This window comes from Puma concolor, chromosome D3, assembly GCF_028749965.1.
Source record: "Puma concolor isolate L17-30 chromosome D3, mPumCon1.1.hap2, whole genome shotgun sequence".
In the NCBI taxonomy this organism is placed as follows: domain Eukaryota; kingdom Metazoa; phylum Chordata; class Mammalia; order Carnivora; family Felidae; genus Puma; species Puma concolor.
In genome coordinates, this window is record NC_141678.1 from 67,448,487 (window position 1) to 67,736,844 (window position 288,358).

Below are 288,358 nucleotides of genomic sequence, written 5' to 3' on the forward strand. Positions count from 1 at the left end.
GCATGTGACAACTAATCACTGGAAATGTGGCTAGTGTGACTGAGGGATTGAATTGATAACCTTATTTAATTTTAATTAAAATTTAAATGTCAATGGCCAAAACTAGAGGAATGTATCTGTGTCTCTTAGAAAAAATTCCAAAGGCTGTGGTTCTATTGCCCTGTAGAACATTAACCAGTTTTGTATCTCACCTAGCAATCTTATGCTAACTTTGTTTTCTTTAAGTGACTGCAAATACCTGGTACCTCAAAATGCTCTTTAAACCGCCTTTACCATTTAACTGGCTCCCTCAAGGACTTAAGGGGAATCTTTGACATGTGTCCATTCATATTAAAGAGTTACGTTTTTAATTTTATGAAAATCACATCAACACAATGTAATAAGAGCAGCATGAAAGGTATGTAAAGAAATCAGGAACAATTTTCTCTCTGCCTAAACTCTGCTTGGGGTAACTGTAGTGATAGAAAAAGCTCCACTGAATTGTCCTAGAAGGTGACTTCTGAGCTGAGTCTTAGGAGGCAATATAGGGTTTTATTGGGCAAATGAGGTGGGAGTGATCCTCCAAGTAAAAGAAACCGTTCAGTACTTTATAAATCATGTATGCTGGACGGTGGGGTGGGGTATGCCTGGGTTGGGTTGGGAATGACAATTGAGCCTGGACAGGGAGGGTAGAAGTGGTGTAGTGGAAAGGCACAGTGCTTTAGTTAGGAGACCTAGTTTTGCATCCTAACGTTATCTTGTTGGATAACTTAGAATTGGCTAATTTGGCTCTTTGAGCCCATTTCCACAACTGTAAATTGGGATTAGTAATAACTTCTCCATGGGGTGTTAGGATTAAATTAGATAGCCACGTAAATCACATAGTGCATTGTCTGGTACTACAGATGTTTAGTAAATTATAGCTAGTGTTTCTAAGGAGAGTGGTCAACAGTTTCAAATGGTGCTAAATTTAAATAAGATAGAGTGTAAAATAATCTATAATTGGCTTTCCTAATTAGGAGGTTATTGAAGACTCTAGTAAGGACAACTTCAAAGAGGTAGAGGCAGAATGCGTTGAGAAATGAATGGGAGGTAACAAAGTGAAGAGGGTAGCCAGTCCTTTCAAAAACCTTGAAGTGGGGGCGCCTGGGTGGCTCAGTCGGTTGAGCAACCGACTTGGGTTTAGGTCATGACGTCCCAGCTCATGAGTTTGAGCCCCACGTCAGCTCAGAGCCTGGAGCCTGCTTTGGATACTGTGTCTCCCTCTCTCTCTCCCCCTCCTCAGCTCATTCTCTGTCTCTCTCTGTCTCAAAAATAAATAAACATTAAAAAAGCATGGAGTAGATGGGAGAGAGGTGATTCAATTCAACAATCATAAGATTAGAAGGTGTGTGTGTGTGTGTGTGTGTGTGTGTGTGTGTGTGTGTGTGTGTGTTTTAGATTGAGGAAATCTGAATATTTTTGTATCCTCTGGGCAGAGGATGGAAGAAGAAACCCGAAGATAATGAAGGAGGGATGGTTTAGAATAGGATTAACAGGAAGGGAGACAGAAGGGAAAGATTTCGAAGACACAAAGTAGCTAACACAAAGAAGAAAATGAAGCAGAGGAAAATGTCAAGTCCATGTTTGTCCACTTCGAGTGAGCTTAGGTCTGGTGTGGAGGGAGTTGGGGGAGGAGGGAAAGGTTGATGCACACTCTGCATCCCAGAAAGCCTCTGACAGCCAAAGTCCACAGCAGATTCTTCCAGTCTAAAAGGACCACTTGGAGGCATCTCAAAGTAAAGCAGGAAGCTCCTTCCAAACCTTTACCTTAAAAGGGAGGGAGAAGGAGGCCTGGAAAAGATGGATGTTAAAGTGTAGTCTTGGGAACGCAAACATTGGGTCACAAAGAACTCAACAATTGCCGAAATCAAGGACAAGTACTCTGGTACACAAACCTGGTAACTTGCATTTTAGAGACAGAATTAAGCCAGCTGAAACAATTTCAAGCCCCGCCCAAGTCCTGTCAATCATCCCCTCTCCATTTCTTGATTGGTCAGTGCAGTGCAAACGCTCTGGCTTAAACGGGCTTAGTTTAGCATTGATTGGCATGAGAAAGAATCCAATGGTGCCCAGTGATTGGCTGACCTGTCTAGGCCCCGGCCAATCCTGAAAGGGGCGGGCTGGTTAAGCGTCAGGTTCCCCCAAGCAGCTTTCCTTGGAAGTACTGGTCAGCCCAGTGACTGGCCCTTTTCTCCTTTCCGGCCCTAATACAGTAGCCGATGGAGCTTTCTTACCAGACCCTCAAATTCACGCACCAGGCACGGGAAGCGGTAAGGAAAGCATATACAAAAAAGAAAAAAAAGGAACCGTACCAGGAACTCCTCTCCCCTGTTGCTTCAGGCCGATTCGCGTGTCTCTGGTTGCTATGGCGACAGAGTACCCAGCCGCGTGGCGCAAGCGCAGTGAGGGACGGTAGGCCCCACTGGTCAACTCCCGGGGCTGGGCTTCAGGTGGTGATGGGGATAGGATGGATCCGGGACAGGGGCGGGTTTGGGAGTGACTACGGGTTTGATGAAAGGAGCTGCAGTTTGTGATTGAGGAAACGGTTTGGTATTTATTAAACAGGCTGCCTTGATGGGTGAGCGGGTTTGGGGGAGTGGTCAAAATGAAGAGTGTTGAAAAGCAGGACAGCTCTGACCTGCGAGCTGGGACACTGGGTTCTGGTCCTGATTGGCCACTTACCGAGGCCGAGGGATCTTAGGTATTTAGTTCCCCCCTCGCGCTTGAGTTACCTTATTTGAAAGTAAAGTAAATGGACTATAATCCTTTTCACACGAAGATTACATGAACTTTACAATACGTACGTGGTTTCTGTTGTATCATCTGCTAAAAGGCCAGCAGTACTTTCCACAACAACGCACATGAATTGAGGACATAATGCCAGGCACTGGGGAGAAAACAATGCTTTGGTGGGGAGAGAGGATAAATAAAATTAAGTTAAAAAAAATACTGATGGGGGTGCCTGCGTGGCTCAGTGGGTTAAGCGTGGGACTCTTGATCTCAGCTCACGTCATGATCTCACTGTTGGTGAGATCTAGCCCTGCTTAAGGCTCTGCACTCTTAGCTCCTGGGATTCTCTCTCTCTTCCTCTCTCTCTGCTCCCCCCGCTCCCCACGGCTAGCTCTCTCTCAAAATAAATAAACTTAAAAAAAAAACAACAACAAAACTTATACCTGGGCCCCACCTCTAGAGATTCTGATTTACTGATGTGGGATGGATTCTGTGCATCGACATTTTTTTTTTTAAGCCCAACAGGTGATTACAGTGTGTAGCCAAGGTTATGAATCTCTGCCCTAGTGTGTCCCACTTTTTAAAAATACTAACAATACAAAAGATGATGTAATCTTCTGTTTGGCCTCACATTCGCCTCTACCTACCAACCTCCATTCCATTCCAGCTTCTGGAAAAGATTGGTGACGCTTGGTGTTGCTACTGCCTCATGTCTGGATTGTGCTCAAGCCCATTTCAATCCAGCCCAAACTACCCACATCAGAGCCTTTTGTGTTGTCTTTTAATAAAGCGGATTCCTGGATCTCACCAAGATTTACTGAATCAGAAATAGTTTGGGATAGGGTCTTGAAAAGTGCCTTATAAACACACACCCAGGTTTAAAAACCACTGCCCTCCGATTAAGCTTCCCACTTCTGCTCAGGTCCCAGCCTCGCACAGGGCTCTGTGGTGACAGCTCGGAGATTTGGAGCCTGCCTGGGATTCTGTGTCTCTCTCTCTGCCCCTCCCCTGCTTGTGCTCTGTCTCTCGGTCTCTCAAAAATAAATAACCATTAAAAATAAATAAAACCCATTGCCCTAAATAGTCTCATACATTTTCATGATTTCCAATGCCATCTATATGCCCACAACCCCCTACTACCCAAACTGACTCTAGACTGGATTACTTTGCTGGGCCCCAAGCCCACATAGTGTCCTAGAAGATGGAAATACAGAGAGGACAATGAATCAACAGATTACTTGACAAATCTTGTGTCATGTGTCTGCATCTTAATTTGTTCAATATCTGACTTTTTGCCTTCTCTTCTAAAACCTGTACCTTCGTCTACTTGGGAATGTGAAACCAACATCCACCCAATTGCTCAAATCAGAATTCTCAGAGTATCCTTAGCTCCTTCCTCCTAGTCCCTCCCTTCTGTCCTCTACATAAGGAAGACAGCAGCAAACCTTTTGTTCCACTTCTACAATAGGTCTTTAATCATCCCTCTCTCCACAGCTGAGAGCCTGACCCAACCACCATGATTTTTTACCTGAACCACCGCAACAACCTCCTAACTATTCTTCCCATTGGTTTTTGCCTCCCTCTAGTCCATTCTTCATCCAGTGATCTTCCTAAAATCGTGTCACTCCCTGGCTGGGGTCCTTTTATTGGCTTTTCATTACCCTTGGGATAAAACCCCCGAACTTTGACATAACCTACGGAGTACTGCAATGATGTGGCCCAACTTCCACATCCGGCCTCTTCCTCACCACTTTCCACTTTGCCTCCCACAGCTCCTTTGATCTGTGGCACGTTCTCTTTGATCTGACATGTCTCTGAACTCCATATACTCTGTACCATACAAGTTAGTATTTAATTGTGATTAATTTGTTCCTACCTGTTTCCTGCATGTAACGAGGCCTCTCCAACAGAATTCATGTAACCTGAAGGCACACCCAGTTTTATTTTTTCGTTTTATTCCCTAGGTGGTGCTGAGAGACATATTTAGGTATGCCCATTGGTGTCTCGATTTTGCAGGGGGTGCAAGTGCAAGGAGTTGTGATTAGTTGTGTCTGCAGAAGGAATAAGGTGGAAGTGGGTGCAGCGATCTGGTGAACTGGATATAAAAAGGACTGTGTGGGGGCGCCTGGGTGGCGCAGTCGGTTAAGCGTCCGACTTCAGCCAGGTCACGATCTCGCGGTCCGTGAGTTCGAGCCCCGCGTCAGGCTCTGGGCTGATGGCTCGGAGCCTGGAGCCTGTTTCCGATTCTGTGTCTCCCTCTCTCGCTGCCCCTCCCCCGTTCATGCTCTGTCTCTCTCTGTCCCAAAAATAAATAAACGTTGAAAAAAAAAAAATTTAAAAAGGACTGTGTGTCCACAAGGAATTTTGATCATCTACATCATCTACTATATTAGGACTTCCAGAATACATGCTTTTTATTTGGCTGATTTTTATTGTTGTTTCAAATATATATATGTATGTATACATATGTATATACATACATACATATATATATATATATACATACATACATATATATATATATATATATTTATACGTATATATGTTGCTCTGAGGTCTTCGATTTCTCCAAGAAGAAATCCTCTACACTTTCCTACAGGAATGAGGGCAAAATAAGCATGATTGCCATTGTTGTAGGAGTTAAGCAGGGAAAGGCAGCTATGTGGAAGGTGGGGGTTTCTCCTCACTTAATTACTTATTACTTATACTTAATTACTCCTTCCTTAATTACATAATTGGGTACTGGAGCACCTGGGTGGCTCAGTCAACTAAGTGTCCAACTCTTCTTGATCTGGGCTCAGGCCTTGATCTCAGGGTTGTGAGTTCAAGCCCTGCTTTGGGCTCTGCGCTGGGCATGAAGCCTACTTTTAAAAAATATATGTAATTGAATACTTAATTACTCTTTCCTTCCCAAAGTTTATCCGGCTGTGTTTCTCCTCAGGGTAAATGTCCAATCTTTAGCCAGGGGAGGGGAGGGATTGTCACCTGACTGGGGTGAGGGAGGGAATCTCTTATACTGTGTTCAGCCTGCTCCTCATTACTTCTGTCCTTAGAGGTGCCTGGTGACTCCAGAAGTAGCCAGTGCCGTGAGTTCCTGTAATTGTCTAGGGCTCTGTCATACTTAATGTGCTTCTTGTTCACTACTTTACCTACAGGTGTTGGTTTTCTTTGATTTTGGTTGTCTTTGCTGTTGTCTTTTTTTGCTCTTTTTAAAAAATGTTTATTTGTTTATTTGATGGCGGGGGAGGGCAGAGAGAGAGAGAGAGAGGAGAGGGAGAATCCCAATCAGGCTCCATGCTGTCAGCACAGAGCCCAACATGGGGCTTGATCTCATGAACCGTGAGATCATGGTCTGAGGAAAATCTAGTCGGATGCTCAACCGACTGAGTCACCGAGGTGCCCCTCTTTGCTCTCTTAAGTCAGCAGGCATTTATCTATTTGCTTTCCATATTTCAAATTTTTTTATTTTTTATTTTTTAAATAAATTTATTGTCAAATTGGCTTCCATACAACACCCAGTGCTCATCCCAACAAGTGCCCTCCTCAATGCCCATCACCCACTTTCCCTCTCCCCCACCCCTATCAACCCTCAGTTTGTTCTCTGTATTTAAGAGTCTCTTATGGTTTGCCTCCCTCCTCTCTGTTTGTAACTTTTTTTTCCCCTTCCCTTCCCCCATGGTCTTCTGTTAAGTTTCTCAAGACCCACCAATGAGTGAAAACATATGGCATCTGTCTTTCTCTGACTTATTTCATTTAGCATAATACCCTCCTGTTCCATCCACGTTGCTGCAAATGGCAGGATTTCATTCTTTCTCATTGCCAAGTAGTATTCCATTGTATATATAAAACACATCTTCTTTATCCATTCATCCATTGATGGACATTTAGGCTCTTTCCATAATTTGGCTATTGTTGAAAGCGCTGCTATAAACATTGGGGTACATGTGCCCCTATGCATCAGCACTCCTGTATCCATATGTCAATTTTGTGGTCATAACTGCTTGTTGTCACTCTTCTAGGGTCTTTGTCCTTTTCTTTTTCACTTATTTCTGCTCTAATCTTTATTATTTCCCTCCTTCTACTGGCTTTTTGGACTTTGTTCTTCCAGATCCTTTAGATGTAAGGTTAGGTTGTTTATTTGAGATTGCGAGATTTTTCTTGCTTTTGAGGTAGGCCTGTATTGTTATAAACTTCACTCTTAGGACAGCTTTTGCTGCATCTCGCAGATTTTGGACCATTGTGTTTTCATTTTCATTTGTCCCCATGTCTTTTTTTGATTTCTTCTTTGGTTTCTTGGTTGACCCATTCATTGTTTAGTAGCATGTTATTTAGCCTCTGTGTATTTGTATTCTTTGCAGATTTTTTCTTGTGATTGATATCTAGTTCCATAGTGTTGTAGCTGGAAAAGATGCATGATGTGATTTCAATGTTTTTTAATTTACTGAGATTTGTGGCCTACCATGTGATCTATCCTGGAGAATGTTCCATGTGCACTTGAAAAGAATGTGTATTCCGCTGTTTTGGGATGGAATGTTCTGTATTTATCAGGTCTACCTGGTCTAATGTGTGGTTCAGAGCCACTGTTTTCTTGTTCATTTTCTCTCTGGATGATCAATCCATTGATTTAAGTGGGGTGTTAAAGTCCTCTATTATTACTGTATTACTGTCAATTTCTTCCTTTATGTCTGTTAATAGTTGCTTTATGTATCTGGGTGCTCCCATGGTGGGTGGAGTCTTTGTTCTTGACGGATCATTGTGTTTTTATTCCTTTATCATAGTTTTAATGTGGTTTTGGGAGGAATAAAAGATAAATGGTCTCTACAGCATTTTTTATTTTACAGATATTTATTGAATACCTACTGAGTACAATGAATCACAGTAGTTGCTTTTGCAGGGGTTCAGAGGAGTGAATATATAAAATCAACTAATGTATGATTCATATCTAAAAGATAACTTAGGGGTGTCTGGGTGGCACAGTTGGTTAAACGTTGGACTCTTGATCTCAGCTTAAGTCATGATCTCACAGTTTGTGAGTCTGAGCCCCACATCAGGCTCTGCACTGATGGTAGAGCTTGCTTGGGATTCTGTCTCTCCTTCTCTCTGCCCCTCCCCTACTCATGCATGCTCTCTCTCTCTCTCTCTCTCTCTCTCAAAATAAATAATAAAAATAAACTTTAAAAATTTTTAAAAAGAAAGAAAAGATAACTTAATTTTTTTGTTGGTTTCAAGTTAGGTGTTTGTCATACATATACTTATGTATTCAAATTTGGTTTTAAATATGGTTATTTCTTTGGAAATGATAGGAGCTGATGGCTGAGCATAAGAGAGTTAGACATTTTTGAATTCATATCCTGGTTTTTACTTAACACTGAGGTAAATACTTAGTAAACACTTAGCGCCCAACATGTATCAAACATGGTACTGAGATATCCATAAATGGGAGTATTGACTGTTGATTACCCTTAGAACATGACTCTTCTCTTGGTTTTCATGATACTACTACTTGGTTTTCAGTCTCCTAGTGTTCTACTTTCCTTCTTGGCTTCCTCGATGAGCTTCCCTTTCTCTGCCCCTTAAAGTCTTGTGCTTTAGGATCTGAACTTGCCTTTCTTGGTCAGCCTGCTTCTCAGACTTGATGCCTCCTTGATGCAGTAAGCAGACATCACCACACCTCCTTTTTCCCTGGAAATCATAATTGAATTCTTCCTTGTTGACCCCTTTCTCCCACCCCAGGAGACAATAAACTCCTTAAGGGCAAGGACTCTGGCAAGTTTCTTTCCTGACAAGCACACTGGTCATGCTTTTTCAGCGCTTCTCAGTCCTTAACATGCACACTAAACACTGAGATGTTTTGAAAATGCTGCTTCGATCCGGTAGTTCTGGGGTGGGGTGTATGTCGTGAGCTCTTGTGTAATACTCTTACTGCTGGTGATCTTTGGGTAGCAAAGATCTGGGAATGGAGAATTTGCTCCGATTCCATTTTAAACATAGTGTTTAATTTAAACATAGTGTTTAAACATAATTTCCAATCTGTATGCCCCTGCCACTTTCTTCTTTCCAACTTGAATTTAAAATCCTCTAAAATGTGCTAAGGGCAAGGCACCTCCAAGGAGCAGTTGCTTCAGTGTTTTTAATTTGACCACACGTTCAAAACAAATAAACAGTAATTGGTATCAGTGTACAAGAATGCTTTTGGAAAGCCATAATTGATCCACACATTCATGTGTGACACAAAATAATCCTGAAGCAAAGTTAATTTTATTCATTCTCATGTGTCATCATATGTACTTTTCAAAAGTTGTGACTTTGCGTCTGTGAGCCTTTGTATTAAAAATATCTACTCTAAGTGTTAGCTAATTAATGAGGTGGTTGACTAGGTTTGCAAATGAGTGTTGTTAAATGCCTTAGCTTTTATTAATTGCATGGGCCCCTAAAAAAAAAGAAGAGTAATTGAAAATTTAATTACATCAATGTTTTTCTTCAAAGAACTGAGGCGTATTAAACTTTAAATGTTTAAGCATTTAAGCATCTATTGAAATACCAATAGCTATAAACAATGTGCAGTTCTAAATACTAATTAAACAAACTCTAAATCACCATAAAGCAAAGCTGAATTTTAAGTAACTTTTATGTTTTAAGTGCTCTTCTCTGCTCTTACATAAGGAAGATTAACCACTTCACTGCTGACCACTGCTGCAGCCTTGTGGGTATCCTGTAAAATGTGGTGGCTGCCGTGGGACCACATTCTTTCTGAACTTGGACCAAGAAAGGGAGACTAATCAGACAACCTGGAACACTTTGCTGATGTCAGATGGCTACTCTTGGACACTTGTTTTTGTGTTTTATTTCTTTTTTTAACCACTAAAAGAGAATATGAGAGTATACAGATACGAATTTGTATATTTGATGTCTTGGGTTAAAAACACCCTTTCCTTTGGAAAAAATAACATTTATCAGGTTTTATTTTTAAATGTAAAAAGTATATATCTCACCACCCAGATAAAGCTTGTAGGCATTAAAACAATTGATATAGCCTTCTGCTTTCCACTGTGATAGCCTTCCTGCTGTACAAAGCTAGAAAACTGGCCTGCAGTTTATTTGTATTATAGATGAATAATCTGTTTTCAGACAGTGAACAATGTGCTCATGAGTAAAGGCCTTCCGCTTGAAAGAAGTAACTGGGTTCTGGCCCACACGGGAGTATCTACGCAGAGCACAGATGAGACAGAAAGGAGTTTGGGGAGAAAGGGGACCAGAGAGGAGGGTCTATGCAAACAAATTGCTCCATATTTCTGAGTTTGGGGCTGAATACTAAGCTGTGCATCCATCGAGTAAAAATGTACAAAGCTGGGGGGGGAAACCAATTACCAGGGAACAGTAAACTGAACACCTACCTACTGGTGCTCATAGAACCTCCTTATAGCATTGAAAGTCATCTTAATGTCAACCAGCCTGAGTGGAGAAATGTTGTGGACCAGCAGAGCACTTAGCTGAGATTCCGGGATTCTGTGCTAAACCAGCCCTAGAGCAAGGCTACTTTAGATATATCTTTCCTAACAAAGCTTAAGTACAAGACATGATAAGATCAGACTTACCTGTAAGTAACTGAACTATCTGCCAAAGTAAAACTCAACACACTTAAAAGAAGACAATAAAATCCAGATATTCGCAAAGACTGACATCCAATAAAAAACTACTAGCAGTCATAAGAAACAGAAAAATATAATAAAACCAGGACAAGCATCAGTTAACAGAAATGGGTTTAGAAATAGTAGAGAAGACAGCATTAGCAGACAAGGACTTTGGGGACCTCAGGAAAACATAAAGAGGAAAAAACCAGAAGATACAAAAAGAATAAAACACAACTTACAGAGTTGAAAAAGACGGTAATTTTAATCTAAAAGACTCACTGGAAACTATCTAAACCACAGCACATAGAAAAAGTCTGAAGAAAAAAATGGACAAAGCCTCAGTGACCTGAAGGACAATGTCAAGTAGTCTAACGTATGTGCAGTTCATAGCCCAGATTGGAGATGAAGACGAGGAAAAAATATGAAGAAACCATGGCCAAAATTTCCCCACAAACCCAAGAAACTCAAAAACTTGCAGGCAGGATACACATTTGTTGACTGTGACAACGCCATCTGCTACATCATAAGCTGCCCTCGGAGACACCCATGTGGCAAGGAACTGAAGGAAGCTTCCAGCCACTAGCCGACAAGAAACTGAAGCTCAGAGTCCTACAACTCATAAGGGACTGAATTCTGCCAATAGCCATAGGGGCAGAAGGAACACATTTGGGTGACAGAAATGTTCTAAGTCTGGGTTGGAGTTTTGATTACAGATGTGCACACATTCATGGGACTGGACACTTGAGATGGATGCATTGAACTATATTTAAAGGATACCTTAATAAAGCTGCTTTCAAAAATGGTATAAAAACGCAGGGGTGCCCAGTGGCTCAGTTAGTTGAGCATCTGACTCTTGACTTCAGCTTAGGTCATGATTCCAGAGTCGTGGGATCAAGCCCCACGTCAGGCTCTGCACTGAGTATGGATCCTGTTAAAGATTATCTCTCTCTCTCTCTCTCTCTCTCTCTCTCCCTTTACTCCCTCCCCGACTCGCACTCTCTCTGTCTGTCTGTCTCTCTTTCTCTCTCTCAAAAAAATACATAAATAAAGGGGTGCCTGGTTAGTTAAGTGGCCAACTTTGGGTCAGGTCATGATCTCACAGTTTGTGAGTTTGAGCCCCACGTCAGGCTCTGTGCTGGGAGCCTGGAGCCTGCTTCAGATTCTGTGTCTCCCTGTCTCTCTGCTCCTCCCCTGCTTTCGCTCTGTCTCTGTCTCTGTCTCTCAAAACTGAATAAACGTTACAAAATTTTTTTAAAAATTAAAAATGGTATAAAAATTCAAACAGTATTTAACCGAAAGGTATATAATGAAAAGTAAATGCCTTCTTCCCTACTCTCTGCCCCCCTGCCCACTTCTGGTTTCTCACCCTGTAAGAAACTATCATCTATAGTTTCTTATATATCTATTTAGAAATATATTTACATGTCATACTGCATATATATTTATATCTTTTTCTTTTCACAGAAGAGATTATTTTCTTCATTCTGTATTTCCCCCTTACTTTATTACATATCTTGGAAGTCTTTCCACAAATATTTATGGAGAACCTGAATGAGATACGTTAAGTTCTGGGGATATAGTGGTGAAAAAAAGATACTTCCTCTACCTTCATGGTGATTATATTTTAGTAGGAAAGGCAGCTAACAGGTAAACATAGGACCCCCAGGAAAGGAATTGCTGAAACATAGACTAGCCATACGTCCAACTTCCGTAGGTAATGCCAGACAACTTCCCACAGTGGTTATATCAGTTTATATTGCCCTTGCAGTGCATGAGAATTCCCATTGGTCCACACCGTTATCAATATGTGGTATTACCAATTATTTTTCCTTTATTTTATGTTTCCTTGATTACAAATGAGGTCAAGTACCTTTTGTTTATTAGCTATTTGGAGATGTCATTTTGCAAGGCACCTATTTTTCTTGTCCATTTTTCTATTGGGTTACTTTGTCTTTTTAATTGATTCTTTTGGGGAATGCATTATGGATTTGTATATTAATTCTTTCAAATGTTGATATTTTCAACATACCAAAATGTTCTCTTTTATGAACACAAATTCATATTTTAATTTTTTTTTTCAACGTTTATTTATTTTTGGGACAGAGAGAGACAGAGCATGAACGGGGGAGGGGCAGAGAGAGAGGGAGACACAGAATCTGAAACAGGCTCCAGGCTCTGAGCCATCAGCCCAGAGCCCGACGCGGGGCTCGAACTCACGGAGTGCGAGATCGTGACCTGGCTGAAGTCGGACGCTTAACCGACTGCGCCACCCAGGCGCCCCACAAATTCATATTTTAATAAAAGTCACTTTATTTATTTATTAAGTTTACTTATTTCTTTTGAGAAAGAGAGAGAGAGAGTGCTAGCAGGTTAGAGGCAGAGAGAAAAGGAGAGAGAGAGAATTCCAAGCAGGCTCCGCACTGTCAGGGTAGAGCCCAATACGGGGCTGGAAGTCACGAACCGCGAGATCATGGCTTGAGCCGAAACCAAGAGCCGGTAGCTTAACCGACTGAGCTACCCAGGTGCCCCGTAAAAATCACTTTATCAATCTTTTCTTCTACAGTTAATGTGGTTTTTTTTGTACCCTTAGAAAATCTTCTCCCTATTCCAAAATCATGAAAATATTCTTTTATATTATCTTCTAAAAATCATATTGTGCTCACATTTAGATCTGTAATCCATGTGAAACTGATTTGTGCACACACACACACACACACACACACACACACACACGTCTGTGTGTAAGGAAGGAGGTAGGACATACAATTTTTCCAAAAGCATTTACTGAAAAGATGTCCTTTCCAACACTGTTCTTCATCCATGTATATGCAGAATTGTTTCTGGGCCCTCAAGTCTGTTCCACTGGTCTAGTTGTCTATTTCCTGTGCTAATACCACACTGTCTTAATACCTATAGTTGCATAATCTCCATACCTATTAAATCAAATACTTCTACTGTTTTTTTTTAAATTAAATGGTTACTATTATTGACAAGACATATTTATATATTTCAGAATCAACTGTCAAACTCCACAAAGATTGGTGGACTTTGATTGGGATGGAATTGAATCTGAAGATAAACATGAGGAGAATTGACAATTTAAAACTAATGAGTCTTCTGGTCAATGCCTATCTTTTTTCTGACAACGTTCGTAATTTTTTGTCAGGAGCAATATAGGGTTTTCCGCATATTTGGTCCATCTTTTGTTAGATACGCTTTTAGTTTCTTGATACTATTGTAAGTGGTCACTGCAAATGGTTTCTTGTTTTTTTAAACTTCATTTTATGTTTATTATTGGTATGTAGAAACGTCATTGATTTTTGTATGTTGATTTTATTTGAGCAGCATCGCTAAATTCATTCATTCATTCTAAGAATTGTTTGTGGATTCTTTTGACTTCTTTTTCTACACAATCATATTATCCATGAATAAAGACAGAATTAATTCTTTTCAAATTCTTATGCCATTTGGTTTTCTTGCCTAAACTTCCTGATTTAGACCTCTATTATAATGTTGACTAGAAGTGGGGATAGGAGGCATTATTGTACCTGAGGGGGGAGACACTAGCAATCCAGGAACATCTTAATCCAATTTCGGGGACTGAGATTTTTCTGAGCCACACAGACAATGGGAAACTGAGCTTGGGCAGCTTAACTTCTCCTTTGTCCTTAGCCCTGAGTCCTAGGACTGAGCCCTCCTTCATATTTTTTACCAGCATCCCCTATTATGCTGTGTCCTAGATTCTAACTTTTGCACCTATAGCACCTTGAGGTTGTCAAACATACTACTTGGCATCTTAGTATCTTAGAGGCAGGCAAATATACTTGGGAAAAAGTGGCTTAAATGTCTTGGTTATGTCTGTGGATTAATGAATACATGTACATACGCAGGTAGATCTATAGGGCAATAAAATCCTATAAGTGAAGTTGTTATGTCCAAGATTTTTTATATGTGTATATTTGGCATAGGTGCATCTGTAGACTAAAGTTCTTGTGGAACTCAATGAAAACCATCCAAATGAGAGCATTTTTTAACCATCCCCATTGAGCTTGCTGTAGCAAAGGAGTCGGGTACCGTCACTTGCATGTATCTGGCAGAGAATCAAAGGCAGGCAAGGGAGTGGGAAAGCTTTGCAGTGAAAAAAAGGAAGGCTTCAGGTATTTTCTGATTGGAGGTTGTTGACTTGGGGAAAGCTGGAGGCAGGCTACCCAGAAGCAGGGTACCTTATGTACCTGATTTGGACAGCATATTTGGCTTTCTCTGCTCTGTCCTGATTTGGAAGCTGGGGGCAAAAATTGTGAGGCTGTCAGTTGTTGACCGAATCCTAACCGTTCTGGGCCAATTGCTACAAGAGGCTGTGATTTAGTTGTCTGGACTGCTTGCCGTGGAGGCTGTGGTTCGGTGTTCTGGGTTGGTTGCTGCAGAGGTTGTGGTTTGGCTTCCTGAGCTTATGTGGGTCTGACCATTACCCATTTATATATTCAGTCTCTCATTCGTAAAGTGATGTTGCTGTACCAAAGAATGTATGCTTTCAGCATTTTGCCTATTAACTCCAATAAACGTTGTATCAATTTACACGTCTACTAGTAATGCATGATAATTTGTTCTAACACAGCAGGCTGTTCTTTTGAACTTGACTCATCTAATAGGTAAAATTTTGTATCACATTATGTTTTTCATTTGCATTTTTGTAAGATTGAGCATCTTTTCATACAATTAAGAGTCATTTGTGTTTCCTTTCCAGTGAACCATCTTTTCCTATGTTTTGCTCATTTTTATAGCAAATTGTGGTCTTTTTTTCCCGCTGATTTGTGAGAGCTTATTATATATAAAGGAGGTTGGCCTTTGAATGTTTAAAAAAAAAATGTAAATCTTTCCCAGATTGCTGTCTTTTGACCTTGTTTTTGATTTCTAAAATTTTTATGTAGTTAAATTTATCAGTCTTTTTAATTAATGGTTTCTGGGTTTGTGTCCAAGAAAGCCTTATTTACTCTGAGATTAAAAAAAATAATCCCATGCCAAGTAGTTTTATGTATGTATGTATGAACAATCTGAGAATACTACTTATTAATTAAAACAATGTCTTATTGTTCACAGAGGGGCTACTTGACAAAACTCTAATTGATCTTAAAATCCTCAGTAAAGGGGCGCCTGGGTGGCTCAGTCGGTTGAGCGTCTGGCTTCGGCTCAAGTCATGATGTCACAGTTTGTGGGTTCGAGCCCCGCCCCGCATCAGGCTCTGTGCTGACAGCTCAGAGCCTGGAGCCAGCTTCGAATTCTGTGTCTCCCTCTCTCTCTGCTCCTCCCCCGTTCATGCTCTCTCTCCGTCAAAAATAAATAAAAACATTAAAATTTTTTTTTTTTTTTTTAAATCCTCAGTAAACCTGAGGCTTCACGTCTTGGGAATTCTGGCGTATTCTCCAAGCGGGGAGGCAGTGGCTGTGGCACATAGATTCTCACGTGCAACATTTGCAAACTACAGGAGGGAGCCTCCCGAAGTTTCCACAAAGCAAGAGCCTCTGGTCTCCTGGGGAAGTGCCATCTCGGAACCCCCGCCGCCCTTGTCTCCCCCACCCCAAATTCCGTGTCCAAGGCAAGTCTCAGCTTATGTGGGGAAAATGTGTTCTTGAAGTCTAACACTGGCTTCGCTGTCACCTGGGCACTTTTCCTGGCGGGTTTCCACGGCCCAGTGGGCACTGCGGGAGCTCGGGCAGTCGCAGGCCAGCTTCTCTGAGAATAGGTTAAAGCTGTCCCTCCGTCACCGCCGCTGAGGGCATGGTGTGGTGCTAGCTTGATCAGCGGCTCCTCCGTGCAAACGTCTCCCCGCTCCTTAGAACATCAGTAGGGCGCTGGGCCACCGACTTGAAAAGGACCAGCTTTGCTGGTCAGCCCTAGGGCTTATTGGCCCGTGCAGACCCCACGTTCATTGTCAGCCCTCACAGCCGCCGCCCTCGGGCTTCCCGAAGCTGCACGAACATCGCCCACCACGCCTCACGCTCTTCTGGATCTTCTCATTGGTGTCAATGAGTTTTCCATAATTTATCGATTTCTTCAACTAGCACACGACTGTATTTCTGTATGCGATATAGCTGATCGGCATAAAATCTCCAAAATGGGTTCAGGAACGGAATGCGTGGCTCCTCCCACTTCAAAGATCGATGTTGTTTTTAAGTATCCGGATGCACTGGTTGCACCAGGTCATCATTTTGTGGAGCTGGGCACACTTGGGACCACAAAACACCTGCATCTTTGAATTCATTCTGCGTCCGGTAAATCCAGCTTCTTCCTCTTCCTGGGATGAAGACAGCGATTCTTGCTTTGGTAGGAAGGAGCACAGCAATGCAAAGACAGGAGAGGCCGTAAGGGGCCTGTGCCCTGGGTAATGGGAGGTCTGTCAACACTGGTAGTGAGTCAGCGGGGACCTCTTTCCGCCTGGCCCGATGGGCTCCAGACGGTTGTGCCTTCCCTGACTTGCTTTTTTGTTCACCTGAGGTCATTTCTGAACCGAGTCCAAGTTTTCACTAGTGCTTTTAGAGTCATTCTGAATTCCTTTTTCTCAGAATGCAGTAGCTGAAGTTTTCAGTCTTCCCACCCCCTGCCCCGGGGGGGCGGTCATAGTTGAAGCAGGACTCAAAAGACACAGTGGGTGGCTGCAATTCATCATCCAGATCTGCCTCCTCAACTTCAGGGAGGGAGCCCATTGGCTTTCTATCCAAATTAAAAGTTTTTATTTTCCCTTCCTGAATCTTTGGGTTGTTAGAACCTTCTCTTTTGCCTTGGGCAACAGGCCTCCTGCCCACTTTCCAAGTCTAAGCTGTCTAGACTTTGCTTGTTTTTGTCTGATTTGGTTTTCTCTGAGCCTTGCGCTCTTGCATTTTAAGGCGGTGCAGTCTGAAGCAACCGCGACAGAGTGAACACTTGTGAAGGCAGTGGCCCTCTTTCCTTCTTTCTGGACAGCCCTACAGAGGGCGTTTCTTCCTTGTGTTGTCTTGGGAGAGAGGCCTTGGGCTTTCCTCCCTGGAGAAGGCCTGGCGTGATTTCTGGCCGAGCAAAGCAGAGGACTTCTCATGTCCTTTGGCACCCACCAGGACTTTGTCCCTTTGGGAAGACTGGTGCCCCTTGCTTTGACTCACAGCCCCTTTCCTTTGGGGCCACCCAGGTGGCATTCTTGGCTGTGTCCCCGTCTGTCCTGAGAGGCACCAGAGTGGCCTGGAGAAGGCCACTGCAGCGTGGGCCTCCGACAGGGATCTGTGCTGGTTCCGGGCAACTGCTGAGGACCCGCAGACAGTGGACGGGACAGCGTGTAACCAGAAGATTCCTGTTCTCAGGGCTAAATTGGAGCAACGCTGTGGCTCTTCCCGTCTCCTCTCACGACTGTGGGACACCGGGTGAGGCCTCTTGAGCTCGGAGGCTTTTCTGTGGTTTTTCTGTCTGTGCTCAGGGCCGTCTGATCGGCCGCTGGAGGCTTTTGCAGGGTTGTGGCTGGTCTCCCTCGGTTCTGGCCTCCTAAGGAGCAGTTCCAGGATGCTTTGGGGAATCCTCTTCTCCAAAGCAGGCTCAGTGTTTGATCCATGGGAGCCAGCCTCTGCCCCTGGGCCACGTCCCTGGCCAGGTCACCAGATTGCTGGTATTTGTGCAGGTGACTGACTGTCCCGTCACCCTGGTCTCGGGGAGCACAGCTACTGAGTGGAGCCAGGCAGAGAGTCCCTTCAAATCTTGTTGCAGCTTCTTCAGGTCAGGGCCTGTGGCTGGCTCGCCTGCAGCTCCTGCACCACGGGGTGCCCCGACCTCTCTGCCCTTGCTCGGGCGGGGCTCATGTGCCACCTCTGGCCCCATGTGGACCTGGCCCGGACCAGCGTGCCCTGGAGAGCTGGGCCTGCAGCCTGGGCGTGCCCGGCAGCCCGGCTTCTGGTCCTCGGCGTGCGGAGCCAGCGCAGTGGCCAGCCCAGCCCCGGACCCTGACCCTGGCCCTAGAAAGACCCACCCACGCTGTCTGTGTGGGCTGTGGACCTTTACCCCAGGAAATTGACTCCTGTAGGGGGTCCCTGGGCCCCCTGCCCAGCTCTGGTCTGGTCCCTAGTGCCCTGCGCCTGCTGTTGACGACCTTTTCTAACCTCAGCTTAACCCAACAAAACGGGTAATACTGCCCCCATTTTATGAATGAGAGTACTGAGGTTTAGACAGATCAAATTAACTTGCATGTGGTCACATAACGGAAAGAGGTGAAGCTGGAACCTGAATCAAAGTAGTTTAGGTCCTGGGTGAACACACACCTCTGAGTAGGTGGAGGAATTGAGGCCTAGAGAGAGAAAGGGAATAGTTCAAAGTCACACAGTTTAGCCCCGTGAGGGCGGTAATAGTTCCTACATCTGGCTTGTCCCCAAAGTGGTGTAGGACACAGGCATCGAATACATTCTTGAATGAATGAATGAATGAATAGCCATTTGCTCTGACCACCTGAACATTGGCAGTAAAGCCTGAGTCAGATGAGCCTAAGCCCAACTCCCCCCAATTATCCTTGAGGGCACTTACCCTTATCTTAGAAGGACTACATTTTATTTAGTATTTATTTATTTATTTGAGAGAGAGAGTGCAGGGGACAGGGGCAAAAGGAGAGAGAGAGAGAGAGAGAGAATGTAAGCAGGCTCCATGCTTAGTGCCAAAGCCTGATGTGAGTCTCCATCCCATAACCCTGGGCTCATGACCTGAGCTGATATCAAGAGTCCAACACTTAAGAAACTGAGCCATTGAGGTGCTCCTGCACTTTATTATTACTACTATTACAACTAAAACTAATCACTTAATAGTCTTAACTTAAAATGGCAGCATTGATTATAGCTCCTTTGATTGGATTGGATCCAATTAGATCCTAGTCAGATCTCCAGGAATTCACCTGGCCAGACCCCTTGCCCAAATCAGGAAAGCTCGCTGGTTGCACTTCCTTTATCTTTTTATATTTAAAGTTTTTAATCTCTTGAACAATGCTATGGGTATATGTTTTAAGTATTATTCAACTTTTCCTTCACTTTCCAGTTGTCTTAACATTATAAATAGTAGTTTACTTAGTCTAGATTTTCCCCATCATTTTAGGTTTAAAGATACCCCAAGTCTTAGAATTTATTAGATTTAAGAATTCCTGACAGTTTTTATATTTTCAATATTCTCAGGAGTATCAATTGGCAGTTCTAATGTTGCATGATTACTTCCATAATCATAAATCAAGTGTAAAGAAACGATAGGTAATGAAGAGAATAAATAAAATAAAAACACCACATTCCCACAACCCAGAGACACTATGGCGTTAACCAAAGGTGAACCTTAGTGTATATCCATACACCCCCCCAGATCCTTTTCTATGTGTATACAGTTACATACACACACACACGTTTTATCAAAATGAAATCATATAGTAAGTACTGTTCTTTAACCAACTAGTTCTCTAACCAGAGAACTTAGACAGTTCTCTAACTAGTCATGCATTGTATCTGGTTGTCATAGCCCTGAAGTCTCTTTGCATTGCCACAGCCCCCACCTGTACTTTCTCTATTGTTCTCTTCTTTTCTTTTTTATTTTCAACGGCACTGACTTGTTCCAGAAACCATGAGAACCGTTCTGCAGAACATCTCCCCTCCTAGATTTGTCTGATTGCTTCCTTGAGATCTCTATCTCTGAGGCTCGATCCCTGGAGAAAGAAAAGTTGGTTCTAAAGGCTTGATGGATTTATATCAAATCCTTTCATTTACCTCATAGGTGATACTGAGAACTTCACATCGCACATGTCAGGGGACTGATATCGCCTTTCTGTGCCCGGCAGTCTGATCTCCCCATCGTGCAGCTCTGTTGCAAGCAGAAAGTACCCTGTGTGAGCATGGGCTTTTGAAAAGAACACAAATATCATAATTCCGCAATCTGGTTCAGTGTTGAATAACAATGGCACCGTGTGGCATGGAAAGTCTTCTGTGTTTCAGTAGACTTTATACTTCTCTGAAATCCCAAATTCCATCACCAGTTCATACTCAGGATTAACAAGTGTCTCTTCTCATGGAACACACTGTTCCTGAGCATAGCTGACCAGTTCTGACTTTGTATTAAATACAATAAATGCCTTCCCTGGATCCGTAGACACTCTTTTGGTAGTTCTAGTGCTTTGTCAAGTTGTACAGTGTTTGAAACTTCGCAAGTTTCCTGGTACAAACAGGAGGTAATCAGGAAACAAACAAAAAACAAATTAGAACCTATGGGTATATATTCAAGCTTTTAAGTGAATATCAGATGCAGGGACTGTAAAATAGAACTATAATAAAAACATTTGAAAGAAGAAATGTGTCCTTTTTAACTGTTTGTTTTTGAGATGGAAAGCTTAATGCAAAATTTGGATCTTATTACAGAAATTGAAACGAGCCCATGCAAATTAATCTCCATTGCACCCGTAAAAAAGAAATTAAAAGCACTAATGTTGCATGTGGTGTATATACAGTAACATTTCCTAAATATCTTCTGGGTCTAAAACTAGGAATGATATTCAATGCTTCCTTTTCCTCAGGCTACAGTATCATAGGATTCAATTTTGAAACTGATAATGGAGGCATTTTTGTTGCACAATTGCCCACAAAGGAAATGAAGGAAGAAGAAAACAGCCAGATCATTGAAGCAGAGACAAATGAGATACCTCCCGTTCTATGTTCACTTCTGGTCCTCCTTTCTTTGGTAGACAGAAATTAATTGAGCATCTAATTGTGTCCATTGCAGGGGCACACCATCTTTTACAGTTTAAATTGGCCATTTGTTGATGGTCCATTCTTAGTTTTTTCATTCAGAAGACAACTTTCCATGCTAATTTGAATGGCCGGAGTATAAAGATGTTACAGATCTGGTAAACTTTACACTTTTAATCAATAACTTTATAAGACCACATTCTGTGTTTCAAGTGATAGCACATCTTAAATATTTCGCATTAGGTATTTAAACAGTATTTTCTTATACCTTTTTTCTGTTCTTACTAAATTCTGAACTACCACCAAACTTGTTTCAAAGAAAAAGTTGAAGTATTATTTCGAGGCCTGGAGCCCCCAAGTACAAGCCGTTTCACAATCTGCATAGTAGGAAAGCTCTCTTTGAAGCAGCTTCGTTACCAAACAGAATTCTGAATCACTGAACCAAAGGATGCCCCTGAATCCCCATCATCTGCCGTAGACATCAGGACTATTTGCCAAACATTGTGATTCTGGCCAAAACCCCCCGGAAATACTCTCAACTAGTGCTGGGATGGCTACCATTTTCCAGGAATGAAATCAAACCCCTGAACAAGCCTCTCTGATAGGTTATTTATATTCTTTGAAGAATATGGCCAACATTGCCCAGATCAGCCTAGGGTCCAGAAGTGCCTCCCTCTCAAGCATTAGACTTTTGTCCTCCAGTTCAGCCTGATCTCCCAAGAGTTCACAGGTCAGAGGGTCCACTGTGTAAACAACACTCCAGGGAATCCAAGGGAGATAATTCTGACAAATCCTCCAGTTCAAGTTGTGTCGAGGTGGCTGTGAAACCAAAGGCCCTACTTATGGATGGTGGACGATACGATTCCTAGGTTTTCCAGCCTCTGTGTATGTGAGGTGAAGTGGAGCAGGTGGGGTCTGGAGTCACGGGGGTGGGCAGCGTGGTGTGGAGGAGGAGGTGCCTCTGGGTGACTTTGTATGGATCTTCCCCTCCCTGTGAATGAAAACATAGCCCTGCACCCCATACCTACCAAGCCTGGGCAGGGAACCCGGATGTCAGAGTGGCTCTCTGCCAAGGTGGTGGATGTAATTCCTTGGCCTAGAAATTTTCTAATCTGTGAACAGTCCAACCCAAGTTGACGTTGTGTTTGCTTTTTACTTGCCAACGTATTAAATTTAAACAATTCATATGGATTGGCACTTAAGTTGCCATGTCCCCATCCCATTCCTGTGCCCAGAGGTAATTACATATCTGGGTTTTATTCCTTACTTCTTCTATGAGTGAAGGATTGTAGGTGTGTATGTGATTTTTCACTTTACAGTATGTCTTAGAATGATAGATCTACATATGCTGGAATTGGAAGATTCACAAGATACATTATTAAGTGGTGGGAAAAGGCAGGATGCCCAACAGTGTAAACAAAACTATCCTGTTTTCATAAACTTTAAAAAAGTTGCACATAGCTATGTTGATAGGTATGATATAATATTCTGAACGATTACACAAGAAATTAAAATAGTGGATAGAAGGAAGAGAGAATCTTTTATTTTTATTTTTTATTTTATTAAAAAAAATTTTTTTTAAGTTTATTCATTTTGAGAGAGAGCGACACACAGCGAGCAGGAGAGGGGCAGAGAGGGAGAGAGAGAATCCCAAGCAGGCTCTGCGCTGTCAGCGAGGAGCCCAATGTGGGGCTCCAACTCACAAACACAGGGATCATGACCCGAGAGGAAACCCGGAGTCAGATGCTTAACCGACTGAGCCACCCAAGGTCCCCAAGAATCTTTTCTTTTTAAACTGTACTGTTTGAAGTTTTTTTGTTTATCAAATTTAATTCAGGCTTGTGTTTCAAGCTTTCTTGCCCCAAGTAACACAATATTTGGGGGCGGCGGGGGGGGGGGGGGGGGGGCAGTGAGTGGGTGGAGCGAAAACACGATGTGCTCAGAATCTTTCCTCAGCGGTGTGAATAGATCCGGCTCATTCTTCTCACCGGTGCCTTGCTTTCCACGGTGAGCTTGCGCCGTGACTTATTTAACCACTGATGGATGTCTATAGCCTATTGCTATTTTTTTGCGAACGCGAATAATGTTGTATTAAACATCCTTGAACATTAATCACTGTGCATACATGGACTATTTCTACGATATAATATAATTGATCTTCTACAATGGAAATTGCTAGGAGTGGAATTGCTGGGTCAAGGAGTCTGTGCGTTTTTCATTTTGATAGATTTTGCCAATTTGCTCTATAAAAGGTTTGCACTAGTTTACATTTCCACCAGTCATATGTGAGAGCATATTCTTTCAGACCTTGCCAGATCTTTAAAAGATCTTTCTTTTAAAGAAATATGAGGGGCGCCTGGGTGGCTCAGTCGGGTGAGCGTTGGACTCTTGATTTCCACCCAGGTCATGACCCCAGGGTCATGGGATTGAGCCCCACGTTTGGGCTTGGGGCTGGGCATGGAGCCTGCTTAAGATTCTCTCTCTCTCTCTCTCTCTCTCTCTCTCCCCCTGTCCCTCTCCCTGTCCCCCACTCACGCACATGCACACACATTCTCTCTGTAAAAAAAAAAAAAAGGAATTTTTGTTTTACTGAAAGAGTCTTATTTTTGTCCAATGAACTGAAGAAATATTAACAATATTTAAGGTGATTTCTTCAACTTTTTTTTTTTCAACGTTTTTTATTTATTTTTGGGACAGAGAGAGACAGAGCATGAACGGGGGAGGGTCAGAGAGAGAGGGAGACACAGAATCGGAAACAGGCTCCAGGCTCTGAGCCATCAGCCCAGAGCCTGACGCGGGGCTCGAACTCACGGACCGCGAGATCGTGACCTGGCTGAAGTCGGACGCTTAACCGACTGCGCCACCCAGGCGCCCCTTCAACTTTTTTTTAAATACTTAAAAAATTTTTTTTAATCTTCATTTATTTTTGAGAGACAGAGAGACAGAGACAGAGCATGAGCGGGCGTTTTTTTAAATACTTAAAAAAAATTTTTTTTAATCTTCATTTATTTTTGAGAGACAGACAGAGACAGAGCATGAGCGGGCTTTGGGGCAGAGAGAAAGGGAGACACAGAATCCAAAGCAGGCTCCAGGCTCTGAGCTGTCAGCCCGGATCCTGGCACGGGGCTCAAACTCACAAACCATGAGATCATGACCCGAGCTGAAGCCAGAGGCTTAACCAACCGAGCCACCCAGGTGCCCCTAAGGTGGTTTCTTCAACTTTTATGTGCGTGGCCCATGATGACAAAACCAAAAAGTATACAGTAAAGGGAAATGTCTGCCCAGAGGGTTTCGTGTTTTCTTTTCTGTCCAGCACACCTACCCAGTGCTCACTCTGGGCTCGCTGGCTGGACATAGCTGATTGATCAGAGCACATAAAGGAGCGCCAGTGGTCGCCGCATCCCACGACGGGACCCGGGACCAGGACCGGCCCGGGCCCTGCCGCCAGGGTGGGGAGCAGGCTCTCACAGCGATGTGGGTGATCAGCAGCTCTTTCTCCCCACCATTTCCATTTTGAATCACTTCAAAATGTTGCACAAAAGGATTTCTATTTTCAGTCAGACCATTTGTTTTGTGAATCAGGGTAAAAAAGTTACTCAAATTATTTACATTCATTTTAGTCTTTTTTTTCTCTACCTCTCTCCATTTTTTTTTTTGAATTTTAAAACAGTCTTATTTGAGATATAATTCACATATCAGACAACTCACCCGAGGTATATTTACAGAGGTACACATACAACCATCACCACGGTAATTTCAGAACATCTTCACTATCCCAAAAAGAAACTGTACATCCCTTAACTGTTACCCACCCCATTCTTCCATCCTCCCCAGCCCTCCCATCCCCCACTTTTTTTTCTTTCTTCCCTTCTTTCTTTCTTTCTTTCTTTCTTTCTTTGTGAGCTCTATGCCCAGTGTGGGGCTTGAACTCACCACCCTAAGATCAAGAGTCGCATGCTCAGATCAACTGAGCCAGCCAGGCGCTCCCTCCCATCCCCCCCCCTTTTTTTTTAATTTTTTTTTTAACATTTATTTATTTTTGAGACAGAGAGAGACAGAGAATGAACAGGGGAGGGGCAGAGAGAGAGGGAGACAGAATCTGAAACAGGCTCCAGGCTCTAAACTGTCAGCACAGAGCCCGACGCTGGGCTCGAACTCACGGACCATGAGATCATGACCTGAGCTGAAGTCGGACGCTTAACCAACCAAGCCACCCAGGCGCCCCTCCCATCCCCTTTTAAAAACATCCCTCTCAAGATCTTTTCTGTTCACATAATAAGTTTTCTGGCTCTACCCAGACCTTCCTCTTTAGGAAATCTAGAGCTATCATCCAAACACAGTGCGGTGTGTGCAGTACTGAGGAACAAAAGCAAAACGCTCCTTAGCTAATTTTTCTCAGCATCCTACTCATAAGAGAACATGTGCACCTGAGCACGTTTAGATTAAGAAGTGCATGCTTCCAGAGTGAAGGATGGAGAGACTCTGAATTATACGAACAAGCAACTAACAGCTGTTGAGCACCCACCAATCACTGACCCTGATACGGGCACAGCACCCCACAGTCTGCAAAAACACTGCCCAGTTGGAAAGGGCACTAGCCAGTGTCCACTGAAGCGCCTCTGAGAACGTGCATGGCTTTCATGGCTCTTTAGCTCCAATCCTTTTGTTCTCAAAGACCTTTACATACATGTGAAATGGATTAGCTTCATTTACAGCAGGAATCTGACTATTCGGAAATTAAAAAGCATGATCATCCTACGAGACACAACACTCCTGGTGCACCAGGGAGACTGACTTTTTGAAGGAGGTCTAGCCAGTAATTGCTTCGAAATGGTCACTAAAATTGTGGGATTTTAGGTTTGAGGAATTGTAAGAGCCACCACTTGTGTGTTACTATGTGAGGTCAGCTAAGAAAGACTATTTGGTAACCACAGTTGTTTGATTTTAGCAAATTTGGCAGTTTTTGGCAAATTAAAATAGCAGTTTCTCTTTAGTCTGTAGTCAAGGTGTAGGGGTGGGAGCAGAGATTGAAGAGAAGGGGGTTAAACCGGGAGGAACTGATGGAAGAGCACTGGGTTCTGAGCTCAAGTCTGCAGGCTTTAAGCAAATCCCTTAATTTATCTGGATCTTAGGTTCTTGAGACTCAATGCTCTCCCAGTACCTTCTAGACTTCTAAAATTCTGTATCAAAACCCCAAGCCTGAACTTGAGAATTTTTCTACTTAGAAACATATCCTATCAATCTTATTACTGCTTCTCTAACATGTGGTTATATCTTTATTTGCAAACCTGATTTGGACTGAATTTTGCGATGATTGTCATTTTTTATGCGAATAATAATTTGGAACTAACATAAATTTCATGAAGTGTTCCCCTCCTAATACACTAGATGGCACTACAAGCAAGTCAAATCAAATTACAAAAAAACAAAACACAAAACAAACAAACAAACAAACAAAAACGGAGTGGGGGAGGGGAGTAGATTTTGACTATCAGAGTCAAAGTTACTAAATATGGTAAATTAGAAAAGCTTCAGTCTTTATCAAGAGTGTTATGTCAACATCTTCAGAAAAATGAGCAAAAATGGCCAGTGTTGAATATCTTAAGATCAGGAAAATGTCATTTTGTGTAGTGACTTTCAATCTGTTACTGTGACCCAACCGTAAGACATTTTAGGTTGGGTCCCAACCCATATACACACACGCTAAAGCAACAGAAGCTCCATAGGGCAATCCTAAGCCTTCTTCCCTGTCGTGCATTCTGAGACTATTTCTTTTGCACTGAAGGAAAATGCATTCCTTGGAAGAATGGGGAAAGTGTATGTGACACATTATCTGATGTATTTGATGGTGAACAAAGTGATAGGAGGGGACTTTAGAGGTGTGTTGCTGTTTGAAAATTAGTAATATGTATACAGCCAAGCTACAAAAAAAATGGGGCAATTATTCATTCTAAGAAAAAATAATGTACAGAAATGGGTAAGTGCTTTCTGACTCAGCAGTGAACATTATTCACATGCTCATAATAATGTAAGCACTGAATATTGATATAAGTGTAGCGGGGAGGGGAGGGTGAGAAGTTGGATAGCAACGTAGTTCTCATCTACTTAACAGGATGTGAACAGTTAATGCCTAGTGTTCACGTATCGCAAAACAGTGATGTATTTAGAAACATGGAGGTGAGTGTCAGAAGAAACGGCTAAGCTATTTAAGGTTGTTGCCTCTAGGGGAGAAGTGGGGAGTGAGGTAGTGGAGTGGGGGCACAGTCTATTGTTTTTTGTTAAAAATTTATCGGGGTGCCTGGCTGGCTCAGTCAGTGGAGCATGAGACTCTTGGTCTCGGGGTTACGAGGTTGGGCCCCACGTTGGAGGTAGAGATTACTTAAGAAAATACAATCCTAAGAAAATTATAAAAATAAAAATTTATAGTACTATATTATTCAGCCTTAAAAAGGAAGAAAATTTGGACACATATTACAACATGGATGAACCCTGACAACATTATGCTAAATGAAATAAGCCAGACACGAAAGGACAAATACTGTTGAAGTGAGTCCACTTACGTGAGGTACGTAGTAAAGGCAAATTCATAGAGACAGAAAGTAGACTGGTAGAATGGTGGGCGCCAGGGCTTAGGGGGAAGAGGTTAGGGCATTATTGTTTAATGAATACAGAGTTTCAGTTGGGAGAGAGAAGAAAGTTCTAGAGATGGATGGCAGCGATGGCTTAACAACAATATGAATGTACTCAATGCCACTAAACTGTACTTATAAATGGCTTAAATGGTAAATTTTACGTTATGTATATTTCATCATAAAAAAGCGATGTAAGAAAAAAATAATTTATAATACTGTTTGATTCTTTTTTTAATGTTTATTTATTTTTGAGAGAGAGACAGAGACAGAGTGTGAGCAGGGGAGGGGCACAGAGAGACGGAGACACAGAATCCAAGCAGGCTCCAGGCTCTGAGCTGTCAGCACAGAGCCCGATGCGGGGCTCGAACTCACAGACCGCAAGATCATGACCTGAGCCGAAGTTGGATGCTCAGCCAACCAAGCCACCCAGGCGCCCCAATACTGTTTGATTGAAATAACTGCACACATGTTTTCATTGTATTACATTAATTTTTAGAAAGCTTCGGATGAATGTCTGAAAGTCTTTATACATGTCATGAGCATGTTTATTTGGGCCACCGAGGGGCCTTTTTTGCTTTTATCCAGTTCTTACCTGTATGCTCCTTAGAAAAAGATGTCAGGTAAGTTATTCACAAATAAGGGAGGTATTACTGAAAGTAGGTGTCTTATGAATACATTTCAGGGGAATTTGAGATACCTGATACCTAAACACAGCACACGAATGCTGAATAAACGTACACATGCATCGAGTTTGAATAAGGACATTATTACGCAGGAATTTCCGTCTTTTGGCCTCTGCTGCTCTCAGTGGGTATGCTAAATGTTTGGCTGTGTAGTCACCCGCTGAGTGGCTTGTTGGAACTCAAGGCCACTTTGTGCTGGGACTGGGTGCGACTCCGGGTGAACCAAAGATGCTGTGCTGTCAGAGCTGATTTCTAGCTCACAAGTTTCTCTTTACCATCACTTTCCTTAACCTGGCCCAAACAGGAGCGTGTATACTCATTTCTTTGCACTTATAAGCAATAAAATGCCAATTAGCTTGGCAGGAAGAAGTTGACTAGTAAAGTGCAATTCTAATTTAAATCATTGTACCTTCAGTGTACAATTGAGAAGGCAGCTCTAAGAAGAAAACGACAATGGAAAATAACTTTACATATCCTTAGAGACGTTGAACTGCCTTCCAGCCTTTAAGTCATGCTTCTTGGTTTTGACAGGTTACATTTACCTTCGAGGGTTTATTGCTATAAAAAGAGTGTTAGATCTCATTGTTGTCCCATCTAAATTCTCCTGTTTGTTCACAGTGTGAGAGGAGAACAGAAGCACGACGAAAAAATCTTCTTATTTTGATTCTGCATTATTTAACACAAGAAGGGTATGTTCTGTTTCAAAGATTTACAGACGTGATTCCTCTCTTTGTCTGACCTCCACTTTTCTAGATATACACTTATAAAAATAGCTAATAGAATTTATTTTTTATAGCAGTTTTATATTTATAGAAAAACTGAGCTGAAAGTATTCAGAGTTCCCATATATTGGGAATCCCCCTACCCTAGCCAGTCTACCCTGTTACTAACATCTTACACTGGTGTGCTACGTGTGTTATAATTGGTGAACTAATCTTTATATATAAATATCTGTGTGTGTGTGCATGTGTGTATGTAGATGTACCTATATGTATATGTGTGTATATATACATATTATTTTAGAGACAGAGTGTGAGCAAGGGAGAGGAGCAGAGACAGAGAGAGACAGAGAGACAGAGAGAGAGAGACAGAGAGAGAGAATCTTAAGCAGGCTCCACACTCATTGTGGAGCCCAACACGGGGCTTGACCCTATGACCCTGGGATTATAACCTGAGTTGAAATCAAGAGTCTCATGCTCAACGGACTGAGCAGCCCAGGTGCCCCCAATCTTGATATATTATTGTTAGCTAATGTCCATAGTTTACATCAGGGTTTACTCTTGTGTTGAATGGTTCCATGAGTTTTGACAAATTCATAATGTCATGCATCCAGCATTGTAGTATTACATTGAATAGCTTCACCCTTAAATATCCCCTGTGCTCTGCCTGTCCCTGTCCCCACCATCAGCAACCCAGATTCATAATTTTATGGCCTCATTGACACATATAGTTCCATTACGCATTTTGAAAACTCTAACAAAGCTACCCAGTCATGAGATACGTTCCCTTTCCCATTCAGGTTTCAGGCCTATCAAATCAGATTCCCAGGGCCCTACAGCAGGCTACGTACACAGAGATCACACTCTTATTCCTCAATTCTCCTTCCCTCAAAATAAAGGTATCGGATTTACTGGATGACCTATGTCCCCCTTTCTTTTCCGGACAATGCCATTCAATAACTGGCAGGGGAGGAAATTTGGAAGCATCTGAGTTTGGCCACCTACCTGATCTGGAAACGTGCAAGCCTTTACAATGAAGGCTGCAGATGTGCTGGGTTTTATGAGGAAGAGAGCTCATCCACTATTTACTTTCCAGTTTCCTTTCTTTCCAGGTTTCATCTAGGAAGAAAATATTCAGGTTTCAGGCTTAGGGCTTGAACTTGCAAGTTAGAGCAGCAGTTCTCAACTGGGGTGATTTTGCCTCGTGGGGAGCATTTGGCAATGTCTGGGATGCTGCTAAACATCCTTCAATGCACAGGACAGCATCCCACAACAGAATTATCCAGCCCTAAGTGGTAACTGTGCCAAGAAACTATCTCAGAAAGGAGAACCACGAAAACAAAAGACAAAGAAAAGTCAGCATAGTTTATCCCTTCAACTGTGTATTTACAAAGCATGCATTTCCCCTTTCTGCCACGAGATGGCCCCTTGCATCTCAAATCAATGAAAATTCTAGTAGAATTGACCATTTTCCTGAGACCTGCTGGTAAAGGCACTTAGGAGTGTATGTCAAGATGAAAAGTAAACTGTAGGTATTTTTAAAAGACATATCAATGTTGGAAAAGCAGACCTGTCTTTAACAAAAGACCAAGGATTTATCCTCATCAAGAGGCTAGGTTACAGTGGATTGGAATAAACAACCAGAGAAAAGCTTTGTAGAGACGGCAAGGTGAGCTGGTCTAGAAAGATGTGGAGAAGATGGATAGACATGATGCACAAGGACATCGCAGGCAGGCTCACAGAGAAAGAAGAGCCATAAGTGGAGACAGACCAGAGTTGGGCTGTGTGTGGGAGGACAGGTGAGGTCCGACAGTGGAGGATCACAGCTGCTGGTTCGAGGACTACACATGCTGCTCTCTGGGTCTGAGCACCTGTTAACAGCCTCCCCATCTCTCCCACTATGTCATGCTCATTACTGCTCACTCCTCTTCCTGACGTCCCATCCTGTCACTCCGTTGGTTGAGAACCTCTAGTGGCTCCTCCAGCCAACCTCATTAAATTCAGATTTCATTCAAGCTCAAACAATGTAGTAGCAACACGCAGAAGCAGTTTTGTTCCCCGATTAATTAGTTTGGGATCTATGAAGCCTACTATCATCTATTCTTATAATTTTTGTGTAAGTCAAAAGCCCATGATCCTGGAAAGAGTTCAATATAATGTGATGTGAGTAAAGACTACAAGCAATCTGTAGTGTATGTTCTCACACACACACACACAAATAATATATATAACATATATATATATGCATATATATATATGTGTGTGTGTATATACATATATAGAGCTTTACAAGTGTATATATGTAAGTATATATGCATTTAGTCATTAAAAATGTTTGGAAAGACAGGCAAAGGTAGTGGAATTTTCTTTTGACTTACCTATATTTTCTAGTTTTTTCTCAAATGAGCATGTATTACTTAATACTAAACAAAAATTATTCCTAGGACAGAGTTAGTTTTTCTCTCTGTAAAATGGGGATTAAGACACAGTATAGAAGCCTGGTGAGCCATCAATGTGTCTAGAGGCTGACTGACTACAGCCAATTGATGTTTTGCAGTTTCTTTAAAGTTTAGCAAGGTCACTGGAAATAATCATGGCAACCTTGTTTAAGAAAGTTCAGTGTTCCAACTGACCTGAATCTGGTGAAGGGAAGAAAGCATAATATAAAAGAAAGTTTTCTCCTACCTTCCCAGATTTGAATCAAACAGAAAGAAGTCTATCCTGAGGCAAAAATTCTTAATCCAATGTCCTTGGATGAAATTGTATGCTGATTTGGGCGTATTTGCCCATCTTTCAGGAGAGTCTTTGGTTTCATAAGAAGTTGAGAACTAAGATTAAAATGTGGAAAGTCTTTCCACTTTCAGAGGATTGGGAGACAGAGCATTGCTGAGACAACAACAGGTTCAAAGTGACAGTGAAGAACCCCGGTGAAGATCATGCTTCTACCCACAGTCACCGGGTAGTGTAGATGTGTGACTGAAGAAAAATGACCAGAAATAACATGGCCCAGCAGATGACTTCTTCTTATACTCAATCTCCTTGATGATATTGATCAACATATTTCTGGAATTTCCTTTAGAACTCATGACCTGTGCTTTTCAGTTGCCACAATCATGGCACATCTTGCCTCTTGGGCTTAAATTTGGGTTTAACAATTGCCAGATGTTATCTAAAATTAATGCTGGTGAATAAAGAGGTAATCAAGTTGGGCAAATACTCAATTTTGGCTAGAAATGAGAAAACACAGGACATTTTCTTAGTCGATTTACTTATTTGACTTCTAAGCACTTCCAAAAATGTTTTGAACAATGATGACATCATTAGAATAAGTATGTAGCTTCCAGAGGCAACTGGTTTGAAAAACAGTACTTGGATATACTTAACATATGTGGGCTCCTTCTATAGGCAAACCTCATATATTGTAATTTTCATCGAATGTACTGCTTAATATAAGCTAATATTTGTATTGAGTCTCTGTGGACTTGTAATGCCTGTTTGCCTTTATTCTTTTTACCCAGAGTTAATTTTTGTTCTTGTTTTTTCTTCTGTGAAATGGCCAGATATATCGATGCAGCCAATGCTTTGGAGCAAGAAACTAAACTGGGGTTACAACGCTTTGAAGTCTGTGACAACATCGACCTTGAAACTATTTTGATGGAATATGAGAGCTATTATTTTGTAAAATTTCAGAAATACCCCAAAATTGTCAAAAAGGCATCAGACACAGGTACATGGCTATTTTCTAGAAATAAGGTTTTTTCTCATCTTTAAGATTAGTGTTTCTTCCTCATTTTATTCTCAGATAGATGCTACTCTCCCCCTCCCCACACTGAAAGAATAGACCAGAAAGATTGTATAGCCTGTATCAGATCCTGTACAGAAATAGAAACATGATCGGCCAGGCAGTGATGTCCCTTTAGTCACGGTGGCATTTGTTTGAGGTATGTGTGTTTTAGGACAATGAACGCAAAACCCCAGTGCATCACAGGTGCTTTTTAGAAGACCAATGTTACTTTCATTTCTTTAAAAATGGAAAGAGCTGTTGGAAGAGGATAAAAGACAGAAGACTTTTTGTTGTTGTTGTTAGGAAGACCTATTATCTATCTTGAAAATAACATGAAAATGAGTATTGGTGAAGCTAATAGCTCATGTATAGATAATGAAATGCTTTTGAAAGCCATCAATCCAGATAATGATCAATATAATGCAAAGACCCAGTATAGGTTAGCAGTCAAGGAGGCTGGCTGGAGGAAAGATCTAAAGCGAGGGCCCTATGTTTTGTAGTAACATTGACTTGGAAGTCTGTAAGTGGGGGAAGTAATTATAAACCAAGGGAGATCATTGTCCTGTTTACAAGGCACTTGTTAAGCCACAGACTTTAACATTTCATGTGGGGACCAGGAAACCAAGAGGAATGTCAATTAAAAATAGCCGGGGGCGCATCTCTGAGCTGGAAGGGATATTTATCTGAGCTCCTTTCCAGGGCAGAGTTCAGAGCTCCCTGTCCTTGGCTGGTTGCTGGGTCTGGGTTTGGGCAGAGAAGCACTGACTCCTGGGCCACCAGGACTATTACTGACATGATCTAATTTCTAGATTGCTGGTTCTGATTTAGCCTGGAACCATATTCTCCTGGGATATTAGACACAATGTCTTTATTTTAAGGTAAACTGGCAGAGTACGACTGGTAAGTGTTCATGCAATCATCCTGGTGTCCCACGGACCACAGCAAAATGGTGTCAAGTTCATGAAAACTTAATGTAATGGTAACCGTAAAGTTGGCCCACACTGAAGTTGCCACCAGGTTCATGGTCTCCAACTCAATTAATATCTAAGGGCTTTGGGGTCTTTCTCCATGCAGAAATGCTTGGGAAACATGGGTTTCTTTCCTTCTGCTGGTAGTTTCACTTCTTTCTATATGAGAATAGCTTAGAGCTCCTGGACCCCACAAGGCTATAGCACAAATTTTGAGAACAATGTAAAAGGGCAAACATATCTGAAAAATCACTTTCTCTTAAAAATTAAATTCTTTCCTTTTCCTCCAATATTTGTTTTGCTACAGCGGAAAATAATTTACCACAAAGAAGTGGAGGGAAGACCAGAAGGTAAAGTGAATGGTAATTCCTCTCGACCAACCCAACTCTAAGAGTTTGTGGGATCCCTTTCCAGAAGATTCTCCAGCTCAGTTCCCTATCTGTCTACCAGCAATTGCAGACTGTGATCATGTGACCTTAGTGGGCCCAGCAATGGGTTCCCCACACGTTACAGACGTCCAAGACATGAGCCAACATCTATGGGTTCTCCTGGTTTTACCACAGATAACTGCATTCACTAGTGCTCTTTCAAGGCTATGTGCTATGAAGAGTACGGACCTCAGAGATTGCAAGACCCAGGTTCAATTCCTGGCTCTGCTCCTCACAAGCTTGGAGCAAGTTTCTGACACACAGTGAGGTCCCCACACGTAGCAAGCACCCATGCATGCCTCATGATAATACTCTCAATAATGCTCTGCCTGAGGCTAACTTTGTTTTGTACTATTCTTTAGGAACAATTTTATCGTTTTGACCAAAGCATTATCCATTTATTTACAGTTTCCATAAAGCTAGTCAAACTCTGACAACAAACGATAACTACTTTTGAACCAAAAAAGCGAGGAGCATTTAAAGAAGCCAGCTTTGGCATGCATTTGGGTTCTGATTATGTTTCAGCCACATATTCATGCCTGGAACTTCCCCAGCATTCCTTACCTAGGAGAACATTCCAGAAGTGAATGTCTTTCGAGCACTTTGCTTCTCTTCAGGGAGGCAGCTTGACAGCTTGGGTGTCCTCAGCTCGTCTCTGAGTAAACGTTTGTACGTGGCAGGCGTAAAGGTCAGACAGCAAATGGCTGGAGTCGGGAAGGATAATTAGGAAAGTAATGAATGCTGTTTGTTTACAATTTTGTAATTGAAGATAGCTATTGAAATGAAAGGTTGTGTCATGAGACTGGCTATTAACAAATGAAAGTGCCTTTTCCTAATGCTTGCATTTCACACCAGAGAGCAAGCTCCCAGTTTACAGATTTGCAGATAACTCAGTGGAGGAAAGTTTATTTAATGTGATGGATAACAGAATTAGGATGCTAAAAAATCTGGACAATTTGGAAGATGGGCCCAAAATAACACGATGAAATTTAATGAAATAAGGTGTAAGCTCCAACCAAAGACTAATGACAAATAGCTCCCTCATTACAAAATCAGGGACCTAGAAATCTGAGTTCACAACAGATAAGGTGTGAGGGTGATCACAACAGTGTGATGTGACTGCTAATGTGGTCTTGGGCCTCACTGATAGAAATACAGTGTCCCCAAAATAGGAGGTGACTCTGTTGTGGTCAGAAGACTGTGGACAAAGGAAAGGTGATCAGGATGAGGATGAATCTGGGAGCCAGGTAACCTTAGGAATGATTGGGGCAACTGGAGAGGGTTAGCTTGAAGACTGGAACCCATGGGGAGGCGGTGCCCCTAGAACAACACGGCACCAGTCTTCACCCTCTAAAGAGGGACTGAGCCTTCTTTGTAGAATTCCACAGGGCATACTCAGGAGGGGCACCTAAAATTATAACGGGGTGGATTTGGTCCCATATTAGGATGAATTTTACAATCATTAGAGCTGACTGGGAATGAATCACATTGCTTTGCACATTAGGAACTTGTCTCTGATCGTGTTAAAGCAGATCTGTGAACCACTTGCCTCCAAAGGGAAATCAAAGCAGGAAAACAGACTCCCTGTTCCCTGTCTGCCCTGCAATGACGTTAGGCAAGCTTCACTACATATGTGTATATATATGACCTCATTGCATTTAAATCAGTGCTATTCATAAGGGTTTGCACTTGTAACATGTTTGGTATTCATTTCATAGACACTTCATTTTTGTGCCAGCCAAAGGCCTGAGGGACAGACGTTTGTGTTCCTAGTTTACAGATGAAAAACAATGTTCCGAGAAACTGTCAGCTGTCCACCTCTTATGATACCCACCCCAGTGGGCCAACACCGGGGTCATGGTGTGTGGACGCTGGCGTTATTATTGGCATGGGTGGTCTTTTGCTGGCTAGGTGTTTATATTAAATACAACTCCTCCTTTCCCAAAAAGAAATGGAGAAATAGATGCTCCCTGAGACCCCTTAGGACAGGGGAGAAATACTTCCAGCAAAACTCCTGCAAACACATCTTACACGTAAGGACAAAGGAATGGAGAAAACCCAAACAAGTTCAGATGTGGGACTTCACGGTCGGCCCCCCGAGCAGTCCTGCCTTTCTCTGATGTCATCTCCTATCTGCTAATTTTCCAAAACTGAATTTCTCGTTCCAAGGACCTAGCGAACAACTTTATTTTACCTTTATATTGATGCATATAACACATATGCAGTCAAATGTCCATAGACTCTCGTACGCGCCACCACCCCAGCCCCCCAGCAGGCTCTCTTCCCGATCAATGCATCCCATCTCCAAGAGAGGTAGCCACTGTCTGGCGTCCAGACCCATCAATATGTTTTGCCTTAAGTGAACAATATTTGGTGAAAATCTGTTTGGCAAATATGAAGATCTGTGACAACAGAGATGAGGTAAGGGTTGCTTCCCTTGCACTAGCCCCTTCGATGTTTTAGTATACGGGCTGCTGAAGTGAGCACCTTTCCATGTTGGCTGTACGCAGCCTGATGAGAACTATTTTAAGTACATCCAGCACACTGGATCAAAACTACAGGCAAATCCCTAGGCTTCCTCCTTCCTCCCCACAACGTGACCCCTGGGCTGCATACTGTTCTTTAAGGAAGGTGGAAGAAACGTTGGAAAATGCTTGCAAAAGTCATGTGTTCTTAGGAATACAGAGCTACCGGCAGAAGAGCTGGAGCCAGGTGGCTTGAAGGGAAAATGAAGAGGAGGTTGGGGGCCTCCAGAAGGAGGTGGACCCTCTAGCTTGCTCTTGGAGGAACCCAAGGGGTAGAGTGGAGCAAGTCAGAGCCAGGCAGCCAGGGTGTCAGGACAGTGCAAATGGAAGGGCCCAATGGTGCCACATCTGCACATCTTTCTAGAACTCTTTTTAAGTTGGCTACACAGGTTGTTTAGTTACCTCAAATTAAATGGTTTGAATAATTTCCTCCAGGGTCTTTGTTCCCTCCCCTAGGGTGATGAGCGACAGTTGTCAAAATCTTCCCAAGATCAGTCAGCAGAGGCCACGGTCCAGAACCACGGTGGGGAAGCCAGGGGATGCCAAATCCGTCCATAAGGAGCATCCTAAACAGGTCTGGATGGCTTTGCTGGTATTGGTAAAACTGCAGATGGCTGAGAAATAGCCCTGAGAAAAGAGTCACATTTATTCATTTTTGTGTGATTTTGTTACATTGTAGATTTTCTTCCAGTATACTGAATTAAAACCACAGGCAAATCTCTAGCCTTCCTAATGTTTCTTAATTCGAGTGGAAAGTCTCCTTCCTTCCGCCAGCCTTCCCCCTGGTTGGAGTACTGGGAAACAGTCCTCGAGGGGTAAGCCCTGGGTCCAGTCAGAGCAGGGGGCTGGTTGCTACAGAGCTCAATCATCCCATTTGAGGTAACTATAGGTGGCACATCTTTCCTGTCCCAAAGCACATTCCTGGACTCTTAAGACTAAGTCAAGGACGGCCTCAGGAATGGCTGGGTTTCTCCAAAACACAAATGGTTGGTCTTCACTCCAGACCTCCCCGCAAAACAATCTTGGGGACAGGGTGGTCAGCAAGAGGACAGAGCCCAGCAGGCGGGGGAAATCAATGGCTTCTAACTCAGGGGATTCATACCTCCAACCTCCTGGGTCAGAACAAACACACCAGGTTTCAGAGGAAAGAGAACTAATGGAAATAGTGAAAAAGAATGGGAAGAAAGAGTGTCAGAGATCCCTGGCGGGGGAGAAAGGAGTCCTCGTGAAACTCAATTGTCAGAAGGAACCTCTCACTCTCGAGGAGGTTGTACACTTCTGGCCATTGCAGTCTGGCTCAGGTGGAAGGGAGCCGAAGGTGGTGCAGGGGAATCCGCAGGAAGCAGTTGACTGTTGACTCAGCTCCACCTCCAAACTCAGCCACCCCTGGCCTCAGATACCTCGTTATAGGAGAACAGGCAAGCCAGTGTGAACGGGGATGGGTTGAGGCACAACGGTTTCCTCCACCGGAAAAGCTGCTCAAAGCCTGTAGCTTCTGGTGACAGCTCTTCCCGTATGGCACAGGCAGACAGTGAATTCATCTTGTTGGGTCTGCACAGAAGTGGCCGAATGACACATGAGGTTCCCGTTTACTGAACTGATACCCAGTGTGTGATTCTGGATGCCGGAATAGGCATTTTCCACCAGCATGTGGAACTTGCTTCCCCAGCTGGCTTCTTGCTGTCTTCCTCTTTCCCCAGGAGCCTATCAATAATACTCCCATGGAGGGCGCTGACTTTGGCTTGAGTATATCAGGAATCCCCAAAGGCAGCGGAGAAGAAAACGTCCGCCCACAAAAAGTAAGTGGCACTCGTGAACCTAGAACCAAAGGGGGGCATCCCTTTTCTTTGTAAAAATGAAAGTAAAAAAGGCTGTTTTTGTCAAAGAGGAAAGCTAATAGGTGACGGTCAAAGGCTGGCTGTGCAGTGAACTAAGAGGAGCACTGGATGAGGATTACAGCCCTGGTGTTCTGGTCTGGTCTTGAAGGATGTGCCCCACCTCGAAGAAGCTCAGTTTCCCTATTTGTAAACTCAGGAGTTTGGAAGAGATGGCTTCCAACGTCACTTTCAGCTTGAAAATCCCACGACTGAAATGATCAGCATGGGTGTTCTGTATTATTGAAGGAGTTATGATGGCCTGCCCATTCTTTCTTCCCCCATTGGTGGTAACTGATGAGCGATGGCACTTTTTCTCCATGGAGATGTGGCTCTAGGCTTACATGTCATTCCATGTGAACCATGAAACCTCAGTTGAAATAGGGTGGGTCTTATCCATACTAAACATTTCTACCTTTTTCATAATGAACCTCATTTCTTGATTCAGAAATAACCGTTTCTCAAACAGAGAAGACCCAGATTGGGTGGCTGTAGGCAGAAGGTAGGTTAAAACCTGTCCTTTGGAAAGGTGAAGCAGTATCAACACCCAGCAGGTTTCTCTTGATTGTAACTTCTGGGGTTGGGTGTCTTTTTAAGAGTCATCTTTCTTCAAGCAAGTTCTCAAACTACAGGACTTCAGACTTACCCCTGGCTGGCTCTTCTGGGGCGAACTAAACTCTGACTGTGTGTGTGTTTGGAGGGGAGGCTGGGAGCATCTCCCTGGAAATTAAGGGAGCTCTCATTGGCTTGAACTGGCTCCTTTTAAGGTCCTCAAGTATATGGGTTCTTTCTCTCTCTCTCTCTCTCTCTCTCTCTCTCTCAAAAATAAATAAACATTAAAAAAATTTTAAAAAGGGGTGCCTGGGTGGCTCAGTAGGTTAAGTGCCAACTTCAGCTGAGGTCATGATCTTGCGGCTTATGAGTTCCAGCCCCACATCAGGGTCTGTGCTGACAGCTTGGAGCCTGGAGCCTGAAGCCTGATTCGGATTCTGTGTCTCCCTCTTTCTCTGCCCCTCCCCTGCTCACACTCTGTCTCTGTCTCTCTCAAAAATGAATAAACATTTAAAAAAATGTTTTTAATTAGAAAGATATCATAACGAGTGGAGAATGTTAGCATAGTGTCCAGCATATAATATACACTCGGTAAGTGCTGGCTACTGCTAATTACTTTTTTCTTGCATGCATCCTTTCTTTCTCCTTCTGCCTGCGGGGGAGATGAGGTGGCATTGGGAGGAGTACGGGAGGCAGATATCTGGGTTTAAACCTGGCCTTAAGTCACTTGTTAGCTGGGACTCTACTGAGTGGAGAATGTACATGGTGGTTAATGGGAACTATCATCACTCTCCTGATGATGAGTTCTTCCTGTGTGTGAAACGTCTCAAAGGATGAGACAATATAGGGGAGCCAGACCTGTAAGGAAGCATATGGCATGGCGTCAGGAACTGAAAAATGCTTGTGAATTTTTATTCAAACCAACTTCATTCTAAGGAATTTATTTCAACTTATTTTTTCTTCTAGAGTGCCCAACTTGAGGAAATCATCTTGTTCATTATTAGTGCGGGTTCTTTTTATTTTATTAAAAAATATTTTTTTTATTTTAGAGAGAGAGTGAGCACATGTGAGCGGGGAGGGGGCGGAAGCAGAGAGAGAGAGGGGCAGAGAGAGAGAAAGAGAGAGAATCTTAAGCAGGTTCCATGGTTAGTGCAGAGCCCGACATAGGGCTCAGTCCCACGACCCCAGGGTCATGACCTGAGCAGGACTCAAGTGACTGAGCCACCCAGGAGGCCCAGTGCAGGTTCTTTTCAAAGCTTCATTTTGTGTGTCCTACATACCAAAGTACATACATGTGTCTTGATTTACAGAAGCTGAGCTACTGAGGATTGTCTTCTCTTATGTTTTAATGGTGTAAATAACCATTACTCCCTTTCAGGGCCAAATCATTGACTTCCGAGGGCTGCTCACAGATGCCATCAAAGGAGCAACCAGCGAAGTTGGCTTGAACAGCCTTGACTGTAACCCAGACCCCTCAGTAAGTGGCTAAGACGTGACATTCGTCTTGCAAACTACCAACATCAGGACGAACTTTAGAAGTATAATTTTGAGTCCAGAGAAATTTTGAGATCAACTCAAAGGTCACAGCTATCTGCCACCATTTATGTCACTGAGATCCGCATCCTGTTTTGCTTTCTAAGTTATGAACAATATTGTAACGTAAAACTTTCTGTTCTCATCATCAGGAACGATTGTTGAAACCTCTGAGTGCATTTATTGGCATGAATAGTGAGATGCGAGAATTGGCAGCCGTGGTGAGCCGGGTAAGATCTGATATTCAATTCACAAATTTACGGAGGCGGATCGGGGCTCCTGGAGCATTGTGGGCTGCTTCTTTTATTAATAACAATAAATATGATCATTTATTTATAAAGTGCCCCCACTTGCAAAGGCACTCATATTGTTTAGAGGCACAATAATGCATGATAAATAAATTATAGAATCATAAAATTACAATACAAAGAGCCCACCATCTCACTACAGAGGCCAAGAAAACCAAAAGGGAAACAGACTTGAAAGGCAAGGGACAGGTGAAAGGTTTTAGAGCAGAGCCAACAGTTAAGGAGAGAAAGTCTCTTAGAGAAGGAAAGAGCATGTCTGTGTCTTGTTTAAACAAAGTCTAGAAACAGAGATATTGGGAGTCTGATGATTTCATAATTGGAAATTTCCATGAAAAACAAGATTAGCAGGAAAGAGCTTATCATCCAGACTACTGAATTTCAAGCTTACCCTTCAGAATTTAAAGGCAGTGGAGTCTCATGGTTAACGATACCGGCTCTGGAATCAGTTGACCTGGATTTGATTTCTACATCCTTCTTTTTCTAGCTGTGTGACTTTGGGCAAGTTCCTTGGGAACAGAATAGATTCCTGAGTTATAGGCTATTTATCTGATATCCAGCGATCTCATATTTAATGAAAGACTGCAACCTAGGCAGACTCGGAGAGATGTTTAATATGTTCCAAAAAATGCACAGCTATTCTGCAGTAATTAAGGGTTCCCCAGCTCTGGCTGTTCAGTTCCGCAGCTGTTACCGCACCTATTAGGTGTCAAGCACGCGGTGGGGGCTGGAAACACAAAGATGAACAAATCAGACACAGTCCTTGCCTGAAAGAGTCTCTCATCCCATGGGTAAGGTGCACTTGGAGAACCCAAAGGAGGGGTGTTTTGTGCCAAAGGGTGGGGAAAGTACTAGGGAAGAAGACACGTAAGAAATAGGCACGTGAAAAAGTAGAAGAGGGAGGGTGGAGGGTTCTGGGCCAAACACACTGTGAAATCGTACTGCTTTGAGCTGAATGAGCCCCAAGGAGTGGTGGGGAACGGGGTTGCAGAGAGAGGCCAGAGTTCCTGAGCTAGGGGCATAGTGAGCACTAGCCCAGCATTGGAAGTTGTCTGGAGGACATGCGGAATCTTTGAAAGGTGTCCATCGGGAGAATGGGCTACTCAGATGTCCTGATGACAGTGTGGTGGATGGAGATCAAAGAAATAGAGATAAGGAGAGCAGCTCTCAAGTTATTACCAGTGAGAGAGGATGAGGATTGAGCCAGGCTGTGGTAATTCGGATGCACCAGAGAGCAGAGAAAAATATCCTTTTTGTTACTGTTTCTGCAATAGGATACCATAACTAATGATAACAGAAGTGTAGAGAAGTGGCCTGAAATGATTCCACCTGGCATCTTTCCTACAGTGCCACAGGAAGTAGTCGTTCAGTCCCTGCTTGAATGCTTACAGTGTTGGGGAGCTCACCACCTCACGAGGCAGTCCTGTTGAGTTCTGACTGATAAGTTTTGCGGCTATGAGGAGGAACTTCCCATTGGGAAATTAAGTACTGCTATGTGGAACTCAATGTCAGCTCTAGAAGAGGGCAAGGAATACTGCTTTTATCTATGGCTGCTTTGAGTTCCAGGGTAGATCAATCCCCACTGTGTGCCAAGCTTCTTCTAAGAAAGTGTGGTAGTAAGAATGTGAGTGGCTGGTGGGCTAGCAGGCAGATACACTGTCTAAAGACAGGGAGGGTTCTCCCAAGATTTTGGAAGATAGATGTGCTTTCGCTGCCATCCCGTCCAGGAATGGATCATGCCTAAAATCACTTGAATGAATAGTTTCTCTAATAAAAGTTGTCACCCGTGGCAGAGGGATACAGAGAGACAGGCAACAGGGGTGGGGGCATTGAAAACGTGTGTTTTTGAACCATGTGCGTGTATTGTTTATTTAAAAATTAAATACACATAAAACTAGTTCCCAGATTGTTCTGTGGTCACTCAGAATGACTTGAAAGAGGGAGCTTTTTCTTTTTTTTGATGTAACACACTAGTTACTCAGTTTGCCTGAAAGAGCTCCTACTGAGAAAGGCCCTGAGTGACTGTTCCGAGGTGGCTTGTGAAATTGACGTTTGGAAACTTTAAATGAATTATCAGTAAAACCGGCCTTAATTGATTGCCCCAGATGGTTGCTACAGGGCTCCACAAGGAGAGGGCAGACCGCACTTTTGCCCGGTTGTTGGCTTCCTTGAATTTTGTAGGAGCAATTGCTCCTGATGGAAAGTAGGGGTGATCACTAGGGAAAAAGAGAAATTGGTTTCAGAGGAGCGTGATCTCTCTTAGGCCACAAATTAAGAAAGCGTTTGAGAGAGCAAGGAGCAAGGGGAGCCAGGCACTGGCTAGGAACTATGTTTTGCAGTCAAAGCCAATGTAATTTGAAGGCATATTCTGTAGCCTCTTTGATTACAGCCGTAAATCAGCACGGTTTGCTATTAACTGAAGACAGGTATAGTCCATCGTTAGGAGATTTTTTTTTCCCCTCTTAAAAGTACCATATTGTATCACCAATATCTTCTTCAGGGAAAAATCACTGAATATGTTCATGGCATCCATTTAGTGAGCTAGCCCATGATTACAATATGCATATATACGTATATCTAACATGAAAAGTTTTTATCACCTTTCCATCCTATTGTAAGTCAACTATTCTGCTGCTCCTGTGTTTATTACAGCTGTGGAGGAAAACACTAGTTTTAATAAAATGATCAAATGTGCATTGCAGGACATTTATCTCCATAGTCCAAACATAAAGTGGAATGACATTATTGGACTCGATGCAGCCAAGCAGTTAGTCAAAGAAGCTGTCGTGTACCCTATAAGGGTAAGGATGGGAAGCCTCGTGGGGGTATTTCTGTTCATTATCCATTGGACAAACTGTATGTCATGCACCCATCAGGAAGAGGACAGGATGTTTTTCTGCCATCAAGTTAACTTTTTGCCTGTGTCACAGTATTTGGTTAAACGTTGGAGTACCAAGGCCCAGTCCGTTGTAGGCAATTTGGAATCATGTTACATATTGGTTCAAGGCAGGTGTCTGTTCAAGTGATCATTTAAGATCTAAGACTCTAATATATATGATTTGCCAGTTGCTATAGATAGGTTCAAATTAGCCTGCCTCCCTAAAAATATACGTATTATAGCAGAAATACCTCCTGTAGGAGAGGGCCTCTCACTTTGCTTCTATACATCTTACTGCCTACCCTCCCCAATACCCACATCACCTGGGGTTTTGCTTTGACTGGTTGTAAGGACTAGACAGCCCCTTCCAGGGCACCAGCAGGAAAGCCACCGTGTTGTGCTCATTGCTTATTCCTGACAAGTCTTTGTGCAGAGTGGTTCACTAAACAGGAAAGAAAATAGAAAAACGGGACTTTCCATGGTGGGTTTACAACTGTGGTACTGAGAAGGTCAGTGTACCACATAGCTGTGGCTGTAAAACAGACCACCCCAAAACTTCGCACCTTAGAAAAACAACCATCACTTACTTATGTGCGCCTGTGGGGGTACGCCGTTTGGGCTGGGCCCAGCAGGGCCAGCTCATCTCTTTGCCACATGATACTGGCTGGACTCACTCCCACATCCGGGGCATCAGCCAGGGTGGCTGGGAAAGCTGGAATAAACGGAACGACTGAGACTTCTCCACGTGCCTCTCATCCTCCGGCAGGCAGACCGAGTCTTGTTCCCATGGTGACAGAGGGTTCCCAGACAGAAGCAAGAAAGGGCAGGTCCCAATCCAACAGCATCTCCCACGTCTCTTCTTCTACTTGCTGATGTCTCATTGGCCAAAGTCACAAGGCCAAGTCCAGATTCATGTGGTGGGAGGAGCTGCAGATAATTTGCGGCCATTTTCTGTGATCTTCCCCAGTGAAGATAACAAATTTATTGTATTGAATAACCTACTTATTATTACCACTGAGCCCATGCAGCCCCTGATTTTTGGCTGCTTCTATTCTAATGAGACAAAAATCAATGAATTTGGAATGTCTTTCCCCTCTCTTTCTTTCTGTGTTCTGACATGGGAGTAAAAAATATGCTGGTATTCAGAACTAGTGGGAATTTATTCACCCTTTCCTCTGAATGGCTCTACAATACAAGTCTTCTGGAAAGGATAGGACATCTCATTGAAACTCTGGATGTGTTATCTCCATAGTGTCATAAGCTCTGTATGTGATGACATCGAGATTTTGACATTAGCATCAGCAAGAAACTAATAGCTAGTTATAATCATACTATTGTTTTTCCTTCTTCCTTGTTCTCTGTCAACTCTACCTATGCTCCAGATTGTCTGAATTTGAACTAACGGGAGAGAATCACTAAAGTTCATGTATGTCCTGTTTGGAGTCAGTGTCTCCTAATGCATTCAGCACCAAGGTTCCCAGCTTCTAAATCAGGCTTCACCATAGCTTCATGCCTAATTCGCACACACCTTTGTCGGTTCTGGTGTTTATCTTAAAGGGCACTCCCTGTTCACAACATTCAAAAGATTGCCAAATACCCTGTATATAGACCCCTGGGGGAAATGATGTTATGTATGTAGGCAATAACTACTGTAATGGAGAAGAAAAGTACCCACGTATGCCTTTCTTTTCCTTAAAACAAAACAAAACAAAACTGCTCTTGTAAAAAGCCACAAATATTAAGCCACGCATTTCTATCAAGTGTGAAAGTCAACCTGGGATAAATATGATGTAAATAGAAGCAGCCAGCCTTAAAAAAAGGCTGACTGTCTGAATTGTGCTGTGTTTCACTCTGGCTTCGTTTGATTGTGCTGAGGGTGTGTAGGCTGACATACGGATACCAAACCTCTTCTTTGTTCCTTGTTTCCATAGTACCCACAGCTGTTTACAGGAATTCTCTCCCCCTGGAAAGGACTGCTGCTCTATGGCCCTCCAGGTAAAGGAATCGTTCTGTTTGGGTCTTGATATTAAGTGTGTGTGTGGATGACGACTTGTCCTGTCCTCATTCAGCACTGGGGCTAATGACCGCTAGGTAACCATCTCCTTTTTCACCGACTTCTTGTGACACTGACTTCTATCTGTTAGCAGAGGAATGGAGTTCAAGTGTTGCTCACAATTCATCCCCATGTGTCTCTAGGTACAGGGAAGACTTTACTGGCCAAAGCTGTGGCCACGGAGTGCAAAACAACCTTCTTTAACATTTCTGCGTCTACCATTGTCAGCAAATGGAGAGGGGATTCAGAAAAACTTGTTCGGGTAGGAATTCCTGATTTTGTTTTTTCAGAATAAGTGCCAACGAATACAGTGGTACAAAATGATGTTAGAGCTTATTTGTTTTTAAGCGATTTATATGTTAGAATTTATCCCGGATCTTGATTACTAAAAACCCAAAAGATGGATTGATTGACTATTATAGGTGGATATTAATCCTGTCCCCATCAGCAAAACATGATGTCCTTTCCTTTGGGAATTTGACCAATGGTCCTTTTGTGATTCATGTAACTTAGGAATGGAATCTGGGGAAAAGGTTGTTTATGAAGTGGAATATTTTTTTCTTCATTCAAGAAGCATTTATTATTAAGCATGTGCAGTATATTCAGTTAACATTTGAGAGGCTGCTACTGTCTGCAAGTCCCTACACTACATACTCAAAGAATCAAGAAATTTAAGACAATTATTCTTTCAGATGGTCTGAGCAACTTTCCTCCACAGTGCCCCATAGCCTTAGAGTTTTTTCTCTCCTTAGGAGAGAAATAGAAAGTATATTTTATATAAAATATAATGTAACATTTTTTACTATACTTCCCAGTTATCTTATGAGAACACCTGTTTATGATTTACTCCTCAATGTAAAGTGGGTCCTTCTCAGAAATCCTGTTAAACTATTGAATTCTGTAGAATGACTGGCAAGTAATCAATACTAAGTAAATGTAAATACTATAAATTTTCTGAAAAGAAATTTACTCTAAAATATTTTGCTTAGGTTACATTCCCTTAGATGACTTATTTTCAAAATATTATGGCTTACTTGGAAGTCATAATAGAATATTTTTATAGGATTGATTTACCTAAAATGACCTATTATTTATTACTTTGATACTTTTCTCAAGTTACTTCAAATGTGTAAGTTTTTATAAATTCTTCCTTTGAATGTTTATTTATTTATTTTGTGAGCAAGAAAGCATGAGCAGGGGAGGGGGCAGAGAGAGAGAGGGAGAGAAAGAATCCCAAGCAGGCTCCATTCGGTAAGCACAGGGCCCGATGCAGCTTTGACCTCATAAACCGTGAGATCATGACCTGAGCCAAAATCCAGAGTCAGAGGCTCAACCGACTGAGGGTCCCAGGGGCCCCTACGAATTCTTATCACCCCATCGAGATTGTAATTTGTAGAAATCCATGTTGACATCTGTTTCTTTGTTCTTTGAGTCTAACTTAGTGCCAGGTCCAAAGATAGGGTTTGAACTCACCTGTTCCTCAATTTTGGGGTTCCATGTGATTCTAGTTAGCTTGATTTCAATGAGCTGAAATCCAACTAACTATAAAATCATCAGCCTGAAGATTTTTTTTTTTTTTTTTTTTTGGTCAGCTTATTTTGCCATCTCTGTTATTTCTAGACCTCTTTCTCTGGTCTGAATTTTCTCCTAAATAGTATTCTCATATATAATAGTTATTTTTTTTTCAATGTTTATTTATTTTTGAGAGACAGAGAGAGACAGAGCTTGAGCAGGAGACAGAGAGGGAGACACAGAATCCAAAGCAGCCTCCGGCTCTGAGCTGTCAGCACAGAGCAGGACGTGGGACTCGAACTCATGAACCATGAGATCATGAACTGAGCCGAAGTCAGATGCTAACCCAGGCGCCCCCGAAGATTTTTTTTTTAACATTCCATTTCTATTTGCTGCGGAACACTAAAACCCTTAGGAGATGCCCCCAGACTCAGTTTAGATTCATCTCCTGTCATGAAAAAGTGGTGTTTACAACTATGCGCTCAAAACACTGCAAGATGCTCAAAGAAAGATTACATTATATTCTCTGGACAGGACTTCCTTAGACAGAAGAACGAATTCAAATATTTTATGAATATCCTTAACAAAGATTGAAACTACTAAAAGAATTGTCTTGTTTAATGTGGGATAGCCAGAAAAGTCACTTAACAAGAACTCTCTATTCTGTGTGAGCATTTTATTTAACTAAAGTTTTCTTCTGCTTCAGAATTATTTTGTTAAAATTCTAGGGGTGAGGAAATGATTCCTTCCTCAATTTCTCCCCCTCCTTTCCCATATATTTTAAAAATAATTCGTAATTTTGAAAAAAAAAAGATACAAAAGGGCATATAGACCCCTGAACCTTCTCCCCAGGGGCAACTGCTACAGTTGCTAGTGCAGCCTTCCAGAACATTTATCATATTTATATAAATACCAACAACTGCATCTATATCTTCCTTCTTTACTAAATGTCAGTAGGAACATACTACACATATCCTTCTATAACTTTTGTTTTTGTTCACACTTACCAATATAACTTGAATATTGTTCCACACTATTGTAGACAGAACATGTTCTTTTATGAGTCTGTATCAGATTTCATTGCATGGAATGTTCATTGCAAAATGTATTTAACCAGTCTCTTCTTAATGGCTATCTCTAATGTAAACAACAGGTTGTTTCTAGCCTCCTGCTATCATGAACAAAGCTACAGCAGACAATCTTACCATATCCATGTCCTTGCGTATATAGTAGTGTAAGATGATTTCTCTTAAGTAGAATTGCTAGGTCAGAGAGAATGAAAGATCACTGATTGCCAAATTGCCTGACAACAGGGTTGCACCAGCTTCTACACCCATAAATGGTGTGCGTGTTTGCTTCCCCCACCCTGGCCAACACTGTGTACCACCCAAATTTAGAAATCTTTGGGACACCTGGGCGGCCCAGTCAGTTAAGCATCCGACTTTGGCTCGGGTCACCATCTCGTGTTTCGTGAGCTTGAGCCCCGAGTCGGACTCTGTGCTGACAGCAAGGAGCCTACTTTGGACCCTCTGTTCCCCTCTCTCTCTGCCCCTCCCCTGCTTGTGCTCTCTCTCAAAAATAAATCAGCATTTAAAAAATCTTTAAAAATAATAAAAAAATCTTTGCCAATCTGATAGTGAAATTAATATTTCAGTGCTCAAATATGCATTTAACTCTGAATGAACTTGAGCATCTTTTTATAGGTTTAGAAGATATTTGTATTTCCTTTTTTTTTTTGTGAAATGCACTTTTGGTTTTGGATATTTAAAAAAAGTAATTCAGGGGCGCCTGGGTGGCGCAGTTGGTTAAGCGGCCGACTTCAGCCAGGTCACGATCTCGCGGTCCGTGAGTTCGAGCCCCGCGTCAGGCTCTGGGCTGATGGCTCAGAGCCTGGAGCCTGTTTCCGATTCTGTGTCTCCCTCTCTCTCTGCCCCTCCCCCGTTCAAGCTCTGTCTCTCTGTCCCCCCAAAAAAATAAATAAACGTTAAAAAAAAAAATTAAAAAGTAATTCAAAGGGAAAACAGATAACCTCTCCTAACCTTGAGGGATCTCATCCTCTATCGTCTCAGAAATTCTTTTCTGAGCTCTTGGAAGGATCCTCAGGAAAATCTTGGTCATGCTGTCAAAATCTTTACTATGAAGCTTTCAGATAAAGAGAACCCTTCAGGACCTTCCTCTACATCAGAGAAGCTTTCCTACCATTTGTTTCTCTTCCTATTCCAATCAAAGAGTTATTTATAGGGAACCCTTGGGTTATGTTCCTCCCTCCCCTCCTAATGTTCATGCCTCCTAGGAATTGATGCTATTGAATAGTTGAGTGGTCTCTTTAGCAAATGCACACACCTGTTGGTGCTTACATCTTTCAACACCCTCCCCCACCCCCACCCCTAGTTGTAGGATTTAACTTCCTCCAAGTACTTTTGAAAATTTTGGACTAACGCTTCCAGCGCACTTACCTGGAGTTCTATGTATTCTTTGGCAGTGGGAACAGCAGTGGTATGGTCAATATGGAGACACAGGGTCCGGATGCGGTTCTCCTTCCAACTGGGCGTTTGGTCTCATAGGGCCCCTTGGTCTCTCTGCACCTTGGGGAGCACCTTAAAAACATGTATGGTTCTATGAAAGAGTTCTGATATTCCACTTTTCATTGGGTAGATTGCTGCTATTGTAATCACCCTTAATATCAGCTGTATTGGGGCTTTTCTTTTTGTGACAAGGAAAACAAGTTGCTTGCTTCTAATGAGCGCGTCACTATCGTGTCTAAAAGGCATTCGTGATGGGTGTCCGGGCGTTGACACTGTTCTCTCAGTTCATTAGGCTGAGCCAACTGTCTTGGCTGAATGAAACAGGATTCTGTGAAAGGAAAATACTTGCTCATGAGCATGGGTGCACCACACGTACAAGCAGTGGTGAAGGTGAGGGACTTCCCACTCAGTGACGGGGAGACTGGCAAGGGGTAACCTGCCACTATCCAGGAAAACACAATCTGGCCTTTTCTGGGCTCTTCTCCTCTGATTTGTTCTGTGATACTTTGCTAGCGCTAAGTGACATGGAGAATAAATCCCCTTTGCCTATTAAAGAACCTCTATTCTTTTCTAAGTCTCTACTGCTTTCTCCGATCAACCAGTGAAGAATTGTATATGATGCTCAAGAGATCAGTTTCAAGGTTAAAAAAAAAAGCTTTAGTTTTTTATACTCTTTTCATCACTACCACATCTCCCTTTAGAGCTCTTTATTTTGTTTTTATATGTCTGTTCTTTTGCTGGCTGTTTTCCTGTTCTTGTTCAGTCTATAATATTTTATTCTGGAATGGAACATTTTATTCAATTGGGAATTGCCTTAAATTCCTTCAAAGTACCTGAACCTACCAAACAACAGTGTTTGGAGTGGCATAAGGACCCCGTGGAGTAATTTGGGGAGCAGAAAGGGGCAAAATTCTTCTTGTTACCCATAACTGGAACTGTATCCTTCCCCTACAATTCTTCCTTCTGAGAATGACCCTCTCTCATTGTCCTGAAAGGTTGAGGGAAAACCATTAAATGACTTTACATATCCCAAGGCTTTTTTGTCCATACGGAACATGTTATTGGCAGGGAGTCTCGGGGGCTAACTAACCAACTAGAGCTCAGGTATTGAGTTTTAGCTTAAGCTCTCCCACTTATGATTAGTAACCTTGAACTAACCACTAACTCTCTCTGGCTCTAATTTTGTCAAGTGATAAATGGAAATAATTGGACCGTCCAACCCCATGGGGTTGTGCTAAGGAGTAATGATTATAAAGTTATTATGAAAGAACGGAGTGCAGCATAAATACTTAACATTACAGCCATTCTAAGCTCTTAATCTCTGGGAGCATCTGAGAACTTTAACTTAACTATATGAATTTGAACATGTGGTTGCTTCTCTCCCACCCAGGTGTTATTTGAACTCGCCCGCTATCACGCCCCCTCCACCATCTTCCTGGACGAGTTGGAGTCAGTGATGAGTCAGAGAGGCACGGCTCCTGGGTAACAGACAGGGTTTTTTTTTTTTCGGTCATCACTTCTCCCCTCTTGTAAGTGTGTTTGATGGTCGGAAGCCCATCGACATTTACCAGCAGAATGAGCCTATTAATAAGCCCACAAATTTTCTGCAGACACATGGAAAGGTCTTTAAATTAGATCCTGTTAACTGAATAGCTGATTTAAGTAGTTTTTATAACCGGAGGAAATGTCATCCTCCCTTCCCCCTTTCCCCACAGAGTGGTTTTCAGGCCTGAAGATCACCCAGCCCCACGATCCCAGGCTGCCATAACGGTCTCGCTGGCTCAAAATAGCTGCTCGTGACCACCTCCTCTGGAGCCAGAGGGGCTGCCTGTGGGGAATGGGGCTGCAAAGGCCAAGTCCCAAGAGGTAGCTCTCGACAAAGTGTGTGAGGCCAGGGAAGCCACCACTTTTCTGTGACATCAGGTGGTGGGTCAGCCTGTCTGATTTTAAATATGTCACATATGTTACCTCTAAAGATTAAGTGTCCACTAACATCCCCAGCAGGAAAGAACACATCTCAGGCTACAGTGAGCCTTGTGTGTGTGTGTGTGTGTGTGTGTGTGTGTGTGTTTTAAGAAACTCTTTCTGTCTTCATCAGAAGTATTCTTCTTTGAAACTTCTTACTAAACCTGGCTTGGAAAAACAGGTCTCTGGGAAATCTCAACACAGCGGCATTTATTAATGGCCTCTCATGGACGGACCATCATCAAGGCAGAACTAATAGTGATAAAAGGCAAATACTCAACTTCTTGGAAGTACAACTATAATTTATGAAATTTTACTTATTGGAAATCATTTTCCTAACAGGGAAAAGCAACCATTAGGATGCACCCAGGATGCATGGGATTGATGGCATTGAGGTCAATGGGACAATTTCCATGGCTTCATGGGTGCTTGTCAGCCTCAGGCTAGATGCTCTGCCTCTCTATACAGGACCTGACAGAGGCAGACATGCACAGGCACCTGGATAGGCACCCACCAGACCACCTTAGTGGTCATTCTGTCTGCAAAGACCCAGCCCACCTGGCCTGCCCTACCAGAGTGAACTGTGCACTCATTCTTACATTCACTTTGTCAATCTCCATTCCTGGGGTTTCCCACAGCTTTGAATGGCTAATTTGGAAGCTTTATCTCCTGCCTTTGACTGTACTCCGAGTTTTACACTGAATGGCAGCTTCCTTGCCTGGAACTTGACCCCTAAAACTAGAGTCAGGGAATAAAGGCAGGTGCTCTGAGAACTTCCTGGGTCATATGAAAAGAATAAGTATCGGTAAATCCTAAATAAATACATAACTATACTGTGAGACTATCCTTTCTCTTGGGAAAAGGTAGTTTGACAGTGAGTGGTACAGTTCTTAACAAAAACACATACCTAACTGATGCTGCCACTACACATGCCCAGAGAGGAGAAGTTGAATGTCGTGTTGTCCAAGAAAGGCATTTTTTGTCCTTTTAACTCAGTCTATACAAGTGAAGAGGAAGGAGAGCCTGCTGAATATAGTCCGGATTCAGAGCCAGTTTAGATTGTTAGGTCCTGGAGTGAGCTCCTTCATGGCGGGATGGTCTTTGGCTGCGGTGGAGGTGGGGCTTGGAGGGTGAATCTGCACAGCAGACAGCCCCAGCAGGCTGTGCAAGGAAAACATACTCTCCATGTCGTTATCGTGCCTTTTATTAGAAGAGAATGAAATAGATTCAATGCAGTAGCTTATCTCTCTTCTTCAATAGAGTATATCCATAAATTATATGAAAAGAACTATGGTGTATAAAAGCACTTTCATGCCTGCTGTATAAATGAAAGGATTATTCTCAATTATCCGTTTTTACAAAGGGCAAATAATACTACTACAGAGAGACCCAGCCTGGCTGTGTTCAATCGATTCGTAGTACTGTCTGCCCTTTAGTTATTTTCTAGTTCACTGCCAATTTTTGGTTTTCTTCTCAGTGTCGTCATTATATTCATTTACTTCCTTTCTCTCACTCTCTATGTGAAAATAATACCAAACTACTCGTTTCCTTCAACTCTCCTACGAGTGGCTCCCGGGAATGAGGCAAGGAACCTGTCCTACAGGCACTGAATCAATGTTGTGAGTGCCACTCTTGTCCTGGAAGCAAAGACTCTGTCCTGGGAGAACCTCACCTCTGTGTCTCTCTGTAGGGGAGAACATGAAGGAAGCCTCCGGATGAAGACAGAGTTACTGGTGCAGATGGACGGGCTGGCTCGCTCAGAAGATCTTGTGTTTGTCTTAGCAGCTTCTAACCTGCCATGGTAAGAGATCTTAGTACATTTTAAATGCATTTCCATGAGACACTGAGTACAGATGAAGACGTTATATTGCCCAGTTTGGGCAAAGTCTCAATGTTTGGTTCCAGCCCTGGAAGATTAATCTGAAGTCTTTCTTGGTCAAGGCCTAAGTCCTTGCTATCTGTACCATGAAAGAATCTGCCTTAAAAGAAGGAACATAAGCCAGGCCTACCACTAGCAATACTTAAAATGGACATTTTGAAGGGTACCCGGGTGGCTCAGTTGGTTAAGTGTCCAACTTCAGCTCAGGTCATGATCTCATGGTTCGTGGGTTCATGACCCATGTCAGGCTCTGTGCTGACAGCTCAGAGCCTGGAGCCTGCTTCAGATTCTGTGTCTCCTTCTCTCTCTGCCCCTCCCCCACTCATGCTCTGTCTCTTTCTGTCCCTGTCTCAAAAAGAAATAAACATAAAAAAATTTTTCAATGGACATTTTGAGTTTAAAGCCAAATTATTTACTGTATTTATGCAGGGCTTTGGCAGAGAACTAATACAATGCTAAAATCTTTAGGACTCAGGAATATTCCAGAAATAATATGTTTATTCTTTAACAGTATTAAAATCAAACTTTTTTTAAATTAGGAGGAAAACCTTTAATGTTACATAGTAAATAGGAAGCTAAATAATCTCTAATTGAAAATATAATCTACTCTCTGAGTGTTTTATTCAAGCTGTATCCCAGAGTGGTTAAAGAACAATTCTAGAAGTAGAATTGGGAAATAAGAGATGTTGACTAGGGAAAACTATCTACTTGGAGAGTATATTTAAAAAATAACTCTAATTCCTTTATAGTCCCAAGAATATAATTTTCACACACATTATCTCTTTTGAGGCAGGTAAAACAGGAGACAGATAAGGAAATGTTGTTCTTCCCATTTGCAGGTAGGGTCCAAGGTCAAGGAAGGTCAATCCACCCAAAGTCAACAGCAAATCTGCAACAGAGCTGGGACTTGTGACACTGTTCCCCCACCCCCACCCCATCCATTTGTGTTTCTACATTCAAAGATGAATGTTGTGCGTGCTGTTGTGCATGCTGGTCATCTAGGCTCCCAAAGAAGTCACTGCAAAGAGATGATGACATTCATGTGGAATCTGTTATTTTAAATATATTCCTAATTTCAGCCTGGCTCCACCTCCCCTCAAATTTATAAGACTGCACTAATGTGTAAGGTGATCAGCATCTTATGTTTTCATGGTAGAGGCATTTATATACAAATATTACAGTGGAGTCCAAACAGAGAACTATCATTCAAATAAACGATTGCGAAATGCCTCCGAGAAAGGACCTCTGTTGCTTCAGCTGTTTGCAGTGGGGTTGGTCATAACCACATTCCTCTTGTCCCGGGGTGACTGTGGGAGTCAGCTGGGGAGGGTGCGTGGAAACTGAAGCTTCGTGCATGACTCCTGGACCGTCTGTGCCCCCCGGGGAGACCTACACATTTTCTAGAAGGATAGAGAAACTTCTACTGCCAGTGAACACCTAGGGTTTTGTTGAGGAAGTTTCTGTGCTGCCACAAGTCCCCTGAGGTGATCATTTTCGGTAAACCCCACATAAAATGGTCTGAGAAGAAAAAAAAAAAAAAGACAATAAAAAATTAAAGAAGCTTAGAAGGGCTTTTCCAAAAGAATTGCCCCTCATTATGGCAAATGGCAAATACACACATGCTTTTGGGCTTTGCTTGCATCATTACAACGTACCTTCGGATCCAGGGGTGCCTGGTGGGCTCCATCAGTTAAGGGTCACACTTCGGCTCAGGTCATGATCTCGCCCTTCCCAAGTTCCAGTGCCGCATTGGGCTGTGCTGACAGCTTGGAGCCTAGAGACCGCTTCACATTCTGTGTCTCCCTCTGTCTCTCTACCTCTCTCCTGCTCACTCTGTCTCTCTCAAAAATAAATAAACATTAAAAATTTTTTTAATTAAAAAAGATACGTTCTTTTGGATCTGTCCTTGAGCAATGCTGGGCTCTAAAAAACTTTTTAGTATGAAAAACTCCAAACAGACACTAAAGAAGAGGAAAAAGCACCATTTCCCAGTTTCAGTAACTAACATCTTGCCTGATTGATATAATCTATTCTTGCCCCCTCCCTCGTTTTGCTGCAATGTTTTAAAGTATATTCCAGATTGTCATGTTACTTCTCACAAATATATTTTACTATACATCTTTTTGAAAAGGACATTTTCGGCACGTCTGAGTGGCTCAGTCAGTTAAGTATCTGACTCTTGATTATCGGCTCAGGTTGTGATCTCACGGTTTGTGAGTTCAAGCCCCACATCAGGCTCTGCATTGACAGTGCAGAGCCTGCTTGGGATTCTCCCTCTCTGTCTCTGTCCCTCCCCTATTCATGTGCTCTCTCTCTCTCTCTCTCTCTCCCCCCCCTCTCAAAATAAACATTGAAAGAGTAAAAATAAAAAAGGACATTTTCTTATATTACTGTACAATGCCATTATCATACCCAACAAAATTAACAGTGATTCTTTCATATCATCAAATACCCAGTTTATATTCAGATTTCCCATATTGTTCCAAAATGTCTTTTTAGAATTGATTTGCTGAACTGGTATCCAAACAAGCTTTGCATTTTGTAATTGGTTGTTCTCATAAGTCTCCTTTAATCTAGAACAGACTCCCCCTCCCCCCCCCCCCGCCTTTTTCCCCTTAGTTACCACTGCCTTGATTGCTGCCAGGGAGACTGTCCTGTAATATGTCTAAATTTTCTGAATTGTGCTCATCATATCCTTTAATGGGAAAAATAATATTTAGAGACTGAAACTTCACAATTAGGGGTGCTCCTTGCTAACTGGGTTATCATTGCTTCTTAGCCTTTTGACTGGACAGAACTAGGGAAATACACAGGTTTAAAAAGGGGCAAATAATGAATCCATACCAGTATCGCTCATTCAAATGTGAGATTACAAGAGTTTTAGTGAAATTATTTGATTTTATAGCCATAGCTTTTCTCTAATTGGGAAAATCACAGTTCTTAACATTAATACAATTAATATTCACCTAATCCTAATGTGTAGATAGATCTATTTTGTATTTGTGTGTGTAACAGAGTTTCTCTGTAATAATACCAATACTCTCAGGACAGCAACATTTTGATGAGGAAAATGGTACACACGTGGCCCAGGATGGAAGTGCTAATTTGGGATGTCTCAATGTCAGCGCTATTGACATTTTGGGCCAGTTACTGACATAACTGTTGGCTGAGGGCGCCGCCCTGTGCATTGTATGAGGCCCCCAGCACCCCTGGGGTTTCCTCACTAGATGCCGGTAGCATGACTCCCCATTGTAACAGCCCAAATTTGTCTTCAGACATTGCCAAATGTTCCCTGGGGGGCAAAACTATCCCCGGTTGAGACTCACTCAACAGAAGTAAGTGACAGGCATTATATAGAGACCAACTGTCACATGCCCCACAGGTGAACTCATAAGGTTTTTTGTTTGTTCTTTCTAACACCATAAAATAAGTGAATTTGGTTTACACACACAAAAGGTGGCATATCGTATAAATTGGTCTGTATCTTGATTTTTTTTTTCTTAACCAAATATTCTGAACATAAAGTTCTTCCTTATTCCCTTTATAGCTGTGTATGTTCCATTTTGTACCTCTGATAATCTACCCCAATCACCTGACGATGGGCATTCGGGTTATTCCTATTCTTGCTATTATGAATAATGTTACAGTGAGTAATGGTGCACATATACCACTTTGTGTATTTGCCAGTATATCTTTGGGATAGGTTCCTGGAAATAGAATTGCTGGGTCAAAGGGTTAATGTGCATGAAATTATAGTAGAGATTGCCAAATTTCCCTCCATAGAGGTTGTACATTTTGTATTCCCACTAGTGTCCTGCTTTCATTACTTAACATTAGAGTGAGAACATTTCCAAAGTCATTAAATAATTCTTGAAAATTGGATTTTGTAATGGCTGTCCAAAATTCCCACATGTGAATATACCACAATTTAGTTAATCATTCCTTTCCTATTGAACATATATGATGCTCCCAACTTTTTCTCTATTATAAATAACACTGAAATGAACTTCCTTGAATCAAAATCTTTGACCAAAATTTGGTTATTTCCTTAGGGCAGATTTCTGGAATTAGGATTACTGTGTAAAAGGATAAGGATGATTTTTAAGTCCCTTGCTACATATTGCCCAGGTCCGTTTATGAGGAAATACTGCATTTTTATCAAGGCTTTGGGACAGACCTTTATCTTGGCTTTAGGGTCTTCCATGAGGGAATAAAATTGTCTGATTAAAGCACACTGTCCTTCTGGGGGAAATAACTAAATCATACCAAACTATATAAAAACCCAATCTTAAAATCCCAGAAGAAATTCTTTATGGTTGGTTGGTTAGTGGTAATGCTCATCTGTAGCATCTTTCAGGGAACGAGGCTACTGTTTACTACTCGCTAACTTATCATTTTCCCTAGAGGAGTACATTCTGTCCCAAAGGGTTCGTCATTTTCTCCCTTCTCCGCAGTGAGATGGCGTGCCCCATCTTTTATTCAGTGCTTCTTCTCCGAGGAGCACCTTCGCTCATCTACACTCTCATAGGACAAGAAGGAAGCAAGAAATAATAGTACATCTGTGTCACTAAGCCAATGAGTGAATAAGCAACGTGAATAAGCATTGAGAAGAATAACAAATGTTGCATTTGTAATATTATCATTAAAATAACAGCCACGTAAGAAATATTTAGTGAGCACAATTGGGGCTAATTTGACCCGCCTCAGTTGTTAGGTATTCACAAACTCAGACCGAAGAGTCCAGAGGGAAACAAAATACCGAACAGGGCCATTAAGGCAAATGCTATCTTTAGATGTCTAGTTAACTTGATGATAGTTTGTACAACTAAGGTGTGAAAATTTTATGTGTGAGGTATGATGAAACTCATCTCTTCTTTACCATTGCAGAAGGGCTAGAAAATTCATTATCCCTTAAAAAATCAAACACTGGGTATGACCAAATTTTGGATTAAAAACAAACAAACCCAAATCCTAATATTCAGAGGAAAGCATAAGATCCAAGAGATTATTGCACTGGGGATGTGCAAGAACTTACCTATGTAAACTGATTTCTTCCTGTATGAACTGCCTCCTCTCTGGCATGATATTTCTTTAAAGTGTGTGCATGTGATTGAAGAGCTCAGCATACAGAACCTCAGTTCCTTCCACAGTATCTTCACGCATTTCATAGGCTCCAGGGGAAAGTCTCATGCCTTCACCATCATTACCCTCTGGATCAACATTTCTCTGAGACTGGTCTGCCACAGGTCAGCATTATCCCCCCACCCCCCCCCCAAAAAAAATAGAATCTAGTGATCTAATAATTTCAAGAGATACTGAATTACAGACCGTTCAACTGGTTTCCCCCACGACAGGACTACTCAGTGTCTTTAAGATGTCATTGGGTGTTGTGACTCTCCAAAAGTAGCTATGAGAAAGCAGGACTTTCCACACGTATATGATCCAAGAGTCCTTTCCTCAAGGAGCATCTTACAAGGCCAGTGTTCCATTCGAGAATGCTCTGGGAAACAGTGGTTTGCCTGAACTCACTCTGATCTGATGATTGCATCCTTCGTTGTAACTGCATTCAGTCACGCTTGCAGGCTTTTCATCTTTCGTTGTATTTTTGTGTCTACCAGTGGTCAAATTGTTTTGCTTGACGTTGCTTCTGTCCATACATAATATCACTATCCCCTGCAATAATAGTAAGTCCATGATCCTCCACATGAGGTTGATGAGTGATTCCAACACAAGCAGGAAAGAAGTGTGTGGTGCAGGATTTGGTAGGTGCAATGGGGAAGGCATGGGACTGACTGAGCAGGAGATTGCTAGCAGTAACCTTGCCCTTGTCCCATTCACACCTTCCTTAGTTTGCTTGGTTCCATCAGACACAAATCTTTTTCAACCTGGCCTATTGGGCATTACTTTTTCTTCTTAATGGCACAGGCTGACACATGAACTATATATATTTTTGAGTTTATTTTGAGAGCGAGTACGCACATGTGAGCCGGGGAGGAGCAGAGAGAGAAGGACAGAGAGAATCACAAGCAGGCTCCACGCTGTCAGTGCAGAGCCTGACGCGGGGCTCAATCCCATGAACTGTGAGATCATGACCTGAGCCAAAACCAAGAGTTGGGCGTTTAACTGACTGAGTCACCCAGGCGCACCTGAAATATAGGTTTTAAAACCAAATGTTATAAATTACTCAGTTGGTTAAGCCTCCGACTTCAGCTCAGGTCATGATCTCACGGCTCGTGAGTTTGAGCCCTGCATCGGGCTCTGTGCTGACAGCTCAGAGCCTGGAGCCTGCTTCGGATTCTGTGTCTCCCTCTCTCTGTCCCTCCCCTGCTTGCACTCCGTCTCTGTCTCTTTTGCACTCTGTCTCTCCAAAATGAATGAACATTAAAAAAATTTTTTTAAACCAAATTTTACAAATTATAAAATACAACTGTTTTATAGGAAATGTAAGTGCTAGGGAAAAAGTACTCATAATTTTACCACTGTGACACAAGTATTATCATCTTTGTATATACCCATCTGGTGAAAATGGTTTGGTTATTTGTTATCATTTATTGCCTGTGTAGCTTTCTGTGGGAATTTTTTTTTCCCAAAGGAGGAAATAGTTTTACTGTTTTGGGCTATGCAGAAAAGTAATACAAATTCATAAAATATTGTATATGCCTCAGTATTGCTTGAGTGAATAGTCCCCTGTAACTGTACCTTGGAAAGATATCTTTCCAGAGTCTTCTGTGTGTACAGGATATACGCACATACACAAAATTAAAAATGTGATCATCCTATGGATGCATATTATTTTGTTAGATGGCCTGTGTTTCTTTTTTCTTTCACGTCATAGATTGTGGACCACTTTGAAAATCTACCCAATCCCATACAGAATTCCACTGTATGGGTGGGCCATGATTTACTTGATTTTTCTTTTCTCTTGAGGGTTTTAATATGGCATCAGCCTGTTGAGCCATGCTCTTCCCACCATGACTCAGCTCCCAGATCAGCCCCACAGACACACTTAGGTGGGGGAGCAGTTTTTTCTTTGGTGTTTGGCTGGAGTAGGGCAGGTATTATCAAAAAGATTTTCTGCCCTGACAGACCTCCTATTCACGGTCCCTTGGAAAAAGAAAATGGCCTTTTGTCTGTGCATGTTAGCAGTGTTGGGGCCCAGGCTTCTCCAGTACCCCATCGGGGATATACGAGAAGCAAAAAGAAAACCCAGAGAAGCCACTGCCACGTGATCCCTCAAGTCCTGAAGTGCCTAGCCTGTCCTCCCTCTTTCCACCTTTCAGTGTTTCCCAGTGTTTGTCTGCTGTATCATATCCAGAGATTTTTGGTTGTACGAGGATGGGCTATTCCATCTTGGCCAGAAGTGAAAGTCTCTTCTCGTTGATTCCCTTTTATCTTTTCATACATCTCAAACACATCTATTTTATGCTCCAGATCAGTGGGGTCTAATTCTATTGGATGGTGACCTTACATTGAACGAAGCAGACTCAATCTGTGGGTCTTCCATGTGCCCTTCCAGAGAAAATTTGTATTTGACTGTGTCAAGCTTTCGACCACTTGAAGCTAATTCCTCAGCTTTGGGTTTCTTTGATCACGCCAGCGAGGGTAGGTCTGTAGTTCTGAATTATGAAGGCAGACTTCTTCCTACCCTCATGTGCAGATTTCCTGTTCCTTCCTTAGTAGTGGGCATGTTTTTCTAACCCACCCTTTCATAGAGGATGTGCCCTCGTTGTTTTATGTGATGGGCCTTGATTCCACCTCCCATCTTGAATGGGACCAAGGCCTTCTGTGTTATCCCACATGTAAACTTTCAAATCTAAACCTTTTTGTAACTAAGAGGCAAATACCTCAAGTAAGCCACAGCTTCAACTTCAACTGCTCAGTGTTGATTTTCAGCTTCCTCTTCATTTTTGGTCCTCAAGAATTTGGCCTTGCTTCCTTATGGGCTCATTTATTGTGTATTCAGAAGGTGTTTCCTATAATTCATCATGTAAAAAAAATTTTTTTTAATGTTTATTTATTTTTGACAGAGAGAGAGAGAGAGAGAGAGAGAGAGAGAGAGAAAGACAGGGTACAAGCAGGGGAGGAACAGAGAGAGAGAGGAAGACACAGAATCCGAAGCAGGCTCCAGGCTCTGAGCTTTCAGCACGGAGCCCGATGTGGGGCTTGAACTCAGGAACCATGAGATCATGACCTGAGCTGAAGTCAGACGCCCAACTGACTGAGCCACCCATGCGCCTCTAACTCATCATTTTTAATGGGGCTTTATAACAAGAGATTTCTGGATATCTAGAGTTTTTCATTTTGTTGGAAACAGAATCTTCCCATTCCCCCCCCTCAATTATTGATAATATATTTGTTGGCAAGAGTAATGGGAATATATCTTCTTCATTGGTATTGTGGTAATTAGGAATACTTTTCATTCTTTATTATAAAGAAATGATGCTCTTAACCCAAATGTCAGTAGCGCATAAACTGAAACAATTGCTCTAGACTCTACCGCTGGATCCTCTTGTGTCAGGCTTGTGAGCTCAGTCCTGAGAATGAGCAGCGGAGTCTCTGGAGATAAGAGGCCCCACATGGAGACTACATCTTTCAGTTCATCTTCAAAAGCATTGCCCAGCCAAGTGAGTTGGATGAATCATCCCCCAAAATCATTGTTTCCCTTATTTTCACCAGAGATGAAAATAGAAAATTTTATTCCCATTGCTCCAGTTGATGTTGATTTTCTCTATTAATTAGAACAAATGACTATGCAATGCTAATTTTCAACAAAGCATATAGACCTTCATGAATAAATGCTGGGCTTTAAGGAAGCAGATCATTTTACATGAAGCCGGTAGCCCTGCACCAAGAGTTCATGCATTCATCCAAATAGTATTTATTGAGCATGTAGTTTGTGTATTCGGCATGATGGATGGATGGGGAATTCAAGAAATACGGTCCATGATCATTGGCCTCTGGAAGTTGGCTAATGGGACAATGAATGAGATATAAACACAAATAATGAGACGGGGATATAGCAGTACTATGTGAATGGTACAAACAATAAGTAAAATAGAATTGTATAGGGAAGAGGCAATTTCTGATAACAGAAAATTAACATTTATTCATTTTTGAGAGAGAGAGACAGAGTGTGAGTGGGGGAGGGGCAGAGAGAGAGGGAGACACAGAATCCGAAGCAGGCTCCAGGCTCTGAGCTGTCAGCACAGACACCATTGTGGGACTCCCAACTCACTGACTGCGAGATCATGACCTGAGCTGAAGTCAGACGCTTAACCAACTGAGCCACCCAGGCACCCCTGATAACAGAAATTTAAAAGAAAAGCAAAAGCCTTTATGGAATGGAGCACACTTGAACTGGGCTTGTAAAAATGACTTGGCTCTTGGTAGGCAAAGTGGAAGAAAATAGCTTGAGCAGCAGCTCAGGTAGGATGGCAAAAGGTGGATTCAGACAACAGCAAACAGCCCAGTTTGGCCCAAGTGGGAAATGTAGATACAAGTCAGCTTATGTGGGGTTCTGGGAGGGAGGCAAAGTAACTTTTAGTGCTTTATGCACTGGCTCCCCATTCTCCACTACAGAATACTGCATCCTTACCCTGCCCTTCGGGCCGCCATGATCACTCCATGTCGGTCATGGACGTTCTGCAAAGACTGCTTACAGAACTGAAGGTTCCTTTCCTCCTACCATGCTGAGATAGTTTGAACTTCGTATGTTTTAACTATTGAACGAGCGAAAAAGAACTAGGCTGTTTCCAAATTCTGTAAAATTTGGAATTATCTCTGTCCCAGGAACCACACGGTTTAACAGGGGAGAAAAAAAGCAAAGAGCCGGGGAAAGGCCCTGAAGGTTTGGCACAGAAGCTGGGGTGCTCAGGTGCAAGGCCTTGGAGCCCAGGTAACTGCCTAGGAGGCCGGTGAGCAGAAGTCCAGCAGCCAGGGTCTGAGGCCTGTGAGGCTTTGCTGTGTCTCGCGTCACTCTCGCAGTTTGCTTTGGCCTTCCGAGGTGATGAAAATACCAGATAATCCAAGTAAAGGAGGCATGAGAACAGAATAACTAGTCAAAAATCAAAATGTAAGAGCTGAAGGGAGTGTTTTCTGCTTGCCACACGTTAAATTTCTTCATATAAATATATTGGCAGAAAGAATAATTCCTGGGTACATTCCATTTGTCCTTTGTTTCCTCCCTTGTATGATTATATTATTATTGATGTCATTAAAAGTGCATTCATCAGACCTGGCTGTCAGAGAGTTGCACTTATTTTGTGCCCACAAGTAGTTTTGAGGTAAATCTCTTGCTTTAGGGCATTAGCTGATCAATACAGACATCTATCGTGAGGTATTGTTTTCCCGCCTCCTGCGTGACTCCATTTTCCTAAGGCATTCTGGGGCTCTGGTCTTCCTTTCAATCAGAAGTCACTCAGGATGGGATGGGGAGACCCAGGAGAAGGTACCCCTACAAAAGAACCTTCCTTCTGCAGTCCCTGCCTTTGCAGAAGGGGCAGCTGGTCCAAGTAAAGGCCTTGAGAGAAATATGGCAACTGCTTATCACCCCCAGCCCTGTAATTTCCTTCAGTGTAGTCTCTGTTCCTTGTTGGGTTTCAGTCTGATCTCAAGTCCCAGGTTTATCTTTGAAGTTTACAGGACCAACATCCCTGAAGTCCACGGCCAGAACCTCCCTTGTATTGCCTTTAGTTACTTATAAGTAGGGAGTCTGTCTTACTAATTTCTGTGTATCGGAGACATAGCAGCGACAATACACTTACTTGTCAAATGGTCAGTGTTGCTGAACTGAATTCCTAAAATGTGAATTTCGTGGTTTCACCCCTATTAAATTATCCCTCCCTCCCCTCCTTTCCTTTCCTTTCCAACGCACTTCACCTGCTCCTCCGATTCAGCCACCACACTCTGCTGTCTGAATCCACTGTGGATTCATTCAAACATGCCAGCTCTCCTATCAATTTCATCTTCTTGGAGACATGTCTACCAGAACCTTCTTGCCAACACCACACTGCCCTGATGATCCTCTGTACCCAGTAGATCAGGAGACCCTGGGACCTCACCTCATCATCCTGGAGACTTCCTTCTGTTTCTTGAATCCCACGTAGCCCTTTGGTTTGGTTCACCCTCTCCCTTTGGTCTTCCAGCACTTTCCTGATAAAGGGTGCAATGGAAGGTAAATAGGCTTTTAAACACTTTTAGTGTTGAAAACATCTTTATTCTATCCTCTAACTTAATTGTTTGATTAATATATATACTACATTGGAAAGTATTTTTCCTCAGAAGTTTGAAGGCATTGCTCTATTTTTTTTAGAAACACTTTTTAATTTTTTTCCAAATTTTTATTGAAATTCTAGTTAGTTACTCTATTTTCCTTTAGTGTCTCACATTGCTGATGAGAAGTCTTATTACTGATCCTGTATATGGAACCTGTTTTTTTCTCCCTGGAAACTTTTATACTCCTCTCTCTGTTCCCAAGGTTCTGAAATCTCACCGTGACATGAGCTGGCAGTCGACTTGCTGTTACTATACTGCCATCAGACAAGTCCCTTAGGTACAGGCTCTGAAGTCTCACTTCAGGGTCCAAATCCACTGCTACCATTCACTAGCTTTCTGACCTCAAGCAAGCTACTCAATCTCTGTGCCTCAGTCTTCTCATCTTAAAACGGATATAAAAATAGTACCTACCGGGCGCCTGGGTGGCTCAGTCGGTTAAGTGTCTGATTTCAGCTCAAGGTCATGATCTTGCGGTTTGTGGGTTGGAGCCCCGAGTCAGAGCCCTCTGACGGCTCAGAGCCTGGAGCCTGCTTTGCATTCTGTGTCTTCTCCTCTCTCTGCCCCTCCCCTGCTCACACTTTGTCTCTTCGTCTCTCTCTCTCAAAAATAAATAAACGTTAAAAAATTTTAAAAAAAATAGTACCTACCTCATAGGGTTGTGTGAGAGTCTAAAGAGTTAGTATCTGTACAATGCTGAACCCAGTGCACACCACTTAGTAAGTACGACTGAAGCAACAGCCTATATTAATATCTCAAATGCAAAAAAACAATTTCCTAGAGTTTTCAAAGTTTCCTTGACCCTGTGCCTTAAACAGAAATGTTGGCCTTGAGAGGGGGAATGGCTGGGGGGTGGGGGGGGGGAGGGGCTAAGTTTCTGATGTAAAATGAATTTCAACAGAGTGAGGCTGATAAAGAACAAAGCAAATACAAAAAAGAAATAGGTAATTGTTACTGCTGGTAAAGCACTCCCGGACTATAGATTCTCAGCTCAGGACTGGAGGAATAACAGGTAGAGGCAAGACAGAATCTTTAAAGAAATCTGGTCACCCCCCAAGTTAGGATTCACATATGCTCCCTGAAAGGGTATTTTCATTTTTCAATTTAAAAGGGCAGAGATTCACGATGAAGGTAAGAAGAACACGAAGATGCACTGGAAATTCTGTGTTTTTATGAATGAGAAATATCTGGTGATGATGCTTTCACTGTTACTCTCTATTAATGGATAAACCAGACCAACGTGCAGGCATTTCCTAATTTTTATACCTAGGAAATCAAATAGATGTTTCCCTCAATTCTAGGAACCTGAAATGTTAACATATAAAGAGTTCACAAATTCACACTCAAAATGATGTGTTAATAGGAATGGTAATTCAAGGTAACCAAAGAGCCCCAATTAATGAGGGAAAGCTCAATTTTACATAATAGTGCCAAATAATACATTTGGAATGAAAAAAATTTTTAATCACTGTTTTGCACCACTCTCGTGAAATAACCAATTCAAAGATCATTAGCAGATGCTAAGGCCACTAGTTGAAAGGGGATAGGGAAAATGGTATTCACCTGGTGCCAAAGTATTGTACGTAGAATTCTTACTACTTGTGAAGAGATGTTTACAATGGAGCTGTCTATGGTCACGAGGTGATCCCAGTAATTAAACACCACACCACGACAAACATGTGGATCCCAATGTAATGAATATGAACACATAACAACTGTGAAATACACTAGCCCAAAATCATTACCCTGATTCTAATTAAGCTTTTAGACCTAAATTCCATCTTAGAAGACAAGGAACAGACAACCAGTTACACTCTATGATGAGGAAAATATCAGCAGAGTCCAGAATGTGGGATATTCTACAACTAGCCTCACCGTGGTCAAGGCAAGGTCCAAAGCACGGGCAAGAAGACTGGATTAGATTAGAGGAGATTTAAGGGAGATAACCAAATGTAATGCATAATTCTTGACTGGATTTTGGTTGGAAAAGCTCTAGAAGATATTTTGGGGATCACTGGAGAGATCTGAATATGGAATGAGCACTAGACATATTATGTAATGTGTTAATTCTGTTGGGTGTCATAATGATATAACTATGTAAAAAAAAAAAAAATGTCCTTATTGGGGAAAATGCATGGTAAAGCATTTAGGGATGGGGATCATGATGTAATCTACTTTGAAATAACTTGGCTGGATAGATATGAAGCAGATATGGCAAAATGTTAAATGTTGAATCAAGATGGAAGGTATATGGATACCCATTGTTTTATTCCACTTTTCTATTTGTTTGGAAATTTTATATTAAGAAGTTTAGGGTGGGGCACCTGCGTGACTGTTGGTTGGGCATCTGACTTTTGATTTTGGCTCAGGCCGTGATCTCATGGTTCATGAGATCAAGCCCCACGTTGGGCCCTGTGCTAATAGTGCAGAGACTGCTTGGGATTCTCTCTTTCTCCAAATAAATAAATAAACTTAAAAAAAAAATCAAAACAAAAATAAATTTAGGGAAATGGCCTGCAGATACAAAATCACATAAACCTGGCCTGACAGTGTTTTGGGAGGAGCAGGCGTGAAGGACTCAAAGGGCCACATTTGCGTTGAGCATCCTGGAAGGACGCTCTTTGAGTTCAGTGGAGCAATGAAGTGAGACAGTCATTCGCTCCAGAATGTAGGAGAGTTTGGGAAGAATTAATGTACTTCCCAGAGTGCCCAAGTTATTGTCAGGAATAATAACTCACTGGCAGGGTCAGACTGAATAATTCATGGTACAACTACAATGGGAATATTCAAGTTCAGTTGTTAGCTGGATTTTTTCCCCCACCTAAAATTATCTCCTTTACATGAGGTATTTCAGGGTTGTATTTTCTTTTTTTTTTTTAACCAATTCTTTAGCCCAAACGACATGAATAATTGTCCGATCCATTCAGGTATAGATGTAGAGTAACAGTTAAAATGCGGAATTGCTTCCTACAATGCTACATTGTTCTCACAATATAGTTGTCACTTAAGAAGTGAGTTGAGGGGCGCCTGGGTGGCTCAGTCGGTTACGCGTCCAAGTCTTGATTTCAGCTCAGGTCATGATCCCAGAGTCAATGGGACTGAGCCCCTCGTAGGGTTTCATGCTGAGTGTGGGGCCTGTTTGGGATTCTCTCTCTCTCTCTCTCTCTCTCTCTCTCTCCCTCTGCCCCTCTCCCCTAGTCACGTGCACTCTCTCTCTAAAATATAAATAAATAAATAAATAAATAAATAAATAAATAAATAAATAAAGTGAGTTGACTGCTCCAACTGGTCCCTCTGTTTCCCACGTGATCTCAGGGAGCTGGACTGTGCCATGTTACGCCGCCTGGAGAAGAGAATTCTGGTTGATCTCCCCAGCCGGGAGGCCAGGCAGGCCATGATCCACCACTGGCTGCCCCCTGTGAGCAGGAGCAGAGCCCTGGAGCTGCGCACAGAGCTGGAGTACGGCGTGCTGAGCCAGGTAAGCTGCCCTGGAGGGAGCATCTGCAGGCCAAGCAGCCGCCACACGAATCTTCTGGGCAGGGTCTTCTCGTGAGCTGTTTGGGGCATATTCCTTGAGTCACTTAGAAAAGACCCACGCTGCCCCAGAAATGCAATGGACCTCTTGTTCATGAGAGTAAGCTCTCTGTCCCTTGGAAACATTCAAGCAAAGAGAAACAGTGTGATGTCGTGGGAACAGCATAGGGTTTCAACTCCAAGAATCAATGGTCAACTCCTGATCCTGCCCCTTATTAGCTATGTGGCCTCAGGGAAACCACTTACTCTCTAAGCCGGTTTCTTCTTCTGAAAAATGGGTAACCGATATGCCGCAAAGGATTACTGTGCTGATGAAACAGAAAACTTTTACAAATGGAAATGGGGGTACATGTCTGCTACCCCCACTGTCACTGGTATCACTGCCTCCTGAGTGGACACTTGAACATGATGTTCTCAGATTCCTCAAAGGCAGGTATGATCTTATTTACCAGAACAAAAGCATCTACCAAGTTTGATCATGCTTGGATTTGAGCACAAGGGCCCATGAGGTTATCATGGGCAGGGTAGTCCGGCATCTTCGAGCACGCAGTGGATGGTGTTAGGAAGTTGTTAACTGCCCCGTTTCCCAGGTTACCCAGACATATAAGCAGCTTCTCTCCCTCCAGGCTTTATAGATCTGGGCATCTCTGTGTATGTTCATGGGGGACAGAAAACAGATTCCAAACAGGGGCTCCGATACCGGGTCTTGCCTATTGAATGTAATCGCCACTAGTGTTCTGCCTGCTGACCCATGGCTGGTTTGCGGCTATTTCAGGAGACTGAGGGCTACTCGGGCTCAGACATTAAGCTTGTCTGCAGAGAAGCAGCCATGCGGCCTGTGAGGAAGATCTTCAGTGCCCTTGAAAATCACCAGTCAGGTACGATTGGGATCACAGCAAAGGTGATCTGGGAGAAGAAATTGTTTTAAAAAATCCAGCTTTCACCAGCAGATGGAGCCTTGCTCCTGTTCTCGGTGGTTCTTGGCACCTGCAAACATTCTTTGGTCAAATTGCCCTCCATGTACTCAACTCGTTTCTCCTCTGGTGTTCTTTTGGATCAACTTTGCCCCAGATAATAAACTCCTTAGGGCTGGGGCTTTTATTTCTCTGGCAAACTATGATGCTGGGCTGGATCCATCTGCAGCACTATATAACTATTAAACACTACTTTGATAGTGATACATTTAAGTCATATTTTTTCTCTGGGCTGCAGGAGCCGAGTCGCACATTAAAGAATTTCTTCCCCAGCTCTCTTTAGGTTTGCCTTTTGCTGCAGTAACCATTAGGCGTGCTGCATTATGCATTGTCTTGAAAAAAGGTCTATTAGCATCTCAAGAGCACTGATCAACTTAAGGTCATACGCTGTACTGTTACTGCTGTGTCTTTATCTAGAGAGCAGCAATTTACCTGGAATCCAGCTGGATACAGTGACCACTGCCGACTTCTTAGATGTGCTAGCTCACACCAAGCCTTCAGCAAAGAATCTGACTCAGAGATACTCAGCCTGGCAAAGTGAGTTCGAGTCCGTATGAAATCACATTTATCCCGACCCGGCCACAAAGACAACCAAAGAGGCTTCCTGATTTATTAGTGTAAGCGGGAGAAGAACATAATGATTGGAATAGAAAAAGTTATCCTTGAAGACCAAATTAGTTTGAACAACTGTACTGTTTTGGAACTAGGATATAGTTTTGTCAATTTTTCATGACTGATGCCAGCAGTATGTTGGAGATTTCAATTACAGGTCTATTTGCTTTTAGTCACACAGTGGAGACTTTTCTCACAAATGGACTCTGTACAATTTCTTAGTGTTCCTTGTTTGCGAATTGGTATTTTCATTTTGAAGACAAAGATGCAGCTTGGGAAGTTGTGTTGGAACGTACAGAGCGGCTCTGAGCTGCGGAGCCAATTAGAAGCTAAGCTTGACGGACCATCTGACCAGCAGATGGGCTCAAGGGTGGTTAAGAATGGGTGCAGGAAAGGAAATGTCCAGTCTGTTTCCTCTGACAACATCCTGAATCTCCTCTGTTCTTCCTAACTCTGACCCCAACGAGTATTTTTTTTTAATGCTTATTTATTTTGAGAGAGACAGAGAGAGAGAGAGAGAGAGAATGTGCACACAAACACGGTGTGTAGGGGAGGTGCAAAGAGGGAGAGAGAGAACAAGAGAGGGAAAGAGAGAGAGAGAGAGAGAGAGAGAGAGAGGGAGAGAGAGAATCCCAAGCAGGCTCTGCGCTCAGGCCCGAGCCCAACATGGGGCTCGAGCTCACGAACCATGAGATCACGTCCCGAGCAGAAATCAAGAGTCGGACACTCAGCCGACTGAACCATCCAGATGCCCCAACCCCAACCGGTTTTTTCCGCAGCAAACCCCCTACCAGATGAGTTCCCACCCAGAGAAGCTGCTGATCCACTTCAGGATGGGAGCCTAAGGCTAATAGCAGGGGTGACTGCACACCGACACCACCAGCTACCCAGTCTGAGTGTTCTGAGTTCTGGTGCCTGATAACTAACATCTTTGGACTCATCACATTTCACGTCCCACGTACTCTGCCCTTCTCTTTCCATTGCCACAGATCCTCAGTGGACCCAAAGCTTAGGATGGGGAACCCAAGATTCTAGAGGAGTCGTCCTGAGTCTCCCCTGCTCTTGGACTTCTCCACATCTCCTTACGGGGTTGTAAACGGTTGGAAGCATCTCCCTCAGAATCTCACGGTCTGAGGCATCTACTTCCAACTCGTGATGGCTGCCACTGACATGGCGCCACCCCTCTTGCCAACCAGAACTTACCTATGGTAGTCACCTTCCTCCGTTTCCCCTCCTTGCCTCATTTTCTTCATCCCTGCAAGGCAGACTCCTCCTTTGAAGAAAAACTTCCAGGAAAAGGGACATTCGGATAGCTAAATATTCCAAAGGACTTTACCCTAATTTGAAACAAACATCAAGCATTTTGGGGGGGGGGGTACTGATTATTTTGGGCAGAATATTCTCAAATGCCTTTTACAATGTCATTTCATGGAAAATATAGTCAAACTGAAAACATACCATATATAACAAATCAAAAATAAGCAACAAGATCTATCTTAGTATATGTGAAACTTAAACTTCTTAATGATCGTGAAGGTCTTACACGATGCAACACTAGTGATACCCCAGATGTAGAAGTCTTTCAGCTAAATGGCCTCAGACTGCTGTACTGCTGAATTTCCAGCATCTGCTTTCCACGCGTCGGGTTGTCTTCCTTGTCGGGCTGTCAGCTGACATTTCTTACGGCTGTTAGTCCATTCGCTTGTGGCCACTGCCATCCTTTCTGATCTCCTAAAATCTCAACTGGTTGGGACCTCAAGTGTTGTTGCTGATTTGTCATGGTTGGGAAGTAGATAGGTTTGGGTGTGTGGACTTAAGAGTGAACAGGTAAAGGGGGCAGAGGAGACGCCCCTGTGGACAGCATGCTTTGTGACAATGTTTGGCCCCTTTTAGCTCCCTGCTCTTCCCTTACTCCATTCAGGGGAAGTGTGATTTTGCCATCCGTCGCAGGAAATACACACAACCGCCCCCCACAACAGCGGACCATGTACTTGACACACCTCTACATCCTTCCTCCGTCTCCAAGTTCATGCTTATTAATACCTCCATCGTATTCAATCCTCCTCTCCTCTTTTCCTTGGAAAGTTGGTCTGTAAATAATCATGCATGTGTGTTTTCAGGTCACGCTTTTATTTCAGTGGCTTTATCAGTTTCATATGCTATCTAACGGCTTCTTGCTTTGGAGGAAGTGAAAGGTAGCTCTTTCATCACCCCGCTCTGTCCCTACCAATACATGTCTTTCCCTACCATCACCAAATAGTAATAATTTTAGGTTAACTCAGTGATCAGTACTCCTAGGAGAACTGTATACTGTTCATGCAGGCCCAACTAGTGAATCAAAATTACATTTCCTTTTTTGTGGAGTTTTGTCTTTTGGGAATTAGTAACTGCCTTGTTTTATCGTTTGCCTCATTTTTGAAGTACTTATTTTGATTTTTTGCAACACATGCTCCTATCTGTCTGATCTTGTCAGATACCTATCAGTATTTGTTTCCAAATGGCCACATAGCAGATCAACTTTTGATTCCATCCACATATGCTCTGGTCCTAGAGTTGTACGGGGAAAAGAACCAGGGAACCATTATAGAATAAGCAGAGATGTACCTGGTCCCCTGTGGCTCACCCTGGCTCACCCTCACGCCCAGCCCACTATCCTTAAGGCCTTAACTTTCCTGGGTCCACCCTTCCAGAGATCAACTTCCATTCTTCTGGCGTGGCTGGGGTGCTCATCTGGATGCTCAGAGTGGGGAGGCTTTCCTGGGGCTCCAATCACTTTACCAGTTTCAAACTAATTCCTTGCTTCTCAACACCTCACACCTCATCTCCTCTCTACCTAGTGTCTCCAAGCCTTGGATCTTTGAGGTTCTACAGGATGACTTTTGATTGTCTTTCTTTGCACTGATTTTAGTTATCAGCAGCCCATCTATTTTCCATCCTTCAAATTACTATACCCTCTCATCCACTGGTATCTCTTCTTGTGGGCTGTCCTTGTGAGTTTATACCTTCCTTATCCCTTAACTTTCATTTTTAGTGGGGCTCTGAGATACAGAGACCGACTAAGACATACAACTAATTTATGTTTAGAGTCTCTTATTATTTAAAAAGTAGATTAGAAGTGTATCCAAGTTTATAAGGATATAGGAGCCTGGCCTGGGAGGAAAATTTAACTTAATCTGACATGTGGTATTTTCTCCCAACGCAGAAGTCACAATGCCTATAGGAACTCAGAACACAGTAACATATGGGTAAAGTAAGCTTGGTGGAAGATAACCCAACATTGCCACATCTTCCAATCTTCCTAGGAAAACCAGTGGTCATCGATCTGCATTTGAGATCCCCTGATCTTCAGATGTCAGCAACTAAGGTTAACCATCTACCTTTAGAATTCACGGCTTGTCTCCACATTTCATTCGGGTCACCATCAGAAGCCTTCCCAGATGGGCTCTACTTATCTAAAATTACTCCCTCCCTCTTCTTCATCACTTAGCCATAGATCTATTGTATTAAGTAGGTGTGTAGGTTTTATTGTGTTAGCCCCATGGTTGTGGTACTTTTTTCACTGTTACTGAATGAACAAAATGTTCTTTAAAATGAGCACTGTATCTGCTTTACAGGCTAGAAGCTGTGATTACTGTCCCAAGGCACTCAGCTCACTGCACATGACCTCTTCTACGAGAGGACTTCTACAAAATATCTTGAACTTGTCACAGCCCTTGGGACAGTTCAATATATTTTTATATGCTTCCGTTCCCCAACTAGAAGACATGCATCTTAGGAATTGGGAGCTACATTCTACTCTGTCTTCCTTTGTACTTTATCCACAGTTGGCATTTAATAATTTGGTTTCCTCAGGCACATTAACCAAAGAGAAGTTGAGATGTGTAGGACATGAAGGTAAGCACTGACAAAAGGTATTTAAAATTGTTTGATTTTAACACATAATGTAAACGATAAATGATTTCTGGTGCTCTCGTGCTTGCTCTGGTTGTCCCTTAAAGAGAGCATGCTTTGGGGTACTAGGCCTTGATGGCTGACATAACAGAAGGTCAGCAAAGGTCCTATGTGTTTATGCTTAAGAAGAGTTTTTATGACAAGTCAAAGGAAACTGATAATGCAAACATGGGTTTATGCAAGCAACTGCCAATATGAAAAAGGGATTCTGCTGTTTAAGGCAGGGTATTTCAGTGAAACAGATGAGTGCAGTTTTAAAAATTCTTTACTGTAAGTGCCCAAGGATTTCAGTTCCATGCTATGCGAACAACCACTGAGTGCAAACTAAATGAACACAACCCGTGTAAGGTGTGGTGACTTTCGGGTCTAACGCGGTACAACAATTTTTGAATGTGGGGTTAAGGGTGAGGTGATGGCACTATCCTTCCAAGGGCGTTCCTGACATCCAGGGCTACAGGTGTTTGGTGGCTCGGACAGATGTACAATGGTGGGCAGGAAGAGCTACAGTGAGACCAGCTGATTCTGGAGGCACGGAGAGAGGTAGTGGGGCAGCTGTCCGTGTCCACCACCAGACTGCTCTGCCCTCTTCCACACCCGGCATGCACCTGGCTGACAGCAGAAGCTCAGTACTCCTCCCCTGACAGTGGGTGTTCTCTACTACCCTTTCCAGTCCCCAAATGGGCCTAGAAGAGGATTATAGTAAAGCTGATGCAAACACTGTCTCTGAGGTCATATACCATGGGGTAGCTCTTTAAATGGGACAGCTGGAAAAAGAGGTCTTTTAGATACTTCAGTTATTACATCTCCTCCAAGGCAGACCACCCAGCTATGCTGGGAATGTTTACAGTAACCCAGGTCTAAAATAAGATTTTTATTTATCCTCACGAACCTCCTTATGGACAGGTCAGCCAACAAACCCTATATAATGTTTGTTAAATAAATAAAACATCAAACAAAGATTTTAATGGCCTATAGGGCCAAACTAGAATGGAAGAAGGAAGCCATTTCTCTTGGCTGGGGGCCTTATGCTCACATGGTCTTATCCATTCCTGTCATTCTGTTTGATCCCTGACCCATCAGTGATGTCTACTTCTTTGCTTTAGCTCTAGTCTGTCTCCAGAGCATCAGATCCACTATTTCCAAGTGTCTGATGGGACCTCCCCTATAGGCAATGAGTCTAAGATGAGACTTATTTTCTCCTCTCTACTCATAGCTATATGTTCCAACATTAAATTCCTATAATATTTACAGCTGGTTTGTACTGGTTCCATAACCATCTGAGTGCCTGTGTTGCAGGAGATACAATAAAGAAAGAGACCCAGTCCTGTCTGGTGGGCAGAAGGGACATGTGAGGACCAACATATAATCTAACAAGTGGTATGAGGGCAAGGAGGAGGGAATGCCTCATTCCACCTGCAGTCAGGCGGACATCAGAGAGGAGGGCCACTGGAGTCCGAACAAGGTCTTGTATGTTCTCCCTAGCTCCTCCACGAGGAAGTTGCCTCAGGGCAAAATCCTTGTCTTATACACGTGATTATTTCCTAGCACGGCACTTAGCACGTAGCAACCAGCAAACACTCGATGGTGCCTGGGTCAACGAATCACTCACCCAGGGACCCAGGTAACAGGCCGAGGTTGAATACAGCACATCCCCCAGGTACCGGGCAGCACACTCTACCTGCTGCTGAGCGGCTCTCTCTGTGCCTCTGCACGTGTGGTTTAGACGGAATAGAATGTCTCGCTCTTTTTGAATCCTCAGGAAGACTTTCCCCATTGAACCAACTGTAGAGGTGAATTCTATCAACCCTTACCAGATTACCCGGTGTGGACAGTCCTGCTACACCTGCGTCATCGTCAGCGCCGAAACCACACAGCACTCAGCATCTGTCCGATTCTACTTGATACACCGGTCAGGCATTTCACCCCCACAACAAGCCTAAGTGGTGGGTGCTGGCACTGTCTCCACTTCACAGACAAGTCTAGGTGACTTGCCCACGGACCCAGCTCGTTAACTGCTGGCTAGGCCCCCGAACCTCTGCTCCTGGCCATTCCACTCACGCCTCCGATCTGGGGCGGCAGGCCCAGCACACGTGCTTTGCACTCTAGGACGTTTAAGTACTAGGTCGGGGCATCTGCAGAAACAAGAACAGAGTGATCGCCAAACCACCGAAAGGAGAGGGAGCTGCCATTTATTTAGCTTTGCTCCCTCCCATCCAAGACCAAGCTGATTTCTAAACAAGCATCAAAGCCCGAAACTCATTAACATCAGTGTGTGCTTCAATAAGGTGAACACCACAATGATGTACAATTACATGCTAATAATTCAATGCCCAAGAGCCCTGTAAAACAATTGCAAAGGCCCAGGATTATCACAGTATGCAAATGCACTAGGAAAATCATTACCTACTTAGTCCCCTTCATTTTGGTGGGCTTAACATGAAAAGAATAATCCATGCTACAAGACGAGATTTCATTTTACAGCTGTAGTAACCAAGTACATAAAAGCTTGAATCTGTCCCAATAGCTTCTAAAAGATTTTTCCCATAGTGTCAGAGGCAAAAATAATGAAATCTTGCAAATGTACAGTTAATAGGACCCTGGTGGACACTAACTTCAAAAATGCATGGTCTATAAGACATTAAAGGCTTGATTTTAGTTTCTGCACTGTTCCTGTTAATAACAATGTCTAATTAAAACATCTGTAAAATACTGATAGTTTTAATTTTACATAAAATTTCCAAAACAACTGTTACACAGTATAATAGGTATCTGCAATGAATAGGTTATTAATGGAAATATTATTTTAAATTAAAATCAGGTTCTAAATTTAAATTAGTCATCTCTGGCTAATGAAGAGAAAAAGAAGTCACCCGTGCTGGGAATAATACAGGAGATAATCTAGTTTTCAACATCCGTTAAAGCAAATTCACTTGATCACTTGGGCTAAAGGACAATTTATTTTGCTTCTTCTGACTTGTACTCCACTTGGCACTTCTGATGAATTTCGCAGCTACGCTCAATGTTAAAACTATAGCCCGACACACTTTTTGACACATTATTTTATAATTTAAAAAATGCCATTCACTTTTATTCACAATCTGAACACTCCCCCCTCCCAATGTGCCAGTGAGGAGACAGCAGAGAACACGACTCCCTGCAGGAGAGTCCCCCTCCCAGCCCTGCCTAGCCTGATGAATATTTTAAAAGGAATGACATAAAATCTCAGCTTTCCCTTTCTCTGGGTCTCATCTTCTTTTACAAAATAAAACAAAAGGGATAAGCAAGGCTCAGTGGCTGGCTGCAATTCAATACCTTTCTTTCTAATTAATGCACAATAGAGGAGGGTTGGTCCATGTCTATCTATGCGGGCGTGGAGTTGGGGAGGGATTCATTCCAGAGTTGCTTCTGATTCACATAAAGGATCACAGTAGATGCTGCAGGATGTGGTCCACAGCATGAGGGAAGCTCTCACAAGTTAAGTAAGGAGGTGGATTAATTTTTTCTTCATCTGCTGCTCGATATTTCCCTGAAATGAAAGTAAAGCCAGTGAGCAAAGGCTACTGTTAGGAGGCCATGTTAATCACATCCCATGAGCATCTGGGCGGCCACGGACCACGCTGGCAAGTGCTAGAGAATCGGGCTCCACGTCTCCCAAAGCATCTCCTACTGAAACGTCAGACGCAATGAGGCGATTCAAAGAAATATCACATCCAACATTTTCCCAGGACTCTGGTCTTTTACAATGGACACTCAAAGGGCCTGGGTCACCTGGCGGCTAAGGTTTCCTTCAGATCTCCACAGCTGGTAAAATCATTTTCTTCCCCACTAGCTCTAAAGAAAGGAATGATGGTGGAATCAATGCTTTTCACTGGAAGCCAGGACACCACAGAGCAGAGGCCCTGTCAGCTCCTGAGGATAACTGGAAATGGCCTGTGCTCCTGCCACACAGGGACCCTGTGAGCCTGACAAATGAATGCCCAGGGGTGGGGATGGAAAGTGACAGATATGCACAGGCCTGGGCCAGGCCGGATGGTCTGCCCAGCAGGGCACCGCGGGGCAGGTACACTGCCTGTGTCTCCCCGTCCCTCCGGCTCTGGAATGCAGGACACACAACTGAACAGCCTTACATGGAGAGGAACCTTCCACACAGTGGTCACAGAGCTTTTACAAATGTCAACCAGATGATGCACGGTCCCTCTTTAAACACCCTTAATGGGTCCCAAATGCCCTTCAGGAAGAACCCAAATCCCTACTGATGCCCACCAGGCCCTTTGTCATACGGCCCCGGCATCCCTCTGACCTTAGCATGTGCTGCTTTCACAAGACTGCAGTCCTACACTGGACCTGGCTCTCTGAGGACCTTCACAGCTGCCATCCCCTCTGCTTGGAGCACTCTTCTCACCTGGCTGTCTCCCTGATGCTTCAGGTCAAACTCCATATTCCCATCCCAGTTAGACCTCCTCCTTGTTGTTCTCTCTCCGCACCCTGTTCCTTGCCTCCACAATATTTACAAGTTGAATTATACATTTATCTGTTTAATGTCTGTATCACTCCTAAGACAGAGTTCTCTGACAGCAGGGGCCATGTGTGTTACATTCCCCAGTGAGTTCATTCCCAGCACTGAGCACAGCAACCAGCACATGGTGAGCATGCCACATTTTTTTTTTTTCCTTAAAAATGAGAAGGAAGGAAGGAAGGAAATGCAGAACACTGCTTCAGCTGAGGCCCTGGAGACAAGGCCAAGTGTCCTGTAGCCACACAGGCTGCCTTGTTGCCTCCACACGTCCCCCTTCTCTTTGTTCTCTCATCCCGTTTTCTGTGATCTCTGCCAATCATCCTTCGGCACCTTCTGGGCAATTTTCCATAAATCCAGCTCCCCTAACAACAGACCCACCATTTTCTACAATTCCTGCCATTTTCTACGACTACCTCTTCAAGAGGCTTTGCCCAGCAAACACAAAGCCGAAAGATCCCTTGTTCTGCACCTCTGCACGGTGAAGACGCTTCCTGCCTTGTCTTACTGTGAATTCTTACAGAACAGAGCCAGCATCAAATGTACAGAGGTAATGAAGATCTCCCTCACTCACCTTAGTGTCCTCAAGGCACCTGTTCACAGCATGGGCCACACAGAAAATTCTGCTGCTAGTTTTTTCTCAAGCTTAAGTTCCATGAAGTATAAACTCTTGCCATGTTTCTACTTGGTCTCATCCATGAGTCAATGACCGACTACTGCTCATACCACCTACTTCCTGGATCCAGAGGCTAAGGGCAAATATGTGAAAGTCAAGTCTCTCAACCATGGAGATAAGGGCTCGCAGAATGCTTCTGCAGTCTGGCCCTGCAAGTGGGGTGTCTACAAAGTACAAATGGACACAGTGGCTTACACAGGTGTGAGAGTTCCAGCACCTCAAGTTGTGTCTGGCATACAACACGTGCTCAATAATGTGGGCCGAGGGCGTGAAGCTGGCCATGTCACTCAAGACTGCCGCATTCACTGTGGCACTCGGTGCTCTCCTGGGTGGATAAATGATGAATGGAGGGAGAATACAGGAAGCCGTTTTGATGATATTAGATAAAGACTGGCCCTGTCCTTTCTAGGTGATTGTTTTACATGCTAAACAAATCAATTTTGTGCAGGACCAGCCACAGACCTTTACTAACAAACCGCTGGGCAAACGTATCCTGAGCGTCTACCGTGTGCTACTCACTGAGAAACAAAACTGCTCAAGACTATCCACAAGAAGCCCTTCTAATCGAAGAGGTTAAAATCTTTAGGATAATTTTCAACACCGGGAGGCCTACTGGTTGTTCACATGCATGGATTTCAAGTTTATCAAGGGAGCCAGCTGTTTTGTCTGCTTTTACAACAGTGGGCTCACCTGGGATTTTTTCTGGCCAGAGATGAACAGCGCAGACAGGCCCGTTTCCCTGCACTGGACATAGCTGCTTTACTGGTTATACATTTTCAATCTGATTATGTTACGCTGCTGGCTTCTCTAAGACTAACTGGGTGCCTCTGTGATAGGCTGATCACAACCAACTGGCAGTCAGAAAAGAAGGGACAAGCTGCAGAGGCCAGCCAGGGGAAGGGGGAGCAGGGCCTATGAGACACTGGTGTGGGACGGTTTTGACACTTCGTGTAAATCCTTAATTACGTGACCTAAAGAAAGAAAATGTTCACGGGACTAATACACAAGAGCAAAAATAGTTACCTGAAGATTTCCTCAGTGACCAGAAAATAAAACAGCGAATGGCAGGAATTTGGAAATTAAGATGTAGGGAGGGATCACGAGAGTGAGGACTCTTCTGGACTTGACCTTGATACCTCCTCTGTTCTGCTTACATCAAAGGGCAGTAATGTTCCCGGGACGGTGCTGATCATTTTGACTGAGAGATGTGAATTCTGGAGTGACCGGTGTCACCCTCTGCCAGGCTCCAATGCCTCCCTCCGGAGCCCTGGCACAGCCTGTGCTCTTTGTTCACGCGGGGCCCTGCCAAATGCTTCTTGTTCCTTGGGTGCTGCAGCTAGGTTTTCTTGCTTCTATTTTTAAATTTAAAATAGCTTTTCTGTAGCCACATTTCCTTGAATAAATGTCAGTCAGGAGGAAATGTACTTTTTCTAAAAAATTTCTGAGTTGCAGCTCTTTTGTTAAATATGACACCCGGCAGATGCACCTGCATGGCTCGTCAGGGCAGGCTGAGGCCAGGACCCAGGACACTGAGCGGGACCACTGTAGTCATAATGCTGTGTCAGCCGAGTCCTCCCCGTTAAGGTCTGCTTTTCCTTAAATTTACTTTGAGGGACCACAAACAGTATTTCTAATTTTGGTACAGGAAAAATAGTTCCTAAGACGGTAAGTGAAAGATAAAAACTTTTTGTGTAATTTTTTTAAAATGCAAACATTAACACAAAGTATCAGATCCCTCGGCTCACCTGTTCCTCAGGAAACCAACTTTATCATCTTCTAGCTGACACCGATAAAAAAAAAAATTAAAAAAAGATACTTTCATAGAGCATCACCATCAGTGGTCTCTGGTCCGTTCCAATGTGGTGATTTGTATATCCAGAAAATCATATAAATGCTAACTGTCAACCAGCACGATAGTTACCTCTGGGTAAGTTGCAAAATGACCTCTCAACTCTCTCTGATCTTCTTAATTTTGTGCAGCATGGGCCCTCCCACACTGTCTTTTTCCCCTGAGACCCAGAGTCTATTTTATTTTTGCTTTGTGACAGAAAGACAATTACAGTGCCCTGTGGGCTTTCTCATTTCTGCAAAGACTGTTCTTTAAGCAAGTGTATTTTACCATCTGTTTTAGAGAAGGCTTATGTAGAGGATACATACCAGTTTTTACTAAGATACCCAGCATGCCGACATTCTGAGCCCCACCAACGTCATCCCTGCAATCCTAGAAAAGCATAAAGAAAGCATTTAGTTCACTGTCTTCAGTGAGCTCGACAACAAAACCCTACCAATTGGCTGATGGATTAGGCTGGGATGGCCAACCGTGAGCATTTTTTTCCTTAAAATACAAGAGAGGAAAAGGGGGCAATCCACATGGAACCAAGGGAAGTGTTACAGAGGTGGAAAATGTACAACAGAATACAGCAGTAATTCTAGTGACCAAACACAAACAGCACATCTATAGTTCATATTTTCTTTTCTTTTTTAAGTTTATCTTTTTTGAGAGTGAGCAAGCATGAGCGGGAAAGGGGGAGAGAGAGAGGCAGAGAGAGAATCCCAAGCAAGCTCCGCGCTGTCAGCCCAAAGCCCAACGTGGGGCTCGATCCCATAAGCTGTGAGATGATGACCTGACCTAAAATCAAGAGTCAGATGTTTAACCACCTGAGCCACACAGGCACCCCACACAGTTCATGTTTTCCACATGGACATCTGTCTCCTCTTAAAACAGATCATAGGAGAAAGCATTCTATGCATTTGGCAGCCTTGAAGGTAAATGATCCACCTGCAGATAGTGAACGGACTAGGTTCAGAAGTCAGCTTTTCTGCTGCCCAAGTAGCACACTATCCTTACTTTCCAGCTGGCCCTCCCTCACAGGTGGATTCAAGCCAAACCAGAATACTGAGATTCTCGGTTATCTCCACCCTTGGGGCTAACAGATCAGTTAGAAAAGGGAGCTTTCTTTGCAATTCTTACCCAAGGTAGAGAGGAATATGCTTGGTTGACTGAGGATAAACGTCAGGAAATAAAAATCCAAGGGCTGGAAGATATATCGAGAAAATCAATCTTGCCATCTCATGTCTTTATGGGACTTTTTACAGACAGGATTCATTCAAGACCATGCCTGAAGAAAAGTTTTTTCCTCAAAAATCATTAATATTCAACAACAGACCTTGGAAACGAATTCTAGAATGTCAAAATCTCTACTCAAGGTCTAATTTAAAACCTTCCGTTGCATCTAAACTTGCCATAGTGAAGCGGCAGAGAGAGGGGAGAGGAAGAGAAAGATGAAGGGAGGTGGGGAAAGTGGACAAGGAAAGGGAGGGAAACCCACCGCCTCTCAGGTAACAACCTGCACACCGCTGAACAACGGCCATCACATGCCCTTGCCATCTCCCATCCTGTCCCAATACCGGAAACTCCTGGGATAAAGAATTCTGACATCGCCACGTCTTCAGACACACATGTGCCTAGGAAAGTCAGCTACTGCTTTGCCAAGGGGGAAAGATGGGGCTGAAAAGATGGCTTCTCAAAGCTACGTCGAGTTTAACGACCACCCTATTCAGGTTCAGGTGAGTGAAAAAGGAAGTGGAAGAGGAAATGAGGCCCACGATACACCTGCACCATCACAAGTCAAGAAAGCAAGGGATCTATGGTTTATTTTGGAGGGAGTCCAGAGCCTGCAGTTTACCTCCAGCTGGGCCACTAATTAGCTGTGGGAATTTAAGCTTGAAGCTTCACCTCTGGGTTTCAGCGTTTCAGTCTATCAAATGAGGGGATTTGGACCAGACAACCTCATTGGTCCCTTCTAGCCCCTAAAGCGTTTATTTAAAATTGAAATCTAATCCTTGCCACTGACTTGCCATAAGCCAATGTGCTTTCTGGCTCTTTCCTCCTCATAGCACACATAGAAAATAATGTTTTCCCAGGACACTGGGCAAAACTGACAAGGTGCTCTCCGGCCGGAGGTCACTGGCTAGAGCCTACGATCATCCAGGGTCAGCTCTACCGCTCAGAGGGCTGAGGTAATCAATATCTGTAGCTATTTGTGGCACACTGATTGGGAGGTTCGTCCATAAAGCATATACTAGGAAAAAAAAATCAATAATGGTAGAATTCTTTAGGTATACGTTGTTCTCTGCGTAAGTAATATTCAAAAAAACTGAAATTTGTGTAGAGGTTTTCTTCAAAAAGACATACAAAGCATTTAATTGACTTGCATTAAATGGTCTTTTGGATCGCACACATCTCACCACACTGTGAACAATGTCAGAAATGATCAAAATTTCAATTCTTTAGAAGAGCATCACTATGCATCTACGGACAAGCCTGTTTATAGGTAGGTACCACTTACTACCAGCTGGTATCAGCAGTAACGGAGTCTGTGTGGCTTTCAAAGCAGTGCTTTGGAGTTGGGTCTTCCCAGCATGATGGGTGAGCTCAGGGCATTTCCTGGCCTTTGCTACTTACGTCTCCTATCATCACGGCCTCCTCAGGTTCACAGCCAGTGCCCCGCAATGCTTCCAAAAAGAACGTTTTCTCTGGTTTTCCCACTACTGTGGCTTTGGTGTCTGTGGCATACTCTAAAGCCGTCACGAACGGTCCAGGCCCCAGGGCCAGGCCATCTTTCCTCTTGTAATACCTGGCCTTGTGGATTGCGATCAGAGGTGCCCCATCCAGGAGTAACCTGGGGAGACAGAGAAAATGGAAATTGGCTAAAAGCAAGGCTTTTATGACTGGAAAAGAATGTCAGACTCACAAAGTGGTTTTATTCACACTCACAGAAACAAATAGTTTCTTATTAACTTTTAATGACTTGCTGTCTTCTAATGAATTCGCTGAGAACTGCTGGGAATTACACTCAGATACGCACAAGAAAGGTGATAGATTATTAAATTTGGGATTGCTTCAACCTTTTACCTTTAGTGGTTTCAGACACTTTACCCAAATCACCAGGGAGAGAATGAAGAGAAGTAAAGCTAAATAAGACACTCGAGGGAAGAAGCTTAACTTAATGAGACAAGTTGTTTCAACCTTCCCTAACGGTAAGCAGGAGGCTCTTGAGCCTTTTACAATCTGACACAACTGTTGCCGCGCTGACACATTCTGGAAGTATCTGGATTCCTCTTTACTCCAGAATGTAAGTTTCCTTCTAATTCAGAAATTTAGAAGAGCACTTTACAAGGACTTTCTGCTTGTACCTTTACCTCTTCGTTGTACCTCTGACTGCTTGGGACATTACTTTGCAAATGAGGCCATCTTCCCTGAAAAACACACCAAGTGCCGAGTCCCTTCCTTTGTCCTGATTTAGGACAAATGCTCTCAGGCCAACGAAAAGGGCAGAAAGAGTTTTCCCAGTCTTTTGAGAACCAAACTCTACATAGAGCTAAGGAGCCTCATTAGTGACTCAGGCAAAACATAATCCAAGAAACCGCACCAGCTTCTTCGTACTTCCCTCCCAACCCCCTTCCCCAGACACCCGTCACCGATCCCGACAGTGCAGCCTGCAGTCAGGGACACAGCAGAGACTGTCACGCACACAGTCTCATCTAATGGGATGCGGGGCAAGATCTATTTCTTCAACTGCTTTTAACCAATGTAATAAATGATCTCACTGGCTTAATTTACTTTAAGCCATCTCCTTAGTTAAAATATTTAGTATGTCCATCGAGGAGGAATTCATCACGTCTTACCCTTCACAATTATGAGTAATTAAGCGCTCAACTATGAAACTGCTAAATTATTCTTGTCAGTGGGCACAGAAATGCCTTCCTGTGGGAGATGCAGAATTCAGACATTTATGATTAAATATTTTATTAAGTAAAACCAATACTGGACTATTACAGGGCTTTACTGTTAGTTACTATGAATTGTTCACAGCATAGGATAGATCCTCCAAATGTATTTGCTAAGTATTAATACAAATTTACTTCTTAAAGCTGATCTTGAAATCCAATGGTTAGGAAACCTGATAAAGCCACTATGTTGGCCTTAAAGAAACACTGCTGATAGTGAGATAATAACGGGTAATTTATCTATCCCCTCCTCTTGTCATCCCACCCCCAATCCCATTTATTTGCTACTCTACCACGGAACTGGAATTCTTTATGCAACAGACCTCAAAATTGCTTTCCACTGATATAGCTAAACTAAAAACTCATTTGATTTAGCTTTGTTAATATTTTATTATATATTAACTGGGGATAAGACTTATCAGCTTGATTGATGTGTGTACTTAATTCCCAGGCAGTACTTTAGTGCCTTCCCTGGAAGGGCTGAAACTGTGGGTTCATCCACATCTCTCTAAATGGGAACTGGTTCTTCACCAGGCTGGAGAAGACAGGCATCTCGCAAGGAAGTGGTGCCTGCTTTTAGCGTCCTTCTCTGCACAACATGAGCTTTACTGAATCTCTGAAGAGCCCAGGTATATTCAGGATGGCCTGAAAGGTAAATGTTTTCTAGGACACAGATAAAAAGATATTTATAGTTAAACATTAAAAAAAAATATCAAAAATAGACACCCCAATACTTGTACACTTTCTAGACAGGGGAACAAATGGTTGGTTGCCTTTGTAACCACCAGGAATGCATCAGCAATAAATCTGAGAATTTTCTGTCTATATCTAACTGTAAAATTATTGAGGTTCAAGAAACAAGGGAAAAAAGGCACAAGGAAGGCCGGATTTAAAAATCTCTGGCTGGGTCAGAGTGGCTAAAACGAACAACTCAGGAGATATAGATGCTGGAGAGGATGTGGAGAAACAGGAGCCCTCTTGCACTGTTGGTGGGAATGCAAACTGGTGCAGCCGCTCTGGAAGACAGTGTGGAGGTTCCTCAAAAAATTAAAAATAGATCTACCTTATGACCCAGCAATGGCACTGCTAGGAATTGACCCAAGGGATACAGGAGTGCTGATGCACAGGGGCACTTGTACCCCAATGTTTATAGCAGCACTTTCAACAATAGCCAAATTATGGAAAGAGCCTAAATGTCCATCAACTGATGAATGGATAAAGAAATTGTGGTTTATATACACAATGGAGTACTACTTGGCAATGAGAAAGAATGAAATCTGGCCATTTGTAGCAACGTGGATGGAACTGGAGGGTATTATGCTAAGTGAAATGAGTCAGGCAGAGAAAGGCAGATACCATATGTTTTCACTCATATGTGGATCCTGAGAAACTTAACAGAAATCCACGGGGGAGGAGAAAGGGGGAAAAAAAGTTACAGAGAGGGAAGGAGGCAAACCATAAGAGACTCTTAAATACTGAGAACAAACTGAGGGTTGATGGGGGGTGGGGGAGAGGGGAAGGTGGGTGATGGGCATTGAGGAGGGCACCTGTTGGGATGAGCACTGGGTGTTATATGGAAACCAATTTGACAATAAATTATATTTAATATAAAAAAATAAAAATCTCTGGCTGTTGGGGCACCTGGGTGGCTCAGTCAGTTAAGTGTCCAACTTTGGCTCAGGTCATGATCTCACGGTTCATGGGTTCAAGCCCCGCGTCGGGCTCTGTCCTGACAGCTCAGAGCCTGGAGCCCGCTTCAGATTCTGTGTCTCCTTCTCCCTCTCTGCCTCTCCCCTGCTCATGTTCTGTCTCTGCATCTCTCTCTCTGAAATAAATAAACATTAAAAAAAAAAAATCTCGGGGCGCCTGGGTGGCGCAGTCGGTTAAGCGTCCGACTTCAGCCAGGTCACGATCTCGCGGTCCGTGAGTTCGAGCCCCGCGTCGGGCTCTGGGCTGATGGCTCAGAGCCTGGAGCCTGTTTCCGATTCTGTGTCTCCCTCTCTCTCTGCCCCTCCCCCGTTCATGCTCTGTCTCTCTCTGTCCCAAAAAAAATAAATGTTGAAAAAAAAAAAAAATCTCTGGCTGTAGGGGCGCCTGAGTGGCTCAGTCGGTTAAGCATCCTACTCTTGATTTCAGCTCAGGTCATGGTCTTGAGGTTCATGCGTTCGAGCCCCACACCGGGCTCTGCACTACAGTGCGGAGTCTGCTTAGGATTCATTTTCTCCCTCTCTCTCTCCTCACCCCCTGCCACTCCCCCACCTACATGTGCTCTCTCACACCCTCTCTTTCTCTCTCTCAAAATAAATAAACTTAAAGAAAAAAAAAAAGGAAAGATGGGATCATATCCCTTCCACATGCAGAATCCCTCAACCAACTCTCACTTCAAACAGTATAAAACCCAAAGTCCTCACTACAGCCTAAGTCCCTGCCTTGTCTGACCCCCTGTCTACTTCTCCAGTCGTAAGTCACCTTCCCTATCCATGGTTGTGTACCAGACACAATCATCTTTTCTCACTTAAAAGAAAATGTCACTCTGTTGTGTTTCAACCCATACACCCAGTGTTGCCTCCTCCTGAAACAGTTCCCCATACTTTCACAAAGCTATCTTCTGCTCACTCATCAGGTCTCAGCTTCAACGTCCACACAACAAGGAAACATTTCCAACCTCCATATGTAAAGTGGACTTCCTCCTTGCCTCCAATCTCTTCCCTCATCACCCTTTGTCCCCTGTATCACTTCCTGTATAAACTATAGTTTATAGTCCTTACTCAACTGTGACTAGTCTGTCTTCCTCACTAGAATATAATTTCCACCATGCCCATCAGTTTTACTCATCATGGTATCTCTTACTTCCAAGACGCAAACAAAAAAAAGCCCCGGCACCTCTCACTAAATGGCTACTGAATAAATTCATGGATGAAGCCCTGTACGTCTGAGCGTCTTGATTTAATATGCGGAATAATGCCCACCATCTTGGGGAACAGAGATGATATATGCAAACCTTTTCAGAGTATCTGTCTGACAGTAATGGCAATTATTTTTCTTCATAAATACAGGAAGTGTGGTATCTATGCTATTTACAATAGGTAACAGCAAATCACGTCATGTTTGTGGGCCTCAGTTTCTTCTCAAATGAAGAGGCTGAAGTAGATCGGGGGGCTTTTCAATCTTGGCACTACTGACCTCTTGGACTGGAAAATGCTGTTGTCAGGCTGTCAGATACCCTGTAGGACATTTAGTGGCATCCCTGGCCTCTGCCTACTTGGTACCAGCAGCACTGCTCATCCCCAGTTGTGACAACCAAAAATGTCTCCAAACATTGCCAAATGTCCTCTGGGAAGCAAAAATGTCTCTGGTTGAAAACCACTAGATTAGACGATCACCAAAGTACTGACACCCCTGACTGACCCGTGAAACACAAACTACCAAAAGCTCAAATTAAAACAATAGTAAATCGTGAAATATATCAAAGGAAAAGCTCATTAACAATTAACAGAAACCTTCAGAATAGCAGGTTACCTATCATCACCACTTCTGTTTAGTACCGCAGTTGGGGTCCCAGACGGAATAAAGCAAAAAAAAAAGAAATAAAAACATAAAGATTGGTAGGGGAGAAGGAATACTCTCATTATCTGCAGGTGCCACAATTGACTATGTAGAAAATCCAATCCAAAAGACTCTCCAAATAACTTATTTTCTTAGTAAGTAAATATAAGATCAGTAAATGCAAGGTTAACATACAAAAAGTCAATTATACCTCTGTATATTAGCAACACCACTTAAAAATGAAATTTAATAAAATGCCATTTATAACACCCTCAAAAAACAAGAAATAAAAGGATTAATTTGACAAAACATCTAAGGCCCATCCTGTAAAAACACTGCTGAAAAAGCACAAAAATAAAACCTAAGTGGAGATAGATTCCATTGTCATAGACTGTAAGAGACATCATTGTTCAGATATCATTGTAAATTCTACCCCAATTCATAGATTAAATAGAATCCAATCACACTCCCAGTAGGCTTTTTTTGTGTGTGGAAACTGACAAGCTAGTTCCAAACTTTATATGGAAATTCAAAAGATGTAGAATGGCCAAGACAATTTTAAAAAAGGTTAAAGTTGGGGAATGAACACTACTGGATATTAAGACTCATTAGAAAGCCAGAGTATTGAGACAGTATGGAACAACACAAGTGTAGATAAAGAATCTACAAACAGAGCTGTACATCTATAGTCACTGAATTTATGTCAAAAGCACCAAAAGCACCACTGCAACTGGATATCCGTATGGAGAAAAGTGAATTTTTACCTCACATAATTCACAAAAATTAATTAAAATAGACCCCAGATGTATTCGTTAAAGGTAGAATAACAAAGCTGGTAGAAAAAAAACTCGGGAAAATATCTTCATGACTGTGGGGTAGGCAAAGATTTCTTAAGCAGAATAGAAGAAAATATGGACAAATTGGACTCCATCAAAATTAAGAACTTCATGTCCTCATATGATTAGAATTCTCATACTACTAACGGAGGCAAACCACGACAGGGATAAGATAGCTGCAGTACATATGTCCAACCAAAGACCTGTATAAAGAGCTCCTATAAATCAGTAAGAAAAATACAATCCAGTCAGAAAAGGCCAAAGATTTGAACGGCACATCACAAAAGCTATCCAATGGCCAATAAGTATGTGAAAACAACATTACTCATATGGGAAATACAAACTGAAACTCAGTAAGATACCACCACCCACACCAAACAGAACAGCTACAATTACATAGACTAGCAAGACACTGACGAGAATGGGGAGCAAGTAGAACTCCTGTTGATAGCTAGTGGGAACATATGACCTGGTACAATCACTGTGGAAAGCTGTTCAGCAATATTTACTAAATCTAAACAAGTGCTTATCCTATTACCCAGCAATTTCCTTCCTAGATAACAGACCCGAGAGAAATGAGCACATATGCCGCCCAAAAGACATGTAGAAGAATGTGCGTAGCAGCTTTATTCATAACAGCCAAAACTGGAAACAATCTACATGCCATTAATGGTAAAATAAATAAACAAATTGTGGCATATCCATACAATGGACTACTGTACAACATAACAACAATAAAAGAAAAAGAAGAAAACAAAACTAAGTACTGTTATATGCAACAACCTGGGTAATCTCACAAACACACAAACATGCTACAATTAGATGATTTCATTCACATGAGGATCAAGAACTGGTAATACTGACAGAAATCATGGTGGTTACCTTACAGAAGAGGTAGTGTTGACTGGGCTAGGGAGCCTTCTAGGGCGCTCTAAATGTTCTGGCTCTTGATCAGAGTGGAGGTTACACAGTTTTGCCTATGTGTAAAATTTTATTGAGGGGCACCTGGGTGGCTCAGTCGGTTGAGCATCCGACTTCGGCTCAGGTCATGATCTTGTGGGCTGTAAGTTTGAGCCCCACATCGGGGTCTGTGCTGACAGCTCGGAGCCTGGAGCCCGCTTCGGATTCTGTGTCCCCCTCTCTCTCTGTCCCTCCCCCACTCATCCTCTCTCTCTGTCTCAGAAATAAATAAACATTAAGAAAATTTTTTTTTAATTTTATTGAGTTGTATACTGACAATCTGTGCACTTAACTGTGCCTGTTATACATCCAATTTAAAAAATCAGTAATATATTCATGTGATTTACTCACCTGAAGGTTTTATTTGGAGCAGCAAGAGCTGCCCTGACCATAAAAGAATCTCCCCAATTGATTAAAAAAGAAGAGTAGTTAGTGACTCATATTCAACTCAGTTCTGTATTCTGATTTTCAAACTGGCATATAAAGTGCTCTTGCATATATATATATATATATATATATATATATATATATATAATGGAATGCTTTACGTAACTCATGTTCATAAGTCTTAAACAATTTCTCACCTCCGAAGTGTTTTATTTTTATTTAAAAAATTTTTTTTCAACGTTTATTTATTTTTTGGGACAGAGAGACAGAGCATGAACGGGGGAGGGGCAGAGAGAGAGGGAGACACAGAATCACAAACAGGCTCCAGGCTCCGAGCCATCAGCCCAGAGCCCGACGCGGGGCTCGAACTCACGGACCGCGAGATCGTGACCTGGCTGAAGTCGGACGCTTAACCGACTGCGCCACCCAGGCGCCCCCAAAGTGTTTTATTTTTACAATCTGGACTTCAATTTAAAAAACTGCATCATAGGGGTGCCTGGGTGGCTCAGTTGGTTAAGCGTCTGACTTCGGCTCAGGTCACGATCTCACTGTCCGTGAGTTCGAGCCCCGCGTCGGGCTCTGTGCTGACTGCTCAGAGCCTGGAGCCTGTTTCAGATTCTGTGTCTCCCTCTCTCTGACCCTCCCCCGTTCATGCTCTGTCTCTCTCTGTCTCAAAAATAAACGTTAAAAAAAAAAAATTAAAAAAAAAGCTGCATCATAATCGGCCTTTTCAAAACAGAAAAAGCCCACAGAAATATTCCTACTTTACGCCCTGCTGCCACATCGTTTTGGAACTGCTCTTATCCAGGGCTCCAAACACCTAGAAAAAAATTCAGGAGTTACTGTCCAAATGCATAATATCTGAGGCCAGTATCGTTCATTTTTTTCTTCCCTTTCTCTTCTTCTCTTTCTGAATATACCAGAGTAAACGTCGTATTTCCTTTCTTAAGGAGATGGGGTGAAGAAAGCAATTCAATATTTAACAAAAACCATTCACGGTAATAAGAATCTCCTCCTCCAAACCAAAAAAACCTAATTTCTACACCCCTTTAAGACTTTTTGGGGACTCATGTACCTTGCAACAATTATAGGAAAGAAGTCATTAACGAAGTCCTGAAACATTATCATTAAGCAGCCTGCATCTCTGCATTTACCTGTGAAAGTTGTGATGTCACTTATCTCCAGTGATAAGGACATCTTAATAAGCTCCTCTAGAAGCTCCAGGGCAGCTGCGCTTAATTTAGGGGGAAAAAAAAAAACAACTTTAATTTTTCCTAGGTTAAGCTATTCTCTGCAATTTTTTCCCCAAATTCCTTTGACCCAGCAATGATACTTCTGAACACAATCTTAAGGAATTAACACGAATACTGCTTAGAAAACATGTTCTCATTTTTTCAAAACTAACTTTAAAATCCTGGAAATAACTAATGGGAAGCAGACGGCTACACAATTTATTGCACTTTTTAAACTGGGATATGCTGTGGGACTCAAACACATTTTGGAAGACTACTTAAGAATATAGAAAAACAGGGGCGCCTGGGTGGCACAGTCGGTTAAGCGTCCGACTTCAGCCAAGTCACGATCTCGCGGTCCGTGAGTTCGAGCCCCGCGTCAGGCTCTGGGCTGATGGCTCGGAGCCTGGAGCCTGTTTCCGATTCTGTGTCTCCCTCTCTCTCTGCCCCTCCCCCACTCATGCTCTGTCTCTCTCTGTCCCAAAAATAAATAAATACGTTGAAAAAAAAATTAAAAAAAAAAAAAAAAAAAAGAATATAGAAAAACAGGAGCCTGGGTGGCTCACTTGGTTAAGCATCTGACTCTTACTTTCAGCTCAGGTCATGATTTCATGGTTCATGAGTTTGAGCCCTCCCCCAGGCTCTGCACTGAGAGCATGGAGCCTGCTTGGGATTCTCTCTCTCTCAAAATAAACATAAAAAAAAAAAAAAGAATACAGAAAAACATGTACAATACATCGTGGGGTTATTATTTTTTTTAATGTTTATTTATTTTTGAGTGAGAGAGAGAGAGACAGTGTGTGTGAGCAGGGGAGAGGCAGAGAGAGAGGGGAGGACGGAGGATCCGAAACAGGCTCTGAGCTGACAGCAGCAAGCCCGATGTGGGGCTCAAACTCAAGAACCCTGAGATCATGACTGGAGCCAAAGTTGGACGCTCAGAAGACTTAGCCACTCAGGTGCCCCCATCGTGGAGCTTTTAAAAAGCAAGTTACCACACAGTGTCATACATTCTTATTTTTATCTAAATATTTATGTGCGTGGAAACAAACGGGCTATGTGCTAGCATGTTAACTGGGGTTCTCTTTAGGTGGCAGGATTACAGGTAATTTTATTCTTTTTTCTTTTTTGAACATTTAAACTTTTCTACAATGAAGACATATTACTTTTGTGCTGATTTTTTTTTTTTTTTTTTTTTTTTTTTTTAGTTTTGTCACTAACTTCAAGTTAGGTTATTAAGTGAGCTGCTTGCCCAGCAGCCTTTCTCCTCATAGAGATCATCAAATTTAATTATAATTGGTCCATTACTAAAATGCTCAAGCTTTGGGTTTCTAACTCAGATCAGAAGATGAAAAAAAAAACCTTGCTACAAGCTCATACTATAGCTGGGAAAACGAAGGAACTAGAGCTTTGGATATTTGCGTTGATGACTCATACAATACTACCAGAAGATGAAGAAAATTGATGAATATGTACCATATAAAACACGCAAAATACTACTACATACTGTCTACGGATACCTGTGTATGTAGTATAAGTATAAAGAAATGTATGACAACCATAAACACAAAATTCATAACCTTGGTTACTTTTGGGTCTTGGGCAATAAAATTGGGGAGGGATATGCAGAGGATATCAAATGTGTTGACAGTTTGCATTTCTTAAACTGGTTGACAGGCATATGAGTGTTCATTATATTATACTTTGTTATCTTTTAGTAGGAGACAAAAGGGGGAAAGCCACCAACCAACGGCTCTTAGGATTTGAATGTCTTACAGAATCCAAACCCAAATCGTATCTACTCCTTATAGGTGGTTCCTATCCTTGCCCAAAATCAATTCTTTAAATTCAGTGCTCTCAATTTCATTCAGACATTTAACACACGTTTGTAGACAGACTGTACTGTGCATTTGTGGGGGGCGGGGAAGTACCCATTCAAAACACAGTAAATAAGAGGCAGTGTAATGTGGAAGGTTGATGTATCTGCCTGAGGGCAATATGCCCCTGAAGCTGTTATTCAAGGCAGCTAGGCAATGGGGTTTAAAATCCAATGCTTATTCTCATTATCAACCTGAATAGTAATTTAGCTAATCGGTGGTTCATTTGAGATGTCTGTATTTGCCACACACAATCCAAACAGCTGTAGTCATTGGTTGGGAGGCATAGTCTCGGTGGAGACATCAATATGCAAAGAAGGGCAAGACCTAAAATCCTTCTGTTAATTCTCCACCCAGCTGTTAAGTGCATTTGTGAAATTAGAGTTGACCTATAAGTGCACTGTAATGCTTTAAAACGTAGTGTTTAAAAAAATCAATATGGTTAGGGAAGTGTACTAATTAGACAGCATCCGAGCAATTACAAAGTCAGTATTATGTCAACGTACATTTTTATTACCCTGAGTCTAGTATTCATCTAAGACAGAGACCTCCCAACTTCCTATTAAATATGTCCTTCCCAAATTACCAGCTAAAATCGATCAATACCTTCTCCTTGAATTCTGTGGTTAAAGAAATGGGTAAAGGGTAGTGGGATAAGTTCAGAAGTAAGAATTCATAGCAAGTTCTCTATTTTAAATGAAAACTGATTATGGCACAGTTGTAAATTTTACTTAAGGAGCACGTCAGATAACCACCCGCCCCTTTCCCCAAGAAGCAAAAGGAGGATAACTGAAGGAGGCGAAGCAAAAGAAAGTTTAATACTATATACCCCAAAGTACATCTTCAAGCAACATGGCATAGCAATGGTTCTCCAGCAAATATAGTAAATGGATACTGAGCAGCTATAAAAAGTGGGTTCATTCCTTTTAGACAAAGGCTTGACCATCACAGTGACTAAGAAAGTCACAAATAAAAGTGCATAAGTAGCCATAGGTTCCATTAACTGAGGTTCTAAAATTAATGCTCATACAGGGGTAAAAGGTGGATGTTCCCAAAGTGCTAGTTTTGGCCATAAAGACTGTCCATGAGAACATCCATTTCCAAGAGCAACAGCAAAAAATGTGCCCAGATGTGTGAACCCTGTAGTGAATTTTAAAGTTTCCTAAAAACATTCTGATTCTTAGACATCTACATCAAGAAATGAATTCTACATCAAGTACACATTATAATGATTTTTGCAGATCTCTGTACTAGAAAGAAAATGATGTTTTTATGGCATTCTTTGTAATTAAATACCAAAAATTTACCAAGCTATTAAAAGTTTTTTAACAAGTTCAGTGTAACCTGATGCAATATTTACAACTACTTAGCTCGTCATAAATTCAAAGGCAAATTACACTGTTTAATGAATGGTTTGACAAGAAATAAAAGACAAGATGAAAAATGAAAAATCTATGAAAAATGAAAAATTCAAGGAAAAAGATCGATCTCACTCTAGAGCAGATTTGCGGGTAAATTCTGACACAATTTATCTTAGGAAGTATGAGAAACAGTATGCCGTCTTCTTTTTGAAGCAGCAGTGAAAAGTTCACGTAAAAAAATGGACACACAAGTGAAGGTTTGTAACATTTTCCGTGTTGTTATTTCCCCCCATTTCTACCAACAGCCTTTGGAACACCCCCACTTAGATACCCCAAAGGCCCAATAGCCCCAACCTAAACTTATCACCTCCTGAACCCTAACTGGGAGTGTTCTGTCACATGTGCTCACATTAGAAATCTGGACATTTTCCTTGACTCACTGGTCTTCCTCACCCCCTTAACCCAGCCGTCCATCAAGTCATGTCAACACTACCTAAATCTGCTTCTTCATTCCTATTGCCACCATCCCAGTTCAGACTACCATTATCACTTATCAAATAATCTCTGAAAGTGTGGCCAAATGTGTCAACTTTTCTTGATAGCCTAGACTGTCATTGGAGGAGGAATCACATGTACTGTTTTTGGAGAGTTAGCCTGGATGATATCTTCCTCAGAGAATAGCATAGTCAATGGAGAATCACAGAAATGATAATAAAACATAAAACTGAAACTATGCCCCACGGGATTGACGAGGTTAAAACGAGCAGAAAGTTTAAATCTTGTTTTTCAGAGAACTGTTGCCCCTTAATCAGCTATTTTGTCTTTTCAGATCCCACTAACAAATCCACTAGCTGTCTCTGCAGAAGCTTGGACTCAAGGTCATCTGATATGGTTCCAGTCTATGAACAAGCAAAGCCCTGCACTCCTTACTTAAGATAATGAGCCCAAGACCCCATTCAGTTTATACCAGCTCTCAGAGCATGCCCATAGCCCCTTCTTCTCTTTGTCCTAAGATAACCTCCTGATGTCAGGGGCTGAATTTTGCCTTATTCTGGGGTTAAATCTCCACCCCAAAGTGAACATGGGGATATGTCATATATATGTTTGCTCAGTGATCACACTCCATCTTTCCTCATGAATACTCATGTAAGTTTTCCTGCCCTTTTCATCAATATTTATGTAATCTCAACCCCTATGATTACAAAACACTTGTTCTCTACCTCTCTGGGGAGGCAGATTTGAGGTTTGTCCTCTGGTCTCCTCCTCTGGCTGCCTCTCGAATAAGCTTTCCTTGCTGCAAACCTGTATCTCAGTGATTGGCTTTGCTTCCCATCGAGCAGGTGGACTTGGGTTCCATTACAAAATTGCTAGCTTCAGAGTTGCAATTTTATTATGAATTTCTGCCCGAGGATATTGATTCTACAAACCAGAAAAACCCCAAAGATCATCACCACTTTTTAACATATTGATTATTTTTAAAAAACTAAGCAAATAGTAAGCAATGTGATTTAATGTTGATCTTGAAGTGATCTTGAAGATATCTATCGTCATGTACAATTTGGGTGGCCAGAAAGTAAAATATATCTATAACCTGACATGACAGAGAATAAGGAAGGGAAGAGAGTAGTATATGATCAGATGAAAAATAAATAGCTGAAGACTTACCAGAATGCTTGATTCAGAATTTGATAATGGAAATGTTCTGGTGCCAGTCCTATGACCACAGCATTAGGATCACTTGTTTGTATTCCTGGGAAAGGAAAAATATGTAATTGTTGAAAAATGCAATTAACAGTAATGATACATTTTATAATAAAATAGCTTTAGTCAATCAAATACAAATTTTTACTGTAGCCATAATCTGAAATTTAAGAGATTATCCTGCCCAATATACTTTGGAAGTATAAATAATACTTAAAGGAAAGGGTCTTCTAGTGTTTTTGCCTATTCCTTTTGCATGGTGTTACAGCTACTCAGTAACTAGAAGATCTCCACAGAAACTTGTAACTTCATGTTCTCGAACAAGTGACAATTTCTAACTTTAAAAAGCTTTGCTGATTACAATCAACAAGAACAGTCATGAGTTCTCTATGAGCTATCAGATCAATAGCAACTGATGAGGAACTGAAAGTCTAAGAGGCAAGGGAAATTAGACTTTCTAATTGACACAGTTGAGGCAAACACACTCGTGATAAATATGGAATGTAGATTCATTCTATAGTTTCCTACTGAAATGCCTAATTTAGTTTTAGTTCCACAAATATTAATTGATAATTAAAGCATGTTTAAGGCCTTGGTATCTGATAACAGAACTTCAGATCTGAGAACCAAACGAGTACATTCACCATCGCCAATTAGTAAAAGACTGATTAAAGGTTCTGTGGATTATCCACATACCAATTCCTATTCGCCTTTCTCATTCCCTGTCTTGAACCATGTGCATCATCGAGTCCACCAAAATGTGAGGGGAAGAAATAGAAAGAGCAGATACCCAAGGTTTCCAATTTCCTCCTTACTGGTAGCCCCGAATGTAGAGTAATTCAGAAATGGTAGTACACCATCCTCTGAGCATTGTTTGTCACTGCTTCTAGACCTTGGCAGTGGAAAAGCAAATAATGTGTATTTTTTAAGAGAACAAGGGAGTTGTTAATGATATTTTAAATTCAAAATTAGTAATACATAGCTTATTTGTTGTTATATTTGTATCTCTTTTCACTTACACATAACATTTTGGGTACTACCAACATTAGCATGATTACTACTTTGCTTTAAACATAACAGTATCAAAAAAAAATAAAAAAATAAAAAATAAAAAAATAAAAAAAAAATAAACATAACAGTATCTGGGCGCCTGGGTGGCTCAGTCAGTTAAGCATCTGACTTTTGATTTCAGTTCAGGTCATGATCTCATGGTTCGTAAGTTCAAGCCCCTCAATGGGCTCTGCAGGACAGCGCAGAGCCTTTCTGGGATTCTCTCTCCCCCTCCCTCTCTGCCCCCATGCATGCTCTTTCTCTCTCAAAATAAATAAATATTAAAAAAAATAATAATAACAGGGGTGTCCGGGTGGTGCAGTTAGTTAAGCGTCCAACTCTTGGTTTCAGCTCAGGTCATGATCTCATGGTTTGGGAATTTGAGCCCCATACTGAGTTCTAAGCTGACCGCATGGAGCCTGCTTGGGATTCTCGCTCCGTCTCTCTCTGCCCCTTCCCCACTCTCTTTCTCAAAAATAAATAAAAATTAAAAAAAAAATAATCGTAGGGGCACCTGGGTGGCTCAGTAGGTTAAGCATCCGACTTTGGCTCAGGTCATGATCTCACGGTTCATGAGTTCGAGCCCACGTCAGGCTCTGTGCTGACGGGTCAGAGCCTGGAGCCTGCTTCAGATTCTCTCCTGCTCTCTCTGCCCCTCCCCCAATCATACTCGGTCTTTCTGATTCTCTCAAAAATAAACATTAAAAACAAAATAATACTAGCCAACATTACTAATAACACTAAGGCTACTAAATGCAGTTTACAATTTCTTTGCAGTTCTTTTATCCTTAGAATTTATCCTACTATGAACAAAGAGTAAAAATATTTTATTTTAAAGTCACTTGAAGTGCTTCTTTTCTCTCAGTGGGTATGAACTTGATTGCAGAGTTAAGTTTATTTGTTTCTATTTGATTTTATTTTTCAGGGACTGGCTTCTTTTTGAAGTCTTTTAAATATACAAAATATATATACAGTTCCAAAGGCAAAGCTATATAACAAGATACTTGTAGAGCAGTCTTGTCTCTTAATCCCTTTCTCCCTCCCTCCCCCTTTAGGTAACCAGTTTTCCATTTCCTATTTATCATTCTTTACTTTCCTTTCACAAATATGAAATATATATACATATGTACATATGTATACATATATACACACATATATACATATATTTGTTTCATATATACGTGTGTGTGTGTGTGTATACATATATATCCATTTCCCTCTCATTTTCTTACACAGAAAATACATCAGATTTTCTATACCTTACTTTTTTCACTTAATATATCCTATGAAGGCCACTCCTTATCAGGAGATAGAATTTGCCCTTATTTTTTAGGCATTCCATTTTTTGTGGACATATCGTAAGTTTAACCAATGAGCCCCTTCTAATAACATTTGGGTTGTTTCCAATCTTTTGTTATTTCAAATAAGGCCAAAATGAACAACTTTGATTGTAGGTCATCGTGTATTTTTGTAACTATCTCTTAGGGGCAGATTCCTGCAAAGGGCAGTTCTGCCTCAGATGTGATTTTGCTAGCTATTGCCAAATTCCTCTCCATAGAAGGTATACCATTTTATATTCCTGCCAGCATTCAGATCCTTTTAATAAATGTATTTTTAAAAAATGTTTACTTATGTATTTTGAGAGACAGAGAGAGAGGGAGAATCCCAAGAAGGCTTCACACTGTCAGCACAGAGCCCAATGCAGGGCTCTAACTCATGAACCGTGAAATCACGACCTCAGCCGAAATCAAGAGTTGAACACTTCACTTGAGCCACCCAGGCACCCCAATAAATGTATTTTCTATTTAATTCAGCCAAAGTTGGCTTCTGTTTCTTATAAATAATAACTGTTTGATACACTGGTCTATCTCCTGATGGGACAAGTTTTGAGATTTAGCCTAACTATATATGCACGCTGAATTTCCCTAATCATTATCTGTAAAGCCATCATATGGTTTTATAATGAGGTATTTATATACCCATTTTTCTATACTGTGTCATTTCACTCTGAGTATCATTTATAAAAAGAAGGAATGTGACAAAGCTTCATAAAACCAGGATATTTTCCCAGAGTCTGTTAAGTTTTCCAACGAAAAAAGTTTAATCTTCTAAAAACTTCACTATACAGAATGACATCAATTTTCTTCACATTATTAAGATTTATTCATCAGTCTCAAAAACCATGCCCATCATAAATATAAATTCCCCATAATCAATCATTTTTAAGTGGAATCAGATTAGTTCTATTAACACAAATTGAAATAAAATGTAAGATTCCAATATCTATCTTTAAGTAAGAGGATCTTGAGTTTATCTCATTTAATCAAATTAATAGGGTGGCTCCTGAATTGAGGATTATAATATGCAAAATGATTTTGACCTGTGGTTTTTCAAACTGTGGGCCATGATCCATTTAGCAGATTGTGAAACTAATCTGGAGGGTTCTAAGCAGCATCAAATTCAAACAAACAAGTAAACCAAACAGAAAACAAAGAACACCTTATAGAGTAAGCATTGTTTAACATACATAAACACACACATAGATGTATTGGGTTACTACATATTGTATTACTGTGCAGTGTGTCAAAACAGGTTTGAGAAACATGAATTTAGATTCAAACTTTTGACCATTTCAATAATAATAATAATAAGAGGAAGTCTGGGGAAAAACAAACACTTGTAAAAGTCCAGTTTTAAGACTGATTTATAAGCAAATATGAAGAACCAATTTCTGTATCTTTCCAAATTTCCTGTACCTTTGAAATCAGGTAGTGCCCGGTCATCTACTAGCAGCATGGGTCGAACCTGTTTCTGCTCTACTAAATTTCTGGCTGCAGTCAGAGAAGTGAATATTTCATCTTCAGAGATATCAAACTCCAATTTTTTCAACCTTTCCAATAGGTCTTGCTTGCTCTCTTTGGTTGTATTGGTCACAAACCTAACCATTACAGAAGCACCACGTAACCTGGGAAAGCAAAATTCAGATGTCAATAGGCAGCTTTTACATTCTAGCCCCATACAACCTAATTTGGTAGCACTTGCCAAAGGTCAGAAAATGAACGGTAAGTCACCAAGTAAATGTTTTTATGGCAGATAAGCTTTTCTGTAATCTACCTAGATATTTTTTTTTTTTGAGAGAGAGAGAATGAGATGGGTGGAGGGGGGTGGATGGAATGGGGGGTAGAGAGAGAGAGAGAGAGAGAGAGAGAGAGAGAGAGAGACAGGGAGGGAGAGAGAGAGAGAGAGAATATCTTAAGCAAGCTCCATGGTCAGCACAGGGCTCAATCCCACAACACTAGAATCATGACCTGAGCCAAAATCCAGAGTTCGACATTCAACCAACTGAGCCCCTCAGGCACCCCTCTCCTCAGAGACGTCCTATGGACCGCTTAATCTCCAAAGGCTGCAAAGTCAAATTGTAAGAGCTATGTTTACCTTTTTGAGGGCCTTCAATAACTAAGTTTTACCGCAGGGTTTTAGTAAAGAAGTGAAAAAAAAAAAAACAAAGCTCCGTAACTACTATACTCTCAGATTATGAGAGATAAAGTTATTGTAGAGATTGTGTACCAGTGCAAATTTCTCTCAAACACGGGACAATAGAGGCCAGCAGAAGTTCGGTGACTGCTCTGCTTTGCACAGCTGGGTGCCAGCAGAGCTCAGATGAGACGGAACTCTGATCCATGTTCTGGTACAGCTTCTGATCTACACTAAGAGAACAGGGGATATCTCAGAATGTTTTTTCCTCCTTCCTAGTCAATTAGAGACTGGTAGACCCCCATGTGTTACTAAGTTAAGAAACAGAAACTATCTAGATTGCTCAAAGACATATTCCAGTTTTACACACTGAAATGTGTTTTCCCCTTGAACTATCTACATACAGGATTGTTTTGATTCCATGATCTGCTTTTGGAACCTAAACTGGCAATCAGGTACCAGAAAGAGAATTCATGAAAGCTTTCTTTAAAAATAAAAATTATTTTCTTGGTCCTACAGTATTCTATTTTATTTTTTAAAGTTTACATATTTATTTTGAGAGAGAGAGAGAAAGAGAGAACCCCAAGCAGGCTCTGCATTGTTAGCACAGAGCTTGACACAGGGCTTGAACTCACGACTGTAAGATCATGACCTGAGCAGAAATCAAAAGTCAGACCCTTAACTGACTGAGCCACCCAGGTGCCGCAGCTCTACAATATTTTAATCTAAAATCTAAAAATAATTTTAATTTAGCAAAAATTTAAAATTTTATATTAATACCCTGTTGCTTTTTATTTTATGCCTATCTTGAATGGACATAAAATGTAATAGCACTAACCACAATTTAAAAAATTTTTTAATGTTTATTTTTGAGAGAGAGAGAGCACGAGCAGGGGAGGGGCAGAGAGAGAAGGAAACACAGAATCTGAAGCAGGCTCCAGGCTCTGAGCTGTCAGCACAGAGCCCGACGCGGGGCTCGAACTCACAGACCACAAGATCATGACCTGAGCCGAAGTTGGATGCTCAGCCAACCAAGCTACCCAGGCGCCCCAGCACTAACAATTTAAAAGAAGCAAGCATATAAGTCAGAAAAAATCTTTTTAAGTATTCACCCAAAGAACATTAAATAAATCTGCATGATTAAATGGTTCACTGTAATCATGATTAACTGTATAATATCTGTGTGATAGCTCTTCTGAAAAACATATTAAACTTATCTCTCAAAAGAAACTGATTACTTCAACATAACTATTATTAACATAATTAAAAATGAACAAGTTCAAGTTGTGAAATTACCACATCACTTTTAATGAGGATTTTTACAAAACTTTTCTTTTTACTAGTCCCTCAACTTCCCTTAGTCTGTTTGTTTCCATAGAAACCAAAACCAGGGGTGCCTAGGTGGGTCAGTCAGTTGAGTGTCTGACTCTTGATTTCGGCTCAGGTCATGATCCCAGGCTCATGGGATCAAACATGGAGCCTGCTTGGGATTCTCTCTCTCCCTCTACCTCTCTCCCCAGCTCACCTTCTCTTTCTCTCTAAAATAGAAAGAAAGAAAGAAAGAAAGAAAGAAAGAAAGAAAGAAAGAAAGAAAGAAAGAAAGAAAGAAAGAAAGAAAGAAAAAAAAGAAAAGAAAAGAAAAGAAAAGAAAAGAAAAGAAAAGAAAAGAAAAGAAAAGAAAAGAAAAGAAAAGAAAAAAAGGAGGGAGGAAGGTAGGGAGGGAGGGAGGGAGGAAGGAAGGAAGAAACCAAAACCAGAAGTGACACAGTATAGTGATTTCTTTGGGATGGAAACCGCCCAGTGCCAGTAAGAGAATAACTTGTAGGCTCCTGTCCCCCCAGACTGGCAGGCTCACAGTTTATGAGCTACTTAGAGATGTCACTCATTGTTCACCAGAAAGAAAAAGATTTTGCTTTCAATCCAGAGCAGAAAGCTCATCATTATGGCAGTAAAAGCTCTTGGCTTTGATCACGTTGCCCATGTATAATGAACATCATGACTTTAACTAAACTGATAGATTCCAACTGAACCCTAGCAGATTATACCAGGCTCTTCATGTCTGGTGTTTCCCCAGATGGAAAATAAGCTCCTTGAGAATACAAAATCCATGTCAATCTTTTGCTCTAATACCTGGCACTAGATTTTTTGAGTAACAGCACATTCTTGAATATTTTAAGGTTGGAAAATGATAAGCACCACATGCTAAGTATTGCTGATTTTTGAAAACTTTCCTAAATTATTTTAAAAGGAAGGTACTTAGCATTATTAGCTCTGTCATATGGCGGAGTATTTTTTTTCAGAACTCAGAAGCAAACATTCACATTCAGTTCACTCTAACAAGCTTTTACCATAGTCTCAACTTGTATCTAGACTTGTGTTAAATACCGTTGGTTGATACATCAGAAATAGAAGATAGTCTCTAACCTTTGAAAGCATTAAATTAGTTGATGGAAATAAATATAAAACTTCAAGTCTTGGGGCACTGGGTAGCTCAGTCGGTTAAGTGTCCGACTTCAGCTCAGGTCATGATCTCATGGTCCGTGGGTTCGAGCCCCGTGTCAGGCTCTGTGCTGACAGCTCAGAGCCTGGAGCCTGCTTCGGATTCTGTGTCTCCCTTTCTCTCTGCTCTCTCCCGCTCATGCTCTGTCTTTCTCTCTCTCTCTCTCTCTCAAAAATAAGTAAATGGTAAAAAAAAAATAATAATAAAATTTAAAAAAAAACTTCAAGTCTCTTAACTAAATGTTACTTGATGAGCTGCACACTCAATGCAAGGTCTTGGGTGAAGGGGGAGAGGGCAGAACTACGCCTCTGTGTATGTGTGTGTGTTTCACTTTGTGATTCCAGAATTCATTTGTGATTTTTCCAATGCTATTTATTCCAGATTATTTAGAATCTTGAGTTTTCATTCCCAAATTTACATTACTGACTTAGATAAAGCCACACATACACAAAGAACAAAAAGACTAGATTGAAAGGCCAAACCTAATAAAGGTTTAGAACACAAGCGTTTGGAGGCTATTACAGTATATACATCTTCTAGCTAAACCCAAGGCAGTTCCTGTATATCTGGTAAGCTGGGAAAGTGCCATCTTAAGGCCATCCATTTAGCTAATGATCTGCCTTGGTAAAATGGCACTTACAAACATATTTGTCAGCTGAACCTGGAGAATAGCTTGCCTTTTAAGAGCTTCCTGTGCGCCTGGCACAGCTGCATCTTCAATGTGAAGTGTGCCATTGAGATCCACCAAAACAGCTTTTAACGCACGGCGTGCTGCCATCTTTCATTCCCTAGGAGAGAGCAAATGAAATTAAAAATACAGTTTAGGAAACAATGGACAATTAAAAACTGGTAAGTCTTCAAAAATATCATTTATATCCAGAAAGATACTGCTTAGTGTTACGCTGCTGCTCTTCTGGAAGAAAATGTGTTTTTAAAAATCAAAAATCCAAAATTTGGTCCATAGACTTTTACAATGGTTAGGTTTTTTGTTTTTGTTTTTAACCTTGAATTAAAACCATAGGAAGGGGAATGCTAAAAGAGAAGTTACTATTTACTTTCAGATTTCTTACATTAACTTTTTGGTGGAACAATTCATTCATTTATTTTTAAATATGAGCAAATGTACTCTGAGAATGAGTGATGGAAGCCCTAAATCATTGGCAAAATCTTTCTCGTCTTTTGTTATATACAATGAAAATGTTCTAATCGCCCATCTCCACCATTATGTTCTGATACGGCCTATGTGGTCAAGGAGCTACCAGTATTTACAGATTACTGAAGAGGAAATTTCAAGTTAGTTTAGTAATTTTAGTCAGGAGATGTTTTCCTTACCTTAACCACATCCAACTTTCCTTTTGTGTATTTTCCCCTTTAATTTGTTTATTATGAACTACATCATTTATACAGACGAGTGTGAAAGAGTTGCATGGTTCAAAAATAACAGAGTAAAGGGGCACCTGGGTGGCTCAGTTAGCTGAGTGTCTGACTCTTGGTTTTGGCTCAGCTCATGATTCTTAGGTTCGAGCCCCATGTGAGGTTGTGCGCTGGCAGCACGGAGCCTGCTTGGGATTCTCTCTTCATCTTTCTCTGCCCCATCCCTGCTCATGCTCTCTCTCAAAATAAATTTAAAAAACTTAAAAAAATAAAAAAGAGGAAGCTAAAGAAAAGAGGATGGGACTTCATTTTTAGTTTTCTTAAGCGTATTCATTTTTTCTTCCATTTTTTTGTTTTTATAATAAAACAATAATATAATATTTCACACATGCAAACAAGTATCAAAGATATCACCCTAAAAATTCCCTATGGATCCCCTTTGTAGTCAACTGTTCTCCCCTCCACTAACTCCTGGCAACCACTAATGTTTTCTGTGGTTCTGTCTTTTTCAGAATGTCATATGAATACAATCATATAACATGCAGCCTTTTGGGGTGGGTTTCTTTTACTTAGCAAAATGCATTTCAGATCCATCCATGCCTTTGCCAGGATCAATACAGTTTATTCCTCATTGCTGAATAGCATCCCATAATGTGAATATACCACAACTTATCCATTCTCCTGCTGAATTCCACTTCGGTATTTCCGGTTTTCAGCGATCATGAATACAGCAGTTACAAACGTTCAGGCACAGGTTTTTGTGTTAATGTAAGTTTCCAATTCATTTAGGTAAATAAATACCTAGGAGTGTGATGCTGGATTCTATGGTAAGCCCAAGTTTCATCTTTAAAGAATGTAGCCAATAAAGATATTTAAAAGAATATGCTACTGGCTTTGAAACCAATTCCAAAAAAAAAAAAAAAAAAAAAAAAAAAAGAGTTCCAAATATATCTTGAACAATGGCAGAAACTTGTAGTCTCCCACGTTGTGTACTTTGAAAAGTAAATACATATTTGTGGATGAATAAACTCTGGTATGCTCATTTAAAAAAAAATATTCTTGGACTTGGGTTTCCAGTAACACAGCTGGCAACACTCCAAATGAAACCTAACAATACTAGATTAAAATATACACACACAACCCTTGAAAAACCTGGGGGTTAGGGATGCTGACTCCTGCACAGTCAGAAATACAGGTATAATTTTTGACTCCCCCCAGACTTAACTACTAATAGCCTACTATCAACAGGAAGCCTTACTGACAACATAAAAATTGACTAATACACATTTTGTATGTTGTATGTATTATATGCTATATCTTTACAATAAAGTAAACTAGAGAAAAGAAAATGTTATTAAGAAAAATCAAAAGGGGGGGGTGACTGGGTGGGTCAGTCGGTTAAGCATCTGACTCTTGATTTCAGTTCAGATCACGATCTCACGGTTTGTGAGATTGCGCCCCATGATCAGCGCTCCGTGCTGAGTGTGGAGCCTGCTTAAGATTCTCTCTTCTTTCTCTGCTCTCCCACTCTGCTCGCACACGTCTGTGCATGCTCTCTCTCAAAAATAAACATTTAAAAAATTTTAAAAAAGAAAGTCATATAGAAAATACTTTTCCATTATTATACTGTATTTATTGAAAAAAATCCCCATATAAGTAGACCAGCACAGTTCAAACCCGTGTTGTTCAAGAGTGTATACATGTATGTATATATATGTGTGTGTGTATATAAGCTTCAAGAAGCAAGGAAGAAAATAAGGAATTCTCAGATCTAAATAAAAGCAAGAAACCAGAAGGTGAGCAAAACACCATTTTGGCCCTAGAGCATCTGCCCACACTAGGCTACCTTGATTTCCCCCTCCCTTGGCTCCTTCAGGGTATAAAAGATAAAACTCAGAACCCACCTGAAGAGATAGACCCTCTCAATCTAAAAGCAGAGTCTTCACTATAAGGATGAACCAGAAGTAAACCATCACTGGCACTCCACCCCACATCATCTCAGTCAGCTACAAGAATATCAGCTGCTATGAAACTTGGCCCAGAGAGTGAAAGGAAGAAAGTGCTACAGCCAGCCCTGGACCATCAGCCAGCCCTGGACCCAGCCTACAGACATTATCTAAAGACAAGTCCTCAGAGAACCTTCAAGATTTTAATTAGGATGACCTGGACTAGCAGGTGCCTGGCTGAAGCAAATGCAAAACCTCCCCAAATATTACTTTCAGCCCAAACAACAGAGAAATCCCATAAATAAAATAAAATAAAATTCTAAGCATAATGAGCAAGTTGCCTACAGAAACAAGGACCAGAAGGAAGAACATCCAGAAACAACAATGCACAGAGCAGTCGTATAAGGACTCCCGTGATAATGTAATTATCAGTCACTGGATATGCCTATGTGTTTAAAGAATAAAAGCCAAGATTGAAAATCTGTGCAAAAAACCACGAAGAACTACCAACGTACAGATTCAGAAAGCCCAAAGCATTCCTGCAAACTAAATACAAAGAAGTCCATACCTAAACCGCATACACTGAAGGCAAAGAAAGGATGTTGAAGGCAGCCAAGGGAAAAGACACATTACTTTCAAAGGTGCAGCAGACTGACAGCTGACTTCACACTTGACACAATGCCAGCCAAAACACATTAGAATAAGATTTTCAATGTGCTGAGAGAAAGTTAACTGTCAACATGGTAATATATAAAACACCTCACGACTAAGTTGGGTTTATCCTACTACTGGCTTGGTTTAAATTAGAAAACTGATTCCTGTTGTTTACCACGTTAATAGACGAAAGAAGTCAAATGATGTTTGATCATGTCAATTCTTGCAGAAAAAGCATTTGATAACATTCAGTATCTATACACACTAAAATACTCTAAGCAATATAAAAATGGAAGGGAACTTCTTTTAGCTGATAAAGACTATCCACAAAAAGCCTATAGCCAACATTAGACTCACCAGTAACACACCGGAAACATTTTCTTTGAGATAGGAATAACACAAGGAATAACCACCACTTCCATTTAACAGTGTAAATAATACCCTAGATAGAGCAGTTAAAGCAAGAAAAACAAGGTATAAGAATTGGAAAAGAGCAAACTATTATTATTCAGATATGATTCTATACATAAAAATTCAAGATTTTAAAACAGTAGGAAAATACAGCAATTAATATTAAAAATCATTATCATTTCTATGTCACCAACGAATAATTAGAAAACTGATTTAAAAATGTTACTTGCAATAGTAGCATAAAATATTAGGTTACCAGGAAAAGTCTAACCAAAGATGTCAACTTTCTTATGGCAAAATTTTAAAACTTCAATGAAAGACACAAAGAAGACCTAAACATACAGAGACACCATTTCCATGGATTAGAACACCCAATGTTGTAAAGAGGTCAGTTTTCCCTATAATGATCTATAGACTCAGTGCAATTCGATTCATTATCTCAAAAGGTGTTTTGTGGAACTTGATAAGCTGGTTCTCAAAGCTATACATCAGTGCGAATGGCCAAAGATAGTCAAGATACTTCAGCCAAGACTGAAGAAGGAAAAGAGGGTGGGACCCTGCTTTACCTAATATCTGGATTTGATTAATGTGGTCTAGTAATTAACTAAGATCTTGTGGTATTAGCACATAATGAGACAAACTGATCACTGGAACAGGAAAAGATTCCCCACTCCATGTGTAGAAACCTGATACAAAAGAGGTGATTTCAGATTAGTGAAGAAAGAATGAGGTGTTAGAAAACTGAATAACCACAGGATAAAAAATTAAATTGCACTCCCATATTACACCACACACAATTTTTTCCCAGGTAGATTAAACAACCACATGTTAAAGGCAAAACTGTGAAACGTTTAGATAGGAGAATATCTTCATGACTTGAGGACAGGAAGGGCTTTTTTAAGATATAAAAAGCACAGACCATAAAGGAAAAGGCAGATAAATTCAATTACTGGAAGAGAGAATTTTTAAAAGTACTGGAAAGAGAGTAATAACATACAGAGTGAGTGAAAAACAAATTTCCAACACATGTGAAAAAGAACCAGAATCCAGGAAATATAAACTTTAAGTATTAAGACAAACAACCTAGTAGAAAAATGGCATAGGGGCGCCTGGGTGGCTCAGTCGGTTAAGCGGCCGACTTCGGCTCAGGTCATGATCTCGCAGTCCGTGAGTTCGAGCCCCGCGTCGGACTCTGTGCTGACCGCTTGGAGCCTGGAGCCTGTTTCCGATTCTGTGTCTCCCTCTCTCTCTGCCCCTCCCCCGTTCATGCTCTGTCTCTCTCTGTCTCAAAAAATAAATAAACGTTAAAAAAAATTTAAAAAAAAGAAAAAAAAGAAAAATGGCATAGAATCTCAATATATCCTTTACAAAGAGCAAATCTGAATAGCAAACAAATGAAGATGTTCAAACCTCATTAGTAATCAGGGAAATACAAATTTAAAGCAGAATGAGATCACTGCAAACAAGAGATTGGCAAGGTTTAAAAGTCTGAAGATACGAAAAGATTTTCAACAGGAACTCCCATATGCTGCTAGTGAGCCAATAAACCAGTATAATCATTTTGGAAACCAGTTTGGAATCACCATACTCTACCACCCAACAATTCCACTCCCAGGTATTATATCCTGGAAAGATTCTTTCCTTCTGTACCATTAGACTTGAACAAAAATGTCCATAGCAGCACTGTTTGTTAGGAGCCAGAAACTGGAAACAATTCAAATGTCTATCAATAGCAGAATGGGCAAAGAAATAGTGGTATATTCATACCCAGAATACAAGCGCTGGAAATGAACAAACTACAGTTATGCGAATCATCCTGGATAACTCTCAGAAATTTACTAGAGAGCAAGAAGCAAGTCACGGAAGAATATCTTCAGTATGGTTTTTCATATTTTAGCATTCAGAAATAGGTATGCATACAAAGGTGTAAAGAGAAGCAAAGGAATGATTATCACAAGAATCCGGAGAGTGATTTCTTCAGGGGACAGAGAGGAGCTGCAAACTAGGAGCACAAAGGGAGCCTCTAGAGTCTTCTTGACCTAGATGGTGAGTATGTGGGGTGTTTTTAATTTTATTAGAACTCTTTAAAACTTACATGTATGTTTGACCGACTCTTGTGTAGACATATTTCACAATAAAAACAGTCTGTTTATAGTTCATCAATCATTCCTTATGTATTTAATACAGCTGTAAACAACTAAATTAGTCCAGACAATTATTAATACACTCAGCATAACAACCCTCACCCACAAACTATTTTGATTTTAAACAAATCCCTGGTTCTGTCTTTTAAAAAGTATCTCTGGGGCGAAAAAAGGTGCACAGAGACCAAAAAAAAGAAAAAAGATATTAAGAGTTCTGGCTAATCAACATTATCTGTAATTTGTCTTTTTATAACAGTCTTATACATTATTCTACTTCTGAACTCGATTGTGACCTAAAATGGAGGATTACATCAACAATAGCATCAACTATTACCTACCTGCCAGGGCAAACTGCCAGTCAAAAGACTGGATTGTTCCTACTCTATTTGGATGAGTAACAGTTAAAAGGATTCTTTAATTTAAAATACACTGCAGCACAAAAGGTAAGGCTACACAAAATAAAGACAAAACATTCTCTTTTTTATACACAGAGGAACCTAAAATTGCTTCTCAAAACTCACCTTTTATGGGAGACATGTAATACTTAATAAAAAATGTTAACTCCGAAGGAGATTATGGAAAAAAATATAAACAAGGCTAGACAAACAACAAAAGAATTGTATTGTTAAAAAAAACAAACAAACCCGTACAACTAGAGCCAGCAAATGGTCATAATAAATACCGATCATTTTAATCCTTACAGAAGCATCCACATAGGCTTAATGTTAACCACAGCATTTAAAAAGCCTATGTTTTCGCTTTCATCAGTTCCACAGAACATACCTTGTAAACTCTAAAATGCTCTCTCTGGAGCATTACGTATTTGACAATGATTGCCTGGGGCCTCGAAGAAAAACGCTGAGGTGACCCACTCAAACCTCAAAATATTCCAGCTCAGTTCACCCTGGTATAGGCCTTGACCACTTCTGCCATGATCTTGTCTGAAACTTCGTCATACTTGTTACTTGAACTATGAGGTAGTGTTTGCTAAAATATAATCGTAAAATAAATGTGTCGCCTCCAAAAGAACCATAAAGGCTTCACAAGTAGTCCCCTGTTTTTTTGTTTATCTTGGGGCCATTGTCCCACCATCTCCCACAGTTTGAACAGGTTATATATGCAGCATACCTTAGGAAGTCATCAACAACTGAGAACGAATGGCATATATTCAATGCGAAGAAAAGTAAATTCTCTCTCGTGCCAAAAGGAACTCTGCAAGACACTTCAGAAGGACCGCCCCCCTTGAATATCGCGGCGCATCTCAATCTAACAAGCCCTCGTTACCCTCAAAGCTGCTCTTTTCCCTGCAATTCTTGTGAGTGAGTGAATGGCAACCCCAGCAACCCTGATGCAGCCACCAGGCTCTCTCACTCCTTGCCCCCATCCAGTCAAATGCCAAACCATGTCAGTTCTACCTTCTTTGAACCCGCTCGCTTTCCTTCATCCTTGCTAAAACGATCTTAGTTTTGAAATCGGCTCTCACCTAGCCTATTTCAACAACTTCCTAGATGCCGTCTCTGCTTCAAATCTTATTTCCACCCCAAATCCATTCCCTGAAGCGAAGCAGTGCAGTGAATGTTTGAATAGCAGCTCACCAGCTGTGTGAACTTGGGCAATTTTCTTCACCTCTCAGCCTCAGTTTCTATCACTGCTTAAGTAGAAAGATTACACCCACCTGTAACGGTTGATAGGATGATTAAAGAAAGTAATACATGTATTGTGACCAGTGTTCCCCACATGGAAAGGCTGGGTTATGTATCTGGGGGAGGGGAGGGTACATGATGGATTATCAAGAACTACAAAAATAGTAGTATGATATGATGCAAGGTTGTAAGGCATTAGAATAACTTGAGCATTTGGGAAAACATTTTATACCAAGCCAAGTACATACTTTGGTATGCCATTCAAATCTTGTGTAAATATTTAAACCAGACTTCAATAAACAATTTTCTCCTGGGAGGTTGTGGCTTTTCAATATAGGCCTCCTAGACCTGCCCCCCCCCCCCCCCAAATACAAATTCTCTTTTCTTCCCAATGTACTTCCGGTAGAAAAGTCTAGAACCACTGTATGCCCTCAAAAAATGATACTATTAAATAGTCACTATCCACTTAATCTTCCAGTTGATCTGCACTGTCCTCAGGATGAAGTCTGAACAATGAACACGGGTGTGCAGAGCCCTGGTTTACCTCTCCAACTTGTCTACTCCCACACCAAAGTTCCACGGCACTGAGGTCGGCCCCAAGGCCTACATTTGCCTCCCTCATCGCTGGACTTTTGTCTGGAACCACTTTTGTTCCCTGACTTCTACCACCCCTGGCCATCCCCTACGTCCTCCTTTTCCCTGGCCAACTCCTGCGGTACATAGGTTTCAGATTAGCATTCTTTCCTCTGGCATTCCAGAGTCCAACTCCTCTCCCAGGGCTGGGCCAGGACCTCCCAGCGTGCTCCTTCCTGCTCGGTGCCAACTGTTAAGCTCCGTGAGGAAAGGGGCTGTGTTCTTTTTCCGCTGCACTACTCATCGCTCAATACAGACCTGTGAATTAACTCATGCATGCTGGTCACTAACTGGAAGGATTCCAAAAACAAAGGTCTATCAGCACTAACAACTGCGATTCCATCCCCTGAGTGGGAAAGGGTCCCAAGACTGGTCACTGCACTCTGGCCCAGTGCAAACTCCAGGACCTGGTCAGACTGACCCACAGGGACGCCAGCTTCAAAATACAGTCCAGGGGCACATTCTGAAGAATGACTACCACACCTGACTCGCGATGTGTCCCAGGGCGACGGACTGCCCCACGCCCCCGGGGCCCGGCCTAAGCTCCAGGAACAGCGCTGCGCGCATGCGTGGTGCCGCCCCCACCCGGAGGGGTGGGGCCGTCCTCACTGAGCGCGCGCGTGGGTTGGTCCGCGGCCCAAGAGGGGGTGGTCTAGGGACGCAACCGGTGTATCCCCGAGCCCTCTCATAAAGAAATGCAGCCTCCATTATGGGTGGGTGCTCGCTCGTCCCAGAGCGGCTCCTCACCCCTGCTCCGCACGCCGTCCTCACCAAAGGCCCCGCTACCAGGAAAATCAGCACAGCCTCGCCGTCCGCAGCGTCCTCGAGACCAGCCCAGGGCGCCAGGCAAGCGGCCGCTGGACACCGGAAACAGGGCCGAGGGGCGCACCGGAAGTCCCTCCTCTCCCTATCTAACTCCGCCCCATCCGCCAGCAGCTCCCTAACCGTTTAGATTGTCCGCTCAGTTCTGCTCCTTCAGCACCTTCCAGAGGGAAAAGTTGTTCTTCACATTCGCACTCTCAAGGGCGCGACCAGCCAGCCCCAAATGGAAGAGAAGAAACCAAAACCAACGCCTTTGCTCAGCAGCTATGTCCTACAGCACCACTGGTGAACCAAGTATTGAGTACCTTTCTTTGCCACGGCCTACCTCGCGCCACTACTTCTTGCCTCTTCTGGATGGATATCGGAAGTCATCTCCTTGATATTTTCCTTGAAATACTCAGTCTCCGGAGTCATTTCCTGCTTTGCAACCAGAATAGCATCTGGCACTTGTAGCTATTAACCACTTCCTTAGGCAGCGAGGTTCCTCTTTTCCTGCATCAGCTATTACAAAACCTTAAGCTGTCAACTCTCGCACCCTGCCTCTCATCAGAGAGCTACCACAGGTCTTGCCTGTCGTCCCTAGGGGAGCAGTTCCTTGAGGTACATGGAACCATGTCCCTCACTGCTCCCCTCCCATGCACATGTTGGGAGGCTCTACTTTGATCCCATTGCTGCCTTTGATTCAAATTAAACTCCTTCAGTGCAGTTGATCATCCTATGCAATCTCTATGAAAAGGACTAAATGAAAGACTTTCTGGAGCAGTCTGACATAATAGGATCACACTCTGGGACCCCTTGACTGGGGACCCATGCTGCCAGAACCCATCCAACATCCCCTCTGTCCAGAGCTGCAGTTGGCCATGTTGTGGGCTAGAACACTTTGCTTTGGAAAGTGTTTTCCTCCACACAGGGTCTAAGAGTTGTTTTTGTCTTATTATTCATATTTGCTAAGTCTATTTTCTATGTGAGGGCATGCTTGAAGGAAAACAAATTTCCTAGTTTACCCATGAGAACTAAGAGCCGCAACCAGATTAAAACAGCACTGAAGGCTTCTAAGCAAGTGGATAATATATCTATCTATTTATATAATATATCTATGTCTATAATATCTATCTACCCAAGACAATCTATATGTTCAATGCAATCCCTACCAAAATAACACCAGCATTCTTCACAGAGTTAGAGCAAACAATCCTAAAATTTGCATGGAACCAGAAAAGACCCTGAATTGCCAAAGCAATACTGAAAAAGAAAACCAAAGCTGGAGGCATCACAATTCCAGATTTCAAGCTGTATTACAAAGCTCTAATCAAGACAGTATGGTATTGGCACAAAAGCAGACACACAGATTAATGGAACAGAATAGAGAACCCAGTAATGGACCCACAAATGTGGGCCAACTAATCTTTGACAAAGCAAGAAAGAATATCCAATGGAAGAAAGATAGTCTCTTCAGCAAATGATATAGGGACAACTGGACAGTGACATGCAGAAAAATGAACTTGGACCACTTTCTTACCCCATACACAAAAATAAACTCAAACTGGATGAAAGACCTAACTGTAACACAGGAAACCATCAAAATCCTCGAGGAGAAAACAGACAACTTCTCTGACCTCAGCTGCAGCAACTTCTTACTCCACACGTCTTTGGAGGTGAGGGAAACAAAAGCAAAAATGAATTATTGGGACCACATCAAGATAGAAAGCTTCTGCATGGTGAAGGAAACAATCAGCAAAACTAAAAGGCAACTAACTGATGGAATGGGAGAAGATATTTGCAAATGACATATCAGATAAAGGGTTAGTATCCAAAACCTATAAAGAACTTATCAAACTCAACACCCAAAAACCAAACAATCCAGTGAAGAAATGGACAAAAGACATGAATAGACACTTTTCCAAAGAAGACATCCAGGTGGCTAACAGACACATGAAAAAGGCTCAACATCACTCATCATCAGGGAAATACAAATCAAAACCACCGTGAGATACCCCCTCACACTGGTCAGAATGGCTAAAGTTAACTCAGACGACAGATGTTCATGAGGATGCAGAGAAAGGGGAACCCTTTTGCACTGTTGGTGGGAATGCAGACTGGTGCAGCCACTCTGGAAAACAGTATGGAGGTTCCTCAAAAAATTAAAAATAGAACTACCCTACGACCCAGCAATCGCACTACTAGGTATTTATCCAAAGAATACAGGAGTGCTGAGTCGAAGGGGCACATGCACTCCAATGTTTACAGCAGCACTCTTGACAACAACTAAAGTATGGAAAAAGCCCAGATGTCCATCGACAGATGAATGGATAAAGAAGATGTGGTGTATATATATACAGTGGAATATTACTCAACGACCAAAAAGAAGAAAATCTTGCCATCTGCAACAACATGGATGGAGCTAGAGTGTATTATGCTAAGTGAAATTAGAGAAAGACAGATTTGATTTCACTCATATGTGGAATTTAAGATACAAGAGATGGACATAAGGAAGCAAAAACAATATAAAAACAAGAGGGAGATAAACCATCAAAGACTCCAGAGAACAAACTGAGGATTGCTGGCAGGTGTTGGGTGGAGGGATGGGCTAAATGGGTGAGGGGCATTAAGGAGGGCACTTGTTGGGATGAGCACTGAGTGTTCTATATAAGAGATGAATCACTAAATTCTATTCCTGAAAAAAAAATTTAACCCTGGTCTTTAGCAAACCAAAATATTGTGCTAACATTATTTTGGTATTGTAAATTAATTTTTTAAAACTGAATTATGAAAAAATTTTCTTACCAATGAATTATGAAATAACACGATAATCTGAACCAAATTTCCTAGTATTTCCTTCTATAAGCTTATGGAATCGTTTCCTAAAGATTAGTTAACTAAATTATTGTCTGCTTACTGTATTCTGTAATAAACGTGTTCCAGATAAATATATCTAACCTCAGCGGGGAAAAAAAAAACCTTGCATTTTTCTAAATGTTAACTCTGCCTGCAGTATGGACAGACGGGAGAGGGGCCAAAACATATGCAAGGTAAGAAGCTCCTACAGGGCTACAAAAGAGGTGCTTAAACTAAAATGTGGGGAAACAGACAAATTCAAGAGATCTTATGAGGTAAAATAGAAATTGTTGACAGATTAAATTGGGAAGGGAGAGGAAGGCATCAAGATAATTACTACGTTTCAGGCTTGGGCAATTCAGTAATACAAATAATGGTGTCATTCAAGAGAATGTGGAATTAAACAGGACTAATGGCTTCCTCCTTAAAAAAAAAAGGAAATAATTTTGCTTGCCAAAGGGCAAGAGGAGTAAAGAAGGGATGGGATATCTAAACAGATGGTAACTACACCTATGGAGGTGAGCACTGCATAATATATAGAACCGTTAAATCACTATGTTGTACACCTGAAAGTAGGAACATTGTATGTCAACTACAGTAATGAAAAACCATTTTCAAAGTTACTGACAAAAAAAAAAAGTGAGGGACTGAATTTGGAAAAGAAAAAGATGGTGTGAAAACCCAATAGGGGAGTGAAGAAGGCAGTGACAGAATTGAAACAAAAACAGTAGGATTATAAAACTCACCTTGATCAATACCCTTAGACACTGCCCACTATGTGTCCCAGGTTCTTGCACAGAATGTTTTCACAATGACTGGCATCTAATGACCAATCAAGGGCCAAGGAAGAGGTTGGCAAAAAATAATTCCATTTTGCTTAGTATCAAAATTTTATTATTGGTAATAACTTTGAAACCATGAGGCACTCAGAAAGTGATTTATTTCACCAAAAACATTTACTTCAGGAGAATATCTCTTTGGCTGAGGTACATCTAGAGTCAAAGGTTAGTGATGTGGAAAAGGTATACATATATACATCACCTGGAGCAGATTTCTGTTCTGAAATAGTTATTGACCAAGTTTGCAGATGAAGCAACCGGAAACAACTGAGGTTATAGGAAACTTGTCTTGTGATGAAAGGTTTTGCTTGGCATATTAGAAATATCCTGCTTCCCACTCTTTTTACTATTCAAATATATATTGCTTTCAAGTCATTTCATAAGTACATATACACTCGTGACAGCATATACCTATAGACCGCAGATCACATTGCCTACTCTATATACTCTTTTTTAAAGAGAACTTTTTTACCAATGTCTTGGTAACTTAAGAGTTTTGTGGAAGTGCCTTAGGAAGGGTGACAAGAGTAGGGTGGAGGTGAAACAATGGGCCTGGGACCCTAACTCTGCTTCAACTAGAAATAAATGGACTGCTCTTATCTGTTGTAGATAATGGAACATTACAGTTGTGTTCTCCCTTTTGCAATCTGGTTCTACCATTAACAAATTTGAAAACCACTGTACTTAATTAAGGTTTAGGGTATGGATTTGGTTAACATGTATATACTTGAGCCAAGATCCTTCATGATAGGTCAGAGGTGTACAGACATGGAATACATAAGGACCATAAACATGGATATGTGGAGTCTAGAACAATCACCAATTGCTAATACTGAGAATGGCTAAGGGAGAGGATGTAGGCAGGCAAGCAGACACTGAAGTTATTGTCAACTAAATGAGATACTGTGGTTACTGAATCACGGCTGCTCTGGGGAAATCGGGGCTAACCTGTGAACGCTTACAGACCTGCCTTCAAGGGCACTGAAGCTAGAATTGCATTAAGTGGCCTTCAGAAATGAAATATTTTGATGTTCAGTGCTTCACTTTCCTCAGAACCACTTTGCTACGGAATACTCTGATCCTGCCCTGCTGTGACTGCTCTCCAACAGACCGTGAACTCGGGCAGTGCCCTGCCACTAAAGGAACGTGAAGTTGTGCTGTAAAGTTTTACATGAGAAATGGCATCAGGTCAAGGTCTCTTTCTTCTTTCCTTCAAAAATTCTGTACAGCCTCAGAGTGCTCTCAAACAACTGCATCTTTTGAATCTGTCCAGTGGATTAAACTTGGGCTCCTGCATCGGATCTTTGTAAGGCCAAAAGAACACTGCCTCTAAGTTATATTCTATGTTAGTTACTCACATGAGCCAGATAATCAACTAAGAATCCCAGGTACATCTCTTCAGTTCAGCTGCCAGCCTGCGACCCAGAGATCATCTAATTCAGGCATGGCCAACAGGCATTCAATACCTGCTCCAAAGTTCTAGAAGTAACTTAAGTCATGGAATAAAAATTGCTCATGAGTCTCTTTGATGCAATCAGCAATTCAGTTAATTCACTGAAGAAAAAAAGCGTGATGTTTACTTCCATTAAACTTATGCTCAGTGATTTTACAGCAAAGCAAGTATAAAACAAGTGTCACACACGAAACAGGATTCAGTTAACACTGACAGGTAAGGTACAAAAAAACAAATGCTTGACTTGGAAATTTAACTTTATTTACAAATGTTGTCCTATAACAAAGATGGCATTCTATTCCTTTAAGCTATCATAACTGATAATTTCCAGAAAAAAGCCATTTACATAGTTTGAATCTTCCTGCATAAAACTGTATTAATGGATGAGCAAATATGGGATGGTCTAAGACATAAAAACAGAACGAAAAACTTATCTAGCATGACTCTCTATTGACAGACAGAATAAAGAATTATACCCCTTAGTTTGCTACTCCAAAACACGGAAATGTGATAATTTGGGGGAGAGGTAAATACTTCACAAGTCTTATATAATATAGTTTAATTGTGATCGTTCAGGATTGCTCTTGCAGCCTAATATTTATGCAGATTTTTTAAAAAGTCATTATTGAAAAAAGGGCGTAGACTTTTTCACACAGATTTTTCTACCAATGGAAATATGTAGAGAGTGGTCTGTTCTCATCATTCAGGCCAATTAATAAAATAACAAATGCACGAAAAAAAAGCACAACTATCATGTGACTATCTGACTCACAAAATTAGAATTCTCCCTGAAATCAGAGAGTATTGCTCAATAGTTCTATAAATTTGAATTTGTCACAGCCAAGATGATACACAGACAAAATAAAGAGTTCAAAGTAAAATTATCCAAATTACCTATTTATCATTTTATCTGTAGTAATCACTTTTAAAAAATCCTTTAAATTTTATGTAGGAAGATAAACACTCTCACATCATAGCCACGTCATGAGGAACTTCAAAACATTGAAAATTTATCCCTGAGAAGTGAGAGAGAAAAATCTCTATAAACGTGACAGTCCTGTACCCTTTTAACAATCTTTACCATAGCATGAACTTTTATTAACAGTTAGCAATCAAATGTATCCCAATCTTGGATTGTTACTGCCTCTGATGACCTAATTTTTTTTTATAATGAAATTATAAATGCAACATTTGTAAAAAAATCAGATAAATAGGACTCTGGTTTTATTGTCAGGTTTACATTTTTGTCAAGTGCAAGGACGACCAGCGAAGACACGTATATTCCAATAATGACCGAAGTAATAACTTCTGCTGGCATCTCTTCTTCTGAGTCTCCATTTCCCCCACTGTTCTTCACCCAAATAATAAGAGTAATACAATTGCAATTGAGTTTATTATTATCAATGGCACTGCAAAGAAAAAAAAAGTTTGTTACTATAAAGAAAATAGCAGAAAAAAAGTAATAGTTACTAGCATCCAGGAAGGATGAAAATCTCTACCAATGTCATTCATAATCATGTTGCAAACACTTGTAACAAAGGAACGTGCACTGGATCATAAGATCCAAAACTTATTATAAAGAGGGCTTGTGTGACTGGGGTAAGCGTCACCTGGTGCAACGAGATCAATACGAAGCATGTGTGAATGGTGCTGGTGCAATGCTGGGAACACAGCAGCACAGTGGACCCAGGCAGAAGTAGACCCACGTGGCTGTGACACTTGACGTTACAAATGAAGAGCACAAAGCGCCTGGGTGGCTCAGCCAGTTAAGCATCCAACTCTTGATTTCAGCTAAGGTCATAATCTCGTGGGTTGTGAAATCAAGCCTCACCCTGAGTGGAGCTCCGTGCTGGGTAGGGCTGGGCATGAAGCCTGCTTGAGATTCTTTCCCTCTCCTTCTGCCCCTCCCCGCCCCCAAACAAACAACAAAAACAAAGAGCAAAGACTCCAGTTTCACCACTAAATTTCTTAACTTTTATTTATTTAAGTAATCTCTACACCCCACATGGGGCTCGAACTCACGACCCTGAGATCAAGAGCGGCACGCTCCTGAGCCAGCCAGGTAACCCATTTCACCACTAAATTGAAAGTGAACTTATTTACCATTCTATCCAAACTTGTGATCAAAACAGCTAATAAAGCGGGAGAGAGAGAGGCCCTAATTTTAATTGTGTTAAATAAGTTTTGAACCCTTTTTTCTTCAGTTGCACTAAAATAATTTCCAATAGAATGGCAGACACAGGACTTTTCTTCTTCTCTCAAAAGCCTTGTAGGACTCTAGATGACTTTACTACTTGAAGCAACAGAATTTCCAAAAGGCAAGAACACTGCTTTCAGGTCTGAGAACAGGTTTCAGGTCATGCGAACAGATTCTACCACTGGGCATTCCATTTGCTTCAAGTGGTTTAGACAGAAATGAGAGGTAAACTAAGAAAGAAACCAGTAGCTTCTGAACAGTAAAGCCAGGCTAAAGAGAATAAAAACTGACACAAAAACAGTATGTGATGATGTTCACCCTCAGAAGCTTTGCTACTTAAACCAACACCGCAAAATTAAAACTTTAAAGAGTGTTTCACTAGTTTTTTTTCTTACCTCTCATCACAGTTCTTACAGATCGAATAAGATTCATTAGCTGAGATTTAATTCCTGGCTCCTCTCCGAATCCACCAATTCCCTGGTCTGTTCCCCAGCCAACTGCATGATATAAAAATGATTAGCTGTGTTAAAATTTGTTATGCACTCACCTTGCTTCCTCATTAGTCATCTTCTGAAAAATTAGCTTGAGTCATTGTTAAAGACATAAAATATAAAGGCATCTGACTTCAAAGTTATACAGTACTGATTAAATATTGTATATTCTTTACTTTTTTTTTTTTTTTTTAATTTTTTTTTCAACGTTTATTCATTTTTGGGACAGAGAGAGACAGAGCATGAACGGGGGAGGGGCAGAGAGAGGGAGACACAGAATCGGAAACAGGCTCCAGGCTCTGAGCCATCAGCCCAGAGCCCGACGCGGGGCTCGAACTCACGGACCGCGAGATCGTGACCTGGCTGAAGTCGGACGCTTAACCGACTGCGCCACCCAGGTGCCCCTATTCTTTACTTTTTGATAGCAGCAACAATCTTATTTCCAGTTTGATTTTATAAAGTACTATATTATATAGTACTTTATATATAAGGTCTAAATTATTCCACGATGTTTAATTCAGTGAATATGATTGTTGTGACATGCTGACTGGTTTTTTCCTCCTTTTGAAAAATTTTCTTTTAATATTTCTTTATTTTTGAGAGAGAGAGAGAGAGCACGAGCAGGGGATGGGCAGAGAGAGAGGGAGACACAGACTCCAAAGCAGGGTCCAGGCTCTGAGCTGTCAGCACAGAGTCCGACGCGGGGCCAGAACCCACGAACCGTGAGATCGTGACCTGGGCCAAAGTCGGATGCCTAACTGAGCCACTCAGGCGCCCCTTTCCTCCTTTTTTAAACAAAACATTTTCCAGGTCAAAACTGAAAAGCAAGGCATACTGTCAAACTCAATAATTAATTAGCTCAAATCAGAATTTCTAAGATCCAACACAATTATCAGTATGAAAATGTTGCAGCTGAGACATACGGGCTACATTACTTGAGGAAATGTTAAGGGACACCTAGCTGGTGGCGCTTGCTTAGGCTTTCTGAGAGCTGTGCTCCATCCCACCAGCAAGGGCAGGGGACTTTCCCCTCCATCACTCTCCTCATTTCTCAATTCAGAGCTGAGGAACCGAGCCCGCTACCCCACTTATTCTCTGTAAATGAGTCATTTACCTTCTTCTGCATCATTTTCCTGATATTATAAAACATTATTTTTTCCCCTTTACCTGCTAGTTCTTTCTTTATTGTCATACATTCTTCTGAAGACCTACAAGTCCTCATTTCTGCAGGCTATCTCTTGTCCGCATTTCAGGCCCACTTCCCACATCTTCAATTATTTTGTATCTCCCATGACTGTAGGGCTTAATTCCTGACAGGTTGGCCCTTAATCTCAAAGATGGTCTTTATTTTATACACGAAAGAACCAAGTCTCAGGTAATAAGACTGTAACTCATTTAGTCAACTTTTATTTGGTTGAAATAAAGGTTAAAAAATGGTTGTCTGCTTTTTTGCACTGAGATATGCTGTGGGATAAAAGTAATTTAAAAATCAAGTTCACGGGGCGCCTGGGTGGCGCAGTCGGTTAAGCGTCCGACTTCAGCCAGGTCACGATCTCGCGGTCCGTGAGTTCGAGCCCCGCATCAGGCTCTGGGCTGATGGCTCGGAGCCTGGAGCCTGTTTCCGATTCTGTGTCTCCCTCTCTCTGCCCCTCCCCCGTTCATGCTCTGTCTCTCTCTGTCCCAAAAATAAATAAAAAACGTTGAAAAAAAAAAAAAATTTAAAAAAAAAAAAAAAAATCAAGTTCACAACAGAGCTGATGTGTTCTAACTAGCACTCCCCCCTCAGGGCCTAGCTTGTGTTGTGCTGACGGCCTTCCCAGTCGGCAGGGGTGTTACTCTTTGTTGGGCTCCCCCAGTACAGACACCATCACAGTCCGACCCTACACCATCTCTTGCAAGACTCTTTCACCAGATGCCTCTGTAATCTAGCTGTCTTAACCCTGTGAGTTTTCTCCCTTAAAGGGTCAGATCTTTCTACCTCACAATCATGTGATGATTCCCACTGCCTACTGAATAAAGTTCAAACTCCTTAAACTCACATTCTTGCCCAATATCCCATCACCACCCTCCACGTGTTCCTCATCACTCTCAAGGCCCACTAATTGTGGTACATGTTAAAGACAGCTTCTGAGTCACTGCCTTCAGTGTCAGGGCCTTTCCGACATTCCTCTCATATCATAATGAACCTTCTTTCTCTTTGTTCCCCAAATAGCTGACTGACTGTAGTGACTCTGTTCTCCTTCTTGGTTAGCTGTTTTCAAGTGTCTCTCATTCGACTGTATAAAACCCTGGAAGACAGGGACTAAATTTATACTTTCTTCACCTTCCCACTCTCCCGCACCCTCACCCCACCGCAAGTACTTAGTGAATGTTTGTAGAATTGAAGTGAATTATCTGGGTTAATCTGGGACAAGGTGAAATTAGGTAAATTCTAGGACCACAGACGAAGACTTCCAAAGAACTCTACTTCTTAATTTTTACGACACAGCAAGTTATAACATGAACAAATCAATCCATTGTAGCTTTAGGGGAGGGGGGCAGGTCCTCCAATATTAAATGTATACATCTATCCAAGCTAAAAATAATTGTAGAAAATATACCTGCATCTTGCCTGGGCAACGTTACCCTTCCACCTCCAGACGTACTCTCTCCAGCAAGCAAATGTACTTATGCTGCTTTCCCAGCATTTGCTTTTAATGTATTACGAATTTTACTACAATGTCTTTCCTCCAAATAACTGTCTCACTCTTCCAGCAGCTCAGCCAGCATTCGCCACTGAATGGCAATCCTCTTTTTGTAATTTAAGTTCAAACTGTGGCACCAGCCTTCACCTACTTACAGTGTGGCAAAACGATTTCATATCAGACTCCGCAGACACACAGGACACACAGCATGACGTCCCACCAGCAGCGGTGTCAGTGTCCAACCTGCATAACCGCTACAGGAAAACTTCTATGGGAAAGCAACATGGCTGGGATAACGGACTTACAGAAGCCTCTGTGACAGTTCTGCACGACGAAAATGCAGTGTGGTTCTGGTTCAACACGATGGGGTCGGGGAGGAAAAAGTTGACCCTGACCCTCCTGGGGTCCCTGGCTACTTCCGAAAATTAAACTGATAAAAACAGATAAACAGCAGAAAAGCATACAAACTCTATTAACTTTTTACATGTACCTGGGAGCCTTCAGAGAAGGCTTCAGTCACTTCAAAGAAGTGACCAGAGCGGGAAACTTTTGAGACAAAGAAACAATACATTTGTGAAGAACTGATAAGATAAAGGGAGTTTGACCTGAGAATGGGGGTAATAAATGGGGGGAAAGTAACAAGGTTTGTTTATATAGTCTTGCATTCTGGTGAGATCGGCAAGGGAGACTAAGCTCCTGCTTTGGGAAAGGAGGGCAAGGCGGGAGCAGATGGGGAGGGTGGCCTTCCTGTGTCTGCCATTCTCTCAGACTCCTTCAGCTGAAAATACTCAATACTGCCAAGGTGTCATAGTCTGGGGTAGCATGTCCTGAACCTTGAACCTCATCAATGGATACACACTTTTATCTTAGCCTTCACCTGTGAAACCCTACTAAAAATGACAACAGAGAATACAGACTAACAAGAGACACGTTTCCAGGCCAGAGAAGTCAATCAAAATTTGAACAATAAGAAATAAATGAAGAAGAGTGACTGACTCTAAGAGAAAGCTAGACACCTGCACCCTGCAGGAAGTGCACAATGGAACACTGAGGTGAACGGTGCTGAGACTGAAACCCTGGGAAAGTGAGAGGAAGCTCAAAGCGTCGGTGCGGACAACAGGAAGGAAAAAGAGGACTCAATGAGAGTCCACAAATGAGCAGTGGGCTGCCCCCTGCCCTCCCATCTCCGTCCCCGGACTGACCTGACAGAAGGGCGTGCCACTCACACCATCAAAGGCAAGAGGTTCACTCTCAGCAGAGAACCAAAGAAGCTCCAGAGTGAGGGGTATCCAGTGTGAGCAGAAGGAGTGAAAATCTGCACACCGAAGTGTCAGGCTCTTGCCCATTTTCCCCGCGCACCTCTAAGTCTGATCACGGAACACTGACATTCTGCAGGCAAGAAGTTAGAAAATTACTCTGGTAATTGGCCAGCGACCCAGGAAGAAAGACTTCAGATACTGATATCTGGGGGGGGGGGGATCCTCAGCAAAACAGACAACTTTAAGCACCAGTGAGGCCCACCAGCAAACAAGCCCCAACCACACCCATGGCTTCCAATGAGCCCCTCTGAGCCTTACACTTAAAAATGAAGTCAAGGGGCGCCTGGGGGGCTCAGACGGTCAAGTGTCCAACTTCGGCTCAGGTCATGATCTCACAGTCGGTGAGTTTGAGCCCCGTGTCGGGCTCTGTGCTGACAGCTCAGAGCCTGGAGCCTGCTTCGGATTCTGTGTCTCCCTCGCTCTCTGCCCCTCCCCCGCTCGTGCTCTGTCTCTGTCTCAAAAATAAATAAAAACATTAAAAAAAAAAAAATGAAGTCAAAAAGAAACAATCCGTAACATGGAAAGAGAACAAAAACAGAAAAAGAGACTCGGAGGAAGAGACAATGCAAGAAGTAGAAGAAAACATTTTTACTATTCATGTATTTACAGTGACTGGTTTAATTTTTTATTTCATTTTTTTAAGTAATCTCTATGCCCAACATGGGACTCAAACTCACGACCTCAAGATCAAGAGTCGCATGCTCTACTTACTAAGCCAACCAGGCACCCCACAACACATTTTTTAAGATGAACATCTATAGAGAGTAAAGCTATTGGACCTATGGAACAAGAACAGGATGCCATAAAAAAGAACATTAAGGAATCAAGATGGAGCTCTTGTTCTTGCTATGTTAGCATCACAAGTTCAAGAGGTTGACAGATTAAGTTGAGAAAACCTATTCGACAGGCTAACAAAGGGTATATACCTGTCAAAATAACTGGAGTTCCAGAGAGAAGGAAAAACAGGAAGAAATTATCAAAGAAATATTAAGAGATAATATTATAGAACTGAAGGACATGAGTCTTTAGGCCAAAAGGGCCCAATCAGAGAAGAGCTTAATGGGGGGGCAGGGGGAGGCACACATTGTACATTCTCAGACCTCTGAAGATAAGAATACCCTAAAGCCTTTCAGAGAGACCAGTCAGGTTGCACAAAGAATCAGGAAACAGAATGGCATCAGACTTCTTAACAGCAATACTGGAAATTAGAAAATTAAGTGAAACAATGTCTTCAAAAAAAGCTCTGAAGAAAAATTAGTCCCAATCTAGAATCCTATAACCAAACCACCAAAAAAAAGCTAGAAGAATGACAGCACGTTTTTTTTTATTGTTCAGCTGTGAGCAATATTCAGTGATAGTAATGTTAAATATGGAATACAGATATCACCAATAATTGGCTGAAAATGGGAGAGATGGGGTAGGGGAAATGTGTATGTACTTGTGCTCACACAAGAACAAATGTGCTGATGATGGTATAATTATACTAAAAACCCTTCCACAGCAGTAAGTCAGGGATTCGAAACTTGGAAGAGTTGAAAATAATTGCTTTTAAGAAATGAAGCTCGGGGCGCCTGGGTGGCGCAGTCGGTTAAGCGTCCGACTTCAGCCAGGTCACGATCTCGCGGTCCGTGGGTTCGGGCCCCACGTCAGGCTCTGGGCTGATGGCTCGGAGCCTGGAGCCTGTTTCCGATTCTGTGTCTCCCTCTCTCTCTGCCCCTCCCCCGTTCATGCTCTGTCTCTCACTGTCCCAAAAATAAACAAACGTTGAAAAAAAAAATTAAAAAAAAAAAAGAAATGAAGCTCAGGTTGAAGAGATGGGGCAGGAGGCTTCTATCTTTCTTTACAAACAGAAGAGCTTTTTGACTTTAAACACCAAACACACTATACATTACACTGATAAAGAAAAGTGAAATTTCAAAAGAAAGCCTGTAAAGATGTTCATCCACTGGAGAATCCCCTCTGCAATTAGAAGTTCCTCTGCAGAGCATGAACCCCCTGAGGGCAGAGACAGTCGACAAGTAGAGAGGTTTCATTCAGGAATCACTCTGAATATTTAAAATTACATTTTAAGACAAGCTTTAATGATGAATCACAGGAATCTACTCCCAAAACCAAGACCACACTGTATATATACACTGTATGTCAGCCAACTTGACAATAAATTATATATATATATAAAAAAAATCAAATCAAGTCAAACCAAACCAGCTTTAAATGGAATTGTTGGTTTCATTTCCTTCACTTGCTTTTCGGAAGTTATCATTACTAAAATCAATCCTTTCCACCCACAGCCACAATCTCTCAGATCTAGGTAAAAAGGACTTGTTTCTACACACCCAGTTTTTATCAGAAAACATAATTTCTGGGGCACCTGGGAGGCTCAGTTGGTTAAGCATAGGACTTTGGCTCAGGTCATGATCTTGCTGTTTGTGGGTTTGAGCCCCGTGTCGGGCTCTGTGCTGACAGCTCAGAGGCTGGAGACTGTTTCAGATTCTGTGTCTCCCTCTCTGTCTGCCTGTCCCCTGCTCACAGTATGTCTCTCTCTGTCTCCAAAATAAACAGTAAGTTATCAGTTAGCTTTAGCCTAGTCTCTATTCTCAAGTCCCTAGAATGAAAACTAAATTTTGGGTAGAGAGTAAATCATCTGTCTAGATATTCTATAGACAAATACAAGAGTGACAAGTAAAAGACCAGGTGCCATGGATTATTCTTTTATTCTAACAAATAGCTTTCCCTCCAACTGCTACTTAGGGAGTCTCGGTTGTTTTCCTAAGGAAACTGGCCAAAAGCTTTAAAGAGTTTTGTCCTTTTTTTTTTTTTAAGGAGAAAGATTTAATTCTGCAGCTCTCTTGACACTTCCATAGCTAGAGGGCCTAGAAAAGAATAAATGATAAGACCTGCCAGCACTGGCCAGCTGCCATAATTTTAGGAATAGAATTAAATATAAAAGTTACTTATTAGCAAACACCAAACATGTTCTTCTGCTGCCCAGACTTCAAAAAGTCATACATAAAATAGCAATCCATCCAGATTGAACCAAAAAACTTCAGCTAAATACATTCTGAAGAAAAGCATTAGCTACTGTTCTGAGGGCTGGCTGACCCTGGGCAAATCTCAGTCTCTCTAAGATCAGTTTCCATATCTGCAAAAGAGATGAGTGTGCTTCACTTTGTCAATGTCACCAAGTTTGTATGTGAATCAAATGCCATCACAGACGTGAAAGTACCTAATAAACTACACAAAGAACTCTGCTAACATACGTTTTAAAAAATTACCTTGATTAAGGGGCGCCTGGGTGGCTCACTGGGTTGAGCACACAACTCGATTTCGGCTCAGGTCATGATCTCATGGTTGATGGGATCAAGCCCTGCATCAGGCTCTGTGCTGACAGCGCGGAGCCTGTTGGGATTCTCTCACTCCCTCTCTCTCTCTCTCTGCCCCTCCCCCGCACATGCAAGAGAGAGAGAGAGAGAGAGAGAGAGAGAGAACGAACTCTAGCTCTCTCTCTCTCTAAAAAAACATTAAAAAAAAGAAAAAATTACTTTGATCAACAAGATCAAGGTTGAAGTAAACGATCTGGTACACTTGGACTAATCTCTCGTGGGTCCACGTAATTCTCAGCCCAATGTAATAATTTCTGCTTAATCTGTGATGAAATTCAACAAATGCTTTTCAGGAGTATATATTTACAGACATATAGTTACAGATCTCACTACTCTAAACTCTAATATTACATTGGCTTTGGAGCAGTCACTTAAACCCTGAACCAAAATACCTTGTAATAATATTTTAATTACTTGTGATGGACTGAATTGTGTTCTCCCCACATTCCTGTGTTGAAGCTTACGTGGAGATGGGGGTCTTAAGGAGCTAAGTATGGTTACGTGGGTCATAAGGGCAAGGCACTAATTTGATAGGACTGTGGCCTAACAAAAAAGAGGAAGAAAGAGATCTCGATTCCCCTCCTCACTTCCACCTAGCCATGTGAGGACACAGTGAGAAGGCGGCCATCTGCAAGCCAGAATACCCCCACCAGAACTCAACCATGTTGGCACCCTTATCTCAGACTTCCAGCCTCTAGAACTGTGCGAAAATAAATTTCTGTTGTTTAAGCCACCCAGGCTATGACATTGTTATGGCAGCCAGAGTGGACTCATAATGTTTCATGTACGGAATGCTTCTTTTGTAGCACTCATAACTACTACTGGACATGATCCTCGTCAAAGGGATACATACTGGGCACCATAAGCAAAAACTAGTAAGAATAATTTGGACAGGTATTAAAATACACTATGTCTTTTTTTTTTTTCCTTGCACAAAAAGGGAATTTGTGTCATTGTGAAACACTAGAGGATACAACACATTCTCTGCACTGCAATCAAAATACTGGTTCAACTATTTGAATAAACATACAGCTCTCAAATCAGGAATTGCAAGAATACGATAATGGTAACATTATTCAGTTACTTAGAAAATACTCACTGACTGATGGAATTGTAAAAATGAGAGAGTCCCTGTCATCAGCCTACTGGAAAAGACGGAATGAAACTGCAGTGGTGCTACGGCCCACGGAATAGGTCAGTGATGGTTTCTGGGAGAGGCAAATGGCAAAGATATGCCTTAAAGGTCATTCTGACCTAAGTCAAAGTCACTGAAGGCGGAGAAGTATGAGTAGAGAAGAGAGAGAACCATGGTAAGAATGGCACATGGGGTAAATACTGCAGAAGGGTCAAAGAAGGGAAGGAAAGGGAGGAAGGGACACATCATAATGTGATGTGAGTTTAGAAGTCACACGAGGAAGTCTGACTTTTATGTTAAAGGCTATGGATGTTAGAAAATTCAAGAATTTCAAACCACTGAGGAACACGTTCAGCTTCTCATGGAGGGTAGAACAAAGAGAAACAAAATTGGAGGGAGGGGACCACTGAGGAGGTTACTATAAAAATCTAGGCAAGAGTTAAGAGCTTACATAAACAATATTTAACAAATACTTAAAATATTTTAAAATTCTATTTTAAAACATAGTTTTTTTTTTTACTATTTAACTTTTTAAAATCTTGTCAAATTTTTATTCAAATTCCAGTTAGTTAACATACAGTACAGTATTGGTTTCAGGAGTATTCAAGTGCTTCATCACTTACAGACAATACCCAGTGCTCATCAGAAGTGCCCCCCTTATACCCATCACCCATTTAACCCATCTCCCACCCACCTCCCTCCATCAACCCTTAGTTTGTTCTCTATCATTCAGAGTCTCTTATGGTTTGTTTCTTCCTCTTTCCCATATGTTTTGTTTCTTAACTTCCACATATGAGTGAAATCATATGGTATTTGTTTTTCTCTGACTTATTTTGTTTACCACAATATACTCTAAGTCCATCCACATCATTGCAAATGACAAGATTTCATTCTTTTTGATGGCCAAGTAATATTCCATTGTGCATATATATCACATCTTTATCCATTCACTAGCTGGTGGACATTTGGGCTCTTTCCATAGTTCGGCTAGGTATTTTGTTTTTTATTATTATTATTATTTTTTTTTTTTTTTTGTAGTAGTAGTAATCACATGAGGGTCAAACTCACAACCGAGTCCTACCGTCCTCTGACTGAGCCAGCCAGGCACCCCTAAATAAAGGTGTTGTTGTTGTTATTTTTAAGTAGGCTCCATGCCCAATGTGGGGCTTGAACTCACGACCCTGAGATCAAGAGCTGTATGCTCTACTGACTTAGCCAGCCAGGCGTCCCTTAAATGTTTTAAAACAGCTTATCCACTTAAGGTATGACAATGTAGGTTTTTCCTTAGCTCTGAGACCATATTCAAAACACATGTTCAGATAAAATATCTGTGCTACTTCTGGAGAGAAGAGGAAATAAAGACAAACTTCTAGGAGGCAAAGTATTAACATTTCCGGGGCATTCCAACGGGTTTGTAGCAGTGATTTTCATTTAGGGGCAAAAAGCTAAGTCACCTGCAGAAATTTTGGAAAAGACACTGGTGAACTTCACTTCTGGAAAATATTAATGCAGGTCTGGAGTAAGGTCTGGGCATTGTATTCTCTTTCAAGATCATTTTGGCAATTCTGGGTCCATTTCCTTTAGAAGCAACGTGTCAGTTTCTGTAAAAAGCCAACTGGAATTTTGATAGACATTGCATTAAATCTGTACATCAATAATATTAAGTATTAATACTAAGTATTAATATATTCATCTTTTTAAAAGTTTATTTATTTTGAGAGAAAGTGAGACAGAGAGAGAGAGAGAGAGAGAGAGAGAGGAATAGAGAGAGAGCAGGGGAGAGGCAGAAAAAGAGGGAGAGAGATAGAATCCCAAGCTCTCTTGCAAAATAAAATTTTTAAAAAATGGGTAGAAGATTTGAATAGACACTTTTTTAAAGACACAAAAATGGTCAACAAGTATAGAAAAGGTGCTCAATATCACTTATCATCAGAGAAATACAAATCAAAACCACAATGAGAAATCACTTCACACCTGTTAGAATGGCCATTATTAAAAAAAACCCAAAAAACAAAAAACAAGAGATAGAGACACTTGAGGAGCTCAGATGGTTAAGTGTCTGACTCTGGATCTCAGCTCAGGTCATGATTTCGTGGTTCGTGGGCTCGGGCCCCCCATCAGGCTCTGCGCTAACCACGCAGAGCCTGCTTGGGATTCTGTCTCTCCCTCTCTCTGCCCCTCCCCTGCTCGCGCTCACGTGCTCGCTCTCTCAAAATAAAAAACAAAAACAAACAAACAAAAAACACCCAAACTGTAGATGCAGGGGGAGGGGGGGAGAGACAAGATATAATAAATGCTGGCAAGGATGTGGAAAAAGGGAACCCTTGTGCTTGGTTGAGGGAAATGTAAATGGGTACAGTCACGATGAAGAATAGTGTAGAGGTTCTTCAAAAAAATTAAAAACAGAACTACTACATGATCCAGCAATCTCACTTCTGAGAATGTATCCAAGAGATGAAATCACTATCTTGAGATATCTGCACTCCCATGTTCACTGCATTATTCACAATAGCCAAGAAACAACCTAGGTGCCCACTGACAGACGAGCAGAAAAAGGAAATGTGGTGTATATATAAAATGGAGTATTATTCAGCCACAAAAAAGAGAAAGCTGTCATTTGTGACAACGTGAGTATATCCTGACAGTATTACAGCAAGTGAAATTAAGTCAAAGACAAATATTGTATCATCTCACTTACATGTGGGATCTACAAACATCAAATTCACAGAAATAGAGTAATATGGTGGTTGCCAGGGGTTGAGCAGTGAGGCAAATGGGAAGTTCCTGGTCCAAAGGTACGAACTCAGTGATAAGATGAGTGAGTTCCAGGGATCTAACGTACCGCGCGGTGACCATGGTTAACGATACTGTACTGTATACCTGAGAGTTGCCTTGAGAGAAAATTTTAAATGTTCTTGCCCCCACAACCACAACAACAAAATTACAATTATGTGAGGTGAAGAACACTATCTGCGGTAATAAGCGTTCCGCAGTATATCCGTGTAGCCAACGATCCTCGTACACTTTCAACTTATGCAACGTTAGACAGGCACACCTTGCGTCATTGCTTGCCTTTATTTCACTTCCCCGATACTGTGTTTTTTACAAATTAGAGGTTTGTGGCAATCCTGTGTCAAGCAAGTCTAATGGTGCCATCTTTCCAACAGCTCACTTTTTGTCTCTAGAGGTGTCACATTTTGGTAATTCTCGCAGATCTCCGTCTTTTTATTATCGTATTTGCTATGGTGATCTCCATTTTATCACTTTCCACTCACTTCTCAACACATTCCAATTTGGATTTTATCCACAGTTACAGCCACCTGTGTAGAATCACCAATGACTGCTATTACTCTGAATGCTTAGGACACTTTTCCATCCTTATTCCTCAGAACGTTCCACTGGCGTACTACCTCTCCTTCTAACACTCCTTGGCTTCTGTGAAACCCACTGCTACGTGTTCCCTCTTCTCTTGTTTTGCTCACTCAGCAACTTCTCCTGTCAGTTCTCCCATCTCTACGTAAACATTAAATACTCAAAGAGATTCTGGGACTGTCCTGGTCACCAATTCTCTTTGTCATCTATTCTTTCCCTGAGAGATTTTCTCTCTTTACGTGGTGGCTTCATTCATCACCTGTGCTCGATAAACTCAAATGCAATCTCTCCTGTGACTCTTGCTTCTGTTCTATAGACTTAACTCCAACAGACTATTCCACATCTGCACTTGCCAATTCACAGAAATCTCAAACTCACCACGTCCAAAACTTATTTCACTATCTTTTCACCTTCTTACCCACCACTGCTGCCCTCATTTTTCTTCCAGTACTCTCTACACCTTGGTAAAGGTACTATGTTTCACTCAGGTGCTTAAGCCAGAAAACCAGGAGATCTTTGACTCTGACTTTTTCTTCCCTCCCTCATTCCCAACATCCAAACAGTAAATCCCGCTTTTTCTACTTTCGAAATATCTCCCGATCGGTATTAGTCTCCGGGACTACCATAACAAAGTGCCGCAAACTGGATGGCTTAACACGACAGAAATTTATTTTCTCACAGTTCTGGGGACCGGAAGTCCAAAATCAAGGCGTCAGCAGAGTTGGTTCCTTTTGGGGCCTCTGAGGAACGTTCTCATCTATGCTTCTCGCAGCTTCTGGTAGTTACCGGCAATTCCTGGCATTTTCCAGTGTCCAGCTACATCCCTGCACTCTCTGCCTCTGTTGTCACTTGGCCTTCTTCCCCCTGTGTGTCTCTCTCTCTCCATATATGGACACCTCATTGGCCGTCCTCATCCAGTGTGACCTTCTCGATTACACCTGAAAGACCCTATTTCCAAATAGTGTCATCTTCACAGGTACCAAGGGTTAGGACTTCAATGTATCTCTTGGGGGAGAAAAATCCAGCCCCCGTAAGATCTTTTCTACTTTTCTGCATAGTATACTAGTGAGGAGACAGACTTCTGAGTCAGAATGCCTAAGGTGAATCCTAGCTCTGCCACTTTCTAGCTGTGTGATCATAGAAAAGTTACTTCCTCTCTTTTGCGCGTCAGGTTTCCCATCTGTAAAGTGGGGATGAAAACAGTACCGATCTCACAGGGCGTTGTGAGGGTTACACGAGTTAATAATCTAAGCAAAGCACTTGATACAGATCCTGGTACGTGGTGTTCAGTGTTAGTTATTATTACACCCACTCAACTGATGTGACACCCACCATTTCTATTTGCGCTGTTTGAAATGGTGCCTCCCACACCCACTATTCTACCCTGTTCAGTCTGTTCTCCACACTGCAGTGAGAAGGATCTTGCAAATAACACGAATCTGGTCATGTCACTACTCTGTTTAAGACCTTGTTTTCACCTGCCCCAGTTTTCACACTCAGTGTTACTCCTCACCCTCCCAACTTCTCCCAACCTTTAGCCTTCACCGAATTAACGTTTACTCACTTATCAGATTTTGGGTTAGACCCGCTTCATCCACGAAGCTTTCAAAGATTCACACGTCAGCGTTTCCCTGCACTTCTGTTTCACAATACTCTGCATACGTGTCATTATTCCTTGTTCATTTTTTAATTTAAATGAACTTCCATTAGAAGGGCAGGGGGACTGCTGTAACCCCACCTCCTAATTACATGGGCCCAGCCCACAGAGTGTGCTCAACAAATCTGAAGGAATAAATGGGTCTGAGTTTCAGTGATTCACACAGATATGTCTGGTACGCTTGCAGACAAATGATGGTATCCTTTGTGTATCTGGCATACCTGTGCAGATAAATGACGTCACATCACAGACTATCCTGTCTTAATTTTGCCTCATACAGCAAAAAGTGGCCTGCGCGGGATGGCACGCAAATCGCTGTATTGTGAGTTACCAGCGGACATAATTGTGTCTTCATCTTGCTATTCTTAAATTCTAGCCTGGCACATTGTAGGCATCCAATAAGCTGTGCTGCATAAACTTTTCTAGGAACGTGGGCAGCTGGATGTCCTGATAATCCGAACACTGTCCCTTTCCTCCTATCCGCAAAGACCAGGAACCCTACGGCCCTCCATCAGTTCATTCTTCTAATTACCCACACTCCAAAATGAACCACGCCCCTCCCTCTGTACCTAAAAACTCAGATCCCAGGTTTCTGACCATCAAAAACAGTCAAAGACGAGTGCATTAAGTTACTAACCTAAACAAACCGCAGGGGCAGGGGCGCCCCTGGGTCTTCTGTATCCCTCCCCATCCCGACCCCGGGGGTCCGGCACACAGGGCGCACCTGTTAAACAATCTTCACCCCGTGTTGAGCTCAAACTCGGTGAGACGGAAGTGGCTCGGCTTCCTCCCTTCAAGGAAGGGCCCTAAGAGTAGAGCCCTCGGCCTCCCGTCGGTCCCGGCCCAGGCTGTCCCCTCCCGCGGCCCGACCGGGCACCGCTCCCCCGGGGCTCCGCCGCCGCCTCACCCCCGCCCCCCAGCCCGGCCCCGCGGCCTCACTCACTGTTCTTGAGGAAGCGCTCTTCGTGCAGCACGGCGATGGCATTGACGCAGAGCAGGGCCGCCTGCAGCAGCGAGTACAACGTAAAGGCCATAGCCTCCCGGAGCCGCCCGAGGCCCGACCGTTCTTTCTCCCGCCGCCGCAGGGGACGTGGCGCCGCCACGACCAGCGCTCTCCTACGGGAGCCGGGCAGGCCCCAAACGCGCTCTCCCAGAAGCTCCGCCCCCATCCGGCTAGGACCCGCCCCACGCTCACGTCAGCCAGGCGGGTCGGCTCCGCTGTCTAGACCTGTGAGGTCCAGTGCCGTGGCCAGCCACGCATGGCTGCTCAAAGCTGGAAATGTGGCTGGCGGCGGTTGGGGTGCTGTAAAGTGGGAAAGACTGTACACACGGGATTTCAAAGGCTTAGGACGAAAACAAGAACGTCAAATCTTTCGTTAATTTTTAAATGTTGATTGCCTGTTGAAATATTTTAAATATATTAGGTAGATAAAGTGAATTGTTAACATTAACTTCTGCTTTTTTTTTTTTTAATGTGGCTATGAGGACATTGTTAATGACATGTGAGGCTTGCATTGTATTTCTTTTGAAATACACTGTACTTGACACTCCCCAGAGCTGTATGGGATGCTAATATTCCTATTTTACAGATGAAGAAACAGAGGCTTTGGCAAATACATTTGTTAAAAATTTAAAGTGAAAATGACATGTACTAAAATTACTCAGTGAGAAACAGTCTATCTTTGATCAAACTAGCCAGGCCTCTATTGAGCCCTCTTCTCCACTAGGCCTCAACCTCAGCCTATGGAAACTAGACTCTCAACACAAATGATTTCATCCACTTTCCTGCCCCTCCCTTAAACGGTAGCATAGTTCCTAATAGCTGAAGGCCACATCCTTAGGATGACCCCAGCCCCCCTTAAAGAAAGCTCAAGGCTGCCCAAAGTATTTACTGTTTGTTCTAGCCAACCTGAAAATAGGCCCCTGACCATCCTTTCTTGCAACATTTTACTTAAAAAGGCCTACATTGTGACTCCTTCCTCTGTGCCTTTGACATGTATATGTATTTCCTGTAATTCAGGAGTGTCTTTCTGACCTGAAAGCCATTCCTTTAAAATATAATCTTCAGAGAGAATAGGGCCTCTTGTTTCCCAGTGTCTGTGGGAGGGTAGAATCCTAACTTTGGTAATTGCCAGCCAACAGTCCCAACTGGCCAGTCAACATTTATACTGACCACCCCTCTGTCATTTTTCCCATCTTTTGACTTTACAGAGCCCCTGTTCACCTCCTTTTCTTCTCTCTCATTCTCCCTTTAAAATGCCCTGTCTTGGGGCGCCTGGGTGGCTCAGTCGGTTAAGCGTCCGATTTCGGCTCAGGTCATGATCTCACGGTCCGTGAGTTCGAGCCCCGCTTCGGGCTCTGTGCTGACAGCTCAGAGCCTGGAGCCTGCTTCAGATTCTGTGTCTCCCTCTCTCTCTGACCCTCTGCCGTTCATGCTCTGTCTCTCTCTGTCTCAAAAATAAATAAACATTAAAAAAAAATGCCCTGTCTCCTCTGTACAAATTAAAATTGAGTTCAGTTCACATTCGACTCTCTTTCCTATTCCTCTCAGTAGTCTCAGTATATTACTGATTAAAATCTATCTTTACCATTGTAACTGGTGTCTAGCTTTGTCTTTGACAGCAGCAGTAAGAGGCTGAGTCTGATCAAGTTGAATTTTAGATATTGAGGCCAAGTATGCAAATTAATCATCTCCTGAACTTCTCATGGTCCCCTAAAATAGAAAATAGAAAAGCAGCACATTAGTCCCAGAAAGGACTTTGGAGGCCCATGTGCTGCTGCTGGAAGAGACACTAGTCAAAAGAAAAAGAAAAAAAAAAAAAAAAGAATAATTAGTTAATCTGCCAAGAAGAAATTAAGCTTAAATAGGCCAGCTAGTTAGTATCTATAGGGAAGAAGAAATGTATCATTTCCCACAGACACACATAAACACCATCTCCAAAATCGGCCCTAAATGCAAATCAGGTAGGGAGAGACCCAGGAGGATAAAGAAAATAAAAGAAACCACAGGATACCAACAAATCCTCCAGTTTCTGAAGGCCCACAAAACTTGACACTGGTGATAGAGAAGGAAGGTTGTTCCTGTAAGTGGATAGTGACCAATCCAGGATTTCTACCCTGGGCTGGGAGAGGGGAGATGGCATCCAGGGGGACTTGCCTGGAAGCTTTGCTTCTGCAGTGAATCATAGGTTTTACTCGATTGTATACTTAATGAGGAGGAGGGTCGTGGGGGGATGCCTGGAGATTTGGGGGATAGATGCAGAGGAGGTGGGGTAAACCTCTCACAGTTACCTCTTTGTGTCACCCGCCCCTGGGTCACAACTCACGTGATCCAATTCTTTTATTTTCAAAAGAATCAGGTTAACCTCTCTGGGCCTCTGTTACTTCATCTATAAAATTAGGTGATTATGCTCTCTAAGGCTCCTTCAGCCCCCAAAATCTCCAGATCTAGCAAAAGCAGCTTAAAATATAAGATAATGTACAGGTGCTAGTACCACATTATCTGATCCACTATTTTTCAAAAATCCAGGCTTGTAGACCAAGCTGATAATGGCAGATGATATTTTTTGAAAGAATTGTTCCTCTGATGTTCCTAGTTCCGACAAAATTTAAAGGCCTGGAATTTTAAAAATTTATTTATCAAACAGTTGTCTCAGCTTGGAAAAAAAATCTGTCTCCAAACAAAGAAATGGGTAAAATGCATATTCTGCAACTTAGTAGCTTGAAAAAACAAACAAACAAACAAACAAACAAACAAACAAACAAAACCCAACTGGGTCAGGCCTATTTAAAATCAGAGCGTGAGGCATGGTGCTGAGCTGTTGATGTCCATGTGGTACATTTTCATGTGTTCACGTTAGACATTCTATCAGATCCTGCTGCTGAGTAGTTTTCAATTTCAGATACAAATTTCTCCTTATCATTTGTGTCAGTGTTGTTTGGTTTGATTTTTTTTTAATATGAAATTTATTGTCAAACAGGTTTCCATACAACACCCAGTGCTCATCCCAACAGGTGCCCTCCTCCATGCCCGTCCCCCACTTTCCCCTCCCTCCCACCCCCCATCAACCCTCAGTTTATTCTCAGCTTTTAAGAGTCTCTTATGGTTTGCCTAAGTGTTGTTTGGTTTTTGTCTTCAGACCATTAGATGGCACACTTTGGCATCTTGGACCACCTTGCCACAGATTTTCTCTGTAGCACTATGGAGTCAATGTTTTCATTCCGTTGACACAAATGGAAGAATGAATGCCTTCAATAAAGTTCCTTTAGGTAAGGGGGAGCAATGATTAAGACGATGTCTAGGGTAATCTTTATGCTTGGCCCCGGATTAGATGTGGGGGCAGGGTAGATGTAGTATTCAAATTTACCTTTTAAAGTTAAATGCTCCAGGATGGACTCAGTCCTTAGACTTAGGAGAAATTGCGTTGTTGAACTCAAATTTGTGCCCTGCGGTGTTATTATCGATGCCTTTGCCTTATAATTTTCCTGATCCTTGACTTTGGGTTCAGCTACATGACTTGCTTTGGCTGGTAGAGTAAAGAGGAAGCAATGCTATGCCAGCTCTGAACCTAAAGGCCTTATGTGTTTCTTTCTTGTGCCTCTGATGTTGCCACAAAAAAAACCCAAAAAACAAAAAACAAAAAAAACATGCCAGAGCTGGGCCACTGGTTCCAGGAGAAGGATGAGAGACACTTAGAACAGAACCAATTCACCCTACTCAAGTCTAGCCTAGATAAGCAAATCCATATCCAAGTACAGATCCATGAAAATAGACGATTGCTGTTTTACGTCACTAAATATTGGGGTTGTTTGTCCACGGTATTTTTGAAGGAACAGATTTCTACTCGTGGTCACTTCCTTGGTGATCTAATTTATTCTAACAGCTTGATATTTGTATACCCTGAAGACTCCCAAATTTATTTTTGTTTATTTTTGGGGGGGAGGGGCAGAGGGAGAGAGAGAATCTTCTTTTTTTTTTTTTTTTTTTTATTTATTTATTTTGGGAGAAAGCACACGCACAAGCGGGGGAGGGAAGGGGTAGAGGCAGAGGGAGAGGGAGAGAGAATCTTAAGCAGGCTCCATACTCAGCACAGAGCCTTAGGTGGGACTGGATCCCACGACTTTGGGATCATGACCTGAGCCGAAATCAAGTGAAGACTCCCCAATGTATATCTCCTACCCAGAACTCACCCATGGACCCTTAGCTGGTATTTCCAACTGACTACCACTTGGGCGTCTAATGGACATCTCAAACTTACCTTGCCCGAAGCTGAACTCCTGATTTCCCTCCAAAACTCACTTCTCTTGCAGTCATCCATGGCAATTCCATCCTTCCAGTGGTTCACGGAAAAATCCTTGGATTGTCTTTCACTCTCTCCCTTTGTCTCACACCCTATATACAATCTGTCAGCAAACTCTTTTGACTTTAACTTCGATATATATCCAAATCTGACTATTTCTCATCTTCTTACCACTAAAACCCTGGTGCAAGCCATCATCCACTCGTGCATAGATGTATACAATAGCTCCATGGTTTTTGCTCCTCTACCATTTATTCTCCCCAGAGCCGTCCATGTACTTCTTTCAAAGTTAAGTAAGGAAAGTAATTTATTTGTTGAGAGAACTGGGTCATTTGTTCTGTAAGACTTCCCACATTCTGGATTTTGCTGATTGTATGTATCCCCATGGTCCTGGCTGACTTAAATACTATGCACAATACTCGAATCATCTATAACAAAATGAAAACACTTGCTGATTGAAGAAAATAGTTGCTATTTAAACTGATTTAAACTGACTGAAACTTTTCACTCACTCAGTGAAAAATACCAGGTATGTGGTAAAGAAAAAAAGTTTGCAAGTCAGATCTTAGAATAAGTCTACCATAAATGTGTTGGCTGCTCTCTTTCCATTCCTATTTTTAAATCTCAGCGTTTCTATTCCTGTGTTCATTAAAAACTAGTTCATTAAGGTAAGGATTATGTATGTTACTTATCAAAAATTTAGACTCACCTTAAAGAATGATAAAAATGGATTATTCATTTTTAACGTTTTTGTCCTAATATATTTTGATATATATATGTATATATATATATATATATATATATATATATATATATATATATTATTGTTTAAGTCTGAGATATGAATCAATGATGACTGAGGTGTGTTTGCTTTTAATCCTGTTATTTACAATGGCAACCTTGAGTTTAAGTGGGTTTATGGCAGCAGAATTCACCTAAATGGGTTCTATTTGAGGTAAGCATTGGACTAAAATAGGAAAATCCCACAAGAAGAGCCTCATTCATGTTTATGGATTCATACAAGCTATTCCTGGTACGAGACTCAAATGAAACCATTTGCAAGCTGAAAGCCTGTGCATTATGAAGTGTTTCTGGAAATAGGGCTCTTGAAAATGGAAAGTTTCTTTAAAAAATAAAAGTGAGTCACTGTATCTATTTTTAAAGGGAATTAATCCTGAATGCCTACGTATAGCTGACTAGTTTTATTTCAAAAAAAAAAAAAAAACTACTGAGTAAATAAAAGCAGAATAAAAAAAACTAGAGAAACTACTTACTCAAATGCATATCATTCCTTCACTCACTCATCCATTTGTTCATTCTGTTACTCAAGGAGAGAATCTATTGAACTTTTAAGCCATGATTTATATTGTCCAAGGGGTTGGGTGAAGTGCAGTAGGCTAAGCACAAATAATAATCATACATGCTCCTGCTCTGATGACAGTGATCAACTAGTAAGAAAACCAAGGCATAGAATGCACGGAGTTACAAAGCAGTAAATGCTCAGTGCTTAAAATAAAGGGAAAGTAAGCATGAAAGATAGTTTAGGACAGTGTCTCCCCAACTTGGCTGATCATCAGAATCAGCTAGGGCCTTTAAATATATATGCTTTTCTTCTAGTTCAAGATGGCATACTTGTATTTCTCATTACTACTTCTCGAGACTCCATTAAATTACAAAGGAATAAAAAAGGGAAAGACATTTCTGATAGCAAGTATATAGTGGAACATAAGAAATTTCAACAACGTGTGGAAGATCGAAAAAACAAAACAGGGAAGGAAAGCATATTGATGGATGACACTCAGTGGATAAAGCTGTAGCTTAGAATGAACCATGAATGGGTTGCAGTGGAGGTGGAAGTCGTTGTCCTGAAGAACTTTACAAAACCGGCTGATTCAGAGCTGGAAGTACAACAGAGACACAGAAGGAGAAGCAGGCCTGAAAACATGGGTTGATTAACGATCTTTACATGAAGTACTCAGCTTTCCCAGTCCTCACTCTCAAATTTCTTGGACAATACAGCAAACAGTCTGCATTTGCCCCTGGACAAGCCCAAAAGGACTTTCCTCTTAAGAAATTAGACAATCTGGGAGCGCCTGGGTGGCTCAGTCGGTTATGTGGCCAACTCTTGGTTTCAGCTCAGGTCATGGTCTTGTGGTTTGTTAGTTGGAGCCCTGCGTTGAGAATCCGCTTGGGATTCTCTCTCCCTCTTTCTCTGCCCCTTCCCGGATCATGCGCTCTCCCTCTCTCTTTCTCTCAAAATAAATAAACTTTTTTTAAAAAAAGAAATGAAACAATCTGAGAAGAGCTAAGACTTTTAATGTGTGCATTGCTGCTCTAGAGTTGGACTGTTCTTATTTTGTCGTTTGGGAGGCTGTTAGCTTGACTACTGATTCCCTGCTAGTTCAGTCTACAGCTAACCTGCTGATTGTGTCCTTTTCCAAGTACACAGAGCTTCCAGTTAGACATTTCTCCCCATACCAATTATATAAATATCCACTCACATTCATTATTATTAAATATAAACAGGCAAACAGGACACATGATGAAAACCAGCAACATGAAAAGGAAAGACCAAGATGAAAAAAATCAGAAAACTGACCTGAGATGGAGACAGAGATAATTCAGAAAGAAAAAAAAAAAAAAGACTGTTTACCTGAAACTGATATAACACTGTATGTTAATTATACTTCAATTAAAAAAATAAGGCTAATTAGTGATAATAAAAGTGATTTGACAGGCATTTAAAATAAGTTTTTTCTGGGGCATCTGGGTGGCTCAGTTGGTTAAGTGTCTGACTCTTGATTTCAGTTCAGGTCATGACCTTGTGGTTTGTGAGATTGAGCCCCACGTCAGGCTCTGTGCTGAGCATGGAGGCTGCTTGGGATTCTCTCTCCCCCCCTCTCTCTGACCCTCCTTCACCTGCACGTGTGCATGTGTGTGAGCACTCTCTCTCTCTCAAAATAAATAAAGAAACATTAGAAAAACCTTTTTTCAGCTATTTATGTACAGAAGGCACAATCAGAGAAAAAGAATGAACTCTTAAGATTAAAACTATGATAGCCCTCCAAAACAGGTTCATTGGAAGATGAAGTCGAGAATATAGGGGGAAAAATGAGATAAAAACATGAGACAGAAATATAGAAAGCACAGGGAAAATGAGAGTTTCATAAGGACAGAAGTATAGAACAAGAAATACTAGAAGTAAAAATTTCCAGAGATGAAAAGTACACGAGTGGTCAAACTGAAAAAAAAGACTGAGGACTTACTGGGTACAGAGTAGGTTAAATGGTAATAAATAAATAAATAAATAAATAACATAAAAATTTAAAAAAGCATTGGCTGGACCCATCATTATGAAATTTCAGAACTTACCACATCTTCGATTTAAAGTCCTATTAAAGATTCTGAAAGCTTCAAGGGAGGAAACATGTTACCTATAAAGAAATAAGATGTGGAAGACCATGGTGCACTTCTTTCAAGGTTTTGAAAGAAAATAATTTTAGACCTAAAATTCTATAGCCAACCAAACTACTCATGGTGAGAGCAAAATAAAGATTTTTAAGACAAAGGCAAAACTAACATTTTTTAAGCAAAATTATTATTTTTTTTAAGGTTTATCTTGGAGGGAGAGAGAGCATGGGCATACTCATGAGCGGGGGGAGGGGCAGAGAGAGGGAGACAGAGGATCCTAAGTGGCTCCACACTGACAGCAGAGAGACCAACGCTAGGCTCGAACTCACAATCCGTGAGATCATGACCTGAGCTGAAGTCAGAGGCTTAACCGACTGAGCCACCCAAAGTTATTTTTTAAAGAAGTTATTTTTTAAAAAGACTTTTAAACATGGAAAACAAAGTTTTTGCCTGGTTAACAAATATGTACTGTGTACCTATTTTGGCATTCTCTTAGGCAGTAGAGATACAACAATAAACACAACAGATGCCTTGACCTCAAGACACTTATATTCCAAAGGAGGTAAGTTTCAAGCATCTTTTTGGAGAAAGTTATTTGGAGATGTACTCCAGTAATAGGCTAATAAAAAACAAGAAGGTAAAGAAGTGATGGAACTAAACTAAGCAGGCAATGAAAAATCTAAGATGAGAGGTATGCCATAGTCCTAAAAAACATTGATCCGAATTAGAACAAGAAGTCATTGTGCTCCATGAAGAATCTCTTAAAAAAAAAAAAAAAAGAAAGAGAAAAGATTTCATGTAATAAATAAAATGAGAATCCTCTGGAAGATAGAAGTGATAAGGTATGGTACTGATTGATAGTGTTCAGCAATATCCAGTTCAATCCTTCTTAGGTAGATTTTTCAGTGTTCCCTATAGTTAGGTAGGATTGTATAACTGAATTCTGGCCAATGTAATGTGAATTTGATTTTCAGGCCAGGGCAGTTGAGAAAGAGTGGATTTTCTGTTTGATCTTTCCCCCGGTGTTAATTGGTGGATAGACTGGATCCAATGGAGAGTTCCAAAGATCTCAGGATTGTTAGAGCCACAGCATGGAAGAAAACTTTCTCTTGAGCCACAGTGGACTGTGATCTGATTAAGAAATAAACTTTTATAATGTTAAGCCACTGACCAACTGAGATTTCAGGGTTTTATTTGTTATTGCAGCATTTCTTAATCTACCCTAACTATAAATACAGTAAAAGAGAAGGAGAGGGAGTAAGAGAGAGAGAGAGAGAGAGCAAGAGAGCGAGAGAGGCACCCTCTTCTCTCAATAAGAAATAAATATACTTAGGACTCAACAAAATAAAATAAAGAACAACAAAGTCATGATCCAATACAAAGGCAAGCTAAATGTGGCCATCTGTCAGGGCAGAAGCTGGGTTCGCAGGAGCAAATAAATCTGTGAAGAATTAAGAAAAAGGAATTGGCAGTGACGAGAAGGGGGCAGGCAGCAGCTTGAGGAGAAGACAGAGTGGAAGAACAACTGTGCTAGGTTCATTTATTCTTAGAGCCACTGGCATCATACCAACTACCACCAGAGTCATCTGCTGGTGTTATAGTGGAATTAACCTACTTTGGATCTGGAGCAAAGCTACATAATATATGAAAGTTTGAAAGTCAAGAAGCATCTGTATATGTATACGTATAGAGGATAAAGACTCTCAAGGGGACAGGTGGGGAAGTAGAAGTAGTGATAGTAAATGAACCATGGCTCAGAAAGATTAGCTTGGTCGGCCACATTTCTGTACATCGGGTCGTCCCCAAGTTCTGATAATTCTCTACAAACTGCACACAAGTTTAGAGCATTTGAGACATCCAAATCATCTGCATTAGGAAACACTTACGGAGCAGCAGAGCTTATCCAGCTAAGAAGAGTGCAGTATGGGACCGGGGCTATTTGTTCCTGCCCTGAAGGAGTTTACAGTCTCACCAGGCACACGTAAGATAGACCAATAAGAAACCCAAGGCAGCACCTAAAAAGGGCCAAGTGACTGGTGCAGAAAACCCAATACCCTAATGGGATTTAGAGGAGGGAGAATTTTTTTTTTTTTTAAGAGAAGGGAGAAAATCTAAGGGGTTAGAGAGCCAGGGCCAGTGGTGGCCTTGAGCTGCTGAATCTTGAGGGTTAGACAGAGCTTAAAAGGAAGGAGGGCCTTCCAAGTGGAGAAATGGTGCCAGCAAAGGCAAGAAGGTAGGAATTGGGGACCAATGGAGGAAGAGTCCAGCTATGAGATGGCAAATGTAAGTTGGGTCCAAGTTGTATAGGGCCTTGAACAGCAGGTGGGATTTGAGATTTCTTTTGTAGAAAATAAGTAGCATCAAAAATTTTCAAGGTAAACATGCTGGTACAAAACCTTAGACCATATTTATTTTCCTTGTATTAGTTTCTGAGCCTTCATTGGTGTGAGAATATTCTCCCAAGTTAGTTTGGTGCTGGCGTGGCTGTAAAGGTCAATTAGCCTTGGCTTATTGAAAGTTAGGAATGAAAAGTTCTGCTCCAGAAGATGATACACCCACATCTGTTGTTGCCAAGATTTTTCTTTCCTTGTTACTTAATGTTAAAAACAAGGAAACCTCCCAGGAGTTCTCAGAATTAAGTAGCATCTCCCCAGGGATTTTCTTATGTCTGTTGTTATTTATGCAGTTTATTAAAGGAAAGATGTCTTTTTTACAAACATTACCTTGTTAATCTTGGTTGAATTCACCTCACACACGCAGGAAAGATGGCGGGGGCCATGAGAAGGGGGTGCGGAGACCCAAGTATAGCAGGAAGTCTGCCTATAGGTGTTAAATAGGATTCTGGGACTGTGAGGGTTCTAAAAACCTGTTGTCTTATGGCAGAGCTTTCGTCTTTCCTTTCTCTAAGAAATGGAAAAACCGGGGCGCCTGGGTGGCGCAGTCGGTTAAGCGTCCGACTTCAGCCAGGTCACGATCTCGCGGTCCGTGAGTTCGAGCCCCGCGTCAGGCTCTGGGCTGATGGCTCAGAGCCTGGAGCCTGTTTCCGATTCTGTGTCTCCCTCTCTCTCTGCCCCTCCCCCGTTCATGCTCTGTCTCTCTGTCCCAAAAATAAATAAACGTTGAAAAAAGAAATGGAAAAACCATGTGTGTTTTTCCCCCAACATACTTGTCCTTGAACAGAGAATACAGAAAATGTCTTTTCTATCTTTAGCCACAGACGTAAGTAAAAATGGGACTACATAAAAGCAACACAGAGAGCGGGTTAAGCATTTGTTTATAGGTTTGGTTTAGTTTGTAGAGGCCTATTCAAGTTACCTCAGGCAATGGGAGTTGACAGAAGAATATAGATGGCAATACTTAAAACAGGAATCTTCTCTTTGCATCCAAGCCTCATAAAGATCCAAGAGCACCACAGAATCAGACTCAAAAAGATAGGAATGGAGGCTGGGAAATGATCTGAATAGTGAGTTACCAGCCCTGCAGTGGGTTTGCAGCTCCCTCTTTTTGTGCATGGTGATTATGTTGTTTGAAAAGGTAAGTTGAGGCACATTACAATTTTCGATAGTCGATTTGTTCATGCATTGACTTGAATTGGTCAGTGCCAAACTGAAGGTTGTTAGGAGCACTCCACTCACAGGGGCAAGGATTTTACATAAAATATGCTTAAACAAAGTAAATTATTTGATCGGCTATAGGTTACATCATTGCCTTGTTTAGGAAAGCCTAGTTGGCTCTTTGTTATTGGTTGTTCTTAAATTTCCCTTTCTTGGGATTCAAGTGCATTGACTCTGGCTTAGGCTTGAAATCTCCAAACATCATCCTGAAGAATGTATACCATTTTGCATTCCCGTCAACAATGTGTGAGTTCCAGTTGCTCTATGACCTTGTCAACACTTGGGTTTGTCAGTCTTTTACATTTAGTCATTCTAGCAGGCATGTGATAGTGTCTCATTGTGATTTTAATTTGATTTCCTGATGACTAACAATGTTAGTCACTTTTTCATGTTTATTGATAATTTATATATTTTCTTTTATGAAATGTCTATTCTTTTTGGTGAGTTTTTTTCTTAAAAATCGAATTGCTTCTTATTTTTATTAAGGTCAAGGTGTTCTTTATAAATCCTGGATACAAGTTCTTTGTCAGATATATGTTATGATTCCTCCCAGCCTGTGGCTTGCATATTTATTTTCTGATTGGTGTTGTGTGTGATAAGCACAAAATGTTAATTTTGGTGAAGTCCAATTTGTCAGAGTTGGCTTTTGGTTGTTTGGTGGCTGTTGCCTTGTATGTCTAAGAAATCTTTGCCTGTCTGAAGATATTCTCCCATGTTTTGCTCTGAAATTTTTATGATTTCAGGTTTTACATTTAGGTCTATCCTCTGTCTCAGATTAAATTTTGTATATGGTGTGAGGTAGGGTGTTAAAGTTCTTTTTTTTTCTTTTTCATATGGATACAGAATTATTCCAACACCATTTTGTTGAAAAGACTTTCTTTTCTCCATTTCTTTGGCATCTTTGCCAAAAGTCGAATGACCATATAGGTGTGGTCTATGTCTGGGCTCTCTATTCAGTTACACTAGTGTTCGTCAATCCTGAAGCCAGTAACACACCGTGTTATGATAGCGATAACTTTATAGTAAGTTTTGAAATCAAGTAGCATAAATTCCTGAAACCTCGCTCTTCTTTTTCAAAATTGTTCTGTGTACCCTTGTGTTTAATTATAGAGTCATCTTGCCAGTTTCTCCCCAAACTTTTTTTGGGAGTTTGATTGAAATTGTGTTGAATCTATAAACACATTTGGGGAGAACTGACATCTCAACAATAATGACTCTACCAACCTATGCCCATAGTATATTTCTACCAACTGTTTTAGGTCTTTTAAATTTCTTTCAACAATGCTTTGATGTTTTCAGAGGAAAGGTCTTACGTATCTTTTGCTAAATTTATAAAGTTTTTAAAAATTGAGATGAAATTCCCATAACATAAAATTAACCATTTCAAAGTGAAATTTCAATGGTACTTAATACAGTCACAATTTTGTGAAACCAGTACATCTATTTAGTTCCAAAACATCTTCATCACTCAAAAGAAAACCTTGTGCCCATTAAGCAGCTTCTACCAGATTCTGCCTTCTCTCTCATCCCTGAAACCCGCCAGTCTTATTTCTGTCCCTATGGATTTGGCATTCTAGGTATTCCATATAAATGGAATCATGCATTATGTGACCTTTTATATCTAGCTTCTTTCACTTAGCATAATGTTTTTAAAGTTCATCCATGTTGTAGCATGTGTCAATTTTTCATTTCTTCTCATGGCTAAAAAATAGTATACACCATATTTTGTTTATCCATTCATCCACTGATGGACCCATGATTTGTTCCACCTTTTGACCATTGTAAATAGTGCGGCTATGATCATAAGTATTTGAGTACCTGTTTCCAATACCTTTGAGTATATAGCTAGCAGTGGAATTGCATAGAAAAAAATTCTATGTTTAATTTTTTTAAGAATTGCCAAACTGTTTTCCACAATGGCTGCACTACTTTACATTCCCGCCAGCAATGTACGAGGGTTCCAATTTCTCTCACATCTTCACCAAATCTGCCTGTCTTTCAGATAATAGTCATCCTAGTGGATGTGAAATGAACGGTTTTTGACGTGAAGGGACTATTGCCTAACCCAAGGTCATAAAGATTTACTCTTATGTTTTCTTCTATGAGTTTTATTGTTTTAGCTTTGATAGACCACACTTCAGGTAACACTGTGTTAGAGCACTTGTAATTCTGAGAACATATAATACCTTAGTCAAAGGAATCATGCTAATGGAGGAATTTCAGCTTCAAGGGAGTTTGGTGAGAGATATTTTTGTTTAAGAGAGGTCTCCAGCATCCTTCAAATTATGTCAGTAATTGGACTTCCAATTCACCCATGTGTACAAAGGGTCTGGCTTGGCTCCCTTGGCAGTGTGCACCGGAGTTTAGTGGTTAAAAGCAGAGGTTTGGGGGTCACCTGGGTACCTCAGTCGGTTGAGTGTCCAACTTCAGCTCAGGGCATGATCTCACGGTGTGTGAGCTCGAATTCCGGAAAAGGCAGAGATTTTGAAGTCATAATAACCAAAGGTTCAAATTCCTAATTTTCCACTCACCTACTACGTGACTTAACACCTTTAAATAGTTAAATAGTCTCTGCCTCATTAGGGTTGTTGAGAGAATTAAGTGAAATAATGTGTTAAGACACTTAGCACAATGTTCAGCTTATTGTAATCACTCAATGAAAGTTGGCTGCTGCTATTATTATTGGCTGCCAAGTAATTGGATGATAGTGCCATATAAGCAGAGGGATGAGAAAGAAACGACATATAAAATCACAGTTTCACCAATGATGGTTTAGTACTGAATCCAAACAGTATTTAACCATGTTTTAAAGCACACAATTTGGGGTAAATGTTGATTCTTTAAAAAGTCAATCTCCAGAGGGCCATAAAAGCTATTTTAATCACTACAACTAATTACAAGGAAGTATAAATCAATAAACTTTGCTAAATGGTCTAAAATATAATAAAGAAAACCATCATTAACAATCATCCAGGAAGCCACTGTCCTTAATAGTGAGATGATGTAAAAGTTGGATGAGAAGAACGAATTTTTTTATTTGAAAACTCCAGACGTTAACAATGCTCTCAGGGAAGTTCTTAATTTGCTACAGAGTCGTGGCGTTTCAGCATGATTATTTACTTTAGGTAACTTGAGTTCATTGCTTCTAAACTATATGTATAGGAGGCCTGGTTTGGAAATAAGACGCCATTTGCAGCAAGGTATTTTCAGCTCTTAGCATTTTTTTGGATCCTTTCTCAGCTCAAAGCCGGCTATCTTTCCATTCTTCCTCCTGAAGCTACAACATTGTTTCAGAGCCCACATCGAGATTGGAGTCCAGAGGCCTTTAGAAAGCCTTAGCTCTCTTTTAGTCTTGGGTGGTGGTTACTGGCCCAAGTCTAGGGGGTCCCAGGGTTATCACCCGATTCCCACGTGTACCCTGCTGCCCTCCAGCTACGAGAGACAATGCCCACATGGGTTCCTGAGTCAAATTGCTCTCCACCCATCATATCCTTAAGTCAAGCACTGGGTGTGCTTCTTGCCAGCCTATTTATTCTCAGGGGTGTGTTTTCCCAAGGCTGGAATGTGCCCACGAATGCCAAGTGAACAGCAGGCACCCCTTATCAAGGATGATGATGATTGACAACCTCCTGTTCCTGAGATGTCTGTGCTGCTGGGCCCTGTTCCCTTCGTGGTCCCGGCTACGCACCTGGTCACAGCTTTGCTTGCGTCACACAAGAACCCGTGAGGCTTTTTGGACCGTGTCCCTTTCCAGCCTAGTTCCTGACCTACCCTGGGGAGCAGATCAAGTCCATATCTAGCCCCTTTTGCCATCTTCACCTATCTATATTGCAATGGGGGATATCAGAGATAGGGACTTGTTCAGCTCTGATGATGAGGCCAAGGGATTGAGCAGAAAAAGCTTGTCATGGCAGTAGAAGAACTAGATTTGAGGCTTGACTCTGCAACTAACTAGCCTTCATATCCACTGACCTCCCTTAGCTAAATCAAAGGGCTAATGACAACGTAAGAATATGCATTGGAACGTAAGTATGCAATGCAACGTAGGTATGCATTGGAAAATTGTTACACTAATAAGAGGGGTGTTACCGTCGGCTGATCACTGAGCCCCAAATGGAGAGAAGGGTTTTGCAATCAGAAATTTTGTTAACAGAAAATCTAAAATAATAGTGGTTTAGGCAAGACAGAATTTCATTTCTCTCCAGTACAAAAAACAAACTTGCAAGCGGGAAGTCCAGAGTTAGAATGTTGGTTCAGTAGTTGTTGGGGACCCAGGCTTCTATTTATTATCTTTCTGTGCCCATACTAGCATACGGCTTTTATCTTCAAAGTCACCTCATGGCCCAAGATGGCTTCTGGGGCTCCATCCATATCACAGACATCAGAAAAGAAGGAAAGGGAAGGGAAAAGGGAAACATGGCCTAAGTCAAACTCTTTTGAAGTGACCTTCCTGAAAATTCCACATATTTCTACCTACATCTTATTCACCAGAACATAGTCACATGGCCGCATCTAACCGTCAGTAAGCCTGGGAAACGTGGCCTTTTATTTAGGTGTGTTGCCACCAAGAATGGATACTGTTGGATGGTAACTAACATTTGCCACATACGGTCATTTGAAACCAAATGACATGTCAACATTCTACGAGAGAGAGTTTCAAGTGATAACCATGTAGCAATCTGCTTTTGTGACTGGCTTAAATAAACAAGATCCACTTAATCAACAAACATATTTTGGGTAGCGACTACATGTGCTCAGCAGTAGAGGGACGGTAGTGAGCTGAAATGGACGTCTCCTGCCTCCGGCAAGTTTATGGTGCACATCTTCTTACAAAAGGAAGAGAGTGTAATTGTAAACTGGGGTGTGGGTTGTGTATGGTGGATCGTGGCAGGTGGTCAGACTCGAACTTTGTGCCCTCAACTGTATAGGGAGACAAAGGACCTCTGTCACTGGGCCCGGGGTCACCTGGAAGCACCCCATTGAATGATGTGGTTACACATTCTTAGCACGCTGATGATACTCCTCTTCTCTGACCTTCCTCACTGCTGACCAAGGCTGTTTTAACTCTTACCCTTAAGTGAAAGGGACCCTATCTGCTTAGAGATAGGAGAGAATTCTCCTCTATTTTCCACAGAGCTGACGCTACACTCATTGCTCAATCTAAGGAAATTGGGGTGTGATGTCCCACTCTCCTTGCCTGTGGCAAATAGATGAGCAATTACTCAGGCGTCCTGAGTATCAAAAGCATCCCTCTGAAATGCCTGTCCCAACAGGAAAGGCTTTATTGTGTGGGTCCGGCTTTCTGCTTTGACTTGCTATGGCCATTTCTGATCTTATTATTTCATTTGGGATAAAAACAGAGAATTTTATTTGTATTGCCCTTACTCTTCATTAGCTAATAGTTGGCTTCACCTTGGAATTTTAACATGACAAAACACTCAAAGAAAAGAGCACATCATTTTCCTGCTGTCATTTTGTGGGGCCAAGAATTTTTATTTGTCCTTCTGAAGAGTGGCTTTATTTTTAGCCCCATGCAGAGCTTTAGATGGATGTCCTGTCTGTTTCCACAAGGCAGCTCAGATAACCCAATCACATCCAGTTTTAGGGACAACTTCTTTTTGTTCCAACTTAGAACCATCAAGCATTGCTAGAAGAAAGAAGAGGTATTCACTCTCCTCAATGAGAAAATATGTGGATTAGTGACATTTCCATATCATATGCTGGATCATGACTCTTGTGCTCTGAAGGTTTTGGGCTTGGGTGTATAACTTCATGGTTGGCACGGAGGACTGTTAGGCTCTACTGCTTGTAAGAAATAGAGTCTGATAAAATACCTAACAAGCGGGGAGACTCTGAGGTCATGAGTATAAAGACAGCTGCAGTTTCCAAGTGCTTGGGGAAAGATGCACAGCCGGGCTTCGACAGAGCCTGGAGTTCAGGAGGAGAACGGAGAGGCACAACGTATTTCCAGCATCCTCAGCAGGAGAGGCCAATGGTCTTCCACAAGAGCTTGGCCATTAATTCAGTTCAGAGCTATGCCACAGTTACGAACTCCAGCCTCTCAGACATACTAGTGAAATCCTCTGGCTCTAATTTCCTCTTTGCTTCAAAATTATTTGCTGATATTTTAGCACTAGTAACTCTGAGATGCTTCAAGCTGCAGTTAGAAAGGAAAAGAATGACATTTCAGGCTCGTTTATACAGCCAGTTGACGCAGCTGTAGGACAAAGGCCTTGAGTTCATCTGCAAGTCTGCTAGTTGACTCCAGCCTGCCCAGTCACTGCTCTTGCTATCTGGTCCTGGAGTTTACACTGGGCTCGGCAGAAAACGACCACTGCTGTCCCCTGGTGGCTGGTCATAAAGCCAGGTCTGCGTTCTCCCAGAGAATTTTCTTGTATTGGCTTAAAGTACAAAGCTAAGGGTGCTGGGCTTCCATCCCCACATATAATATAAAGCCTGTATGGAGAAAAAGGTCCACCGACTTGACTGTCCAGCTACCCCCCTGAGCACAGCCGCCGGTTTCAGAAACGTGTGCCACGTCTGAAAGGCCGTGTGAGCCCTATGCTCAGACCCAGGCCAGAACACCTCAGAGAGGGCAGAATGCCTCTCTGGTCAGTCCCAGCATCCTCATATTATCTTCCAGTAGTCGTCACTGGGAACCTGTCCTCGGAGTCCAGAACCCGGTTAGATCCTTCTCTGACTGGCTTCCTATCCTTCATGGGCTAGGAACAAAACCACTAATGAGTGAGCCCTCCTTTGGTTTCTCTCTCTGTTTTTTAAAGTTTATTTATTTATTTATTTATTTGGGAGGGGAAGGGGCAGAGAGAGGGAGAGAGAGAACCCTACGCAGGCTCCACACTGTCAGCGCAGAGCCTGATGAGGGGCTTGAACTTACGAACTGTGAGATCACGATCTGAGCTGAAATCAAGAGTTGAACGCTTAACCAACTGAGCCATCCGGAGCAACCCCCTTTTGGTTTTCTAAAGTGGCAGCAGAAGGTAAGAACATCTATCTCAAGGGTAAATTGAGAATTTTTTCTGATAGTTCGTGATAACGAAGATGGTGGGGGGAAAGTGTCAAATATCATGGTAATACATTCGAAACCTCTTTTGAAATCTGTCAAGGGATGCCACTGGTGTGGAACCTCTTCAGTTAGGATGGTCTTTGGCAACTTCACAGTAAGAGGTCTTCCACGGTAGATTTCTGTGTAACCCAGCAAGACATTAGAAATCCTGGCCCCAAAGGAGTTATGATTTTGGCCCTTCTACCTCATCTGAGAGGCAGAATTTTTGGCATAAAAGGACCTCAGACTTTCATTCAACATCACAGTAAGGAGGAAGGTACAATATCAACTCCATCACCAACACTGTCAAAAGAACTAGCGGGAATACAGAGGCTTCCTTTACCCATACAAAGATCCTAACATGATGGGAAGGACTCCAGTCACTAACAATGGCCAAAGGAGGCTCACCTAGACTTTAATAATCATTTTTGAAGGAATTCCATTTTCAAAAATAAATTTATTCAAATATTTTATGTCAAAATAATACTAAAAAGTATTCATTGCTATTAGTTGCCGCCAATCAAATGTGCACTTAACTACATGAACACAACTATTACTTCATAGTCTTTTTATTATAGACTTTTTTTTTTTATCCACATGAATGTTAAAGAAACTACAACAGAGTTAAATACCATTTTTGATAACATGATTATATTCTTAATTACACTCAATATTAAACTGTAAAATATTTCCAGAGGAATACAATCTTCATTCATACAGCAGGCAAAGTACCAGAGAGGAAGGGGCCACGTCTAAGTCTGTCCAGTTTGTTGTGAAAAGCAGGTTTGTGCGGCTGATGCCGATCCAGCTGTCGAAATGTGATCCCCACTCCTAGGACAGGTCTTGTGTTTCCACCAAGAATCACGTCTTCCAGTGTAAAAGACAGTCTTGCAGAGCCACCCTCTCCGAGTGTGCAGCACTGAGTTCACTTGGGACCGTCCACGGATTTCCCACCCCGGTTGGCTAACAGCACTCCCACGCTCTGGGTTCAGTTGGCCTTGAAAAACACAAAGACTCAAACTTTGGTTCCACCAAAAGATGCGACAAGCATTGACTGCTCTGGTTGGCTCCCCCCTCCCCCCCACTAATGAATGGCCGCTACAGTCTATTTTACATGGTTGTCCATGCTGCTTTGAGGTCACTTGTCCTTGGGTTCTCCCGAACCTGATTTTGTATTTGATTCCCAAGCCCTTTCAATTCGCAGTCTTTATGTGGGTCAGAAGTGCTCAGTGACAGGCTGTATCTTACAAGAGAACAAGAGTAAGTGATTCTGTGCACCTGGGATAGAACAAGAAATGCAGAATGACAACTTCAGCCCCATATAGTCAGATAGTTTAAAAACACATCAAGTAACATTTAGTGTATCCTGAAAGAAGACATTTTGGGTACAGTTTGGATGAAATATTGAAATGGTGACTTGAAAGCATCTTCCTGTGTACATATATTTGCCTGCTCTCTTAGTTTATGCATCTCTGCTGACACTGAGCCAAAGTAGAGCTATCAGATCAGAGTATGCTGGCTTGCGATGCCTCCTTTACAGGAAAGTCATGTTTGCTAGGTTCTAGAAGCTCCAGTTTGCTTAAGACAGCCTGTGGTGAAAGGGGCAGACAGAATTTCATGTGCCAGTGCCCTGCTTTGGCTTTGGCTGGACTGCCCAAGTTAACTTCTATATTTCTTGTCCTGGGGGGTCAGGGCAACCGTAGAAGCATGGCTGGAGTTTTTGTGACTAAACAGCAACAAAACCATCGGATTGGCTATTAACTGTGTGTTTACAACTGATGATAGAGGATGAGGGTCAGGCCACGGTCTCCTGGTATGAATCACAGGAGAGCAGATGAGTGTGGGGTGGCAGAGCCAGGCAGCCTGGCCCAAATCCTGCCACTTGCTCAGAGCAAGACCACAGACAACATACTCAGCTCTCTGCATGTCAGTTTTCTCAGCTGTAGCATATGGTGAGAGCAGTGGACCTTTTCTCAATGGGTTGTTTTGGAGATTAAATAAAAGAATTGACACAAAGCCTTGAGCAGACTAGGAGCACATTGTCAATCTCGATGGAGACTCTTGAAAGAACCTTGTCCTATAGGTCTGACTACAGAGGAGAGAAATGGATATGCTATTCCCTCCCTTTGCCTTTGATCTATATAAAAGGAAGACACAGAGTGTTCCATTACAATCCCTCTACATCATTTTAAGACCTTTTTCTTGTAGTGATTTTTGTAGCAATTATTCCAGAAATGAAGAAAACTAACAATTAGTTACGAGACACAAATCAAAGAGGTAGATGTTGTCAGTATAGGGAAAAAAAAATCCTCAAACTCTCCAGAAGGTGGAAGGAAGGATTAATCTGTGATGAAGAAAACGCAGACATAAGGCAAAAGTAGGTTGGTCATGCCCTTGGATGTTATATACGGTCTTGAGCATACTTTAATAAAAGCAGCCCCTTTGTGGGAAAGGAGAGAGAGTATGGCAGACGTCTGGTATGCAAGAGTGGTGGTCAACATTTTAGAACTGGCAGAGACTTTGATCAGGTTTGGCCACCTACATTTTATTGATGAGAGTGAGCCTCAAAGAGATTGTATGATATTATCCAAGATAATATGGGGCAGCAGTGTCAGATTTAGAAGCCAGACTCCCTCCAAACAAACCCAATGATCCTTGGGAGACAGAGAAGTAGAATAGAGTCACATGGACCTGAATTGAGTCCTGGTTCTGCCACGTGCTAGCTGAGTGGTCCCACTGAACCTCGGGGTTCCCATGTATGAATGGGGATGACAACAGGATCTACCTTCTAGAGTTGGAATGCTCAAAAGAGATAGATAATGTGGCAAAGAATTTAGCCCAATGTCTGGCATAATCAGTGCTCAACAGATGATAATTACTATTATTTCTGGCTCGGTCACGAGTTTCTGTATGACTACGAACGAGCCATTTCCCAGGATCCACTTTCCACTTCTGTAGAATGACTGAAAGACCTGAGTGCTTCATCTAGCACACGGATGACATCTGTATAATGTCAAAAGATGCTCGGAAGAAAAAGAACGTAATGATTAAATTGCTGCTGACATCATGGCACTTTTTTGGTGGTGCAGATTTCACAAAGATCACACTGGGTGTCTGGGCAGGACATGGGGCATGGAAACAACCACAGGTAAGAGAGATAAGAGAGACTATCAGGAATAATTCTGGTGTGAAAAACAGTCCTTGATGCAAGGACAAATGCACATAACATTTTGAAAATTTTTTTCAAATCATTTTCGTTGTACTGTGAGCTTACAGTGAAACAAATACGCAAAGCAGCCCAATGGCTAGTCTACTAGGGCTTGTTTTAGGAGGTGGTTTGAAGATAAAGAAAGAAAGCAAACTACACTTAACACAGCTGGTAGCTAAACAAATAGAATTCATTGCCCCAAAGGGAACTATGCCTAGGTTGAAGAAAGGTTTAGAGAAATCCATGGGTAATGGGTCTTTAAGGAGTTATCAAGGGAAAGCTAAGAGTATTCAGTGCATGTGCTTAAATTTTAGGGTTGGTGTTGTTAAGAACAACAATTTGGCTCTTCTAATGGAATTATGCAGTTAGTAACCTGGTCTGGGTGGAACCTTATTTTGACTCAACATGGAATTTCTTACATCCTAAGGTAGGGCAAAAAAGATTTGTAGAGCAGTGATATGTGGCGATACTTGCTCAGCTTATTAAGTGGATTGCCTGTGGTTTTGAAAAGCTTCCTCCTCTTAATAGTCATATTGGAATCCACTGGGTGGCAAGAACACAGCACACTACCTTAAGGGTCACTCTTGCATAAGACATTAATGCATCAGTCCCTAATTTGGAAACCTGTGGTCACTCAGCAAGGCAGAATTTGTCTCTCTCCCTTGGTGTAATGATTTTTATTTTGTAATCTCTCTTGGGGTAATTCCTTGCAGGCTTGGCATGTTGAGAATCAAATACTGCCTCTAACAATATGGTCGTGATTCTCTGCTTGGCTGATTTAGCTCAGCATTTAAGTAACCACTAATCTTCTGAAAGCACCAGGGTCTACTTAGAGAAATCCCTGTTGTCTGCAAGGATGGAAACAAAATCAGCATGAAGGAAGCATTAGTTACTAAACACAAATCAATCTTTTTTTTTTTTTTTTTTTTTTTTTCCACCTAGCTGTATGCGATGTCACCATCAGAGGCATGGTTTCTGGGCAGTCTTCATTTTGTAGGTACAAGAGCAGTCGTCATAAGCAAAGGAGATGAGTTGGGGAATAAGAAGGAATAAAAAGAGTTTATTGAAGTTCCTGAGTGGAGATCAAACTACATTATAATGGATGAATATCATAAATGAGGAGTAAAAGAAGCCAGATACAAAACAATGTTCTGTACAAGGTCCTTTGCTAAAGTTCCAAACCAGGCAAAGCTGATCTTTGTTGAGTGGAGGAATAACTGGACAGGGGTGCAAGGTGGCTCTCTGGGTGCTGGAAGCCTAAGTAGGTTCATCTTGTGAAAATCCATTGAGTTTTGATTTGTTGACTTCATGACTTGATTTTTGAACTTTGATGAATATGTATCATACTTCAATAAAAATGTTATTTAAAAACACATCCTGATATATTCTCTTTGACTTGAAAGAGAATTTGACATTTTCAAATTATTATACCTATGAGTTTATCAGCATTAATTTGGGTGATTCTTGCCTTGATTGCCTTGGTATTCTGAGTTAAGATTTAGTGAAGTCTGACTGTTGTAAAATTATTCATTTCACACAACTGGTGCAAACCTGTCCGCTCTAATGAGAAGGAAACTGTCCAATGTCAACTTCAGACTTAAGAATGCTTGAATATATAGACCAGAGCCAACTCACAGGCCCACTTGGTATAACTTCATGGGTATGGAAACACAATGACTTATTATTTGACTGTCTTTCTTGCGGAAACATCTGCTTACAGAGGACAGGAAGTGCATGCACTAGGGGCAAGTGGGCACTGAATCTAAAGTCAGGAGCCCTGGGATCTCTTTGCAGCTTTGCAACGTGGACATAAAATGTCACATCTCTCTTCTCCGTACCTCAGTTCCTTGTGTGTAAAATGAAGGGAAAGCATATGAATGAGAGACTGTCTTGGAAATAGTTTTGAGCTCCTGATGAAATCTGAGTGACATAATCATCATTATTTAAGACAAATTCTGAAGATTATCACTAATAAAGATGATGACAAGACGTGGGACTGTCATTTGTACAAGGACAGAGGAGGCTTGTGATATGCAGGAAAGAGGCATGAAGGGAAGAACAGGAACCACACACCCGCGTTGTACAGAATTCTTTTTGCCAATAGATTCTATTAAGTTGGAAATATTCCAGAGGGGAGTTCCAGAGGGAAGGATGGGGAAGAATGATTCTGATAGGAATGGGTCACACTGATAAATGACCACAATCCTAGTTGGCCATGAGCACTTACAAATGCTCCCTCTGACATCTGAGTTTTTCCCTGATTTAGCAATTCCAGCTGTTAGGTCATCCTAATGTATTGTCACAGAAACAGCAAGCCTTAGTTTTGACATCCCTTCAATTCTAACAATTATATATGTCTTCTGCATAAGCAAAAAGTTGCTTTTGAAATGTTTAGGTATGTTCTGAATACAGTCAATGAATTTTTACTGTCTTCCTGAGAAGCCTGGAATATTTGTTTTTCAAATTGTTGCCAGGGATGTGACCTCGAACTTGGCTTCAACTCTAGAGAAACAGTGATTGGTTTAGGGAAGGAACGAATGACTCTTCCTACAGAAGACGTTCTCCAAGGTCTGTGTTGCCTGCAATTGTTCACATCACCATCTGTCAGTAGCTCACCGAAAGCCAGATTTCGGGAAGGCTTTTACAAGCAAAGGAGAGGCAGAGAAGATGAGACACAGTAAGCATGATTGAGGACACTCCACTTTCCTGCAGAGGGGCAATACTCAGGCTGTCAGGGAGAACTGCAGAGAGCAGAACACCTCAAAACAGAACAAAGATCGCTTCTGCAGACTGATACAGACTTTTGTTACTTTTAGGAATTTTCCAGGGAATCTACAAAATGTACATAGCCACTGGCTTAGGAAGTCCCATGCCCGGGCATAACGAAGTTCATCAGTATATTGGCTGAAACGCAGGATGCAACTTTACTAATAATCCCTTGGGCTATGTCAAAAACATCAATAAAGAACATAGCTGAGTAATAATTCAGAATTCAGGAAAATCTCTTTCTTCTGGTAAGCTTACCTTTTAGCTTTTGCTGAGATGGGCACCAAGCTTTTCTTTCCTGATCAAGCTTGCTGCATAGGGGATCTGCAAGATAAAAACAGGCAAAGCTGTCCAGATGAGCTCAATTAAAAAAAAATTTTTTTTAATGTTTATTCTCGAGAAAGAGAAAGAGCATGAGTGGGGGAGGGGCAGAGAGAGAGAGATGGAAACACAGAATCTGAAGCGGGCTCCGGGCTCTGAGGTGTCAGCACAGAGTCCTATGCGGGGCACACTCTCGAGCTGTGAGATCATGACCTGAACTGAAGTCGGACGCTGAACCTACTGAGCCACCCATGTGTCTCCAGAGAAACTAAATTCGAAGACAGGTGCATAGGGGAGACCTTTCATCATGCCTAGAAATTTGAATGCCAGTAAATCCCTCCCTAAGGAGAAAAGGTCTCCATCCGATTGGCAATAGCATGGAGCTTCTGGGATATAGCAATTCCTAAGGCCTGTTAAAAAGCATATCAAGGACAACCAGTGATCACAGTAGACTCTTGCTAGAGCTAGTCTCTGAGGTCAGTATATGACATTTCACCTTAAGAAGTTTTTTTTTTAATTTTCATTTAATAATATGATACTGTTATTTTTTTATTTAGGTATGAAAACTAAGTTATGATGTTATAATGTATGTCCAAAGTAAAGAGACAAGGATGTGATTACAAACTAGTTCAATGCCATCTTTCATTTAATTACAGTGACCGACTATGCTATCATTATAAATCACAAAAATAAGATGAACTAACTAAACACAAATTATTACTCTGGGTAATTTCCCAATAACTACTAAGAAGCATCAGAAATAATTGCACTGAGTGGAAAATACAACCCTTGAGAATACTACCTGGATAAACTTGAAAAGTACTTTTCAGTACTGGGACTTCAAATGAAAGCCTATCCCATTTGATACGTTACCTTTCATTAGAAAATCTGAGTGGCTAAAATTGGACTGCATGTCTTATTTAGATTTACCTTTCCATTAACCCCAGTTAAGGTAGTCTATCATTATGTTACTTACCTTCATCATTATAGGACTCAGGACTCTAGAGATTTGTATCTATCATGCATTTAAAGAAATACATATTCAGCTTTCTAGAATATAACATGAAATATGGCTGTGATGTAAAAGCAGTGAGGGAAATAAAACTATTTTCATCCGATTCAGCAATGTTTTTGAATACTGGTACATACGCTCTCCATGTTTCCGGCATATCTGTGTTTTGTTCTCCTGATCCCCCATCCACAAATATAAGCCTTTTCTAGTGGGAAGAGACTATGAATCTGTGAGTGACTAATACGGTCCCAATCATATTGGGACCACTATGCCAAAATAACTGGTCAGCTGAATTGCCTTTTTTTTGTAATTTTTTTTTTTTAACGTTCATTTATTTTTGAGACAGAGAGAGACAGAGCATGAACGGGGGAGGGGCAGAGAGAGAGGGAGACACAGAATCAGAAGCAGGCTCCAGGCTCCGAGCCATCAGCCCAGAGGCCGACGCGGGGCTCGAACTCACGGACCGCGAGATCGTGACCTGAGCTGAAGTCGGAGACTTAACCGACTGAGCCACCCAGGCGCCCCTGAATAGCCTTTTGAATGGCAAAAAAGAGAGAGGACTAACATAACCATCTCACTCTTTTGATACACAGGCACAACATGGATGATTCCGATAGCCACATATCTGATCAAGAGCACAGACAGCATGAATGAAGTGCCCTTATGGCCTTCATATTTGAGTACCAACCTCATATTTGAGGACATGAGCTGCGATGAGCCGGATGACGACAACAGCAGTCACATAGGGACCTACTCTAGTCACCTCTTCTTCTCACAGGACATCATACTACATCTGCTCTCAACAGAGATGCATGTTTCCCATCACAGCGTTTGCTGCGACATGCCAAACACAGGGATTGCCTCTCTCTTTCTGTGCATGATATAACAGAGCCTTGAATGGAATTCTATTAGTTAGGATAACAAGTAGAAATGATGTAAACCTCGGGGCAAGAGGAATTACCTAATACAATGTGCTTGTGTCACGCTCACATTTAGAGACAGTCCTCGACATCAAGACTCCGGTACCACAGTGACTGAGAAAGTGACCCGTCCTGTTCCATCCCAGGCCCTACTGCAAGTTAACATCGCCAGGGGCCCACCGCCTCATCAAAGCCGATAAACTACTCATCCTAACCCTAAGAAAACTGTGGGAAGGACACTGCTTTCATATCTAAGTCAGAATGCCTTTTTCCTTCCTTCCTTTTGCCCCAGAAACAATGTAGCATTTCATTAAGGTGGGAAGCTGAGGAAAAAAAAAAAAAAAAGCTTTGGAAAAAAAGGATGTTTCCATATAAGCACATTTGATTCCCAAATCTACAGACTGGAATTTAAATCCGTTTGAAGAATTACCCACACTCAAACATTGTTGCATTTATGTCGTTAAAACCAAGTGAAATAAAAGCCAAACAAAAACAAAGGCAAAAAGTGCATGAGGTTGTGAGCTGAAAATCATGTGTTTTTAATGGTAGGTCCTAAGTCATGAATGACAAAGAATATACTGCCATGTGGCCCAACTGTTCGTGGGAATTACCCTATTTCATCAATTCTAAAATGTACTTTTTCCCCCCTCATGTTTTAATGTCTCTGAAATTAGGTGTCTTATAATTGATGGTATCTTGGAATGAATAATAGTTGAAAGTTTCTTTTCTTGTGATACATCAAGTAATGGTGTCTCTTACAACTGACAGTGCTTTGGATTCCATGAAATGCAATACTTGATTCACAGACACCTCTGCAAACACTCCCCAATTTGGGAGCTCACGCTCCTGGAGGCTCCATTTGAGCTAATTATTCCATTACGTTTCCTGTTCTGGAACTTACAAACACCTTCTTGCCATTTTGACCAGCTTACTATTTTTTTTAATGTTTATTGATTTTTGAGAGAGAGAGAGAGAGAGGACAAGTAGGGGCGGGACAGAGAGAGAGGGAGACGCAGAATCTGAAGCAGACTCCAGGCCCTGAGCTGTCAGCACAGAGCCTGACGCGGGGCTTGGAACTCGTGAACTGTGAGATCATGACCGAAGTCAGTGCTTAACTAACTGAGCCATCCAGGCGGGCCATCCATTTTGACCAGCATAGAAATCACCAAGATTTGCATGGAAAAAAAAAAAAATCTCTCAAAGCTATATAAGTTCTAAATTAGTCACTTAGTTGGCACGAGTCTATCAAAAGTCTGGGGTCTTACCAAGAAAGATAACTTCCTAGTTTGTGCCAAGAAAGAATTAGCCTGAGCTCAGACATTCAGGTGGGTTAACATGTCAAAAGGAGAATGAGGAGAAGGCCACATAACCAAGGAACAAGTGATTGCCTGGTCAGGATGCATGGCAATCGATCAGTAATGGGGAAAGGACCCACTGTAGTCAAAGTCTGGTCTGCTGCTGGGGAATGTTAAGGCAGCATCCAGTCCTCTGACTTGCAGGGACCTCCTTTTCTTGCATATTTAGCCACAAAACCAAAATCCTCTAGTGGCCTAGGGATCTTTTCCTAAGAATATAGTGCCAAACAGTAACTGTACTACCTACCTTTAAAAAACAAATACATAGGACATATTTTTAAAAACTCTCTGGGTTGAGACGTTAGAAGTCTGGACAAGTTCCCATCCTAATGAATCCTTGGAGGACAACCTCCAAGGAAAGACTGTATCACTGAAGAGCTGTGCCCTTGCCAAGGAGGGAGGGCCCCTCCAGCAGCAGTCAAGACCTCGCTCCTTTCCCTGCAAAGAAGCTCTGTGCTCCCAGCAACAGGAAGTTGTAAACTGCGTTTTTACAAGTCCACAGTGAACGAAACATTAGTACTAAATCTATCGATTGAGCATTATTTTAATTGAGGCTTTTAATGAAGAACTTTGAGACCAAGTTTCCCCTGCTGTGTGTAAGTGCAGCATTCTGGATAAAACAGCAGAGGGCACTTCGAGACTAGCACATTTTCTCCATCTACGCGCCTCTTGGTAGCAATCTAGCAAGTTCAAAGGATGTGAATCTGGATCTAGCCGTTTATCACAGGCTCTCTTCTGCAGCTGCACAAGGTCATTCGAGAACTCTGACTAAAGAAGAGTATGTCTTCAACAAACTTACAGTAGTAGTAACTTCTATACAGATGCACTGGCTTGAAAGAAAATTGTTGCCAAATTATCAATGAAAAAAAAGTTATCAAGGCATCATGATGTGTAAATTATGTTATATTCCAGTCCTTGAAAAACCTTAATCAAAAAAGGTGATACACTGAGTAAAACACCTTCAGCTTCTTTTTTAATTTTAAAAAATTGAGGTATAATTGATATACAACATTGTCTTAGCTTTTTCATCTTCTTACTGTACAGCACGATGGGTTTTGTTTTCAAAATTGAACCAACTTTTCCTTGAATCACAATCCATTTGTGAATGAGATTTTTTTCCTTTGTGCTATAATACAAACTAAGATTTTCACGAGCTTGTTAAGTTTTAGAACTTTTGTATTTGGTTCATAGTGAGAAGAATCTATTTCTTTGCTTGTACAGCTAACTCTGGCTTAGTAAGGAAAACACTTTAAACATTTGAAAACCCAGGGCAGGCGTGGAAGACTTTACTGCAAACTGTGTGAAGTACTTATAGACTCTAATTTTAAGCAATTAAAAAAAAATTAGCGTGTTGCCCATGTACAAATGTTAAACAAACTGCGTAGGCTTTAAATCTCACATTGAGATAAACGCACATTCATTTATAAGTGTACAAAGAGAGTCAATTATTTGACTCCATAGTCATTACACCTTTGCATTTAACAAACTGAAAAAGAAGCAATGGTGCAGAAATCGCAGTCAGCAGAGAATCTGAAAATGCAGGAGCCAAAGAAATTCATAAGTTTTCTTTCTACAGCAATGATACCCAAGATGCTTTCGATAAAATCTTTTGAATAAGAACACTGCGTAACAGCATAGAATAAATGCACTGTGGGTCTATGGGAATTGTTACAAAATATGATGGTTTTAATATATTTGAATTCTCCATGATTGCAGGATAGGATGGGTTTTTAAAGGAAAAAAAAAAGCCTATTCTGCAGGCAAATGACTATTCTGTCATATATGCTCTGTAAGCTTTAAATATAAAATAGTTTAAATGTAAAATAATAACTTTGAGTGAAATGCTCTATTCTCAGGAAGCAAAGCATGTAACCATATTTACTGATGAATTAGATCATTCAAGTAAAACTACTGAGAAAGTCAATAATTATGATATCTAGCAACTTCTTGAAAATCTTTAGATCGAAGTCTCTCAGGACATTACCCCCCACGTACTTTAGCAAATAAAACAAGCTGAATAAGGGATTTGATAAATTTCTGTTCAGGTGAACTGGAGTCTGCTGCCTCAATTCCAAAGCAGATGGTGTAATGTGAACCCAGGTCCTTCTGGCACAAAAATATATCTAGGCATCAGGACTTGAATAGTCCCACTATTAGAGGTACTGCTTTGAGAAGAGGCATGCTATGAAATTTATTACTCATACTGGCAGAGCATTTGATAACTTGCACGGGCATTTCATGTTTATTAGGCACCTGTGCCTTACTTACTATATTCCTATCAGGGCACAGGTTAGAGCTTCCGAATTCCTTTGGCTGAGAAGCTGACACTTAATGGACTATATGGGAGTAGTCTTGAATTGAAGTTTGCAGACCTGCCAGCCTGTGTCTGTTAGTCACAAGGACAGTGCAGTAATAGGGGAACACCTCATAATTCACCACTATGGCTTTCTTTAGTCGTTTTAGTAGTAGTTTCTTAGCACAAAAGACAGTTGGAGGAAATCAGGAACGAGCCAGGGAAATTTGGAAAAGAATTAAGAGGACCACTCTATGGGAGTATCAGAGTTGAGTCAGGGGTCATCCCTGGGTGGTGATTCATTCAGCAAATGTTTATGATAGCCATCGGATGATAGGTACTGGAGGCTGCATGAAGACCCTCCCCATATTAAGGCAGGGGACCCAAGAGAAGAAGTGGGAGGGACAAATCACATCTATTTCACCTGTCTCATGTTGTCAGCCTGGATGTGGTTTTGCGGATTTCAGAAATTATATGGTACCTACAGGGCTGGGGGGAAAAATGTCTAGCTTCTCCCAAGGAATTTAATTTGTGACCAGGAATAATTTGCTATCTAGAGAAATCTGAATTAATAACACTTGTCTACATAAATGAATATATGATGATAAAATATTTTGCAATATAGTGTAATAAAAACGCTTAGTAATACCAATTTATCCCTTGCATGCACCAAATATCTCAAAAGACACGAGACATTTTTTCCCGCTATCAATACTGTTTACTACATGGACGCAGTATCATTTCCTCTTTTACTAAGGAAACCTAATGTCAAAGAAAATTAAGACATTCAAGCTATATAACTGACCTTAAATAGGGGCACTGAAATAAATACCTACTCCCTCTTCTAAAGCCCATATTGCTATACGCAACCACTCTAAAATCACAAATTTTTGGTTGTATGCGTGGCAGTTTTTAAGAGTCAGAAAGTGATATGTAGAATCAGTAAGGTCTGAAAATTTTATATCCTTCTGTCTCCAATTATTTATTTAAATTCTTCCTCTATGTAGGGGTGCCTGGCTGGTTTGGTTGGTCGAGTGTGAGATTCTTGATCTTGGGGTTGGGAGTTTGAGTCCCACGTTGGGTATAGAGATTACTTAAAAATAAATATTAAAAAAATTCTTCTTTTGGACAAAGAAAACAATTAGAATAGTCACAGCAAGTAATCAATAGCTCTTATTATCTAGGTATCAAAAGCTAAGAACAGTAGATACATTTTTTTTAACCCTTTGGGGGCTTAGTAATCAATCAATTGAGAAAAAGCCTTCTGCACTCCCCCCCTCCCATGACTTTAAGTGCAAACAAACCAAACACAAACAAAAACAAAAGCAGAAGAAAAGTCCTGTTTAAGAGGCATCTTACATTGAGGTGACATTCAGAAGAGAGAAATGTTAACCGGCCACTGAGGTCAATGAAGACCAGTGGGAATGGTCTAAGAGTACAAACAGCACTTTTAACAGAGCCCCAGAATGGAGGCACTACAAGGTGGCTTTAAAAATGACTCCGAGGGGCACCTGGGTGGCTCAGTGGGTTGAATGTCTGACTTGGGCTCAGGTCATGATCTTACAGTTCTTGAGTTCGAGCCCTGCATCAGGCTCTGTGCTGACAGTCTGTTTCAGATTCTGTCGCCCTCTCTCTCTGCCCCTCCCCTGCTCGTGCTCTGTCTCTCTCTCTCTCGAAAATAAGTAAACATTAAACAAATTAAAAATAAATAAATAAAAAATAAAAAACGACTCCAAGCAATCTCCACTAACACCAGCATGATTTCTCTGATGCAGAAGGAAAATATTAATACTTATCTTCCTTGAGTTATCCTGACAGAGAGCTAGATACCTGGCTGTCTAGACAAGACAGGTGGATATACGTAGATACATGCTTAATAAAATACAGGTAACAGGGAGCAGCTCGGAAACGTCCAGCAACCAGGGCACCTGGGTGGCTCAGTCGGTTAAGCGTCCGACTTTGGCTCAGGTCGTGATCTCGCGGTCCGTGAGTTCGAGCCCCGCGTCGGGCTCTGTGCTGACAGCTCAGAGCCTGGAGCCTGTTTCAGATTCTGTGTCTCCCTCTCTCTGACCCTCCCCCATTCATGCTCTGTCCCTCTCTGTCTCGAAAATAAATAAACATTAAAAAAAAATTAAAAAAAAAAAAAGGAAACGTCCAACAACCCCAATTATAATAGTCATGCTGGGAATACCACTAAGGATCAGTGTATGTCTCCATCCAGGTGATTAAAAAATATCTTACAAATATGGAGCAGAAATTATCGTCCCCACTGTACTCAGGAAAATGAGAGAGTATGAGAGAATGTTTTAAAAGCCCTAATGATTAATACCAGATCTGTCTGCTTGGGGATGAAGGGTGGTGAATTCAGAATGAAAAAAACCCCAAAAACCCCACTACGTTTATTCACCAGGCACCTTCCTCTTCCCTGTTTCCACATAAATACAACCGAGTGTCCACTTTTTGGTATGATTAGAAGAGGGTGAATAACACACTTCATTTGGAAATAATCATTTCTTTGAATCACCCTTCGAGTGACTTTATTTTTTTTTGTTATTTTTTTTCTTTTTTCTTTTAATATGAAATTTGTTGTCAAATTGGTTTCCATGCAACACCCAGTGCTCATCCCAACAGGTGCCCTCCTCAATGCCCATCCCCACCCTCCCCTCCCTCCCACTCCCCCATCAACCTTCAGTTTATTCTCAGTTTTTAAGAGTCTCTTATGGTTTGGCTCCTTCCCTCTCTAACTTTTTTTTCCCTTCCCCTCCCCCATGGTCTTCTGTTAAGTTTCTCAGGATCCACATAAGAGTGAAAACATATGGTATCTGTGTTTCTCTGTATTACTTATTTCACTTAGCATAACATTCTTCAGTTCCATCCACGAAAACCTCTCTGACCTCAGCCGCAGCAATTTCTTACTTGACACATCTCCAAAGGCAAGGGAATTAAAAGCAAAAATGAACTATTGGGACCTCATGAAGATGAAAAAGCTTCTACGCTGCAAAGCAAACAATTAACAAAACTAAAAGGCAACCAACGGAATGGGAAAAGATAGTTGCAAATGACATATCAGACAAAGAGCTAGTATCCAAAATCTATAAAGAACTCACCAAACTCCACACCCGAAAAACAAATAATCCAGTGAAGAAATGGGCAGAAAACATGAATAGACACTTCCCTTCAAGTGACTTTAATTGATGAAGTGTATTTATACTAAGTTCTCTTGGCAGCAAAGGGTGTGGCTTAGGTCTGGGTAAGGGAAGGAAAGGAAGAGAGAAGACAGGAGCTTCTCGGGCATCCCAGCGCCCCGTGCTCACAAGTTTGCACAGTGGGAGGCGGTGCAGGTACCTCTGGTTCACCCACAGAGACAATTTACACATCTGTCTATTAACACATGGTAGGTAGTTACATCTCGAGAAAACGAACTGACACATCTGTTTATCCTGTGTCTAAGTAAATCTTTTGGTAATTAGCATCTAAACCAGCTGAGAGGTAAGTGGTAAGTGGACCAAAGGGTTTCACGGCAAAAAAACGTGAATAGTTTCTTACACGCTGGGTGGTCTGCAAACAAACCCATCAAGTCAGGTTGATTTTTAAGTAGAAATCATCTTACGATTTGTAATTGCTGCACCATTTCTTCTCGGTAGGCTAGTTCCCTTTTCATCTGATCCTGGAAATTATCTGGTAGGAGAGAGAAATAGAGAAAGACATCAATCAAAGTTGCAAAATCTTATTTTAGTAATTTTAGGAACAATGCTCCTGATGGTGCCAGAGAAGCCCCTCTCCCTTTTCGGTATTTTTAGAAAGTATTGTGTGTGTGTTGTTTTTTTTTTTTTTAAAGTATATCACATGGCTTTTTGAAGGGATGTTTTTAAGGCTCTCTAATGAGAACAGAGAAAATTTTGAGGGGGTAGGGTCTCTATCTCATAGTTCACAGTATCCCATGGCCCATCTAGATGATCCCTCGCATATAATAGAATGCCTGTGCGGTCATGTTCTCCAGCTTTGTGCACTCAAGCCAGTCACAGATTATCGACAGCTTCCACTGTCTACAGAAGGCTAGTGTGAGTGAGGGGGTGAACCTCAGATCTAGGTGGGTCACAGGAAAGGCAGACCCTTGTCTGCTAAGACAAAGGCCCGTGAGCCACGCCTGCCTCACCTCAATCCCAAGAGAGTGATAAACATACTCTGACTCTGCCAACCTGCAAACTCTCTCACCCTGTATCAGCCTTATTTGTCCTCCGTGGGCTGGGAGCAGTTCTACAGACCTTGCCTCCATCCGAGAAAGGGATCGGGGAGGAGCTTTCAGAGATACCGTTATGCAAAGTATCTTTGCCAGTCTTCATATTGATCATTTTTATTGGGAAACGACTTTCCAACATGTATCATGTTGCAACGTCTCCATGTGATCTTTTCATTTATTAAAAAAATTTTTTTTTAATTTTTTAATGTTTATTTTTGAGAGAGAGACACACACAGAGCAGGAGCAGGGGAGGGGCAGAGAGAGAGGGAGACACAGAATCCGAAGCAGGCCCTGGGCTCCGCACTGACCGCTCAGAGCCCAACACGGGGCTGAACCCACGATCCGCAAGATCATGCCCTGAGCCGAAGTCAGATGCTCAACTGACTGAGCCACCCAGGCGCCCCTCCATGTGATCCTTTTAAAAGCGTGGGCCCAGCTAACTTTAGCATTTTCTGCCTTCAATGAGAACGTCACACGGTTTCCTACTGAATCTGTTGTGGATAGTCAGGGTAACAGTTTGGGGAAACCAGAAACTTTGTCGTATCTTTTCCTCCGCTCTTCCCTTCACCTCTGCAGCCACTGGTGTGTGAGTCCTTTACGGTCTGATGCCATCCTCGCTTCCCTTTGCCATTGTCACCTCCCCAACACAGACACCTCTTCCCTGGGTAGCTTCCCAACTGACCACTTGGCCTCCGGTCCCCCCCCCTTGCAAATCCCCTTTCCTTCTGCTGAAAACTCTATGATGGCTTCCCAATGCTTACAAGATGATGAATCCTTTACCTCTTGTGAGGTTCTGGGGACTTGGAAATTAAAAACACCATCCTTTTAATTTTTTTGACTTCTACTTTTCTATATTATTTGAATTCCTTCCCTATCCCATGCATGTTTTTAAATTTTTTTTTTTTAACGTTTATTTATTTTTGAGACAGAGAGAGACAGAGCATGAACAGGGGAGGGGCAGAGAGAGAGGGAGACACAGAATCGGAAGCAGGCTCCAGGCTCTGAGCCATCGGCCCAGAGCCCGACGCGGGGCTCGAACTCACGGACCGTGAGATCGTGACCTGAGCTGAAGTCGGACGCTTAACTGACTGAGCCACCCAGGAGCCCCATGCATGTTTTTAAAATTAGTTAATTAATTCATCAATTAATTAATACTTGAGGTTTTTTTAGAGCAGTTTTAGGTTCACCACAAAATTAAGGGGAAGGTACAGAGACTTCCCATTTACCTATTGCCCCCACACCTGCATATCCTCCCTCATTATCAACAACCCTCACCAGAGAGGGACATTTGTTACAATGGATGGACCCACACTGACACATCATCATCATCCATAGTCCGTAGTTTGTCTTAGGGTTCACTTTTGGTATTGTACCTTTTATGGATCTGGACAAATATATAACGACATATATCTACCAGCATAATATCAGAGAAAATATAGAATATTTTCACTGTCCTGAAATCCTCTATGCTCTCCCTATTCATCCCTCTCCTCCACCCTACCCCTGGCAACCACTGACCTTTTATTGTCTCCACAGTTTTGCCTTTTATATTTTTTAAAAAGACTCTTTCCCTACTCTCAATTTAATGTGAAAGGTATTGTAATAGGGCACAATGTGTACGTGGCACAATGCAAGGGGCAAGGGAGAAGCCCTTATCCTCTTGGGGAGTAAAGGCGGAGGAAATGCTTGAGCAGAGATGTAAAGAACAGTGTTTTATAGAAAGACAAGGGAGGAGGAGTGGGGAATAGCAGGTGGCTTAGTTGGTTGCAGCACAGAGGGTAGAGGAAACCCCTGCACCCCATCACCCACCAAACCTTACCGGGGTACCTCCCTGGGATCCCAGAAGATGATAAGGACAACTCAGAGTGGAATGGTCATACTTAGTCCTTACTTAACTCATGCTCATTGCTCTAGGAGGGTACACTTAATATAATTCTTTAAGATAAAATGAAAAAGGGGGCACCTGGGTGGCTCAGTCAGTTAAGCATCCAACTTTGGCTCAGGTCATGATCTCACAGTTTGTGGGTTCAAGCCTTGCATCAGGCTCTGTGCTGATGGCTCAGAGCTCAGAGCCTGCTTCGGATTCTGTGTCTCCCTCTCTCTCTCTGCCCCTCTCCCACTTGTGTTCTGTCTATCTGTCTCTCTCTCTCAAAAACAAATAAACATTAAAAAAAGATAAAATGAAAAAAAAAGCCATTAAAGCATCAGAAAAAATGGTGAATATTTTTATAAAACTTGGGTGGGGAAGGGTATCAAAGATAGAAAAACTGAAAAAGGAAAAGATTGATAGATTTGATTAGACAAACATTTAAAACTTCAGTATGACGATAAACTACAAAAAAATTGAACCCTCAAAACATAGAAGATCATAGTCAACATCCAAAGCTAATTGACACAAATAAAAGAATATGTGTGATGTGGCAAAGAATATTTTAGTATATAAAGGGTTCATGGAGATCAATAAGAATACTGAGAAGAGAATATGATGGGCATTCACAAAACCTACAAATGGAAAGCAGACATGAAAAATGTTCACCATCCCGAGCAATGAAAGAAAACAGTATGAGCTACTATTTTTTTTTCATTTAAGTTAGCAGCGATTGAAAGAAAAGGTGTTCCTTTTAGTACAGCCTTTCTGGAGAGCAAATAGACATTACGTATCAAGAGCTTGAAAAAGTGCATATTCTTTAACACAGGAAGCCTTTCAAGAGTTTATCCTGAGGGAATCGCCATAGATGTGGGTACGGATTTAGCTACGGTGAAACCCATCACCTAAAGCTTTGATAACTTTAACGTCCAACATGGAGTACATTCATAAACTCAAAATGTATTAAAGACCTAAATGTGAGGCCCAAAACCATAAGGACAAGAACACAGGCAGTAATTTCTTCGACATCAGTCATAGCGACATTTTTCTAGATATGTCTCCTCAGGCAAGGGAAACTAAAGCAAAAATAAACTACTGGGACGATATCAAAATAAAAAGTTTTTGTACAGTGAAGGAAATCATCCACAAAACAAAAAGGCCACATGCTGGATGGGAAAAATATTTGCAAATGACATATCCGATAAGGGGTTGATATCCAAAACACATAAAGAACTTATACAACTCCGTAACAAAAGAAACGAATCTGATGAAAAATGGGCAGAGAATCTAAAGAGACCTTTAGGTTGTCCATCCAGATGGCCAACAAACACATGAAAAGATGCTCAGTATCACCCATCGTGAGGGAAATGCATATCAAAACCACCATGAGATGTGGTTACACCTCACTCCGGTCAGAATGGCTAGCATCAAAAACACGAGGAACAACAAGTGTTGGCGAGGACGTGGAGAAAAAGGAACCCTTGTGCACTGCTGATGGAAACGCAAATTGGCGCGGCCACGGTGGAAAACAGCGTGGAGGTTCCTCCAAAAATTAAAAATAGAAATACCATAGGATCCAATAATTCCACGACTGGGTATGTGCCCAAAGGAAACAAAAACACAAATTCAACGAGACACGTACCTCCATGTTTACTGCAGCGTTATTTATAATAGCCAATATATGAAAGCAAACTAGGTGCCCATCAATAGACGAATCCATAAAGGAGACGTGCTATATATACACAAAATGGAATGTTACGCAGCCATAAAAAAATGATGAGCGTTTTTTTTTTTATTTTTAATTTAATTTTAATTTTTTTGTCACTTGTGACAACACGGATAGACCTCGGGGGTGTTATGCTAAGTGAACAAAATCAGACGACGAAAGACAAATGCCACATGATTCCACTCATATGTGGAATCTGAAAAACAAAACAAATGAATGGACAAACAAACAAAAAGCAGAATCAGACCCGTAAGTGCAGAGAACGAACTGAAGGTGGCAGGAAGGGAAGGGTGGGGGATGGGCAAAATGGATGAAGGAGAGTAGGAGGCACAGGCTTCCACTCATGGAATGAATAAGTCACGGGGACAAAGGTACAGCATGGGGAATATAGTCAACGATACTGTAATGGCATCATGCAGTGACTGGTGGTAGCTATGCTTGTGGTGAGCATAGCATAACATACAGACATGTTGAATCACGAGTGTACATCTGAAATGAATGTAACTTTGTGTATCAACTATACTCAAACAAGCAAAGGTTTAAAAAAAAAAGTACATTTACTTGTAGTAATGGAAAGAGGCTCATGTTACGTGAAAAACGGGAGGGTAAAAGATGGAGTGCTGAATATTTCATTTTGTTTAAAAAAAAAAAAGGATTGGGGCGCCTGGGTGGCTCAGTCGGTTAAGTGTCTGACTTCAGCTCAGGTCATGGTCTCGCTCAGACCGTGAGTTCGAGCCCCGCGTCGGGCTCTGTGCTGACCGCTCAGAGCCTGGAGCCTGTTTCAGATTCTGTGTCTCCCTCTCTCTCTGACCCTCCCCCATTCATGCTCTGTCTCTCTCTGTCTCAAAAATAAATAAACGTTAAAAAAAATAAAAAAAAAGGATTCAATATGCATTAAAAACTGAAACTCTAAAATGTTAACATTGGTTATCTCCAGGTGACAAGACTACAAGTGATTTTTCTTTCCTTCTCTTTGAGTTTCCGTATGTTTAAGGTTTTCTACAACAAGCTATGTGTGTGGCTTTGGGGATATAAAAATTGCTAATCGGCAAATGGGAAAAAAAAACCCTAAAATTTCTTCTGTGTTCTAAAGGGTGATGAAGGCACAATTTAAGGAGAGAGAGAGAAGAAATCATTAAGTTGATTTCTCTAATGAGACGCACTTAAAACCCAACTATTTCTGGAAAATGATAGTAGAAAAGGAGGTAGCAGAGGAAAGCACTGAGGACAACGTGCGTGCAGCCAACACAGCAGCGAAGGCTGTGCTCTGCAAATGTGGACAGTCTGAAAAGCCAGTGTTTTACAAACAGCCTACCTTCCTCAGACTGGAAATAAGAAAACCCATATGGAATATCTGGTCTACCCGGGAGATTCCCACTCATGAACCAATAGGTTTGGGGGCTTATTTTGTTTGCATCATGTTCATTTTGCTATCACTACTTAAAAAAATTTTTTTTAAATGTTTATTTATTTTTGAGAGAGAGAGAGCATGAGCAGGGGAGGGGCAGAGAGAGAGGGAGACACAGAATCTGAAGCAGGCTCCAAGCTGTCAGCACAGAGCCCGGCGTGGGGCTTAAATCTCACAAACTGTGAGACCGTGACCTGAGCCAAGTCCTACGCTTAACTCGCCGAGCCACCCAGGTGCCCATTGTCAGCACTACTTTTAACAGCTATCAGGCCTTTCCTTCTGTATCATGTTCCAGAATTCCCCCATCGCTCCCTCTCTGGAGGATGCTACAGAAAGAGAGAGGAAACCACTCAACACAGAATGACTGCAGTAACAGCCAGGGGTGAAAGTTGGGATTGCCGTATTCAAGTAGATGAAATGTAGTTTAAAAAAAAAATTTTTTTAACGTTTATTTATTTTTGAGAGCGGGAGAGAGAGAGCGAGAGAGAGCGAGAGCGAGCATGGGCAGGAGAGGGGCAGAGAGAGAGGGAGACAGAATCTGAAGCAGGCTCCAGGCTCCTAGCTGTCAGCACAGAGCACGACTCAGGAGTCAAACCCACGAACCGTGAGATCATGACCTGAGCCAAAGTCAGATGCTTAACCTACTGAGCCACCCAGGTGCCCCTCTAGTTTGTTTTTAATAAAAGTAACCTTAAAGTAACATGGAAGAGTAGTTCTTTATAAGAATCTAAAATGATGACGTAGTCAAAATCTACTACTGAAATATTTCATGAAGCCCCAGTCACTGGGCCTTCCCTGTCATAACTCACTGGCCTTTCCATCAGTTCTCTTAAGTGCCATGAATTTGTCACATGCAAATCCAAGGACTCAACTTATGAGTCCTCACTAATCTCCTTTATACAACAGTTTTCGGTTTCCCAATCTCATCCTTCATTGTCAGTTTTAATCTCTTTGAATATAACACCAAACTGTGTATCAGTCATTTACTGAGAGTATATCATGTGCCCACAATATGTCAGGTGCTGCGCGGCCAGCAACAGAACATTTTCCTGAACCTATTGACAATGCCATGGGGTAGAAGGTGGCAGCAGGTGTGAAACAATCAAAAAGAAATCAACAAAAACACCCATAGGGCTAGAAATAAACATAGTAGGATGTCAGCAAAGAGTGCCTACTGTAAGACTATGAAGGCTTCCTGGAGGTGGTGGCTTGAAGTGAGTCCTAAATGATTAGGAATGTTTAGGCGAGGGGAGGCATTCCAGACTAGAGAAACATAGTCCGCAGAGGTCGAAAGCAAGAGGGCAGAGTGATCTGTAGGGTAACTGGAGCTCAGCAAGGAGGAGAGTGGAGGTGAGACTGGAGAGGCTTGGTGGGCCAATTATGGAGCGTTTTAAGGGTCAGTCAGGAGTTAAATTAGATACAACATGATCAACAGTAGGGAATCACTACAGCTTCTTGGGTGGAAGATTTGGAGCCAGAGGCACAATTTGGGCAAGACTGGGCTAATGGCAGCGACCAGAAAGGGCTGGAGAGAGGAAGGGAGGAGACGCCCCAGGGCACCCCGCTGCGGGGGCACAGAGGGAGAGAGGTGTGAGGGCCCTTGTCCATCAGTTGCCTCATCCAGCAACTTTTTAGCTGGTCCTCAGTTCAGGCCTGGGCTCCTCCTCCTCCTCATTTCCTCCTCCTCCTGATCTTTACCTTTACCCTCTCCAAGGCCTGGATCCATTCCCGTGGTCCTTGTTAGCCCTCAGAACCACAACAAGAAGGCTAAGAGAAACTCAGCAATTTGGACCCATGTTAGAAATGCTTCTCTAGAGCTCAGCGCTAACAATCTCCTCTTCCTCCTCCTGCATCCTTTCCACCACCGTCCTCACAGCTGATGGTACCGAGCATATATGTTTAGCTGGGATGTGACAGCCCTTCACACTGGTCCTCTCATTTACTCCTTGCATCCTCCTACAAGACAGGAATTACCTAGCCCATTTGACAGTTTCCAAGGTCCTACAACCAGGAAGTGGCCGAGCCCCACAGTGAACTCAGGCCTGACAGCTTAGCCTAGGTCTGCAGTGTTCTAAGTGAACCAGGCTTTAAGTGTCACGACTGAGGGTCCACTTCCTAGGAAAACGGTCTGCGAAATTCTGGCTGGGATTCCTCTCTGCTTCCTCCTGATGTGGCTTCACAGTTCCACTTTCCCCTTTCCATCTCAGCAAATCTAAATCTGCCTGCCAGCCTCATGGCCTCTCACATTTAGTTAACGAGCACATAATGTGCATTTGCTATTTTCATCCGTGTGAAATTAACTGCCTCTTTGCGGTATGTCTAAACCACGCATCATTCACACTCGGGCACATGCATGCCACTTCCTTGGTCAGTGGAGTACACTGCAGATAAAAAACAGGAAAAAAGTTTTGTTGTTGTTTAATTGAAGTGTTTCATACGTGTGGCAATCACAAAGGATTAACTTTAATTCAAAAGGATGAATGACAGATCTGAATCAAAATGGGCCAGTTATACTATAACATTCTAACCTTTTTTTTTAATGTTCATTTATTTTTGAGAGAGAGTTGGGGGGGTGGATAGAGAGAGGGGGGACAGAGGATCCAAAGCAGGCACTGTGTTGACAATAGCAAGCCGGATGTCAGGGTCAAACTCACAAACCATGAGATCACGACCTGAGCCGAAGTCGAACACTTAACCAACTGGGCCACCTAGGCACCCTTTCTAACTTCTTTTTAGCAGAAACATGTGCATATTCTATGGGAGAGCAGTTAAGAAGGAAAATGTATCAATTATTATCAATTACTTAATTCCCTAAAATGGTTAATTAACTTTTATTAAGGAGATTAATTAGGGAGTTAGGTGGGTACTTTATAGGGAGTTAGGTGGGTACTTTAGGGGTTCAATGAGACTTTGACCCACCCTGCTGGATCTAAATTTAAGATTTCAGAGATATGTTTTCAATGTTTCTCTTTTTTTCAAAGCTATAATGTCACGACGATCCCAACACACTGTCAAAAGCTATGGGCCAGTTTGCTAGTATACAGAGAGGGAGACAAACCGTAAGAGACTTTTGAATACAGAGAACAAACTGAGGGTTGCTGTTGGGGTGTTGGGTAGGGGGATGGGCATTAAGGAGGGCCCTTGAAACCCCGTGGCACTGTTGGTGGGAATGCAAACTGGTGCAGCCACTCTGGAAGACAGTAAGGAGGTTCCTCAAAAAATTAAAAATAGATCTACGCTGTAACCCAGCAATAGCACTGCTAGGAATTTACCCAAGGGATACAGGAGTGCTGATGCAGAGGGGCACTTGTACCCCAATGTTTATAGCGGCACTTTCAACAATAGCCAAATTATGGAAAGAGCCTAAATGTCCATCAACTGATGAATGGATAAAGAAATTGTGGTTTATATACACAATGGAATACTACGTGCCAATGAGAAAGAATGAAATCTGGCCTTTTGTAGCAACGTGGATGGAACTGGAGAGAGAGTGTTATGCTAAGTGAAATAAGTCACACAGAGAAAGGCAGATACCATATGTTTTCACTCTTATGTGGATCCTGAGAAACTTAACAGAAGACCATGGGGGAGGGGAAGGGGAAAAAAAATGGTTAGAGAGGGAGGGAGCCAAACCATAAGAGACTCTTAAAAACTGAGAATAACTGAGGGTGGATGGGGGGTGGGAGGGAGGGGAAAGTGGGTGATGGGTATTGAAGAGGGCATCTTTTGGGATGAGCACTGGGTGTTGTACGGAAACCAATTGGACAATAAATTTCATATTAAAAAAAAAAAAAAGGAGGGCTCTTGATGGGATGAGCACTGGGTGTTATATGTAAGTGATGAATCACTAAATTCTACTCCTGAAATCATTATTACACTATGTTAACTAAACACGGATTTAAATTATAATTTTTAAAAAGCTATCCGCCATTCTCTTCCCTTCCGTCTTACTTGAGGCCTCAGCAAACATTCCTGAAACTGAAAACACTAAAGCGCCTGAGCTCCTCCCCTCTGGGTACCGAGAGATCACAAACTTGACACACCCTATTTCTCCTCCTGGTTAGAGCTCTCTTCCAACACACATCTTCCTTGTTTGTATCCCTGCTAGAGGTGTGGTGCAACCCAGTCTGACGTATGCAGGAACCCAGTACTCTGCAAAGCTGCTACCCGAGAAGGCACGTCTTTTAGTTGTGCTGACGATTACATTTGAGAAACCCTGGGGAATGCAGACCTTCACGCTCCTATTATTAAAATTGTCACAAGGACCGAAAAAGCTTCTCCCGGAGGCTGGACTGTGGCCCTAGCACAGGAATTGCCAACATGAGTTTTGTGATTACCAGATTAATAACAAGGGGCATGTCGACATTTTAAAAAAGAGTCCCAGAAATAACTAATCTTAAATTTACAGAATTCAAAATACAAACTTAACATACTATTTTCTTTCCCACTTTTCTTTCTCTGGAGAGAGGTATATGACTAAATGAAACTCTAAAATGCTTGAAACAACACCGCTGTGATGTATTTGTCCAAACGTAACCCAGGCCAAGGCTGGTGAATTTTAGAAATCTGGACACGTAGCATTAAGTCTTTCTGAAATTCTAGGCCTCTGGGAACAGAACTGATAGTTTTTATGCTACATTATCTGCCACCAAATTTGGAACAGAATTTTAACATTAAATGTGGATGGAGAATCCAAAACTACTAAAATTATACTAATCTGAATCAATAAAATAAATATGTGTACGTTGAATTGTTAAATCGTAAATCTTCATATTTATATATATTTCAAGCACCAGAAAGCACTCCAGCTCTGAAAATAAAAATTCTTTTGTTTTTCCTACCTTGGAGAATAAAAATACCCGATATCTTTTGTTCTAAGATATATAACCTAAAATATCAAAGTATTTAAATACATCTACGTATTTAATGATATATTTGCATATATATTTTAAAATATACATAACACATACAGATATACATTTATCGATACAATAAACACCTAAGGATTCTTGTAAGAAATTTTATCTGTGAGCTGATTCAAAGCATAAATAACAGGCTACAATTTCCAAATATTTGGACAGAGGCCACAGGAAGAGCCTGTGGCACTTTATATAAGCACGTCAGACTCAGAAACCTATTTTTAAGCATTTTAAGCATTTTTAATAATAGAAACATCATCAACTATCATAATGTAATAAAATAAAAGTGATTTCTTACTGAATACTGGGAAAGACGTATTTCCTTTTAACACTTGGAATTCTTGTTCTAGTCGTCTCCGTAAATCTATTTGTTCAAATAAAACCTTCTGAAGTTCTTCTAATAAAGAAAAACAGAAGAGTCATTTTACTAATCTTTACAAATAACTCTCCAGAGAACTGTTATACATGGCAATTTATTATTAGAAGACAAAATATTTTACCAGTTTAAAAAGTGTTGCATAGACATAGGATAGATTTTGTGCAGAAATCCATGAATATAAATCAATGTAATATATTATTTTAAAGTATTATATTACAGTGTCATGTATTGATTGATATGTATGCATTAATCTCAATTATATCCACCCAATGGTCCATATATTATTCATATGTTGCTTGTCAAGCTTAAAATATGGTGTAGAACAAAAATATCCTCCTATTATCTCCATGGTCTTTTGAAGCTAAGAGAAGTTCTACAGAATTAAAACTTTTCTTTACCTTTCCCCATATTTTCGACATCCTTTTTGAGTGAATGAGGTGAATTTGTTTCTTGTGTGTGTTCACCTTTAGAAAGAAGAGAACAAATATTGGTTTTGTGTAGGCTATTTTCTGAAAGTTTTTCTTTTCATTTTCTTTTCACATCTACGAAGAAGCGTAGTTGGTATGACTGGAAGGTGGAAGTCCTCAGAACCAAATGTTGTCCTCATTTACTCACGTACAATTCCCCTGAGGCACAGCGGCAGCTACAGGAAGCAAGGGCGCAGTCAACCTAGCCTGAAATGGCGGCCCCGTGAAAGCAGATTCCGGAAGTTAGCCCCCTCCCAGGCCCCACCACTATCCATCTTCTACAACAAAGGTACTTGTTAAATGGGCAAAAGAGGAGGTTGAACAGTTAACATATCCAGAAGAATTCAGATCAGTTCCTCTCCTTCCAGAAGTGAAGGAGCCTAGTGTCAACCAGAAGGCCCCCAAGGCTGAGGAAGCAGAAACCTCCTACCTTCTTGGGTCACCAAAATTTGGGACAGTTAGAAAGAAACATACTTTTGTTGCCCTTGGGAGCGAATTTATAAGCCTGGAATAATTTCCTAATAACTGATAGGTATTTTTTTTTTAAATCAACCTAAAACAGAGGTGTGAAATGTTATCTTATGTTGTTTTGTAATATTCACATGCTTGCTGATAGTTTCAGAACTACTTGTCTTCAACCAATAAAAACTAGATTGTAGATAAAGGTTAGGTGTTATTCTCTCCTATTTTGTTTATGTGCTAGGATGGCAAGCTAGGAAAATGTCCTTATCTACAGTCATAAATTGAATCTATGTAATCTAGAAAACATAAATAAACCAAAGAAATCCAATCACTTAGCTAACCAGAATCTATTGTTCCAATTTCAACTTGCTATCTGCAACTATCCACATAATGTAACTAAGCTTTCTATTTTCATGTACAGACGGTATAGACAAAGGTGCTCTCCGGTTTCAGGGATCCCCTCACCCCTTGACCCCCTTCTGGGTTAGCTCCTTCCTCTGCACCCATGGTGCTGTTTGCTTACTCACTTTCCACACTCACCAGGCAGCGTGCTCCTTGGAGATAGGGGCTCTGTGTTTCCTGCACGGCCAGTGCTTAGCAGAATGCTGGATACATAATAGGTATTCAAGAAAGTGTTTTCAGTTGTCACTGAAAGGAACTCCAGGAGCTCATAAATTCTAAACTATAGCGTGGGCCCGAATGCAGCATTTCAATTCTCTCCTCACTATGTATTCATTTCCCTTCTTCAGCAAGAAATAGAATATAATGGCCCTAGGCACTTGTAGGAATACTGGGAGATTTCATCGTCAAGGTAAAAGTTCCCACAAAGAGGGAAACAGAATTTCTCCACAAAGCAGTGGCCTACAGCATCAAGGACAGACAGGAAAATACTTAGCATGATATTATAAATGGATGGGGATTCTGCATTCTACCCGATGACCATTGGGAGTAAGTATTTGCAGGGATGAGTGGATGCATATATGTGTGCATATATATGCAAATATTCCTGCACATGTGCATAGTGATGAAAAGATGCTTGCCCTGGATCCCCATCATAAGGACAATAATATCTTAGGCATCCCTGAGTTCCTTAACGACAGGTATTTTCTCTACTGTCTAGATCATATCTGCACAACCTCATTCCCACTTTCATCTTGGACATGACCTCTCTCCATAGGCTTTCAACATTAAGACCTTGGCTTTCTTCAGGGGCGCCTGGGTGGCTCAGTCGGTTGGGCATCCGACTTCGGCTCAGGTCATGATCTCACGGTTGCTGGGTTCAAGCCCCGTGTCGGGCTCTGTGCTGACGGCTCAGAGCCTGGAGCCTGCTTCCAATTCTGTGTGTCCCTCTCTCTCTCTCTCTCTGCCCCTCCCCAACTTGTGCTCTGTTTCTGTCTCCAAAATAAATAAATCTAAAAAAATTTTTTTTAAAGACCTTAGCTTTCTTCATACAGAATAATGAAAATATCTGTGAAGCATTTTAAGCATGCACCTTAATCTAATTCCTGCAAAATACTACTATCTAAAAGAAGAGTAACATGAAGGCTGATGAGAAATCATAAATATAGAAACCAAGAGTAATGGTATTTTGAAATGAAACAAAATGCATGTTACATGCAGTGTTACCTCTGTCTCCTCCAGTCTCAATCAGTCAAATGCATAGCTGTTTCACACTCACATACAATGTTGAGTCTGAACAAGAGAAGAAACAAGCACGCCCGTCCCTCTGTATCCATCTGCAGGGCAGAGTGACATTTCACCATCTTGCCACTGTCCCAACTACTAGGGAGCATGGTTTAATGGAGATTGTTCGTGTCTGAACAGGCAACTCTAGAAGTCATGTCCTTACCACACTATAGACCTTTTTGATTCATTAGTGTATTGTGTGGCCCGTTTATCTTGCATTACATTTCAGTGAGATAATTAATTGAAAAATTACAATGGGATATGTAAAAATGCAGGTCTTGCAACTTCACAATTTGGAGGTTTACATAGGAGTGAAACCATTAAACAAATGGCTAGCAAATAGAAAGCACGTCAACAACAAACAAATGTGATAATATTAATAATAAGCTTTTCTTTTCATTAGCTTTGTGCAGGTTTTATTAATACTTTACATGGGGGTCTATTTCAGATAGACGCTTTGCTGCAACTTCTCGGTAAAACCTGCCAATTTGGAGCTTGGATGATTCAAATGTCTCACTTATAAAGGTTTTTTTTTTGTTTTTTTTTTTTAAATGGTTAAATGTTAGGTAAATAAAGAGCACAGACGTTTCAGCTGCCTTTTGTGTATCTTTTACTGGACCGTTGCCTTTTGTATATTACTAATCTGTAAAACCAGATTGTTAATGGTGGTTAAAAATGACCTCTGGGAGCCTGGATATGTTTGTTCACTATTACTGCTAATGTTTTCCATCTGGTTTAAAAAAAAAAAAAGGCAGTCTAATACTAGATTAAATAAATGAGATTTAGTTGACAATAAGCTTCCGATTTTTATAAATATTCCATTAGGTTAGATGCATTTTACTTTTCCAAAATTAATGAATAGGTTTGGAGACATCCAAAAATTAAAATGTTTACTTTCCTTCCCACTGTATTTCCCCCTAAAAAAAAAAAAGTTACAAAAAGGCAGAGGGAGACCTTAATTTTCCTTTGGAGTTATAGGAAGGAAAATTATAATATGGAAGGAACATCTTTCTTGGAGGCCAGGCCTAAAATATATCTTAAATCAGACTGTAAAAGAAAACAGTCAGGTGGCTTAAAGTTGGAGAGTAATGGATAATCAGGATATAAAATGCATCCAGTGAACTGATGTGACCAGAAGCTGCTGCTCAGGGACATGTCTACACCAGGATTCCACAAGTACACGTTCCAGGAGCCAGTTTGCTGTGACCTGCCTCGCTGCCCATGAATCCTGCCTGCCCTGGAGGGGAGGGGCAACATAGAGCCACATCAGGGAAACTACATCCCTGAGGGCAGTGAAGCCCAGAGAGCCTGGGGCTATTTGGTTCCTGCTCCCGTGGTCTCTCCAGGGTCCTCCGGCACCAGGCGGACCCACATTCCAGGTGAAAGTTCCATTCATAGCACCTCCTTTCACGGCACAAGGGTAATTACTTTCTCTTAAATATCATGGCACACCTCTGCTCGAGAACCGTGCCATGGCTCCTGATGTCTACATTGCACAATCCACTCTCAGTTCCTCCCCCGTCACCTCCAGGTTCTCCCACTCAGCTGAGCCAAGCTTTCTCTGTCAGTAAGCACAAACCTTTTACTCTAATCGGGCCCTTATTCCTCATGTTGGCTGGCTTTGCCTTATGTTTTCGCTCTTGCTTCAGGTGCCCCTGCCCATCCACCCACAATGATAATGCCACCCAAGTCCCTACTCTTCTGTAACGCCTTTCCCGACCTCTGCAAACGCTGCTGATCCAAGGGCTGAAGTTCCAAGTCCCTATTGTCTTCACTCTGCCACCTGACGTCCTGGGGTTTCAACTCTGCAAGTCTGGTCTTCCCCAGCTAGAAAATCTGCTTTCTGAGGGGAGAGAGACCCTACCCAACAGGTAACCCCATCACCTCTACCTTCAGGAGGGTGAAATACATCCCGCAAACACCGTTTCCTCTTAATTTAATTCAATCCGGTTTGTGAAAGAAATACAAAGTAATGTCACTTTAAATCCTCAATCATCATCATTTTAAGCACTAACTCATTCCTATGAATGAAAAAGCACATGTTGATCCATTTGGCTATCTGAAGACGTAGTCTATATTTTCAGTTTACTGGGGAAGTTTGCAATATTTCAATTTTTCTTCCTATCTGACATTTTGAAAATTTCTTGCGGAGCTAAAACCATAGCACTGAGTTTTAACCAGGACATGAAAATATTAATGTAAAAGTCTTCCATGATCTCCAAGAGCCAAAATACCTTACATTTTTAGAACTCATTTAATTTTAGGAGTCAAACGAGTAGGTCAGATGACTTGTTCTGTTGGTGGTCACGGGATGATAGGACAAAAAGCTGATTAAATAGGTAATTACTCTTCTCAAGCTAAACTTGAATCCAAAAAACAAGATCATTCAAATATTTTGTACAAATATGTACAAATGTGTGTACATACAGGGTACAAAATGAAATGCCTGACCTTTGGATGAAGAGTGAAAACGCTGACATTCACATCCCTTCTACGGAAATATATTCTCTCTCTTTTCATTCTCCCCTCAGTGTTATACTCCCTGGAGCCTGCAACCAGCATTCGGAGGCTCTGCCCCACGAAGCAGCCCCAGGGGCTGGCAAGTTGCTTATCGCTAAAAGGGCCTCTCTGTTCCTTTGGGACTGTTGACAACACTTGATGAAAAACATTTGGAGAAAATGCTTCCATTATGGAAAGAAAGAATGTTATTTAATTGCACACTCAAGGATGAATGTGGTCAAAACTATTTTGGTTTGTGGCTGTGCCTCAACATAAGACACACGTGCCTTTTAACGTCTGGATAAAGAGTGAAGATTTCAGTCAAATGCCCAGATGCTTCTATAGTTGTCGGGTAGGGGTCTCAAGGAGCAGACCTTGGAAGAGAAGTAGTGACTGCAGATTATAGTTGCACTGTATTCTCACACCCATGGGGCCGGCCTGATGGACGGTCTGCTCTCTGCCTCCCGACAGCCTCAGCCCAGGGCCTAGACTTCTGTTGAACAGACTCCATTTATACATGTTTAACTCTGAATTGTAATAATTAACCTTAGCTTTATAATCTGGTTTTGATTTAGATTTCCAGGGATTTTTTATTTTCTCTTTCTCTAACAACTTGTCTTAGAGGTACAATTTGGATGGGGTCAAAGACCGTCGACATAAGCGAACATACGTAGTACCTTTAATAATTACCAAAAGGTAGCACAACATACGGTTTAGAGAAGTTTTTAAGAACACTTTGCATTAGGGGCGCCTGGGTGGCGCAGTCGGTTAAGCGTCCGACTTCAGCCAGGTCACGATCTCGTGGTCCGTGAGTTCGAGCCCCGCATCAGGCTCTGGGCTGATGGCTCAGAGCCTGGAGCCTGTTTCCGATTCTGTGTCTCCCTTTCTCTCTGCCCCTCCCCCGTTCATGCTCTGTTTCACTCTATCCCAAAAATAAATAAACGTTGGAAAAAAAAAAAAAAAAAAAGAACACTTTGCATTAGGGCATTAAAAACTCAATTACACAGAAAACAAGGTTAAATAATTTTCTCCTCGGTCAGTAGTACACGGACTTCTGCTAATTTCTTGGTGTTAAATTCTACATTTAATTCTTCCCCTGTGACGTGTGGCACTTTAGTGAGGTCACAGAACAGAAGAGAGAACAAAGTCAATACCACTGGAGAGGGTGTGCTACAGAATGAAGTAACTAAATATTAACTCCATTAGTGAAAGAAAAAAAAGAGAAGGAGTAAAGGCAAGATTAATACAGGGGAAATTACAGCAAACTAAGAGTTACAGCAAACTTTATGCTGCATGATCAGAATGTATTGTGAGTTTGCATACACACTGCTTCTCGAATTAGTATATCTTGAGTTCACTTAGAATTCTCTGGAGTTTTAGAACTTGTGCTTTCAATTAATGCTATTTGTTTTCTGGAGAATTTTTCACTGTCTTCCTTTATCTCTTAAATTTCATAGAAATTTTAAAAAATCATAAGAAGGGACATTTTTTAGAAATAAAAAGAAACTGACAGCTGAAATACGGGAATAATTTAATTTTGAATACATACATTGAAAGATCCCAGAATTCATTGTTTGTAAAAATTGCAGCAGTAATTTAGAGGTGGGAGGTTTTGTCAAATTTTACAGGTGGATAAACCGAGGCACAAAGCAGTTAAAGTGTTTACCTAAAGTCACCTAGTGAGAGAATTAAAACTCAGATCTACCGGTTGTGGATTTTAGAATACGTCCTCTTCTTCTTTTCCTTTTTTTTTTTTTTAAATCATAAGCATGTTCTAAGATTGAATGGAATAATAAATCAGAGTGCCTCATTCGCTATATATTCATGAGAAGTGTAACTGCTTCTTACTATTCTCAGAAATCTGTCCATAGCATATTAAGTACACTAGAGAATCATACCAGTGAAAATCAAATTGATTTTAAAACTCCTATACATATAACAAGATGCAGCCACGCTCAGACTCCAATGGTGCCGGCGTTTCCACAATGAAATGTATTGAAATCAGGGATGACTCTACTTGCGTGATTTCCTTGACCTGCCATAGCTTTGAGCTGTCTCACCAGCTTGCCCCACTGCATTCAATTTCAAATCACTTAACTTCACTAAAGTTATTCAAAACGGATATGCAAAACCTCACTCTGGGATTGCAAGCAAAATGCTGTCATTTATATTTTTCAGTAGGTGATATTTTGACCAAACTACCAACCCCCTAAACTATATTGCTGGGCTTTAAAGCCATGGGTCTAATTTAAAAGATACCTATGGATAAAAGGCTTCCGAGGAATTTTGGCTGCTTAAAAACTTCATGTTTGGTCCTTCGAATTACATAGAAGTACAAGATCTGCTGTGTGTAAGCTTAAAGATCATTAGCAGGGAGGTTCTTTAAAAAATCACTTAAAGATGCCATCTTTAAAATTCCTAAAAAGAACCAGTTACTAATAAGGCTGAAAGGTTGAAGGAAAGCTGCATTTAATTAAAGTGATAACCTAAAAAAATAAACTGGAACTAAGTAGGTTGCTAAACTGAATTTGTATCGGGGAACAGTTGAAGCAAGTATCCAGATTTTAAAGAAATGGCTATCTCCTTACTTGTTTTGAGAAAGGACGCAGAAATCTCTTGATAAACTACATTCGTAATTGCCACAGGAGTGAAAAATTTACATCAAAATAAAAAATCGCATCCTGACTTATTCGGTAGTTTGAAGAGACATTTTATTCTTCTATGTTCTACTGCGTACGTGCTGAAATAAAATACCGGTACTTTCCAATGATAACGATTGAATTAAACACTGGCTAACGGAACACCTGGCTCCATACACCTTATCTGACGGTATGTGATGCAGACCGCTGACGGTATTCATATGCTTTACAGTTTACCTATCCCTTCCTCTTGATTGGAAGCAACTTGAGGGCACAGACTGGTATGGATTCCATCTCGAATCCCCAGAGCCTAGCAAAGTATCTAGCACACAGTAGGCATTTGAAAATATTTGTGGCGTAATCGAGTAAATAAGCAATGAAAATCAACAGTGGTTAGAGGGGTAGATGTGGAAGTTAACAGTTGTTCCACGGGAAGAAATATCTCCAGTACCAGTCAGGGTGTACTGGGTAAAGCTTTCTACTGCTGTCACTCCAAAGCAGTTAATCACAGGCCTTCATCATCTCATTGGCTCTTCCGGAGTTTTGACACTTTGCTAAACGAAGGGATTCTTGGAGTCTGACCATAAGTAAATACGTTAATACCAAAACAAACGTAGGACAACTGGATGCCCACTCTAGGATTTTCTCGAATGTGCATTTCAACACAAAGACCATGAGCTAATAATCTTCCCTGCAAGACAGGATAGCTGAAGATCCACCAAGTTAAGTCCCAAAACAACCCAAGGAGATGTAACGCCTTAACATCTTCAGGGTTTAAAACATCATCTCCACATGCTCAGCAAAGCAACCATAAGGATGAAGTTCTTGTGACCCAAGATTCCAAGATAACTTTAACAAAATAAAATTCTTCACTGGAACATTGGTTCATTTCAATGATATTTTGCATCCCTCCCATGTCCTACCTATCTCCCATTCAATACAGAATAATAATAATATAATGAATATAACATACTACCTACAGACTCCTCTGAATAATGTGAGAATAAAATTGTAATATGGAAAATCAATGTAGAGCAAGTTTCTCTGGGAATCTGTATCAAATTAATTATTGTGAGGAAGGGACTAGTAATATATCAGTAGTATGACTAGATATTATTACCAACATAACTATTGACTGTACTACGCTGAGCTCCGGGCGCTGTGGAATTTTTATGTGAACACTGATCCTGACTATACTTTCACCTATTTCCTTTGGCGTTTGTATTTCTGTCTGAATATCAAACAAGAGTGGATTCTGTGGTTTTTATCCGTTCTGGCTACCATCCTTGGGGTTCTGATGGCTTTTCAGGGTTTACTGAACTTACTAAGCATGAGGGAACCAAACCACTCTCAAGAATAGGAGGAACGTATTTTCAAATGGAACCGGCCCAGCCATCCAAATCGGAGGAAGATGGAGAAATTCAGTTTTTAACAGATCTACGGAGACTATTAATATACATGAAGAGAACACAACTCTGTGAAGAAATCAGTATGTTCTAATACCTTTGGATTTCTCATGGGTATGCACATTTTGTCAAATGTTAACTTCAAAATTTTATAAAAAATATGAATACCAGCTATTAAGTGCAACGTAGGAAATTAAAATTCCTAAAAAGAAATTATTCCAGTTTGGGTAATTCGGGTTTTCTCATTAAATCTACGGAATCTCCTCTAAATTTAACAATGCAAACATCAAACTACCTCATAGTTTTGTTCAAATCATTGCTGCCTCTTGAAAAGCTACACACATTTTACATATTTTATAGAATATTTACAAAATTTTTATTTCCTTCAAAATTTGCACCCAAATAGAGTAACAGTTTAGCACAAGCAGCCTTATGATGATTTATGGTTTAGCTAAATGAAGGGTAAGGTCTGGCACGAATTATTCCCTAAATGTGTTATTTTATACTAAATACATGGACCCTATAGTTTTGAGCTTTAATATCACCAACAGCCAACTCCGAAATAAAAACTTCTGAATCCAAGCAATTAAAAACAACTTTCAAATTAATGCACGTAAACGACAGAGTACTAATTCTAACAGGCAACACTAAGTTAAAACCTGTTTTAACATTAGTAAACCAAGGATGGAGTCTACATCCTGCCTCTGAGTGAATTATAATTATTTAAAAACACACCGTCACTGCTACACGAAACTCTTCTTAGAATTCATTGGACTTTGAGCTTCATGGGGCCTCCTCACAAAATGAGGTCATATGTAAAATAAAGTAAAACTAAATAAAACCCCCCTTCTCAGAGTAAGTTATTGATGGTGCCACCGGAATGTGACACAGCTTTTGAACTCCCTGAGCTTGCCATATTTTGGTACAGGGGTATGAGAATTCTTTAAGAGCTCATTGCTGGTACAGCACAGACCTAGCACAGGTCTCCATCCACTTTGGCTGCTGAAACAGCCCGAGTTAATTTGCATTCACCAGAATACATACAGACTCCCATCTGCGGTTTCCAGGCATGGGAGAAATTGGGCTACTTTTAAATCTATTTTTAGCTCTTACAGAGCCGCTAAATAGCATTTGATCTGGGGCTGAGGAATGTTTCTAGAATTGTTTTTTCATATTCATGAATGTGTTGTTTCCAGTGGCTATTAATTTCTATACATATCAAACAAACAAAAGCAATCGAGTATCTAGAAATGTCTGGGAAATGGCTAGATATTACAGAATCAATCGAATAGAATTAGAAACCTTTTCTTGGGTGTGTGTGCAAACCCATTAGAAATTCCTTGGTAGCAATCCTTTTCATTTCAGGCCTCAATTTTGTGAAGTATCATACTAGGAAGGTGGTCGTTTCTGGGCAAAGAGCATTGCTTTTGTGACTTTACACAGTACACTATAGACTATAACAGGAAAAAAAAAAACCAAATCCACATTTAACAACAGTATCATATAGACACTTAAAAGTAAATTTGTGGAAGGTAATTTTATGAAAAGGTATAAGGCCTCAATTATTGAAGTGATGATAATAAAAAATATTTTAAACGTGTTAACAAACAGGTAAAACCAGCTTGCACAAAAAGCCAACATTGTGTATTGCATGTAGACTTCATGTGGCCACTAACCAATGACATACCACAAGACAATTCTTAGTAACTCCTTAGCGCTGTCAACCAAACTTGGAGGTTGATCAATATTTATGGAATATATTCATGAAATAATTTGGAAATATCCGATGATATAGAAAGCTTTCTTCCCGTGATATAGAAAGCTGTGCTTTTCATTAAAACAAGTATTTGCCTGTCGCTATTTAAAATATTGAGGAGTTCCTCTAAGAGAAAATAAAAACAAAGGTTCGGAGACCTTTTTCATTGTACTTTGCTGTTATATAAGATTCCTTTAAGATCCTATTTTCTTTATTTCTGCTCCCCAAACCACTCTTTCTCCCTCTCCCTCACTTCCTAGCTGGCTCTCTCTGTCTCATTTGACAGGCAAATTTGCAGACATTGCCGCAGGATAACAACCTCGTTTGACAGTCAATTAACCGTGAATAGTCAAAGCCAAGGCAGTTTGCATTACATAAATGGAAAATTAGATTCCTTTTTCCCAAGAAACAAAACCCTCTCCTTAAGACACTGCAATAGACAACTTAGTATCAAAACTTCTAATCACGTCTTCCCCAAACCCCTTGGAGACATTTAGCAATCAGTAAAAGGTGGTTTCATTTAATTTGTATAATGTAATTTTTGTAAATGTATTATACATTTTGTGTAGAGATCATTATCATGGAGATAATATAAATGTTGGCATAGATGTCATAAAACACCTTTAATGTCTTTCTGACAGATATTAAAAGCAATAAGCTGTGATCCTTTTTAATGGAAGGTTTCTAAGAGAACATTTCAATTATTGTCATTTTATGCTTTTCCAGCCTGTTTCATTGTGTAACCTGATATATTTCTGAATTTTCTTCTGAAATATGCCCAGCAATTAATAATCTTATTGCTATTAATGTCACTGCTTTCCCATTTGTGTTTTTCTTAGTTATATCTACTAGGAATTGTGTGTGTGTGTGTGTGTGTGTGTGTGTTTTATCTTTACCCTTGTACTAAATATTCAGTCTTTTGATTATGAATTTCAGCCCCTCTCTCTGGCATCTGACTCTTCATTCTTATCTATTTGTCCCCAGCATACCTGATCTTTCTCTCCAAAAATCTCCTCCGGAAGCATCAGAGTCTGTGATGAAAAAGCTATGATCCTTGTTCTTATCTAGAATCAAACAAAACACAAAATCTACAAGTGATCACACTGACAAGTGGCAAACAAAGACATCCAAGAATTTTAACATGTGTTTATGTATTTGTGTAGGTTTCTTGAGTGCTGATGGCCAAGAGTTATGTTGAGATTGGGGGCAACAGCATTGTTATTTGGGGAATCACCATTGCTTGGAAACTAAGGCAAAAACTGAAAAGTGCTGCCTTTTAAAATGCACACCTTACACACACACACACACACACACACACACACACACACACACACACACAGCATAAAATTCAATGGGTGAAAACCCCCAGAATGGTGGGGGCGGGGGGGGGGGGAGATGCTGGGTGTGTAAGTCTCACACAAACGATTAAATGCAGTAAAGAAAAACTGGTGGTTTGTTTTTATTTTACCTGAAAAGTTGCTGTCATCCTTTGTAGGTAAAATAACTTGGTTATTTTCCTTAGTTTTCTGATTCTGTGTGGAGAAGAATTAGATACACAAATCAATGCCTGGATCAAACCATATGCTAATGTCAACAGTCAGCAGGAAGAAGCATCAATAAAAGTGACTCCATGGAGCCTCAGGAGACATCATTTTTTGATGATGATCTTCTCTGAATAGTCGTGGTACTTAAACATGCATGTACCCCCACACATACCTGTACTGTCCTTTAAGAAGTAATATGTTAATTAAATACACACCTATGATATGTTCTGTAAATAAACATACCATGTTATTTGCCAAACCTATGTGACATTAGGACAGATGCACTTCACTCTGAAGTCCTTGCGCGTGTTTTCTGTGCACACTCGAGTGAACACTGAATGCAGAGCCATTTAAATGTAACTTTGGTTTTTGGGGGGGTACCAGCACCACTTGCATGTCTGTGGAGACTGGTTTGGGAGAAGCTGGTCTTGCTGGAGAGCCTGTCTTTTGTTTTACTGGGCACAATATTTTACAGATGTGTCCATTTTGGCTAGAGAGCTCTGACGTTCAAACCTTGACTAAAGCAGTTCAAACGAAACTGAATTTAACTTTTGAAGTCAATGAGTTTTCCATCTTTTTTGGGTCACGGTTGGGGGAGGCGCTGAACTATTGAGAAGAAAGGGAACAGCATTATTCAGACTGCTCCAGTTTTTGTGGTCTCACTGCTTTGGGGGGGAACAATTATGCTCCGCTGGGGTGGGCGGGGGGGGGGGGGGGGGGAAACAAAGGAGATTGGTGGATTAGAGTTGGTCAATTAAAGGGTCTTTTCCAACTTCTATAAGCAGCCAACTCAAATGTAGTAAGGAATCGAGGCCCTAAAGCCTTTGAAAGGCTTTGTACAAGACCAGAAACCACATTTTTATGGAGGACCATTGGCAGAAAAGAAGCCCTCTCAAACACACTGAATATTTCATTTCTGTGGGGAAATCTGGTGATTCATCTTTCCTGCGCATATGTAACTGATTCAGCCTAAAGGTGCATTTAAATAATAATAATTAGCTTGAAGGAGCCTAAAGGGGATATTTACATCTTTGTAGGAGGGCTGCTCCTCCAGTGATGGATGGTGGACCGGGCTGCCCGGGCTGCTGCCACCGCCGCCGCCAGCTTTCTGGGAGGCCAGAGGCGGGGGCGGGGGCGGGGGCAGGTCTGAGCCGCTGGGGTCGCCCAGTTTCCCGTCCTCCTGCAGCAGCCTGGAGGAGTTCAGGGCGAGTGGGAAAGCGCCCGCCGCGGCCGGTGCGCGGTCCCGGCTGCTCGCCTTCTCTGACAGCCCTCGGCCCTGGAGGTAGCGGCCGCCCCCGACTAAGGGGTCCCCTAGCAGGATCCCCGTCTCCTCGTCTTCCTCCTCGTCGTCGTCGGGGTCTCGACCTTCTTCCTCCTCTTCTTCGCCCTCGGGGGGTTTGTGGCCCTCCACGTCCACCTCCTGCTCTTCTTCCTCGTCGTCCTCGTCCTCGGAGCTGTCCTCGCTGGGGTAGCTGCAGCTGGTGCCCCCGGGGGACAGAAGGCCTCGGTGGTGCGGCTGCAAGGCCAGCGGGGGCGGCGGGGGCGGGGGCGGCGGCGGCGGGGCCGGGTGGTGGCGCTCAGAACCCGGCTCGTCGGGCTGCGGGGGCAGGAGCAGCAACGGTGACGGCGGCTGCGGGGGGTGATGATGATGGTGGTGGTGCGGGTGGTGATGGTGATGGTGGTGATGCGCTTGGGCCGAGTGTGGCGCTCCCGCTGACGCCCCGTGCAGCTTGGCCAGGCTCTCCGCGTCGTCCTTGCCGCCCACCGGCCGGAAGGCGCTCGAATGGTGGTAGCTGCCTCCGCCTGCCTTACGCCCCTCCAGGAGGTGCGGATGGTGGGGTGCGGGCACTCGGGCTCCCGCGGGGCCCGCGCCGGCGGCCGCGGCCCCTGCACCGGACACCGCGCCGGGGTCGGCTGGCGGCGTGGAGCCCGCGCTGCAGTCCCCGCCGCTGCCGCCCGGGGGCGACTCGAAGAGAGTGTCGCGAGCACCCGCGCCCCCAGCCGGAGGCGGAGGGCCGGAGCCCGGGCCGTTGGCCACGACCGGAGGGGGCTGACCTGGCGGGGGAGCGGCATCAGCACTCCCACCGGCGCCGCCGGGCTCGGCCAGGTCCAGGAAGGCCTGGCGCAGCAAGGCGGGGCTTTCTCCAAGCGCGCAGCCGAGAGCCGAGGGCGGCTGGGGCGGGGGCTGCAGGTAGGTGGGCACGGGAAGCCCGCCTGGGGTCCGCGGAGGCCAGAACATGCAGAAGGGCGGGTAGAAGGCGTCCTTGCGGCCCGCGGGCCAAAAGAGGCCGGACAGGCCGGCCTTGGGCGCCGCGCCCGCGCTGCCGGCGCCCCCCAGGGCCTCGGCCGCAGCGCCCGCGTCCTCCTTCTTATGGCACAAGCCGAAAGCGGCGGCTGCGGCCGGGAAGGTGTAAGGATGCGGGAAGAGCCCCCCGCAGCCGGGAAACTTCTGCAGCACGCCCCCGAACGAGCCCTTGCTGGGCACCGGGATGACCGGGTAGCTGCGCGGGCCTTTGGCGCCAGCCGCCGCGCCCGCGCCCGCGCCGGCGCCAACGCTGGTCACGCAGCCGCCGCCGGCGCCGCCCCCTCCCGCCCCGGCGCCGCCCGAGGCCGCGGCCACAGAGAGGCTGGCGGCGGCGGCCGAGAGACTGGCGGCGGCCACAACGGCCGCCTCCTGCAACGAGTCGTCGTCGTCGTCGAAGCGCGGCCGCTTGTGATGGGCGTGGGGCGCGCCCGCCAGCTCGGCCAGGGGTGGCGGCGGCGGCGGGGGCGGGGGCGCCCCCAGCAGGTGCGGACCCAGCAGCCCCCCGCCTCCAGCCACCGCAGCCGCCGCTGCCACGGCGGCCGCCTTGACCGAGCTGAGCGGGTGGCAGGCGGGGTGCGCGCCGGGCTGGGGCAGCGCGCGCTTTCGGCTACCGCCGTTGAACATGGCCTTGACGTCCTCCCAGGCGAAGACTAGCTCGTCCTGGGGACTCTTGTCGGTGAGCTTGAGATGACGGCGCCAAGAGTTGAAGTTGGCTGCGTCCGGCTGCGTGTACTTGGCGTCGGGCGTACGGTGGGAGTGGAAGATGAACTTGTTAGGTGAGAAGTACATGTTGCAGTAGCTGCATTTGATGCACTTGGCGCGGGAGCTGTTGTAGCGCGCGGGGATGAAGCTACCGCGGCAGCCCCAGGCGCACTCGTGAGACACGTCGAAGGCGAAGTTGTCGGGCAGCTTGGGCGGCCTGTTTTCGCCCAGGAACGACTTGCACAAGCGCTCGGCCTCACGCTTGGTGATCATGCCGCAGCGGCGCGATGAGATGGGCATGGCCCCGGCGCGCCGCAGGATCTCCAGCTGCACCGGCGTGCACTGCACGCACGTGATGCCCAGCGCCACACGACGGTTGTGGATCTCGTTGTAGCTGAAGTTCTTGAGGAGAGTGTTGGAGATCTGTGCCAGGCACAGGCGCTCCTGCCCGTCGATCACCAATGACACGATGGGAATGCCGTAGAGGATCACCTGGCCCACCTGGTTGGGTTTGAGGTTGGCGTGGCCCGGCCGCGGCTGGCTCAGCGCTTCGGGCTGGAAGGCGCTCGACGGCGATGCCAGCAGGATGTCGTTGGGCCCCGGCAGCGGGCTGGAAGCCATTTCCTCCGCCGCGGAATCCCGGGCCGAGCCCTCCGGGTCTGCCTTGGAGACTGGAACGGAAAGGAGAAAGCGTTGACTAGAGCTAAGACAGAGGGGTGGGTTGAATCGCTTAACTAAAGAATTATAAGAACTTCCTTGCTTTGGTTGAGACAAGGTTAGCGCTGGGCAAAGGAACCAAGTTTCAGACAGAGGAAGTCATTTCTCTCAATTTTCTTCAAGGTCACCCTTTGGAAATGCAGGGATTGGGAAGTACTTTTCTTCTGTTCTAAACATCCAAAGAAAGTTAACTGTTTAAAACAATGCAATCAATTCCTAAGAAACTCAAGACCTTGTCTGCGATTTCTAAAAGTTGTTAGAAAAAAATGGCGTGCCCGCCAGAAATTAGAAAGTAATGATGACAGTTGTAACTCTTGCAGATTCTAAAAGTTCTGGAAAACTGGGGGTTGGCCATTGAAACCCAAATTTAAAAAGAGAGACCATTTACATTTGCTTAAAAATAGATTGATTTTGGTTAAACAGTAAATCCAACCCTTTACGGAAGTGATTTTTGTGGTATTTGTGGTTTCCTTGGGGGAAATACGCTACTGGTTGAGACACGACTTATTAAAGCAAAACGAAATCCCTTCTCCCCACCTTTGCCATTAGGTATTTTGGTACTGTAATTAGATTTGTTTTGAAAGATGGGGAAATGTACAAAGCCATATACATGATTGCACCAAAATAGGGCGCCTCACTTTCAATCTTTCAAAAGCCACTTGCTGAACTCAGTGGTTCTGGTTCCATAGAGGTAGCTCAGAACAACGAACTTGTAGATTTGTAGGCATTTAAAAACAGTTTTCTGTCATTTCCGTGACAATGAGCAAGTAAGTACAGGCCAAGTTTGAGAAGCCCAGAAATAGTCTAAAGAAACTAACAATTCCTGGGGATCATTATTGGCGGGCTTTAAAAGGCCAAGTGGGTTTTGAGATGAACCTCTTTCTGTACGCTTCTTTTTCTGATCTATGTATTCATCTCTGTATCTTTAAGGGGGGAAAGATGACCCTGGGTTTAGAGGTTTCGTGGACAAGGTAATCTGTAGGAATGTCGGAAGCGAAGCCCAGCGTTGGGCCTGCGGTAAAATTTCTATCATCTTCGGTCATTGGGATACCGTAAGCAGGGAAAATTTCCAGTACGTTGAAAAATACACAAAAAGCAAGCGAAAGAAATCTTTGTGATAAATGCTGCTAAGTCAAAACCAACAGAGTTGTTCATTCCCTAGGAAGACAGACAGTGACCTTTCCATGGCTACATGTCATGTGGGGTGCCGTGGCTACCACTACCCTTTGCCCTGGAAAATCACCAGTGGCCACTAGCATCTCCGCTCTTGGCCAAGTACGCTGGAGTTTGCTATTACAGCGATTTCAGAGGATATACTGTCCTACCCTTTCACCCAAATTGCCACATCCTTGCCCTCTCTGAGCCCCTGAGACATCTATCCCGTCGGGTCCCTTTGCCCTGCTGCCCCCCGGATCCTCAGCTCTCATTACGTTCTGCGGCCTCTAGGAAGGTTGAACAAACCTCGGCGCAATCAAACGAGAGGAGAGCCTGGCTTGTCACTTCGGGTGGATCGGAGACAATATTTCCAGGGGACAGAGCGTTAAATGGCAGTTCAAGGCACAGTGATACCTGAGCCTAACATAACCAGCACTAATTTCTCCAAATGGTCCTTCAATGCTCATTTGCCCCCCAAACAGGATTCTTATGATCGTCATAAGACCCTGGGATTAACAGGAACTCTCGCTCAGGAGCAACGGCACTCCCCCGGCCTGGCCCTGGCGGAGAGCTGACCTCACGTTCGAGACCCGAATTCTTAGCAGCCTTAAATTGGGTAAGGTGTCTCTTCCTGAGTGCCTTCCACTTTCACCCCAACCCCACCCAGAAACTCCTATCAGAACAGAGACACAAATAAGAGGGTTGAGGTTGGGGGAGGTTAAAAGCGAGTGAGGGGAGAAGAGACAGAAGTTAGTTGACCTGAGAAAGGAAGCTGGCGAACTTCCCTGTCCGGCTCTAGAGCCAGAGACCCCCAATTTGACTCCCCTTGTTCCCAAACCAATCGCCACCCTAGCCCGCCGCCGCCGCCGCTCAACCTAACCCGGAAAATCGCACCGCTGGGAATCTCAACTCGTGAGTCGCGTGCTGTGTGCCCAGGCAGGGCCGGCAGGTTCCGCAGTACCTGGTAACCCCTAGGTGTCTTTACGCGCGTGGCTGCCGGCCCATCTTCCGAGGGCGCTCGGAGGCGAAGCATCCAAGCGGGTCCTCGAATCCAGCGGGCGGGACTCCGAAGGGCTGCGCGTGAAGATCCTGGCGCTCGTGGGCGCTAATGGAGCTCGAACCCGGGTCCGGGGAGAAAGACAGCCTGAATTGTGGCGGGGCGTCCCCTGGACCGCAGAAAGTGTGGGCGCGCAGAAACCCGCGGCAGGCGAGCCCCAGGTGGAGCGCAGTCTGACAGCGCCTTTCTCTGTCTCTGAACTCCTGTCGGACCGAGGGGACGCCACCCAGCGGGCAAGGTGACGTCACCGTCTCCCTGACACTCCACATTAAAGGGCTGGCATGTTACAGGGAGGGAGGGGGAGAGCGAAAGCGAGAGCGAGCAACACCGAGATCCTTTCTCAGCAGGCAAGAAAGCTAACACCTAACCACCCCGCAATTGACAACAACCTCTTCGACCCAGAGCAAAAAACATCAGTAGTGCTGTAGCTGTGGACCAGATTTAGGGGTGGATAGTCGAACAGTCTGCGTGCATCCCGGGGACCTGGATCCTAGAGGCCCCGGATCCGAGAAGGACGTCTCTAAATTGACTGTATCCCTGCCGGTTGTTTGTCCCCTCCCCTTATGTCTCTGAGCCACCTCCTTCGTGAATGATCCCTCTGGTACGAGGTGCAAACCAGTAGCCTCACTGTGTCTCCGAAGGTATAGAAACCACAGTCAGCTGGAGAACAAATCAGCTTCAGCGCCTCGTTTGAAACACTGTGAAATGAGACAAAAAGGAGAAGTTTCTGCGTGGGGTTCCCAATCTAAAAACCAGGAAGAAAGCATGTCCTTGCTTTCAAATATACATTTACTTTTTAGGACAAGATACAGAAACTCGTTGTAGCAGTCTCTATTTTGGAAAGTGTACAGTTAAGTAAGGACCCCAGTGAATGCACACAGGCATCCGTCAACTTCACTCAGAATAGTTCTCCAACCCATTTTATAAGACCCAGGCAGGCCACCTCAGCACAAGGAAAAGGTGAGTCAGGAAAGCAGGGAGGTCCCCAAACCTGACCCGCCACTGAGCCACTTGCCAATTCTCCCAGAAAAGTAAATTCCTCAGGGAACTATGTAGGAGCATGCACAAAGTAAAATACAAATAAAGGCAACTGGGATGAGAAAGAACCATTCCCCACAGCTTCCCCCAAGTGAGGCATACCCTAAGATACAGTGAAATGTCAGTGTATTGCCTCCTCATTGATCACCTGTCAGGAGTCAAAATGACTATCCTTAGTTCATCAGAAAGAGAAACAGCTATCTGTTGAGAGGACATTCTAAGAAGGATATCGGCAGGGGGTGAGATTGGGGGATCCTTTAAATTCTTCCTTTACTATCATAGCTGAATTTTTTTTTATTGCCGCCTCATAAACACACAGGCTTAGAATTGGGCGGGCACATTGTGGAAGTGACCAAATGACCTCCACTAGCTGGGAAGCCCAACCAGCCTCCATCACAACATTAATAACAAACTACCACTAAGTACAAGAGTGAAAACGTGCAATCCTAACACTTCATCAAAAGTCAAGAAAACCGAGAAGAGTGGATTAAACAGAAAAGTGGGAGGTATAGGATTTGTGGCTGTTTTAAATCAAAATGCCAAAAACACAGTTTCAGAGCCATGAATATTGTGACTTTTTTCGGGAGGGGGAGATAAGTTTCAAAGGGCAATGAAATAACTTTTTGCCCATTTCCTAGTTTCTAAAGGCCTTAGTGGCACAAATTAGACTCTGTCCTAAGGTGCTGAAGTCAATGGACTGCTCCTTCTCCAGTGCCTTCCAAGCCTCCCATCCTTAAAAAAAAAAAAAAAAAAAAAAAAAGGAAAACTCACATTTTGTGTTTCCCCAGTCCGTTAGCCAAAAGAGCATCATTGTCATTCACAAACCCCTTCCCTCCTAAGGCTGAAAGTCATTTCGCCCTTCCGAAGGTTCCAGATTTTCCTACCTTCCCTGCCTCCTCTCTGGGGTCTGGAACTTTCAAAAAGCGAGGTCCCGGCTTGCTTACTGTTCCTAGAGCCCAGGCTGCTAGAAAGAAAGTGTGAGCTGCTTAGAAAGGAAGACTGACAATGGGCCAGATTTTACGACTTGAAAACAGAAAAATACCCGAAAAGTCCTATCAACTCATTAGCGCGCCCATTACGTCGCTCTTTGGTTGCTGCAGAGGAGGAAGCACCATGGGGTTTTCCCTTTTTAGGGAACTGTTCCCATCTTTGTCCCCTCTTCCCAACTCCTTTTCCCCTTACAGATCCCTAATTTGAAAAAAAAAAAAAAAAGTATCTTCAAAATTATCTTTCCTTGAAAAGAGAAACAGGAAGAATCTTTATCTTCCCTCCCACCCCGGGTTATCCTGAGAAGTGAATCCCCTGCACTCGATGGTACCTGTAGCCACCTCCTTCCCTGACTGTTAAACACAAACATTTATACATTACTTTGGGGGCTTACTGCCATACAAACCTGGGACTTTATTTTAATGCAAAAACGTTTCACTGGGAAGAGAAATGTGTGGTGTTAGGTTAAGTTCCTTTGTACAAATAATTCTAAGGTAGCTCAGAATTTTACTTCCCTCAATGAGTCTGGGGTGCCTGGTTGGGCTGTCAGACCAATTATATTTTTGGAATGTGCACGGGGGGGGGGGAGGGGGGAGAACAGTTGTTCAAAGCCAGACTCTCTATTCCAGAGAATCTGCAGCTGGACTGCAAAATTACATCTTGTTAATATGTTTTGAGCAACTTTTTGCCACCCACTCTCTCTCTGACTCTGCTTTTCTTCTCAGTTTGAAAAAGTCTCCTGGTGGTTCTCCCATTTTCCTCTCGTGGACCAGGGGCGCCTGATTCTTGTCAGTCCCTGTCCTTGCCCCTGAGACCCTGGCAGGCTCAGGGAGGAGCCAGCAGTGGTGGGAGGCGGCAGGTCGGGCCGAGTTAATCAATGCTTTCCTATTCGAGCTGACATGCATTTTACACGTCGGGACTCTCCTCAGCCGGCTAATTGATTCAAATTGTTTTATTGGTTAAACTGGTGTCACCCGTTTGCATGATGTATCACCGCACGGAGGAGAGCATTTCCACTCTCATCTCCGTTCCGGGCGGCTGCGGTTCACCCAGGCCAGGGACAGGTAAAGGAGCCCAGACACCGGACCCAAAGGAAAACCGCAAACCGAGCTGGCCCCCGCGGAACTGGAGAGGCGACGCCTCGATGCAGGCTCACGGGGCTGTACGGCAGGCTGGATGGAGGTTTCCGGCTCCTGCTTTTAATAACTGGGTGAAGCGAACCCAAACCTGGCCGGGGAGTCCTCCACTTTGGACGCAGTCTGTTTCCGAGCTGCGCGGAGGACCCTGCGGGTTTGAGCCCGAGGCCAAAGCAGAGGCAGGATCTGTTCGCGGTGCTGACGCGAACGCACCGCTCAGAGGCATAGCCGACCCTAATGCATTCAAGGCCCTCCCGGAAGAAGGCTCCCATCCTTGTAACCGTCAGAGCCCTAGATTCGTCTCTAGGCTCGAACATGGCTTTGTAGCCTTAAGAGGCAGGCAGAGTGGGGGCACAGAAACATACTGCCTACTTCTGCCACACCTGCCCCATTTCCATGGACGGTTTTTGCATGGGCCCACAAGGAAGATAAAGGCCTTAATATAAATTCATTACAATTACAAACACCAGGTATTTTCTCTTCTCCCACTCTGAGTCTTGGTATTGGAGAACCCATGACAGTTGCAGAGAAAAGAAATACTCTCTATCCCTCTCATTCATTCCCCTTTACCCCATTCTCAGCTCTTAGGCAGAAACATTATTTTTTCTGTGTCCCTGACTTTGATATTTCTGCATCAGGCAGGGCAAGAATGTTAGCTCCAAGTCTGCTAAAGGAGACTCACATGATCCAGAAGGAAACTGGAAGGCTGGCAGAACTGGAAGGGACACAAGCATTCGGGTGTATCAGAAAGTACAGGAAATTCAGTCAGATGAAATGCTATAAATGCCTCCTTGATCACTTAGGAGCTGTGGATTTTTGCTTTTATAACCTAACCTCCCTAAACCCCAGTTTCTTCATCTGCAAAATGAGGAGATTGATATGTAGCTCACAGGGGTGTTTGAGAGTTAAATAAGATAATGTATGTAAAGTGTTTGGCACACAATAGTCATTTAATATCTGGTAGCACCTTCCTCAGAGAATGGGTACAAGAGCTAGGCCTGCACTGTTACAACATAACATTAGGAATGTTCAATAGTCCCAGAATAAAAGACATCAAAGGTAGTTTAGCTTAGTGGTGAGCAGAGAGGGAACCAAGTTCCCTGGAGGAATCTTAGTCCCTTTCCTTAGAGCTTCGTTATCCTGCCCGTAGCTGGTCTAGTGTTTATTTTGTATACAGGTAGCCAGAACCCCAGCAAGTGTTTGCTTATCCCGTTTTAAATATGTTTAATAGAAATTAGCGATGACAATGACCATAATGATAAGACTTACTGATAGTCCCTAGTTTTCACTTTCTATCCAAAGGAGCTTCCTGAAGCCTGGCAAGCCCAGCTCAGACTCCCTGGTTTTTCCTCCATTGCTCTAGCTGGAGTTACATGAAACAAACCAAGGATGAGAAGCAAGTCAAAGACTCATCCATGATGGAAGTCACGGAAGAAATGAGAAAAGCCTCTGCGCATTCTGAGGCTGTCTCTTTTTCTTTGACTCTTCTCCAAAATATTGTCTATAAACAAGGAAGGGCCTTTTTTCCTCGGGTAGAGAAGCCTGGGAGGATAAAATGGGAGCACAGACATATGTATCTAAGCCAGAATTGGGGAAAGGAAGGGGCAATGAACATATCTGCACCTGTATCCCTGCCTTGGTGATCCCTTGAGATCCTCATGCACCAATGGCTATGGAAATCTTATCTTTCAAACAAACAACTGTCAGAAATGGACTGTGGGGGAAGGAATCAAGACTTAAATCCCCTTAATCAAAGGAAATCATTCTCACAAGAAAATTTGCCCTTGGGTATGTGGCAGGGAAGGCTCTTACCCCACCAGTTCCCAGAGGCCAGGGACGAATGGAAGCATTTGCTTTGGAACTTTCTTTTTTATAACAAAGAATTCACCTTTCTTTACGAATCCTCACAAACGTGTAAACACAGCAAGGTATACACATGGGCACGTAGTTTACATGAAGTAATAAAATCCAGAATGGAACATATCCTTGGTGTGCTTGGTGGTTATTTAGCAAATATTACTTGACCAAGATAAAATTCAAAGTCACGCAAAATACCTGAGGACACACATATGCCCATGAATACATGCTCCTTGAACACACCTGTGAATGTGCATGGAAGAGGGACTCTGGCACAAGGAATAGCCCACTAGGCTCTCTCCCCTCCCTCTCTTCTTTCTCTCTTTCTGTGCATGCATACACATATGTACCCGCCCCTTCCACTTCCCTCCTCCTCATATTGGGAAGGAGGGGGTCCTTTGAAATGGAGGTGGTCCCAGCTGGAAAACCCCAGAGCTCATTTAGATCACATCACTTCAGGCTTTTGTCTCTGCTCCTGAATAACCTAGGTCGCTACAACAAAAGGATAGGCATCTACATGGAGTTTTCATTGGCAAAGATGTATCTCAAAGATGCTGCTATAATAATGAATAACGAGGCAAGATGCTTGCTTTTTTTGATTGCCACTCCTAAAGAAGGGAGAGGACAAAAAGGGAGAAAAAGAGGGGGAGAAAGTGGAGCAAGAAATACAGGTTGTGGGAGAGAAAGCCAAGGCAAGTATTTGGGTGAATTTACGCAAAAGACTCTTTAATTGGAGGAAGACCAGCTATCACCAAGAATAAGAAATGTGGTTTGGGTTTTTTTTTGTTTGTTTGTTTGTTTTGTTTTTTGTTTTTTTTTTATAAACGAGCTCTTTTGTTTCAAGAAACCAATTTAAGAAGTAACTGAGGCTGAAGAAGCAGAAACGGTGTGGAGCAGGACCTTTCAAAGCTTGGGGAGGGGAGGCAGAGAAGTGGGAATAGGGGGAGGGGGTATGCATTGTCTGTTGACATGTCACAAGAGAGAAAATGACATAGATATACATTTAACATCTTCCCAGCTGACACTGGTGGAAGGAACATTGGATTTTATTTCCTGGGGAAATGAGGGCATTTTTTCCTGTTCTCTTCCCTCCCAACCCTCCCTATTAGAAAATTTGCTACTTTGCCAGTGAGCTTGATCCCATTAGCTAATACACTATTAAACTATCATGTGCTCTCTGGCTACCCAGTGAACATCATGCTTTCAGCTTTTCTCCTGCCTGCAGTCGTTAACTCAGTAGTAGCAAAAGGTGAAATTAGATATTAGGAAAATAAATCCCAGGAAAGAGGGGGGCAGAAATCTGAGTCATTGATTTTTTTTTTCCCTGAAACATAGCAACCAGTGAACATTGAGAAGAATTTTCTTTTTGTGTATTTAAAAGTTTTTTTTTTTTAAACAAAAAAGGCTTTCCTCTGTGGGATTAGGGGTTCAAAGTGAAAACAGCTAACCAGACCAAAGGCAATACCAATCCCAAACTTTTTCAAGATGCATTATGATATCATCGACAAACTCTTAATGTTGGCAAATAATTAAATTTTCCATCTTTTAGAACTGTGTAACCTTGGGTGTCTTAGAAACAAATTGTACAAACAAACCGCGGAGATGAGCACTGAGGGTTTCAGAGGAGATATAATGAACCAACTTTAATTACTAACTTGAAATTAAAAATGTAATATACAGATTTAAATTTATTTTCACCTAAATTGTGTATAAAATTATATGGCTTTTGCAGGCTAAGAAATGCTTTGTAACCAGCCATGCTACTAAAAAGTCTGAAGTAGTTTCCAAAACCGAGTTCCCAGACTCACACAGTAATAATGATACATTTATCATTACTGATGACCACCTACTGGGTAATTATTGCTTTGTTACTACTATTACAATCAAGAGATTTCTTTATTTACTGTTAACATTCACTTAAAACTGAATGTTAATGACTGTTTTGAATTCACCAAAGAGAGTTTTCTGTTATATTTCAGAAGTACTTACGTTCTGGTTCAGAAATGGAAAACCATATTATAACAGAGTGGAAGACTGGGTGAACACTTGGCTCTCACCCTCTCTTGAGAATGAAAATGGCATTCTGAGGAATTCTGGAGCAAAATTTTCCAGCTCAGAGTTGCAAAAGGTTAACATAATGCAACCACTTGACTTGTGCTAATTATGTAAGTATTTTATTACAGGAGATTCATTCATTATTGATTCTTGTTTGCAGTAACTTCCTGCTTGGGGGAGTTATATTTTATATGAGAAGTAAACAACCCATGGTTCCAGAGCTCCCCACCCCCCACCCCCTAGATCTGATTTCCTCCCACCCCTTTGTTTAGTTTCACAATTCTGCTAGGTTGTTATGTCCCTATTGAGGCAAGGAGACAATTCCCTAAAACCCTCCCATTCTCTCTTCATTTTCCTTTCCTATCCAGAGTTTCCCAGTTGTTAAAAAGGTAGGAGCTCAGGGTTTGGAGAGTGTTGGGTTGGGGATGAGGTAGTGAGAAAATAAAACAGGTTTCAGTGTTTTCTTTCATATAACATAAACATAAACATATGTAGGTTATATATAACATGTAAGCCTCAGCTCCCAGCCCAGAAAAGTCAGGATGACCTTTGGGATATCCAGAGGTCAGTAGGATTATTAAGGAAGTAGGTGTACTGGAAATTGTTAGCCAATGGAAAGGCTCAGAAAGAGGCTCCTGCCTGCCCCTAAGTCAAAACCCAGCCTCACAGCCAGTGGTGGTTCCTAGTCTCCAATATCTTTTTCCCAGGGCCTATGCCAAATTGCACTAGGAGAAGACATGCTTTGCTTGTGGGGTGGCCTCAGGGAGCCCTTGTGAAGAATTATGCTGGCTGCTAGGCTGAGGGGCCTTCAGTAGTTTCACTCTAAAAACATGCACTGGCCATTTGAGGCTGCCTGCCTGGTGAGAAGCCAGTGTTTCCTAGAAGGGTCAAAAGGCCCTGACTGGCATAGGCCTCCAACCTAGGAGCAAGGGTTTCCTTTCGGGCTTTCTTTCATGTTCTGAGACCCCTGCCTAAGAGTCTCAGTTCAGATGGGATGGACACAAGGTACCAGAGGTCCATATGCTTGAGACTCTTAGAAGAAGTCAGTAATTGGAGATGGTGGAGGGGCAGTAGAAGAGCATGGAGGAGTGTGTGAGTGTGTGTGTGTGTGTGTGTGCGCGCGCGCATGTGAGTAAATACCCTGTTCCTCCAGGTTCTGGTGTGAGCAGATGGGAAAGAATAGCTTGAAGCTGGAGTCCCAAAACTTTGGATCAGCTTGAAAAGAAAGACATGGTATGGTCTGGGATCAACGGGGTGATTTGGGGAGGTGCGTGCAAATTAGTTGGGATTGGGCAAGACCTGCCAAAGGCCTGGGTGGAACTGACAGAGTTCAAAGCCCAGGTTCATCCCTGGGTCTCTTCTACTTAGGCTAGAATTTTTGCACTTGGGCGTGGGCCCGGGACTGACAAGATGGGAGAATTTGAGGGGAGGGGTGGGTGGTGGGTGGGGCGGGGATGACGGATGACCAGAGGATGACTAGAGGTTCAGAGGGCTTTGGGAAGATAAGTCCTGGGTGGAGGAGAAGGGATGGGGAGAGTGCTGAAACCGGGTCCCGAATGGGTGCTCCGGGCTTGGTCAGCACCACCTCCGCTCCCCTGGGTGCCTCCTCTCCCTGCTTTTACCCAGGCCTGGGTGGAACCGCTCTGCGTGATCTACGGAGGAATGCCGTTCCCAGCAAGGCTTCCTTAATGGTCCTTTAACAAACTCTTCGATCTCTCTTTGGCCGCCCTGGCTCTCTCTCGCCTGCCTCCTCCCTCTTCGCCTCTCCACTGCCTCCATCAGTTATTTATGACCAGCGTTAATTATTCATGAGAAGAGAAAACTCCAGCTTTGGGAACTTTTGTAGGAGCGTTTAGGGGTTTTCTCCTTTTCCTGACTCTATTCGGTCGGATCCTGCCGCGAAGTGGTGAAAGGGAAGTCCAGTGGTTGGGCCGAGGACAGAGCGGAAGAGGGGAGAACTGGGGGGAGTGGACCCTTCGTGCTGGTCAGCTCCTGCCTCTGCCTGCGCTGGGTAAACTCCTGGAACCCGGAAGTTACCAGGCGCGCTCGCGGGAGTCGCTGTCCTGGGGTGGAGGTGCTGAAACCGCTCCATCTGCTCTGGGCTGCGGGCTGCCGGGGTGTGGGCGCGAAAACGCGGCCGCAGTCCTAGAAGGGGTAGCCTCTTTCCACAGTTCTCCAAAAAGTCTCGTTCTTTTCTCTATCTCTATACCGCCCCCCCCCCCCCCCGCACAAGTGACACTAGAACGCTGTAACCAAAGATTAATTGCCTTAATCAAATTGACCCACCCTCTGCAATTAATCTTTTAGCAACAAATTAGAGACAATTTACCTGAACCTCCCGGGTCAGGCAGAGAGAAGAGGTGGGATGGGGTGGGGGACCAACAGGATGGGAGAAATTGACAAAATCCACAAACGATGCGGGGTGGGGACTTGGGAATGGATGTGCGTTTAAGGTGGGAGGGGAGGGGTGGAGGTAGGGGTCAGCTGTGGGGCTGTACCGGGAGCCGGAAGTTCCTGGAGTCCCTTTCAACCCAGTTTTCTCCAAAGGAGGGGAGGCCGAGGGCGGAGGACGAGGCCACTTACCTGACTGCGCCGCCCTCGCGGTCTCCGACCCTCCGCGCTCGATCCTCCCTGCCTGCCTCTCGCTCTTCGGCTCCACCGCCGCTCTCGGCCTCCCGCGGCGCCTACCGCCTCCCAGCGCGGGATCCGCCTCCGCTGCCCGCTGCCCGCCGCCCGCGGTCCTCCGCACTCCTGCTCGCGGTCGGGTCTTCCGCGGCTACTCTGTCCCGTCCCGCCTCTCCCCTTTTCGGCGGTCCCCCGCAGCCACCCAGCTCTTCCCACTCCTCTCCTGGGCAAGTTCGTAAGTTTGGGGTGAGGGTCGCTCTCCTCGCGCCCAGCTTCTCGGCTTAGCTTGCTTAGATCCGCACCCCCCACTCCCCAGCTCAGACCTAGATCTCTGACGCCGCCTGTTGGTCAGGCAGGGCAGGGCAAGGCGAGGAGCGCCGCGCCAGCCCAGTCCCCCACCCCCACCTTTCCACGCCCAGTGGTCTAAACAGGAGAGAAAGGAGGCGAGGGTTGGAGGCCTGATAATTGGAGTGGGGCCAGGGGCAAGAAGGAGCAAATTGCCTTGGGGGCGTGCAGCCCGGGATGGCAGCTTGGGCTCCCTGCCAGGAGAAGGGTTATCCCGGGGCGCGCAGGTGCGCCTCTCCCTTGCCGCCCTTGGGCAGTTCACTACCAGCAGGCACCCCTCCCCCAGACCCCCGGAGAACGGCCACTGGAGGTGAGGTCCGACCTGGAGCGCAGAGTGCATAGGGAGTGCAGGTTAAGACACTGTGTGTCTCCATTACGTGGAGATGTGTGCGTGGAGATGTGTGCGTGGATATCTAGGGGCTGTGAATGCTGGAGATGAGTGAGTTCTCAGCACAGCCACAGAGTCAGGCTGTAAGACTAAACTTTATGTTGCTTTAAAAAGAAAAGTTAGCCGAATCCATCACCGTGAAGTGTTAGACCTTTTGGCGGGGTGAGTGCCGGCCAGGGGTTCCAGTGGGAGTCCAGCGCTCCAGGGCGGTGATGGTGAGAATATGGGCTATGGGCCGAATTCGGGAGGACTGAGTGGTGTTACAAAGGCAGCCTTTCGGCTTCCGGCCTCGTCCCTCCCTTGGCAGCTTTCCAAACGCCGGCAGTGCTCACCGGGCCACCCTACGCTTGGAGCTTCTTGGGAAGCCTCGGTCTAGCCCTGGCTCCATCAAGACATCCGCGCGCAATGGAGGTCGTATCCCCCTCCCCACTCTCATCCTGTCTTTTTCATTGAAAGAATTGATGGACTGTTTCTCCCCTACCCCCTCCTTCTCTAATAAACGCTTCCCATAGATTATTCGACACAGAGAAGGAAGGCGGCTGCTTAAAAAACAAAAAGCCATAGCCCTAATGAGTTCAATTACAATGTGGTAAACACATTGCCTCTACGCTTTAATTAAGCCTGCTGCCCAATTTTAACTCATTAGTAATTCATTAAGAGAACAGCCCGATGCTGGCGGGTGGAAGGCACCGCAGACCGACTGTGCGCCACGTAGTCCACACACGCTCCAGCCGCCGCCGACCCTGTCCCTAGTGGTGCAGGTGATCAGGTCGAGTTTGCGACCCAGTGACTTCGGTACCTACAGATACTTAGAGTTCTCTCCCCCAGATGAAAGGGGCTTTGCCACCCTGAGCCGGGAGATGACTTTTCCTGGCTCAAGTTCCTCGGACTTGAAATGGAGTTTGCAAACCTGTTGGGTAGGTGGTGGTGTGGACTGGCCCAGAGTGGGGAAGAAAGTCCCCGGATTAAACGTGTATTTTACTCCAACGTCAAATCCAGTCTCGGAGTTCTGGGCACACTCCCTCCCACTTCCTTCACTTTGCACTAGTTTCTGGAGAAAAGTCTAGGTCCAGCCTTAGAGACCTGCTCTGGCTATCTGCTGCAAGCCTCAGACACTGCCATCAGAAGCTTCCATACAAAACAGATAGTGACTTGAGGGGTGGGGTGGGTGGATGGGTGTGAGGCTGGGAGAGAAGATGTTAGGCTAGAGAAGTGGAGGGCTGATTGGGAGCTCAGACCTCTGCTTTCCCCTTTCACTTTCTACTCCGCTGCTTGGGAGCAAGCAGGGGTATGGCCGCATTTGTAATTATGTCAGTTGAGAACCGTCCTCTTTCTGGGAAAGAAAGGGAGACAGTTGCGAAGTAAATCACGCCCCAGGCAAGGAGAAAACTGTACGGCTTTTCCCTTAATAATCGAGAGGAGAGAAAAGAGTGAGTGCAAGCAGTTCACCCCTAACTGGGCGGGTTCTTGGAAGAAAGTGCCTGCGTGGTTTGAGCGTCCCACGGTTTGGATGGAACTGAACTCAGAGGTCCCAGCCTCCAACGTGGAATTTCCAAAGTGAGTGTTAGTGGGTGAAGCTTCGGTTGAGAAAGGGACCTTTACCCTCCTTCGTTCCCCAGCCCTGGCGCTTTCTTCCGATAGGAGGAAGAAACCGGCAGCGCACCGCTGCGCTGGGCGCCCCCTACCTAGGAGAGACAGGAAACTTCTCCCTCGGGACTGCCGCTAGCCCGGCTCCCATAGGCGGCTGGGGACTCCCTGGAGAGTCAATGGAGAGCCCTCAGCCCTGCCCCTGGACCTCGAAGAAATGCCAGAAGCTGTTTGCCCTCCCTTCATCCTGGAGCTCTTTGTCAGGGTTGCCAGTTGCCTCTGCAGGCGCGGGGCCCTTTCATTCCCTCGGGTGAGCGGCAACTCCTCCAGGAAGCCAGTGGACTGACGGGATTTCCTCTCCGCGAAGGGTATTGGAACCTGCAGTCCAGCACCGTCGCCCTGGAGGAGCGCCGGGCGTGCGTAGGGGCTTCTTTGACGTGTGTGTGTGTGTGTGTGTGTGTGTGTGTGTGTGTGTGTGTGTCTGTGGTGGGTGTGTGTCTGTGTGTGTGCGCCGTACGTTCGGAACCATGGGAGGCAGGAGTAGGTCTATAACTTTGGGTCTACCCCATCCCTTCTCTCTTTAAGTCCGGAGTCAAGAAATGGTGCGGGATCAGATTGGGTGCCCCGAGGACCAGGGTCAGGCTGGGCTTCTCCCTCCAGGTTCCGGGGAGTCGGCTGGCTGGGAGGAACCGTGGCCCAGCGTGGTCCCTGTGCCAGCTCCTTTTAGGAATTTGCGGGGGACCGACCGGAGGAGGGCGGATGCCCGGCGGTAGCTTCCAGAAGGGTTAGGCGCAGAGCCGAGTGGACCCGGGTCTTAGATGTGAGGCTCAGCCGAGGGTTTCGTGGGGATTTGTTGTTGTTTTCCACGGGATATGCGGGGGCCTCGCCCTGCTGCCGCTTGCTGGACTCTGCCGCAGCGCCTTCTCATGCCCCGAAGATTGTCGCGCGGGACTTGCCTGGAGAAAGGTCACTCTCCGGCCCAGAGTGCTATGAAAGTATATTTAAAAAATAAATAAATAATAAATAAATAAAATCCCTACCTCAGGCGATCAGGGTGCCTGAAATGAAGGAGGGCAGCGATGGGATCAGAAATGCTCGCCAAGTTGACAGCTTTGCAGGAAACCCGCCTGGTATTTCCGAGTTTGGAATCCAGTTGGACGTCTGCGGGGAGCTCCGAGCTCTCACCCAATAGTGGCGTTCTTGGCTACTCTGGGGGAAAAGTGGCTGGGGCAAACGTTTCAGAAATGTCCCTCTTGCCCGATGTTAGTGACATCTTAAATAGACTCTCTTCCTTCATTTTTTTCCTGCTCTAATGCAAGGACGGGGAGGTAGGATATCCTTTATTTCTGTCGACAGTGGGAGAAGTGAGCACATTTTTGGATTACTAAGACTTTCCCGGTGGAGGAGGGCCTCTTTCGGACAGCCTCAGACGGAGGCTTTAGAATTGCCTCTGGGGCACGGAGATGGCCGTGTTTGTCTAGTGCTTTTTTTTCCCACCATTACCGCAAATAGTTCCTACCCTTTTCTTTCCTGACCTGGGATATGGAGAACTAGGGCAAAGGAGGCTAGTTTAGTGGGCACAGCTGTTAGAGATTTGCGGGGGTCAGCTTGAGCCAACCTTTAGGTTTGCCTTTCATTTATTTCTTTTGCCACTCTTCGGAGCACTGGCTGCTGTGAAAATACATCCTTAGATATCTGGCCACACCAGATATCAAGGGCAGATACCTGTTACTATGTCAAAGCATTTTTTAACTTTCTTGAGAGGTCACTACGGTGGCAAGGCGGTTACCCCTTAGTTTAGGTCTGTACATGAAGAGAGGTGTGGAGAGGGGAGGAAATGGAAGAGAATCAGCTCTTTGGAATTGCTCAGAAGGCAAAGATACCAGTTTATTAGTCCCAAGTAAGCAGCCTACTTGTAGCTGTTTACAAGCCTGTCTTAATAGGCACTGGGAGAACCTGGGCACCTGCTTGTGAAGGCAGGACTTAAGCCCGAGCTGAGAAGGTCTGCAGGAAAAGTGTCCTGAGACTCAGTGTAGTACTAAAACAGGAAGTATGTGCTGACTCATGTTTGAGGAATTTTCTGAAGAGGAGGAGAAATGTGTCCATGCTTGAAGTATTTGCCATGTGCCAGGCATATGTGAAACATTTGACATGCATGTTTTATTTAGTTTAGTCCTCATGTGGTTTCCAGGAGCTAGGTATTATTATCGACATTTTACGGACTGTGGAATTTGATGCTTAGAGAGGATAGGTTTTCTCAAGGCTACGTAACAGGTAAGTGGCAACACCAGACATCAAGCACAGATCTGTTTGGATCTCAAATGTGTCGCTAATCAATAAGCCGGAGTATGGCTGGACACCATAATATTTCGATCCCTCTAACAATCTCATTAAGTGTAGACGGCTTGCCTTAGTCCCATTTGCCAGGTAATAAACCCAGAGGCCTTGGACCATGGTTCTCAAATATGAGTCTGGCCCCACCCCTAGAGACTGATTCTGTCATTCAGCCTGGACTGGAGCCCAGATCTGGAGCCGGTGATTCCGAATCTGGGATTCTGGGTGCATTTGGAGAAACACTGCCACAGAGGTTAGCAGTTTGCTCAAGGTCATAAGGATTGGGCCAAACTGGTAGCAGACCCCGTTCTCCTTTCGTCTTCATCAAGGTCTCAGTGGAAAGTGATGTCTCCTTTATTGAAATCCACATAGTCAGAAGCCAGAGGCTGGGTGGGGGTGGGGAAAGAAAGCTGTGGCTCTGACAGCAGAAGGCGCCTCCCCTTCACTTCCCAGCAGCCACCAGCCCAAACTTCATGGAGGTCAGGAACCTGAAGTACCTTAATATCACACACATCCAGCTCACCTGGACAGGCAGACCCAGGCACTCCAAGCAGCCGGGAGTGCTTATAGCTGGGACTCAGCAACACCCTCCAAAAGAAATAGCGAATAGAGAGAAATGAGCCACAAACACGGACTTGTCCTTCTCTACAGGGTGCAGCTTAGAAGGAGGCGGGAAACACTGTCAAAGAAGACAAATGTCTGGACCCAAATGGCGTACAATTTAAGAGAAACTACAAATCAAGGTCTGTAGGAATGTGAATGTAGGACCTGCTCCATCCCGAAAGGTTTGGACTTTCTCTGGGTGCATCCTGAAATGTACCCAGGGTTCCATTCAGGGAAGCAGACAGGTTCTGTCCCACCGGACACCAGAGAACCTATTGGTTGATGACCCTTGTTTTTTCGGTCCCACGAAACTCTCACCATTTTCACGGGAAATTCCCAGGAGCGGTTCCCTTGTTGGTCTCCAGTTTTAGGCCCATGCAAATCTTTATTATCAAGATGAAACCAAATCACTCTCTGAATCCTTGAAAAATGGCATCTGTGAAAGTAGACAGCAAGAGGTTCTTACCTGCCAAGTCATAACTAGGGGGTAGTGATAGGAACCAAACACTTAGACCCACAATCTAGCTTGGCTTTTAGGCGTCGCAAGACTGTATTAGTCTGTTCAGGCTGCTGTAACAAAACACCACAAACCAGGTAGCTTATAAACAACAAAAATGTATTTTTTTTACAGTTCTGGAGGTTGGGAATTCCAAGATCAAGGTGCCGTCATGGTCAGATGAGGACCCCTTTCCTGACTTAAGGCTGGCACCTTTTCCCTATGTCCCCACATGGTTGGAAGGGTCTCGGGATCTCTCTGGAACCTCTTTTATAAGGCACTAATCCCATTCATGAGGCTTTCACCCTCAAGACTTGACCACTGCCTAAAGGCCTCACCTATGAATACCATCACTTTAGGGGGTTAGTAGTATTTCAACATATGAACCTGGCAGGGACACAAACATGCAGACCATAGCTCTGTCTTAACTGTGATATATCATATATTTGCATTATGCATGAAATAACTTGACATATGCAGTTTTAGCAGCACATTATTAGCTCCAGATGGAGTGCTTATCTGCCCTGCCTTTTGGATGACACACATTCTGTATTTATCTGGCTAGCTGAGTAGCAGAAATGTATTTAATATAATGAAAGGGCCAGATTTGTCATTATTACATCATGTGGTGTGAACTTATTTGATAGTCAAGCTATTTCACTGCAACAAATCACTTGATGGAGGGGCTGATAGAATTTCCATGCTTTTTTCTTGTCCAGGAAAACAATAAATATCCCACAGTTGTTTTCTTTTTAATTTAAAAGGCTGACTGTAGGGGCGCCTGAGTGGCTCAGTTGGTTAAGCGTCTGACTCTTGATCTCAGGTCCAGTCATGATCTCAGGGTTCATGAGTTCAAGCCCCGCCTCGGGATTTTCTCTGACGGCACAGAGACTGCTTGGGATTCTCTTTCTCCCTCTCTCTCTGCCCCCCTTCTGCTTGCTCTCTGTCTCTCTCAAAATAAATAAATACACTTAAAAAAAAATGAAAAGGCCAGCTATAAGCAAGAGGTAGGAAGTAGGAAAATAATTGATGGATAGGCTTTTGTTTAGGCCCAAAGAGGTAGATGCAGAAGTCACTGGAAAGTCTGGAACCTCAGAGGCGCCAGCAAAGCCCTATGCCCCTCAAAATGATGTCATTGCCAATCTGCCAGTACTTAAAATTCTAGTGGTATTTGTTTGTGTGGGCATTTCCTTAAACTCAAGCATCATTTGTATGTTAGGATGAATTAGTTTACTAGATTTTCCCCAAGATCTTATTTTGATTTGCTTGAAGGTTTCAAAAGTATGAAGATGCCAGGTACCTGGGATCCGAGAGGAAGTGGTGTAGTCCATAAAGGGAATCAGGAGCAAAAGAATAGGGCCCCACGCCTGGGTGGCACAGTCGGTTAAGCGTCCGACTTCAGCCAGGTCACGATCTCGCGGTCCGGGAGTTCGACCCCCGTGTCGGGCTCTGGGCTGATGGCTCAGAGCCTGGAGCCTGTTTCCGATTCTGTGTCTCCCTCTCTCTCTGCCCCTCCCCCGTTCATGCTTTGTCTCTCTCTGTCCCAAAAATAAATAAACGTTGAAAAAAAAATTAAAAAAAAAAAAAAAAAAGAATAGGGCCCCAGAGGAAGAAACGCTTACTTGACAAACTTTACCAAGGGCTGGTGAGGCACTATGGGGCACTATGAGGGATTCAGGCATGTTGCCAACGAAGGTCCTTATATTCTACGTGGCGAGATAAGATTGACATCGACATTACGGAGGACAAGATAGGACAGCATGCAACCAAGGCTAACTTGCGTGATTCAGAATAAGAACAATACAGGGGTACAGAGAAGACAAACCCTTTTTTTGTGTTGAAGGTCTGGGGCAGAGATTTAGGGGACTTTTGTGGTGCCAACAGAACCTCTGTGATTCTAAAAACACTGAAACCCAAGGGCGCCTGGGTGGCTCAGTCAGTAAAGCATCCAACTCTTGATTTCAGCTTGGGTCATGATCTTGTGGTTCATGAGTTCAAGCCTGGATCCAGCTCTGTGATGTCAGCGTGGAGCCTGCTTGGGATTCTCTGTCCTCTCTCTCTCTCTCTCTCTCTCTCTCTCTCCTCCTCCCCCACCTGTTCTCGCTCTCGCTCAAAAATAAGTAAACTTAAAAAAACTCCACCCAAACCCCAAACCAAATAAACATTTTTTGGATCTACATTTTTCGTTACGGAAACCCCTGAAGAAATGAATCTTCCTATTGCGGTATAGAAAGTAAGAAACAAGAAAGAAACATGGAGAAGAGTCATATACCAGCCCGTGTCAAGATTAGCAATCGTTGCACCTGCAACCCAGAACCAGTAAAGGCAGAGACTCCTAAGTTCCTGCTTGCTGCCAGCCCTGACTCTCATCTCTTGGTGGAAACCTCTTCTGTCGCTGGTCGCACTTGGTGACGTATGGCCCAATGGGTACCTTCTTGAGGAAGAAGAATGCTAATTGAACTGGTCAGATTTTAAGGAGCTGATAGGACCACATTTGCTGGTCAGTGCAGGGTGTGTGGGCCTTGCTTTTCGTTCACAACCAGGAATACCGTAAGATTTGGCATTTGAGGGCAGTCATTGGCAAAAGTAGAGCTGAACGGGAGGCCTCCTGGCCCAACTTTAGTTGGAGGCCTGACCAACTTGAAGAAAAGAGCGGGCTGTCTGGCCTAACCTCTCCCTAGAGGATTTGGGGTCCAAACTGAGGTAGTGATAACGTGTTACTTGGTGGGACATTTTCTTCTGTTCCTTCCTGTATCACGTTCCTTGGGAACCTTACGGGGAAGGTGGCTTTGTTCACATCCCCACCTTTTGTAAAAGTTTGTCTCTTTTCTCCCAGGATAATCTTGGGTTATCATTTGAGGTTCAGCTTTGATTTCTTCTCCTTCAGTCCTACAACCTCAGTTCTTGGCAATTTTTCCCTCCTCTGATCTTTTCTGGACCTGGACCCTCTACGACCTGCTTTATCATTTACACACCACCTTGCTGTTTGCTATAATTTGCTATGCTTTAAGTGTATCTTTTTTTTTTAATGTTTATTCATTTTTGAGAGAGAGAGACAGAGAGAGTGAACAGGGGAGGAGCAGACAGAGAGGGAGACAGAACCAGAAGCAGGCTCCAGGCTCTGAGCTCTTAACACAGAGCCCAGCATGGGGCTTGAACTCACAAGCCACGAGCTCATGACCTGAGCTGAGGTCGGACACTTAACCAACTGAGCCACCCCGGTGCCCCAATCTTTTTTTTTTTTTTTTTTTTTTTTAAGTAGGCTCCATGCCCAGTGCAGAGCTCAATGCGGGACTCAAACTCACAACCCTGAGATTAAGATCTGAGCTGAAATCAAGAGTTGGATGCCAGACCAACTGAGCCACCCAGGCATCCTGTTTAAGTGTATCTTAAATGGCCAACCAGAGCACGGATTTCTCAGTGGCCCATACCTGCCTTTTCAAGGGCAGGGGACAGCTGCCTGTTACATATAAGTCTTTGTGCTGGTCTTCGATTATTTAGATGTTTAGAGATTATCTTCCTGACTTTGAAGGTTATCTTCTAGCTTGGCATCCACTAGCACCGTAGTGGAGAGGTGAGCACTAAAGGGTGGTCAGTAAATGCTTGCTGACAGTTTGACACATCCATGATACATATCCTAACATTTTCCGAGATCTGTGACCCACAGTGGAGTAGGCTGGACTTGATGAAATGTGGGGGGAATCCCAGCACTCGGTTTACAGTCAGAAGAGAAGTCTTTAAATGGCAGCGGGACTCTTGGTGCGTGTTTTGAACACAGCAGTGACCTAAGCCCCTTGAGATTTTTCCTAATAGCCTGCCTCTCGGGGATGAGCCCCATGATATTCCCTAGCTGTCAACGTCTGTTAATCCATCAGCATATCATACAATATTCTCTGAGATTTTCTTGGGGTTGCTTCTTAGCATTGTATCTTGTCCAGTTGTTTTGTGGTTTCCACCTGTCTCCCCACCTAACTAGTTCACGCTTCAGTCGCATTTCTACTAATGATGTTTTTTTATTTATTTACTTATTGAAGTTTGTTTACTTTGAGAGAGAGAGAGAGAGCATGAGCTGGGGAGGGGCACAGAGAGAGAGGGAGAGAGAGAGAATCCCAAGTGTGCTCTGTGCTTGCAGCACAGAGCCCAATGCAGGACTCCATCTCTCCATCTGAGATCATGACTGAGCAGAAATCAAGAGTTGGACACTTAACCAACTGAGTCACCCAGATGCCCTCAGCGCATCTTGGCCTATACTGACTAGTACAGCTAACAGTGTTTTTTTAACTAGATAATTCGATTGATTTAAATGGATTTATTTTGATTAGTGATATATTTGAATTTCTTTCTAGCATTTTCTTGTATTATTTGCCCTGCTTTTCTGTTTACTTCATCCTTCCTTTCTTTTGGGTTGATTTAATTTTTTACAATAATGTTCTAATTTTATTTTGCACTTCTTTTCATTTATCATCTACACACTACTTTACAGTTATTATTGTCATTTAAAAAATATTTATCTATTTATTTAAGTGATTTCTTTGCCCGATGTGGGGCTTGACCTTACGACCCCAGGATTGAGATCAGGAGTCATATGCTCAAGGGGCGCCTCGGTGGCTCAGTTGGTTGGGCATCCAACTTTGGCTCAGGTCATGATCTCACGGCTGGTGAGTTTCAGCCCCGCAGTGGGCTCTGTGCTCACAGCTCAGAGCCTGGAGCCTGCTTCTGATTCTGTCTCCTTCCCTCTCTGCTCCTCCCTTGCTCATACTCAATCTCTCTCTCTCTCTCTCTCTCTCTCTCTCTCTCTCTCTTTCGAAAATAAATAAACATTAAAAAAAAAATTAGGAGTCCCATGCTCTTCTGACTGAGCCAGTCAGGCACCCCAATTATGGTCATTGCCTAAGACACTTAACAAAGCCTAAATATCTTTATCATCCACCTGAATAATACAAAGACTTTATAATGCTTTAACTCAAATTACCCCTTGACCAACTTAACAGCTACTGTTGCTTTGTATTCATTTCTTTTTTTTTTTTTCAACGTTTATTTATTTTTGGGACAGAGAGAGACAGAGCATGAACGGGGGAGGGGCAGAGAGAGAGGGAGACACAGAATCGGAAACAGGCTCCAGGCTCCGAGCCACCAGCCCAGAGCCCGACGCGGGGCTCGAACTCACGGACCGCGAGATCGTGACCTGGCTGAAGTCGGACGCTCAACCGACTGCGCCACCCAGGCGCCCCTGCTTTGTATTCATTTCTGTTGTGTTTTAATCTTGTCTTTTAGTCATGTAAGTTGGACATTATTAATATTGTTTTGTAGAGCCAGTACTTATTAATAGGTACTCATACATTTATCTATACATTCATATTGACTCCTATTGTTCATTCACTCGTTTTGCATGGTTTTTTGTTTATCATCCCTTTTTTGCCTCTGGGAATTATTTTCTGCCTGCCTAAAGGACTTTGGAATTTCCTTTTTTTTAATTAATTAATTTATTTATTTATTTAATTTTTTTTTTCAACGTTTATTTATTTTTGGGACAGAGAGAGACAGAGCATGAACGGGGGAGGGGCAGAGAGAGAGGGAGACACAGAATCGGAAACAGGCTCCAGGCTCTGAGCCATCAGCCCAGAGCCCGACGCGGGGCTCGAACTCACGGACCGCGAGATCGTGACCTGGCTGAAGTCGGACGCTTAACCGACTGCGCCACCCAGGCACCCCTGGAATTTCCTTTAATAAGGATTTGTTTGTAGTGTGTTCTCCCTTTTACTTTCTCTAAAAATTATTTTAGCTCAGTTCGCGAAAGATACTTCTTCTGCCTATAGAATTCTAAGTGGACTGTTGTTTTTTCTTAGCACATTGACGATGCTGGCCCATGTGTTCTGGCTTTCATAGCTGCTCTGAGAAGTTAGCCATCCTTCTAACTGCCACTCCTCTACTGGTGACTGCTCACTTACCCCTGCCTATTTTGAATGGTTTCTTTTTGTCTTTGGTGTTTTTCAGTTATCCTATGATGACTAGATTTATTTTTCTTGATTAGGTTTATGTGGGGACTCCTGATTTTGACGACTGGTGTTTTTCAATAGTTCTGAAAAATTCTTAGCCACGGTCTCTTCAGATACTGCCTCTTCCATGCTCTCTATGGTCTCTTTCAGGAAATCTGGTTTGCTATGTGGGACACCTTCTCAACCTATCCTACCTGCCTTGTAAACTCTTTTTGGTTTTTTTGGCCCTGACTTCTGATTAATTTCCTTCAATCTACCTTGCAGTTTGGTAATTCTTTCTTTAGCTACCATTAATCTACCATTAAAACACTTTATTAAAATTTCTTTTTTTTATTAAAAAAATTTTTTTTAAACGTTTATTTATTTTTGAGACAGAGAGAGACAGAGCATGAACAGGGGAGGGGCAGAGAGAGAGGGAGACACAGAATCTGAAACAGACTCCAGGCTCTGAGCGGCCAGCACAGAGCCCGATGCGGGACTCGAACTCACGGACCGTGAGATCATGACCTGAGCCGAAGTCGGACGCTTAACCGACCGAGCCACCCAGGCGCCCCTAAAATTTCAATTTCAAAAAAAAATAAAATTTCACTTTGAAGTGCATATATATAATACATAAAAATAAAATATATAAATATAAATATATATTTGTATGAATATTTTATATAATTTTTATATATTTTATAAATATTTTATATATTTATATACATATATTTATTTATATATAAATAAATATAAATATAAATCATATGTATATATATGATTTCTGGAATATCTCCTGATTCTTCCAAATATACTTGGTTGCGGGTAGAGCTCTGTTGCTTGCACTATTTCCAAGGGTCCCTTTTACTTCATAGTTACAATTAATAAAATTATAGTTATTGTTTATTTTGTGTCGTTTAATTCCATTACATGAAGTCTTTGTTGGTCGGATCTGCTGTCTGTGTGTTTGCTAGTTCTAACTCATAATGTCTTGGCTTCTTGTGTGTTTTATGATTTTCAGCTATGACTTGCTCACTTTACTCGGAACGTTAATGTGTAGGGATTCTTTATGAAGTTATGTTCCTCCAGAGAGGACTTTCATTCCTTTAGCTGGCCACCCAGACACTGTTGACCCAGGCAACTTTATTTTATTTATTTTTCTTTTCAACATCTTATTTAAATTCTAGTTACTTAGCATACAGAGCAGTATTGGTTTCAGGAATAGAACCCAGTGATTCATCACTTACATACAGCACCCCATGCTCATCCCAACAAGTGTCCTTGTTAATGCCCCTCACCCATTTATTCCATCCCCCACCCGTCTCCCTCCATCAACCCTTAGTTTGTTGTCTATCATTAAGAGTCTCTTGCGGTTTGTTTCCCTTTCTCTTTTTCCTCCCTTCCCATATGTTCATCTGTTTTGTTTCCTAAATTCCACATATGAGTGAAATCATATGGTATTTGTCTTTCTCTCACTTACTTGCTCCATCCACATCACTGCAATTGGCAAGATTTCATTCTTTTTGATGGTTGAGTAATATTCCATCATATAAATATACCACATCTTTTTTTTTTTAATGTTTATTTATTTTGAGAGAGACAGAGCACAAGCATGGGAGGGGCAGAGAGAGAGGGAGACACAGAACCCAAAGCAGGCTCCAGGCTCTGAGCTGTCATCACAGAGCCCAATGCAGGGCTCAAACTCATGAGCTGTGAGATCATGACCTGAGCTGAAGCTGGATGCTCAACCGACTGAACTACCCAGGTGCCCCTGTACCACATCTTCTTTATGCATTCATCAGTCGATAGACATTTGGGCTCTTTGCATAGTTTGACTATTGTTGATAACGCTTCTATAAACATCAGAGTGTGCGTACCCCTTCGAATCTGTATTTTTGTATCCTTTGGTTAAACAGCCAGTAGTGTAATTGCTGGATCATAGGGTAGTTCCATTTTTAATGTTTTGAGGAACCTCTATACTCTTCTCCAAAGTGGCTACAGCAGTTTGCATTCCCGCCAACAGTACAAGAGGGTTCCCCTTTCTCCATATCCTCGCCAGTACCTGTTGTTTCTTGTGTTGTTAATTTTAGCCATTCTGACAGGTGTGAGGTGGTATCTCATCGTGGTTTTGATTTGTATTTCAACCCAAGGAAATTTTATTTATTTATTTATTTATTTATTTATTTATTTATTTATTGTATGAAATTTATTGTCAAATTAGTTTCCATACAACACCCAGTGCTCATCCCAAAAGATGTCCTTTTCAATGCCCATCACCTCCCCTCCCCTCCCTCCCACCCCCCATCAACCCTCAGTTTGTTCTCAGTTTTTAAGACTATCTTATGCTTTGGCTCTCTCTGCCACTCTAACCTCTTTTTTTTCTTTTTTTCCTTCCCCTCCCCCATGAGTTTCTGTTAAGTTTTTCAGGATCCACATGAGTGAAAACATAATGGTATCTGCCTTTCTCTGTATGACTTATTTCACTTAGCATCACACTCTCCAGTTCCATCCACATTGCTACAAAGGGCCATATTTCATTCTTTCTCATTGCCACGTAGTACTCCATTGTGTATATAAACCACAATTTCTTTATCCATTCATCAGTTGATGGACATTTAGGCTTTTTCCACAATTTGGCTATTGTTGAGAGTGCTGCTATAAACATTGGGGTACAAGTGCCCCTACGCATCAGTACTCCTGTATCCCTTCAACCCAAGGAAATTTTTTTTTTTTCTTTTCAACGTTTTTATTTATTTTTGGGACAGAGAGAGACAGAGCATGAACGGGGGAGGGGCAGAGAGAGAGGGAGACACAGAATCGGAAACAGGCTCCAGGCTCTGAGCCGTCAGCCCAGAGCCTGACGCGGGGCTCGAACTCACGGACCGCGAGATCGTGACCTGGCTGAAGTCGGACGCTCAACCGACTGCGCCACCCAGGCGCCCCTCAAGGAAATTTTAAAAACAACTTTGTTGAAGTATCATGTACATATCATAAAGTTTTCCCATTTTAAGCATACAGCTCAATAAGGTGTAGTGTGTTGGCAAGGATGTGCAATCATCACCATCATCTAGTTCTAAAACTTTTCCATAATTCTCCAGAGAGCCCTTTGCTCATTTAAAGTTATTCAGCATTCCCACACCCCAGCCCAGGCAATCACTAGCCTACTTTCTTCTTCTGTAAGTTTGCCTTGTCTGGATATTTCATATAAATGGAATCATATTATATATGGTATTTTGTATCTCGTTTCTTTCACTTAGCATAATGTTTTTGAAGTTCATTCATGTTCCCAGGATCATTTTCAATTAAAGTCTAATCTTGAGATTTATTGGACCACATAAGTAGCATGAATTCAGACCTAAATCCTGGGTGAGGTCCATCTTATAAATACAGATTCTGACGGAAGAACTTTTCTTCCCGCTCAATGGTTCAACTAAGGCTGAAATAGACAAAGTTCCTTGTTGACTGTTTCTCAACAGCAGATTTAATTATCGTTTGCCCTTTACAAAGGGTGGAGTTCTTTGTGATCCCACCTTCACATCAGGGTCCCATCAAAGTGGGAAATTGAGGTGTTCAGGTTTCAGAAGAGATGCTAAGGGCAGCCCTGGCACCCATTTCCCCCCAGAATTCTTGCTTTCACTTTATCTTTGATGTTTGTGTGTTTCTTATGATTGCGCCAATTCAGCAGTGCATTTAAAAATATAGTTTTTATTGGGGCGCCTGGGTGGCGCAGTCGGTTAAGCGTCCGACTTCAGCCAGGTCACGATCTCGCGGTCCGTGAGTTCGAGCCCCATGTCGGGCTCTGGGCTGATGGCTCAGAGCCTGGAGCCTGTTTCCGATTCTGTGTCTCCCTCTCTCTCTGCCCCTCCCCCGTTCATGCTCTGTCTCTCTCTGTCCCAAAAATAAATAAAAACGTTGAAAAAAAATATAGTTTTTACATTTATCCAGTATTTTAGTATTTTAGATGTTTTCATCGAAAGAGAAGCACTGCCAGAAATGGAAGGCTGGCAAATGCCTCTTACCAAAGTCATTTGCTCACCTGTTCAGATCTCAGATAGGTGGATAGTGAGGGGGAGATTATTCACATTTTGAGCAGAAGGCCATCCCATCCCTGCCTGCTGCCTCCCCATCCTCACTTACTTACTAGTCTAATTAGGAGTCCTACCCATGGGTCCACTTTGTTAAGCATGTACTTCCTTCATATACACCTGCATATACCCCTCTTCTATACCTTTGCTGATCCTTTTGCACTTCTGGTGGGTCATTAAAAACAACCATTTCTTAGAATGCTTTGGGGATTGCTAAGATCTCTGACCAGCTTAATGCATGTCAATATTTGTAGTTGAGGTGGAAAGGGCAGGGATTAGAGGTGAGGAAACTGGGGCTCAGGGAAGTGAGGAGACTTACCCAGTTTCATAGCGAACCAGAACTGGAGCCCAGACCCGCAGACTAACTGGGACAATGCTCTTTCCACCACCCATTCAGCCCCGTGTTGGCGACTAAGGAAAACGGAGTGGGAAGGCACAGTATCGACACATTCATTGATTTGAGAAGGAAAGCTTTTGGAGAGTCTGGATTTTCCTGATCTTTGATTTCTCAGGCTCCATTGCCCCTTGTTAGGTGAGAGCAGCAGTTGAGAAAAACAAACCGACAAACAAACACTGCTGCTCAAGGTTTCTATTTTTAAACAATATGAATCCTTCCACAGAGAAATTACTGGCATCTCAGCATGTTATGGCTGGCTGGCTGGTTTGACCCTTTAACTGGAGGAGAGTGAGGGAGAATCCAATAGTTTCAATCCCAGCCCATTCACCCCTTTTCAAGGAGTTGTTTGCCCCATTTTGGGGGGAAGGATAATGTTATTAATGTCCTTTCTAGCGATTTGGAAAAAACAGACAAGCATGGCTTCGAGAGAAATCCTCAGTGATTGAAAATATCATTAGACACAAGCTCCTGGTGTTCACTGTGTCATTTCCAAGTGTTGTGATGAGTCTCATTTGAGCGCTGCACTGTACGGAGCTGGCGGCAGCCCATGACAGTGAACGTGCGTGTTGGCGATGGGGGAGGGGCAGGCGGGCAGGTGTCACTGAGTCACCTGCGTTTGAAACCAAGAGAAGCCCCAGACAGAACCTGCAGATTTGCTTCTGGTGCACTTACCAGTTACTGCCTCCAAATCGCCTCAAGCTGTGTCTTCGCAGTGCCAAAATGATGCACTGATGAGTAAAAAAAAAGCAGTCAGGATGGTCATCTGAGTCATGGAGACAAACAATCACGACAGCGGGGAAAAACTCACAACCAAAACACCAGCTGTTGGACTGACTTCAATAGTTTAAAAAAAAAAAAAAGAAGAAGAAGAAGATATAAAGGAACCTAAGGAACCTTCTCCTTAGGGTCTCATTTGCATGTAGGTAGATTCAAAACAGGTGAAGTTGTGCACGTCTAATTGCATGGAATTCAAGTTCCTTCCCTGCGCTGTAAAAAACATCAAAAACGAAAACAAAAAACAAGCGGGGCCCAGAAACATGACTAAGTGTTCTTCAGGTGACAAAGACTTGAAACTGCTGCTCATGACACTTGGAAGAGATTCCTACATAGCCTTCAAGGCCATACCGCCAAGGAGGTGCCGAATCGGCACTTTTTCCCATCTTTACCTACATAAGAAATGCACAAATGGAACAGAGGTGCAGCAAGAAAAATCACAATGGATAATTTCGGCCGTCGCCAAATCTTGAGACCTGATTTCATTTGCACTGGACTCTCTTGGAAATAGCGGGACAAACAGTAAGAGGTAAGAAGGCATCCACTTCAGTCTCCAAGTTGTCACTAATGCTGTTGATGTCCTGCCCATAACGTTTTGGCAGTAACTGTTCTAGTACGTGTCCCTGGTTTCTAAGGGAAAGCCTGTGACTTCCAAGTGAATCTGTGACTCTCCTTGTAGGCTGAAAGTGTTGGGGACTTCATGCCCTTGGGCGTGGCTCCGAGGCAACAGTTGACAGAAGCCAGGAGTATGATTGTTCTGAGTACTTGCTCCCCAGGCAGCACAACTCCATGGCCTGTTCCGACTGACAGCATGACTGAGCTTGCCGACAGCGGTCACTTGACTGCTGGCCCACACAGGGTTGCCTTCCTTTTCTCTCCTGTCTCACTTTCCTACTTCCCTCCTGGCATTTGCTGGGATCATCTCCCAAATACAGTATTTGCACTCAAAGTCTTGTCTTCGAGTTTATTTCTAGGGAAATCCAACGGAGACACGGGGGATCTTTTCCCGTTAACTAAAAATTCTTTGCGACATCTGATTCTTTGTCCTACTCATTTGGCCACAGATTCAAAGCATGTTAAAGCTGAGAGTGCAGAAATCCCCACCCCAGTGGTGTATTTTATGTAAGAGGAAATTGAGGCTCATCGGACACATGGCCAAGTGGTTACAGAAATGAGACTAGAAGCCAGCGGTATCCCCCCACCCCCCCAGCTGGCACTCTCCAATCCCCACAGCTCACCCCCTGGGTGTCTTTTAACTCTCATGTTTAACAAAGAATCCTCCCATCAGGGTTGTAGTAGGAGAAATCACTGATTCTCCCCTTTCTCTACCAGGCAGGACTTTACCTAAGTCAACATCCCTATTATTATTATTATTGTTTTCAAATTCATGTGAGTCACTTTGTCTTAGACTGGCAGATCATCATGCAACTCCATTTTACTTTTACGCTTTTGACAAATATTTACTGAGTACCTAGTTGGGCACCAGGCAGTGCATGAGGTGTAGGAGGTATTATAGGATGCGACAGTTCTGCCCTCACAGAGCGAACAGTCTGCGGGGAAGAGGAAACAGGGGAACAGGAAACTGTAATGCAGAGCAAAAAGGGGGTTGCTGAGTGCTCTGAAAACACAGAGGAGGGGCGTGTAACCCCATCCAGGGGTTTCCGGGAAGTCTTCCAGGAAGAAGTGGGACGTGTAAGCTGAGACCGGAAATTGTTAGGAGAGGTGGGTGAGGGGAGTGTTCCGGTCCCCGCATAAAGGCCTTTGGAAGGCTGCAGGAGAAAGCATGGCTACTGAGAAGGACGGAAAGAGGTTCAGTCTGGCTGAAGCTTACATTGCACGTGTACAGGTGAGTCCAAAGAGGGAGGAAGGGCCCCCATCACCAGGGGCCTCGTGAGGCATGTGGTAAGATGGGATATTATCTGGGGGACAATGAGAAGCCATTCAGATACTTTAACCAGAGGAGTGACAGGACCCCAACTACATCACAGAAAGACTGCCTTGATGGTCCTTAAAATGGATTGGAAGGGTGCCAGCCAGGAGGCAGGGAGGCTGGTTAGGCAAGACCGATAGTGACCTGAGTTAGAAGAGGGGTCATGGGGGTGGAGAGACAACAGCAGAACTAACTAGGAGGGAGCCTCAAGAAGACCTGGGAAGGGATTGGGGAGGTTGGGTTGGGGGTCAAGCCCATGGCCAGCTTCAGCAACTAGGTAAATGGTGTTGCTGCCAGTGTGCCACTCTTGTGGCTAATGTAGAGCTCAGATCTGCTGGGATCCAGGAGAAATAGAGGAAGGGAAGTACGGGACGCCCAGGTGGCTTCGTGGATTGAGCTTCTGACTCTTGATTTCTGACTCTTGAGTTCGGCTCCGGCCATGATCTCACAGTCTCGTGAGTTCAAGCTCCGAGTTGGGCTCTGCGCCCTGACCACGCAGAGCCTGCTTGAAATTCTCCCTCTCTTCCTCTCTCTCTGCCCTTCCTCTGCTAGCCCTGTCTCTGTCTCTCTCAAAATAAATAAATAAACTTAAAAAAAAAAAAAAAGAAAGGGAAGTCCACTATCTTTCAGTCTGGCTGGGAGAAAGGATTAACACATGCAGGGAAACATTAAGCACAAAAATTCAAAACAGCAAAGCAATAGGAGAGAAAAGAGGAACGTGTGTTTTAGTCCGTGAAATTTCAAACACATATCAAAATAAAGAATATGGTACAATGGATCCCCATGGATTGATTGCCCAGCTTCAAGATTTGCCAACTCAAGGCCAGTCTTATTTCATCTGTACCCCTAGCCCCCCACCCCCACTGACTTTTTGAAGTAAATACAGACATTATAGCATTTCATCTGCAACTATTTCAGGAAATACCTCCAAAACATACTGGTAAATGCGCTCTATAGAAAAAACATAACCACAATACCTTTATCACACCTAAAATGCTGAAAAAAAATTCTTTAGTATCATCAAATATCCAGTCAGTCAGTGTTTAAATTTTTGGGGTATATACACATTTTTACATGTATACATCCACATGTATACACACATATATGTATGCATTTTGGTCTGAATCAGTGTCCAAATAAATGCATTGGATTTATTTAACTTAAAAAAATAGACTTTATTTTTTAGAGCAGTTTTAGGTTCACAGCAAAATTGAGAGGAAGATATAGAAATCTCCCATATACCCCATTTCTCTCCCTACCCCAGGTATAGCCTCTCCGTTCTCAACACCCCCTACCAGAGTGGCACGTTTCATTTGTTATAATCCATGAACCTACACTGACACATCATAATCACCCAAAGACCGCAGCTTACACTAGGGTTCACTCTCAATGTTGTACCTTTTGTGGGTTTGGGAAATGTATAATGACATGTATCCACCATTATAATATCATAAAAGTAGTTTCACTGTTCTAAAAATCCTCTGTGCTTTGCTTATTCATGATACTCTCCACCCAACCCCTGGAAACCGCTAATCTTTTTACTGTTTCCATGGTTGGTCTTTTCCAGAATGTCATATAGTTGGATTCATAGTATGTAGCCTTTTCAGATTGATTTCTTTCTTTGAGTAATACTCATTTAAGTTCCCTGCATGTCTTTTCATGGATTGGTAGCTCATTTCTTTTTAGCACTGCATAATATTCCATTCTCTAGATGCACCACAGTTTATCACCTATTCACCTACTGAGGGACACCTTGATTGCTTCCAAGTGTGGGCAGCTATTTTATTTATTTATTTATATACTTATGTATGTATGTATTTATTTTTAATGTTTGTTTGTTTGTTTGTTTACTTATTTATTTATTTAGAGACAGGGTGTGAGCAGAGGAGGGGCAGAGAGAGAGGGAGACACAGAATCCAAAGCAGGCTCCGGGCTCTGAGCTGTCAGCACAGAGCCTGACACGGGGCTCGAATCCATGAATTGCAAGATCATGACCTGAGCTTACGTCGAATGCTTAACCGACTGAGCCACCCAGACGCCCTGCAGTTATTTTTTAAAAATGTTTATTTATTTATCTTGAGAGAGACAGAGAGAGAAAGAGAGAGAGAGAGACCCAAGCAAGTTCTCGCTGTCAGCCTAGAGCCTGACGTAAGGCTTGATCTCATGAACCATGATATAATAACCTGAGCTGAAACTAAGAGTCAGGCGCTTATCCAACTGAGCCACCCAGGTGCCCCCAAAGCTTGGACAGTTATAAGCAGAGCTGATATACACATCCATGTGCAGGTTTTTGTGTGAACATACGTTTTCCAATTCCTTTGGGTAAATACCAAGGAGCATGATTGCTGGATATCTTTTAACTTTTAATCTACAGATTCCCCTTTTGTCTCTTTTTATCCATGTAATTTATTGATTGAAGAAACTGGGTTGTTTCTATAGAATTTTTCACAGTTTGGATTTTTCCAGCTGTCTCCCTGTGCCCTTGTTTAATGTGTTTTCTCTATTGATGTATTTCCTATAAATTGGTCATAAAATCTGGTGGTGTCATCAGATTCAGATTTGATTCTTTTCTTTTTTGGTAAGAATACTTCACGGGGCTGTTGTGTTTTTCCAAGAGCCTTTTCATCAAGCTGTCCTGAAGATGGAGTGTTATAAGATTAGTGAGGGAGATTGCTTTTAGTGATGTGGGCAGAGATGTTTCTAAGGCTTCAACTTATGCTGGGTAGGTGTCTATTGATTTCACCTGTGCATAAGATCAGCTACCATTTGGGTGCGTGTGTGTGTGTGTGTCTGTCTGTCTTTATATATGAATTTGCTCTCTGGGATGAGAAGATTACAGGATTTTAGATTGAAGCTTAACCAGGGTATGCTAAATTTTCTGGCTTCTCAAGGAAATAGAACTTAATAGGGAGAAGACATTCTGACATTAACAGTGAAGATTGTACGGTAATATTACTATAATAAGGGGCTGTGGCCACAAAGAACGAGGAAAACAGTGTTTCTGTTTCTGAGCTGACTTTACTGTGGCAGTTATTTTCACTTTCTCACCAGGTCCCTCTTTAATTTTTCCATCTGCATTTGGCAATCACATTAGTTGCCATATTAGTTTATATATATATATATATATATATAAGTTTATATATATATTAGTTTATATATATAGATTAGTTTATATATATATATAAAAATACATGGGATATTTGTTCTTAGACTTTTAGGACTACTGCTAATTCATGGTACAGTTTTTTATTAGTGTTTGAAGTTCTAAAAACTACAGTACAAGGAAGTTCTAATATTGTTTAGAATGTTGCTTCTTAGGGGCACCTGGGTGGCTCGGTCCGTTAAGCATCTGACTCTTGGTTTCGGCTCAGGTCATGATCTCATGGTTCATGGGTTCCAGCCCCGAGTCGGGCTCTGTGCTGGCAGAGAAGGGCCTGTTTGGGATTCTCTCTCTCCCGCTTTCCCTGCCCCTCCATGCTTGCTCTCTCTCCCTCTCTCTCCCAAAATAAACAAACATTAAAAAGCCCACTTTTAATTAAAAAAAAAAAAAAACCCAGAATGCATTGCTTCTTCATGGATTGCCAGATTTTCTGACTCAGGTTCTGAATCTCAGTGAGTTTGTATTCATTAAAAGAGGACACCGCAGTTTAAAGCCCTTCTCTTTTGCTAGGTAGAGAAACAATTCCTTGGAACCAGGGTTAATGCTGAATAGCTTGTTGCACATTCCATGCCGATGGCTGGTTTTCAAGGAGTTGTGCGAGTTTCTGTGACTAGTAGAGAAGGGCCTGTGTAATATCCACCCCCCCCCCCGCATCCCCCCACCCCTGCTCCCAAAGGGCTGCCCCTCTTCCTGTTCATCCCCCAGCCCATGCTCATTGCCCTGTCATGGTTCCAAGTGTTCTCTCAGTGGGAATGTCTTCTTTTCTTCCTGGTCATGCTTGCCCACCTTCTCAGGGCTTGCTCAGGTACCATTTTCTCCATGAAGCCTTCCCTAGTCCCAACTGCCCAAAGCTCGCTGGTCTATACCTCAGTTTAGCATGTAAATTTATCTTGTGTCATTCGTTAACTGCCTCTTGCGAGTTACCATCATGACTTTAACTGGAACGTAAACCCCGGCAGGGTAAAGGTAGACCACCTCATACATATCTTCAGTATACCCCACAGTCCTGCAGATACTCAACACTCTGTCGATCTGTCGTTCCCTATTTATGGCAGATGAGGGGTCAAGAGTGAAATTTCAAAATGAAACTTATGACCCATGTCGATAGCTTTAAATGTAGAATCACACAATCATCAACAATTGGTTTCAGACATGCATCAAAGTCTTGTCTTCCCTTTTCTCCCACAACTGCATACTGGGCACCTGCTAGGTATCGTGTCTAGGTCGGCACTAGAGACGTAAAGGTGACAAAGACACAGAGCTTGCAGTCTTGTAAGTGAGTAGCTGGATTGTGATGTGGCTCGTGCTATGCTAGACACAAGTCCCAGGTGATGGGATGGCAGAGAGAAGGGTGAGAAAGTCCTCTTGGGGACTTTCTTCATCTCTCTGGATCCTTATTGACTTCAGTGGGTCACTTTCCAATGGTGGGGTTTTGTAACATCACTGAGTAATAGATTCTGGCATGATTATCCCTTAACATCAGGGAGAAAGCAGTTTCACATATGGCTTTAGAGCACAGGCCCTGGAGCTAGATCTGGGTTCTAGTCATGGTGCTGTCACTGTCTAGGGTGGCCTTCCAAAAGCCTTCCTAACCTCTCCCTGACCGTTTCCTTGTAGGAAAAGGGGGGATCATCATTACCCAACCACAGGTGGAAGATGAGGATTCAAAAGGATGACTCAGGAGTTGTGAGTCTGGCACATGGGGGATACTTGGCAAAGGTTGGCCATTAGATGGCTGGGAAACGTTCCTTCGAACTTGACTCACCTTCTCCTCCCCCTCCCTATGACTTAAGTTCTTTTCCTCTGCCGTCATGCATGGTGTTCAGCCTCAGAGAACTATCTCATTGGATCCCAGGGCTTAGATAGATTAGAAGGCAGTGGGAGGACAGGGACGTGGAGGTTCCCGGTTCCGAGCCTGCTTTCCATCACAACTGCGGCCTTTGCTGGGCTTACTCTTTACCAAGTGCAGAGCCAAGGGGTGAGGATTTTTGTCTGTCCCGCTGGGACCTAGGGGGTGAATGAGTTAACATTTACAAAGTGCTTTGAGCTCCTTGGAGAAAAGGCGCAATCTAAGTATTCTCATTACTGCATGAATAATAGATGAGCATAAAGCACTTTGCAAATACGAAGTTCTTTAGCAATGCTAAATAATACTCCCACCAACCTACCTGTGAGCGAGGGCTCAGTTCTGGAAACTCCGATGGCTCTGGTCTTGGCTGTCACTAATGCGAAGGCTGATCAGAGGCAAAATCGTCATCCTCCTCTGGGCTACGGCAGGGGTCAGGGCAATGTCATTTGTAGGAAGGAGGTGATGATGACTCCTTCAAAGCAGGACCGGTTCCTGGGCAGAGATTCTGGGCAGGATGTGGCTACTTTCTCCTCCTCAGTGCCTTTTCTCCATGTGTGGAGGGGATGGGGGTCCTTGCACCCAGGACCGTGGAGAAAAGATCTCCTGGATTTGAGGGCTCTAAAAATACCTAATAATTTTCTCTCCCGCCTTCCCTCCCTCCCTCTCTCTCTTTGAATTGTAATAAAGTACACATACCATAAAATTGCCATCTTAACCCTTTTAAATATACAGTTCAATAGTGGTAAGTACACTCACATTGCAGTGCAACCAATCTCCAGAACTCTTTTCATCTTGCAAAACTGGACGTCTGTACCCATTAAACAGCTGTGACAACTGCCATTCTAATCTCCAGCTCAGAATTTTCTTCCTTTTTAAGACTGAATAATATTAAATATTATAAATATAATAAATATATAAATACATAAATACATATAAATATATTTGTATATAGGTATAGACCACATTTTGTTTATTCATGCATCGAGGGACCCTTGGGGGCTTTCACCTTTTGGATATTATAAATAATGCGGCTAAGGACATGGTTGTATGACTCTCTTGAGACCCTGCCTTCATTCTTTTGGGTTTATACCCAGAAGTGGAATTGTTGGATCATATGGTAATTCTGTTTTCAACTCTTTAAGGAAATGATCATATCTTCTTGTTCTCCAAAAATGTAGAGCTGGAAAATAAACTTTGATAGCCTTAGATGCTCTATTCTGCATGGTTATCTCCATCAAGAGTCCCTGCGTTTGCTTGTAGTCACTAAATGTTGACCTGGAAGATCATTTGCACTTTTTCAAGAGGATTTTGTGATTTTATTTATTTATTTTTTAAGTATTTATTTTGAGAGAGAGAGCCCAGACAGGGTAGGGGCAGGGAGATAGAGAGAGAACCCCAAGCAGGCTCTGTGCTATCAGCGTGGAGGCCGACACGGAGCTCAGTCCCATGAACCGTGAGATCATGACCTGAGCTAAAACCAAGAGTTGGACGCTTAACGGACCGAGCCACCCAGGTGCCCCGGATTTTGTAATTTTAGACTCTTGGGCTTGGATGGGACCTTAAAGACTTGTTATATAATAAAGAATGCTTTGATTTGGCCACATGCAGGGGCCAGAAGACTTACAGCACGTAGGTTTCCTTGGGTTGGGCAACTCCAGTTAGAAGTATCAAGCTAAGGGGTGCCTGGGTGGCTCAGTCATTTGAGTGTCCAACTTCAGCTCAGGTCACCATCTCACAGTTTGTGAATTCGAGCCCCGCATTGGGCTGTGTGCTGACAGCTGGGAGCCTGGAGCCTGCTTCGGATTCTGTCTCCCTCTCTCTCTCTGCTCTCCCCTCTCGTGCTTTGTCTCTGTTTGTATCAAGCTAAAACTCATCTCTCTTAACTTTCCCCCATGAGTCCAGTGGGACAACACAGAATAGCCTCCATCCTCTTCCATACCCAGACCTTAAAAAAACTTTAAAGCAATTCTCATGTGGCTTCAAGTCTTTTCTCTCCAGCCCACACATTTGTCCATGACCACTTCTTACCAGGCATTTCTCATCATCTTTGGCTTTAGAGGTAAAATTAGGTGGGTGGCACCTTTTCAGAATTCCTGACACTCCAATGAGGGGCCCAGATTTTTCCTCCTGTGCCAGCACTCTTTGAATGACACAACGCATAGTCAGACCCCACCTGCTTTAAACCACAGCTCTGGGCTCCTGGAGAGTCTGCCAAATACAACATGTGGGATAATGTCGGGAAGCTGGATAGATGGCGATGTTTCTTCCAGAACATGCACAGAAGAAGGAGATCTCTTCTTGAGGATAGGCGAGGTTACATATACCATTCGGGAAGTGTTTGACTGCAAGTAACATGTACCCTAACAGTGGCTAACATAAAAAAGACATTTAATGAACTCAAATAGCCAGAAGTCTTGGCAGTTTTAGACTTGGTGTGGTGGCTCAACCCTCTGGTGTCATCTCGGAAGCAGGTTCTCTCTGTATGTCACTCAAGCCCAGATTGTTAGCTTTTCGTTCTTAGGCTTCTTGCCAGAAGGTCGCAAGTGGCTGCCTCACCTCCACAGAGCAAATCCTCACATACTCATGTTTTAAGGGAAGAGGAAGCAGAAGCCCCCAACCTTATCTGTCTGTCTTTCTCTCGCTCCTTTTCTGACAGGGAAAAAGATTCTTCCAGGAGATTCCTCAGAGCAAACCTCCCCTTTCGTATCTTTTACCAGAACTGAGTCCCACGTCCCTACCTAAAGCAATCACTTGCCATTGGAAATGGCATTCCTGGGCTCATCATGGACCAATCACAGCTGATCCTTTGGGAATAACGGCTCTGCGAACAATGGCGGACACCCTAGCCCCAAGGAAGCAGGCAACAAGCAGCGTCTACACAAATATGCTACCCAGAAGAAGTATCAAGAGTGACCATAATTTTTTACCTAAAAAATTTTACTTTACCGAGGCACCTTTAATTCAGGGGCTTTTAACCTTAGCAGTCAAACTTGTGACAGAAAGAGCAGAGCCTTTGCCATATACCTTAATTTCTCTTTCTTTAGTTCCCCTTGACCGCTTCTCAGCCACTCAGGAAAGATAATGATGCTAATTACATATCTGAGTGACATTTCATGGTTCATAAATAATTTTCACGTACATTATCCATTTGACCCTCACAAAAACTGTGTGGGGTAGGTAAAGGATTATTACAATTTTCATTATTTTTTTATTGGGCTTCGGTTCAGAGGGCTGAGTTAATCATACTTCTCAGCCCATGGCACCCGGCACACTAGCATCTATTGTTTGTAATCTGCCCTTCCCTTGTTTTAATAATTAATTAATCCATCCATCCCCTTTATTACTCTCTCCCACTCACACTTTCCTTCTTCCACACAGGCCACCATTCTAAATGTGTCTGGCGTTTACCTTGTTACCTATCTGTGTGCACGTAAAATGTGAATTTTGCTTAGCGTGCATGCAACTTTCGTTTACAGAAGTGGTACCATACTGTCGATCTCACTCTGCTTTGTGCTTTTTTCGCTCCACACTAGGTTTTCAAGAGGGGTCCATGTTGCTGTATGTATGTACTCCCTTGCCTCAGTATGCTGCATCACGCTCCGTGGTGTGGGTGCATCTGTTTTATTCATCTACATCCTCGAGCGGAAGCCTTGACGGTCTGCTCTGTGCACACAAGCATCTTCGCCACCGCTGCTGGGCCTGGGTGGGAATTTCCCTGGGATGCAAGCCCCCGAGAACCGCTGCTGAGCCATATGGTAAACGCCTACTTTGAATAAGTACCACCCAAATGTCTTTCCGGAGAGGCTGCACTATCTGTAAGGGATCAGGAATTGCTCACGTTTAACTGGAAACTGTGTCTGGAGGAGGCTTCACTTGTTCGAGCTCACATTAGCACTAAAACCAAATTCGGATGTCATGAACCCAAACCCAAGTCAGTTCTTCTGACTCCAGAGTCTTCTCACTTTCCGGGGCATCACCCGGAAAGTCTCTGGATCGTAATATTGAACGCTTAGAAGATTTCTTGAGGCTTTTATTATTTAGGGAATGCATGGACTTTCAGAGACGGCTTCGCTGGTGCTAATGGCAAGCTGCAGTGAAAGGGGACAGGTCCCTCATGTTCTGTGACCCGGGTCCTTTTGGCTGCTTTACCACACAGTTGCCATCACATTCATTTGGGCAACATTTGAAAAAGGAGAGGACTTGCCGCATGTCTAAGCTCCCTCCCTCCCTCCCTCCCATTGGCCAAGGGCCAGCACGCGCGCCTCCAAGCTGGTTTGACTTAAAAGAAAATGAAGCTCAGGGTGACGTATGCAAGTGTTTCATTACATATTGTACACCTGAAACTAACATAACACTGCATGTTGACTACTCGGAATTAAAATAAAAAGCTAAAAAAAAAAAAAAAGGCAAATGAGGCACCATAGGTCGGATAGTTCTATAATCAGAAGAGGTCCTAGAGATTGTCTAGTTCAATCCTCCCTTGTTACAGAGGGGGAAGGGGAGGCTCAGAAGGAGGAAGCCACTTGCCCGAGACCATATAGCTAGAAGTAGAGACAAGACAGGCACGCGGGTCACCTGAAAACCAGCCCATCACTCTTTCCTCTTCCGTCCTCAGCAACTTTTCCTGCCTACACTCGAAATCTCAACAGCCTGTGAACAGTGGCATACTAGCAAAAGCATACGAACCCCCTCTCTAGGGGGAAAAAAAAACCAAATAAACTCTATTCGTAGCATTTGTCAATTTCCGTGGTGTAAATACTCCCACCACGGCCATTTCAAGCTGCCAAGGTGATGTCACTGAATGTGGGGGTGGGGCGTGAGGGGCAGTGGCGCCCCACGACGAGGCATTTTCACCGCACTGGGACAAGGGACACAAAGGGCTGCAAGAACATGGAAAGAGCAAAGTCTAGGACAATGATTAAGAAGCGATGCATTTTGATGACTTATTACCTTTGTTTTCAGTATAATTTATTTGGTTGTAAGTTTATCTAATTTAATGCCTAATGACGGCTGTGTTTGCCACTGGCTCACAAAATTCCTGAAAACGTAACACCCCGCTCCCACGAGCCTGCGTGCCCCAGCCCCAACACACTATTGCCTGCAAAGTGATGAAGCCAGCTTCTCAGGATGGCAACCTGTCTTCGTGGTTTATAAGTTTGTCTGAGTTCTTTTGAATGCTCTTTGGTGGAAATATGAATAGATTGAAAGAGAAAAAGGCAGAGGATAAGTAAGTCATTCTGGAGATGAATTTTCTGCATGGCTGATGGCTTAGCTCTTTAAGCTGCCAAACTATGAAAGTTTTAACTCTGATAGACGGACTTTTAAAAGAAGGGGCGCCTGGGTGGCGCAGTCGGTTAAGCGTCCGACTTCAGCCAGGTCACGATCTCGCGGTCCGTGAGTTCGAGCCCCGCGTCGGGCTCTGGCTGATGGCTCGGAGCCTGGAGCCTGTTTCCAATTCTGTGTCTCCCTCTCTCTCTGCCCCTCCCCCGTTCATGCTCTGTCTCTCTCTGTCCCAAAAATAAATAAACGTTTAAAATAAAATAAAAGAATAGTGTCATACCCTTTCCTACTTCATTATGCATGTGGTATTATAGCTTATTACTTTCTTATTGACACCTGGGGGCACGTGAGGGTGTGGATCGCCCCTGGAATAAGTGACCTCGGGCTGCCGTGCTGTTGGGGTTCTTGACTCACTTTCTGAGGATGTTTATTCTCGCTCAGTGTCCAGAGCTATGACTTCTTCCCACCGTCAGCGTGTCTGTCTCTTGCTTTCCTTCTTTTTTTCCTAATTGACTGGAACAACAAAGAGGTAAACTTATTAGAGTCATATTAAAAATTTCATTAATCTGCTGGGATGCGGGCCTGAGGAGTAAATGCTAAAATTTTAGAGCCCAGATTTTGCAATATTTGTTTTGGCTGTGCAGAAGCCCTTTGGCTTCCATTTTGCTTCTTGCAAAGTCTCTGGGGAGGGGATATTCCCAGATGACTATGTTCCAGATTAGTGGGTACGACCACAACCTTATCATTATTTTCTGTAAGACTATACTAAAGTTGATTAAGTATGGCAATATTTTTTTAACATTCTATCTCATCAGTAAAGTTAAAAAGTTAAATTCAAAAAGTTAAAAATTAAAAAAATTAGATACAATTTTGCACTCACCAAATTTGTGAAAGTTGAGTCGGACAAGAACAAGTATTTGTAGAACACAAACAAAACAAAGGCTTCTCATACGCTGCTGGAAACGTTTTCCTTGCATGCCTGGTGCTCCATTATAGAAGACAGGAACATTCATCTCTGGCCAGGCACCGTGTCAGATAGGAATTAGAGCGGTCCTGGCCTGTATGTTGAGGGACTCCATGATGCTGCTGGAACATGAGGTGGTTCCACTGGGTGAGCTTTGAAAGAATGGTGAGAATTCGATGGCAAAGTCTGGGGCATGTCTGCTTGCTATCAAGGGGATCCCTGGACTCTCGGTGCAGCCCCAGGGGATGGGTGAGGAGGCAGATCTGTGTCTGAGAGTTTTCCCTTGTGGAGTAAGGGAGGTCCCTCCGTGCACCTGCCACCCCGGAAGTGCTGCTTGCTGGGGCTGGGAAAGGAATGGAGCCTGGTGCCCCCGTGCTGCCCTATATTCACCGCCGTACCCACTCCTTTGCTGAGAAGGAGACAACGGCAGGTCATTATCAGAGGAAGGGGTTTTCCATCCCTCTGTCTTCCTTAACTGCAGCAAAGGCAACCTGGGGTGCTGATTGAAGGGCCAGCCTCTGCCGGGCAGAAAAGGGGCACCCTGTGCCATCCCCAGTACCTTCCTCACAAACTGGCCTCTCAGCCCTTTGGAGCCTCATTATACTTTCTTCCCTTAAGACTTGGTTAACTCATTTGAGGAGGTTCGTTTGATGGGCCATGGAACAGAAGCAGGGTCCGGGGCTGGGAGGCCGCCTCGGGAGGGCCAAAGCCAGGAGGCGGGCAGGCCCAGAGACAAACTTCCTTTCCGGCGCTGGCCCTGGGCTGGCTGCCGTTGACATCATTCGGGCAACTTCTCTGAAGTCTCTGGAGCTGGGGTCACCCCGCATAGGGCAGCGGGGAGCCCAGTAGCAGGGCTTGCTCCCCCACACCCCCGTCATTGGCCTAATTAACAAGTTGGGTTTTTTCCAACTCCTTTCTGTGGCTCTCGTGGGGCTGGGCTCCACTGCGGGCGGGCAGACAGTCTTACTTTAAGCAGCGTATTGATCCTCGCCTGGTCATGTGCCCCTCTTGGGGGAGCACTCTCATGTTTTAAGTGCATGCAGTTACTCTCTTGACTGGCTTGTAAACAGGTTTTAATGGGGCTATTAGTGTAAAAGGACAGGAAACTTTCAAAAACAGCCTCTTAAATATTCATGAGGATGTTAAATCTGGCGCTTAATCACCAGTGTTTGCACACAGCTAACTGGGAGGGAGGACAGCTGACAGGCTGTCTTCACTCTGAACAATTGACAGGGCATTAATAAACGCTCTTACAGGCATGATTAATGACCAAGAGAACAGGCCCCCCCCCCTTTTTTTTTAAACAAGCAGAGCCCCTCTCCTTTGGGGACTCCTGTTCGGGGAGGCGGGGAGGACGGGGGTGTCCCTGTGGGGGTAGGAGTGGGATTCACGGGGAGATGGAAGCCGGCAGGGTGCCCCATCCGGAGAGATTCTATCCTCTCAGAAATAGTTAAGTGGACCCCTCCCCTCCCCAATATGGCGGTTCATTTCCTAGAGCATGGTTTCTCAGGGGAAACTTTCCAAAAACTGAAGCAGAAAATAATCTCTGAAGAATTCCTACCTGGAGGATTCTTAACTTAACCTTGGCAGGGCCATGAGGGAAGCACCTGGGACCTCATTGTGGGAGCTCCCTGGAGGGTCCTTACCAGCTGCCTCTTCGCTAGCTGAGCTCACACGCTTTCAGAGTGGAGTTAAATGCAGACAAAGGTGGTGGACTGGGGCTCGGGGGCTCCTAAGAGCTGCCCCCCTCCCCAAGCCACCTGTCTGCGTGTGCGTTTTAATTCCTGGAGCTGCATCTTTCTCTTACTTCTCTCCGCAACGTTTGATGTAGAATCCCCATTGGAAACATCTGGGAAGAGTGCTTTTTAACTAGTCAATGATCCACACTGTTTTACTTCTGGAGTGGACCTTGGAGACTGTCTAGGTCCATCCTCCCTCCTGCTAGATAAGGAGACTGAGGCGCAGAGAGATGAAACAGGCTGTCCAAGGCCACGTACTGAGGAAGTGACAGAGGGCACTGGACGCTAGGTACCCTGACTCCTAGTTTACCCCACGTTGGCATGAGGTGACTTCTCCAGGGAGAGTCAGAGAACACCCAGCTGATTCCTCCACAAGTGCTGCGGCTCGAAGTCCAGATCTGTCTCAAGTATGGCAAGGCTAGTGCTACTAGAACCCAAACCAGGTTAAGCACAGAAAGTTCTGGAGAACATCCCACAATTTCTGTGTGGCGGGAAACCCCAGCTTCATTCTCCGAGACCCACTCAGAAATTCAAAACTGTTTCCTCACTGTAAGTGTCAGTTGGGATTTTTGGTTGACAAGTTCTATTTAGAAATGAAACCAAGGCTACCTGCCCTGCATAAAGTCAGAAATCTATAAAAATCCATTTAAAGGGCTAGGAAAACCCCCCACTATGCTTTACAATGGTAGGTCAGCATCTTCCATAAAACTTTTCCCAGTGCCTAGCCGTTGCTGCCTGTATTCCACACGCTTCCTTCCTGTGCATAAGCTACTGAATTAGAGGCTGGGGTAGGGGAGGATTGCCACGAAGACGGATAACAAATGTCCCCATCCCCACGGCACTCTTCCTCTAGTTAGCAATATAATGCTAGGGCCATGTCAAAAGACGGGGTGCAGTACCTTGCTGAGTTGTTATCAATATCACTTTTTTGTCATCTCATGCCCCTAAAGTGACACCCTCCACATTTGGGGCCAGCCCTTGTTGACCCTCCTCTGAACAGCCAGTTTTAGCTTCTCCTCTGAGACAAACGCATCCCCTCCTTTCTAGTCAGTGGACCTCGGAACATTCTACAGGCAACGCAGATATGATTATTAATCATAGACTTGTTTAGAGACTCAGTGCAACATTTTTTTTTTTTTTATGGAATGCCAACCAGGAATGAAAAATCAGCCTCTCTTGCTAAACAGTTTGCATTAATGACTTCCATAAGAGCCAATCTATTGATTTTTTTTTTTTTTAAACAAAACTCCACTTGTCTCTTTCATCTGGATATATAGCTGGTAGGTGCTGTTGGTAAAGCAACCAATTTGAGAAATAGTTTCCTTCTCACAATTAGAATGAATATATTTTGACAGTTTTTACCAATAATGGTTACAATGGTTGGCACAAACGCAAAGCACAGATGAAACTTTAAACCCCAGTGGAGTTGGGCACTCTTTTCTCAATGGAGAGCTGACTGTCAACAGTATGGAGTCTATGTGACACTAACATGACACATATAGACGGAGTCTATATGATGCCACATGTTGGACAGCACAACATTGATTTTGCAGAACATGACGTCGGATTGACGTTATGCCTCGTCTACCAAAGTCTCCTGTTCTATAATGTTATTTTTTGTTTTGTTTAATCAGTCAGATACAGAGGACTCAGCACGGCTTACTGAAATTATTTATTTATTTGTTTGTTATTTTGAATATGAAATTTATTGTCAAACTGGTTTCCATACGACACCCAGGGCTCCTCCCAACAGGTGCCCTCCTCCATGCCCATCCCCCCCCTCCCTCCCACCCCCCATCAACCTTCAGTTTATTCTCAGTTTTTAAGAGTCTCTTAGGGTTTGGCTCCCTCCCTCTCTAACTTTTTTTTTTCCTTCCCTTCCCGTACTGAAATTGTTTAAATTAGGATGTAGAAAAGTTAGGTTCTACTCCCAACAATCCCCCTAAGTTGTTATGTAGATTAGGCAAGCCTCACTTTCCTCACCTGTAAAATGGGTAGGGTAAAACCTGGCATATCCATTCTGTTGTTTCAAATGACGTAACGCATACATTGCCTATATGCTGTTTCCCTTTGCTGGCTCAGTCATCTTAAAATGAAACTTCCCTACACTGAGCTTAGATTCTCCTCCCCTCGAACCCTATTCCTTTTCCAGCATTCTCAGATCTATCGGTGGTATTACAAATCACTCAGGTGCTCAACCCAGAAACCAGAGTCATCCTTTCCCCTACATTATGGCTGATCAATATCACATTCTGTTCTGTCTTTTAAGTAAGTGTCAAATGTACTCGCCTCACTGACCAGTCTGGTCCAAGCCTGCTTGTCTTCTCCTTACTCTCTTGATCTGCCCACCATTGCCTCCTCTGGTTTTTACCCCTTAAAGCAGCCAGAGCCATCCTCTTAACATGTAACCTGCTTGTATCTATAACTGTCCTATTTATACTCTCTGTAACTCTCCAATGGCTGCCCAGGCTCATCAACATGATGATCTTGTTCCTACCTGTCGCTCCAGTCTTATTTTGATCTCATTCCACTTCAAACACACTGGCCTCTTCTGCTCCTTGTGTGCTTTTTTCAAGCCTTGGTGGCTTCACAGTATAGTTCCCTCTGCTGGAAAGTTCACAAGCCCATCATTGCCCAGATGGTTCCTATGCACCTGTTAGATTTCAGCACAAATATCAAAAGTCACTTTTGTAGAGACTTCCCTTCTCCCACTCCCATTTCCCACTAGGTCGGACTCCTATTATCATTATATTTTGCAGCATTTAACAAAATTGCAACCTAAGCATCTATATTTATGTGCTTGTTCGCATTGTAAGCTCCACGAGGACCACTTTGTTTGCCCCTGTGCCCTCAGTGCCTTGACAAAGTGCTCAACATGTGGCACATACGGAAAGTTAACGGGACGAACACATATGTGAATGAATGGCTGGAGACCAAGCATCCATACAAATTCAAGTTATTTTCATTCTTGTGTCTGTGGGATATTACATTAAGTGGCAAGATGAGACATATCTCATGAGTCAGAAATTTTTTGGGTGTAGGTTAACAGAAACTCGTCTCGAGCTAGTTTGAATATTTAAGGGAAAGTTTATTGGCCTCTGTCACATAACTAACCAAAAGCAATATTGGAGATGGCCTCAGGTATTCAAAAGATAGCAGTTAAACTCTGTCTTTTCCCCACCATCTTTGTCTCTCTCATTCCTCTTTGACTTCACTCTTCAATGCAACTGATTCTCCACTGGGTAGGACACAAGGCCATGGGGAACCCTCGATTCACAACCTTTTCATTTCTCCTGCGAGGAAAACTCCAGGAAAGCATTCTGATTGACTCTGCCTTGGGTCATAAGCCCATCCCTGGTCACCGTGGCTGCTGTCCCCACCATGGCCAAGAAGGTGGAGCCATTATTAATCCATCCCAGAGCTCTTGGGGTTGGGGTCTGTTACCAGAAGGGTGGGGATGCCATCTGGCATTGGGGAGAGGTCATGGGTTTGGCAGTTAAAAGTAATAACCATCATACAGCTCAAATCCCAGGGAATGGAGACCAGTTGATCTGGAGTCTAACGTTCGTGATTTAAGCCTCGATTTTTCTGACTCCTGGCACAGCTCAGCATCAGAAAACTCAGAGCAGACGTGGCTCTACTTGGGCATAAAGTAGGCAGCCAGCATCTTGAAATTCCACGAAAGGAGTTACTTTTTGGGTTAGGACAAGAGTCCTCAGTGGTTAATTACAATTCAGGAGCTAATATAAAGAGTCAGTCTTAGAATTCATCCTGTCAGCAGCCACCACTAACCTAACTGTTGTTCTCCCTCCTTTCTAGGGAGTTAGTGGTGGAGATCTTTGGCATAAAAAGGCAGTGATGATCCTGCCTGGTGATAGTTGAATTAAGAAGTAAGATGTAGAAGATGATATATTCCCACCCATACTCTATAGCCTAATTAAATGTCACCCTCTCTCTGAAGCTTTTCACTGTCCTCCTATAAGGACTAATAGTTAAAGTTCTATTTATAGGATTGTTATGAGAATTTAATGAGTTAATACATATGAAGCACTGGGTACATTGTAAGCATCAATGACTTGTAGCTATGATTCTTGCAGTAGGACAAAAGGGAAAATACATGCATGGTGGCTACCAAAAACAGATGTCACAGCCTTCCTCTGTCTTGGGTCTGTATATATTTTTCCACTTGATACATGTAACTTTTGCTTTAAGAACTTGCCTGGGAACCACACCATGGACATTTCCGGTTCAAAATAACTGTGCTGGAGCTGGATTATCTCACGCACAGACATTTTTTTTTAGCTGGATTCCTATAATAGCTTTACAAAATTTAGATACCTTTTGTGCTTAAGGCTCATTGGTAGAGCTTGTTTAAAATGTGGTTTTCCCGAGTCTCCTTCTGAGAGATTCTGATTTGATAGGTCTGGGAGAGGGGTCCAAGAATGTCACTTGTTAACCACAGCTTCATTGTTCTGCGGGGTGGTTTCATGGAGCATGGTTTGAAAAACACACCCAGAGGAAGGCACAGTAGGGATGAAGAAAGATGGGGAGATGAGCAGAATTTACTTTATAGGTGGGATTTCCCAAAGCCCCAGAGTGCTCCCTACCAAGAAGAGAAGTTCATTGTGTTCCTCTCATGTACCAGCCAAGGTGAGTGTCACATATGTATGAATCATCTACTGTGCCTACTTCTCCACTCAACCTGTAGCCATCTGGGCTAGTGACAGGGTCACACCTCTGTCAACCCCCGATTCAGCACCCATTCACTGTTGAGCTGCCCGTCTGGAAGAAGGGACGGTAGTGGGTAGAGGCCTGGAGTGTCAGAAGTTCCACAGAATGAAGGTCTTTATGGACATCATGGTGGACGCTCCCCTCAGATCTTTGTCCCCTTGCATAAGAAGATTTCCAGGAAGGTTCAGGAATAGATTTTGAATGGTCAGATGCAATCCCAAAGACCCTGCCTTTGGGCAGGAGTTGGTGTGTATTAAGGCAGCCTGACAGAGGAACATGCATTACCAACTCTTATGCTTTTGTATTAAGCATTATGTCTCATCTTTACAGTCAGATTAATGGAGATTAGTGGTTCCATTTAAGAGTTTAAACATTGCACTGACCCAAATTGTCGGAGCCATCGTAACATGGTGCTATATGTTTAAGGGCCGGGCCAGCTGGTAGTTGAGTGGGGGAGGGGAATCACATTTTCACAAAGCGATTTCATTAACTGTTTTGCGTCAGAAAGCTGGGGTGACTCTTTATACATAATGTATATATGGCATTTCCTCCACTTTCCACACATTTAAATGCCCATCAGCCCAGTCTGGTGATGCTCCTTTGCTAAGAGGACATTTAATAATCAACGGTCACTCATGCTTGACTCCCCTTGGCTTCTGTGGGTGGAGCCCAGTCCCTGAAGTCTCAAATGGTTTCATTAATGTCTTTTATCCACTTGAAGGATAAAAATAAATCTCTCAAAAGCTCTTAGAAACCCTATACTCTGTATGTAGGAGGAAAAAGAGCAGGCTGTTAATTAATAAACTTAAACCATCTCCACAGGAGCACACAGCTGTGATCCAGAGAGCACATGAACCAAACTCAGCCTTCCTGTCTAGTCAGAGTTGCTTGTGTTCATTGGACAGATTAATTAATTGAAAAGTCTACATCTCAGTTCAGACTGTTACGATAAAATACCATAGACTTGGTGACTTAAACAACAAATGTTTATTTTGTGTAGTTCTGGAGGTTGGATAGTCTAAGACCAAGGTGGGGGCAGATCCTGTGTCTGGTGAGGACCCACTTCCTGGTTTTCACGTGAATGCATATAGTGAGATGGGGAGAGAGGAAGAAAGGAAGGAAGGGAGGGAGGGAAAGGGGGAGGGAGGGAGAGAGAGAGAGAGAGAGGGAAGGAGGGGGGGAGATCTTATGTGCCTTCCTCTTGCTATAAAGGCATTAATCCCATCATGCGGGCCCCACCCTTATGACCTCATCTGATCCTAATTGCCTCTCAAAGGCCCTACCTCCAAAACCCATCACATTGAGGATCATATGCTTGCACATGAGAATTGGGGGTGAGGGGCCATAGAACTCCGTGGTTGTTATAAAATTAAAAAGGAAGTCACGTATGAATTTTGCTTTCAAGCAAAGCGGGTCTTCTTTAGTGAGTGTACTCAGGGTTGGCAGGAAAATCTTTTGCATATCCTCAAAGGGGAAGAACTTGGTTGGAAAGAATCGAAACCTGCTGGGAACCAAATCTGGTGAATAAGATGAGTGAAAAGCTGGAGAAGGACACGTTTGGCTAAGAGGAGAAAATGGAGTAGTTTCGTTGTGGGGCCAGCTGGAGCTGGACGTTAGCAAGAAAGGAAGCCCCCAGATGCTGGCATAATAGTGGCATCACCAGATACAAAGGTTATCAGTATGGGCAGAAAGGATCAGGATTTGGTGGAAAGAGGGGTGTGTTTGCATGGAAAAGGCTCTGACCATACCCTCTCCCCCAAATCTGGTTATGAATAACTAACTGATCTAAACTGTCAAAGGGATGTCCTGGAATATGAACATTCACTTAATATTCAGAAATTTTTGTTCTAAGAAATTTGCTCTCAACTTAAAACCATACATGTATATATGTGACTAGAAGGATTTTTTTTTTTTCTGAAGTGGCTTCTACTTCATGTTTTTCTAAGAGTATTTATACGTATCTTCACAGTTTCCTCTTTCAAGAAATTCCTCCAAACGCTGCATGTAATGCGAACGGTTATTTGAACCAGAAGAGTATCAACTGATTCCCCTACAAAGGCTGATGATGTCAGTAGCACTGGGGAGACAGGTGAGTATTATTATTTTCTCATGTTACAGAGGAAGAATCTAAGATACTTACATACATGTTAGAGTTAGAATTTTAACTTTTGGCTGTATGACTTGAAATGTATGCCGATGACAGTAAGATTTCTGTCATTTCCTGCCAATCTGGAGAAAAGGAAGGTGGGATTTCCCTCAAGTCAATCAAACCTGTTGGAACTGAGCCCTCCCCTTGGGCTGGTTCTTTTAGGGGGCCCAGATGGAGTTCAGAGGTCATCTCTCAGGGGCTTGAACATTCATATTAGCACAGTATTGTAAATGTTGGGTTAGAGACGAAACTTCATAAATGCCCAAAGACCTTGGAATTCTTGCATAGCACCAGGGAGCTGGGGGAGTGGAGCAGTGCCATTTTCTTACTTCTGTTGGCCATGATTGTTTGACATGTATTTGCTGTGAAATGTTAAAGCAGAGGTTGGGGGACACCTGGGTGGCTCAGTTGATTAAGCATCCAACTCTTGATTTCGGCTCAGGTCATGATCTCATGGTTCGTGAGTTCAAGCCCCAAGACCGGTTCTGCACTGACAGTGCAGAGCCTGCTTGGGATTCTCTCTCCCTCTCTCTCTGCCCCTCTCCTGCTTGTGCTCTCTCTCATGCACTCTCCCTCTCTCAAAATAAATAAATAAACTTAAAAAAAAAATAAAGTAGAAGGTTGGATTCCCTGTTGTGCCTACTCTTCCTCTCTAACTCTGTGTCCTTCTCATAGGCTGGTCCCTTCCCAGTGTCCCTGACCTGAGGCCCCACCCAAATGCTAAATCTATTCTACGAGGTTACTGATTCATAATTGAACGTAGGGAACATTCCATTGTCTTCTCTACTCTGTTTCCTTCTTTAAGTAAGCCAATGAGCTCACTCCTTCCAGGATTTAAGTGTCCTTAATTGGAGATCTTCTAAGGCTTTGCTACTTAATGGTGTAGTCAATGGACCAGCTGGAACCATCAGCATCAGCCACCTGGGAACTTGGAAGGCAGCAACTTAGGCTCTGCCCCAGACCTACTGAGTCAGAAGCTACATTTTAACAAGACCTCCCCAGGTAACTTAAAATTTGAGAAGCAATGCTCTAATGAACCCACAAAGCCCTTCTGCGCAGGTAGAGGTCAGGTTACCTCTGGTACAGGAGACACCCTCTGGGGGTCTGTGGTTGGTCTGGAATGAAAGGCCTGGAAGAGAGGGAGAGTTTGTGTGGGAAGACCTGAGATTTCCTAGTTCCTGCTCCATTCCTTCCTGCCTCGGTTTCCCTTAGAGTCAACATCACCCAGATGAACTCTTTGGATATTGCCTAATAGGCCACAGGCCAAGGGAAAGAAAAAAGAACTGTTTTCTTATAATCTTGCATTCTTAGGAGGGGAAGAGGTTCCTCTGTCTCCTCTCTTGAGCAGGAGTCGCTTCTACAGCATCTCAGATCCACAATGACCTGCCCTTTCTCAAATACTTCCGATGTTGGGGATTTCACTGCTTCCTGGGCACTTTTATTTTCCAGCACACGTTTGTCAGGTGCCTTCTGGGGGTCAGGCTGTTAGGGCACAAAGACAATCTGTCAGTCTGTTCCTGTCCTCGGATGGTTAACAGTTTGTAACTTCAGCTCCATAAAACGTATCATATTCTTTTGAAGTCTTCCCCAGGCCAATTAAACCTATTATGGTGATGAAATGTATACATGTGTATATAGATGTATATAGTATATATATAGTGTATATATGGAGTGTGTGTGTTTGTGTGTGTGTGTGTGTGTGTGTGTAAATATATATGTTTTGGAATTAGTGTTTTCGTGGATCCCTATGAGTCTCATTTGCTACATCTGTACTAGTATTATTTTGCTGGTCGCAATAGCGCAACTCTCGTTAGCTTTAGCAAAAGGGAAGATTTATTGACCCATGGAATGAAAGGCATGGTTGAACAGGCACACTGCAGTGAAGCAGCTAGGGTTTGGGAACTATTGCAACAAAGACCAGAAACTCAGGAGGTCCCCTTTGCCTCTTTCTGCTTGCCCTGTTGACTTTAGTCTCTGCACGTAATTTTATCAGAATATGACTCCATTTTATAGCTTTAAGGGCTTCTGTTTTCATTTTTATTTTTATTTAATGTTTATTCATTATTGAGACACAGAGCATGAGCAGGGGAGGGGCAGAAAGAGAGGGAGACCCGGAATCCGAAGCAGGCTCCAGGCTCTGAGCTGTCAGCACAGAGCCCGACATGGGGCTGGAACTCACAGACTGCGAGATCACGACCTGAGTCGAAGTCGGATGCTCAACCAACTGAGCCACCCAGGCACCCTATAACTTTAAAGGCTTCTAAGGATTTAATTAAGGTTAAATGAAGTCATTAGGGTGGGGCCCTGATCTGATAGGATTGGTGTCCTTCTAAGAAGAGCTAGCAGGGAGCTCAATTTCTCTATCTCCAAGCCTGCACAGGGGAAAGGCCATGTGAGGACACAGCCAGAAGCCAGCCATCTGTAAGCCAGGAAGAGAGACTCCCCAGAAACCCACTAGGCTGGTATCCTGATCTTAAACTTCCAGCCTGTAGAACCGAGAAAGTAAATTTCTGTTGCTTAGGTCCCCAGCCTGTGGTGTTCTATTAAAGCACTCTAAGCAGACTAACATAGTATGCGTTTCCCTAACAAGGAATGATGTGGAACTTTTTGCATGTGCTTATTAGCCGTTGGTGTACTTTCCTTGGAGAAATGCCAGTTCAAGTCCTCTGCTCATTTTGAAATTGGGTTGTAGTTGCATGGTAGGAGCTATCGCTTTTTGTTCATTTCATGCTTTCTTGTCCTTTCGTGATAGATATTCTTTCTTCCTCACCCCCAACTCCAGTCCATCACTGGTTGTTACTGCCATGCTCGAATGCGTCCTCACTGTTGTCATCTGGGATACAATCTTCCCTCTTTTTCTCCTCTCGCCGGTTCTCTCTCCACCCCTGAGTCCAGTCTTCATGCCACAAACAGAATATAAAATCTGTCATGTCACCGCCCTGCCACCGCCATGCTCAAAACCATTCAGTCCATCTTTAATTTCTTGTAATGCATTTAAATCCCCTTACATGGTTTTAAAGCCCTCCTTAGCCTGCCTCCTATCTACCCTTACCCCTCTGGCCTTATTTCTTGCTATTCTAAAAATCTAGAACATCTCTTTCTCTGTCTCTCAGGTTTCCTTGGGGTGCATTTCAAAGTCAGTTTAGAGGTCAGCGCACTTCACATTAACCATCTCAGCATGCAAATATCAACATCTCTTATTTGTTCTGGAAGCATTGAGGGTCTCCCATGGGGCTAGGTGACAGGGTCACAGAGATATGTGCAACTCAGGCAGGCTTTGAGGGGCTCCAGTCGGTTGGGGAGGGGGATTATGAAGAAGCAATTACTAACCAACAAGCTAAGTGCTGTGACAGAAATATGAAGAGGTGTCTATGAGATCAGAGAAGGTGAAGAATGGCTTCCTGATGGAAGTAAAGTCTGCCCTGAATTTCAGCGGTTAAGTAGGAGCTGGCCCCCCGCAAAGGCGGTTGGGATGTGGATTTCCTGGTGGAGGGAGCAGCCAGAGCAAAGGTCCTGAGGTGAGTTTACTCAACTGAAATATGGAGATCATAGTTCATAGCTTTGTCTCAAGGACTTTATGAAGTAACAAATGAAACATAAGGTTGTATTGTATGGGAGGCACTTACACTAAAAAAACCTTATTCATTGTTTATCTGAAACTCGAATTTACGTGGGCATCTTGCGTTTTTATTTGCTAAATCTGGCAATCTCAATGTGATAACACTTACCACAACATCCAAAAAATTTATGTTAAATTTAATCTTAAGCTGTTTACCTGGAATGAGAGAAGAGGAATAAAACCTAAAGGTAGGACGACTAATAAAGTATAATAAAGAAGTTAGTTCTTTTTTTTTTTAATTTTTTTTTTCAACGTTTATTTATTTTTGGGACAGAGACAGAGCATGAACGGGGGAGGGGCAGAGAGAGAGGGAGACACAGAATCGGAAACAGGCTCCAGGCTCTGAGCCATCAACCCAGAGCCCGACGCAGGGCTCGAACTCACGGAGTGCGAGATCGTGACCTGGCTGAAGTCGGACGCTTAACCGACTGCGCCACCCAGGCGCCCCGGAAGTTAGTTCTTTGAAATTGAAGTCATCGAAAATTTCCCTTTCAGGGGCACCTGGGTGGCTCAATTGGTTAAGTGTCCGACTTCGGCTCAGGTCATGATCTTGTGGTTCATGAGTTCGGGCCCCGCGTCGGGCTCTGTGCTAACAGCTTGGAGCCTGGAGCCTGCTTTGGATTCTGTGACTCCCTCTCTCTCTGCCCCTCCCCCACTCACTCTCTGTCCCTCAAAAAAAAAAAAAAATAAATAAATAATAAATAAATAAAATAAATGTTAAAAAAGAAATTTCCCTGCCAGGAGTAAGGGCATATTCTGCCAAGTGCAAACGTGTTTAGATAGGTCCTCCTTCATGGTTACAAATACTCTTGGAACAATGCCGAGGGGCTCCCGGGTGGTGGGGGTCCTTTGAGGTGAGCAGTGGGCATGGTTCTGGGGTAAGGGGACCAGAAGGGTAATACTAGGCACAGTTTCGCTCCAGGGCGTTGAATGTAAACATCCTTCCTTTCTCAGTCTTCTTTGTAGTCGGAGGAGTTCTGAAAATCCAGTGACCTCTTAGAGAAAAAATTTAGCGCTGAAGTGCCTCAAGAACCACAAGGCTTAGTTCCCCACCCCGGCTCCCATCTGGGCCTTCTTGGAAGCATGAGTCGCCTCCCCCCAGTCTTCTGGACACCCCAAGGGCCCAGCTTCCAGGACCACGCTTCCTGACCTGCTGTAGGAGGGGAGTCAGGGAGCTTCCAGCCCTAGGTGATATGGCTGTGTCTAGATGTGCTTAACAAATTGCCTGTTCACTCAATTACATTTTATTTAATCATCTGTAATCATATAAATTATGCCTGATGGTAGTAAATGTTCGTGTCAGTTCCTAATTACAGATTGATTAATTGGCTGGGGTGATCTGTATTCCTACTTATATAAGAATATATGAAGGTGATGATAAATGAAGGCTGGTGGTACTGAGCCCAGGAACATGGAACATTTCCAATTGCATCCTACTTTTGGGGGTGGGAAAGCCATTCTCCCTTCCCTGACCTGTTCCCATCAGACGCCTCCAGGAGGGTTTAGCTTCTATTGGTTGGTTGATTTCGGCAATATCTGAGTCAAGAAGTACTTATTATTATTTAGTTAGCGTATGTGTGTGTGTAAAATTTTTGCCACGCCATGCTTTCCTTTTTGGCTGTTGGCAGCTGCGAATAATGACAAGCTCATTAGGTTCAGTTGGGCTCATTACAGCCTGCTGGGCCCAGAAAGTTCCCAAGGTTGGATTTGGCCTGGAGAGCAGGAAGCCAGAGAATGAGGAGATGGCGTGACTCTATCAGCATCTATGGAACAATTCCCTATTAGGTAATGTTGTCTTTTTGTTTCCTTGCAAGTTTCAATGTCAAATGGCTCAGATGTACCTGACGGTTTTTCTCTAGTAACAACAGCCCTTTGTGGTGTCTTCAAGGCAACTTACCTGGGATGTGTCATTATTAATTCTCAGCTTTTGAGAATATAATCTAATTAGAATGCAGCCTGCTTCCATCATCCTTGCCCCCTCCTCCCACTCATACCTGAGGCTAAAGGTAAAGATGAGGCAACATGGGGTAAGACGTGGACCCTGGTTTTAAGGAAGGGACTTGAGACTTCATTCCAGGTTCCTTGCCTCCTGAGAAGTAATGGACAGTAAGGGGAGACACTCGTGGGCTTTTCTGCCATTCTTTCTCCTACACCCTGCAGACACAGCATCCCAGGGGGTTGCTAACCGGAGAAGACCTCGGCTCACCTCTCTCCTTGACAAATGAGCTACAGTAGGAGCTCCTTCCACTTACTTTATTAGCTGAAGTTTCCCCAGCTGGTTTTTTTCTCAGATCCTGTTGGCCACGATTAGCTCCCAAGTCCACCCTACATCAATCATTGTCAAGGGGACCGACATACAGCTGTGATTGGCTTAGACCGGTCATGATTGACTCCCTAGTGGTCCTTGGAAGAGGGCCACCTTTCCTGAATATGTGGCCTGGTGGAGGGTAGTCTTACCTGACGGTGACGCTTGAACAAAATTGAGGGTCTATCAGTTACCAAGAAGTAAGAGAATATGGGAGTGTGTGTGTGTGTGTGTGTGTGTGTGTGTGCACAGTTAGGGACAATTGTTGTTTGTCAAGTTGGCAGCCGATAGTGTCTGCTCTGGGGAAATCACAGCAATCCTGAAATGCAGGAACCATGCATGAATATCTCATATCAGATCCACAGAAATGAAGATTCAAGTGACTCGGAAGAAAAACGTAATAAACAAGGCATATCCTTCCATGTGACTTAGCTTTTACTTAGCTCTTCTCATTTTGCTTTCATAATAACACCTTGCAGTTATAGATGGCTTTCACAGTTTTATTCCGTGCATCGCCTGCAGCTGTCAAATAGCTCATCTATTAAAGACGCCATGAAAATGTCGGAGGACATGGTTAGTAGCCTCCTCAGCATCCGTTCTCCCAGGGTTCAGACTGAACCCTGATGAATGCCACCCCAGCTTCAGAGGAGGATCTTCACGATTCTGAGCCAGGTGGGGTCCGGCAGTCTCCTGGCAGTGGTTTTGGGGGAAGGAACAAGGCAGCACGTGATCACCTCCACTGTTGCTGGCAGTCATCGTGGGGGAGCAAGTGTGACACTGAATACGACAGGGCCAGGAGAGGGAAAGAATCTAGGGACTCAGCGGTCTCACTGAGCCAAACCAGGAGCTCTGCCTTTGACCTGCTGAGTAGGATGGCAACTTTCCTTATGACTTAAACCAACGTGTACCGAAGTTTTTGCTTGCCTGCAGTTCAAAGCGCCCTCTTGACTGAAACAGGCATCCGTTATTATTTTCTTTTACAAAGGAAGAAACTGAACAAGTCAAAGTAAGTGAGCTGCCTTAGGTCTTACAGCCAAGAGAGGGGTGGAAGAATTAGAAGTCCAATCTTCTGACCCTGAGGTGGCTTTTTTCTTCCCACTGAATTCTCTCCCGTAATGAGGGACTGTTTCCCAGCGATCAGAAGTATCTTGAGCTGATCTGGGGAGGCCAAGGGGAAGGGTGAAATGTTTCCTAGGAGTCCCAGCAGGGTCGGGCTGAGAAATCCAACTCCCCCTGGGATGGCTGCTGGCTGCCATCTGGATGAGCTCATTATTACCCTGCCCTTTCTTTGTTTAACTGGCTCCATAGTGGGAACAATGGATTCCAATGAATTGTGCTGGGAAACAATATCTTTTGCTTCCTGGGGGGCAATTTACAAGACAAAGGATGAGAATGCCCCCACCAAGAAAGAAGGGCAGGGTGGAGAAGGGGGATAGACTCTTGAGCCATGGCAACAGTGCCTCTGAGGCTGGTCATGGGGAAAGGTCAGGCTTGTGGAGACAAAGTGGCTAGAGCCACGGCTGGCTCCTGTCCTGAGAGGCCAAAGCTCCACACGAGAACTGGTGGATTCCCTGGTGCGGAGAAGTTGGTATTTGATGCAAGCCCAGCCACAGCCTGAGCGATTCTCCAGGGAGCTCTGGAGCTGAGATCTCCCCTCAGAGTTGTCCAGCACTGGGTGTTTCATAGCCTGGCCTTGATAGTTTTGCCTTCATTAGTCGCTGGCTATGAAATGCCCCTGGAAGGGCATGACTTTGAACAAGGCGGCTCTCTGCAGCTGAGGTAGTCCTGAAGGGGCAGACAGCTGAGGGCTGACCGCTGACCGCACTCCTGGGCAGCTAGGCCACCAGTCCTTCTGGAAGAGAGACCAGGTGGTGCATCTTTGTGTCTATCCCACCTGTCCCCACTGACTACCCACTGAGACTCTCCCATCTTTGAATTCTTCTCTGGAGACCAGGACTCCGCTGTCTCTTCCATCTATGAGGATGCCGCAGGAGAGGGAGCCCTTTGAACAGGGAGACTCTGTTGTAGCATCTCAGAATATGCTCATGCCCGCTGTGAGCCCAGCTGGTGTCCAGGAACTAACAGCCAAACCTTAAAGGCTTGGGGACCACCTTGCAGCTTCAGAAGGAGGTCCTATCAATGGGGAAGCAGCTCTGGGCTTTTCAGACGGATGGTCAGAACGAGGGTTGACTAGCCCCAGCCTGGGATGTCCGTGGCAAAGCCTACTTTTGTCTCTTTTCCCTCGTCTGTAAAACTCAGAAAATCTCTCCTTTCCGGCCCCTCATGTAAGACGAGTGTGAAGGTAACTATTGCAACGCATACGAAAACACGTATGAGAACAACAAATTAAAAGTCTATGGAATTGTGGGCAGTGCCGCTGTCGTGTTTGTTGTCAATGGAAATGGCTGATGGACTGTGTGAAAGCCATGCCCCACATGCCATGGCCCTGTCCTAGCAAAGACAGAGGTGAAATGCAGTGCATTTGGGCTCAGGGGGGATGACTTTCCCTGCGCACCAGTCCCCCTGGAGAGCCCTGTGCCTTCTTCCCTAGAGGGCAGCTGAACTCTGACTTCCCTGTGGCTCAGGGCTGGGCGCTTCTCTGACCTGCTTGCCTTGTGTTTCCTCCTTGTGCACTTATTAACGTGGTCTTCCAGAAGCCTCAGGTTATGTGTAACCCTGGTGAGAACGTCAACACTTGGATGGCGGGGACTGTCTTTGTTCTCGGTCCTGTCTAAAGCCTGCCTAACCAGGGCTGGACACACAGGGCTTTAGGTAGCCAGGTTCTCTGCCTGCAGCCACAGTCGAGAGGAGGTCGGGGGGAGAGCCTGGGCACGGGGTCAAAGCTGTTCCTCAGCAGTTCAGGGACTTACGGACGGATAGGCCGTCAGCCCTGGGAGAGACTGCAGTGGTCATTTGTCGTACTTCCTGCCACTTTTCTTCCCTCTTCCACGAATCTGATATTTAGCACATATGTTTGGGGCACCTGAAACACGCCAGACCCTGTGCTGGGGTGGCAGGAGATATAGTAGCAGTGAACAAAACAGAGTAAAACTCCGGGCCCTGTGGAACTTACATGCTGGTTGGGGGTCGGGAGCACATAATAAAAAAACCAGGTGTAAAATATATATTGTATCAGATGATGACAGAAACGCAAAAATATCAAGCAGGGAAGGGGAACAGGCAATGCCAGAGATGGAGAGGAGGAAGGGGGTGCCATTTCAAACAAGGTGGTCAAGGAAGGCTCCTCTGGGAAAGTGCCTTTTGAACAGAAATATGGAACAAATGAAGGAGCAGCCATGTGGATACGGGAAGGAAGAGCATTCATTCCTGGGGGAAGGGGTGCATGTGCAAGCATGTGCAAAGGCCCTGAGGTGGGCCTTGGCCTGGTAGTTTTGAGGTATGGCAAGGAGACTGAGGGCTGGAGCAGGGTGGAGGTGGGGGAACAATGGTAGGTAGCAGATGATCAGAGAGGTAGTGGGGCGGGACTGCTCACACCAGAAAGGGCCTTGCAGGCCTTCGCGAGCACCCCGGCTTTTGCTGTGTGAAACCTGCCCCTGCAGATTTCTGAGTGGAGGAGTGCCACAATCTGGTTTAAGTTTAAAAGGGTCCCTCTGGCTGGTGAGTGAATAGATAGTAGGAGGCAAAGGATGGAAGCAGGGAGATCTGCTCCTGGGGATTACTACAGGAGTCTGTGGTCCGTAACCTAGGTCAGAGGTGAGGTAGCAGTGGAGGTGCTGAGAAGCGGTTGGCCTCTGGAAGCATCCTGAAGGCGATGGCACGTTGATGACAGATAAGGAGACTGGCCCAGAGAGTAATTTGGACCCAAAAGGAGACATCTGCCTGAGGTTGTGCAGTTAAGTGACAACAGGACCAGAATCGGCTGAATGACACTGACCTCTGTGTCTGAACCGTGATTCTGGTGTGTTTGATGTGCCTGTTGGCTCATGGGCATGTGCCTGCGTGTGTCCTTGTGTCCATGCAGGGGGCAGGTGGAGCTGGCTGGACCAGGGGAAGGCAGCCAGCGGTGGGGAGGCGGGGTGTCTACATCTTAGCCCGCTGCCTCTCCCCACAGTCGGCTTTTTCTCGCCGCCTGGCACCTTCCACTGGCTCCCTGGGCGCCTGGCCCCGCTGCTCCCAGATCCCCCCCGATCTGGCTTTCGCGAAGCAGCCCTTCCTGTGTCTGCTGTCACCATGGAGAGGAAAGACTGAACCCTGAGGGCATCATGCTGATGACTTTTTTCCTACGTGTAATTTTCTCAGTCCGGGTCCCAGCTGATCAGCTCGGTGGCTGGGCATCCCTCCGTGGCTCGGAGGAGGGATGGGGACGTGATGGGTGGCAGATGGGATCGGCAGGAAAGGACCTGGTGAAAGGTCTTTGTGTGGAGGTGGAAGTGGACACTTAACCATCACTTGGGAGAAAGACCCTTGACCCTAGAAAAGGAATTCCCACTGGAATACTGAAAAGACCACGCCAGGGCAGTCCCTGAGGCCCAGGATTCCTTCTCGCGGTTTTATGGGTGGGCCTCCCTTAGTTCTGGCAGCCGTTACGTGAGCTACAGGAAATGCCTCCCTTGATTAGCTGTTCTTGACATTTCATCCAGGAACTTATATGGCCTCATGCAGGGAAGTCCTTCCATGTCTAACGTGAACTTCATCTTGGCCCATAGGTTGCACAAAGACGCAACTCTCAGTTCCCGTTATCATCCGCCCACCAATTTAAAAATGAAACGCAGCCTCTGATATGGCTGTCTAGAGGGTGACTCTTTGTGTTTTGGGAAGTTTGCCTCCCATGATTCTGTAGTGCCCGTGCCACGCCTGTATGGACACCCGCCCTTGTCTCCAGCCCCCGTGAAGCCAGGATCCTAACATCCAGACATCTGTTCCCCCAACTAGCCCTCCAGCACGACCGATGCGACTTTCTGAAAATCCTACCAACCATTGGCTGTAAGTGTTTCCACAGAGATTTGAATATAGAATTTGATCCACTGAATTGGATGAATGGCTGGCTTAAATTGGGGGGTGCTGGATTAGCGACTCGCCCTTTCAGCAGGAGGAGTCTGAGATCTGATGACAAACTCTTGGTTAAAGTGACTGAATGATGACGGGATCGGCATTTACAAGCGCAGCCACCGCACGTGGCTCCTTATTCAGCAGAATCAGTCATCGCTACATCCTCAAAGTGGTGTTCGCATGGCTGCTGGCCAAGGCGTGGGCAGGGCCTCCTTTGTGTGAGCTGAGCGTCTATGCGACCTTTCCTTACAACTACCCGTGGCACTCAAGACCCACCTCAGTCTGGCCCCAACCTCCCCTGGCTGCATGATGCTGTTGCTGCTTCTCTCCACACCTGTCCTTATCCTCCCCACCCGACACTCCAGCTGCTGCCTTTCCTCTCCCCGCTGCTCTCTGCCCGCCAGTCACCCAGCCCCTGGGACTGGACCTGCTTACCCGGTGACCACCTGCCTCTGCATCCAGCAGGGCTTCCTTCCCACGCTGGCAGCCGGATCTGCTCCCAACACTTCCACTTCCTGGCCTCTTCTCCCGCCGCATTTCTCCTTCCGCGTCCAGCGAGGCACGAGATGCCGAATTTTGCAATCACGTGGCCATCGGCTGGCTCGTTTCCTGCTGCCCTGTACAAATCGTGCTTCCCTAGCGGGCGTCTTTGCCTCCCACGTGGCCAGTCCTCTCTCTCTTCTGCCGACAGGTCTCTCGAGGGCTTCCTTTTCCAGGAAGATGGTCCTTACCCACAAGGTGAGCTCGTCTTTCTCTCCACCTAACTCTCTCACTCTCTCTAACTTTTGTTTGGGCTGAATCCCATGCTGTCTAGTGACCTCTTTGGATATTTCGTTGTCCTTTTGCATGACACTTTCTATGGACTGAATTGTGTCACCTCCAAATTCATACATTGAAGCCCTAATCCCAACGTGCTTGGATTTGGAGGTTGGGCTTTTAGGAGGTAATTAAGATTAAATGAGGCCATAAGGCTGGGGCCCTAACCTGACAAGATTGGTAACCTTACAAGAGGAACAGAGAGGGAGCTCTGTGTGCACACGGGCACAGAGGAAAGGCCACGTGAGCACACAATGAGATCGTGGCTGTCTGCAAGCGGGGGAGACAGCCCGCACCACAACCTGACCACACTGGTACCCCGATCTTGGGCTTCCGCCTCCAGAACTGTGAGAAAATCAAGTTTGCTGTTTAAGCACCCCCGTCTATGGTATCTTGTTAAGACAACCCCTTCTGGCACATCTGTCTATGGCTGGTCGGCCCAGGAAACTCTGAGCTCCAAGGCCCCCATTTTTTTTTTTTTTAACTTTTTAAGTTGAAGCTTCAATATGCCTAAACAATGGTACCTGTTATCATTCACATGGAGCTTGCTGGATGTGGACAAGCTGAGCACGGTCATGTGACCAACGTGCGTCCTCCTGGTCAAGAAATAGCACACGGCCGACCCCTCTGAGGTCTCCTTCGTGCAGCCTGCCAGCTTCTGCCAGTCCCCGGGGTAGCCACAATCCCGGCCCCCACGCGTAGATGACTTGCCCGGGTTTGTGCTATTGGGACCTAGAATCCCCTGCATGCACTCGTTCGTGCCTGGCTTTTTGTTGTTGTTGTTGTTGTTCAGCATTCTGCTTGTGAAATTCATCCCTATTGTTGTGTGTGATTGTGGATTATTCATTCACATTGCTGTCCAGTAGTCCGCTGCAGGAATATGCCACAATTTCTTTGTTTGTACACTCTACTGCTGATGGGCATTTGGGGAGTGCCTGGTTGTAGCCGTTGCAAATGGTGCTGCTATGGACATTCTAGTATGTGTTTTTCTCGTGCGCGTAGGTAAGTTTTTGTGCAGGGTCTGTGCCTCAGAGTGGAATAGCTCAGTCACAGGACAGACTTGTGGTTTTGTGGCACAGTTTGCCGAAGCAACCGAGTTATTTTGCACTCTTACCAGTCAAGTGTGGGAAGAACTATTTTTTAATTCTCGTGTATGCCTCTGGCATGGGGAGGAGTAGACACGGGGTATTTAAGAAATGTTGGGGCGCCTGGGTGGCTTAGTCGGTTAAGCGGCCGACTTCGGCTCAGGTCATGATCTCACGGTCCGTGAGTTCGAGCCCCGCATCAGGCTCTGTGCTGGCCGCTCAGAGCCTGGAGCCTGTTTCAGATTCTGTGTCTCCTTCTCTCTGACCCTCCCCCATTCATGGTCTGTCTCTCTCTGTCTCAAAAATAAATAAACGTTAAAAAAAAAAAAAAAAGAAATGCTTGCCAGATGAGGAGAGAGAAGGATTTTCTTGGTGTTTAGGCAACGGTGGACCTAGGAGAACATGAATGAATGCAATAGGTAGGGTTAATCAGGACCTTAGTTAGCAATCGATGTCACAATGTTCAGAAAGCCTCCTTAGCCATTGAAAAAGTGCTCTGTATGTGTGTGAGAGTCCTGGTTGGGGAGGCAGGGGCTCCACCACTCACTCCTGGGTTTCCTGATTACTTCTTGAGTATTTGCAATGGAAATTCATTTGGAGAAGTTGCCTGGCACTACAATGATGCAGAAGCTGGCTCTTTCCTCTTGTCAGATATTTCCACAGGGTAAGTCAGCAAGCTGGAAGGAAGTTAGGGGTGAGGAAGAATCCATCGCACAGCTTTGGAGCCATGTTCAGAGGATGACCGATAAAGTTGAGATGGAGAGGGGGTCTACTCCGTTAGAGGGCTGCCCCGGGAAGGGGAGAAGTGGCAGACAGGAGGGGGGCCCATTGCCTCAGGCAACTCTGAACACTGCGTTCTCTACACAAATGATGTGCGCTTCAGCAAAGTCCCCAGAACTCGGGAGAGAGAGGTGATATGGTCAGTGGCCAGAGCAATCATTTCAATCAAAGAATACGAAGGTCTCGCAAAGAACTTCAGAGGATTTCGAATTCCCCTATTGCTGGAAGAAGGAGACTCCCAGCATCTCAGCCCCCTCCTTGGGATACATACCAGACTCTGTGTGCCTTTTACAATCTGGAAGCCAGGAGAAGGGACCGGAAGCATAGATACGGTCTGTCTAACACAGAGCACAGTGGCATCAGCGCTTCCTTGATAGGGAATTTAAATCCACACAAAGATTTTAATTTGCTTTATTTTTGCAGCAACTATATTACATTGTTAATTCACACTGATTGTGTGGTGAATTGAAAAAACAGTCCACCCCTTATCTTCTCAATATAAACTGCTGCTTTATTCTGTTCGGGCTGCTGAAATGAACTACCATAGACTGGATGGCTTACACAAGTATTTACTTGAAGTCCAAGATCAAGGCACTGGCAGATTCGAAGTCTGGAAGACGTGGCTCTTGGTTCATAGACGGCTATCTTCTGGCTGTCTCCCTGCATGGTGGAAGGCAGTGAGAGAGCTCTCTCTGCTCCTTTTCATCAGGGCGCTAATCTATTCAGGAGGGTTCCACCCTCATGACCTGATCACCTCTCAAAGACCCACCTCCAAATACCATCACATTACGGATTAAGCTTCCAACATATGGATTTTGGAGGGATACAAACATCCAGTCCATTACAGCTGCTATCTAGCTTTCCCAGTTGGCTTGTGTGCAACTGCCATTGTTATTTTTAGCTTAATGGCAATACTTTACATTTCATCTTTGCTTGATTTCATCTTGAAGATTTTAGCTTGGGGCCTCAGTGTGACCTTCAGAGTAGGTTACCTAAGCGAAGGTAATTCCTGCTTATACTTTAGAACTCTGCTCAAATGTCCCTTCCCCCAGAAGATTTTCCTTGCACCTCCAGATTAGGTTAAGACTCCCAGCCCATGCTTTTATCGTACCTTGGACATCTCCTTTGGTCCCTTATCACAACCGTCTGTCTGTAATTTATTGAGCAATGTGTTTGGTTTTTGATTCTTGTTGTAGACTCTCAACCCCCTTGAGGGCCTCTTTATCCCCAGGGCTTAGCAAAGTGCTTGACTTATAGTGTGTCCTCATTAACATGGAAGGGAGGGAGGGATGGAGGGAGGGAAGAAGGAAGGGAAGGAGGGAAGGAAGGAAGGAGGGAAGGATGGAAGGAAGGAAGGAAGGATGGAAGGAAGGAGGGAAGGAAGGAAGGAGGGAAGGAGGGAAGGAAGGAAGGAAGGAAGGAAGGAAGGAAGGAAGGAAGGAAGGAAGGAAGGAAAGGAAAGGAAAGGAAGGATGGTAGGAAGGAAGGAAAGCTGTCCTAAAAGAATCCATATTTATCCAGTTATGTCCTCCCCCTACTCTGCAGAAGAAAGCCTTATGAGATGATCTCTCCAGCCTGATTATGAGCAGCATGAGGGACCCTCCCACCAAGAAGTTAGTGCTTTTCTTTAAATTAAAGCTCCTTCAATACGCTAACCAGTGTTTTGTTCTCAGTGGCACTGTCTCACCAGAAATAGTCCAGGCTCTGCATGCGGAGAGCCTTTGGCACTCATCCCGGTGTCCAACTCCTTTCTTGCCTCTTCCACTAGTGCACCTGGGGCTGGGAAGGGGGGCTGGGAAGCCACCTCCACTCTAGCTCTGCTGATGCCAGAGGAACTCTCCTCACCACCCAAGGGTCTACCAAGGGTCCGTAGTGACATGTCCTCTGTGCACCACCTGCCTTCCCAGCAACAGGGTGACAGTCCTTGGCTGCAGAGGTTTGGCTGGGAGGTTCTTCTGGAACAAGCAGGGCGGTTGGTGGGCGGCACGTTCAGCTGCCACAATGCTTTGTGCCATAGAAGGGGCGTGACCCCCACCCAGGTCTCTGGTATGTGGTGGTGGGGCCGGGGATAGAGATGTGCCTCCTTATCTAAACTTCCTCCTTCTTCTTCTGGTGCCCCAGACCTCTCCCTTTCGTTGGTTTTCCTCAGCCTTCCAATCACTCCCATTGCTTGTGAATCTACTTCCTGGTTCTACAGAAATAGCCTTGATTTGATCTGTATCAGTCCTTCTGAAAGACGACCTCAACCACCTCCATTTTGACCTCAGTCTGTTACTTTCTAATTGATGAGGTTCTTTCCAGCTTATCTCTTCACTCAGGCCAAAGACCCAGCAGGCAAAGTGTCCGTGATGGAAACCGGAACTACCCCCTCAAGCAATAAGGGCTGTCCTGAAGCCAGCAAGACCTGGAAGTTGACCACAGACAATGATCCGTCTGGCTTTACCACCTGCCTGTGTGTGCCCACTGACCTTTGTCCTGCATTCTCTTTACATAAACCTGGAAGTATTTCAGCGCTTGGGACACGGCCTTTGGGACGCTAGTCTGCTGTCTTCCCGTTGGTCTCACTGAAATAAATTCCTATTTCACCTCCACTGGTTTCTCTGCCCTTGGCTTTTGTCAGTGGCAAGTGGCTGAACCTGGTCTGTTTGGGACCCCCGGAGTCTGGCGCTCTTGCACCTGGGGGCCCCAGTTGCGCCTTCTCGGTCTTGCCAGTTTGGTAGTTGTGGGGGTTGGATGCCAACCTCTGCTGCCAGGTTTGCTGTTGCTCTGCAGAGACTTGGGGCGTTTTCTAGTCTTAGCGTCTGCTGGATACTCCCGAGGGCGGGAAGATCGGAACCTGAAGTGGTGAGGGATGAAATGATGCGCGTTGTTATAGGTGGAGTTTTGTCCCCTAAAAAGATATGTTGAAATCCTCATCCCTAGTATTTATGCATGCAACCTTACTTAGAAATAAAGTCTGTGCAAATGTAACCAAGTTAAGATGAGGTCATTAGGGTGGGTTTTAATCGGATAGGACTGGTGTCCTTATATGAGGAGGACAGCACAGTAGGGGAGGAAAACATTTTTTTCCCCTCTACCCATTTTAGGGTCTTTTCCTGGTGCCCAGTAAACTAGCCTGAGAAAAGATTATCAAGAGAAAGGAAAATGTAAGTTTATTAACACGTGCACGGTATATACACGGGGCAGCCATGAGTAGCTCAAAAGGGGGCTCAGAACGTGGGCTTATATTGCATCTTTACAAAAGAACCGTAACTTTTTAGAGATGTGGCAAGACAGAGGAAAAGGGCTTTGAGCTTTAGGAGCAGCAGATTGTGGGCTGGCAAATACATAGAGGAACCAACGGCGGATAGGGCTGGTTAGTACTGTGTGTTACATAGATTCCTCTGGTGCACGTCTGGGCTGATAAGGGCCTGGCATTGTTGCTGGTGATTAACTTCTGTCTCTTCTGGTAGAAAGGGGAGAAGAGGCAGGTACAAATTTATGTCCTGCTTTTAGGCAGGCGGGCGGGTGGGCGGGCGGCGGAGCGCTTTTCTTGTATCTGCTTCTCAGTCGCCTTCAGCTCAAGATAATCCTTACGCCCAAGTGGCACATTTCAGGGTAGCCTGTTCTGCTGCCCTTCAGCCCCCCCGTGAACAGAGACACACACAGGGAGAAGTTCATGCCATGACAGAAGCAGAGATTAGAGTCATGCGGTTGCCAGCCAAGGGGCACCAAGGGTCAGTGGCCTCTATCAGAAGCTGAATGTTTGTATACCACACCCCCCATCTTCCCCACTCATATTTTGAAGCCTTAACCCCAGTGTGGCTGAATTAGGACATGGGGCCTCTAAGAAAGAAGGAATTAAGGCTAAATGAGGGCATAAGGGTGGGGCCCCAGTCCTGTAGGATGAGTGTCCTTATAAGAAGAGACACTAGAGAGTTTTCTCTCTCTCTCGACCTTTCTATCTCTCTCTGCACCTCCTAAAAAGAAGGGCCACATGAGGACAGAGTAGCCCTCTACAAGCCAAGAACAGAGCTCTCACCAGAAGCTGAACTCTGCCAGAACCTTGTTCTTGGACCTTCCAGCCTCCAGAACCACAAGGAAATAGGGGTCTGTTGTTTAAGCCACACTAGGTCTTTGTTAGGGCAGCTGAAGCGGCCTAAGACAGCTTTCATTAAAATTTTTTTTTTTTTTTAACATTTATTTATTTTTGGGACAGAGAGAGACAGAGCATGAACGGGGGAGGGGCAGAGAGAGAGGGAGACACAGAATGGGAAACAGGCTCCAGGCTCTGAGCCATCAGCCCAGAGCCCGACGCGGGGCTTGAACTCACGGACCGCGAGATCGTGACCTGGCTGAAGTCGGACGCTTAACCGACTGCGCCACCCAGGCGCCCCGAGACAGCTTTCATTTAAAGAAAGGGTTCTATGGCCAAAACTAAAAGCTTGAGATTCTCTGCTTGTAGTCTGAGCCATCCATTTTGGAAGTGAAAGATGGACTTGGGAAAGACCAGATGAAGTGTTCGTTGATGGCATGATGACTAATTCCCATTCCACAAATGTTGCGTTTAAGAAGGTTAATCTCACTGTGAATGAGAATGATCTTACTGTTACTGAAACAAGGAAAGACAACTTGGTAGGGTAGAGATCCAAGCCTGGGTGTTGATCAGGACCAGACTCAGGGAGGCACATCAGAGGCACTATCAGAGAGGCACATGGAAAGTATAGTCCGACCCAGGACGGGGAGGGTTGAGGAAGGTGAATGGGATTTTTGTTACGCAGGATGTTTGGGCCGTTTGGGGTCTTGAATGAAGGGAGGGCTTTGAAACACAATCTCAGTGTAATTCAATCCCAAATCCCAAGTCCTAATGAAACAATGGGAGAAGAATGGGATCCCGGGCTGGGCTGGGAGAAGGTCACAGGGAGTGGGTGTCCCCATAGCGTCAGACTCAGGATTACAGCCTCCCGGTCAGTAATGGGCACCTCAGCTTTGGAAAGTTTTAGCAAAGACTGGACGTCCAGCGGTCTGAAACGCGTCTAAGAAGGTTCTGCTCCGGGTAGGGTGTTGGATCAATTCTCTTTCTCACCGGGAGGCTCTGAAATTCTGCAAAAAGAACTTGATGTCTTCACATATGGGTCTTTTAGAAGGTGGAGGCGTGGAATGAGAAATCAATAGACAGGAAATGGAGTGAGGGATGGACTTTAAACATGGATGATTATAAACCAAGGGAGTCAGAGTCGAGGTCCTGGATTTCAGGGACAAAATCGGTTGACCCAGGGAGAAGATACTGGTTTTGGGGTTGAGGACAGAGGTGGGAGACTATGGTAGAATGTGGCTCTCCCTAGAGATTGTCTGAAAGCTCCGCTGATGCTCAGTTTTGGGGGGATTAGGAGCAATTCTGCCCGAGGCAGAGTGTTGGACCAGATGACCTCTCAAGATTCCTTCTCTTCTAATGATTCCGGGAAGACATTTCTCATTGTCTTGACAGTCCCGAAATGTCTTTTCTTAATGGGGAATTTATCTGCTGGATTCAATTTAACTGTTGCATTTGTATTTTGTACATGCACCTGCCCTGGGGCAATGGTTACATTTTAAATAAATCAAATAAATCAATAAATATGATACGCCTCACTTTAATCATTACATAATGCAAAAAATTATGATAATGCCACATTAAGTTGCAAATTAAGACGTGCAAAAGTAAGGAAATGTGGAAATGAATGTTCTGACAGCAACATTAACTCCCCTGCCTTGTGATGTGTTATAATAAAGTCTATATTTATATCTGCCTACCTAGCAGTCTCCCATTCAGCATGGGCCAATGTGGGGGATTATTGCCACGATGAACCTTAACTTTTGTGTCTGATGGCTTGTTGTAAACGTGCCATCTTAAATGAGCATCAGCCTGGCTCCTGCCAGGGGGAGGGGAGGGTGTGACAGTGGGGGCACAGGCTTCGAGCAAGATTGCCTGGTCTGGGAATCCCAGTTCTGCCTCTGAGCAGCTATGCAACCTTCCCAATGTACTCAGCTCTCCGGACTTCTGTTTCCTCAACTGTATAATATGCGATTGAAAAAAAAAAAAACGGATTGAAAAATCTGTCTGGAGTGTCTGGATCTTTGCCTCCCGCACTTTCCACACCGGTATGGACCAGGGAAGGCAGTCTCCAGGGAGGGCAGTCTCGTTTTGATCGGTTTTATTTATTTATTTATTTATTTATTTTTATTTATTTTGAGAGAGAGAGAGAGAGATTGAGAGAGAGACAGCAGGGGAGACGCAGAGAGAGAGAGAGGGAGAGAGAATCCCTAGCAGGCTCCGCGCTGTCAGCACAGAGCCCGACGTGGGGCTTGAACCCACAAACCGCGAGATCATGACCTGAGCCGAAACCAAGAGTTGGACGCTCAACCGCCGGAGCCACCCAGGCGCCCCTGATCTGTGTTGTTGTGGTTCCTTTATAATTTCATTGGGAAGAAAAGGGCTCTGCTTCAAACAATTTGCCATCACGGCTCTAGTCCTAATGTTATGGAAAAGGAAGATCAGGGTGGTGAAGTAACTTGCCGGGGATCACACAGCTGTTTACTCTCAAAGACGCTTCCACCCCAGGCCACTACTTGCTCCCAGGTCAGCGACTTTCCACTGACCTTGCTTTCATCCCCCTCATGAAAGCCCTCTGGCTAGGGCCTGGCTCCTGGCTGGTCCTTGATGCAAAAGCACAGCCTGGTTGTTATTTGTGCAAGATCCAGGAGGTGTCTAGAGCAGCAGGGGGTGACTGGAACATCAGAGGTGCTGGGGTTAGGTTGATGTAAATTCCAGACCCACCACCTGCTGCTCTGTGTCCTTGAAGCATTTGGAATCTCAGTTACTTCTTCTGTGAACGGTGGAAGAGAATCCGACCTTTTAGGACCCTGTGAAACAATGTATATAAGATTGTTACCATGCTCAGCTCCTTGTGGGCGCTTAACAAATGTCAGCGGAGTTTTCAAAGCATGCTCTGATGTAAACAGCAGGCTGTGTTTGCTCAATTTCCCTTGAGCTGCCTCAAGAATTTTACTATCGAAATTCTGTCAATAGCGATACATTTATTTTCTTAAATGCTATTTATTTATTTTTGAGAGAGAGAGAACAAGCTACGCTCTCGTGCAAATGGGGAAGTGGGATAGAGAGAGGGAGAGAGAATCCTAAGCAGGCTCCGGGTTGTCAACACAGAGCCGGATGCAGGGCTTGATCCCATGAACTGTGAGATCGCGACCTGAGCCCGTATCAAGAGTTAGATGCTCAGCCTGAGCCGCCCAAATGCCCCAGTAGTGATACATTTAAATGGATTAAGCATTTTCCTCTCCCCACCAAATAACCTCTTTTTGCTTGCGGAAAACCTGAAAGACGATTGTACTCAAGGGTCCTACCTTTCCTGGCTCTGCATTCCCACTGCCTAGGGGATCAAGTAAAAGTCCTTTACTCTTCACCACCTGCCAACATTGCACACAGGGCGATTCCCTGTGTTGACGAAGTGTTTTTCGCTGTATGACCATTCCCATACTACAGGAGAGGCTGGGGCAGGGGAAAGAGGCTGGGCTGGGGGGACAAGGAGAGGCTCAGGAAGGCCGAAACGAACGTGGAAGCCCAAGCTTTTGGGCACCACAATTTTGTCAAAGGTGGGATCTGCAAAAATGGCCCTAAGAGCCCCACCAAGATCAAGCCCAGGAGAAGAGGGTGTTGGATGTGTTGCTTACTGCTGCCTTCGTTCTTCTGGAAGCCCATCCGTGTCATTAATGCCAGCCTCCCACCAGGGCCTGGAGCTTTCGAGTCCCAGGGCTGGCATTATTTGGGATCAAACGGGTGGAAATGAGATTTGTTTTTCCTGTTTGTTTCACTGCCGAGTGGGGTTCGTAATCCCTTGGGCTGCACCCCGAGGAGCCTTGTGTTTTATAGACTCCACTTTCTGCGAAGGAAGGGGTGGGTGGACGATTGAGGAGGTGACTTTCCTTCTCCTGTGAGTTTGGGGCAGAATGTGAAGTCCACAGCCATACCAAGAAATGAGGCTTTTGTGGGCGGAGTCAGACAGCAAGGGTGCCACCAAAGAGATAGAAGACGCATCCGCTGTTCCTGGGGGCCGTGTGCTGAGCTGGGTCCTGTCTCGGGCAGTCTGCTCCATGGCAGGGATTTCCTGGGTGCCAGTTAGATGCCCCCAACTGTGTAAGGACGAAACGGTTTTGACAAAACTATGCTGCGATCAGGATGTCTTTCACCTGTTTTCAGGTGTCCAGGAGGGTTGGACCCGCATGCAATCCAGGCTGCAGACCCGCCATGCACATCTTGGTGTCAGTGGCAGTCGCTGGGTCCCTCTCTTCACATCATTTGCACCTCCAAACGGATATCCTTTGGGGGTGACCACGGAGCAACTACCTGCTCTGGGTCATTCACGATGCAAACCTTTTTCTTTTATCCTTAAATCATGGAGTATTTCAAAAGTGCAGAGAGGATAAACTCTTTATACCTGCCCAGCATTCACATGTAGTGTTTGCTCATATTGGTTTCTTTCTTTTTTTTAATGTTTTAAACATTTATTTATTATTGAGAGACAGAGCATGAGCACCGTGGGGGGGGGGGGGTGGTGGGCGCAGGGGGGAAGCAGGCTCCAGGCTCTGAGCTGTCAGCACAGAGCCTGATGTGGGGCTTGAACTCACAAACCATGAGATCATGACCTGAGCCGAAGTCGGACGCTTAACCGACTGAGCCACCCAGGGGCCCCCTTTCTTTCTTTCTTTTTTGTTTTAAAGGTACCAGAAGCCTCATATATACACTTAAAGTCCTGTGAGAACCTTCTCTAACACGTGACCTCACTTAACTCTTACAACAACCCACTCGCTTTGACGATGTGGCATTGCCCTCCCCTTCCAAGAAATCATCAAGGTGAGGGTCCATGAGGATAAACAACAAGTGTAAACATCTATTGCTTGTAAACGAGCACATGATCCTTCACACTCGGACCCAGCTCACCTCTCAAGTTCGTCTTTCAACCTTCCCACTATTCCAGTTCTTTTCACAGGAAGGAAGAAAGCTTATATTCTCTAGGTTTTATCAAGACCCTAAAGGAAGCAGTTAGCAGACAGAGAATTTTGTTGTTGCGATGGGGATGATGGGGGACGTGAGAGCCTTCTGAGTCTGGGAAATTCTGCTGCTTCTGCTCTGTCTCCTCTATCAAAGCCCCTTTGAGAAACCAGGCAACCTGTGAACCCAAAAGGCAGGCAGAGCCCAAGCATGTGTGCCCGTTACATCTTATCTGTTTCTTTTAGGAAACTTTAGAGGAGGGAACAGAATCATTTAAGGGGCAAAGGTGGAAGGGGCATGTTGGTTTCTGCTTTTGTGTCTCCACAGCTTTTGTGCAAGTGTGGCCACCCACACCGCTGGTCCACCAAGATGATCTGAAGGGTTTGGGGTCCAAGCTTCTTGAGTCTGAAGCCCTGTGAGTGGCTGGTAAGATGTCCTCAGCTGCAAGGAACAGGGAATCTGACTCACAACGACTTACACGCCACCCTTCTGTTACCTCCAGGTCAAGAGGTTAAAGGTTCTGAGTAGAGGTCTGGAGGCTGGTCATCTAGGACTGCTTCTGAACTCACACTGCCAACAAGGCCATCTTTCCAGTGAATTTTGTCGCTGCCTATCCTTAGAATTCTATTCTATCCACACTATCCTTAGAATTTTGTCTTTTTGTCCTCATGCTTATTGCCTTATGGTCTCACGCTGGCTGCAGCAGCTCCAGGCATCGTAACAATATTTGAAGATAGGGAGCAAGAAGTGGTTGGGGGAAAGGGGTTGACAAAAAGGCAGCATTTTCTTCTCTTACCTGGGAAAAAATTTCCTTTTCAGAAACCTTTCAGAAGACTTCACTTTATATTTCACTGTGGGTTACATGGTCACTCCTGGCTGCAAAGAAGGCTGAGAAAGTGAGCTTATATTTTTTCTCCTAGTGTTAAGGGCTGAATGTTTGTGTCCCCCCCCCCACCATCATGCCCCAAATTCATATGTTGAAGCCCTAACCCCCAAAATGTGATGGTATTAGAAAGTGGTGCTTTGGGTAGATAATTAAATTTAGATGAGGTCATGAGGGTAGGACCCTTAGGATGAGATTAGTGCCCTTACAAGAGAAGGAAGAGAGATCAGAACTCTCTGCCCTTTGAGAACACAGCAGACCATATAGAAGGCTCTCACCAGAACCCAACCATGTTGTTACCCTGATCATGGACTTCTGGCTTCCAGAACTGAGAAAATAAATCTCTGTTGTTTACACTCCCCACCCCAGTCTATGGTGTTTTGTTACAGCAGCTTAACTGACTCATACACACAATAAATGTCTTTTTGTAGACACTGGGGTGGCAAGCAAGCAAGGGGAAAGGGACTGGGAGTTATTTTAGGTGTGAAGGATTTTGTGGAAATTGATTCCTAAAGCCTTGTAAAGAATGGGATGGTTTAGGTCTATGGTCTCTAAACCTGACTTTCTTCTGGCCCCCTGGGGAGCTTGTTAAGCATTCAGGCGCCTGGGTACTGCTTATGCAATCAGAATCTCAGGGAGCAGAGCCTGGATCCGGCATTTACCGTCTTCCCTCCTCCCCTTAGGTGATTCAGAGGCAGCCGGCTCCACACCATCTGGGGCTGGGAGCTGTTGGCTCAGGGCAGTAGAGTGTGGTGAAGAGGTCTGTGGCTGTTGTGCACTAGACATGACCTGCCTGGAGCACAGAGGTGGTTTGGCCTCCCAGCCTTCAGACAAGAGCCAAGGCCTTCCATAAATGGGCTCCATGTTGCCTCCTTAGGTTTATCTCTATGCTTTTATGTTCACTGGCCTTGATGCTTTCCCCCTCTTTGCCTTCCTGCCTTAGCACACGTTCCTTAGTGCCTCCCTCCCTCCCTCCCTCCTTCCTTCTTTTCTTCCTTCCTTCCTTCCTTCCTTCCTTCCTTCCTTCCTTCCTTTTCCCTTCCTCCCTCATTCATTCCTTCCTTCCTCCCTCAAACAACTCTTACTGATAGCTAATCCTCTTCCTGTAGCCTTGACCATCTGTTCCCCACCTTTCTGCTCATCTAAATCCTTTCTAGTTCCTTCTTCTTCTTCTTCTTTATATATATATATATATATATATATATATATATATATATGTTTCAATTTTTATTTTGCTTAGATTAAGCATGTTTAGGTAAATTGTTTACAAAAGTTCAAAAGTAACTTAGATTTTTTAAAATCCTCTTTCAGCCTCCCTATCAAATTTTGTTTTAACTGAGATATAATTGACCTATCAGATTGTATTAGTGTCAGGTATCCAACAGAATGATTTAATATTTGTATATATTGCAAAATCATCACCACAACAAGTCTAGTTAACATCTATCACCACACGTAGTTATATACCCTTATCTCCAGTTCCTTCTTAAAGCTGTTTTGGTCATCTTCCCACTACCTCCCTTTCCTCTGAGATTATTTTCCACCGCTAGCTTTAACCTCACAACAGCACCCTCTTTATCCAACACTCAGCAACTCTTGATTGAGCATTTCTGCTGCCCAGGAATTTCCAGATGGTGAAAACACAGAAACAGAAGAGACACACAGCACAGACCCTTAGAGTGGCTTATGGCTCAGTCTGGATTTGGTCTCTTTCTACAAGTGTATGTTAAACATTTGAAGAAGTAATACATTGCTGTAAAAAACATTCTGACAGTAGAGTCTAAAAAGTGAAAAGCAGAAGCACAGCTCTGTGGAGTGTCCTGGCTGGGAGGTGAGGGCGCCTGGAGGGGCCTGGGAGCTCCGCCCCTTCCACACACCTTGTCCTGTGCGTCTTTTCCATCTGGCTGGTCTCCAGATAGAGGCTTATTGTAATATAATAAACTGGCGATCTGATACCTGGAGGTCTGCGTAGCAAAACTCAAAGAATCTATGGAAAATCTTCTGGAGCTAAGAAGAACTAGAAAAAGACGAATATACCACCCGCAGAGTTAGCAGAAGGAAGGAAATCACAAAGACCAGAACAGAAATAAATGCAACAGAGATCAGAAAAGCGGGAGAAAAGATCAACAAAACCAAGGGGTGATTTTTTTTTTTTTGAAAAGATACAATTGACAGAGCTTTAGTGAGACTGAGGAATAAAAAACTCAAATACATAAAATCAAAAATGAAAAAGGAGACATTACAACTGAGACCACAGTAATACAAAAGATCATAAGAGACAACCTGAAAAATTACACACCGACAAGTTGGATGACCTGGAAGAAATAGACAAGTTCCCAGAAATGTACAACTTACCAAGACTGAGCCATGAAGAAATAGAAAATCTGAACAGACCAGTAAAGAGTCATTAAAAACTCCCCAACAAAGTAAAGCCCATGACCTGATAGCTTTTCTGATAAATGCTATGAAACGTTTAAATAAGAATTAATACCAATCCTTCTCAAACTCCTCCCAAAAATTTGAAGAGCAGGGAACACTTCCAAATTCATTTTATGAAGCTAGTATTACCCTGATACCAAAGTCAGACAAGGACACCATAAGAAAAGAAAATTACAGGCCAATATCCCTGATGAATATGGATCTAAGGAAGTAGATCTTAATTGTTCTCACCACACACATGCGCGCACGCACACACACACACACACACACACACACACACACACACACACTGGAAACTAGGTGAAGTGATGGATGTGTTAATTAACCTGATTGTGGTAGTCATTTCAGAAAGTATACATGTGTCAAATCATCACACTGTATACTTTAAACATATACAATTTTATTTGTCAATTATACCTCAATAAAGCTGGGGAAAAAAAGCACAACTTTGTTCTTCTTTTCCCTACTCCCATTTCCATTCTTCACAGATAAGTGGGAGCACCAGTGTCTTATATGTCTTTTCCAGAAACATTCCAAACCTTTTTATTTTTTTCCCTAATGGTTTTGTGTGTGAGTTCCAGTGGGTGACACATAGCACTTAGTTTTGTCACTGTCCCTCCACGTTACTTTTCACAGGCCTGGACACACTGCAGGTAATCCATATTAATAGCCTGGCACAAAATTCAGGGACAGAAACAGTTCTTTGGGATACTTGTATTACAGATCTTTTAGTATTTCTCATGTGGCTTCTTGCCCCACCTAGGTGAGATGGCCCTAGAAGGCAGGGCCACTCAGACTGTCACCAGATTTCTCTTTCAGGCCTATGGGGCTTTGGGGTTACCTCCCCTCGGGCCAGAGCTCTTAGGTGGGTTCCAGGAACTGGAGCCATTCTCTGGCTGGAGCAGGGACAGCCGGGGCATCAGCACCCTCCCCCAACCAGCCACTTGCATGACCCCACTTGTGTGTTCGAAGGAGTCTCAGAGACCAAACATCTTCGCTGGCACGATGCAGCTTGTAAGAAAGAAATTCAGGGGGCCTGTTGATGTGGTGTCTGGTGGGCACCCAAGAGAGGAGGCTGAGCTGTCGGAATGAGAGAGACTGAGAGGGAGCAGGGGACAGCAGGGGTATCAGAATGAGTGATGTGTGATGTTCGGGGGTCAGCGCATTACAAAATGATTCTCGTTAATTATTTAGAGCCTGCCATCTATCGTATGGCAGGTGTGGACAGGGGGATGGGATGACTGCTCTTCTCTCTGAGCCACGGGGAGAGGGAAGGCTGGGTGGCCACGGGTCAGTCTTTGGATGGTGGTTCTGGGGATGGCCCCATTGTGGGGGTTCCCTGATAGGACACCCAGGCTAAGCAGGGCTCCCCATCTTTGAGAATTATGGCATTTAGTGTCATGGTGGCCCTCGGCACTGTATAGGTAGAAGACTAAGGAAAATCACCCCCCCCCCTTCCAAAATATGATCTAAGACAAGATCACGTGCAGGCAGCTGAGGCCATCTGATTAGGCAGAATAAGCAGTAGGAGATGTGAATTAGGGAACACAGAGAGAAATGTCTGGAAAAGTATTTTCTCAGCCTTGGGGAGAATGTCTTGCTTCCTCTCCAGCTCTTCCCCTTCTCTGAATACCTCCCTGTCTCCCCAGCCAAGTCTAACTGCTCTCTTCCCAGAGTTGCCTGGGGCAGTGTCTGCTGGTCTGTGCTGTTCTTGGTTGCTCACCTTGTCTCCCCCGCTGGGTGTGGCACTGGCGGCCCCTCCCCTTCTGGGTGTGGCACTGGCGGCCCCTCCCCTTCTGGGTGTGGCACAGGCGCTCCCTCCTCTAATGCTAAGCCAGCTACCCTGATTGCTGAAGAAGTGTTTTCTTTCTTGGCTTGAATGAGATTGTTTTCAGAGAAGGACCAGAGAAGAAGATGTTGAGGAGAAATGGAACAGAAGATCTAGGTAGCAAAAACAACCATGGAGCAGAGCTAAGGGGTCAGTGGCACGGGCCTGGAGTCAAACACATTGGGGTTGGGCCTTGGCCTGCTGATGGAGAGCTGTGTCCACCAGGCAAATTGAGTGATCTCACACAGCCTCAGTTTTCTCGTCTGTGAAGTGGGGCCTGGCTGGGCACTGGGTACAAGAGTCTTCTGTGTCTCACAGTCCGTCCCTTGGGCCATTCTCATCGCAGTCTTCCCTGGGGCCGACTCTGTCGAACCTGGAAGGAATCTGAACGCCAGGGAAAGCCAACCAGCAGGCACCACGCTGCAAAGGCACATGGATAAGCAGACACACCACTGGCTCCAGGAATCCGGACACCCTCTTGTGGCCCTGGCTCTGGAGCTGCCCAGCTGGGTGGCCCGGACACACTGCATTTCATTCCTGGGCCTTGGTTTCTTTGTCTTTAGAATGACAGAGGTGGACCGGTCAGCACTTTACAACTTTAGCTGGAGCACTCCTGGTGGATGCCGCAGAGCCCCTGAGATGGGGCAGCAGATTCTGCAAGCCCTGCGAGGAGGAGGGGTCCGCATTCCCAGCTCTTGTGTGGTTTCATTTGGCCTCCGCTTGAACGGCACCCCCTCCCTGGATCTTTCACAGACTGCTATGAAGAGAACGCACGCCGCCCGTTCCTTGTCCGCCCTCCCACGGGTGCGTAGTCTCCTCCTGGTGGAGTGTGGATATTTAATCTTGTCTGGGAACGGCGTGTCAGTGTTTCCAGAGCCTCTGTGCGTTCATTCCAGCCATGCCTTCGTGCTCTGTGCTGGAACAGAAGTCCCTTGAGGGTTATCCTACGGGGTGGCCCGTGGGATGGAAGCCACAAGTCGCTGGGTTTCCACGGGAGCATCTCCTGCAGATGCAGCCCCCTTCCCAGGTTAAAAGTAGGCAGGCTTGCGGGAGCGAATCCCTTGCCCGGCAGCCACGCCCCTTCAGGGTGTGGCGCCCCGCCCCTTATGGGTGTGGTGCCGGCGGCCCCTCCCCTTCTGGTTGAGGCACTGACTGCGTCTGCGCCAGGTGTCCTTTGCTAGATTTGAGCCCTAGTGTTGAGAGGCCGGGGCTCCTCTGGCCTGTGTGTCCTCAGCTACTACTGCAGTGTCGGGCAGGTACGTACTGGGTGCAGGTACCTGTCGGGTGCAGGTACGTATCGGGTGCCTAACAAAGGTTTGTTGGAGAAGGGATGAAGGCGTGGTCCTTGCAGCCCCACGAACTCAGTGGGGAGAGGAGGCAGTAAGACCATCCTATTATTTACTGAGCATTTAGTAAATGCCAGGAAGTTTCCCCGGTGGGTTTTGTGTATTAAACCATATAACCCTCACAATAATTCTCAGAGGCAGATACTCCCACTTCAATGATGAAGAATTAGAGGCACAGAGTAGTTCAGACACTTACCCCAAGTCGCGCAGCTGGTGGGTGGTCAAACTGGAGTTAGTGTCCAGAGCAGTCTGGCTCAAGGGTTTATCTGCTTCATCGCCAAGCTGTTTGGATCTGAGAGGTGGGCTTCACGTTCCAACAAGCATCTGAAACTGGGGACAAGTGAGTGAACACTGAGAGGGACCCGGGGGCTTAAGTGTAATTCTGAGGTCAAGGAGTTGCGGGACCACACTCGGTGTCACCTGTCAGCCAAGCTGTCACTCGCTGTCTGGTGCAGAGGGACCCACTTTGTTCACAGTCCCTCATCTGCTCTAGCACGTCGGGGCTGCTTGGCTGGCAGTTTCAGCGATGGCGGTGGCAATGTTCGTGGCTTTCTCTCCCTCCTCCCGGCTTATTCTCTAGCCAGTTCTGATGGCCTCCCCCGCTACCATTGCTGATTTTCCTTACTGGAGGTTTGGCACCTCTGGGGGGCAATCGGCACATGCCGTTATCAAGCTGGAGGCCATCCTTCCTCACTCTGTGTGCCTAATCCTGGGCTGGTCTCGGAGAGTACGACAAGGGATGCCTAAGGCGTGGTTCTGGCACAGAACAGTTTTCTGATTTACTCGGAGAGAGATGAATGAATTGTTGGAGAGCGTAAAATCAGGTGCCCCGTGATACAGTTCCTGTAAGTGTGACAAGGGATTCAGAGAGGACAGATGAAGGCAAAATGAAGACAGTGGGAGTTAGGAGATGTGTGGTTCAGTCCCCGAGACTGCACTCACTTGCTGTGTGACCTTGGGTCACTTCCTTCCCCTCTCCGGGCTCAGTTAGCTGAGCAGTAAAATAAGGAGGTAGTCCAAACTCTAATGTTCGCTTCAACTGTAAAATTCAATACTTGTAAGACTTCCTGAGATGAAGAGGGACTTCAGATTTGTCCCCCGTATGAGGCAGCTCTGAATGGGGGATAGAGGACCTGGTGGGTACTTTCTTCAGGTCCTATTTGGCAATTCCCAGGGCTGCCCTTGGTCCCATCTCCTCATCAGCATTGGACCCTCCTCTCCGTTCCCCTCTGCTCCCTCGGTTACCCCGTGCTTTCCCCCACCTTCTTTCCCTCTTTCAAGCCTAGATTGTTCCAGTATTTGTAACTGGCTCTCTGCTTCCCTCAGACACCACCGAGTCCAGCTCAGCCAATTTCCCTCCCTCTTGATGCATCGCTTTCTTCCTTCCACGGTTGGACCTCCCCCCACCCCCCATCACTGCTTTCCCTTTCCCAGAACCTTGACTCCAGCTCATCCGTCTTCCTGGTGTGTGACTGGTCCTGGCGTTCCCTTTCCAGTTCATTCGGGGGACAGGTGCTGTCGGGATGCACACATGGAGAGAATGAGATGCTCCCCCCTCCCTGGGTACAGGAGGATAATGATCTGAGTGCTACCCTCCCAGGGCACGATGAGAATCAGTGAGTTAATGCCCATAAAGTATTATAATTACTCCACAGAGTCATCTGAGGGAGCGATGAGGAACTGGGCATCTGGCTCGAATTTACTTAGAGCTGGAGAATTCAGGCAGAAGCAGTAGCCTTAATTTTTTTTTTTTCTTTTGGTGCCAACCACTCACCCCAACACAGAGCAGATTTTCTTAGCGGAGGCTGACACCGTCTAGTGAGATATAAATGCACCGCATTCGTGACTCGTGAGACCTATGTCTGGAAGATTCATTCCAGATAGGCTTGTCCCCCTCTGCCAGCCTCTGGTGAACTAGGAAACAGGTTCTGAGCCCTTCAGTGACATAACCTTAACCACCCGGCTGGTTGGTAGTGGGTCCGGGAAAAGAAAGTTGGTTTGCTCATTCCCAGCCATGTGCTATTTCCCACCCCCATTTCTCCCTCCTTCCTTTTGTCCCTTCCACATGTATTTGTTAGGGTGCCTTGTATGCGATTCCAACCTGGACATGACCTCAGGTGTCCTCTTCTGGGTGTCCAGCCAGCAGAGTAAGGAGAAGCTACTGCCAACCGTGGCACAGAGGCAGGTGTCCTGATAACAAGAGTCACACAGTCCTTGGCTTCAGCTGCGCCCACCAGCCAGCTCTCCATCCATCTCCTTCCAGCTTCTCACCCAGCCTGGTGCCGCTCTTCCTTCTAGATCTTTGTCCATGTGGTTCCTCCTTCCACAAATCTCTTCCTCTGGAGTATCTGCTGAGACACAACCTTCTCCTTTCAGAAGAAGGATTCAAAAACCTTCTCCTTCTCAGAGCTCACCCCACCTGCCTCCCCCAGCTCACCGAGAAGCATTTCATCCTGAATCTTGCTGACGTGGGAGCACATTGTTCAGCCGTTGACTCTCTCCGTGCCCCAGGCTCTTTTGGCTCACTGATGTCCCGGTCTGCATCGCAGACAGATTTTGCTTTACATGGTGGACTTGATGGGGAAGACCATGCCCTTTGCTTCACTTGCTTGAAGGCTGGCACCAAACCCCTTCACCCTGTACTCGTGTTGCGCCACAAGAGCCCCAGCCTCTGGTTGCATTGTCTCTACCGTATCTGCAACCCCTCAACGGTAACAAAGGGGCATCGTTTGTAACAGAGGCACCTCAGGACCACTGGTCACATCTTGCTCGGTGTCTGCCTCACCTGGAATCCAGCCCTCCAGCGGTGAACTTGCATGTTAGAAATACTAACTACCCCAGTCCCTGCAGATGTCTCTCCTCTCAGACCTCCTTGAGCACCCCAGCTTTGTCCCTTTTAAACACGTAAGCCTTATTTCTGCCTTTGGACTCGAACATCCTGAAAGCAGAGGCCATGACTGTAATAGAATCACAATGAGCCTCAATAATATTTGCTGATGAACTGACTCGCCGACATTACTAGCCATCGATCTAATTTCTGCATTTCGGGATTGAGTCTGTTGCTGTGTTAGGCAGCTGAGGTCGTAGGTCTTGTCTGGCCCAGACTCCGATGGAAAGGTCACGGACCCTGGTTCCGGGGTGGGGGTGGGCCAAAGAATTAAAAAAAAAAAAAAGCGTTTGGCAACACCCTAGACTTGAGTTCATGCCTGTAAATAGTTGATGCTTTGTAGCAAACACTAATTCTGGTCCTGCTATAACTGTCAGGAGGAACCGTCATTTGTTAATATACACCAGCCCCGTGCTTCCTGGGGATTCTCAGCCTGGTGAAAGATTGGACCTGCAAAGCTAAGCACCATCTCCCTCACTGGCAGGCGTAATGAGTGGGAGAGAAAACAGCTTTGGTTCAAACGAATACATGTTTATCACCGATCGCAGAAACAAGAACGTGAGGCCGAAGAAGAAATTCGTAAAGCATCGTCCCCGCTTTGTAGACTTCTGCCCCACTTCTCTCTCTCATCCCTCTGCCCTCCACTTCCTCGCCCACTTCCGCATCCTCCTCTCTGTGATCACAGGAAACCTTTCTGCTGGTCTCTCAGTGACAGGGGGAACCTGCAGATTTATCCAGAAACGTTATGCACGCACACACCCACAAACGGTGGAAATTAGGTGGGTTCTCCAAGACACCGGCCTGGGGCCAAAAAGGGCTTGAGTGGAAAAGGCCCTTCCGGGAGATGGTCTGATGTCAGGCTTACGGCTGGATCAACTCCTGGCTGGAGTGAAAATCGTCTTGCATCCTTGACAGAGGACATTGGTGGGCCGGCCGTTGCCCAGGTGGCTGCCTTCAGCTACCTGGCCCCTAGCTGCCCTTCCTCTGGGGTCCCGCACCAGGCCCTCAACTGGCCAGGGAGGGCTAGTGCCCGGTCCCTGGGCTGCCTCCACCCAGGGGCTGGTGAGAGGCCGCGGTCTGTTCTGGGGGCCCTGAGCCACATCCAGCTTCCTGTCTCCTTTTCTTTTGTTAAAGCCAAATGAAACAATGTAATTAGCTTGTTACAATTAAAGTGACTCGACTGGATAAATTGTAATCACCCAGAATCAAGTCAGGCATCCCTGCAGGTCCCGGACATCGCAGCTGAGCTGCCTCATTTGCATAATTAAAATATACAAATGATAATGGATTTTGTACTCAATTTCCAGCGGCTGTGAATTTGAGAAACTCTGAAATTAGAATAACAGAGATGAAGCCCGCCTTGAGGTAATGGGGATGACAAGTTTTGACAGTAGGGGTGTTTATAACACTAGTTTCTCGCCACAAAATAAATAAGTACAAAAAAGATTAGAGAGTGATATTAGTTAATAGTTCCACGGGCAGTGGGAAGTGGAGCTAGACTATGATTACCTCTGTGAATTTACGCTGCCTTTTTTTTTTTTTTTTTTTTTTCCCTGACAGGCTCTCGCCTAACCTTAGGGGATACCATCCCCCTGATTATGAGAAATTGAGAATGAATTAAATGCATAAAAAGGGTTGTCACAGATCGACTCACCAAAGGAAAAGAAGAGAAATAAAATTAGTCTTGCTGTTCTTGCTTCCAGCTAGGGGTGGAATGAAGGCGAAGTGCGTGCTGGAGGAGGCAGAGAGAGAGGGTGAGAGAGTGAGGGTGGGCTGGGGTCGTTGGGGGAGGAGGGGGCCCAGAGGGCAGAAATCAGGGGCGCGGCCAGAACTGAACATGGGGCGAGCCAGAGGACAAAGTTACTGTGGAGTGAGATTGGAGAGTCTTGGATAGATCCCTCTGCTCCAAATCTGCTCTGCAGAGGGCACCCCAAATTCTGGAGGCCCCCACTTGTTAGTATAAGCTCTGTGTTCTCTGCCAATACACCGAACACGAGCGTATGAATAAGGTGAGTGCTTTCCTTCCTGTAAAACACCAAGGGGACAGAAGCATGTCCGTCCTAGTCATCTGTATTTCGAGGACCGAGCACATAGTAGGTATTAAGTACTTATTGAAAGAATACATGAATGAGTAGAAGATACTGCGGACGATGTTAGAGTGTCAGGAAGCAATGAGAAGGACTTCGAAGGCTTAAGTCGCCGATTTTCCCGTTTTTCTTGAAGCCAGCCGAGCTCTGGTATTGGAGTCCCAATCCGGAACGGCCGCGAGGTGTCAGAACCCGTCTCCCTGAGGCCAGCCTGCCTTCATCTTGCGGTCAGTTGTGGCAGCGGAAGCTGGGCGGGTTCCCTATGTCAGGAACAAATGGGGACGGGCACGAAGACAGTAAGCTGGTGAGGGCCAAGCACACCGCTGTCCGGGGAAGAAATGCACAACTAAGGCTCCGGGGCTCTCGCACTGATGGGCTCGGCACAGGGGCTGTGCAGTGTGTCAAGGAAGGAAACTGCGGGTCCCGGCAAAGCTGTTGGCTGATGTGACTTTCTCACCTCGCTGAAAAGGGTGTGCAGAGTGGGGCGATCAGAAAATCCACCAACCAGCCAATTCAATGTCTGGGCAACAGACGTGGGTGAGGAGATGTGCCCGAGGTGATGGGGCCTGGTGGTCAGAGTCTAAGGACGAAGGAGGAAGGGAGGCAGGGAGTCAGCTCCTCTGACAGGGGCTTGGGAACCATTGTTCTTGGGAGCACACGAACTGAATGCTGACCTTGGTGAAAGTGTGAGCCCTCTGAGCGAGGAGAGGGAGGAAGGAAGGACCACAGTCAGGTTCCCAAAGGGTGTTCCTCTCCCTTTCCTCCCGGTAGGAGAGTAGGTGGAAATTCATGTCTTCTCTTGAGGGTCCTAACTCTGGGGTGGCAGGACCTGCCTAATCCCAGGCTCTGAGGAATGATGGGACAAGATGCCACAGCAAAGGCCAGGCTCCTTGGAGGAAGTACCCCAAGGTGCATAGGTCTGGGAATCCATGGACTCCAGGGCAGGGCTGGTGACTGCAAATTTCTGGTTAGTGATGAGGAAAGCCAGCCATGCCCTTGTTGGCTAGACTAGGCTCGGGGAGAGACCCTTGGGTGTGCCTCAGCATCCCTGGGCATCATTGTCCAGGGAATCAGAAGTGCAACCATGGGCCATCCATTGGTTCATTCAGTCTTGGCATCTGTCCCTGATCCGGGGGGGGGGGGGGGGGGGGGCGGAATTTGACAATTACCACTTTAAGGGCTCAACAACTTTGAACTTTCCCCCAGTACCCCCAAACTTCCTCTTAATATTTTCATGAGTTTATCCAAATCATTCTCGAAACCACTTGAACTGTGGCTCGCTTGCTGCTTCATCTCAGAATTCCTGCCTTTTGTCGGTGGTCTTATTAATTGGGAGCCTTTTTCTTTTTTCTGTTAAGGTTGACAGGCAGAGGTGGTCAAATTCTGCCATCTGGGTAGCACCATGTCTGTTTTCCCTCCTAACTTTGAGCCGCGATCTCAGCCCCATCATCTGAGCAGCGGTCTCCATCGTTCTCCTTGTCCCTGGGCCGCTCGATCGCCTCCCTGTTCTGCCCAGCAGTGCGCAGGCCAATTCACAGAGGCCAGGGAAGCTGGCTTCACAGTCAGGGTGTGGCAAAGCCCTGAACTCTGTTCTTGGGAGTGGCAAGACCCGCACTCAGGATTCGAGGGACTGCCACCCACACCCCCGCCCCCCCCCCCCCGCCCCCAATGGGCAGGTCAGAGTTCAGGAAAACTCGGCAAAAGGAGACGTAGATCTTCAATGCAGTGATATTCACCATCCTGTGGGAGGCTTGGCGTTGCTACTTGGCTTGAGGGCCTGGTTATTTCTCCCAGGCATACAGTGCCAGGAAGAGAGGGGCCAATTAATGATCCGCTGGATGAAGAATTCCCATGGGTGGGCCACTGAGAGAAGTGGGAACAGCACGTGCTATTCTCACTTAGTTTTTCTGGGAAGCAACACACTAGGTCAACATGATGGGAAAAAATACAAGTGGACCGTATGTATTTTATTACTGTGTTTGCAGCATCTAGCATAGTGCCCGGCACACAGTAGGTGCTTAATAAGCATTTGTGGAATGACTTAACGAATGAGCCTGTGCTGTTTTTAAAGTCCAGATACACTACAGAGTACTCCAAGAGAGAAAATGTGTTCCTAGTTTCTAATCTGTCAGCTGTTTTACTGAATTTATTGGTGGTTATTGGTTGACCCACACTTGTTTTCTGGGCCCTTCCCTCCTTTCATCCCCTCACTCATTCTTTTTGCCAGGCTCTGTTCTCCGCCTGGGGTCAGGGCTAACTTTGAACAATTCCTGGCTCCATCAGTGATACTCTTTTTTTTTTTTTTTTTAATGTTTATTTTTGAGAGACAGAGACATGGCACGAGTTGGGGAGGGGCAGAGAGAGAGGGAGACACAGAATCCGAAGCAGGCTCCAGGCTGTCAGCACAGAGCCCGATGCGGGGCTCGAACTCACGAGCTGTGAGATCGTGACCTGAGCCGAAGTCAGACGGTCAGCCGACTGAGCCACCCAGGCGCCCCTTTGAGTTATACTCTTAACCCTGCCTCTTGACATTGCTGCCATATGGCCCCAGGCCAGCCACCATTGTCTCTCATCTGAATATTGTCTTTTTGGGCTCCCCAAATTCAATTTTCCACCCCTCTTGTTGTCTCCACGCTGTAGCTCCAGTGAGCTCTCTATAAAATAAATCTGACCACCTCCTTGTCTGAGGTGAAACCCTTCCTTGCCTTCAAGGCTCAGGGTGATCCAGCCCTCCAGATTCACCTCTCACCTCTCCATCTGGACTTCCCCCCAAGCCAGGAAGGGTCCCAGGTTATGAGTCCCCTCTGAACCTCACCCCAACCACTGCTGTTTCCTTGGATCTTCTGACTATGTCATTCAGGGCTCCGATCAGACTTCATGGCCTCCAGGAAGCCTCCCAGGTGATTCCAGCCCCCCTGCTGCCTGGCTGAGTGTCTCTTACCTCACGTCTCCACTACATTCTGAATGTCCTCCACCTTGAGCAATCGTTGGATTGCTCATTATAATCACCTCTTCCTTCTTCCTAGAATTGGAGATGCCAGGAAGGCAGGGGAGACCGTGCATCTGACTTGAGGGCGTTGTTCAGCATAGACCGGACTTGCTGAGTGAATGAGTGCACAGAGGCAGCAACCAGAGGTATGAGACTGCCAAGGAAGAGAAGAAGTGGAGGGAGGAGGAGGACCTCAAGGGAAATTTGCATCCGGAAGCGGGAAAGATAAAGCAGCGCTAGAGGGAAGCACTCTCTGACAGGCCAGAGACAGCAAAGTTCTGTGTCACTGATGCCAGGGCTGGGCTTTTGCACGAAGGATAGGACCCATCCTCCTCCCTCCCACGTGGTCCCAATCTGGGTCAGGGGATTGTCAAGGTATTCTATTTTCCAGTCCTTGATCAGGAAGACCAGCTCAGTGTTCCTTTCCCATCTGGAAGGATGAGGGACACCCTGTTCTTGGGGCAGACAGATGTCACTAGGGTTGCTCATGGGGACACCCAGGGACATGGATTTGGAGAAGCTCCACTCTTGGGCTGCCCCTGCTTTTGGGTGTCTCCTTCCTAGAGGCAACGCACATCTGTCTTATACCCGGAACCTCCGGGCAGCCAATTTGAGCCCTTGTCTATTAGAGAATTAATTTTTAATGGGTCTTATAGCATGGCGGATAAATCAGTTAGGGAGAGACAAGGAGCTGGCGATGCCTAATGAATATCGATTGGGCCATTTATAAGAGAAACCTTGCCAAAAGGGGGACAGCCACCCAGCAGAGTCAGATCAGCTATGCTGAGTCGATGGAGGGGCACCAGTGGCTTCTCTCTGTCATCAGTGACTGAAAAATTTCTCGAACTTGTTGGCCACTGATGCCAAAAATTTCACCGCTTTTGGATAAGAGTCATGCCTTTTGTTAATATTTGTATACCTCTGAGACGGGATAAGGAACCTATTACCAATACGTAATCCCCTAATATAAAAGAATTGTGTAGATATTTCCCAAGGGACCTGAGAGGGAAGGGGAGAACTGAGACAAGGCGATCCCGACCATTTTCCTCGGGTTGGGTGGATTTGGGAACCCGGAAGACACCTTCTTAAGAGGTACAAACCCTTTTGGGGGGTGCTTGGTGTTACAGAGGGCAGGCAAAGCCTTAGGAATAACACGACACATTTTGCAAGGTCACTTTTACTTAAGATTTGATGAAAAATGTTTTTCATTAAGACACATTTTCATGGAGGGAGCGAACAATTGGCAGGCGTAAAGAAATGTCTTCGTGCCGTGCCCCACCCCCTGTTTCTACTATAAGCAAGACTTCCTACAGTGATGGAGACAGGACTGGCCTCAGGGCAAAGCTCTGGGTTCAGGTCTTGCTTCCAAGCCTAACTAATAGAGGCACAACAGTAATGGACACACCATTCATTATTCTAATACAGAGTATATAATTCAGTGCTAAATTTTGCAGTATAGACTCTAACACGAGGGGGTTCAGTGATCTCCGAGGACCCTTCTAGCTCTAACATGCCTTGACTACTAAGAGGATCTATTGTATTTAATACGACACGGTGTTAAGACTTCTTATATGTGCCCTACTTCTCAATGAGGATGTCCTTCTCCCATCGGAAAGTCATCTGCTTTTTCAATGATGGTGTCTTAATGCAAAGCATGTCAGGAAGTTCTCTTCAAGGGTCACCTTCAGGGCCTGTGAGCCATGAATAAACATTCACTTTATTAAAAACATTTGCACCATAAGCACAATGTGCGCCGGGGGTGGGGGTGGGGTGGTGGGGAGGGGATGGGCAGCGGGAGGATGAGAGGATCAAGAAAGACCAGCTAGGAGTGTGGACTTCTAGGGGTTTTTACTTTAGGGGCCCCTCTGTCACCTGGTTCTTTTATCACATGAAATTTTCCTTTTCTGGTTCAGTTCAGGGTTCTGTTGATATCGCTAAATAGATGATACTCTCTGCCACCCAAAGGTTGGTCATGCGGTTCTCTCTGACCCATCCGAGGGAAACCTTTCAGCCCCCTGCCACCAGAGGGCCACCAGGCAGGAAAGGGCTGGACGGTGATTCTCACTGGGGGTAGAGACACATACATCTGATTCCCAGGGGAGAGGGAAGCATTCCGCTCCCTCCCCCTGCCTCGCCTGCCCCCTCCCCCCCCAATGCTTTTCTCTGTTTCCAGAGACGGTTTGGCTCATGCTGTGAAAGTCAGAGGAGTAACTTTAGCAGGGCAAATCGAAGACCATGCCATTCCAGAGGGGACTCAGCCAGATAGCCTGCAAGGTCTCTTGTGTTTCAAGTCATATGGCCAGCATGGAATTTCTGTGAACAAATTCACTTTCCTCCAATTTGTAGACTCATAGAATGGCATCTGGAGTTGGAAGCAACTTTAGGAGAGTATCTAGGCCAACCTTACTTCCTTTTGGATGAAGAAACAGGTCCAGAGGGGTTAAGTCTTGCTAAGGTATTAAAGCTAGTCAGTGACAGAACTGAGTATGTAAATCTTGACCCGCTAATCGGACTGTCAACTCCCTGAGGTCAGGTGCCGCATAATCTCCTGTATTCTTATACCATGGGGCATAATTGTAGGCATATAGTAAATGCTCATGAAAATCCTAATGGCCTGCAGTCGTGGTTCTCAAACTTGGGTGGGAACCAACATCACCTTGTGAAAACACAGATTGCTGGGCCCCACCCCCAGCGTTTCTGGTCCAGTAGGTTTGGGGTGGGGCCCAGAGAATTCCCATTTCTAACAAGTTCCCAAGTGACATTGATGCTGTTGGTGCAGGAACCACACTTGGAGACGTGCTGCCGTATGTGTTTTACAGACTTCTTCATTTCTATATCATTTAAAACGCTGCATTCCCAGGAAGGCTGCCTTATTAGACAGTAAGTGGCTACGTGAGAAATCCCAGACTTAAAAGATAGTAGTTTAAAAGTATTTAAAGTGAATGATTACCTTCAGGGTGGTCTAGGTGGAAAGATCAAATAAATTAAGTTGAGTCACAAGGAGTTTAAGCATCATTTGTGAAAGAGTACTATTAGTTTTTCTTTTCCTAGTGGAAATTCTCGCCTTGTCACATAATCCTAATTAATTATTGTATAAAGACCTGAAAACTTAAATGCACAAGGGAGTAATAATCTTATGTTTCATTAACCAGCAGCTTCGAAAGCCAGCACTGAGCGTGGAGGGAGAACACGCACAACGTGTGCTGAGCAGGGTCAAGGTCTTCCAAGCCGGCCCGAGGTCTATACCCCCTTTGCCTCCATTCGTCACCGAATGTGTTAATGTGGACGCACGTTTACGCTCTCAAATACATCGCCTCTGCTTCATATAATCTTATCAGAGCAAGCCAATCAATAGGAATTTCAGGAGTATTTATCATTGATTTTGCAATATGCTTTGTAATTACTGAATCGATATAAAATTCTCAACTCATT

The 288,358-nt window shown here is 43.6% G+C and overlaps 4 protein-coding genes and 1 long non-coding RNA gene across 14 annotated transcripts; 1 reads left to right on the plus strand and 4 right to left on the minus strand.

The window, feature by feature from the left end:
* The first annotated feature begins 2,142 nt into the window (after window positions 1–2,142).
* KATNAL2 (katanin catalytic subunit A1 like 2) lies at window positions 2,143–70,475 on the plus strand. Of its 2 annotated transcripts, XM_025931209.2 has the most exons (16): window positions 2,143–2,291; window positions 29,031–29,101; window positions 32,692–32,858; window positions 34,191–34,233; window positions 37,293–37,410; window positions 38,537–38,635; window positions 40,641–40,739; window positions 40,948–41,025; window positions 43,803–43,901; window positions 45,910–45,973; window positions 46,175–46,293; window positions 51,459–51,550; window positions 53,724–53,834; window positions 68,499–68,661; window positions 69,493–69,595; window positions 70,109–70,475. In XM_025931209.2, exons 1-16 carry the CDS (start codon window positions 2,241–2,243, stop codon window positions 70,246–70,248), a joined length of 1,617 nt encoding a protein of 538 aa, XP_025786994.2. In that variant the 5' UTR covers window positions 2,143–2,240; the 3' UTR covers window positions 70,249–70,475. The 2 variants fall into 2 exon arrangements, with proteins under 2 accessions (XP_025786994.2, XP_086539027.1); XM_086682901.1 differs by lacking the exon at window positions 40,641–40,739.
* On the minus strand, window positions 19,672–56,404 carry LOC147575604 (uncharacterized). The gene is made up of 11 exons (XR_015242549.1): window positions 55,568–56,404; window positions 53,706–53,826; window positions 50,000–50,140; window positions 44,566–44,905; window positions 44,302–44,420; window positions 43,701–43,752; window positions 41,492–41,609; window positions 37,239–37,463; window positions 34,876–35,015; window positions 30,137–30,250; window positions 19,672–20,219 (listed from the first exon to the last, which is right to left on the minus strand). It is a non-coding gene; the product is annotated as an uncharacterized LOC147575604 (long non-coding RNA).
* A 6,247-nt stretch (window positions 70,476–76,722) lies between the features above and the next one.
* HDHD2 (haloacid dehalogenase like hydrolase domain containing 2) lies at window positions 76,723–114,105 on the minus strand. Of its 8 annotated transcripts, none has more exons than XM_025931323.2 (7): window positions 114,087–114,105; window positions 104,832–104,942; window positions 100,937–101,145; window positions 97,095–97,179; window positions 83,909–84,125; window positions 81,601–81,664; window positions 76,723–77,780 (listed from the first exon to the last, which is right to left on the minus strand). In XM_025931323.2, the coding sequence occupies exons 2-7, from the start codon at window positions 104,930–104,932 to the stop codon at window positions 77,677–77,679; spliced, it is 780 nt and encodes a 259-aa protein (XP_025787108.2). In that variant the 5' UTR covers window positions 104,933–104,942; window positions 114,087–114,105; the 3' UTR covers window positions 76,723–77,676. The 8 variants fall into 8 exon arrangements, with proteins under 8 accessions (XP_025787108.2, XP_025787109.2, XP_086539030.1 ...); XM_025931324.2 differs by lacking the exon at window positions 114,087–114,105 and adding an exon at window positions 113,731–113,858; XM_086682904.1 differs by lacking the exon at window positions 114,087–114,105 and adding an exon at window positions 113,731–113,858 and having other exon boundaries at window positions 100,937–101,140; window positions 104,827–104,942.
* Window positions 114,106–119,147: 5,042 nt separating this feature from the next.
* On the minus strand, window positions 119,148–136,281 carry IER3IP1 (immediate early response 3 interacting protein 1). The gene is made up of 3 exons (XM_086682907.1): window positions 136,090–136,281; window positions 121,501–121,602; window positions 119,148–120,317 (listed from the first exon to the last, which is right to left on the minus strand). Exons 1-3 carry the CDS (start codon window positions 136,178–136,180, stop codon window positions 120,262–120,264), a joined length of 249 nt encoding a protein of 82 aa, XP_086539033.1. The 5' UTR covers window positions 136,181–136,281; the 3' UTR covers window positions 119,148–120,261.
* An 18,806-nt stretch (window positions 136,282–155,087) lies between these two features.
* Window positions 155,088–199,520, minus strand: SKOR2 (SKI family transcriptional corepressor 2). Of its 2 annotated transcripts, XM_086682909.1 has the most exons (9): window positions 199,248–199,520; window positions 194,435–197,085; window positions 193,332–193,395; window positions 192,853–192,927; window positions 181,347–181,412; window positions 180,868–180,966; window positions 170,020–170,087; window positions 160,767–160,832; window positions 155,088–155,812 (listed from the first exon to the last, which is right to left on the minus strand). In XM_086682909.1, the coding sequence occupies exons 2-8, from the start codon at window positions 197,033–197,035 to the stop codon at window positions 160,770–160,772; spliced, it is 3,036 nt and encodes a 1,011-aa protein (XP_086539035.1). In that variant the 5' UTR covers window positions 197,036–197,085; window positions 199,248–199,520; the 3' UTR covers window positions 155,088–155,812; window positions 160,767–160,769. The 2 variants fall into 2 exon arrangements, with proteins under 2 accessions (XP_086539035.1, XP_086539036.1); XM_086682910.1 differs by lacking the exon at window positions 199,248–199,520 and having other exon boundaries at window positions 194,435–197,095.
* Window positions 199,521–288,358: the final 88,838 nt, after the last annotated feature.

What these genes read in the sequence shown, in the direction of transcription:
- SKOR2 (XM_086682909.1), bottom strand. Translation starts at nt 197,035, where the DNA reads ATGGCTTCCAGCCCGCTGCCGGGGCCCAACGACATCCTGCTGGCATCG. An exon ending in TTTTTGGAGAGAAAGATCAG is followed by an intron (nt 181,413 to 192,852) that starts GTATGCTGGGGA and finishes TTCTTTCTAAAG; the next exon opens with GTGAACACACACAAGAAACA. An exon ending in TACGTCTTTCCCAGTATTCA is followed by an intron (nt 170,088 to 180,867) that starts GTAAGAAATCAC and finishes CTCTCCTACCAG; the next exon opens with ATAATTTCCAGGATCAGATG.
- HDHD2 (XM_025931323.2), bottom strand. Translation starts at nt 104,932, where the DNA reads ATGGCAGCACGCCGTGCGTTAAAAGCTGTTTTGGTGGATCTCAATGGC. An exon ending in GGCACTACCTGATTTCAAAG is followed by an intron (nt 97,180 to 100,936) that starts GTACAGGAAATT and finishes TTCCTTTCCCAG; the next exon opens with GAATACAAACAAGTGATCCT. An exon ending in AGGCCGTGATGATAGGAGAC is followed by an intron (nt 81,665 to 83,908) that starts GTAAGTAGCAAA and finishes ATGCTTTTCTAG; the next exon opens with GATTGCAGGGATGACGTTGG.
- KATNAL2 (XM_025931209.2), top strand. Translation starts at nt 2,241, where the DNA reads ATGGAGCTTTCTTACCAGACCCTCAAATTCACGCACCAGGCACGGGAA. An exon ending in ACTGTAACCCAGACCCCTCA is followed by an intron (nt 40,740 to 40,947) that starts GTAAGTGGCTAA and finishes TCTCATCATCAG; the next exon opens with GAACGATTGTTGAAACCTCT. An exon ending in TGGCAGCCGTGGTGAGCCGG is followed by an intron (nt 41,026 to 43,802) that starts GTAAGATCTGAT and finishes TGTGCATTGCAG; the next exon opens with GACATTTATCTCCATAGTCC.
- IER3IP1 (XM_086682907.1), bottom strand. Translation starts at nt 136,180, where the DNA reads ATGGCCTTTACGTTGTACTCGCTGCTGCAGGCGGCCCTGCTCTGCGTC. An exon ending in AGAGCGCTTCCTCAAGAACA is followed by an intron (nt 121,603 to 136,089) that starts GTGAGTGAGGCC and finishes TATATCATGCAG; the next exon opens with TTGGCTGGGGAACAGACCAG. An exon ending in TGTAAGAACTGTGATGAGAG is followed by an intron (nt 120,318 to 121,500) that starts GTAAGAAAAAAA and finishes TTTTCTTTGCAG; the next exon opens with TGCCATTGATAATAATAAAC.